We start from the raw sequence: 272,228 nt of genomic DNA on the forward strand, positions 1-272,228 counted from the left end.
CTTTTTTGCCCAAAGTGAAAGTTACACAGGGGCTGCTATCAAAAGCTTTCCAGATCGGACTGCCAGTCATGGTCCGTCAATTGTTTCGAGCAGTGACTGCGTTGTTAAGGTGACGGGGCCACCCTTTAAATGAGGAGGTACTAGTCGAGGCTTTGGACTCACCGGTCCAAGTGCAAAGTGGTACTTGAGTCTTACGAAGTCCATTGCTGTGTTCAATAATACCATTAGACTGGGGATGGTATGGAATGTGGAAAATGCATCAAATTCCTTGGGCTTCAGACAACCTGTGTATATTTTTATTTTTGCAAGTCGGATGGGGGTGGTGCACACTGAATGGGTGAGGGCAGCATATCAGGGGGTGGCATGGCACCCCGTTGCCATTGGATATTGTACTCTGTCAAGCTCCCTGTAAGCCCCGTTCCCACCACGATCCAGGCCTGACATCACAGAATCACAGAATCGCAGAATCACTAAGGTTGGAAAAGACCTGTAAGACCATCAAGTCCAACCATCAACCCAAGACCACCATGCCCACTAAACCATGTCCCACAGTGCCTCATCCACACGTTCCTTGAACGTCTCCAGGGATGGTGACTCCACCATCTCCCTGGGCAGCCTGTTCCAGTGCTTCACCACTCTCAGTAAAGCAATTTTTCCTAATATCCAGCCTAAACCTCCCCTGGCGCAACTTGAGGCCATTTCCTCTTGTCCTGTCGCTAGTCACTTGGGAGAAGAGACCAACACCCACCTCACCACAACCCCCTTTCAGGTAACTGGAGAGAGCTATAAGGTCTCCCCTCAGCCTCCTCTTCTCCAGACTGAACAACTCCAGTTCCCTCAGCCACCCCTCATCAGACTTGTGCTCCAGATCCCTCACCAGCTCCGTCACCCTTCTCTGGACACGCTCCAGCACCTCAATGTCCTTCTTGTAGTGAGGGGCCCAAAACTGAACACAGCATTCGAGGTGCGACCTCACCAGCGCTGAGTACAGGGGCACGATCACCTCTCTACTCCTGCTGGCCACACTATTTCTGATACAGGCCAGGATGCCGTTGGCCTTCTTGGCCACCTGGGCACACTGCCAGCTCATATTCAGCTGTGCCGGCTCATATTCACATGCTATGTACATTGTCATCTCCTGAATTGTACTGGAGTATGCAATTCCCTGGGTAAGGGGAGCAGGCTCCCTCATTATTTTGAGGACAGGCAACGGGGTCTGAATTTCAAAGGTTGTGTCTGATGCCATGGGTTCAGTATCTAATAGGGCTGTGTAAGTAGCCAGTAGTGATTTTTCCAAGAGTATATACCGTGACCGGGAACCTTGCCACCCCTTTGATCCAAACCCTGCGGGAGTTATTTGGGCATTAGTGGACCACAGTCTCCATTGGCTCAGCACTTGCCCTGCCACCGAAAGGTCCCAACACACTCTCGATCTCTCTCGCCAGAGTCCATCACCGAAATTCAAAATGTCCAGCGACTGCTCCAACACAGAAGGTGCCAGCTCTGCAAGCGGTTTCTGGCCTTCACCTTCCCTTGGCAGACCAGTCTGTCACCTAAATTGAAAATGTTTATAATGTTCCCAACATTCTCTCGCACTCTCTCCAGACCCCATCAACTAAATTCAAAAAGTCCAGTGACTGTCCTGTCACGGATGGTGCCAGGACAGAAAGCTGTTGCTGGCCCTCACCTTCCCTGGGTAGGCCTTTCACAGCCAACCAACACTGCGGTTCAGCGCTTGCTTTGCCTCCTAACAGTCACAAGGTGCTCTCTCTCTCTCTCTCTCAATCTTACAAGAGCCCAGCCCTGAAACTGAAAATGTCCAGCAACTGCTCCCACGTAGAAGGTGCCAGCACTGAAAGCTGTTGCTGGCCCTCACCTTCCTCTGGTAACCTCTTAAATAAACCACCAACTCTTGGGCTCTGTGCTTGCCTGGACTCTTAAAGGTCCCAATATCCTCTCGCTCTCCTGCTCACTCTCTCCAGAGCCCATCACTGAAATTGCAAAAGTCCAGCCATTGCTCCTACTCTAAAGGTGCCAGCACTGAAAGCTGTTGCTGGCCCTCAGCTTTGTTGCGTTTAAGGGAATGTACTTTCAAAATTTGTCTGTCAGAGTCCCAAGACTTTCACTGAGCAGATCCACAAAAATTGAAATCAGTTACTTTATTGAGAGCGACAGAAACAGATTCAAAATTGCCGTTGATAAATTCACTAACTACAATAGTGCTCCTAGTTAAGGTTAATATTGCTAGAAAACTTGATAGTGATACAACAACCCGGGGATAACTTTCACCCAGAGGGTGAGAGGCGTAGCGTGTACCCAGAGAGGCGTCCCTGCCTGGGGTGGAGGAAGAGAATGCAGTCCGTCGACTGGTCCGTCAGGTATCGAGGTTCTTCTCTCCCACTTTAACAATCATTTTCTCTGTCTTTTGTCCCCAAAACTACAAGGTTCCCCCCCCACCCCCCCCGCATATGTGACGTGTAGCATGATGTGGGTGGAGAGACGAGTGCTATAGTCATACATACGTTTAGCATGACCTCTATAATCTTCACTAGCATATGCAGGGGGGTGAGTTGTAGTGTGCATTTCACCGGTAATGAGGCAAAAGTCAGTTATCGGACACGAAGCCTTTTGAAGAAACAAAGAACCATTCATGTTTTTGTTATCTTGCTATCTTTGCTGACCACAAGCAGGGCTGTCCTGGCTCCACAGGGCCCCCTCCTTATCTGCACCCTCTGTTAGCCAGGGTGCAACAACACACAAGGCTAAACAACAATTACTATGATCCATGCAGTTTTCTACAGCCCAGCTGCAGGTCACTTGAGCGTGTTTACAATCCTCCTCGCCAATCTTCCGTTATTTTCCCATGCTGCCCATGCTAACTTTCAGCAAATTGAGCTCAGGAAACCAGCTGGCATGGAGCTCTAGATGTTTTCTCTCAAAGCCATTTTTGTGACTGTGGTGTAAGCATGCCAAAAGGCCCACATCTTCATATCATATTCTGCTGCTTGCAAAAATAGCCCTGTAGTTCTGTGTGTGCTACTGTCATGCAGAAAGCTAACCACGTAAATACCTGTTTGCAGGACTGCAGAGTAGCTGCAGAACCTCATTTCATTTCTAGCCAGCGTTCTCCTGAAAATGAGCTGAGCGTTACCTGGGACAGCTCTTGAACACAGGACTGGGAGGAAACAGAAGGGATATGAAATGAATTAAAGGTATTATTAAAGACAAATGCAGGGAATTAAACTAGTTTAGCCCTGTCCCTTTGCACAGCAGAACCAAGGCCTGGTTTGGAGCATCCGTATGGCTATACCTTGCCAGTGGAAGCAATGGGGTGCTGTTCCTCTTGAAGGAGGTGCAGGAGGACCCCTATCAGCACCCAGCTGAGCTATATGGTTGTTGAAGCATGGACTCCGTTCTCCTCTGGAGTTCAGTGCAACGGGTCGCGTGGGTGAAGCCTTTGTATGATTTCCTCCAAGTTAGGTTTTATGTCAGCTTCAATAATAACCCATAAAGAAGTCAATGAAAGGATTTCTCCTGCCAACGTCCTCTAAGACTGCTGGAGAAGAAAAAAGAAGCTCTTCCCTTCAACACCCACCCTCCACTCCCAACTCCCCACTCCCCCCCCCCCCCCCAAAAAGAAAGAAAATTCTCATTCACTCTTCACCCTTAATCCTTCCTTCTTCAAAGCTGTACGGCAGCCATGTTACGATGAAGTGATAAAGAGCTTACTTTGGAGCTAGAGGAGGAAAAAACCATAGAGGACTCTCAAGTCTCATTCCAAGGATTGAGAAACCTTAAAACATGGAGAGGGAACATCCTTGCTGCGCCCTGAGTTTGTCAGCCACCTTCTGCTCTTTCTTAGTCAAACACGCCAATATGCTATACTCCTGCAACTAAACTGTTGCATATTTTCTGAGGTTTATGTCTTGAATAACTATTGTTTCTTTTTATTTTTACCTTCCCAGCTTTTTTCTGATCTTTACTTTCTGGAGCTCTTTGATGCATTCAATACAAGAGAGAAAGCAAATGTAAAAGGGGGCTGTCTACTGTATGGACCAATCAAGTTCATTTCCAGTGACCTGACATGCCTTGTGATAGACAACACATCTAACTCAAAACATAACAAATCAGGTTTCTTTCTATTGTATGTTGTTTTATTGTTTGAAATCATGTCTGAGTATTTTTATTACATGTAAAAACCAAAGTGACTTGTATTACTAAGATTAAAGCCATTCTAAACTCAGTCAAACTAGAATTAAACGGCACTGTCAAAGTACTATCTAATACAGCAAATCCCCAGATCAGAATTAACAAATAGTGTTGGACTACAACTAAACCATTCCATTAATCCATAATCAACGCTTATGGATTCCCAAATAAGAAATCTGGAGAGAAAGCTGCCCTTTTAATTATACATGGTCTCAGTCAGCGCAGTAAGCTTATCTGAACATCTCGCTGTTAGCCCAGCTGAGCTACTTGAAAGTCACAGTTGCAGTCCTTGGTGCTTCTACTTAATTGGACTGTTACGGGGCAGATGTTTTCGTGTGATTTCTCTTGCTCTCTTTACAAAAAATAAGTTTTACAGCAGAGCGCTGCTCTGGAAAGGCTGGCAGCTCTAGCTAAACACTGAGAAAAACTAATTGATGCTGTGTGCTTTTTTCCAACATGAAGAGCATGCACAAGTTCAAAAATGTTTTGCAAGAGATAATATGAAGATGAATTAAGAACAGAAACGCATTAAGGTTGGCTGCTCCTCCTTCACTTTTTTCACAGCAGGTTCCATTGGAGGGGATTTGTCACCATCGGTGTTCACCTTCTCCTGGGAGGCTTTTGCTGGTTTTCTTATATTGTCTGTCTTAGGAGGAACAGCCACCTCTACTTTCCGCTTTGTCTTGTCAGTTTTTGCTTCTGGCCTATCCTTCTCTTTTTTCTCCTTTTCAGGTGCTGCTTTGAAAGCCATAGAACCTGCTTCCATAGGCTCATCTCGCACAGGGGTGGCATCATCTCTGCTTGGGAGCATGAACAGAGAGTCCATTTTCACGTCTTCTGCTGTAAGTGGCTCTCTTGGTTTTCTCATTCCTTCTAACCACTCAGCATTGGGAAATCCTCCATTCTCATCCCCTTTTCTTCTCTTCCGGTGCTTTTTGTCTTTATTTCCTTTGTCACCTCCCAGTCGATGTTCCACCTCCTTCTCTTTTGATTTTGTAGGATCTTTGATGCCATGCCTCTCTCTTCCAGAAGTTTTTCCAGGGTAATTTCCAGCGATATTACACTTTTGGTGGCTCTGCCCACCATGATAATCCTGCCTCCGTCCCCGAGCATATGGTGAATTCTCTCGTCTGGTCCCAGGTGGACCAAACCTGTCTGGAGAAAAGTAGCCTCTTCTTGCATATGGCGGCGATCGTGAGTAGGAGCGAGAAGGGGAACGACTAAATGACCGAGAGTAGGAGCGAGAGCGGGAAGAACCGGATCTTGACTTGGAGTAGGTATACAAACTTGTAGAGGAAGATGAAGCACTACAGGGAGACTTGGGCCTTAAAAACACCACAACACACACAGACAAAAAAGATAAGTTAATTCAAAACAGTCACTCTCCCCATTTTTTTTCCTCCCAAATTTGGTTTGTTTTCTTTTTTCCTCTCCACATGCTTACGTCAAAGGTTCTTTCAGCTGCTGGCATAACGCTACTGCAAATTGCAGAACTTGCAAAAGTTTCTGCTTACAAGACAGAGCAGCTGCTGCTTTGTTAATGTAAAATCATACAGGAAGGGTAAGTCTATCTCCACTCACTTCTATCACATGATCGATCTCCCACAGCTATTGATTGATTTACGGTGGTGTAGCCGGGCCTCTACTGGCACGTGAACGCGCACATTTTTCACTACTCCGCAGCTACATGCAGTGCAAATCATTTTTGTTGCAGTAAGATGCAACTTGACACTGCAATAATAGATACCACAGACTCCTCTCTCTCCAACTGAGAGAAAGCAGCTTGGCTATTTGAGATGACTAAATAGAAGAAATTCAAAATTGCCATAAAATGACAGCGTTGACTCTTCCAGTACTTTGCTCAATCAGTATCAACTAAGTTGTTAAAAAAAAGAATGTTGGAGGTTGACTTCTATTGGGAAATCAAGTTCTTCATCCCTGTTCAGCTAGTAATCAAAAGGCTGGCTTTCCACCTGACCCTTTAATTGTATTTCATTTTCATATGTAATTATGGTTTCCTCAAAAAGCGTTGATTTTTCAGAGTCCTCTTTTCGGTCATGTACTGGAGTTCTATTTTCAATCATCTTACCGCAAGCACAGATCCCCTTTGTTAAAGCCAATTCAAATGAAGCCATTTAAAAATGAATTACCACTTGTACTCTCCACAACGACCTGTGCATACGTTTTGCATTATAAACCAGCTGTTGTGTAAGCTATGTTTTACGGCCTCATTTAACAGCTTACAAGTCGTAATATATTGAATTTCTGTGGAATACTTACAGTTCCCAGCCCGGTCTGCCACCTGCTGAGCGAATTGTACTGGCACTCATTGGGCGACCTTTTGGAGTGGGGAGAGGGAAAAGAAAAAAAATCCCACTCAGTTTCTCTGAAGATCATCTTTTTAAAGAAATTCTACAGTTATAGTTACTTACCGGTGGTGGGTATTGATTGTCCTTGGGGGCCCAGAAGGCTTGGTAATGCTGGTTGCCTTGGTACAGGAACCTGATAGCCCTTGTGAATCAATGCAAACAGTCGGAAAATAAGCTCTACTAAAATACAAGAATCACTGCATATCTTGAAATAAAACTCACGTTCTCTTCCAACAAACTGCTGGCTGACAGAGAGGAAGATTTAGAAAGTTCAGCGGCACTCACCAGAGCAGCAGGAGGTGTAACAGTCAGGAGCGGTGGTGGAGGTGGTGGCGGCTGCTGTGGCTCCTGAATCTGCTGACGGAGCCTCTTTGTGTAGCCAGTTCCATTTTTGAAGTTGTTCACAGCCTAGAGGCAGAAAAACATTGACAAAAAGGTAATAGGAAACTTCAGTAGAGGGACGAACAAAGGCCTGCACAGAGTAAAATTGCTTGTGTCTTCCTGTAAATGCTATCAAGCCTAAAAGAAATGGACGTACAGATATATGAACACATCACATTAAACCCTGATACTAATGATTGGTAACTCGGAGTATCTGTATTTAAAGTACGTCAGTGTTAGCTCCAAACTTGAAAGTGAGGCAATCATGTTAAACAAAAGTGGGACCTGAACTTGCCAGATTGTCTCTTCCCTTTCAGCTTTTAAGCTCTTTTTCTTCCCTTTCAGCTTTTTACAAATTGCCTTTTCTTACAAACAGTTTCTGTGAAAGGCATCGTGTTACCTTGCGTAGGAACAGGTTGGCAATTAAAGCGTCAGGAGAAACATCGGTTTGATGACACGCTGGGCAGGTATGCTCCTCAGAGTCCAGTAATGCTGTTCTAATACCTGTGAATCATTAGAATCATCAGAATAGTTTTAGCCAAACTAAGGCAATTTTCGGGGTTCTAGCCAAGTATAAAAACACGTATATGATTAATGGGTGAATATGGTCTTGAATTGAGAGCATGAAGCTCTCCATGTTCAGTAATGTAAATAACTTCTAGTATGCAGCAAATCACTCCAGAGTTTTGAAATTTCACTGTTGTAACATTTGAAGTCGTAGAGTAGGCTGTGTCTTGATGTTTCGACTAGTCTTTGTTCCGCTACCTAGTACAATGAGAAGTCACCAACCTCAAGGCTCCTGAATAAAACACATCTCAAAAAAGCATTAGGAGGTTTGAGTTCTGAAGGTCTTAAGCAACTGTCCCGTGGAGAAGAATGTGGATTAAATGCCTAACTAAATGCCCTTTGTGGCAGACCACAGTGAGTCACCAGAGTTGGCTATCTAATTTTGTATGAGAGAAAGGGCTGTCGACAAACTAAATGCATTCGATATCTAATACTGTAACCACCTGCACAATTACGCACTCTTCTCATACTCGTCCTTCCGCATGTAAAGAGGATTTACCTGGATATGTAAAAAGGGAAAAAAGGTTTCTGCCTTTTTTTTTCCCTTTATGCAAGAGGAGTCCTTTCCTATTCAGGGGATACTCAAGTATTAAGTAGAACTGGCAACAAAGTAATGGCGTTATCTCCTACTTCTACTTTCAGAAGATCAGACGTGATGTTTTGAAATAACAAACATGGGAGTAACACTTACATTCGTCACAAAAACTGTTTCCACAGCAGGGAATAACAGCTGCATCAGTTATTAGCTCTTTACAAATGGGACATGACAACTCATCTGGAATGGGATCATCGGAGGAGGAGGAGGAGGGCTCCTCTGGTGAAAAGGGAGGCTTTTCCTTCTTTCCTCTAGCATAAGCTTCCCTAGAGGGCAGGTGGGGAAGGAAAAAGAAACCAGTCAGAGATGGGTAAAGGAAAACTCTTCCAAGCTTTTATCAAAGGGCAGATAATAGATGGAACTCTGCTCACTCCACATTTGGCTTCTAAAAAGTCGCCATTTAGTTTAAACTACTTTCCTATAGCCACAATACTGGAAGAGGGAGGGGGGAACACTTTTCCTTCTGCAGAACTCTCCCATTCATTGGGATCAACTAAGAGATGAGCTCAGACTAGAAAAATCATTTTTTGACAGCTAGAAATCAGGTGAAGTGAATCCCACCACTCCTTTGCCAGAGGCTAAATGTAAATGGCAGGCTCAGGATGAAGTTAGTCTCCGAATAATTACGTTTTATAAATGGAAGAAGTCTACGGTGCAGCTTCTACAAAAGGAGATCCACGACAGAAAAGCAGAAGTGCGGCCAAGTGCATTTTCAAACAGCCACTCTTGTCAGCACACAGTAGTATTTTCTTAGTTTAGAGCAACAGGAAAACCTCAGTCTGTTTCACACATGGGATTTGACAAGAGTCAGAGGGGGAGGAAATCTCAGTCCAGCAGCTCTGTGTTAAATTTTGCAAGAAGCCTTTGAAACATAAAAGAGAAGCAAAACGAGCTTTCCAAGAGAACGACTCCACTGTGAACACGACTGAAACGTTTTGCAGAAATACATATTCTTAGCACACCACAAGTTGAACCAACTTCCAGGGGCACGAACAGTAGGACCACCCTATGTGAGTACTAGAAAGTATCACCGATTTTAAGGTTAAGACACAATGACAATGCTTCCTCCCCCGTAACTACAGAGGCTGGCCAACTTGGTTGCATTGCCACTCAGGCATTCACGCATGGTTTCGCTCGTTCACTTTTTGGTCAGTCCAACTAATGCCATACTTACGCATTAATAGTTGGTATTGCGTATTTTCCAGTGCTTGTCAGCATAGCACCCTTTGTGTTGGGATCTTGCACCTCCATCATGAAACTCCTTGGAATTCCTGTGCTCTTTTTAAGTCTGGGAGCAGACTCAAAATTTTTGTTCTGTTAAGAAAAGCCATGCAGACATATCTCATCTGATGACCCGCACTTAAAATGACATTTCAGTGATTATTTTACGCAGCAAAGCCTTTCATCCTCTCCTTTTGCCTAGCGTAAGGGTTGCTCAGCTGAAACACTGATTTTCCTAAATGAGTATCGTCAGCATGTTCCAAAGCCTGGAGCAGTGTTTTGAACTCAGTCGACATTCTTTGGCTTAACTTCAGGTTCCTTCAGGGTGAAATATCCCTCAGCTCAACCAGAGACTCGTGCAATTAACACACGCAAATATTCAATAGATGGGGTCAACAGAAACATCTTGGTTTTATACAAAATACAGAAAATGATGAACTGTCATTAAAACCACAGTTAAAACCACAAAAATTCCCAGTAATATTGAAATACATAAAAATATGCATGAAAGTTCACAGAGAAAGATCTATGGACATATTTAATGTCTATGACCTAGAAAAAAGAAAATTTCACATTTGTAATTCCAGGTCTCCCTTGAATTTTGAAGGGCTTTGCAACATTGCCATATAAAGTGCATTTCACCCCAAGAGAAACAACTCTTCATATGCGTGGTCATGTATTTGTTACCTAACTGCCAAGGTAAAAAAAAAAACAAAACTAAGACCAGAAGTCCCCCACAATCTTACCCCATTTGTCGGGCAGTCCTTTATATAGTGGCCAGGGTTTCCACAACGAAAGCAAGTATATGACGGTGGAGGTGGACCCAAGGGTTTCTTCATGTAACTAAACGTTTTTGGGGAGAAAAAGAAGAAGATATGCATGTGTCTCTTGTGTTAAAACAAACATCTCTACCATTTTCCCATCAGCTTCAAAGAACAGATTTGACATTATCAGCACTTACCTGGTTGGATCATATCCACAGCAAGACTGCATCATCATAGCTTTTATCTTGTCTTCTTCGGAAGCATTGGCTTCAGCCAGATTGGTGGTCTGTTTAAGAGGTAATTATTGGATGCACACATTAGAACCACATTTAAGCCCACACAGCCAAAGACAGCACCACTCACCCAGTCCTGTAAAGAGCAGCACAACGCTCACTGAGGTCGCATGAAAACAGCTGCTTAGGCTCTGTTTGGACCTTACCTAAAGACCTGTCTAATCGATCCCATTTTCTTCCAAGTGGACTGAAGCTATGTGTAGAAAAAATTAGACTATCCACGGCCTTTAAACTGATTTTTAAGCTCCAGACTATTTGAAGGAGAAGATGTCCACTGTACATTTAATTGAGAAAGATGTATGCAAATATCACTAGTTACATTTTGCAGCATTAAAAGGACACACAACTGAAGAGCCGGAGAGGTTGTTTCTCCTTGCTGAAAGCCAGCTTCAGACACAGAAGCCTTAGAAGGAGTCAAATTTTTTATAACCCCTCAGCAAGACAAAAGATTCTTCTCTAACTTCTCTATGTTAAATGATTAAACTACAGTAAGCAGAACCTGCAGTTTTTTCCAGCTGACTGTGTCCTTTTAACGTACAAATTGTAATCCAAACCTTATGCAGAACTAGATCTTCCAATTATTGACGGCAGTTGATTGTTTTTAAGTAGTATTTGTTCAAATGTTTTTATTACACACTAGTCCAGGTACAAGCAGGCTCTAAGGGAGTGACTGTAAATGATGTGGACTTTCAAGCACCTATCATTCCGACCAACCACTCATGTTTTTCTTCTTCTATGCATGCATTCACAAAAGCAACCAACTACTTTCAACATTTTATTAAATGGGTGTTTCATACAGACAGTAACATTGTCCAGATCGACATCTCTGAGAGCGCTTCCATTAACGTTTACAGAAAACTTTACAGATACTTGACTAGTTTGTGTGAACCCAAACGGTTTACAAAACACATCCAAACCCCACAAAACGTTCCCAGGAATAGAGCAAAAGTCAAAGATGGCATTTAATACATAGTAAGAGTCAAAAAGAAAACTTTTCACAACACATTGCCTCCATGCTAAGCCAGTCTGCACAAAAGAGGTTAGAGGAAGTAACAGTCTGGAGCTGCTTTATGCTATGTCCCTGCATTTTTCTGATATACTTAAATTTTCTCGAAAGCTTACATGTGTACACCACTTGGACAGTTTTCCACATTTTAGAGTAAAACTTCACAGGAGTTTACGGAAACAAGGACACGTTTAGGGACAGCACTAATGGAGACCAATTTCTTTTGCTGGCTACCTTCCCAAGGAATTTTCTTGTTTGTGTTTGGTTTGTTGTTTTTTTTTGCCAAATGGACCCAACTTAATTTCTGCAGTGAGAGATGGAAGAAGGTAGCAGTGGGAAGAGCTTTCTCCTTCTCGGAAATGAACTCCAGCCTTTCTTTTCAGAACAAAGAACTAGCTCCTCTGCATTAGGCCCTGCCTTCTCTCATCTTTGTAACTTTAAAGACTAGTCATTTCATTGGCTAGCACTGTGCCTTTTCACAAAGTGCAACCACTAGTGCTTTCCCAGAGAAAGTTACACATTGTTGAGCAAAAAATGCAGGCAGTTCCATGGCAAAACATGGCATTACAACAGTTTCAGAAGGTCACATCTGCTAATATGCCACACGTACCCCTTGGTCTAGTCCTATAAACAGTTAGGTATATTTACACAATTGACACAGCCTGCGTTCAAACAAAGTCTATTGTGTTGTCCACTCTCTAGCTACTCTGATTTATGAAATCGTGCAGCATTCAAAGAATGGATCTATAACTATAATGACTAGAAATTGAAAAATAGCCATGCAATTGTCCACGTTCCAGAAACGCCTCTAATTTGGCTGCTGCAAACCCCCTGAAATGTCCGTAACTCAGAGCCAACTAAATTCTTCTGTGAAAATTGGGTGAGTTTCCAGTGCAAAATTAACGAAAGGTATGAAAAATGGTAAACAGCTTCTGAAGTGCTGCTTCTTTGTGTCTTGAAGACGAGTAATACTGCAACATTACGTTGAGGCTGCTAAGGTACTCCCCTTCTATCTTCCCAAACTGGCGACTACTCTTCACAGGATAGTATCAAAATACACACACACTTTGAAGTTAAAAGAAATACTTTAAATTCTTAAAAACTACATTCAAGCTTTGCTCACATTACAACAGTTATCCAGCTACAGATCACAGTATAAGATTTAAAAAGACGAAGCAACCCCTTTTTTTTTTAAAGTATTTGACAAGACTCTAGAGATACCTTAATAAGCTGGGCCAGAGGAATCGGTGCGGAAGAGTCATCAATCTGTTCAGAAAAAATTAAACACACGTTCAAGTTCTACAATCAAAACATAGCAATAGTTAACCTCTACTGTAGCCTGAAAGTCTGCACTATATCCTCTGAGTGTCACGGAAAGAGGCATTTCCAACCTAGTGTAATTTGTATTTGTTCCAAACAAAGTCCAAACCTATGACAGCTTAAGAGTGCCTATGTGGTTAATGAGGAGAAACAACAATAACCAAACCTGCTGGAGATCAACTTACTGCTCCAGAGTATCTCAGAGAGGGACCCTTGTCAAATGCTTACAACTGCTTAGAAGTCAAAGGGCTAAGGAAGCTGCCAATTTTCAGCAAAAAAAAGGATTTGAAAAAAAATTTAAGTTTATTTGAGAAGGAAGCATCACTACAGGAAACTTATTTTCAGGGTAGTTTGGAAATTAATCAGTGAACGTCTCCTCATTTATAAATGCACATGGTCATGCTTTTTATGAACACAGTCTAGTTGCCGGTGAAAATGAAGCACAGGCAGATCAGCCCTGAAACACGAACTCTGCCCCTCCTGTCAGTAAGTTTAGAAACGCCAAACTCACCATACCCCACAAAACCCCAATAAAAATGCCAACCCAAAACATCAGCCATAGCAGTAACCCACCACTTTGTCTAGAAAAAAAAGAAACTGCTCAAAGTATTGAAATAAAGGTGTTTACCATGACAGAGTAGCCTATAAAAACTGATTTCTTGTATTTTATTAGACCACAGGCCATACTCTCCAAATTGGTTATGGAACTGTGAGAATTTAATATTATTCTCCTTGCTACCAGTCCAAAAGCAATTTCTAAGGATGATGAAAACATGGACTCAGAGCACAATCCTGTCATTTTTTTCTCCATTGCAGCCATACTCCTCCCTCCCTGCTGCCTACTGGAACAGCTTGCAGGAATGAAGTCCTCAGGCCACGGGTTAGTAATGGACTGCAGTGTCTAGTGAGAACTAATACCGAAGGGCAGTTTTGCCACAAGTGAAAAGGGTAACTCTTCTCTTGTTCCTTTTCCAGCATATTGAATTACATTGTGCCACGAACAGCACTTCAGCTTACACTAGTAAAACATTATCAGAAAGACACCGGAATCACTGCTTACGATGTCTGAAGTTGTTCAAAAACATAGAAAAATTTTCACCATGTAAACTGAACAGCTCTCCTCAAGGGGCCATGAAACTGGTCAGAAGAGAAACTAAAACCCTTCCCTGGAAAAAGCTCTTGTCCTTTATTACCTCATGTAGTGGAGGAATTCAAGGGAACAGTTTTAGCAGAGTCTGGGGGAAAAATACCTACCTGCAGAAGATGCTTCCTCCCTCCAGTTAATCCTTCCCTCTCCCTCCGTTTAGGAAAGCACATGCAACATTACTATATTACCAACTCCAAAGTTCTTGAAAATGTGCCTTTGGAGAGGAACACCCAGATCTGGAAAAAGAGGCCACCTTTCCATTGCCAAGTCTTACCACAAGATCCAACTTCCCTTCTTTTGAGAACATTTGGTACCTAGTTCTGTTAAAAAGGAAGCCTGCTCAAGCATTTTGAAGCTTCATGCTCCGCATGCCACTCTTCTTTACTTGTGGGAAAACAGGCCTATGTTCTCTCCTGGCAGGCACAACCACTGTCACGTGGTGCTTTTTCAGCAGCAAACAAGAAATGAGGAAAGCTCTCGACTGGAGTCTAGCATTAAACAGTCTAATATTGACCAGTAACTGAAACAGAGCAGTTAATAAACTATTAATTAGTTCTTCTGGTTTTTAGGAAGCGGTTATTATATGGCCTGCAGGCAACAGTCTCATTTCTTAATGGAGGTGATAGCACTCCTTTCTACTAAACAGCTATCAAAAGCAGCAAATAGATAATTAATGTACTATTTAGTACGTTTGCCCAACGGCCACCTTCCAATCACCCGACATTCTTGTGTCTTTTTTTTTTCCCTTTAAATGTCTACTGGAGTATTTCCTGCCAGTCCCTCCAGTCAGTCAAGTAGAAACAACATCTCCATGAAACGTGTATACAGCCCTAAGGTAATACTGCAGAAGAACTGGGGGGGAAAAAACCCCACACACCAAAAAATAAACCCAAAACCCCAGACTCGACAGTCAATGTATTAACTCCCATTTCAAACAGAAGACTAAACAGAAACTAACACAAAGCAAGTGGGAAAGGGGACAGAACAGAGGACGAAAAGGCTAATTTCACTGCTGGGGTGCTACATTTAAATTACAGTGGTTTCCTAAAGCCCGACAGCTTGGCTAAACTAAAAATTCAGCCAGGAAGGATCCCAGTTGTGCTCAACAGCGCTAAAACGATGGGCACGACTCTCTGCATTTCTGCAGCCTCTAAGGACAAATTCCAACTAGAGATCCTTGCAGCTACTGACATAGTAATGCTAAACCAAAAAGGATCCCCTTTCTTGCCTTGGCTGTAGTAACAGTAGGCCAGCAGCACAAATTTGGAAGTGTACAACAACAACAGCTAACAGAACAGCAAGACAATGAAGGAAGAGTTAAAGTATCAGCTTTTGTGCAGCCTTTTTAAAAATACCTTAACTAAACTTCATTTTGCTGCCTTACTGTTCAACAATAATTGGCAAGCTTTCCAGTGATTTATTCCCACCACAGTAAGATCCAGGTTCTGCTTTGAAATACCTACAGAAATACGTGTATTAAAAAACCAACCAAAGAAAACAAACCCCCCACCCTTCAGACCAAGACCTGAGCTAGCTTTAAGAATAAAGCTCATTGTGCCTCCAAGCCTAGAAGCACCTGAGGCTGCCGTGCTTTGACAGTGAGAGAGAGAGAGAGGACTTGTAAAGAGAGATGCAAGGCTTCCACCCTCCCTGTGGCTACCCACAACCCATGTCAGGTACAGTCAGAGCAAACAAGAAGGGAATGTTTTTGCCTGGTCTTTCATTTACTTTAATTAGTTCTAACAAACACTAAGTCTTCCCTCCCACTCCAGGAGTCTTCCTTTTTCTGGGTTTTTTTGGTTTTTTTTTTTTTTTTGAGACATCTATGTTAGCTTATGGTAAGATGCTACTTAGAAAGGTAACACAGACATGCCAGGGAGCACACGAGGCTAATGTTTATAACAATAACAATAACAACAACAACAACAATAATAATAATAATGTTTGAACATGAGAGTTGTGTTTATACACATGCTAGTAAGCAAAGAGGAAAGCAACTGTTTTCAGGAAATAAAACCCCATCAGAATTAGACCAAATACTCTAAACGTGGTTTACATAAATGCATTACTTTAACTGCTAGGGTCACTGGGCCAGTTAAACTAACTCAAAATCACAATGAGAGGCATTCATGTCCAAAAAGGAATTTGAACCAATCAGTGATAGAATTATGGATGTCAGATTTAGATGTAGTGGTTTTAGACCTACCTACAAAAAGTTTTCAATTTTAAGTTGATTGCCTACCATTCCACGAGCATCAGAGGCTGTATTCTTCACACAACACAGACCCAGAGTTCATGAATTTCTAGATTAAGTTACCCTAACACCTTATCAAGTGATCAGATCCAATGATCCAGGGTTAGTGTAATGCCTCACACCGTTCCAGTGAAGAAAAAGCAGAATGTGAAAATGGCAAAAAATACACTCCAAACACCCTTTATTGCAAGAAACAAAAAGCACACAACAACCTACACAAACATCCAGATTACTAGCTGTCGACAGACAGCTGTAGAACATGGCACCATGTTCAACTGTGCAAACCTTGAGCCTACACGATCTAAAAATTATCATACGTTACCTGCACAGTACACAGTCATTCAGGAAATATTCTGGCATATTCAATGTGAAACACAATGCATTACTAGGCACAAAGACCAAGATTCACATTAGAACTGTGCAAACGATGGCATGACTCAGTTATGCTGAATCCAATACATGGTATTCACAACATATACTATGGTTTACTGGAAAATATATTAAGTTAATGTTTGGAAAATTAATACAAGGCTACATTGTTGACAATTAAGTGCAGTGTGGAGAAAAAAGTCTGAGATGGTGTTTTTACATACTGCTTTTGGTGTTCCACTCACTGGCTCAGTTCGACTTCTAGAAGAAGAAATCAAGGAGATGAGAACTTAAAGCACTTGTACCCAACATCAAGCAGTGAAAACACATTATAAAACCTGAACATCAAAACATTATGTTCTGATAGTCTAGTGAATGTGGAAATTTCTTCCTATACATAAACTCGTCTCTCTCTTTTGATCACATTCAATGCATTAAACACCACCCCCCCACCCCCCAAATCCCACGTCTACTTTGTCTGAAATCACTCGAAGACTTAGAGATCGAGAACACAACAGTGCAAGAGGAAGTCTTCAGACATTTTGTCTCTGCTGCGTTAAGTTTTGTGTTCTTAAATGCTCAACCCTCAAGATAATGAAGGAAACTTTAGCCAATCCCTATATCCCGCCCTAGTCTTACAAATAGCTACCAGAGAGAGTACTTTAGTTTCTAAGAAAGAACAGGGGTAGTCGAGACCCTTTGAAGCGCTAGTTTACTTAAGACAAAAAAATCAGTCATCTGACAAAGAAATAACAACAGTTTTAGCAGCACAGTCTTCAGAACAGTGTTTCTTTGTGGCAGCCCAAGCACTGTGTTCAGATATCTACCGTACTTAGCCATGAAAGTGCCAAAATACTACATGGGTTACCTATGCTACATTGACTAAAAATAGTAGTAGAAATGTCACCTGAAAGCAGTTCCCAGGGTTTTGTGCGCTTTAGGAGCCCTGTGACAAAAAAAAAAAAAAGGTCTTAATTGCCAGAATTTGCTTTAAGAAAATCTTGAAAATGCTACAATATCTTAGGAAATACTTATTACATTTGAAACCTTGCTGAGCTTCCACATACTCCTTGATCTGTATCTGCATGCTGCTCATCAGGAATCAGACATGCAACCACTGATATCGTTAACAAACCATTCACACATCATCCAAAGTGTCCCATGAGCAGAGGCAATTCAAAGGCTGCTGTGGAACTGATGTCCAAATAGAAAGGCTCATGCTTCCTGCCACTGCTAGACCACCACCGGGCTCGCAGTTAGAGCCATGTACCTCCTGAAGATGAGCAAGTTCGAGGAGATACTTTAGATTGCCACACAAGGGTTTCTTCATCCACTGACCCTGAAGAACATACTCCAAGGCGAGTAACGCATTTTGAAGGCCTCTCCACCATTACAGCACACATTCATCATTCCCAAACGTTAACCACTCTACCAGTCGTTTCTGCAATGTTTCCAGCTGAAGGAATAGAAAGCTAATCTGCCTGGTTAATTTTCAACGTTAGAACAGCAGTGCCATTCCTTCCTTACCCCCACATCCAGCTACTTATTTAATCTTTGAGGCTAGCAGCACCTATCCTCTCGTTTTAGGGCAGCGTTACAATAGCAGGAGAGGGTGACATCCAACCAGTAAGGGAGGATGCACTGACAAGACAGCACTAAGCATCCATATTTCAATTAACCCCCCCCCAACAAGGCCACGTTTATAAGCACAACGCTGTGGCGTCCCGAATTACTAGGCAGTGCCTGAAAGCACTGCAGCAGCTACTGCAGTAATATGCCCAAAGTTTACATGCAGAGCCACATAAAATCAGGGGTTTTTGCTTGCAAATGCTTCATGGGCACCAGCACGCTGCTGCAGTGTTTCTTCAAGACACACTGTAACTCATCAGTCTACTTGATTTATGAGAACCAACGTTAGAAAGACATGGCAAAACCACAAGCTAATAATAGCTACTGATTGTGGTGGAGAGGCGTACCTTTAAGGCGGCTGGAAAACATGGCCATTCAAACAATGCTAATGTAGCTGATACAGAACGGGACTGTATGAATACATACATGACATGCATTTGAAGAGCTGTAATTTTAATCAGTACACCCGATTCTCTGTCCTCCGTAAATCTTAGGAACACAGAATTAAAACCTGGAGCACAGATACCAGCTTAGGGTAAAAACAGACAAAGAAAGACAACCAGTAACATTTAGGAACGTGCGGAACTGCTTACTGAGTTTCAAGTTTGGAAAGGATTAACTGTTCCTTCATCGTGCTCGCACAAAAGGCAATACACTTTAGGATATTGTTGTTCTTCTCTTGCCTGAAACAGGCACTGTCTTTAGGAAACGAATAGGAATCACTTGTGAATGGAAATTCTTGTTTGCCTGGCTGGCCAGCTGGCAACCCTTGGTCTTTCCTCTATAGCTAGTATGCAGAACCCCCAGATTTGGGGCGTAAGAATACCTGCCATATCCCGCCCCCCTCCCCCAAATGCAAGAAATAGTTAAACACTCAGAATCAGACTCTTCTGAGACGGGAACAAATTACAAGTTTACACTACAGTGCGTATCTCTCTTTACTATAAAAGCAATAAAAGCAAACACATATAATAAGGAATCTCTCCACCTAGAGGGAACAGGATCTACAACTTGGATCTCAGAACAGTCAACCCCAGGAACAAACCCCACAGAATCATCTTACAAGTTACCATTGTTGGAGTTCGAACCCCGTGCCCCAGCAGGCCAAAAAATGTAAGTCTACTTTGGGACAGATGCGCTAAAATCTACCCCCTGACAACAAAACTTAACAGCAGCTTTAACAAGAAAGATACAAGCGGAATGCCTCTGTAAACTAGTATCTGTAAAAAAAGTCAACACACTGAAACCCCTAACAAAGAATACAATGCTTTATGGATACTTACAGAACAAAGGTTTTGCTGGTAGCTTTAACTCCTCCCACAGGGATTCTTCTAACAATTACCGATGAGTTCTTAGGAATCAGGGCATGATCATCTGTGTATTCTGAAAACAACATAAAGACAGACATAAACCAACATAAATTCAGGTTTGAGACTCAAACACAAGCAGCAAAATCTCCCTCATTTTTTAAAATAGTTTGAATGCCAACAGCAAAATGGTCTCAAAGGTCACTAAAGGAGAGTCTGCTAATGCACGAGGTTCTTTCCTCATCTAGCTTAGGTTGCTTTGGCTTCCGTTAGGCTACAAAACCAATAGACCTCTGGAGAAAAACAAACCACAGCAAAGTCTCACCTGCATAAACCAGATTCTAAAGCCTGCCTAGCTTGCCCTGCAGCAAACCAGGCACTTAGCTAAAGCACGAAAACTCTGCGCCGTCGCTTTCATAGCTCTTAACTGAAAACGCTTCACCTGTGCTGCTAGTGCTCCAGACTGACAGAACACAGAAGAGAGCCTGCCATGGCTGCCTATTTCTTGGGGCTTAATCCATCAACAACCACACTTCTCAGCTGCTCAGTGCTTTGCATTTCAATGGAAACAGCACTGACGCCCAGACAAACAATGGTAGATCACGCCAGCTGCAGTTCTGGAAGCCGAAAGCAGCTGTTTCTACCTGCTGAACGGAGTCATACGGAGTATTCCTTCTGGTCCAGACCACAAATCACCAGATTAAGACCAGTCCAGAGTCTCATGTTTGTTTTGTTTGGGTTTTAATTTTGCCTGATAAGCAGAATAGCACATTCTCCAAGTGTTTGGAGTCAGAATGTTACAGGGCAGGCAAGAGTACTCAAGAAACCTCAGTTCTGGAGTTTGCAGTTCTTCCACTATATTGTGAGAACATCTATTGTAAAAGACAGGTCAAGAAATCCAGATCAAATTAAAAGGAGGCAAGTTTAAATGCATCATTCTCGAGTATAGGCTTTTTGAAGGGCCAAGTGCCGGGTTCTACACTTCGGCCACAACAACCCCATGCAACGCTACAGGCTTGGGGATGAGTGGCTGGAAAGTTCCCCCGCGGAAAAGGACCTGGGGGTGTTGATCGACAGTCGGCTGAATATGAGCCAGCAGTGTGCCCAGGTGGCCAAGAAGGCCAACGGCATCCTGGCTTGTATCAGAAATGGTGTGGCCAGCAGGAGCAGGGAGGTGATCATGCCTTTGTACTCAGCTCTGGTGAGGCCGCACCTCGAATACTGTGTTCAGTTTTGGGCCCCTCACTACAAGAAGGACATTGAGGTGCTGGAGCGTGTCCAGAGAAGGGCGGCTTGTGAGGGATCTGGAGCACAAGCCTGATGAGGAGCGGCTGAGGGAGCTGGGGTTGTTTAGCCTGGAGAAGAGGAGGCTGAGGGGAGACCTTATCGCTCTCTACAACTACCTGAAAGGGGGTTGCAGAGAGGTGGGTGCTGGTCTCTTCTCCCAAGTGACCAGTGACAGGACAAGAGGAAATGGCCTCAAGTTGCGACAGGGGAGGTTCAGGCTAGATATTAGGAAAAAGTTCTTTACTGAGAGAGTGGTGAAACATTGGAATAGGCTGCCCAGGGAGGTGGTAGAGTCACCCTCCCTGGAGGTATTCAAGGAGCGTGTGGATGTGGCATTGTGGGATGTAGCTTGATGGACATGGTGCTGTGTGGTGTTGGGTGGGTTGTGGCTTGTTGTTGTTGTGTGGTGTGGGTTTTGTGGGTTTTTTTTTTTTTTTGGTGGTTTTTTTTTGGGGTGGTTTTTTTGGGGGTTTTTTTTTTTTTTTCAGGTTGGACTCGATGATCTTACAGGTCTTTTCCAACCGTACTGATTCTGTGATTCTGTGATTCTGCCTTTATAGAACTTGCCTCTGCAGTAAGCATGGAAGAGGACACCCCCCCACACCACCCCGCACCTTTTAAAATAGGTCCCAACCATCCATTTTGCCTCCCCAGCATCTTAAAGAGAGTCCATCACATCAGTTTTTTCCACTGGTATTTAAAATCCTGTTTCCTTTTAGCTTATATTAGCATTGCTTCTATTACTAGATTGCCATGATGAAAAGTAACAATTACTGAACTGTAAAAGCTTAGAGTGCTCGGCAAAATCTGAACAAGTAGGCCACCTTCACTCAAGGTTCACTTTGTTCTTTCCACGATCATTTCAGCCTTTAGTCAGGACTCCTGCACAGGCAATGTTATAAAACCCCAATACTTTATGTCCACGTGCAAGAATGCCAAACATCCCATTTAGGCAGAATATCCGGGTCTAGTGTTTCCCTTTATCTTCTGAAGGTGAGTTTAAGCATCTGCATCTGCTTAACAAAAACTGAAATTCACGGTCACGCAGAGAAACCAGAAATTGGGCATACATATACATGGCACTGAAATGTATTCTCTAGCTTTGCTCTGAAAACCACTGGGGGATTTTTGCCTTTTCACATGGAAAACACCCTTAGGAAAGCTTCAATAAACATCAGTGTCACTCATATACGCAGTGTAAGATTTTATACTCATTTTACAATGGCCAAAGGGCAACACAACCTGCCTAGAGGAGGATCTTGTCACTGTCAAACAAGAGGGATGCTCTTTAAAGCAGGGAAGATACTCCTGCTTTAACTTCACCTCTAGGCAACACCACATTTAACAGAACCTAGTGAGGCAGATACTTTTCCTTCAGTGGATTCTGATTACGTATGAAAACAAAGCAACAGACTTTGTAAAACCTGGTATTATGGATATAGAGTAACACTTTGGGGGGGAACATACTTACGAGCATAAGTTTTTGTTCTAAAACTTTATAACAGAATGCTATATGACTTGATAACAGTTTCTGCTATAACAGAATCCACATGTTTGGCCTATTTCAAAACATTTCTCCTTCTGGTGATAATAACTGGTCTCCATCACAGTTTATTACCATCCACCATTCTGGTTTTAAGGCTCTGTTTGACACAGACCCAGCTATTACAGGAGTGACGTCAGCCAGTTGGCCATTCAGCCCGCTAGCACTTGTGAAGCTGAAAGGACATCAGCATCTGAAGACAAAATTCAGAAACCCTCTGCAGCAAAGCCCTTCAAGCCAATTAAACACTGTTCAAAAGCTCTTGACAATTGTATTCAATGCTACTAGAGAAATTCAAGACTTCTGAAACATATCACTACCTACGCATGTCATGCAATCCAATGGCATCCCTAAGACCCCTAACATTGTGCTGTGAAGTCTCTTCGCAACCATTCTCCTGAAAATAGTTTTAATGTCTGTAGATACACAGCGAGCTTTCGGTCCGACCACTCTAAAGGCTAGGGCTGAAGTTACGGTCCCCACAGCATACATATTATCCTGTTTAAGCTTTAATACATCACACAGGAAGAGGAAAAAAACACCTGTACACATTTTAAAGAAAAGACGGTTGTAAGAGTGTCACAGAACCAGAGGAAAAAGACAAGAAATTTCATGTTTAGGGAATGAAAACACTTGACAAGTCTTTTTGTTTCCGAAAAGTCACAACCCAAGGTATTTAATCCCATTCAAACTCACCAAGATGGCAGACTACCAAACTGAAATGTCATACTAAGTAATACAAAACCATTATCACCTCCGAGAATCAAGCACCATTTACTAGATTTAAAAGAATATATGCCTTCTCTAAGAACATTTCTTATGTATATTGACCATAAATGTTCTGCCATAAAACTTCAGTACTGCCCTGATGTGGTTAACACGTAGTAGCAGGAGAAAAAGACACGGGTAGAAAGGGATGATGAAAATGATGCTCAGTAGCATCTGAATGGCAATGTCTTTGGTGTAGAAAAGAAGCTATATTAACAAGAAATTCCAAAGCATAATTTAGATACAGAGAACACTCATGGGCAAGTGTCCTCAAGGCTTTAAAGGCTCTGTATAGCTTATAACTCACAGATTCACTCTTGATCCAAAACGTGGCAGGGAGCAGTTTCTGTAACAGCCACAAAACCAGTTTTCCAATGTAGTGGAGTAAAACAAGTCGAAGACAAAATTAAGTCACCAAACCCACTTTTTGTCTTCCAATTAGCCATCTGTTCCATTTCTATCACTTTCAGCTTCCTCCACCAGATTTCAAAGAAATCTGGCAAGTTTGTTATTACAAGTTATCCTCCCACATTTCCTTATCATTCTACCTAGAAGAATTCCAGGAAACCAAAACGTTTGTAAGCACTACATGTCGCACATCAAGCACACATTCTTCGCCGCCTAGCTCCGCCTCTAAAACACAGATCTGAAGGTTGTTGTCAGAACAGCAACTACGAAAGAACAGCAACTATGAAAGAACAGCTCTGTGAGGCCCCCAACACAAGTCACAGCTACCGATCGTGGCCGAATCGCATTATGGCTTCCCGGCCCACTTAAACCCCGGTGCCGCTTGCCCTCCTGGTCCCCCTGCACGCCGGCGGGATGGGTCCCAGGCTGAGACACGCTACGTGAGGACGAGCCACAAAGTGTGGGTCCCGCAGGCCACGGCCGCCGTGGGGCCATCTGCGACGATGCCAGCCACACGGTCCCCAAGGCCCCACGCCCGCTGCCTCCACGCACCTTCTTTGGTCTGGGCGTTGGTGATCTGCAGGTCGCAGTTGGCCGCCTTCAGCTTTTCACGGCCCATGATCCGGCGCTTGAGGTCGCACAGGGAGATGTGGAGGCCGCCAAAGGTGACTGTGTCATAGCTCAACTTGGAGAAGAACTTGTAGTGGACACAAGACATGGTCAGGGCCAGGCGGTGCCCGCTCCGCGACGGCGTCTACCACGGCAGATGGCGTTGCGACCTCTGCGCCCGTTAGGGCCCACGGCGGCTCGGGGAAGGGCCCACCGAGGGGGTCGGAGCAAGCAACACAGGCTGAGCTTGCGCTCCTCCTCGCAGCCCAGGCAGACAACAGGGAGAGGACCCTGCAGCCCCCGGCTTGTCCTCCGCTCCCTCCCTTGCACACAGCGATTCCAGGCCTGACCGCTCGCTATGGCGACGCCGGAGCCCCTGCCTCAACATTCCGCAGAGGGGTTTCCCGGCCGACAACTGCACGGGGCGTGGCTAGCACATCACTGCGCATGCACAATGGCACACCGCGCCCACCCACACCCCCCTCCTCATGCGACCCAGCGCATTATGACTAAAGGCCCACCTAACGTGACCGAGGCGGCCCCGCCATCTTCTTCCTAACGCCAAGCACCCCGAGGGGAGAGCTATCACCGGTCGGGGTCACCGCCTGTCAGCCCCGGGCCTGTCACTGCCCCAGCCAGCTACTGCAAATGCGTCAAGAGAATTAGAAAAAGCCACTAATGAAAGCGCAGGTAGTATTACAGCCCTACAGGAAGAAAGCAAATTATTATCACCAGTGGTAACATAGACTCGATTAGCCCTAGACCACCTTTTAGAAGTCCAGGACAGAGTATGTGCATTATTGCCTAACAGCTGCTGGAGTTTTATGTAAATCAAGACCAGAAAACGGAAACTGACAGAAACAAGATAAAGACTCATTTAAAAATATTACATGAAGTAAGGCAGGGATCTCCCCTAAATCTATTTGGGTGGCTAACCTCTTGGCTCCCAGGCTTAGGTGGAGGACTGTGAACTAAAAGGATTTGGGTTGTGTATCCACTCTCCTGGTTTGCTTTGTAATTATACATGTGTGTTTACACTGTTGTGTTACCTTATGAACTCGACTTACGACTTAATGAATAGTGTAGTGTGTCCCTGATGGTCAAAAGAAAAGGAGGGACTGTTAGGGAAATCTCATTCCCTAACTATTGTACAAAATAGTCTTTAGAGTATGAAATTGTATGACCTTTCTTAAGATGTATCTAGTCGACATTGTGTACTGCACAGCCATGGTTCCGTCAGCATGACTGAAGGACCCCAGCTCATTGCGTGGAGGAGAAGGAGAGCCCCCACCCTGAAGAAGAAAGGGTATCCCTGGACTGCCCAGATGACGCCAGCATCCCAGCCCCTCCGACACCTCTGGGAAACCCTCCCATGATCTGGCATCAGAGATAAGGAACTGCAGCGAGACCGACTTCAGGGATGTCTCGATTGAGGAAGAAGCAGGTGGATGACGATGCGATAGATTTAGAGTTGCTTTGCAAAACAACAGTATATGGGTGTGTTCAGTAGCCATTGGTCAAATCATGTTGTACCTGAATTCTTGAAATAGCATAAGAACCAGGTGTAAAACCACATTCGGGGTGCCCCAATTTGACTGGGACACCTCATGTGCCTGAACTGAGAATGCCTCTTGCAATTCTAAACTTTGTGTCCTAGCCTCTCTCCTCGGACGGCACGGGCCAGTTGCAAACTTTTCGTGACAACATCCCTCTCCCCATTCTGACAATTATCCTCCAAGGCCAAGAATTGCCCCTGGGGTTGGCCCAGAAGCCCACCGTTCAGCAGTGGACCCTTTACCTCCATCATCGCGCTGTCCTCCCAGGAAATGATTGTTCACAAAGGGCTCCCACTGAAACCATACCTCAAATAGGACTGCCGCAAGAATATGAGAGCGATGCACCATCCTCTCCTATGCAAGATGCTCCCTCTTTCGACCCCAGTCATACTTTCAGAGTGTGGTTCACAGACAGAAGTGCCCACTTGAAAAATGGTCTTTGGTTCGGTAAAGCCACAGCCATTTCTGCGGATGGAAAAGCAGAGTTAACTGAGGAAATAAAAGGTTCCGCCCAATGAGCTGAGTCCCCGGCCATCACCCGAGCCTTTGAAGCTGGAGCCAGCACAGTTTATACTGACTCCGACGCTGTATGGGCTGGAGCCACCCAGTGCCTTGGGAATGGGCAAGAGCTGCTGCACTCCCTTCAGAGAAGATGCAGGCAGGGATACATCTCTGCTTGTGCCTTGCCTGGGAGAACCAGGATAACAGCAGTGGCCTGGAGCCTAACCTGGTATTTGGGCCCTGCGTTGCTGCTGTCCAAGTACTTAAGAAAGGCGATTAACAATTGAACTTGTGACCGGTAACCCCTGCTCCTGACTCCTGGTAATATGGTTAGCATAACGAAGGCCATTTCATGAGGCAAACGGCCATGCTCTGTGACCGTGCTGGTCACCTAGCAGTCCCCCTTCCCCTCCTCAACAGGCCCTGAAGGTCCCGTGCACCAGGCAGACTTCTTCTCCCCCTCCCTATCTGCCTCAAGGTTCCTGGGCGCCAGGCTGACTTCTTCCTTCCTTACGGGCCTTGAAGGTCCCAGGCACCCGGCCAACCAGGTTGTGATGACCCCGTCACAACCCAGGGAGGCGCAGCAGCACACAGAGCACCATCTAGAAAATCAAGCAGCACTTCTTCCCTCTTCTCCTCCAAGGGCTAATTTGTGGAGGAAATGACAAATGCCCCCTTCCCCTCCTGTGGGGCAGAGGTTTTCTGCCTTGATACAACACATAAAATTCTACGGGAATGGCGTGAACCTCACCGAGTTGCCTGGCTCTTCCACCTGCCCTACACACCCAAAACTAACAGCGCTTAAATAACAATGCTTTAATAATGGGCAGGTACCCACCAGATGCCCAGTGGCATGAGCTCATTCTCCTGCTCTCTCCAACCCACAAACCCTTTAAAACCCCCAATGGCAGCCTGTCGTTTTTCCCACGCTGACATGAGAAAAGGGCCTATGGCAACCCATTTCTAAACGGGGAATCCCTTTCTCTATCACTGAGTCCCAGGCACCCAACCAACCAGCTTGTGATCATCCCGTGACAGAGAATTAAGAGGAGGACAAACAGGAGGAGGAGAAAAAGAAGGAAGACAAACAGGATGAAGCAGAGGACGGCAGAAGGAGGACGAACGGGATGAAGAGGGTGAGGAACATAGAAAGACAATGAGAACAAGGAGGAAGAAGAGAAAGAAAAGAAGGAAGAGGAAGCACATGAGGAGGAGGAAGAGGAGGGGAAAGAAGAGGTGGAGGAGGAACACAAGGAACACTCAGAAGAGGAACAGGTGGCACAACAGGTGACACAAGAGCAGGAGGAAGAATAGGAAGAGAAAAGGATGAGCCGGAGGAGGAACCAAAGACAGAAGAACATGCTATAGAAAAGGAGGAGGGGACAAACATGATAAGGAAGTTAAAAAAGGAGGAGAAAAAGGAGGAGGAGGAGGAGGAGGAGGTAGAGGGGCAGCAGGAGGAGAAGGAGGAGGGAAAAGGAGAAGGAGAATGAAGAGGAACGGGAATATGAGGAGGAGGAAGACGAAAAAAAAGAAGGGGAGGATGACATACGGGGTGAAAAGGAACAGAACAAAGAGGAGGCGGTGGAGGAGGAGGTGGAGAAAGACAAGAAGGAGGAGGAGAAACAAGAAGAGGATGAGCAAGAGGATGAATAGGAGAATAAAGACGACTAACAGGAGAAGAAGGATTAGGATGAAGTTGTGGAGGAGGAGTGGGAGGAAGGGGGAGGAAGGGGAGGAGGATGAGGACAACTACAGCAAGAACAAGCAGTAGGACAGACAGAAGGAGGACAGGAAGGCTAAAAGAATGACAATGAAGAGGAGTAGGAACAGGAGGTGGAGGAAGATGATCAGGAAGAGGAAGAGGGGGAGGAGAAGAGGAAGCATTGCGAGCTAAACGCTCCAAGGCGCACACACAGCAATGTACAAGGGCATGCAGTGAAAGGACAAGGGGTAATGGCTTTAAGCTGAAAGAGGGTAGATTTAGATTAGCTATTAGGAAGAAATTCTTTACCATGAGGGTGGTGAGACACTGAACCAGGTTTCCCAGAGAAGTTGTGGATGCCCCAACCCTCGACATGTTCAAGGACAGGTTGGACGGGGCTTTGAGCAACCTGGTCTAGGGGAAGGTGTCTCTGCCCATGGCAGGGGGTTGGAGCTAGATGATCTCAAGGTCCCTTCCAACCTAAAGCATTCTATGATTCTCTGATTCTATGAAATGACAAATAAACATACCTGCGAACAAGTCCCCATGGTCACCTTTTTTCTCCTTTTTCCCTTCCAGGTGACGCTGGTCAAGCCCAGGCACCTGCAGCCACTCGCTCTACATCAAGTCCCCTGATGCTGGATAGCCGATACACGTTTAATAAAACAAGGTACCCCCAGAGGTTTTGTCTGTTCACCTTGAGCTGCGGAGAAGGTGTGTATGTGCGTGAGGACAATCTGCGTTATCCCTTTAATTTTTATACCTCAGCAAAAACACTGCAAGATTTGGACTGCAGGAGAGCACTGAAATCAAAGGGTGAGTGACCAAGAAGGCTCCAACCACACATTTCCACCCAACTGCCTTAAACAAAACAGAGTTTGGATCCTGATTGCTCACTGTGGCCTGGAATAGTCCCATGCCTCATGTGAAAACTCCTGCGTGCGTGGCTGAGGACAGACACAATCCACACAGAGAGCGATCGGAGCTCAACCCTGCACTTTCTTTGGTCCTATGGCTGGCAACAAAAAGGGGTTTTAGCTAGTGTCTACGTCTGCTGCCGTCTTTCGTGATCCAACACATGAACTGCAAGACAAGAAAAGTGCAAGCAAATCCATTCAGCCAAACCTCTGAATAGTTACGCTGACCTTTACTTAGCTATATATTTTCTCTTCCTTTGATATATAACTAAACACATTCCCTCCTACCCACAGTCTTTCCTCCCAGCCTCACAGCTCTCCTACAGAAGAAACATAAGCTATAGAAGCTACAAAAGAAAAAAAACCCCTGATTTGGTGAACACCAAAACACCCGTGACTTCCTCAAACCCTTCATTGCCCCATCTGAGAGTCAAGGGACAGGATCTCCTGATAGCTCTTTCACAGGCACTGCCCTGAAACCCCTCCACACTGCTTCTCTACTAGTGCACAAGGAAGACTTTCATTTTTAAGTGTATGTTGACAGATTCTCAAATTACACAAGTACTTTTGAACAAGGACAAGCCCTGTGCCTCGCATCTGGCAACCAACAGGGATGGGGACCCAGCAGCACAGACCAGTGCCATGCACAAAGCACCACCCTACGCACAGGGAAAGCACGACAAGCCAGGTGCCCAAGAATGCCGAAAAAGGGCTCCTCACATCAGTCCTCCGTATGACCCGGTTAGTTCTTTTAGTCAGACACAGAAATCGGAAGGGATTTCTTCTTCTTTTGCTGAGGTACCCTTTTAAGTAGATATTGCCAAAGAATGCAAAGAACACCCCAAGAAGTGAAAGTGGGTACTTACATCCTCACTAGATGCGTATCACTGAAATGTTTCTCACATTCTCTTCTCTACTCTAGAGGGTCCCCACTTAAGATGCATTCCAGTTAGGTTACCGTGAAGCATACACCACTGCCAGACCTTTCTCTAGGCTGAAGGCTGACAGCAGGGTACAAGGACAGTCCTTTCTGGACATCTCCCTCCTGGGTAGAAATACTAGAGACTTCCTGTAAGGACAGAAACACAAAGAGCTACAATAAGCTTTTTAAATCAAACACAGCAAATAAAAAGCAAGCAAAAAAAAAAAAAAAAATTGACAGAAAAACCTCTGAGGCACTAATGAGGAATAAAAGGTCTCCTGTTAAGTCCACTACCCCTCACTAAACAGACAAGTGGCTTAAAGAGATGCCTGCAAAGAAACTGGGGATGGGAGATAACCATGATAACTCTAGTACAAGTGACCAATGTGGAAAAAGCAGCACTGACCCTTCTCCTGCTCCCCCTACGAGCTCCTCACCGGCCCCGGGAAGAGGCCAAACCACAGATGATTGAACCAGACCTCAGAAGAAGCTGCCCCCCCCAAATTCAAAATGATCAAGAAATCCATTTGAAATACGGATTCACATCCACTATCGTGGATGATGAACCTTGCCCTAAGCACACGTGGTGCCTTCAGAGGGGAGCTAAGGACTGCATGAAGTCACCGCCACGAGCAGATGTTCAAACCCAAAGCACCCAGAACATGCAGACAAACCTCCACCATCTTTTCAGCAATGTTTCAAGTCATGCGATACTCAGTCCAGGACTTCACAAAATGTCTCTAAACTTAAACAATAGCAGCCTCTTTGCAGCTTTCTTACTCAAAAGCAAAAACCAAAGAGCCACGGACCCTTGGGGATACTCTTGTCCTTCCGTGTGGCTGGTGTCTTCCCATGGCTCTTCCTCACGGCAGGAGAAATGACCATGCATTTGGAAGTCCACATAAATTCAGAAGTACACGTAGCCCTCTGGCACTCATTCCCTATGGGCCAGAAGTCCTCTCACCCCTCCCCAGAACTGCCTGTTAGTCGTCTAGCAGTCATTCTCCATGGACCGCAAGTCCTCCATACCTACATACCTACCTGCCTACCTACCTACCTACCAACTCGCAAGAAATGAGTCGAACTGCACCAGAAGTGACACTGCCTGACCTGCAGTAGATATATTAGACCAGAAATGATGGTTTCAAGACAGAAAACACAGCACAATCCACCAGAACAGCAAAAACACAACCAGAAGAAACATGGTACACAAACCAAAGGCCCCTATCCAAACCCTAAATGTCAAACAAGCTGAAAAAAGGACTCGCCGCAAAAAAGACCGTGCAGAATAACCTAACCCCAGGAACCCAGGGCCAACAAACCCAGATTCTGTCCGTAACTATAACACGCTTTAATCCTAACTCACTTAAAATCTGGAACCACATAATCCTGTCACCCCATAACCATGGCACATTGTAGCCAAAGCCACCAGGACATCCCCAGCGTCCATCTTCTCCCCCTGAAAAATGCTCCCGGGAAGAAAGGTTGAGGCACTCAGAAGCTTTGAACTGGCCAGCCATGGCCACAGCCACCAGGCAGATGACCCTGTCCTCCCTGTGAGACCCCTCAGGGCAGCTGTACCCAGCTCCAGGCGGCTGGATACGGCCTCTGCTCTATGGGGAGGCGCTTCCCAGGAGCAGGATCTCTCACGAGGGCACTGGGAAACCCTCCTCAGGCCTGGAAGCCTGCAAAACATCTCTGCGCTGCTCCATCTCTCACCAAAACCATGGGTGGAGAGAAGGCTGCTTTGCTGGCCTCCAAGAGAACCAGCTCACCCGGGCTGCTCTGCGGCCACCGGGCGACTTTGCTGTCAGGCGGGTCTCAGCGTTACTCTGCAGCTGGCTCTCACCTCCCTGCAGGACGCTCTCCAGCACACGGTACATCTCCACTTGGTCACCCTGGGGACAAAGATTCGAAGGGAGGGATGGGATAGGGGTTGCTTTGTCCCCATTCCCAGGGTGCCACAAGAGAGACCTGCCACGCTGAAATCAGCTGTGTGTCGTGGACACCACGTACGAGCTGCAGACGTGGGTCAGGACAGCTGTGGGGAGGGGGCAAGACATTCTGTGGTGCCCCCGGCAATAGCAGAAAGCAGAGCTGGAGACAATGGGAGGCAGCCCAGGGCAGCCGGCAGCCGGCGGTGGAGCCCGGCAGGGTGCAGTGCCCCCAGAAATGCCCAGCTCCTTGAGCTTTGGCACCGCACCGGGGCTGCAGCACGCGGCCGGCATCAGCTGGGGATTTGCTGGGGAAACGCAGGAAGGGCTGACCTTGACGCCCCACACACGTACTCGGCCCCAGGATTTGATCACCTGTCTCTCTGCCCACCGCCACCACAGGATCCAGAAAGCAGCACCGCTGGCCCTGCTGCCATCCTGGGCCATCTCTTGACGTTGACTCTTTAACCAGCAGGCCTAAGAAGAGGGAAAAGTGCCCAGAATTAAGCTGGTAGTGCTCGAGGTAGTGCAGGCAGGATGATTTTTGGAGCTGCCTGGTGCTGCCGTGCCAGTATTCTTCCTTCCTCCACTCCCTGCCCTCCTTGTCCCTCTGTCATTCTCCTCCCCTATGGCCATCTCCCATCCCTCTGTCTGTCTCCAGTTCCTCTCCTGCCACCCCACCGCCCTGCCCCACCCCTCTCCGCTGCTCTGTCCACCTCTTCTCCTCCTCTCGACTCCACCGGGGCTCAGGGGCCTGGGCCTGGGCCTGGGCCTGGGCTGGGGCAGCCCCGGGGCAGGCGGCCATGGGCCCTGCGGAGGGGCGGGGCTGGGCAAGGGGACGGTGTCCCTGAGAGGCAGCCAGCAGGAAGGGGTGCCCCGGGGCATGCTGGGAGCCGTAGTCCTGGAGCATGGGGTGGCCAGGCGGCCATGTTCCTTCCCAGCCCATGCTGGGAGCTGCCACTTCCCCACACTTGGCTTCCCCGCAGCCGTGTTCTCTCGGGAGGCACAGCCTCTGCTCCAGCTGTGGCCCGGCTGAGGTGAGGGCTGGGGGCGCCCAGGGCTGGTGGTGGGGAGCTTCAAACCGCCCGGTGCGATAGGGTCCCGGTCAGCTGGAGCCAGGCCCCGCAGGTCAGCCTCGGGAGTGACCGGAGAGCTGGGGAGGGGAAGGAGACGGAGACAGACCTCTCCGGCCACAGTCACCAGGCACCCTGACTCCCAGAACCCCCGGGAGTGGCCCCAGCATGTTTAGTGACTACAAGAATAGGAGCACTGTGGTCCTCTGTTAACTCTTACAGGGCTTTCACTGCAACTGCCCTCTTGAGGGACTGGGAATAGTCAGCTGCCTTGGAAAATTACCAGCCAGATTATTCTTGCTCGAGCCTTCTCTCCCCTGCTAGAAAAGACTTCATTTTGAAATACGTCCTTGCATCAGCAAGATCCAGGAAGTCGGGATCGTTTCCTGATGAATCCAGGCTGCTGCCGTTCAGTGGCAGAGCTGAACACTTCTCCCCACAAGCGCTCGGCCAGTGGTTTTGCAGGGGTGTGTGTTTCCGCGTGTGTTTCTGAGCAGGCATTTGCATGAAACATCAGTGTTTCTCTGTGCTGTAGCTGGGACTGGTGACAGCCGGGTGGGTGGGAACATGTGCCATCAGGGAAGACACTTCCTGCAGCTGCCCTGCCATGTACTGCAGGATAAAAGAGCTCTTCTGGTCGTGTCCTGCCATCGAGAGCTGCTGAGTGCCTGGGAAGGTGTTGGGTTCCTCCTGCCTGCGGTCGGCACTGGTCCGTACTGGGTAGCCTCCCACAGCAGCCAGTGCTGTACGCCCCTACCAGTTGTCAGGCAAACATCTGGAGCTGGAATGTGTGGCACGTTCCTCTGATTCGTCCATTCTCCACCTCGCGCAGCAGCGCATTTAAGACACTGAACTGTGCTCTTTTTTTGCTGTTAACGTTCAAAAATCTTGCTTTGGGCTGGTCAGCAAGGGTTTTGGAAAACATCGCTGTTGCATTTTGAGAATAAAATAGGTTCCCATGGGATTATTTCCCATAGGAAATCCTCTTACAAGCATGCACTCTATGGCCCTGTGGATAGTACCATGTCATGACTGGTAATTTTCCTTTTCTTTTCTGGTACAAGGATGTATTTATGAAGGCAAATCCAGGGTACAAGTGGTGCCCCCCCAGCAAACCAACCTGTGAAAACCCAGACATCCGCTGTTACAAAGAGGAAAAAGCTGTACGCCTTTGCTTCAGACTCTGCAAAAGATTTACCAAGCCCGAGGAAAGTGACAAAAAGTGAAGAAAAGCCACAGCGTGCGTTTGAGATGGCAGGTGAGATTTCCATCCACATTCCTCAAACATAGCAGCCTCATTTTGTTTGAGGACGCAGCGTTGGAATCGAACTGCAAGAGCCCTTTTTTTTTTACTGCACATGGTATACTGTAGTGCAAATACCTTTCACGTCCCAAATTAAATTGCCAAGACTCTAGTGAAACCTCTGCATAACAGCCCAGAATTTTCCTTAGTGCGTGATTGCTTTCAAGAGTCGAGTCCAGATAGGTGGCATTTCATAAGCCATATGCCACCTGGGGTCCAGGCTTATCTGCTGTTAGAGATTTTCATTTTCTAGTGAAAAAGGGAAATGCTGATTGTGTGTATGCTTTTTCTCTTTCCTAGATTGTTGCACTATGTTTAGTAATGTGCTGTTTACAAAAATAATTTATGGGTGTCTATGAAGTTGGAGTTGTTAAGGTTCTTGTGGATGAATGTACCAGTGGAGCTAACTTTGTATTTAAATCAAGGGAAGCGTAATGTAATTTCACTTAAAATGTGCTCTTTTGCCCCTTATACCTTGGAGGGGCAGATTCTGACCTTTTAAACATTAAAAAAAGCAAAAATCAAATCGGGGAAGAAGTGGAGGTGGAACGTCTGAACTGGTGAAAGGCAAATAATCTCTCACTGATGTCCACAAATAGCAGAACTGATGCAGTCATGACCTTGAAATACAGAGACATTAATGTTAAATACCGGCAGCTTAAGAACCTAACAGTCAAGGTAGAAAATAATTTTTCCCCCACCACCCTTTTTCTTTTTTTTTTTTCTTTTTTGCATTTTAAAGTTTCTACTTGTATAAATACTGATGTATTTGAAAGGTTGCCATATCCTATGTAGCTGATGAAGTGTGGCAGATAGGACTTTTCTGCATAGAGAGAGATGGCAAGCTGGAGAGTGGAAAATGGTTTTATGGAACAAGTGTAAAAGTATAAAATAGGATAAAAAGGCTTGTAAAGCTTTCTGACATTTTAGTGGTATAAAAATCCCTGAATTTACTAAAATCAGAAGAGTAGCTTGATTACAGATTTGAAATGGTAATACTATACTGGCTATCGAGTCCGCACGTTGATTCACAGACGCACACGCACGGACACAAAGGTACAGCTGTATGTACAAAGGTACCTGTTAAAAATTCCCCTCAAGTTCCGTGAAATACTCACTTCATACGTCTCAGCATTTCTCAGCTGGTGAGGGTTGAGCCTCGAGGAGGAGAGGGTTTCAGGCCAGGTCCCATCGCCAGCTTTCAGCGGCGGTGCTCCGAACTTTGCAAGCTGGCGAGTGTGTGATTCCAACACTGTTTCCGATGCCATGAGTACCTTAGATGGGCTGTAGGAAATCACCATAGAAGTTGGCAGTCACCATCACTCGTGGTAATACTAGTGTCTCCGACTGTATGTTGAGGATGCGTTTTTCTGTGCAGCTCAGTGAGAAACCTGCAGAAATGCTGCTGCCAGCTTGTACTGTGTGATGGAGCACGGGAGAGAGAGGTGCAGGCTGACCAGGCGCAGCGCAGCTCCTGCTATGTCTTTTAGGCCAGTTTCAACAACTGTAGAGCTGCCTAGACTCGAGAGCAAGCTTTTGTGCATACGGTCTGCCTTTCTGCAGTCCCTTAATTGCCCCAGTAATGTTGCTTTCAATTGCGAGGGCAGACCGGGATGCTCTTCCCTGAGGAGTAACATGCTCCGGTGCCTCCCGTAAACATGTCCCGAGTCTCCTGTGTTGAGATGCACCTGAGAATTGCAGTGTTTCCTCAAGACATATTTGGAAGGAGTCCGGCCCTGTCTGTCTCAAAGACCCGGTCCAATTTCTAATTGAAATTGTGTCAGTTGCTCCTGCTTGTGTCTGAAGTCAGTTAGTGAGTTTGGTCAGATTTGCATACTCAAACCTGCCCATGAGATCCTGAATTCCTAAACTGCTGCTTTGAGGGCCATTAGTTAATGCAAATGGCCTGAAAGCTGTAGTCAGTAAGAATAAGACAATGTTGAGTTGTGCAAATTGCCTTCTAAAGGTGAGCAAATGGATGCCATTTTCTCCTGAAAGTGCTGAAGAAGGGCAGTTTTCACTTGGGGCTGCTCTGCTCCGCTCCGCTCCGCTCCGAAAAGTGACTGGATGGGAAGAGCTGCCCAAGTGCTGCAGCCCTGCTGCCTCTGTGTCTGTGTATATGTGTGTGTGTGTGTGTGTGTGTGTCTGTGTGTGTGTGTGTTTGTGTCTGTGTCTGTGTGTGTGTGTGTGTGTGTGTGTGTGTGTTTGTGTCTGTGTCTGTGTGTGTCTGTGTGTCTGTGTGTGTGTGTGTGTGTGTGTGTCTTTGTGTGTGTGTCTGTGTCTGTGTGTGTCTGTGTGTGTGTGTGTGTGTGTGTGTGTTCAGAACTGCCTTTCTCCACCTCGCTGCTTCTCAGTCTGTTGAGCTGCAACTCATCTGTGAATGAACGCGTGCTCTTTCATTCGAGCCCATGTTGCCACATGGCTGAACGGGGTTTCATCTTGTGTCTCTGTGCAGAGTAAAGCTGGGCAAGTGTTAAACCAGGGAGAACTGGAAGGACATGAAAATTCATGAGCAAGCGATGGAAGATGGAAGATGGAAGAAGCCTGGGATCTCTCCAGCCCATGCCAAGGGAATCACAGCACCTTCCGCTTCTCGAGGTATCTTTTCCTTCTTGGGATCTATATCCTGTAACAACAAGGCTGCCGCCTCCACATATTTAGCTTCTGGAATTAAAATCTCTATTTCACCTCCCTTAAATTTAATTTCTGCTTCTAGTTTTTCAAGTAAAACCCTCCCCAGTAACAGTTTTGGAGAATCTGGCAAGTATAAAAATGGGTGGGTGACCCATTGTTTTGCTAATTTCGTTTGTAGGGGTTTAAAGAGTGGCCGAGTTTCAGGAATCCCAGTTGCGCCCATAACATTTCTGGTTTTAATACTTAATTCTCTCTCTGGTGTATTTAAAACAGAGTAAGTAGCCCCCGTGTCCACCAAAAATTGAGTTTTCTCGTTCGCTAGCTTTGCTTTAACCCGAGGTTCCTCTGGGAGAGATTCCTGCGGTTCCCTTCAGTCTTCACTGATTGAGAATAGAGGGTTCGGAGGGGAATTTTGTTTCCGGAAAGGGCGCTCCCGTTTCCAATGCCCCTGCTTTTTTTCAGTTGGCACACTGATTCCTTCCCAAATGGGGTCTAGCCTGCAAAACGTCCCCGGGAGATTCTCCTCATCCTTGTCCCCTTCTTTGGTATAATCCTTTTTCTTTACCCCGAGCATTTTCTTCTAACACTGCTATTAATCTGCTGTTTGTTCTTTCCTTCTGACTATCCCTGTTTCTGTATGCAACCCAAGCCACGTCTAATAATTTTCCCAAATGACAGGCATCATTTCCTTGTCATTTTTGTAATTTTCTTCTTACGTCATCCGCGGACTGCCCTATAAACAGGGGAGCTAACTGATTTCTACCTTCCTCTGACTCAGGATCAATAGTAGTATATTTACGGGCGGCTTCCTTTAGTTTATGCATCAAATCAGTGGGGGATTCTTTCCGATCCTGTTTAATTTTGTATCATTTAGACCAACTGATAGCTTTTGGTGATGCATTTTGAATACTAAACAAGATCCATTTCCGAGACTTTGTCAGAAGCTGTCTATGCCCATCCATGTTTGGATCCCAGTTCGGGTCTGTGGAGGGGAGGTGATTTTCCACCATTCCCTGCAGATTCCCGGAAGCAACTTGTGCTTCTACCTGGGCCCTATCCGCTTTGCGAATCATTTCCCTTTCAGTACTATCAAACAATACTTGCGTAATGGCCTCAATATCTTTCCAATCAGGATCCTGTGTCTTAATCGTAATTTCAAAGGCGTTAGCCACCTTATCCGCATTGTCTCTGTAATTCCCAGCTGCCAGCTTCCAATTATTAAGGTCAGTGATCAAAAAGGGAACTCTTTTAAAAGACTTACCTCTTTTTAAAGACTTGGATTTTTTTTTCTTGAGTCAGGGTGCTTAATAAATCACTCAGGACAATTACCCGTGGAGTGAATTAACTTTGGTTCTTCATGAACTTCTTTTATGAATACAAAACTGGGTTTGAATCATTGGGAGTAAAGGAGAAGAAGATATTGCAGAACTGCCAGGGGGATCTCTGACTTTAGAATCCCACTGGTAACCCTGGAAGTGAGAGCTGAATTTGCCTGCCTCTTTCCCATATGTCAATCAGACTAATATTTAAAAAGCCTATGAATTCATCGCTGTACTTGTGCACAGTTTCACAGCAATGTGTAGACATTTGAAAGTAGTGCAGCCTCACCTCTTCCCTCATTTATCCCATTCCTTTGCCTTGTGGAGTCCTTTGCAAAGAGGAAAGCATGGTCTGAAAATGAATGGGCTACCAGTTTTTTTTCAAGTGTAACTCAAAACATAGTTCTTAGCTGTTTTTCATCATGTCTCTTATGAATCAAAAAAAAACCCCACAAACTTCCTTTGTGTCGGAATAGTGGCATCAGCAATCTCATCACACCAACATTCTCAGGTGGTCATATTAAAAGCAAAATCTTCAGTCCTTTGCAGCTATCTTCCAGGCACGTAGGGGCTCTTAAAGAGAGGTAGTTGCCTTTTAGTGTCCGATGGCCTCCTGGTCAGCCAACTCCTTACCCACATCAGCTTCATCAGCAACAGCCTTCCTCTTCACTAAATGCCTGCAGAATTCATTTAAAAAGTCATCAGCGACCTTTACTCACAGTCCTGAAGAGTAAAGCTGATCCCCACAGGCAGCAGTGCCACGAACTGCATCGCACTGACCCACCAGCACTTCATTTGTTGCAGCTTTTTCAACGTCTGGGCTGATTTGGCTCTTTCTCCAAGGAAACTGCCAAAATGGAAGCTCAGTTAATGCCAGCTGTGGTTATTTTCTTCCCTAGGAGGCAGACACGCATTTTGAAAGTGGCTGGACAGACACCACCAGCCTCATGCTCAGAGCCCACCCACAGAGCCCGTCCAGCTGGAGGGCTGGATCTGCTGGTCGTGACTGCGTGGAGCTTGACTCCAGCAAGCTACCTATGGCCGAAAGCCTCCTTAACATATCTCTCAGGCTCCAGCCTTCATGCTTTGATGCCATCAGATGTATGAAACAGCAAAGTTCATGGTCAGGTATTTTAAATTTAGATTGCAGAAAACCATCATTCAAGATATGTAGGCTTCCTGCCTACTTCAGCTTGGGAAGGGAAGAAAATAAAGACACGTTCTCTGCTCTAGCCCAGGCAGACACTGTTCTTGTAGGCTCCCAAGACGATTGTGGTCTCTCACTTGCTCATGGTCCCGCGGCTGCCGGCACATGACAGGACACCAGGAGGAAAGGTTGTGGCCACGTGGCAGGAAACAGTGACCCACATGCTTCAGCAAAACCTGTGAGTGGCTGCTTGCAGTGGCACTGCATTCAGGAGCTGGCAGGTTGGGTCACTCCGGCCTCCATTCTGCAGGGCCTTTCCCCTCGGTAGCAAAACCTGCGAGCGGCTGGAGAAGCTGGCAGGGAGCAGCTGGGGCTGTGATGGAAGGTGGCTGTGGGGTCAGCAGGGATAGGGCTTTGGAGACAAAAGGACTGGCTACGACATTGCTAGACGGAGCCCACGGGATGGGGTGCAACCTGCAGCGGGTCCATGGGGACAGCATCGCTTGGGATGGGGACAGGGGTGCACGGGGCAGTGGGGCCACCAGAGATGGGAGCATGGGGAGTGCGGGAGACCGGGGCCGTGGGGCTACGGGGAGGGAGAAGGGCACTGGCTGGGCAGCTGTGGTGTGAGAGGAGGGGTGTGGGGGCCATAGGGGCTGTGGGACACTAGAGTAGGCGGGCAGCTGTGGGGTCATGGGGATCTGCAGGGAGGAAGGGAGGGGGTTTGGGATGGGTCTAGGGGGCTGTGGGTGCTAAGATTTGCCGGCCTGCGTGTAAATGTATCCCCGGCTGCTGGAGCTGGAGTAGTTTCAGACACGCTTACAGGGGTTGGCCCGCACGTAGCTAAATGTTTGCCGAAAAGGTGGAGTAAAAAAACTACCATGGCCTGAGAAGACGGTGGTTCCAGCTGATTACACAGCATCATAAATACTGCGGGGACAGAGGGTGGGAGGGCAGGTGAGGCTGGCACGCAAGGCCCTGGCTTGCATCAGGCAGGCTGGCAGTGCCCAGTGCCTAGCAGATGAGACTGGGCCTGGCCTCCAGGGGCTGCAGGGACTGGCACGCAGGGCAAGCCCCTGTCCCTGCACCCCAACAAAGACGCCCGAGCACATGGAGGTGGAGATAGAAAAGGCTTTATTGGGGGGGGCTGTCAAAAGGGCAGCAGCCCCTCACTGACCGTGGGGAGGATCTTTGCCAGTACATATGCCAGGTGGGTGTAGGTCTCCTCACACAGCACACGCAACAACAGGTGGTAGAAGAGCTCAGGGTCATACGAGGAGATGCAGAACTGGCCCTTGACAGTTCTTCTGTCAAGCTGAAAGCCTGGAGAGGCATCAGCTCAGGTTTGGCCCTTTTGTCCTGGGCTTTCGCTGTACTGGTCAAGTCTGCAGGCAGCAGACGTCTGCCATGCTCCTGCAGAGGCTCACTGCTGAGGAGGGCTGCAGACTCCTCCAGGGCATCCGTGCCTGATAAGATCATGGAGCACATCCTCCTGGAAGACTTATGAAGACATATTGAAGACAGGGAGGTGCTTACAGACAGCCAACATGGCTGAAAGCACTGAAAGTGTTCTGGGCATCTCCATCCCTTGGCAGCCCTTTCACAGCCCAACAACGCTGGGGCTCTGCTCTTACCTAGCCACTTCACGTTCCCAACATTCTCTCACTATAGCGAAGGCAGATTCCAAAACAGGAAATGACGAGCGACTCCTCCCACATGAAGGTGTCAGGAATAAAAGCTGTTGCTGATGCTTACCTTTCTTTGGCAGCCCTTTCAGAGCCCTAGCAACCCTGGGCCTCTGCAATTGCCTAGTCACTTCATGTTCGCAACGCTCTCTTGTCTCTTTCACTCTGACAAGAACTGATCACCAAAATTAAGAATGTCCAGTGACTGCTCCCACACGGAAGGTGCCAGCACTGAAAGCTGTTCCCGGCTCTCACGTTCCCTTGGCAGCCCTTTACGAGCCCTTCTAAATACTGGGCTCTATGCTTGAATAACCACCTAACGGTGCCCTCACTCTCTCTATCACTCTCACCAGACACCAGCTCCAGAACTGAAAACATCCAGCGACTTTGCCAAAATGGAAGGAGGCAGCACTGTAAGCTGTTGCTAACGTTCACGTTCCCTTGGCAGCACTTTAACAGCCCAAGAAAGACTGGGGCTCTGCCATTGCCTAGAGACCTAATGAACCCTCACTCTTTCTCTCACTTTTGCCAGAGCACAGCTCTAGAATTGAAAACGTCCAGCCACTGCTCCCACGCGGAAGGAGGCAGCACTGAAAGCTGTTGCTGGCCCTCACCTTCCCTTTCAAAGCCACAGCAACACTGGGGGTTTTCACTTTCCTAGCCACTTAACAGTCCCAACATAATATCCCACTCTAGCCAGAGCTGAGATCCAAAATGTAGAATGTCCAGAGACTGTTCCCGCATGGAAGGGGCCAGCACTGAAAGCTGTTGCTGGCCCTCACCTTCCCTTGGCAGCCCTTTCAAAGCCCCATCAAAACTGGGTCTTTTCACGTGCCTAGCCACATAGTTGTCCCAAAACAATCTCGCACTCTTGCAAGTGCACAGATCCGAAATGGAAAATGTCCCGTGACTTCTCCCACACGGAATGTTGCAGGACAGAAAGCTGTTGCTGGCCCTCACCTTCCCTGGGTAGGCCTTTCACAGCCAACCAACACTGCGGTTCAGCGCTTGCTTTGCCTCCTAACAGTCACAAGGTGCTCTCTCTCTCTCTCTCTCAATCTTACAAGAGCCCAGCCCTGAAACTGAAAATGTCCAGCAACTGCTCCCACGTAGAAGGTGCCAGCACTGAAAGCTGTTGCTGGCCCTCACCTTCCTCTGGTAACCTCTTAAATGAACCACCAACTCTTGGGCTCTGTGATTGCCTGGACTCTTAAAGGTCCCAATATCCTCTCGCTCTCCTGCTCACTCTCTCCAGAGCCCATCACTGAAATTGCAAAAGTCCAGCCATTGCTCCTACTCTAAAGGTGCCAGCACTGAAAGCTGTTGCTGGCCCTCAGCTTTGTTGCGTTTAAGGGAATGTACTTTCAAAATTTGTCTGTCAGAGTCCCAGGACTTTCACTGAGCAGATCCACAAAAATTGAAATCAGTTATTTTATTGAGAGCGACAGAAACAGATTCGAAATTGCCGTTGATAAATTCACTAACTACAATAGTGCTCCTAGTTAAGGTTAATATTGCTAGAAAACTTGATAGTGATACAACAACCCGGGGATAACTTTCACCCAGAGGGTGAGAGGCGTAGCGTGTACCCAGAGAGGCGTCCCTGCCTGGGGTGGAGGAAGAGAATGCAGTCCGTCGACTGGTCCGTCAGGTATCGAGGTTCTTCTCTCCCACTTTAACAATCATTTTCTCCGTCTTTTATCCCCAAAACTACGAGGTTCCCCCCCCACCCCGCATATGTGACGTGTAGCATGATGTGGGTGGAGAGACGAGTGCTATAGTCATACATACGTTTAGCATGACCTCTATAATCTTCACTAGCATATGCAGGGGGGTGAGTTGTAGTGTGCATTTCACCGGTAATGAGGCAAAAGTCAGTTATCGGACACGAAGCCTTTTGAAGAAACAAAGAACCATTCATGTTTTTGTTATCTTGCTATCTTTGCTGACCACAAGCAGGGCTGTCCTGGCTCCACAGGGCCCCCTCCTTATCTGCACCCTGTGTTAGCCAGGGTGCAACAACACACAAGGCTAAACAACAATTACTATGACCCATGCAGTTTTCTACAGCCCAGCTGCAGGTCACTTGAGCGTGTTTACAATCCTCCTCGCCAATCTTCCGTTATTTTCCCATGCTGCCCATGCTAACTTTTAGCAAATTGAGCTCAGGAAACCAGCTGGCATGGAGCTCTAGATGTTTTCTCTCAAAGCCATTTTTGTGACTGTGGTGTAAGCATGCCAAAAGGCCCACATCTTCATATCGTATTCTGCTGCTTGCAAAAATAGCCCTGTAGTTCTGTGTGTGCTACTGTCATGCAGAAAGCTAACCACGTAAATACCTGTTTGCAGGACTGCACAGTAGCTGCAGAACCTCATTTCATTTCTAGCCAGCGTTCTCCTGAAAATGAGCTGAGCGTTACCTGGGACAGCTCTTGAACACAGGACTGGGAGGAAACAGAAGGGATATGAAATGAATTAAAGGTATTATTAAAGACAAATGCAGGGAATTAAACTAGTTTAGCCCTGTCCCTTTGCACAGCAGAACCAAGGCCTGGTTTGGAGCATCCGTATGGCTATACCTTGTCAGTGGAAGCAATGGGGTGCTGTTCCTCTTGAAGGAGGTGCAGGAGGACCCCTATCAGCACCCAGCTGAGCTATATGGTTGTTGAAGCATGGACTCCGTTCTCCTCTGGAGTTCAGTGCAACGGGTCGCGTGGGTGAAGCCTTTGTATGATTTCCTCCAAGTTAGGTTTTACGTCAGCTTCAATAATAACCCATAAAGAAGTCAATGAAAGGATTTATCCTGCCAACGTCCGCTAAGACTGCTGGAGAAGAAAAAAGAAGCTCTTCCCTTCAACACCCACCCTCCACTCCCAACTCCCCCCTCCCCTCCCCCCAAAAAAAAAGAAAATTCTCATTCACTCTTCACCCTTAATCCTTCCTTCTTCAAAATTGTATGGCAGCCATGTTACGATGAAGTGATAAAGAGCTTACTTTGGAGCTAGAGGAGGAAAAAACCATAGAGGACTCTCAAGTCTCATTCCAAGGATTGAGAAACCTTAAAACATGGAGAGGGAACAACCTTGCTGCGCCCTGAGTTTGTCAGCCACCTTCTGCTCTTTCTTAGTCAAACACGCCAATATGCTATACTCCTGTAACTAAACTGTTGCATATTTTCTGAGGTTTATGTCTTGAATAACTATTGTTTCTTTTTATTTTTACCTTCCCAGCTTTTTTCTGATCTTTACCTTCTGGAGCTCTTTGATGCATTCAATACGAGAGAGAAAGCAAATGTAAAAGGGGGCTGTCTACTGTATTGACCAATCAAGTTCATTTCCAGTGACCTGACATGCCTTGTAATAGACAACACATCTAACTCAAAACATAACAAATCAGGTTTCTTTCTATTGTATGTTGTTTTATTGTTTGAAATCATGTCTGAGTATTTTTATTACATGTAAAAACCAAAGTGACTTGTATTACTAAGATTAAAGGCATTCTAAACTCAGTCAAACTAGAATTAAACGGCACTGTCAAAGTACTATCTAATACAGCAAATCCCCAGATCAGAATTAACAAATAGTGTTGGACTACAACTAAACCATTCCATTAATCCATAATCAACGCTTATGGATTCCCAAATAAGAAATCTGGAGAGAAAGCTGCCCTTTTAATTATACATGGTCTCAGTCAGCGCACTAAGCTTATCTGAACATCTCGCTGTTAGCCCAGCTGAGCTACTTGAAAGTCACAGTTGCAGTCCTTGGTGCTTCTACTTAATTGGACTGTTACGGGGCAGATGTTTTCGTGTGATTTCTCTTGCTCTCTTTACAAAAAATAAGTTTTACAGCAGAGCGCTGCTCTGGAAAGGCTGGCAGCTCTAGCTAAACACTGAGAAAAGCTAATTGATGCTGTGTGCTTTTTTCCAACATGAAGAGCATGCACAAGTTCAAAAATGTTTTGCAAGAGAGAATATGAAGATGAATTAAGAACAGAAACGCATTAAGGTTGGCTGCTCCTCCTTCACTTTTTTCACAGCAGGTTCCATTGGAGGGGATTTGTCACCATCGGTGTTCACCTTCTCCTGGGAGGCTTTTGCTGGTTTTCTTATATTGTCTGTCTTAGGAGGAACAGCCACCTCTACTTTCCGCTTTGTCTTGTCAGTTTTTGCTTCTGGCCTATCCTTCTCTTTTTTCTCCTTTTCAGGTGCTGCTTTGAAAGCCATAGAACCTGCTTCCATAGGCTCACCTTGCACAGGGGTGGCATCATCTCTGCTTGGGAGCATGAACAGAGAGTCCATTTTCACGTCTTCTGCTGTAAGTGGCTCCCTTGGTTTTCTCATTCCTTCTAACCACTCAGCATTGGGAAATCCTCCATTCTCATCCCCTTTTCTTCTCTTCCGGTGCTTTTTGTCTTTATTTCCTTTGTCACCTCCCAGTCGATGTTCCACCGCCTTCTCTTTTGATTTTGTAGGATCTTTGATGCCATGCCTCTCTCTTCCAGAAGTTTTTCCAGGGGAATTTCCAGCTATATTACACTTTTGGTGGCTCTGCCCACCAGGATAATCCTGCCTCCGTCCCCGAGCATATGGTGAATTCTCTTGTCTGGTCCCAGGTGGACCAAACCTGTCTGGAGAAAAGTAGCCTCTTCTTGCATACAGCGGCGATCGTGAGTAGGAGCGAGAAGGGGACCGACTAAATGACCGAGAGTAGGAGCGAGAGCGGGAAGAACCGGATCTTGACTTGGAGTAGGTATACAAACTTGTAGAGGAAGATGAAGCACTACAGGGAGACTTGGGCCTTAAAAACACCACAACACACACAGACAAAAAAGATAAGTTAATTCAAAACAGTCACTCTCCCCATTTTTTTTCCTCCCAAATTTGGTTTGTTTTCTTTTTTCCTCTCCACATGCTTACGTCAAAGGTTCTTTCAGCTGCTGGCATAACGCTACTGCAAATTGCAGAACTTGCAAAAGTTTCTGCTTACAAGACAGAGCAGCTCTTTGTTAGTGTAAAATCATACAGGAAGGGTAAGTCTATTTCCACTCACTTCTATCACATGATCCATCTCCCACAGCTATTGATTGATTTACGGTGGTGTAGCGGGGCCTCTACTGGCACGTGAACGCGCACATTTTTCACTACTCCGCAGCTACATGCAGTGCAAATCATTTTTGTTGCAGTAAGATGCAAAAAGAGCAAGTCTTAATGGCTACAGTGCACTATCACTATCACTTCCATCTCCCATGTGCCGAGTGCCCACCGCTCCTCTGCGGTGATATACTCCTTGATATGCTTAATACTTCCCACTTCTGATCTTCAAAGTACTGCACAGATATAAACTAATCTTCTCTCGAACTTCTTTTAACTTTTGTTTTATCTTTCAGATTTTATAAACACAATACACCCTGACAAGCTATCTATAACAAATACATACCAAAAGGAAGGACTAACTTGACACTGCAATAATAGATACCACAGACTCCTCTCTCTCCAACTGAGAGAAAGCAGCTTGGCTATTTGAGATGACTAAATAGAAGAAATTCAAAATTGCCATAAAACGACAGCGTTGACTCTTCCAGTACTTTGCTCAATCAGTATCAACTAAGTTGTTAAAAAAAGAATGTTGGAGGGTGACTTCTATTGGGAAATCAAGTTCTTCATCCCTGTTCAGCTAGTAATCGAAAGGCTGGCTTTCCACCTGACCCTTTAATTGTATTTCATTTTCATATGTAATTATGGTTTCCTCAAAGAGCGTTGATTTTTCAGAGTCCTCTTTTCGGTCACGTACTGGAGTTCTATTTTCAATAATCTTACCGCAAGCACAGATCCCCTTTGTTAAAGCCAATTCAAATGAAGCCATTTAAAAATGAATTACCACTTGTACTCTCCACAACGACCTGTGCATACATTTTGCATTATAAACCAGCTGTTGTGTAAGCTATGTTTTACGGCCTCATTTAACAGGTTACAAGTCGTAATATATTGAATTTCTGTGGAATACTTACAGCTCCCAGCCCGGTCTGCCACCTGCTGAGCGAATTGTACTGGCACTCATTGGGCGACCTTTTGGAGTGGGGAGAGGGAAAAGAAAAAAAATCCCACTCAGTTTCTCTGAAGATCATCTTTTTAAAGAAATTCTACAGTTATAGTTACTTACCAGTGGTGGGTATTGATTGTCCTTGGGGGCCCAGAAGGCTTGGTAATGCTGGTTGTCTTGGTACAGGAACCTGATAGCCCTTGTGAATCAATGCAAACAGTCGGAAAATAAGCTCTACTAAAATACAAGAAACACTGCATATCTTGAAATAAAACTCACGTTCTCTTCCAACAAACTGCTGGCTGACAGAGAGGAAGATTTAGAAAGTTCAGCGGCACTCACCAGAGCAGCAGGAGGTGTAACAGTCAGGAGCGGTGGTGGAGGTGGTGGCGGCTGCTGTGGCTCCTGAATCTGCTGACGGAGCCTCTTTGTGTAGCCAGTTCCATTTTTGAAGTTGTTCACAGCCTAGAGGCAGAAAAACATTGACAAAAAGCTAATAGGAAACTTCAGTAGAGGGACGAACAAAGGCCTGCACAGAGTAAAATTGCTTGTGTCTTCCTGTAAATGCTATCAAGCCTAAAAGAAATGGACGTACAGATATATGAACACATCACATTAAACCCTGATACTAATGATTGGTAACTCGGAGTATCTGTATTTAAAGTACTTCAGTGTTAGCTCCAAACTTGAAAGTGAGGCAATCATGTTAAACAAAAGTGGGACCTGAACTTGCCAGATTGTCTCTTCCCTTTCAGCTTTTAAGCTCTTTTTCTTCCCTTTCAGCTTTTTACAAATAGCCTTTTCTTACAAACAGTTTCTGTGAAAGGCATCGTGTTACCTTGCGTAGGAACAGGTTGGCAATTAAAGCGTCAGGAGAAACATCGGTTTGATGACACGCTGGGCAGATATGCTCCTCAGAGTCCAGTAATGCTGTTCTAATACCTGTGAATCATTAAAATCATCAGAATAGTTTTAGCCAAACTAAGGCAATTTGGGGGGTTCTAGCCAAGTATAAAAACACGTATATGATTAATGGGTGAATATGGTCTTGAATTGAGAGCATGAAGCTCTCCATGTTCAGTAATGTAAATAACTTCTAGTATGCAGCAAATCACTCCAGAGTTTTGAAATTTCACTGTTGTAACATTTGAAGTCGTAGAGTAGGCTGTGTCTTGATGTTTCGACTAGTCTTTGTTCCGCTAGCTAGTACAATGAGAAGTCACCAACCTCAAGGTTCCTGAATAAAACACATCTCAAAAAAGCATTAGTAGGTTTGAGTTCTGAAGGTCTTAAGCAACTGTCCCGTGGAGAAGAATGTGGATTAAATGCCTAACTAAATGCCCTTTGTGGCAGACCACAGTGAGTCACCAGAGTTGGCTATCTAATTTTGTATGAGAGAAAGGGCTGTCAACAAACTAAATGCATTCGATGTCTAATACTGTAACCACCTGCACAATTACGCACTCTTCTCATACTCGTCCTTCTGCATGTAAAGAGGATTTACCTGGATATGTAAAAAGGGAAAAAAGGTTTCTGCCTTTTTTTTTTCCCTTTATGCAAGAGGAGTCTTTTCCTATTCAGGGGATACTTAAGTATTAAGTAGAACTGGCAACAAAGTAATGGCGTTATCTCCTACTTCTGCTTTCAGAAGATCAGACGTGATGTTTTGAAATAACAAACATGGGAGTAACACTTACATTCGTCACAAAAACTGTTTCCACAGCAGGGAATAACAGCTGCATCAGTCATTAGATCTTTACAAACGGGACATGACAACTCATCTGGAATGGGATCATCTGAGGAGGAGGAGGAGGAGGAGGGCTCCTCTGGTGAAAAGGGAGGCTTTTCCTTCTTTCCTCTAGCATAAGCTTCCCTAGAGGGCAGGTGGGGAAGGAAAAAGAAACCAGTCAGAGATGGGTAAAGGAAAACTCTTCCAAGCTTTTATCAAAGGGCAGATAATAGATGGAACTCTGCTCACTCCACATTTGGCTTCTAAAAAGTCGGCATTTAGTTTAAACTACTTTCCTATAGCCACAATACTGGAAGAGGGAGGGGGGAACACTTTTCCTTCTGCAGAACTCTCCCATTCATTGGGATCAACTAAGAGATGAGCTCAGACTAGAAAAATCATTTTTTGACAGCTAGAAATCAGGTGAAGTGAATCCCACCACTCCTTTGCCAGAGGCTAAATGTAAATGGCAGGCTCAGGATGAAGTTAGTCTCCGAATAATTACGTTTTATAAATGGAAGAAGTCTACGGTGCAGCTTCTACAAAAGGAGATCCACGACAGAAAAGCAGAAGTGCGACCAAGTGCATTTTCAAACAGCCACTCTTGTCAGCACACAGTAGTATTTTCTTAGTTTAGAGCAACAGGAAAACCTCAGTCTGTTTCACACATGGGATTTGACAAGAGTCAGAGGGGGAGGAAATCTCAGTCCAGCAGCTCTGTGTTAAATTTTGCAAGAAGCCTTTGAAACATAAAAGAGAAGCAAAACGAGCTTTCCAAGAGAACGACTCCGCTGTGAACACGACTGAAATGTTTTGCAGAAATACAGATTCTTAGCACACCACAAGTTGAACCAACTTCCAGGGGCACGAACAGTAGGACCACCCTATGTGAGTACTAGAAAGTATCACCGATTTTAAGGTTAAGACACAATGACAATGCTTCCTCCCCTGTAACTACAGAGGCTGGCCAACTTGGTTGCATTGCCACTCAGGCATTCACGCATGGTTTCGCTCGTTCACTTTTTGGTCAGTCCAACTAATGCCATACTTACGCATTAATAGTTGGTATTGCGTATTTTCCAGTGCTTGTCAGCATAGCACCCTTTGTGTTGGGATCTTGCACCTCCATCATGAAACTCCTTGGAATTCCTGTGCTCTTTTTAAGTCTGGGAGCAGACTCAAAATTTTTGTTCTGTTAAGAAAAGCCATGCAGACATATCTCATCTGATGACCCGCACTTAAAATGACATTTCAGTGACTATTTTACGCAGCAAAGCCTTTCATCCTCTCCTTTTGCCTAGCGTAAGGGTTGCTCAGCTGAAATACTGATTTTCCTAAATGAGTATCGTCAGCATGTTCCAAAGGCTGGAGCAGTGTTTTGAACTCAGTCGACATTCTTTGGCTTAACTTCAGGTTCCTCCAGGGTGAAATATCCCTCAGCTCAACCAGAGACTCGTGCAGTTAACACACGCAAATATTCAATAGATGGGGTCAACAGAAACATCTTGGTTTTATACAAAATACAGAAAATGGTGAACTGTCATTAAAACCACAGTTAAAACCACAAAAATTCCCAGTAATATTGAAATACATAAAAATATGCATGAAAGTTCACAGAGAAAGATCTATGGACATATTTAATGTCTATGACCTAGAAAAAAGAAAATTTCACATTTGTAATTCCAGGTCTCCCTTGAATTTTGAAGGGCTTTGCAACATTGCCATATAAAGTGCATTTCACCCCAAGAGAAACAACTCTTCATATGCGTGGTCATGTATTTGTTACCTAACTGCCAAGGTAAAAAAAAAAACAAAACTAAGACCAGAAGTCCCCCACAATCTTACCCCATTTGTCGGGCAGTCCTTTATATAGTGGCCAGGGTTTCCACAACGAAAGCAAGTATATGACGGTGGAGGTGGACCCAAGGGTTTCTTCATGTAACTAAACGTTTTTGGGGAGAAAAAGAAGAAGATATGCATGTGTCTCTTGTGTTAAAACAAACATCTCTACCATTTTCCCATCAGCTTCAAAGAACAGATTTGACATTATCAGCACTTACCTGGTTGGATCATATCCACAGCAAGACTGCATCATCATAGCTTTTATCTTGTCTTCTTCGGAAGCATTGGCTTCAGCCAGATTGGTGGTCTGTTTAAGAGGTAATTATTGGATGCACACATTAGAACCACATTTAAGCCCACACAGCCAAAGACAGCACCACTCACCCAGTCCTGTAAAGAGCAGCACAACGCTCGCTGAGGTCGCATGAAAACAGCTGCTTAGGCTCTGTTTGGACCTTACCTAAAGACCTGTCTAATCGATCCCATTTTCTTCCAAGTGGACTGAAGCTATGTGTAGAAAAAATTAGACTATCCACTGCCTTTAAACTGATTTTTAAGCTCCAGACTATTTGAAGGAGATGTCCACTGTACATTTAATTGAGAAAGATGTATGCAAATATCACTAGTTACATTTTGCAGCATTAAAAGGACACACAACTGAAGAGCCGGAGAGGTTGTTTCTCCTTGCTGAAAGCCAGCTTCAGACACAGAAGCCTTAGAAGGAATCAAACTTTTTATAACCCCTCAGCAAGACAAAAGATTCTTCTCTAACTTTTCTATGCTAAATGATTAAACTACAGTAAGCAGAACCTGCAGTTTTTTCCAGCTGACTGTGTCCTTTTAACGTACAAATTGTAATCCAAACCTTATGCAGAACTAGATCTTCCAATTATTGACGGCAGCTGATTGTTTTTAAGTAGTATTTGTTCAAATGTTTTTATCACACACTAGTCCAGGTACAAGCAGGCTCTAAGGGAGTGACTGTAAATGATGTGGACTTTCAAGCACCTATCATTCCGACCAACCACTCATGTTTTTCTTCTTCTATGCATGCATTCACAAAAGCAACCAACTACTTTCAACATTTTATTAAATGGGTGTTTCATACAGACAGTAACATTGTCCAGATCGACATCTCTGAGAGCGCTTCCGTTAACGTTTACAGAAAACTTTACAGATACTTGACTAGTTTGTGTGAACCCAAACGGTTTACAAAACACATCCAGACCCCACAAAACGTTCCCAGGAATAGAGCAAAAGTCAAAGATGGCATTTAATACATAGTAAGAGTCAAAAAGAAAACTTTTCACAACACATTGCCTCCATGCTAAGCCCGTCTGCACAAAAGAGGTTAGAGGAAGTAACAGTCTGGAGCTGCTTTATGCTATGTCCCTGCATTTTTCTGATATACTTAAATTTTCTCGAAAGCTTACATGTGTACACCACTTGGACAGTTTTCCACATTTTAGAGTAAAACTTCACAGGAGTTTACGGAAACAAGGACACGTTTAGGGACAGCACTAATGGAGACCAATTTCTTTTGCTGGCTACCTTCCCAAGGAATTTTCTTGTTTGTGTTTGGTTTGTTGTTTTTTTTTGCCAAATGGACCCAACTTAATTTCTGCAGTGAGAGATGGAAGAAGGTAGCAGTGGGAAGAGCTTTCTCCTTCTCGGAAATGAACTCCAGCCTTTCTTTTCAGAACAAAGAACTAGCTCCTCTGCATTAGGCCCTGCCTTCTCTCATCTTTGTAACTTTAAAGACTAGTCATTTCATTGGCTAGCACTGTGCCTTTTCACAAAGTGCAACCACTAGTGCTTTCCCAGAGAAAGTTACACATTGTTGAGCAAAAAATGCAGGCAGCTCCATGGCAAAACATGGCATTACAACAGTTTCAGAAGGTCACATCTGCTAATATGCCACACGTACCCCTTGGTCTAGTCCTATAAACAGTTAGGTATATTTACACAATTGACACAGCCTGCGTTCAAACAAAGTCTATTGTGTTGTCCACTCTCTAGCTACTCTGATTTATGAAATCGTGCAGCATTCAAAGAATGGATCTATAACTATAATGACTAGAAATTGAAAAATAGCCATGCAATTGTCCACGTTCCAGAAACGCCTCTAATTTGGCTGCTGCAAACCCCCTGAAATGTCCGTAACTTAGAGCCAACTAAACTCTTCTGTGAAAATTGTGTGAGTTTCCAGTGCAAAATTAACGAAAGGTATGAAAAATGGTAAACAGCTTCTGAAGTGCTGCTTCTTTGTGCCTTGAAGACGAGTAATACTGCAACATTACGTTGAGGCTGCTAAGGTACTCCCCTTCTATCTTCCCAAACTGGCGACTACTCTTCACAGGATAGTATCAAAATACACACACACTTTAAAGTTAAAAGAAATACTTTAACTTCTTAAAAACTACATTCAAGCTTTGCTCACATTACAACAGTTATCCAGCTACAGATCACAGTATGAGATTTAAAAAGACGAAGCAAACCCTTTTTTTTTTAAAGTATTTGACAAGACTCTCGAGATACCTTAATAAGCTGGGCCAGAGGAATCGGTGCGGAAGAGTCATCAATCTGTTCAGAAAAAATTAAACACACGTTCAAGTTCTACAATCAAAACATAGCAATAGTTAACCTCTACTGTAGCCTGAAAGTCTGCACTATATCCTCTGAGTGTCACGGAAAGAGGCATTTCCAACCTAGTGTAATTTGTATTTGTTCAAAACAAAGTCCAAACCTATGACAGCTTAAGAGTGCCTATGTGGTTAATGAGGAGAAACAACAATAACCAAACCTGCTGGAGATCAACTTACTGCTCCAGAGTATCTCAGAGAGGGACCCTTGTCAAATGCTTACAACTGCTTAGAAGTCAAAGGGCTAAGGCAGCTGCCAATTTTCAGCAAAAAAAAGGATTTGAAAAAAAATTTAAGTTTATTTGAGAAGGAAGCATCACTACAGGAAACTTATTTTCAGGGTAGTTTGGAAATTAATCAGTGAACGTCTCCTCATTTATAAAGGCACATGGTTATGCTTTTTATGAACACAGTCTAGTTGCCGGTGAAAATGAAGCACAGGCATATCAGCCCTGAAACACGAACTCTGCCCCTCCTGTCAGTAAGTTTAGAAACGCCAAACTCACCATACCCCACAAAACCCCAATAAAAATGCCAACCCAAAACATCAGCCATAGCAGTAACCCACCACTTTGTCTAGAAAAAAAAGAAACTGCTCAAAGTATTGAAATAAAGGTGTTTACCACGACAGAGTAGCCTATAAAACCTGATTTCTTGTATTTTATTAGACCACAGGCCATACTCTCCAAATTGGTTATGGAACTGTGAGAATTTAATATTATTCTCCTTGCTACCAGTCCAAAAGCAATTTCTAAGGATGATGAAAACATGGACTCAGAGCACAATCCTGTCATTTTTTTCTCCATTGCAGCCACACTCCTCCCTCCCTGCTGCCTACTGGAACAGCTTGCAGGAATGAAGTCCTCAGGCCACGGGTTAGTAATGGACTGCAGTGTCTAGTGAGAACTAATACCGAAGGGCAGTTTTGCCACAAGTGAAAAGGGTAACTCTTCTCTTGTTCCTTTTCCAGCATATTGAATTACATTGTGCCACCAACAGCACTTCAGCTTACACTAGTAAAACATTATCAGAAAGACACCGGAATCACTGCTTACGATGTCTGAAGTTGTTCAAAAACATGGAAAAAATTTCACCATGTAAACTGAACAGCTCCGCATGCCACTCTTCTTTACTTGTGGGAAAACAGGCCTATGTTCTCTCCTGGCAGGCACAACCACTGTCACGTGGTGCTTTTTCAGCAGCAAACAAGAAATGAGGAAAGCTCTCGACTGGAGTCTAGCATTAAACAGTCTAATATTGACCAGTAACTGAAACAGAGCAGTTAATAAACTATTAATTAGTTCTTCTGGTTTTTAGGAAGCGGTTATTATATGGCCTGCAGGCAACAGTCTCATTTCTTAACGGAGGTGATAGCACTCCTTTCTACTAAACAGCTATCAAAAGCAGCAAATAGATAATTAATGTACTATTTAGTACGTTTGCCCAACGGCCACCTTCCAATCACCCGACATTCTTGTGCCTTTTTTTTTTCCCTTTAAATGTCTACTGGAGTATTTCCTGCCAGTCCCTCCAGTCAGTCAAGTAGAAACAACATCTCCATGAAACGTGTATACAGCCCTAAGGTAATACTGCAGAAGAACTGGGGGGGAAAAAACCCCACACACCAAAAAATAAACCCAAAACCCCAGACTCGACAGTCAATGTATTAACTCCCATTTCAAACAGAAGACTAAACAGAAACTAACACAAAGCAAGTGGGAAAGGGGACAGAACAGAGGACGAAAAGGCTAATTTCACTGCTGGGGTGCTACATTTAAATTACAGTGGTTTCCTAAAACCCGACAGCTTGGCTAAACTAAAAATTCAGCCAGGAAGGATCCCAGTTGTGCTCAACAGCGCTAAAACGATGGGCATGACTCTCTGCATTTCTGCAGCCTCCAAGGACAAATACCAACTAGAGATCCTTGCAGTTACTGACATAGTAATGCTAAACCAAAAAGGATCCCCTTTCTTGCCTTGGCTGTAGTAACAGTAGGCCAGCAGCACAAATTTGGAAGTGTACAACAACAACAGCTAACATAACAGCAAGACAATGAAGGAAGAGTTAAAGTATCAGCTTTTGTGCAGCCTTTTTAAAAATACCTTAACTAAACTGCATTTTGCTGCCTTACTGTTCAACAATAATTGGCAAGCTTTCCAGTGATTTATTCCCACCACAGTAAGATCCAGGTTCTGCTTTGAAATACCTACAGAAATACGTGTATTAAAAAAACAGACATGCCAGGGAGCACACGAGGCTAATGTTTATAACAAGAACAACAACATCAACAACAACAATAATAGTAATAATAATAATAATAATGTTTGAACATGAGAGTTGTGTTTATACACATGCTAGTAAGCAAAGAGGAAAACAACTGTTTTCAGGAAATAAAACCCCATCAGAATTAGACCAAATACTCTAAACGTGGTTTACATAAATGCATTACTTTAACTGCTAGGGTCACTGGGCCAGTTAAACTAACTCAAAATCACAATGAGAGGCATTCATGTCCAAAAAGGAATTTGAACCAATCAGTGATAGAATTATGGATGTCAGATTTAGACGTAGTGGTTTTAGACCTACCTACAAAAAGTTTTCAATTTTAAGTTGATTGCCTACCATTCCACGAGCATCAGAGGCTGTATTCTTCACACAACACAGACCCAGAGTTCATGAATTTCTAGATTAAGTTACCCTAACACCTTATCAAGTGATCAGATCCAATGATCCAGGGTTAGTGTAATGCCTCACACCGTTCCAGTGAAGAAAAAGCAGAATGTGAAAATGGCAAAAAATACACTCCAAACAACTTTTATTGCAAGAAACAAAAAGCACACAACAACCTGTACAAACATCCAGATTACTAGCTGTCGACAGACAGCTGTAGAACATGGCACCATGTTCAACTGTGCAAACCTTGAGCCTACACGATCTAAAAATTATCATACATTACCTGCACAGTACACAGTCATTCAGGAAATATTCTGGCATATTCAATGTGAAACACAATGCATTACTAGGCACAAATAGCAAGATTCACATTAGAACTGTGCAAACAATGGCATGACTCAGTTATTACTATGCTGAATCCAATACATGGTATTCACAACATATACTATGGTTTACTGGAAAATATATTAAGTTAATGTTTGGAAAATTAATACAAGGCTACATTGTTGACAATTAAGTGCAGTGTGGAGAAAAAAGTCTGAGATGGTGTTTTTACATACCGCTTTTGGTGTTCCACTCACTGGCTCAGTTCGACTTCTAGAAGAAGAAATCAAGGAGATGAGAACTTAAAGCACTTGTACCCAACATCAAGCAGTGAAAACACATTATAAAACCTGAACATCAAAACATTATGTTCTGATAGTCTAGTGAATGTGGAAATTTCTTCCTATACATAAACTCGTCTCTCTCTTTTGATCACATTCAATGCATTAAACACCACCCCCCCACCCCCCAAATCCCACGTCTACTTTGTCTGAAATCACTCGAAGACTTAGAGATCGAGAACACAACAGTGCAAGAGGAAGTCTTCAGACATTTTGTCTCTGCTGCGTTAAGTTTTGTGTTCTTAAATGCTCAACCCTCAAGATAATGAAGGAAACTTTAGCCAATCCCTATATCCCGCCCTAGTCTTACAAATAGCTACCAGAGAGAGTACTTTAGTTTCTAAGAAAGAACAGCGGTAGTCGAGACCCTTTGAAGCGCTAGTTTACTTAGCCATGAAAGTGCCAAAATACTACATGGGTTACATATGCTACATTGACTAAAAATAGTAGTAGAAATGTCACCTGAAAGCAGTTCCTAGGGTTTTGTGTGCTTTAGGAGCCCTGTGACAAAAAAAAAAAAAGGTCTTAATTGCCAGAATTTGCTTTAAGAAAATCTTGAAAATGCTACAATATCTTAGGAAATACTTATTACATTTGAAACCTTGCTGAGCTTCCACATACTCCTTGATCTGTATCTGCATGCTGCTCATCAGGAATCAGACATGCAACCACTGATATCGTTAACAAACCATTCACACATCATCCAAAGTGTCCCATGAGCAGAGGCAATTCAAAGGCTGCTGTGGAACTGATGTCCAAATAGAAAGGCTCATGCTTCCTGCCACTGCTAGACCACCACCGGGCTCGCAGTTAGAGCCATGTACCTCCTGAAGATGAGCAAGTTCGAGGAGATACTTTAGATTGCCACACAAGGGTTTCTTCATCCACTGACCCTGAAGAACATACTCCAAGGCGAGTAACGCATTTTGAAGGCCTCGCCACCATTACAGCACACATTCATCATTCCCAAACGTTAACCACTCTACCAGTCGTTTCTGCAATGTTTCCAGCTGAAGGAATAGAAAGCTAATCTGCCTGGTTAATTTTCAACGTTAGAACAGCAGTGCCATTCCTTCCTTACCCCCACATCCAGCTACTTATTTAATCTTTGAGGCTAGCAGCACCTATCCTCTCGTTTTAGGGCAGCGTTACAATAGCAGGAGAGGGTGACATCCAACCAGTAAGGGAGGATGCACTGACAAGACAGCACTAAGCATCCGTATTTCGATTAACCTCCCCCAAACAAGGCCACGTTTATAAGCACAACGCTGTGGCGTCCCGAATTACTAGGCAGTGCCTGAAAGCACTGCAGCAGCTACTGCAGTAATATGCCCAAAGTTTACATGCAGAGCCACATAAAATCAGGGGTTTTTGCTTGCAAATGCTTCATGGGCACCAGCACGCTGCTGCAGTGTTTCTTCAAGACACACTGTAACTCATCAGTCTACTTGATTTATGAGAACCAACGTTAGAAAGACATGGCAAAACCACAAGCTAATAATAGCTACTGATTGTGGTGGAGAGGCGTACCTTTAAGGCGGCTGGAAAACATGGCCATTCAAACAATGCTAATGTAGCTGATACAGAACGGGACTGTATGAATACATACATGACATGCATTTGAAGAGCTGTAATTTTAATCAGTACACCCGATTCTCTGTCCTCCGTAAATCTTAGGAACACAGAATTAAAACCTGGAGCACAGATACCAGCTTAGGGTAAAAACAGACAAAGAAAGACAACCAGTAACATTTAGGAACGTGCGGAACTGCTTACTGAGTTTCAAGTTTGGAAAGGATTAACTGTTCCTTCATCGTGCTCGCACAAAAGGCAATACACTTTAGGATATTGTTGTTCTTCTCTTGCCTGAAACAGGCACTGTCTTTAGGAAACGAATAGGAATCACTTTTGAATGGAAGTTCTTGTTTGCCTGGCTGGCCAGCTGGCAACCCTTGGTCTTTCCTCTATAGCTAGTATGCAGAACCCCCAGATTTGGGGCGTAAGAATACCTGCCATATCCCGCCCCCCTCCCCCAAATACAAGAAATAGTTAAACACTCAGAATCAGACTCTTCTGAGACGGGAACAAATTACAAGTTTACACTACAGTGCGTATCTCTCTTTACTATAAAAGCAATAAAAGCAAACACATATAATAAGGAATCTCTCCACCTAGAGGGAACAGGATCTACAACTTGGATCTCAGAACAGTCAACCCCAGGAACAAACCCCACAGAATCATCTTACAAGTTACCATTGTTGGAGTTCAAACCCGGTGCCCCAGCAGGCCAAAAAATGTAAGTCTACTTTGGGACAGATGCGCTAAAATCTACCCCCTGACAACAAAACTTAACAGCAGCTTTAACAAGAAAGATACAAGCGGAATGCCTCTGTAAACTAGTATCTGTAAAAAAAGTCAACACACTGAAACCCCTAACAAAGAATACAATGCTTTATGGATACTTACAGAACAAAGGTTTTGCTGGTAGCTTTAACTCCTCCCACAGGGATTCTTCTAACAATTACCGATGAGTTCTTAGGAATCAGGGCATGATCATCTGTGTATTCTGAAAACAACATAAAGACAGACATAAACCAACATAAATTCAGGTTTGAGAATCAAACACAAGCAGCAAAATCTCCCTCATTTTTTAAAATAGTTTGAATGCCAACAGCAAAATGGTCTCAAAGGTCACTAAAGGAGAGTCTGCTAATGCACGAGGTTCTTTCCTCATCTAGCTTAGGTTGCTTTGGCTTCCGTTAGGCTACAAAACCAATAGACCTCTGGAGAAAAACAAACCACAGCAAAGTCTCACCTGCATAAACCAGATTCTAAAGCCTGCCTAGCTTGCCCTGCAGCAAACCAGGCACTTAGCTAAAGCACGAAAACTCTGCGCCGTCGCTTTCATAGCTCTTAACTGAAAACGCTTCACCTGTGCTGCTAGTGCTCCAGACTGACAGAACACAGAAGAGAGCCTGCCATGGCTGCCTATTTCTTGGGGCTTAATCCATCAACAACCACACTTCTCAGCTGCTCAGTGCTTTGCATTTCAATGGAAACAGCACTGACGCCCAGACAAACAATGGTAGATCACGCCAGCTGCAGTTCTGGAAGCCGAAAGCAGCTGTTTCTACCTGCTGAACGGAGTCATACGGAGTATTCCTTCTGGTCCAGACCACAAATCACCAGATTAAGACCAGTCCAGAGTCTCATGTTTGTTTTGTTTGGGTTTTAATTTTGCCTGATAAGCAGAATAGCAGAAAAGCAGAATAGCACATTCTCCAAGTGTTTGGAGACAGAATGTTACAGGGCAGGCAAGAGTACTCAAGAAACCTGAGTTCTGGAGTTTGCAGTTCTTCCACTATATTGTGAGAACATCTATTGTAAAAGACAGGTCAAGAAATCCAGATCAAATTAAAAGGAGGCAAGTTTAAATGCATCATTCTCGAGTATAGGCTTTTTGAAGGGAATTCTGCCTTTATAGAACTTGCCTCTGCAGTAAGCATGGAAGAGGACACCCCCCCACACCCCCCCGCACCTTTTAAAATAGGTCCCAACCATCCATTTTGCCTCCCCAGCATCTTAAAGAGAGTCCATCACATCAGTTTTTTCCATTGGTATTTAAAATCCAGTTTCCTTTTAGCTTATATTAGCATTGCTTCTATTACTAGATTGCCATGATGAAAAGTAACAATTACTGAACTGTAAAAGCTTAGAGTGCTCGGCAAAATCTGAACAAGTAGGCCACCTTCACTCAAGGTTCACTTTGTTCTTTCCACGATCATTTCAGCCTTTAGTCAGGACTCCTGCACAGGCAATGTTATAAAACCCCAATACTTTATGTCCACGTGCAAGAATGCCAAACATCCCATTTAGGCAGAATATCCGGGTCTAGTGTTTCCCTTTATCTTCTGAAGGTGAGTTTAAGCATCTACATCTGCTTAACAAAAACTGAAATTCACGGTCACGCAGAGAAACCAGAAATTGGGCATACATATACACGGCACTGAAATGTATTCTCTAGCTTTGCTCTGAAAACCACTGGGGGATTTTTGCCTTTTCACACGGAAAACACCCTTAGGAAAGCTTCAATAAGCATCAGTGTCACTCATATACGCAGTGTAAGATTTTATACTCATTTTACAACGGCCAAAGGGCAACACAACCTGCCTAGAGGAGGATCTTGTCACTGTCAAACAAGAGGGATGCTCTTTAAAGCAGGGAAGAGACTCCTGCTTTAACTTCACCTTTAGGCAACACCACATTTAACAGAACCTAGTGAGGCAGATACTTTTCCTTCAGTGGATTCTGATTACGTATGAAAACAAAGCAACAGACTTTGTAAAACTGGTATTATGGATATAGAGTAACACTTTGGGGGGGAACATACTTACGAGCATAAGTTTTTGTTCTAAAACTTTATAACAGAATGCTATATGACTTGATAACAGTTTCTGCTATAACAGAATCCACATGTTTGGCCTATTTTGAAACATTTCTCCTTCTGGTGATAATAATTGGTCTCCATCACAGTTTATTACCATCCACCATTCTGGTTTTAAGGCTGTGTTTGACACAGACCCAGCTATTACAGGAGTGACGTCAGCCAGTTGGCCATTCAGCCCGCTAGCATTTGTGAAGCTGAAAGGACATCAGCATCTGAAGACAAAATTCAGAGACCCTCTGCAGCAAAGCCCTTCAAGCCAATTAAACACTGTTCAAAAGCTCTTGACAATTGTATTCAATGCTACTAGAGAAACTCAAGACTTCTGAAACATATCACTACCTACGCATGTCATGCAATCCAATGGCATCCCTAAGACCCCTAACATTGTGCTGTGAAGTCTCTTCGCAACCATTCTCCTGAAAATAGTTTTAATGTCTGTAGATACGCAGCGAGCTTTCGGTCCGACCACTCTAAAGGCTAGGGCTGAAGTTACGGTCCCCACAGCATACATATTATCCTGTTTAAGCTTTAATACATCACACAGGAAGAGGAAAAAACCACCTGTACACATTTTAAAGAAAAGACGGTTGTAAGAGTGTCACAGAACCAGAGGAAAAAGACAAGAAATTTCATGTTTAAGGAATGAAAACACTTGACAAGTCTTTTTGTTTCCGAAAAGTCACAACCCAAGGTATTTAATCCCATTCAAACTCACCAAGATGGCAGACTACCAAACTGAAATGTCATACTAAGTAATACAAAACCATTATCACCTCCGAGAATCAAGCACCATTTACTAGATTTAAAAGAATATATGCCTTCTCTAAGAACATTTCTTATGTATATTGACCATAAATGTTCTGCCATAAAACTTCAGTACTGCCCTGATGTGGTTAACACGTAGTAGCAGGAGAAAAAGACACGGGTAGAAAGGGATGATGAAAATGATGCTCAGTAGCATCTGAATGGCAATGTCTTTGGTGTAGAAAAGAAGGTATATTAACAAGAAATTCCAAAGCATAATTTAGATACAGAGAACACTCATGGGCAAGTGTCCTCAAGGCTTTAAAGGCTCTGTATAGCTTATAAGTCACAGATTCACTCTTGATCCAAAACGTGGCAGGGAGCAGTTTCTGTAACAGCCACAAAACCAGTTTTCCAATGTAGTGGAGTAAAACAAGTCGAAGACAAAATTAAGTCACCAAACCCACTTTTTGTCTTCCAATTAGCCATCTGTTCCATTTCTATCACTTTCAGCTTCCTCCACCAGATTTCAAAGAAATCTGGCAAGTTTGTTATTACAAGTTATCCTCCCACATTTCCTTATCATTCTACCTAGAAGAATTCCAGGAAACCAAAACGTTTGTAAGCACTACATGTCGCACATCAACCACACATTCTTCGCCGCCTAGCTCCGCCTCTAAAACACAGATCTGAAGGTTGTTGTCAGAACAGCAACTACGAAAGAACAGCAACTATGAAAGAACAGCTCTGTGAGGCCCCCAACACAAGTCACAGCTACCGATCGTGGCCGAATCGCATTATGGCTTCCCGGCCCACTTAAACCCCGGTGCCGCTTGCCCTCCTGGTCCCCCTGCACGCCGGCGGGATGGGTCCCAGGCTGAGACACGCTACGTGGGGACGAGCCACAAAGTGTGGGTCCCGCAGGCCACGGCCGCCGTGGGGCCATCTGCGACGATGCCAGCCGCACGGTCCCCAAGGCCCCACGCCCGCTGCCTCCACGCACCTTCTTTGGTCTGGGCGTTGGTGATCTGCAGGTCGCAGTTGGCCGCCTTCAGCTTTTCACGGCCCATGATCCGGCGCTTGAGGTCGCACAGGGAGATGTGGAGGCCGCCAAAGGTGACTGTGTCATAGCTCAACTTGGAGAAGAACTTGTAGTGGACACAAGACATGGTCAGGGCCAGGCGGTGCCCGCTCCGCGACGGCGTCTACCACGGCAGATGGCGTTGCGACCTCTGCGCCCGTTAGGGCCCACGGCGGCTCGGGGAAGGGCCCACCGAGGGGGTCGGAGCAAGCAACACAGGCTGAGCTTGAGCTTCTCCTCGCAGCCCAGGCAGACAACAGGGAGAGGACCCTGCAGCCCCCGGCTTGTCCTCCGCTCCCTCCCTCGCACACAGCGCTTCCAGGCCTGACGCTCGCTATGAGCCCCTGCCTCAACATTCCGCAGAGGGGTTTCCCGGCCGACAACTGCACGGGGCGTGGCTAGCACATCACTGCGCATGCACAATGGCACACCGCGCCCACCCACACCCCCCTCCTCATGCGACCCAGCGCATTATGACTAAAGGCCCACCTAACGTGACCGAGGCGGCCCCGCCATCTTCTTCCTAACGCCAAGCACCCCGAGGGGAGAGCTATCACCGGTCGGGGTCACCGCCTGTCAGCCCCGGGCCTGTCACTGCCCCAGCCAGCTACTGCAAATGCGTCAAGAGAATTAGAAAAAGCCACTAATGAAAGCGCAGGTAGTATTACAGCCCTACAGGAAGAAAGCAAATTATTATCACCAGTGGTAACATAGACTCGATTAGCCCTAGACCACCTTTTAGAAGTCCAGGACAGAGTATGTGCATTATTGCCTAACAGCTGCTGGAGTTTTATGTAAATCAAGACCAGAAAACGGAAACTGACAGAAACAAGATAAAGACTCATTTAAAAATATTACATGAAGTAAGGCAGGGATCTCCCCTAAATCTATTTGGGTGGCTAACCTCTTGGCTCCCAGGCTTAGGTGGAGGACTGTGAACTAAAAGGATTTGGGTTGTGTATCCACTCTCCTGTTTTGCTTTGTAATTATACATGTGTGTTTACACTGTTGTGTTACCTTATGAACTCGACTTACGACTTAATGAATAGTGTAGTGTGTCCCTGATGGTCAAAAGAAAAGGAGGGACTGTTAGGGAAATCTCATTGCCTAACTATTGTACAAAATAGTCTTTAGAGTATGAAATTGTATGACCTTTCTTAAGATGTATCTAGTCGACATTGTGTACTGCACAGCCATGGTTCCGTCAGCATGACTGAAGGACCCCAGCTCATTGCGTGGAGGAGAAGGAGAGCCCCCACCCTGAAGAAGAAAGGGTATCCCTGGACTGCCCAGATGACGCCAGCATCCCAGCCCCTCCGACACCTCTGGGAAACCCTCCCATGATCTGGCATCAGAGATAAGGAACTGCAGCGAGACCGACTTCAGGGATGTCTCGATTGAGGAAGAAGCAGGTGGATGATGATGCGATAGATTTAGAGTTGCTTTGCAAAACAACAGTATATGGGTGTGTTCAGTAGCCATTGGTCAAATCATGTTGTACCTGAATTCTTGAAATAGCGTAAGAACCAGGTGTAAAACCACATTGGGGGTGCCCCAATTTGACTGGGACACCTCATGTGCATGAATTGAGAATGCCTCTTGCAATTCTAAACTTTGTGTCCTAGCCTCTCTCCTCGGACGGCACGGGCCAGTTGCAAACTTTTCGTGACAACATCCCTCTCCCCATTCTGACAATTATCCTCCAAGGCCAAGAATTGCCCCTGGGGTTGGCCCAGAAGCCCACCGTTCAGCAGTGGACCCTTTACCTCCATCATCGCGCTGTCCTCCCAGGAAATGATTGTTCACAAAGGGCTCCCACTGAAACCATACCTCAAATAGGACTGCCGCAAGAATATGAGAGCGATGCACCATCCTCTCCTATGCAAGATGCTCCCTCTTTCGACCCCAGTCATACTTTCAGAGTGTGGTTCACAGACAGAAGTGCCCACTTGAAAAATGGTCTTTGGTTCGGTAAAGCCACAGCCATTTCTGCGGATGGAAAAGCAGAGTTAACTGAGGAAATAAAAGGTTCCGCCCAATGAGCTGAGTCCCCGGCCATCACCCGAGCCTTTGAAGCTGGAGCCAGCACAGCTTATACTGACTCCGATGCTGTATGGGCTGCAGCCACCCAGTGCCTTGGGAATGGGCAAGAGCTGCTGCACTCCCTTCAGAGAAGATGCAGGCAGGGATACATCTCTGCTTGTGCCTTGCCTGGGAGAACCAGGATAACAGCAGTGGCCTGGAGCCTAACCTGGTATTTGGGCCCTGCGTTGCTGCTGTCCAAGTACTTAAGAAAGGCGATTAACAATTGAACTTGTGACCGGTAACCCCTGCTCCTGACTCCTGGTAATATGGTTAGCATAACGAAGGCCATTTCATGAGGCAAACGGCCATGCTCTGTGACCGTGCTGGTCACCTAGCAGTCCCCCTTCCCCTCCTCAACAGGCCCTGAAGGTCCTGTGCACCAGGCAGACTTCTTCTCCCCCTCCCTATCTGCCTCAAGGTGCCTGGGCGCCAGGCTGACTTCTTCCTTCCTTACGGGCCTTGAAGGTCCCAGGCACCCGGCCAACCAGGTTGTGATGACCCCGTCACAACCCAGGGAGGCGCAGCAGCACACAGAGCACCATCTAGAAAATCAAGCAGCACTTCTTCCCTCTTCTCCTCCAAGGGCTAATTTGTGGAGGAAATGACAAATGCCCCCTTCCCCTCCTGTGGGGCAGAGGTTTTCTGCCTTGATACAACACATAAAATTCTACGGGAATGGCGTGAACCTCACCGAGTTGCCTGGCTCTTCCACCTGCCCTACACACCCAAAACTAACAGCGCTTAAATAACAATGCTTTAATAATGGGCAGGTACCCACCAGATGCCCAGTGGCATGAGCTCGTTCTCCTGCTCTCTCCAACCCACAAACCCTTTAAAACCCCCAATGGCAGCCTGTCGTTTTTCCCACGCTGACATGAGAAAAGGGCATATGGCAACCCATTTCTAAACGGGGAATCCCTTTCTCTATCACTGAGTCCCAGGCACCCAACCAACCAGCTTGTGATCATCCCGTGACAGAGAATTAAGAGGAGGACAAACAGGAGGAGGAGAAAAAGAAGGAAGACAAACAGGATGAAGCAGAGGACGGCAGAAGGAGGACGAACGGGATGAAGAGGGTGAGGAACATAGAAAGACAATGAGAACAAGGAGGAAGAAGAGAAAGAAAAGAAGGAAGAGGAAGCACATGAGGAGGAGGAAGAGGAGGGGAAAGAAGAGGTGGAGGAGGAACACAAGGAACACTCAGAAGAGGAACAGGTGGCACAAGAGGTGACACAAGAGCAGGAGGAAGAATAGGAAGAGAAAAGGATGAGCCGGAGGAGGAACCAAAGACAGAAGAACATGCTATAGAAAAGGAGGAGGGGACAAACATGATAAGGAAGTTAAAAAAGGAGGAGAAAAAGGAGGAGGAGGAGGAGGAGGAGGTAGAGGGGCAGCAGGAGGAGAAGGAGGAGGGAAAAGGAGAAGGAGAATGAAGAGGAACGGGAATATGAGGAGGAGGAAGACGAAAAAAAAGAAGGGGAGGATGACATACGGGGTGAAAAGGAACAGAACAAAGAGGAGGCGGTGGAGGAGGAGGGGGAGAAAGACAAGAAGGAGGAGGAGAAACAAGAAGAGGATGAGCAAGAGGATGAATAGGAGAATAAAGACGACTAACAGGAGAAGAAGGATTAGGATGAAGTTGTGGAGGAGGAGTGGGAGGAAGGGGGAGGAAGGGGAGGAGGATGAGGACAACTACAGCAAGAACAAGCAGTAGGACAGACAGAAGGAGGATAGGAAGGCTAAAAGAATGACAATGAAGAGGAGTAGGAACAGGAGGTGGAGGAAGATGATCAGGAAGAGGAAGAGGGGGAGGAGAAGAGGAAGTATTGCGAGCTAAACGCTCCAAGGCGCACACACAGCAATGTACAAGGGCATGCAGTGAAAGGACAAGGGGTAATGGCTTTAAGCTGAAAGAAGGTAGATTTAGATTAGCTATTAGGAAGAAATTCTTTACCATGAGGGTGGTGAGACACTGAACCAGGTTTCCCAGAGAAGTTGTGGATGCCCCAACCCTCGACATGTTCAAGGCCAGGTTGGACGGGGCTTTGAGCAACCTGGTCTAGGGGAAGGTGTCTCTGCCCATGGCAGGGGGTTGGAGCTAGATGATCTCAAGGTCCCTTCCAACCTAAAGCATTCTATGATTCTCTGATTCTATGAAATGACAAATAAACATACCTGGGAACAAGTCCCCATGGGCACCTTTTTTCTCCTTTTTCCCTTCCAGGTGACGCTGGTCAAGCCCAGGCACCTGCAGCCACTCGCTCTACACAGGTCCCCTGATGCTGGATAGCCGATACACGTTTAATAAAACAAGGTACCCCCCGAGGTTTTGTCTGTTCACCTTGAGCTGGGGAGAAGGTGTGTATGTGCGTGAGGACAATCTGCGTTATCCCTTTAATTTTTATACCTCAGCAAAAACACTGCAAGATTTGGACTGCAGGAGAGCACTGAAATCAAAGGGTGAGTGACCAAGAAGGCTCCAACCACACATTTCCACCCGACTGCCTTAAACAAAACAGAGTTTGGATCCTGATTGCTCACTGCGGCCTGGAATAGTCCCATGCCTCATGTGAAAACTCCTGCGTGCGTGGCTGAGGACAGACACAATCCACACAGAGAGCGATCGGAGCTCAACCCTGCACTTTCTTTGGTCCTATGGCTGGCAACAAAAAGGGGGTTTAGCTAGTGTCTACGTCTGCTGCCGTCTTTTGTGATCCAACACATGAACTGCAAGACAAGAAAAGTGCAAGCAAATCCATTCAGCCAAACCTCTGAATAGTTACGCTGACCTTTACTTAGCTATATATTTTCTCTTCCTTTGATATATAACTAAACACATTCCCTCCTACCCACAGTCTTTCCTCCCAGCCTCACAGCTCTCCTACATAAGAAACATGAGCTATAGAAGCTACAAAAGAAAAAAAACCCCTGATTTGGTGAACACCAAAAGACCCGTGACTTCCTCAAACCCTTCATTGCCCCATCTGAGAGTCAAGGGACAGGATCTCCTGATAGCTCTTTCACAGGCACTGCCCTGAAACCCCTCCACACTGCTTCTCTACTAGTGCACAAGGAAGACTTTCATTTTTAAGTGTATGTTGACAGATTCTCAAATTACACAAGTACTTTTGAACAAGGACAAGCCCTGTGCCTCGCATCTGGCAACCAACAGGGATGGGGACCCAGCAGCACAGACCAGTGCCATGCACAAAGCACCACCCTACGCACAGGGAAAGCACGACAAGCCAGGTGCCCAAGAATGCCGAAAAAGGGCTCCTCACATCAGTCCTCTGTATGACCCGGTTAGTTCTTTTAGTCACACACAGAAATCGGAAGGGATTTCTTCTTCTTTTGCTGAGGTACCCTTTTAAGTAGATATTGCCAAAGAATGCAAAGAACACCCCAAGAAGTGAAAGTGGGTACTTACATCCTCACTAGATGCGTATCACTGAAATGTTTCTCACATTCTCTTCTCTACTCTAGAGGGTCCCCACTTAAGATGCATTCCAGTTAGGTTACCGTTAAGCATACACCACTGCCAGACCTTTCTCTAGGCTGAAGGCTGACAGCAGGGTACAAGGACAGTCCTTTCTGGACATCTCCCTCCTGGGTAGAAATACTAGAGACTTCCTGTAAGGACAGAAACACAAAGAGCTACAATAAGCTTTTTAAATCAAACACAGCAAATAAAAAGCAAGCAAAAAAAAAAAAAAATTGACAGAAAAACCTCTGAGGCACTAATGAGGAATAAAAGGTCTCCTGTTAAGTCCACTAGCCCTCACTAAACAGACAAGTGGCTTAAAGAGATGCCTGCAAAGAAACTGGGGATGGGAGATAACCATGATAACTCTAGTACAAGTGACCAACGTGGAAAAAGCAGCACTGACCCTTCTCCTGCTCCCCCTACGAGCTCCTCACTGGCCCCGTGAAGAAAAGGCCAAACCACGGATGATTGAACCAGACCTCAGAAGAAGCTGCCCCCCCAAATTCAAAATGATCAAGAAATCCATTTGAAATATGGATTCACATCCACTATCGTGGATGATGAACCTTGCCCTAAGCACACGTGGTGCCTTCAGAGGGGAGCTAAGGACTGCATGAAGTCACCGCCACGAGCAGATGTTCAAACCCAAAGCACCCAGAACATGCAGACAAACCTCCACCATCTTTTCAGCAATGTTTCAAGTCATGCGATACTCGGTCCAGGACTTCACAAAATGTCTCTAAACTTAACAATAGCAGCCTCTTTGCAGCTTTCTTACTCAAAAGCAAAAACCAAAGAGCCACGGACCCTTGGGGATACTCTTGTCCTTCCGTGTGGCTGGTGTCTTCCCATGGCTCTTCCTCACGGCAGGAGAAATGACCATGCATTTGGAAGTCCACATAAATTCAGAAGTACACATAGCCCTCTGGCAGTCATTCCCTATGGGCCACAAGTCCTCTCACCCCTCCCCAGAACTGCCTGTTAGTCATCTGGCAGTCATTCTCCATGGACCGCAAGTCCTCCATACCTACCTACCTACCTGCCTACCTACCTACCTACCAACTCGCAAGAAATGAGTCAAACTGCACCAGAAGTGACACTGCCCGACCTGCAGTAGATATATTAGACCAGAAATGATGGTTTCAAGACAGAAAACACAGCACAATCCACCAGAACAGCAAAAACACAACCAGAAGAAACATGGTACACAAACCAAAGGCCCCTATCCAAACCCTAAATGTCAAACAAGCTGAAAAAAGGACTCGCCGCAAAAAAAGACCATGCAGAATAACCTAACCCCAGGAACCCAGGGCCAACAAACCCAGATTCTGTCCATAACTATAACACGCTTTAATCCTAACTCACTTAAAATCTGGAACCGCATAATCCTGTCACCCCATAACCATGGCACATTGTAGCCAAAGCCACCAGGACATCCCCAGCGTCCATCTTCTCCCCCTGAAAAATGCTCCCGGGAAGAAAGGTTGAGGCACTCAGAAGCTTTGAACTGGCCAGCCATGGCCACAGCCACCAGGCAGATGACCCTGTCCTCCCTGTGAGACCCCTCAGGGCAGCTGTACCCAGCTCCAGGCGGCTGGATACGGCCTCTGCTCTATGGGGAGGCGCTTCCCAGGAGCAGGATCTCTCACGAGGGCACTGGGAAACCCTCCTCAGGCCTGGAAGCCTGCAAAACATCTCTGCGCTGCTCCATCTCTCACCAAAACCATGGGTGGAGAGAAGGCTGCTTTGCTGGCCTCCAAGAGAACCAGCTCACCTGGGCTGCTCTGCGGCCACTGGGCGACTTTGCTGTCAGGCGGGTCTCAGCGTTACTCTGCAGCTGGCTCTCACCTCCCTGCAGGACGCTCTCCAGCACACGGTACATCTCCACTTGGTCACCCTGGGGACAAAGATTCGAAGGGAGGGATGGGATAGGGGTTGCTTTGTCCCCATTCCCAGGGTGCCACAAGAGAGACCTGCCACGCTGAAATCAGCTGTGTGTCGTGGACACCACGTACGAGCTGCAGACGTGGGTCAGGACAGCTGTGGGGAGGGGGCAAGACATTCTGTGGTGCCCCCGGCAATAGCAGAAAGCAGAGCTGGAGACAATGGGGGGCAGCCCAGGGCAGCCGGCAGCCGGCGGTGGAGCCCGGCAGGGTGCAGCGCCCCCAGAAATGCCCAGCTCCTTGAGCTTTGGCACCGCACCGGGGCTGCAGCACGCGGCCGGCATCAGCTGGGGATTTGCTGGGGAAACGCAGGAAGGGCTGACCTTGACGCCCCACACACGTACTCGGCCCCAGGATTTGATCACCTGTCTCTCTGCCCACCGCCACCACAGGATCCAGAAAGCAGCACCGCTGGCCCTGCTGCCATCCTGGGCCATCTCTTGACGTTGACTCTTTAACCAGCAGGCCTAAGAAGAGGGAAAAGTGCCCAGAATTAAGCTGGTAGTGCTCGAGGTAGTGCAGGCAGGATGGTTTTTGGAGCTGCCTGGTGCTGCCGTGCCAGTATTCTTCCTTCCTCCACTCCCTGCCCTCCTTGTCCCTCTGTCATTCTCCTCCCCTATGGCCATCTCCCATCCCTCTGTCTGTCTCCAGTTCCTCTCCTGCCACCCCACCGCCCTGCCCCACCCCTCTCCGCTGCTCTGTCCACCTCTTCTCCTCCTCTCGACTCCACCGGGGCTCAGGGGCCTGGGCCTGGGCCTGGGCCTGGGCTGGGGCAGCCCCGGGGCAGGCGGCCATGGGCCCTGCGGAGGGGCGGGGCTGGGCAAGGGGACGGTGTCCCTGAGAGGCAGCCAGCAGGAAGGGGTGCCCCGGGGCATGCTGGGAGCCGTAGTCCTGGAGCATGGGGTGGCCAGGCGGCCATGTTCCTTCCCAGCCCATGCTGGGAGCTGCCACTTCCCCACACTTGGCTTCCCCGCAGCCGTGTTCTCTCGGGAGGCACAGCCTCTGCTCCAGCTGTGGCCCGGCTGAGGTGAGGGCTGGGGGCGCCCAGGGCTGGTGGTGGGGAGCTTCAAACCGCCCGGTGCGATAGGGTCCCGGTCAGCTGGAGCCAGGCCCCGCAGGTCAGCCTCGGGAGTGACCGGAGAGCTGGGGAGGGGAAGGAGACGGAGACAGACCCCTCCGGCCACAGTCACCAGGCACCCTGACTCCCAGAACCCCCGGGAGTGGCCCCAGCATGTTTAGTGACTACAAGAATAGGAGCAGTGTGGTCCTCTGTTAACTCTTACAGGGCTTTCACTGCAACTGCCCTCTTGAGGGACTGGGAATAGTCAGCTGCCTTGGAAAATTACCAGCCAGATTATTCTTGCTCGAGCCTTCTCTCCCCTGCTAGAAAAGACTTCATTTTGAAATACGTCCTTGCATCAGCAAGATCCAGGAAGTCGGGATCGTTTCCTGATGAATCCAGGCTGCTGCCGTTCAGTGGCAGAGCTGAACACTTCTCCCCACAAGCGCTCGGCCAGTGGTTTTGCAGGGGTGTGTGTTTCCGCGTGTGTTTCTGAGCAGGCATGTGCATGAAACATCAGTGTTTCTCTGTGCTGTAGCTGGGACTGGTGACAGCCGGGTGGGTGGGAACATGTGCCATCAGGGAAGACACTTCCTGCAGCTGCCCTGCCATGTACTGCAGGAGAAAAGAGCTCTTCTGGTCGTGTCCTGCCATCGAGAGCTGCTGAGTGCCTGGGAAGGTATTGGGTTCCTCCTGCCTGCGGTCGGCACTGGTCCGTACTGGGTAGCCTCCCACAGCAGCCAGTGCTGTACGCCCCTACCAGTTGTCAGGCAAACATCTGGAGCTGGAATGTGTGGCACGTTCCTCTGATTCGTCCATTCTCCACCTCGCGCAGCAGCGCATTTAAGACACTGAACTGTGCTCTTTTTTTGCTGTTAACGTTCAAAAATCTTGCTTTGGGCTGGTCAGCAAGGGTTTTGGAAAACATCGCTGTTGCATTTTGAGAATAAAATAGGTTCCCATGGGATTATTTCCCATAGGAAATCCTCTTACAAGCATGCACTCTATGGCCCTGTGGATAGTACCATGTCATGACTGGTAATTTTCCTTTTCTTTTCTGGTACAAGGATGTATTTATGAAGGCAAATCCAGGGTACAAGTGGTGCCCCCCCAGCAAACCAACCTGTGAAAACCCAGACATCCGCTGTTACAAAGAGGAAAAAGCTGTACGCCTTTGCTTCAGACTCCGCAAAAGATTTACCAAGCCCGAGGAAAGTGACAAAAAGTGAAGAAAAGCCACAGCGTGCGTTTGAGATGGCAGGTGAGATTTCCATCCACATTCCTCAAACATAGCAGCCTCATTTTGTTTGAGGACGCAGCGTTGGAATCGAACTGCAAGAGCCCTTTTTTTTTTACTGCACATGGTATACTGTAGTGCAAATACCTTTCACGTCCCAAATTAAATTGCCAAGACTCTAGTGAAACCTCTGCATAACAGCCCAGAATTTTCCTTAGTGCGTGATTACTTTCAAGAGTCGAGTCCAGATAGGTGGCATTTCATAAGCCATATGCCACCTGGGGTCCAGGCTTATCTGCTGTTAGAGATTTTCATTTTCTAGTGAAAAAGGGAAATGCTGATTGTGTGCATGCTTTTTCTCTTTCCTAGATTGTTGCACTATGTTTAGTAATGTGCTGTTTACAAAAATAATTTATGGGTGTCTATGAAGTTGGAGTTGTTAAGGTTCTTGTGGATGAATGTACCAGTGGAGCTAACTTTGTATTTAAATCAAGGGAAGCGTAATGTAATTTCACTTAGAATGTGCTCTTTTGCCCCTTATACCTTGGAGGGGCAGATTCTGACCTTTTAAACATTAAAAAAAAAAAAATCAAATCGGGGAAGAAGTGGAGGTGGAACGTCTGAACTGGTGAAAGGCAAATAATCTCTCACTGATGTCCACAAATAGCAGAACTGATGCAGTCATGACCTTGAAATACAGAGACATTAATGTTAAATACCGGCAGCTTAAGAACCTAACAGTCAAGGTAGAAAATAATTTTTCCCCCACCACCCTTTTTCTTTTTTTTTTTTCTTTTTTGCATTTTAAAGTTTCTACTTGTATAAATACTGATGTATTTGAAAGGTTGCCATATCCTATGTAGCTGATGAAGTGTGGCAGATAGGACTTTTCTGCATAGAGAGATGGTAAGCTGGAGAGTGGAAAATGGTTTTATGGAACAAGTGTAAAAGTATAAAATAGGATAAAAAGGCTTGTAAAGCTTTCTGACATTTTAGTGGTATAAAAATCCCTGAATTTACTAAAATCAGAAGAGTAGCTTGATTACAGATTTGAAATGGTAATACTATACTGGCTATCGAGTCCGCACGTTGATTCACACATGCACACGCACGGACACAAAGGTACAGCTGTATGTACAAAGGTACTGTGCAGCTCAGTGAGAAACCTGAAGAAATGCTGCTGCCAGCTTGTACTGTGTGATGGAGCACGGGAGAGAGAGGTGCAGGCTGACCAGGCGCAGCACAGCTCCTGCTATGTCTTTTAGGCCAGTTTCAACAACTGTAGAGCTGCCTAGACTCGGGAGCAAGCTTTTGTGCATACGGTCTGCCTTTCTGCAGTCCCTTAATTGCCCCAGTAATGTTGCTTTCAATTGCGAGGGCAGACCGGGATGCTCTTCCCTGAGGAGTAACATGCTCCGGTGCCTCCCGTAAACATGTCCCGCGTCTCCTGTGTTGAGATGCACCTGAGAATTGCAGTGTTTCCTCAAGACATATTTGGAAGGAGTCAGGCCCTGTCTGTCTCAAGACCTGGTCCAATTTCTAATTGAAATTGTGTCAGTTGCTCCTGCTTGTGTCTGAAGTCAGTTAGTGAGTTTGGTCAGATTTGCATACTCAAACCTGCCCATGAGATCCTGAATTCCTAAGCTGCTGCTTTGAGGGCCATTAGTTAATGCAAATGGCCTGAAAGCTGTAGTCAGTAAGAATAAGACAATGTTGAGTTGTGCAAATTGCCTTCTAAAGGTGAGCAAATGGATGCCATTTTCTCCTGAAAGTGCTGAGGAAGGGCAGTTTTCACTTGGGGCTGCTCTGCTCTGCTCCGCTCCGCTCCGAAAAGTGACTGGATGGGAAGAGCTGCCCAAGTGCTGCAGCCCTGCTGCCTCTGTGTCTGTGTGTGTGTGTGTGTGTGTGTGTGTGTGTGTTTGTGTCTGTGTCTGTGTGTGTCTGTGTGTCTGTGTGTGTGTGTGTTCAGAACTGCCTTTCTCCACCTCGCTGCTTCTCAGTCTGTTGAGCTGCAACTCCTCTGTTAATGAACGCGTGCTCTTTCATTCGAGGCCATGTTGCCACATGGCTGAACGGGGTTTCATCTTGTGTCTCTGTGCAGAGTAAAGCTGGGCAAGTGTTAAACCAGGGAGAACTGGAAGGACATGAAAATTCATGAGCAAGCGATGGAAGATGGAAGATGGAAGAAGCCTGGGATCTCTCCAGCCCATGCCAAGGGAATCACAGCACCTTCCGCTTCTCGAGGTATCTTTTCCTTCTTGGGATCTATATCCTGTAACAACAAGGCTGCCGCCTCCACATATTTAGCTTCTGGAATTAAAATCTCTATTTCACCTCCCTTAAATTTAATTTCTGCTTCTAGTTTTTCAAGTAAAACCCTCCCCAGTAACAGTTTTGGAGAATCTGGCAAGTATAAAAATGGGTGGGTGACCCATTGTTTTCCTAATTTCGTCTGTAGGGGTTTAAAGAGTGGCCAAGTTTCAGGAATCCCAGTTGCGCCAATAACATTTCTGGTTTTAATACTTAATTCTCTCTCTAGTGTATTTAAAACAGAGTAAGTAGCCCCCGTGTCCACCAAAAATTGAGTTTTCTCGTTCGCTAGCTTTGCTTTAACCCGAGGTTCCTCTGGGAGAGATTCCTGCGGTTCCCTTCAGTCTTCACTGATTGAGAATAGAGGCTTCGGAGGGGAATTTTGTTTCCGGAAAGGGCGCTCCCGTTTCCAATGCCCCTGCTTTTTTTCAGTTGGCACACTGATTCCTTCCCAAACGGGGTCTAGCCTGCAAAACGTCCCCGGGAGATTCTCCTTGTCCTTGTCCCCTTCTTTGGTATAATCCTTTTTCTTTACCCCGAGCATTTTCTTCTAACAGTGCTATTAATCTGCTGTTTGTTCTTTCCTTCTGACTATCCCTGTTTCTCTATGCAACCCAAGCCACGTCTAATAATTTTCCCAAATGACAGGCATCATTTCCTTGTCGTTTTTGTAATTTTCTTCTTATGTCATCCGCGGACTGCCCTATAAACAGGGGAGCTAACTGATTTCTACCTTCCTCTGACTCAGGATCAATAGTAGTATATTTACCGGCGGCTTCCTTTAGTTTATGCATCAAATCAGTGGGGGATTCTTTCCGATCCTGTTTAATTTCGTATCATTTAGACCAACTGATAGCTTTTGGTGATGCATTTTGAATACTAAACAAGATCCATTTCCGAGACTTTGTCAGAAGCTGTCTATGCCCATCCATGTTTGGATCCCAGTTCGGGTCTGTGGAGGGGAGGTGATTTTCCACCATTCCCTGCAGATTCCCGGAAGCAACTTGCGCTTCTACCTGGGCCCTATCCGCTTTGCGAATCATTTCCCTTTCAGTACTATCAAACAATACTTGCGTAATGGCCTCAATATCTTTCCAATCAGGATCCTGTGTCTTAATCGTAATTTCAAAGGCGTTAGCCACCTTATCTGGATCGTCTCTGTAATTCCCAGCTGCCAGCTTCCAATTATTAAGGTCAGTGATCAAAAAGGGAACTCTTTTAAAAGACTTACCTCTTTTTAAAGACTTGGATTTTTTTTCTTGAGTCAAGGTGCTTAATAAATCACTCAGGACAATTACCCGTGGAGTGAATTAACTTTGGTTCTTCATGAACTTCTTTTATGAATACAAAACTGGGTTTGAATCATTGGGAGTAAAGGAGAAGAAGATATTGCAGAACTGCCAGGGGGATCTCTGACTTTAGAATCCCACCGGTAACCCTGGAAGTGAGAGCTGAATTTGCCTGCCTCTTTCCCATATGTCAATCAGACTAATATTTAAAAAGCCTATGAATTCATCGCTGTACTTGTGCACAGTTTCACAGCAATGTGTAGACATTTGAAAGTAGTGCAGCCTCACCTCTTCCCTCATTTATCCCATTCATTTGCCTTGTGGAGTCCTTTGCAAAGAGGAAAGCATGGTCTGAAAATGAATGGGCTACCAGTTTTTTTTTCCAAGTGTAACTCAAAACATAGTTCTTAGCTGTTTTTCATCATGTCTCTTATGAATCAAAAAACCCCCCCACAAACTTCCTTTGTGTCGGAATAGTGGCATCAGCAATCTCATCACCCCAACATTCTCAGGTGGTCGTATTAAAAGCAAAATCTTCAGTCCTTTGCAGCTATCTTCCAGGCACGTAGGGGCTCTTAAAGAGAGGTAGTTGCCTTTTAGTGTCCGATGGCCTCCTGGTCAGCCAACTCCTTACCCACATCAGCTTCATCAGCAACAGCCTTCCTCTTCACTAAATGCCTGCAGAATTCATTTAAAAAGTCATCAGCGACCTTTACTTACAGTCCTGAAGAGTAAAGCTGATCCCCACAGGCAGCAGTGCCACGAACTGCATCGCACTGACCCACCAGCACTTCATTTGTTGCAGCTTTTTCAACGTCTGGGCTGATTTGGCTCTTTCTCCAACGAAACTGCCAAAATGGAAGCTCAGTTAATGCCAGCTGTGGTTATTTTCTTCCCTAGGAGGCAGACACGCATTTTGAAAGTGGCTGGACAGACACCACCAGCCTCATGCTCAGAGCCCACCCACAGAGCCCGTCCTGCTGGAGGGCTGGATCTGCTGGTCGTGACTGCGTGGAGCTTGACTCCAGCAAGCTACCTATGGCCGAAAGCCTCCTTAACATATCTCTCAGGCTCCACCCTTCATGCTTTGATGCCATCAGATGTATGAAACAGCAAAGTTCATGGTCAGGTATTTTAAATTTAGATTGCAGAAAACCATCATTCAAGATATGTAGGCTTCCTGCCTACTTCAGCTTGGGAAGGGAAAAAAATAAAGACACGTTCTCTGCTCTAGCCCGGGCAGACACTGTTCTTGTAGGCTCCCAAGACGATTGTGGTCTCTCACTTGCTCATAGTCCCGCGGCTGCCGGCACATGACAGGACACCAGGAGGAAAGGTTGTGGCCACGTGGCAGGAAGCAGTGACCCACATGCTTCAGCAAAACCTGTGAGTGGCTGCTTGCAGTGGCACTGCATTCAGGAGCTGGCAGGTTGGGTCACTCCGGCCTCCATTCTGCAGGGCCTTTCCCCTCGGTAGCAAAACCTGCGAGCGGCTGGAGAAGCTGGCAGGGAGCAGCCGGGGCTGTGATGGAAGGTGGCTGTGGGGTCAGCAGGGATAGGGCTTTGGAGACAAAATGACTGGCTACGACATTGCTAGACGGAGCCCACGGGATGGGGTGCAACCTGCAGCGGGTCCATGGGGACAGCATCGCTTGGGATGGGGACAGGGGTGCACGGGGCAGTGGGGCCACCAGAGATGGGAGCATGGGGAGTGCGGGAGACCGGGGCCGTGGGGCTATGGGGAGGGAGAAGGGCACTGGCTGGGCAGCTGTGGTGTGAGAGGAGGGGTGTGGGGGCCATAGGGGCTGTGGGACACTAGAGTAGGCGGGCAGCTGTGGGGTCATGGGGATCTGCAGGGAGGAAGGGAGGGGGTTTGGGATGGGTCTAGGGGGCTGTGGGTGCTAAGATTTGCCGGCCTGCGTGTAAATGTATCCCCGGCTGCTGGAGCTGGAGTAGTTTCAGACACGCTTACAGGGGTTGGCCCGCACGTAGCTAAATGTTTGCCGAAAAGGTGGAGTAAAAAAACTACCATGGCCTGAGAAGACGGTGGTTCCAGCTGATTACACAGCATCATAAATACTGCGGGGACAGAGGGCGGGAGGGCAGGTGAGGCTGGCACGCAAGGCCCTGGCTTGCATCAGGCAGGCTGGCAGTGCCCAGTGCCTAGCAGATGAGACTGGGCCTGGCCTCCAGGGGCTGCAGGGACTGGCACGCAGGGCACGCCCCTGTCCCTGCACCCCAACAAAGACGCCCGAGCACATGGAGGTGGAGATAGAAAAGGCTTTATTGGGGGGGGCTGTCAAAAGGGCAGCAGCCCCTCACTGACCGTGGGGAGGATCTTTGCCAGTACATATGCCAGGTGGGTGTAGGTCTCCTCACACAGCACACGCAACAACAGGTGGTAGAAGAGCTCAGGGTCATACGAGGAGATGCAGAACTGGCCCTTGACAGTTCTTCTGTCAAGCTGAAAGCCTGGAGAGGCATCAGCTCAGGTTTGGCCCTTTTGTCCTGGGCTTTCGCTGTACTGGTCAAGTCTGCAGGCAGCAGACGTCTGCCATGCTCCTGCAGAGGCTCACTGCTGAGGAGGGCTGCAGACTCCTCCAGGGCATCCGTGCCTGATAAGATCATGGAGCACATCCTCCTGGAAGACTTATGAAGACATATTGAAGACAGGGAGGTGCTTACAGACAGCCAACATGGCTTCACCAGGGGCAAATTGGACAGACAGGAGCCAAAACGGACTGAGAGCAGCCGTGCGGAGAAAGACTTGGGAATCCTGGTGGACGAAACCTTGGACTTGAGCCGGCCATGTGCACTTGCAGCCCACAAAGCCAGTCGTAACCTGGGCTGCATCCAAAGAAGCGTGGCCAGCAGGTGGAGGGAGGGGATTCTCTGACCTCCGTTCCACTCTCGTGAGACCCCACCTGCAGTACTGCATCCAGCTCTGGGGTCCCCAGTACAAGAAAGACATGGTCCTGTTAGAGCGGATCCAGAGGAGGGCCACAAAAATCATCCAAGGTCTGGAAGACCTCTGCTGTGAAGAAAGGCTGAGAGAGTTGGGGTTGTTCAGCCTGGAGAAGAGAAGGCTCTGGGCAGATTTTCCTGTGTCTTTTCAATATCTAAAGGGGGCTTGGAAGAACGATGGAGGGAGACTTTTTACCAAGGCCTGTAGTGACAGGACAAGGGGCAATGGTTTTGAACTGAAAGAGCGTAGGTTTAGCTTGGACATAGGGAAGCAATGTTTTACGATGAGGGTGGTGAGAGACTGGAACAGGTTGCCCAGAGGAGTTTTGGCTGCCCCATCACTGGAAGTGTTCAAGGCCAGGTTGGATGGGGCTTTGAGCAACCTGATCTAGTGAAAGATGTCTCTGCCCATGTCAGGAGGGTTGGACTAGATGATCTTTAAAGGTCCCTTCCAACACAAACCATTCTATGATTCGATGACCTGGAGCAGCCCCTACCCAGCTGCTTGCCAGGAGTAGCACACTCCCTTGGTGCCCAGACAGCCATGGGCTAAGGAACATCCCTGGGCAGCCAGGAAGGCAGAGGAGGTGGTACAGGGCTCACCGGGGAGCGCTCTGGGTGCCTGCAGCAGCTCTTCCTGGCCTGGGGACAGCAGGTGGCCCCAGCACTGGGAGGAGGGAGGAGGGAGGCAGGGAGGCAGGGAGTGAGGCCAGGACAGCAGCAGGACTTGAGAGAGACCACGCCTCCCCTGGCTGCTGATCATTTCCACGATGCACATTTCCTCCGTTCGCACCCTTAGCATATTCCGTGAGACTTAGGACATGTCTACAGACATGTAGACTGTATGGGGCGCCACAAAAATAAATAATTTTCAGATTCCTGATTAACTTTCGTATTGTTTTGAGTTGGTTTCACTGAGCGTTATGACTCTTTTTTTTTTTTTTTTTTAATATTGATTCCTTGTGCTTGTTAGGTGCGGTTGAATGTCTATCTGGCTTTTCTTTTGTTTCTTGGCAAGTCAATGAAGAGAGGATATTTGCTACCTAATTTGGGGGGAATTTCACATGGTTTCAAATGAACACTTGGCATTTCCAAAGGCTGGGCATCCTAAATAAGTTATGCCACCCTATTGTGGTTCTCCTGATATTGATTCTAATCAGTCTTATTCTATCAGTAATATTATATATTATAAACTGGAGGATGATGAACCGTTTAACTCATTTGACATCTGTACTTGAAGCATATAATATGCTTAACTGATTAAAATGAAAGTATTGAAATGATTTTCAAAACTTTCAAAGGGGGGAACTGTTGTAAATATTCTGATTTTTTTTAAATCAAAATATGATTATATAGAAAAGGTTAAATATAATTAATAGATAAATAAGATAGGGTTGTTAAGTTAGAAACAATAACCATAGGAACCTCACCAGGGAGTTGCCATTCCATACTGAGGAACTAACAGTAACGAGATGGAACGATGAAGAATTGAATAGAAAAGTTTTGTTTGAGTCTTGTAACAGTGTGACCTGATATGCACCAGTGATGCTGCTTGAAAAGTCCCCCTTTACCCTCCCATCTTGATATGAATATGAAGAATGCCAATCGATAGATACTAATAGAAATAAACATTGATTATTCATAGGCATGGAAATTGACAGAAACTTATAAGCTAGAAAAGTGATTATTAAAAGATTAAGATTTTATATATATATGTATATTTTCTGTATAAGGGTAACTAGGTATGAGCTATCCCTGATTTAATCATAAACTAGCTATGAACAATGTAGCATTGTGAAGAGGTAGAATTTGCTTGTCAAGAGAATGATCAAGTTGTAGGCCTGGTCAGTAAACCGGGGAAAACTTAAGAAGATTCCAAGAATAGGATTTTGCAACCAACCTGAGCATGCGCAAAGATTGGGTTCAACTAAAGGACACCATGAGGAAGACTATGGACGACCACCAGAGGACCTTAGATGACCACCTGTGTACCTGAAGGCGCATGCGTCACGAGCATTTACATATATTAATGAGTTCTCGGAAATTGTATGAATATGTTAATTGTTTCTTAGAAAATATGATGAATATGTATATTTTGATTGTATATAACTTTGGTAGCGGAGAAGCTAGGCACGCACACTAGGTGGAGCGATCCCCTGTGCGTCCAGCGCTGCAATAAAGAAGTGCCTGCTCACCTACATACATTGTGTAGATGAGTTTTTATATTACAGATTTGTAACAACCTCAACGTTTTGTTTTCGATTAGGTTTCAAATCCCTGAATTATAAATCAATGTGTTTTGACAGGTTTTAACTGTGATTTTTATCAGTGGCAGGAACAGAGGCGATCATCTCCCTATCTGCTTACAGGAACCTGCATGGGTAAATAACCGGAATACTTCACAGAGTAGCGATCTTCAAATGGTTAATTAAGCCATCATAACAGCTATCTCTATATGTTAGTTTAAATATATATAAATGGCATCCTAATGTCAGGTATACTAATTCTGTTTATTGATATTTCTAAGTACTTGAGTTTGGGGGTTTGCTATCCGAGGCAGTGGCAGGTTTTAAAGACTGCTGTTTTATTCCCTGTGAAACAAATATAACAGCCTTTCTCCTGAGTACTGTAGGGGCTCTCCGTTCTTCACGAAGAATAGTTGTTGCCTAAGTAATGTATCTGTAGCTTCTTAGTCTTGGAAAGAACTAGGGAGTGCCCAGCAAGAGGGATCCAGGTCAGGTGAGATGATCCCCACCAGGACTTGGATGTGCCTCATTTTCATGTTAAGAATCATGAAATAATTGCATACACGAGAGTCATCAATGCTATATTTAGACAACGAAAGCCTTGATGCTTGTACATTGTTCAATGGTACTTTTACTCCGCTTTGAACTATGCTCTGTCCATTTGCCATTCTGCTCCTCGGCCCTCAGGAGTGACTCATGGTAGAGGTTTAAGCAAGTCAGGAGAATGCTCATGCCGTTAGAAGACGGAAGCATATGTGAATACGGTAATGCCTGCACAATGTTTAGCATTTCATTTAAAAGCATGTAAACCAGGATATCCTTAGAGGAGAATTTCCCCCTTTTTTGTCCATTTCCTGTTTCTGTGGTCCTTCTGAAGCAGTGAATTACCAGGAACTAAATGTATGCTTCATGACATGTCCTTTACTTGTCCCTGTGGTGATACCTGCAGAAGGTCTTTACCCTGAGGAAGGAACAAAGAGCAGCATAGAAGCAGAACTATTCCCTGGAGGTTAAAAAGATGTCAAAATCCAATGGCTTTGGATTATCAAAGACAAAATTTCTGATTTTCTGCTTTAACATCTGGGAAAAAACAGCACGCTTATGTAAGATGATAAGCAGTGCAGGACTGAAGTGTTTCATAAACAAGAGAAAACAGATATTCTGTCACTGCATCCTGTCTTCATCCTTAACTGTATGTTAGTGAAGACTTTCCAACTATCAATACCGTTAAACTGAGAGGCCAAAAAGGAAATGTTATCTGAGCAAAGACAAATGCTGGCCAGCATTGTCTTTACTTGCTCAAATCCAGAGTTTTAAAAACCCTTGTCTTGAAGTTAAAGACACTCTACAGATAAAATGTCTCCAAATAATTCTAACTTTCATGTACAAAAACGTACATGCAATCTTTATTTCTAGCTTCTGCTTGATTTCTTTCTTTGTTGCTATTATGCTAAAGAAACTTGCTAAAAACCAGGTACACAATACTGGGTTTCAGGTGAATATATTTTGGTATTGAAGTGTTTTATTGTTCACTTCTAGCCTCTTGTGGTGCCTCATAGGAGTAAGCATGTGTAATATGACAACATTAAATATTCTTAAAATAATCATTGATATTCACATATTTCAACTAGTATTCTGCATAGCTGACGTATATAGAAACATTTTTAGTGATACAGAGGAAAAGAAAAACTTATGCTGTTTCACTTACGGATATAGGTTCTAGATGACTATGCCAAAGAAACATTAGTGTGAAACATTTGAATACACCTTTTGTCAGCACTTCAGCAAATCTCACTATTGCTTCATCTTAACTGAACAGGACGCAACCTGAGCTCTTCTGAGAGCTGGTTGGTATCGCTTCATACGCCACTGCAGGAGAGATATTCGGAGTGATGCCCGATTCTGCTAGGTAGCAGAATGGCAGAGGAAGATTTTTCTGCCTTAATTTAGTCTCTTGTTGTAGTTTGAACTGAAACAGTCCTGTAGAAATCAGGAAAAGAGGTGGTTGATCGCTGGCCATTACAAGCAGACTCCATTCCCCAAACTGTAGTCATTCTTTTGTTTGAATTAAATCAGAGCAATCCTTGGCGCTTTAGTTGTCTTTCCTGAAGCTAAAATTGAGGGAAGGAGTGTTAAAGAGCATCTGCCAAAGAGCTTTCCTAGAAGATGCGATAAGCTCTCTCCAAACTTCATTCATGGCTCTTTAGTGCTCGTGAATCCCCCCAGAGAACAGACCCAAGAGCGAATTCCCACAATGGCTGTGTGTTTTATCTAAATTACATCTGTATTGCTGCTCTAAAGAGGGCACTTGACAGCTTGTTTGCTGAATGGTTTTCCTCATCTTTCTAATCGCAAGTGGCGATGGTGCTGCCTTTGTGACAGAAGAGTACTTTCTGTGCCCCTTAGTTTCCAGCAGGCACAAGTTGGGGGTGTGCCTGTGTCAGAAGTTTCCATCAGTGGGGCTGTGATGCACTCATTAAACGGGATTTGTCTTTTTTGTTAGCCTTTGGAGCTGAATTGGGTCTAATTGCAGTCCAGCTTAGATTCTTGTTTTCCTTTTCTCCTCTTTAGTTGGTCAAGTAAAATTTGGTCCACCCTTGAGGAAAGAGACGGAGCCACATGGTGAGTTTGTGAGTTACAAGCAGCATGGGCTATGCTCTGCACATTATTCCCTGCAAATGTCTGTGGAGGAGGAGAAGTCCAAGGTGTGTAGCAGACCTCCTTAGCGCTACTGAAGTTGGTAGTGATTTTTCTGACAAGTAACTTACTGGTCCTGGATCTTTTGGTGCCATTGCAGTATATGCAGCAAGACCCCTTATTTGTGGGCTCTGCCAGGTGTGATGTATGTGCTAAGCAACAGCCCTTGGTCCTGTGGGTTTCCGCTATGCTTTATACCTCATTCTCAAGTATATCATTCCCTTTATTTATAGAGTTATTTTTTTAATTGTAGAATGCCTGTGCATATTCAAATGTTCCTCTCCCTTGTGCTTGTATTGACAATGATTGAGAACAGAAAGAATAAAATTGAGAGCCTGGGAAAGAGGTATGATGCATTTTAAAAACTCGAATTTCTGTGGGGTTGTGATTTTCCCAGGCAAACAATCTTTCTGTGGCCCGGCACGACACCCGAGCCCCGTCGAGTCTGGCAGTTGATGTATTCTGTGAAGGTGTGTTGCCAATGTTTTCATCCTACGGACCTGTCAGTACAAGGGGTGTGAGAACTCGAGCAGTGAGGGAAAAGCTGTCTGTGCTGCCTCACGCACAGGATTGCAGCAGCTTCCTCTCTTCTGTGGAGACTGTTGCTTTCCACACTTGTGCACTTGGGCAGTTTCTTCACATTCCTGGATAAAAAAGACACTCCTTTGCTTCCTTACTGCAGACTTGTGTGTTCTCTTTTTTTTTCTAAGGCAGGTGTTGAGGTGAAAAAGTTGGCTTAGTGCATAGGTGGGAGGGACATTGGCTTTGCTCTGAGTTGGTTTTGGGAAGGGTGTGCAGCTAGGAATGCAATTCCTCTTCTCTAGGCTACAAACTACACGAGTGGGATTTCTGACGTAGGTTTCCTTGTACTGCTCTGTCGTTGTACTCAAATCTCCTTCCCGGTGCCTTGTCCTTTGGTAGTGGGTCAGCTCGCTCTGGGGGTATGAGGTTGTCCGTGATCTTGCTCTTCCTCAGCAACGGCTGGACAGGTACTCTGCAGGTTCTAGTGCCTGTTGGAGACAGAAGAGAATAGCTTACCACATCTCATGTAGGACTTAGGCAATTGTTTCAGATATGTTATTTAGACCTTGACATAACTGCATAACAACATCATTTCGGAGCCCTGGTTATACAAGTGTTTATTAAACATGGTAATGAAGTCAGTGTTTTACCGTAAACTCATCAGTTAACTCCAAAAGATTTCTGAACTGATTCCAAGTTATCCTGGCTTTGCTTCCCTGTTGCATTGTCTGGATTATAAAGAAAATGCAATTGGTAGGATCGTATCGTTCAAATTATGCTGCTTGGCTCCTTAAGAATTTCATTTATTTCTACAGACACAGAATCATAATTGCAAAGAGATGTTAAGGCAGAAGCTGAAGTTTTAAAAATACTTTTTCCATTTCTTTCTTGATCAGTTACTGACGAAACCAAACCAGTTAGTGGACAACTTCATGGGGCAGAGACGTGTTTCCATTGCACCTTAGGAACCCGAGTTGCTAAAGTGGGGAGAGGGATTTTCTGCAGGGACTAAAGCACAACTTTGGAGAGCACTTCTTTGTCCGGTGTTGTTGGGAGGGAGGAACAGAGCCTTCTCCTACCTTGTGGGTTAGCAGTCAGGGCCTTTGCACTTTGGAATGGCAGAAGCCCTTGCTGCTCCAAGAAGGGACATGAACGATCCAGATTAATTCTGCTGATAAGGAAATCTCTTAGTATTGTCTGCTGCTGTTGGAGTTTGGGTGTTTGAAACCTGTCCAAAGAACTTGCCTCATCTCCCTGCCTGTAAGGAAGATCCCTGATTGCTTGTTTGGATCCTTCTGAAGAGGGCAATTAACTGGTCCACTGCTCGTATCAGAATGAAGCATGCAGTCCTGATCTGTCCTTTCCAGATAAAACAGAGCTATGATTTTGAAAATGATGATGTTGGGTCTAGAGACCAAAGAAAATCTGTATTTTGTCATTAGATATAGAACCAATGGACAATTTAAATTGGCTTGTCAAATGCAAACTAGAGATCTGTTCAAAGAATGGCTGCTCCAGCAAAGAGCCTTAGCACAAAGCAGCTGAGGGAGAAGTTTGTAACAACCTACACGCTCTGGGAGAGAAAGTCTTTTAAATGCAAGCGGGAGCAAGAGATGCCTGTCTCTTCCTCCAGCACTAACAGTGTGGATCCCTTTTCATTACAGCAGTTCTTCTGACCCTTTTGCTTCTGTCTCACTAAAGCATGCTTAAATTTGATGTTTATAAGCCAAAGGAGTGGACCACTGCAGCATGAGGAGTTACTGGTGGTGGTGCACGGAGATGTGGAACTGGCACATACTTGCCTCTTGCTGAGGCAGTTTGTCGCTCATTGCCACAGCTCAGATGGTGAACAATAATCCATTCTTTTGGTGTGACTCGGTAGTATCTGGTAATGTGACCGTACCTTTCGCTGTGTTTTACCTCCATCCCCAGAACTGGCTTAACATGTTTTGAGTTTCAACTAACAACTGTTTTTAGCAAGAAACTTTTCCTTTGTGTCTACCTGGCTTTCAGTCACAGTCTAAATAACTTGAGTGACTTGATCTCTGTCTAACGAACAGCCTGGCAATAGTGATTTTTGGACGATTCAGAAGAAAAATACTACACTGCAAGATCTAACCTGGTATTTTCCATCTTATACCTTTCTTTGTCAGTGTTAGTTCTGTCTTTGTTTTCCTTTTTCAAAGCTCATGTTTTGCCCTGTTGTTGTACTGGTGTTTTCATCTGTGTAAGAGCCATTTAGTCTAAGCATGAGTCTATATGTGTGTTTCTGTAATGTAGGAAGGAATTCTTAGTATGTGCAGTATTGAAAGTAATTAACCCATATTCATGTTTAGTTGAATCGTTTTTATAGAAGGGGCTCAGTATTAGGCACTCATTCTAATTTCTTTATTTAACTGCCTTGCAATGCATAACTTGTTAATTTTTTGGAGGGTGATTAAAAATAGAAGAGACAGTCTCTTTGTATTTTTGTCTGATAGTTCCTTTAAACAGTCCCATGAAAGAGTATGAAATTATATAAATGTAAGTCTCTGAATTCTCCATATGGTAATTATGTGACAGGGTGAATATACACTGAATAGAAATAAGAAAGTGGGGTCCTAAGCGTTTGCAATGGCATTTGGCATTGCTTACAGTCGGATACATTTTCGACATTTTCTTTTACTGCACTGGTAAAAAATTTGGTTCTTAGTATTGCAGTGTGGAAATTACTCTAGAAAGAGAGTTTTCTTATTTCTGTGCTCTTTAGGTAGTGTGTAGTTCAAAACGTAATGCTTTTAAGCATTTTAAGCATCTTGGACATCTTCATATACTGAATGAAGGGTTAAATCACTGACGGTCCCTGGCTGAGACACTACTGTGATACATAAAAGCTTTACTTGCATAGTTTTAGTTATTCCTTGAGCAGAATTGATAATAGGATGTTTCAAGATATGTAACTCCCTTCCTGATAAGATCAAATGGGCCTTGAGGTAGCTCGTTAACATTCCGAGGCCAAAGGATGGATAAGCCAATCTTTGTATGGACAAAGGAAGCCCGAAGTTCAACTAGCAGACAGTGTGAGGAAGACTATGAATGACCACCGGAGGGTGAAAAGACCCTAACCCTACTTTTACTGCACATGCTTGGACTATGCAAATGAATTCCAGGAACTCATCCACATAAGACCAGATAAGACCAGCCTTTGTAGAAATCTGATGAATATGTATGATTTTTCTGTATATGAACTGAGGTGCTTTGCTAACCTGTTGGAGCACTCGTGGTGTACAAATCCCCAGTGCTGCCCAGCGCTGTATTAAAGAATGCCTGCTTAATAACAAACTTGTTGTTATTGAGTTATTCATCTCGGAAAACCGTCCCGATCGCGGGCTCGGTACCGACTTTGTTGTTTCAATACTGTTAAAAAGGTTAAAGAAACGTTCTGTACTAGAGGAAGAGCATTATTTTGCTAACTTTCTTTGATTTGTGAGATGTTTCATAGAAGTGCATGCAGTGAGGGGAAAATGGAAGACTGGGCTGCTTGGGAATGTCTTGTTTTGTTTTTCATGTGGTGTTTTTTGTTTTGGATTTGTTTGTTTGTTTTGACATGAGTTGGCTTGGTGTGACGTGAATCTGCCAATACCATAGTTACTGAGAGCTTAGACTGTCTTCCCCATTCCTGGAAGGAACTTCCTGTATTGCTTGATTATGAAAATGTTTCATAAATTGTGTTAAGATCTGTAGCTTAGATTTCTCTGTACGCGGTGGGAACACCTCCATCGTGTGCAATTGCTCTGTTTTGGGGAGTGTGGTTTTGGTTTTTTGGTTTGGTTTTCTTTTGGTTTCATCTTTTCAGTTTAACACTTCTTAAAATCTGCCTTTTTCAGGATACTTTCAGTGCTTGTCTCGTATCTTGCTAGCCTCGTATCTGTGGGTCTGAGAGACCATGTCATTTCATTTATTTTCATTCTTTCATTTCATTTTTTCATTTCCTCCTTTCATGTCATAATTTTTTCATTTTATTCGTTTCATTTCATGGTTTCATTTCATGTCATGTTAAATTTCATTCTTTCACTCAATTTTATTTTATTCTTTAATTTCATTTAATTTCTTTCATATAATTTCATTCTTTCATTTAATTTCATCGTGCATTTCAATTAATTTAATTATATTTTTTCCATTTCATTTCTATTGATTTTTTCATTTCATTTCATTCTTACACTTCACTATTTAATTTCATTTAATTTCATTTCATTCTTTCATTTTATTCTGTCATTTCATTTCATAATTTCATTTCCTTTCCTTTAATGTCATTTCATTCTTCAATTCATACTTTCATTTCATTTTTAAATTCTTTCATGCTGTCCATATTTCATGTAATTTCTTTTCATTCTTTCATTCTTTTTTGGTTTACTTCATCATTCATTATACGTAGTAGATGAAAGAAAAAGACATGAAATGAAAAGAATGAAATGAAATGAAAGAATAAAACGAAAAACTCCACGAAAGAGTAACATGAAATTTAATGAAATGAAATAAAAAACAGAAATGAAAAATGAAAGAAGGAAATGAAAAACTAAATGAAACAGTGAAACAAAAGAATGACACGAATGAAATTAAATGAAGGAACTAAATTAAATGAAGAAAGAAACGGAAACAGAAATGAAATGAATGTATGAAATGAAATATAAGAATGAAATAGCGACATGAAAAAATTAACTACTGTAAAAATGAAAGAATGAAGAAATGACGAAGTAATGAAACAGAATAATGAAATAATGAAAAAATTACTAATGAGATGAAATAATTAAATAATACAATTAAAAATGATACAATGAAATATTTTCATTTCAATTCATTCTTTCATTTCATTTTATTTCACTTAATTCATTCATTTCCTTTCATTTAATATAATTTCACTTTATTTCCTTTAATTTCATACCGTCATTTCATGATTCCACTTTATGATTTGACTTCACAATTTTACCTCATCATTTCATATCATTTCATGTCATTTCATTCTTTTATTTCATTGCATTCATTTCATTTCACTTCATTTAACTTCGTTTAATTTCATCTTGTCATTTCATGATTTCACTTTATGATTTCAACTCATTTCATTTCGTATTTTATTTTTCATTTTCTCCTTTCATTTCATTACATTATTTATTAATTTTTATTTTATTTCATTGTCTTTTTCAATTTATTTTATTTCTTTTCATATAATTGTATTTCTTTTAATGTCTTTTAATTTCTTTTCTTTTTTCATTTTATTTCATTTCGTTCTTTCACGTCGTTTTAGATTTCATTCTTTCATTTAGCTTTATTCTTTAATTTCATTCTTTCATTTCATACTTTCATTTGTCTTTTTGTTTAATTTCATTCTTTAATTTCATGTCCTTCTTTCATTTAATTTCATCCTCCATTTCATTTAATAAAATTTCATTTAATTTCATTTGTATTCATTCTTTCATTCCATTTCATTTTTTTGTTTCATTTAACTTCATTTCATTTCATTTCATTCTGTAATTTCCTGTATTCACTTCATGATTTCAATTCATGATTTCATCTCAGTTCATCATTTCATTTCATTTCATGTGATTTCACATCATTTCTTTTAATTCTTTAATTTCATTTCATTCTTTAATATAATTTTTAATTTCATTCTTTCCTTACCTTGCATTTTTCTATTTCAATTCATGTAATTCTTTTATATTGTTTTATGTCACTTCATTTCATTCTTTCATTTCATTTTACATTTCAATCTTTCATCTCATTTGTTTCATTTCATTTTTCATTTCTCCATTTCATTTCAGTCTTTCATGTAATTTTTAATTTCATTTTATTATTTCATTTTTTCATTTCTTAATTTCATGTCATTTCATTTAAGAATTTCATTTAATTTCAATTAAATATATAATTTTGTTTAATGTTATTTCATTTCATTCCTTTATTTCACTTTGTATAATTTCTTTTGATTTCACTTAATTTCATTTATTATTATTCAACTTTCAATGTCAAGATTTCATTTCATAATTTCATTTCATTTCTTAGTTTCATTTCATTATTTCGTTTCATTCTTTCATTTCATTGTTTAATTTAATTTCTTTTTCTTTAATTTCATTTTGTGATTTCATTTCATTCTTCAATTCACACTTTCGTTTCATTTTTTCATTGGTTCATTGTTTCATTTTTTCATTGTTTCATGTCAGTATTTTTTTTATTTTCATTTTTTTATGGCATTATTTCTTTTTATTCTTTCATTCCTTCTTTTTTTTTTTTTACTTTATCACTTCACTATTACCAATGAAATAACATAAAAAGACATTAAATGAAATGAAAGAAGGAAATTAAAAGAATGAAATAAAAAATTACATCAGAGTGAAGCAAAATGAAATGAAATAAAATTAAATGAAAGAAAGAAAGAAAGTGAAATAATGAAATGAAATGAAATGAAATGAAATGAAATGAAATGAAATGAAATGAAATGGAACCTAAGAATGTATTAGTGACATGAAAAAATGAACTACTGGCAAAATGAAAGAATGAACAACTGACAAAACAAAATAATTAAATAGAATAATGCAATAATGAAATCATGAAATACTGACATCGTATAATGATATAATGAAATAATTAAATGAAATAATGAGACAATGAAATTATAATTTTTTTCAATTCATTCTTTCACTTCATTTCATTTTGCCTTATTTAATTTCATTTCATACTGTCATTTCATGATTTCACTTCATGATTTCATCTCATTGCATTAAATGCAGTGAAGTGAAATGCAAAGGTGAATAGAAATGAAATTAAATGGATAAAATAAATTATATTACATTAAATGAAGGATGAAATGAAATGAAATGAAATTAAATTAAATTAAAGGAGGAAATGAAAACTTAAATGAAAGAATGAAATGAAATTAAATGACATGAAATTAAATTAATTTTTAAAATGAAAGGCAATGAAATAAAAGGAAAATCTGAAAGGAAAGAAAGCAATGAGTGTATTAAGTGGAAGGCTAAAAGGAAAGAATGTAATGAAAGAATGACATGAAACGAAATCATGACATGAAATGTAAGAATTAAAGTATGAAATGAGATGAAATAAAATGAAACAAAATTAAATGAAATGAAAAAATGAAGTGATTAAATAATGAAAGGAAATCGCATCACATAATGAAAAGAAGTGAAAGGATGAAATGGAATGGAATGAACTGAACTGAAATGAAATGAAATAATGCAATGAAATTCAATGAAACAATGAGATGAAATGGTGAAATAAAATGAAATAATAAACTGAAATTAAGTGATGCAATAAAATTAAGTGAACTAAAATGAAATGAAAGAACGAACAGAAATAAAAGAAATTTAAATGAAAGAGTAATTAATATTAATAAGATTTTTTAAAAATGAAATTAAAGAATAAATGAAATAATGAACTATCATGCAGTAAACGAATCAAAGGAAATAAAAAATGAAAAGAAATGAAAGAATGAAAAGTAAGAATGAAATAAGTCAAATATTAAATGAAGGAATGAAATTCAATGCAATTAAGTGATATGAAATAATGAAAAAAAAAATTAAGTGAAAGAATGAAAAGAAATTAAATAAAATCATCAAATGAAATGAAATAGTGAATTCATAAAAAAAAGAAAATCATGAACCGAAATGAAAAAAATGAGTTAATGAAATAAAATGAAATTAAAGGAAAGAATAAATAAAAAAATTAAATTAAATTACATTAGACTAAATTAAATGAAATTTAAATCACATTATGGAATGAAATGAAACGAGAAAAAAGAATGAAATCAGATGAAGAAATGAAAGGAATTTTTTAAAAATACTGAAATTAAACAGAAGACTAAACAAATCAAAAATTGAAATTAAAGGAAAAGAGAAGAATTGAAATTAAATGAAAGAATAAAAACAAATGAAAGAATGAAACTTAAAAAAGCAATTAAATGAAATGATGAAGTGAAATGTAAGAATTAAATGAAATGAAGCAATTAATGGAAATCAAACAAAAGAGTGAAATGCAATGAAATAACGACATGAAATGAAATGAAAGAAAATGAAACGAAAGAAAATGAAATGAAAGAAAATGAAATGAAATTAATTGCAATGAAATGGAAGAATGAAATGAAATTGAAAGACTGAAATGAAATGAAGGCATGAAATGAAATGAAATGAAATGAAATGAAATGAGAGAATCTATTGAAAGAATGAAATCATTAAATGGCATGGGAGAATGGAGGAAAATTATAAAATGAATTTAAATGACTAACATGAAATGAGTAAATGAAATGAAAGGAAATGAAATGAAAAAATGAAATGTAGGAAAAATGAAGTGAAGGCATCAAAATTGAAGAAAGATGTAAAAACGAAATGAAGTAATGAAACAATAAAGGAATAAGAGGATGAAATGAAAAATTACATGTAATGAAAGAATGAAAAGACTGTATTATATGAAATGAAATGAAGTGAAATGAAATGAAATGAAATAATGAAATAAACGAAGAATGGGTTGAAAGAATGAAATACAATGCAATGCCATGCAATGAAATGGAAAAATTAAAGGAAATTAAATAAAAAATAAAAAATGAAAAGAAAGCAAGCAATGACAGGATTAAATTGAAGAATAAAATGAATGAAATTAAAAGAATGAAGTGAAAGTATGAAATAGTGAAATTCAATGAAATAATGAACTTGAAAGAAAAAAGAAATTAAATTAAATTAAATCATATTAAATGAACAAAACTAAATGAAATTAAGTTAAAGAATGACATCAAAGAATGAAGTGAAAAATGAAGGAATTAGTTTAAATGTAATTAAATGTAACGTAATGTAACGGAATTTAATGAAGTGAAATGAAATGAAATTATTAAAAACGGAAATGAAATGAAATGAAAGAGGGAAATTAAAGGAATGAATGAAGTTAAATACAAGGCATGAAAATAAATGAAAGAATGAAATGAAAGAATGAAATAAAATGAAAGAAAGAATAAAATTAATGACATGAAAAAATGACATGAAAGAACAAAATGAAATTAAATGAAAAATGAAAAATTAAATGAAAAAGAACGCAATGAAATGAAATTACATTAAATGAAGTAAAATTAAATATTTAAATGAAATTGGAAGAATGAAATGAAATGAAATAAAATAAAAACAAATTCAATGAAATTAAATTAAGGAATGAAAGGCAATGAAATAAAATTAAAAAGTGAAAGAAAGTAATAAGTGTAGTAAATGAAAGACAAAAATAGAAGAATGATAGAATGAAACAAAAGAATGAATTCATGAAATGAAATCATGCACTGAAATGTAATGAAAACATGCACTGAAAGGAAATAATGAAATAATGCACTGAACTGAACTGAAATTAAACTAAACTAAATTAAAACAAAACAAAATAAAATTAAATGAAAGAATGATATCGAAGAATGAAATGAAAGAATGTAGGAATGAAATTAAATAAATGTAATTGTAATGTAATGTAATGTAATGAAATGAAATACTGAAATGAAACAATTAAAAACTGAAATGAAAGAATGAAATTGAATGAAAAATGAATACAAATGAAATGAAATGGAAAAAATAAAATTAAATTATATTAAATTAAATGAAGGATGAAATGAAATTATATTATGAAATGAAATTATGAAATGAGATGAAATCATAAAGTGGAATCATGAAATGACAATATGAAATAAAATTAAATTAAGTGGTATTAAATGAAATGAAAGAATGAATTTAGAAATTAACGCACCACGAGGCTGATGAGGAACCGGAAATAACGACCCACACCATTCCTTATTCCCCCACTGATACAGCAAAAATTCAGGAGAAATATTCAAGAGAATCAGGAGAAACAGAGACAGAACATGTGTGGAGAGTCTCGCTTACGGGTGGGGATCCCATCATGTTGTCCGAGGAGGTGCCCAGGAGTCACTCAATTATGGATGGAGAATGGGGTTTATGAACACAGGAGGGACTAAGTCTCAGGCAAACCTCTGAAGGATAGCGGGACAAGGGGAACGGAAACAGCAGCATCCCACAGGCCCCTGTTCCCAAACCCATCAAAGAAGGATGCCGAACGCTCGGGATCATAGGAGATACGCTCTGTGGGCCGAAGGCATTGCAAAAGGGATTCCGAGGGAGGTCATGGACAAATTGCCCACGCCTAACCAGGAGGCATTAATCAGGACATGGAAAGAACTCCAGGAAAGCCAATGGCTCTCTCATATCCTGAGGAAAAGCCGGAGCCAAACGCCCTCTCCAATCCACTGCATAGGGACTTGATTGATTTAAGGGGCCCTGGTTTGGGAAGCTCCCCTTAACCTGTATGCCTGCACAGACACTGATGCCCATAGAGAGGAGCATAAAATTGACACTCGGTGCTAAAACCGGTCCTCGTTGGACTGGGGTGTCTGGGATTTTTTCTGTTCTCTTTTAGGAGGAAATATCGCAGAAGGTTAGAGAAGACCTACAGTCAAGCCTACAATGAACAGTGATTGTGAGCACTTGCAGCCGGCGTAGATCACCAGGCTAATAACTGCACAAACCATAGTTGCTGGCTCGCTGATCTTTGTAGAGTGTGTCTATTGGCACCACGAACGTTGGTTTGGGGGATCCTTTTCCTCTCCCTTGCTGACACCAGCGGCTGGGGAGATGAGGCCCCAAACCTTGCCTGGGAAATGATAAAGGGCTTTATGAGAATATGGGGGCAACCGGATCAAGGAGTATGTATTACTTTTCCCCGAGCAGCTGAAAAGGGGCTGAGATTTTTCATGATGCCGGTGAATTTGACTTTTATTTTGAACATGACTAATCCCACCTCTCTTACATTTTTGGCAAAGAAGTGGACGATTGCAAACCCTAACAGCAAGGTACAATGGAAGGGTAAGCCACTGATGGGAGGTGACATCTATGAAACATGGAAGGAGCCTCCTAGTTTGTCTAGGAATGCCACGTTAATGAGTCTGCTCTGTGATGTTACCAGGCCTTTGTTTAATGTAACGGTCCTGTCTCCAATAGAAGGATCAAACCCTTTGTTACGATGTGGCAATTTGTCTAGGGGTAATACTACTTTTGAATAATTGTCAGTATCCACGTAGACCTTACCCGTGGGATCCGATGCTCCATCCTCTCCGGAAGCCTGATCCCTTTGAAGCCAAGTATATGACAAAGTGGGAACCAAGTTGGCGCATCCAACTCCCCAAGAGAACACAAAGATCTCCAAAAGATGGAACTAAGCTGATCTGGGCCTGGTCTGGATCTACTACAACGCAACCGCCCCAAGACCCTCAATTCAAACCACCCACTGGGGGCCACCCAGTCCTCTTTTTAACTGTACCAAGGTGATGACATGTGACACTGGACCTGGAGATCCTCCTGAAACATGGTTGATTAGTAGGCTCAGGGCCCTGATCAGAGATATGTGCACCTGTTGGGGATATGCATCAAAAGGGTGGCAAAATCAAGATTCACCTTGTAACACCACCAATACCTCCTACATTCCCTCTGGTGGCATCCCACATACGCATTGTCCTATAAAGGGAACCCCCCTGGAGACAGAGCCGCAAATAACTGTCGTAAGGTTTGCTGACCATTATAATTGCAAGACAGCTGTATACACGGCTCCTCTGGGATTGGCTTGGGGATGTTCCGATGGAAAGTTCTATTCATATTTAACACTGGAACAACATGCGGGATTGAAGTGTGGTGTTGGAATCCCCTCTTTGTGTCCCTCTAGAGTATTCAGTTTCACATCCCACCGCCACAGAACACGCATAGAACACGGTAATAACCCCACAGCACGGGCCGGGTGGGGCTTCCCTTGCAAGTGCTTTCGAAAACCAGCCCCATGGCTTGACTCAAAAGCCTGACGGAGCCGTGAGCCTGCAGAGTCCGTGCTCCCCTCCATGGGGACCTGGATGCTCTGGCAGAGCCCTGGGGGCAACTTATTGAGCTTGTTCTTGTTAACGAGAGGGAAGTTCTAGAGAAAGACCTTCATAGGGACAGAAATCAGCTGACTTCCCATGCAAGGGACATCAACATAACACCTCCAGAACTGGACTGACCGACCCACGTGTTCAGCAAGTCAAACTTCCGCCAAGCTGCTAGCTCAAGGTAACGCAGCGTGACACCTTAAGCCACTTGCTTACTTTGACTACAACTCCGCCACCGTTTGGCCCGAACCTTAACCCCGCCTCCCAAAGGCCCTGCCCGCGCTGCTGGAGCCGCTTGAGCTGGGAGATAGAAGGCCCCTTCCCTGGGCTCCCGGGCCCACAGACCCCCAGGGCTGCAGCCCCCCGATGCCCCCGACCTCCCGGGGTGACCCCTTCCCCCGGACACCCCCGGGGCAAACCCTTCCCCCGGACCCCCCCAGTTCCCCCTCCCGCGGGCCCTCCGGCTCTCTGCGGGGTGCCCCCCTCCCCCGAAGCTCCCACCGGGGAGCCGGGCCGGTCCCCTCCCGCCCCAGACCCACGGCTGCACGGCGGCACCCCCGCCCGCCCCCCAGCATCCCGTGCCGGCTCCCACCACCCCGGGGCCGCAGGCGGCCCCAAGACCCCCTCCAGCCCTCCCCGGGGCGCCGGGCCGGCCTCCACCCCGCCGGGCCCCGGGGCAGCCCGGAGCGGCACCGCCCCGCTCCCCTCCCGGTTCCCGGCAGCCCCCGCCGCTCACTTCTCCACCTCGAGGGCCGCCACCTTCCTCTGCTCGTAGCGCGTGGCGTTCAGCGCCCGCACCGCGCCGGGCGACAGCGGCGCCACGTCCCGCCCGGCGATCACGGCCCCGCCGGTCCCCGCACCCGCCGCCACCGGCGGCCACGTGACCCCGCGCCGCCGGCCCGCCCACGTGACCCCGCCGTCGCGCTCCGCAGCGCCCCCGCGCGGCGCGGAGGCCGCCGGCTGCGCCCCGCCCCGCCGCTCTTGGCGCCCTGCCGCGGATCGGGCCCTTCCCCTCGCCTCAGCACGGGCTGGATGGGACGCACTGCTGGGTTTATTCCAAAGAGACCTTTAATTACCCCCGCAGTTAACTAAGGAGCTTGTCCCAGGGACCCCAGGAGGGGCACGAGTCACGGGTGAGGGGGCAGACCCCGGAGGTAGTACACCCAGGAGACCCCCGGCCCCTGACCGCCGGCAGCCCCGGGGCAGGAGACCACCATCCTGGTGGCGACGGGGGCCGGGGCACCCTGGAAGGCGACGGTGATGAGGGCAGTCTTCTTGGAGCGCCAGCTCTCGGGGCCCCTGAGGGTGAAGGCCGGGTGCTCCACCCTGTACTGGAAGGCCGTGGGCTGGAGGAAGACGTTTTTGAAGGGGATGGAGGTGGTGCCGCCGGCCTTGACGGGGAAGGGGCCCTGGGGCTTGGGCGGGAGGGCGAGGCCGAAGAGGGGGATGCTGTACTCCCCCCCGAGCCGGGAGGAGAGCCGCAGCGTGGCCCTGACTTCGCCCAGCTGGCAGGGCTCGTAGGTCACCTCCACGCTCACCGCCGAGCCCCCGGGGCTGGCGGGGGCCACGCTGATGGTTCTCTCTGTCTGGAAGTCGGGGCAGTCGGTCTGCGCAGGGGAGAGAAGAGACGGGGTGGCGGGTCACAAAAGCAGAGCCGGCACCTCGGGGAGAAAGCGATGGTCCCCCGCCATCACGCAGGCCGGGGTCCCTCTCCCGTGCCTGTCACTGCACCTGTCCCACCCACACCATACCCCTGGTGAGCACCCACGATCGACGGCCACGAGGACTGTCCAAACCTGCCGAGCAGGGACAACCCTGCACCCAAACCCCAAGAGACCCTTCTGCCAGAGCTGGGGTTTAAGGTGGAACTCCAGACCCCACAGAACCTGCAAGAGCGGCTCCAACAAGGGCAGCAGAGAGGGGTCTGCGAGTGAGGACAGTCCAGCTAGAGACAGATCCAGTGTCGGTGGGAAGACCCCCGGGCTCACGTGGCCGCCCTGGCTACGCCAGGGCAGGATCCCTCCACAGAGAGGGCTGGTGCTGGCCAGATGAGCTGCCTCCCCCCAAAAGAGCCCAGGGAAAGCTGGGGTCACCTGGAGGAGGTAGTCTGTCTTCTGTCGGGCGTAATTCGTGATTTTGGCGGTGATGGTCTGACTAGAGCCCAGTGTGGTGCGGAAGTAGAGGGGCTTCTCCGTCCTGCTCGTGGTGGCTTTCAGGTGCAGGTTGTAGTAGAAAGAGCCCAAATCGCTGCTCTGGAGCACCAGGCGCCCGCTGCTCTCGCCTATTTTCATGGGCTGGTACTCAAAGACAAGGTCAGCCTGGGAGGAATGAAGGGAAAAGCCACTGGGTCAGGCAGAGATGGGGAAGGCAGGGCCCGGATGGGGGAAATCGGTCCCTGGTGTGCTCACGCAGTGCTGGAAGGCAGCCCAGCACCCTCCCTCGCTCCAACTCCTTCTCTCTGGGTCAGAGCCCTGCTGCATGTGGGGGACAGCTCACTTGGGGGACAGTCACCAACATCTGAGCGCCCTCCAGCACTACCCCAGAAGCTTCCCACCCTAAAATGCCCCTATACTCCCCCAGGTCACACAACGCCTCCTGTCAATCCAGGCTGCAAACACCCTGCCAGTGGGGTGAGGCATGCCCTGCAGCCACTCCAAACTGAAAATACCCACGCTAAGTAAGGAGCACGTGGCACAAGGACCTGCCACGTGAGGCCTGATGGGAGCATATCACAAGGGGCAGCATGGCAGACTCCACCAACACAGGGCGATTCCCGCTAGGGATATTCTCACACACTGCTTCACCTCCAGATTACTAGCAGGTCGGAGCTGTCACCCTTGGAAAGAAGCCCCAGATGGTTCATGTAGGGCAGAGCACCCCTCCCAGAAAGGCTGCCGGAAGAGGAGAGCGTACAGGACGAGCTTTGCTCCTACCTCCGACTGTGCAGGAACAGTGAAATGTGGGGGAACGATGACATCGGGCACTTCGCAATCTGTGGCAAACGTCACCGGGACAGGCAGAGGGTTCTCCACTTTGACGGTGGAAGACACTCTCTGCCGAACAGCGGCGGTCATTTCAACAGTGCTGAGGGGTCCCGAAGCGGTGGCCTTGAAAGTCACCATGTAGAACAAGTACTCCTTGGTCACCTCGTTGAGGAAGGTCACCTGAATGAGAGAAAAAGGGAAGCACTATATAAAAATATACCAGCTGTGCTAAGCCAGCCCAAAGAACCCCCCAAGCTCAGCACCCTACTTCCAAGAACGGTGGTAAGCAGCCACCCAGGAAGAGTGCCAGACTGGGGAAAGCACGTGTGGTATTTCCACTCTGGAGTCTCCTGATTGCCTATTGCTTCCAGCTCACCAATGGCCTGACCCACCTGTGCTCTGCAGCCCCCAGTGGGACCCTCGCAGAGACTGACACGTGAGTGGGGCACGTGGAGAGGTGCCTGCTGTTCAGTACCCGCCCAGGACACCTACAAGCCCACCAGTGGGCACGTGGAGGTATGAAAACAGGCACGTAGCTTCTCAGTGAGCAAAAAGCTCCTTGAAGGGCTCCACAGTCTGGTGTCCACACTTACCGTTGCGTTAAAGACTCCTTCCTTGTAGGAGAGGAACGTGAGCTTGTAGTCCTTTTTGGCAGAGCCTGGCACGTCAATGTAGTCCAGCCCCTGCAGCACAGAACTGCTTTCCAGGTTTTCTGGTTTGAGTATGTCCACTACCACGAGGAACCTGTGGGTGAGAAGAATGCAGTGAAGCTCAACGGGAAGGACTCCCATAGGATACCCATCGTGGGGGGGCACAACACAGCTCCTCACACCCTCAATGCCTCAGGCAGAGGGAGCCAGCTCTCATCCCCTCAGAGGAAAACCCTCCAGGATGGGTCTGCATACGCAGAACGTGGGTAGGGTGATCCCAGACACCTACGGCCAGAAATGGGCCGAGGAGAGTAAAAAACTTGCAGGAAGGACCTTCCGGGCAGTGGGAAGCCCTTCCTTGCGCTGCTGCAGGGATTGCTGATGGGACGAGACTTCCTGGGCCGGACTCACCTCTGCGGTCTGTTCAGCCAGTTGGAAACAGGGATGAGCTCAGTGTAGGAAGTCCGACATGGTACCTGCCGGAAAATGGTCCCTGAACACTTTGGGGCCTCAGCAGTCCCTTGCAAGAGGTAGTACAAGCCTGTCCCATCCGGCAATGGGAAGAAGATGGAGCCCTAGAGACAAGAAATAGGATAAGTGAGCTCTCCTGCTCTCTGTCTGGACGAGTTACTGGCTCTCGAGCACACCTGGCCAGTCCCATGTCTCAGGCTGTCATTTGAGCAGCTTTGAGCAGGTCCAGCTGGCAGAGCTGTGACCGCAGCCCTGTGTCCCACGCAGGTGGAGATGGCAGTGTCATACCCGCTCGGGCTGGCACAGCCACGGGACACAGAGGCAACACGTCTGGGCAAGGCAAGGAAGCACCAGCCCTGCAGCAGAGCTGGTCTGACCGTCCTAGCACCCTTTTACTTGCCTTACTAACGTGGGCACATCAGCTGCCAGCCCTGTGCTTGTGCAGGGACAGCCGTGGTAAGGGGGTGGCAGTCCCTACTAAGCTTGACTGCCCCGGCAGTGCTGGGATTAGCCCCAGCATTACTGCCAGGAGAGCAGCCTGTAAGCTAACACGGCAGGGTCCCACCAGCCAGGGTGGGCCACGAGAAGCTCATAACCAGTACTCATCGGGTGCCAATGGGTCACAGCCACCTGCCTGCAGCACCTCCTCTGCCTCCAGAGCAGCATGAAGAGTCCTGCAGTTTTCAGCAAGGCTGTACATTAAAAAGATACTGAGCCTATGCAACCCTACAGGGCACAGATCTGCTCCGCACCCTGGAGACTGAGCCCAGAAGTCTCTGGCCTCCACTCTTGCTCTGGCCTAAATTCTGGCGTGGTGTAAGATCAGCTAGAGGGGGCCAAGGGGCAGGTGTCTGACACCCACCTCCAGCACCCCGGAGCCGTTCGGAATTGACCCCCTTGATTTAAGAGCTTGTCCCTGGTGCATCTCAGAAATAGTGCTCATGGAAACAGAGGGGCCAGTCACCCTACCTGCCCAGCCTGAGACCTGCAGGAAGGGCTCCTTCCAAAGCTCCCACATCACCAAAGGTGATGTCAAGAGAGGTATCTGTGTTGTTTCCCACCCGACTGCTCATGGTGAGGGGGGGCACTGAGAAATGGCAGGGCAGCTTCGCCCCCTCGTTCCCTGCATGCTGCAAAAGGACCCCAGCAGGGCAGTGCTGGCAGAAGCGGCCGCGCCCAGGGCTTGGGGAGCCTGTGCAGCCCACAGGGCTGAGCACAGGGTGGGTCTCCGAGCCCCCCTGGGCTGCACAGGCAGGGACCAGGAGCTGCACAGAACGAACTTCATTTCCTGGACCTTCAGACAACCTGGTTTTTCAGGTTAGCTGCTCCAACACATTTAATGGTCAGTCCAGACTTCCCACCTGCAGTTCCCTTACACCTGGCCTCTAGCCACCAAGAAACCCAGCTTCCAACATGGGATCACAGGATAATTTCAGCTTGGAGGGGACCTCTGAAGGTCATCTTGTCCAACCCTCCTGCCCAAAGCTGGGTGAGCTATGAGGGTCATGCTACCGAGGGTCAGCGTGCTGGCACAGCTCACATACCTGATGCTGCTGCTTCTCAGAGCTCATGGTTAGGGGTTGGTAAATGATCTTGTAGGGCTTGTTTTGTTGATTGGCCTCTAGATGGAAAAATTCAGGCCCCTTCCAGTGTTCCCCCTCAATGACAGGTTGCGTGGTCCAGGCCTCATTGCTTGGGTTGGACAGGAGGATGGTCTGGCTGTGCTCCTGGCGCACGTCGCATGCGAAAGTCAGTGTCTGCAACAGAGGAGCACAGAGGCTGCTTGCTCATACCGAGGAATCCTTTCCACTCGGACTCTGACTAGCTCTACGCACAGGGAGCAGCTTTTCCTCGTCGTATGCAAAATTCCCGTTTGAGCCATAGATTTTGGTGTAAACCAAACTGTCGGTTCTTAGAGAGGGAGAGGAAGGGGTGTTTTGCATGCTGGGTGAAGGGGGATGCCGCCTCCCAAGGAGGGGAGAAGGAAGATGGGGAGTCCTGGAAGGAAATCTCTCCTGTGCAAGGACAAGACCTGCAGCCGCACAGCCCCTTCGTGGGCAGGCTGGAGAGCAGCTCCGGGCTCTCTTTTGGGAGCAAGAGCCAACACCCCCCAGCTGCACCCTCCTGCGATGCCCGTGAGGGCCAGGAGTCCTCCAACGCTGCATCCCTGGGCCCTAGGAGCTGGATGCAGACGCCTTGCCCACTCCTAGCGCTGAATGCCCTCCCCAGTCCCGACAGGGAGGAAAAGTGTGGCTGCGGGTGCAATACTGGGAGTACAGCTGGGCAGCTCTGTGGGGAGGGTCTCAGAAGAGCCCTGCAGGGTGTCCCTGCAGCAAGGGTGCTGCAATGCAGAGCCAGGACAGCTGAGGTGCTCGCTGGAGGAGCAGCACCGTTAACAGGGGAGGAAGGCAATTACAGGGCTCAGAAATTTTGGGAATCCTGCCCAACGTTTTTTTCAGGTCTCTGGGATACCCAGGCAGGATGACAGGCAGGAGCGAGTCTATGCACGTAAATATCCTCCAGTCCCTGCCCTGGGAGAGATGTGGTGCAAACGGTGGTGCAAGGAGAGGACCCATCCTGTCTCTGCTCCAGTTACCTCTTTGGTCACAGGGGTCTCCATGCAGCATCCTGCCAGCGTAAGCCGGAGCGGCTCACTGCCCTGGATGAAGCACTTCAGGTCCTCGTACTGGATAGCATGGCTCAGCTTAGAGGGGTGGAAGGTCACAACGAAGGGGACATCCATTCCTGGGGAGAGGTAACCCTTGGCGGGGCTGATGGAGAAATCTGGCTTGAAGCTCGCGATGTCCCACTTAAACCTTGCCAAGGAAAGCACAAGGACAGGAAGAAAGGATTAGCAATGGGGAGGCTGCGAACGCAACGTGCCGTTTCTAATCCTCTTGTGGGCTTTTCCACCAGATTTCAGGCATGACGCTGAGCCACCTGGCAATAAGGCTGCAGGCTGGCCAGGACTCAGCTGCACCCATCTGTAAACAAGGTTTTGGTTGTATCCCTTGCTAACTTCCAGGGCCTGACGGCACAGCCTTGGCTGCCCAACTCTCCACTGGGACGGAAAAGCAGAGGGGAACTATCTGGGCAAGTTACAGCTCCATCCAACCCTCATCCAAGCTCTCAGCCCTCAGAGAGAACAGGGTTTTGCATTACTTGACTCCTATGTCGCCCGTGTTCTGCATGATGATGCGCCGGGATGTGTAGCTCTGCTGCACCACCGCTCCAAAGCTGAGGTGTTCCTGGTCCAAGCTCACATGGATGCCCTGGCAGGAGCCCCGCACCATGAAGAGGGAGCGCACCAGGCCGTTGCACTCCATCGTCACTTCTTCGGTGAATGGCTGGATGCGGCGTTTTGGGGAGAAGGTCACCTCCACTTTACAGGTGTCTCCTTTGGGCTTCAGACTTAGTTCGGTGGTGGGGTTCAAGCAGAGAACCTGCCCAAAGAAATGAGTGGAGACTACTACTACAATTGTAACTACTAGCTCCTGCCCAGAGCAGCTCATAGCTACCAGCAGGCACACCAAAGTGCTCTCCAAGTGAAGGAAGGAGCCTTACCCCAGCTTCTTGGAGCTCTGGCATGGTGGACATGAGACGGAGCTTAAAAGTAAGAGGGGCAGCACTGTTGTTTGCTATGGTGACCATCTTCTTCACCGTCTGTCCGATGGAGAGGGCTCCCAGCTTCACCACCTTTCCTCGTGGGTCCACAACATCAACCTGAGGCAGGAGGGATTAATATAAAGTGAAGGGAAAGAAGGAGAAAAGGTTTTCTGCCACCCTCATGGCAGAAAACCAAAACATGGTAGGCTGGGGAAGAGATGAGGAAAATGAGAGAGAAAGCCATGCTGCCTGCCTGCCACCTGGAGTTTTAGGGTTTGGATTTCATCTCACCTTCATTTTCATGCCCCTTCCTCGGACCTCAACAGTCTGCTGGCAAAGACCATTGATTTCAAAAGGGATGAGCTCACGGTAAGACGCAACCTCTCTGGGATAGAAAGTGATGGGCACCTCCACTGTCCCTCCTGGGCGTAGGACGTGCCCTGGGAAGTCCACCTCCAGGTACGCGGTGTTGGTGAACAAGCAGTTCAAACTGGCAGAAAGCACAGCAAAGAGGAGCAGAGGTGTCACAAGGCTGTGTGTGCTCAGACAACAACATCAGGGCTACTTGGGGCTCTCCTTTCTCCTCCCCCTGCATCTTCAGGATTTCACCCACAGTGGTCACGAGGACATGGAGCAGGCATGCGCTAAGCAAGGGTTGAAGGAGTGTGCGGAGAAGGCCTACCTCATATCCCTGTCTGCCTTGTTTGTGATGACAAGGGTCCGCTGGGCAGGTGGCATCCCAGCATGGTAGATGAAGCAGGCTCCAAAGTCGAGTCTGGTGGTGGAGAAGTGGACAGCGGGCACTACCACGGTGGCCAGGAACACGCAGGTAAACGTGGGACCCTTGCTGATCTGGTGGGGCAAAAGACAGCATGAGCCAGGTGAGGAGGTGGGAATTACAACCCCAAACACCAGAGATGGCTGAGGAAGAGGATGGGGGACAGCTGGCTGCAGTGACCATAAGGAAAAGCAAGTACCAAAGGACCCCAGAATAGAAAGAGAAGGCGGAATGCTTGGGCTAAGAGGGAAAGGGTTTTTGAAGAGTCATGGCCCTGCTTTGTGCAGCCATGTGCTGGCAAGACCGTTCTGAGCTGTGGGACCCGATTCAGGAGGGGCCTGGCAAGGAGAAACAGCTCCATCCCCGCGCACATCTAGAGCCCCTCCAAATTAGCGGCAGAGAGGGCCTGGGGCATACGTCCTGCCACAAAAGCACCTCCCAAAGTAGTCCTGGATAAGCACTTAAGTATTAAAATATTCCATTCAGAAGCTGTCAGGCTCTTTATTGCAGCAGCAGGAGCCTCTCTGCCTCGTTCAGGCTCTTCAGTGACGGAGCTCACCCCCAGCCCTGGCCTCCTGCTGCCAAGCTGCTGCGTAGGGAAGGCGAAGGTCCCGTATTAAACACCGGTGCCTCACCTGCAGCGTCAGCTCTACATCCTTTAAAGAGCACATCTTCTGTGGGTGAAACACCAGCTGGGCCTCTGCTTTCCCCTCCGCCTGCACGGTGCCCGTCTGAGGGGTGACGGCAAGGACCTTCTTACGGGCTGGGGGGCCGCTCAGCTCCCACGAGAAGGTGAAGCTGAACTTGCCATTATTGCGGATGCTGAAGATGCGCTTGATGTTCTCGTTTAGCTGTACCTGCAGGGAGAAGACGGTGAGGACTAGGGCTTGGAGCACATGCAAAGCGCTGGCTGGCCCAGCAAGTGCTCCTTCATCTTTCACATTCAGCTAATGACCTGTCTGAAAGATCAATCTCCCTCCCTCTAGAGACCCACAGATGAAGAAAAAACGTTCCCTCTTAGTCAAACATATCTGCAAAGCTCCTGGTTAAGGCCGAATCTTGCAGGGCTTTGTGGGGCAAATGGTTCAGGGAACCAGCGCTGCTCACCTCCTTGAGATCAATGACGTTGACCTCCTGTGCGCTGAGCTCAGTGACACAGCCGTCGCCGTCCTCACAACTGACAGACGCGTTCACGCTGTAGCCGGTGGCCTTGACATTCAAGGAGAGGGGCTGGGTCTTCCTCTTGACATTGCACTTGAGGTTGAAGACCACCTCTCCTTCTAGTGTTGGTGTGAAGATGACTGTAATGGGAAGCCTGGGGAGAAAAGATCCTTTTTGCTCCATTCACTGCCTCTTTGCTTTCTTGGCCCCACATTGCCTGCTCTGGGAGGGCAGGCTGTGCAATGGCTGTGGTGAGACCCCAGGCCTGGGAGAAACCAGGAGCAGCACTCTGCCCTCCCAGGGCCTTCGCTATGGAGCGAGCCCTGGTGAGAACTGTTTAGGGTATGATGATCCCATGCAATGAAACGGCAGAGGATACAACGACAAGGCAGCAAACCCTGAGCTAACGCTGACCTTACTGCCCTGCCCATGTGCTACAAGGCAGCACTGGGTTAAGACCCCACTTCTGTCCCACACACAGAGGAGGGCACTCCTAGAGACCCCCAGTCTCTCTGATCTATACGACAAGGGTAACAGCCTCTTTGCAAAGAGGAATCACCCAGCTCCCGTGACAGCTGTGCAACGCGGGTGCCACCAAACTGCCTCTTTGTAATTTCTGTGGATAATTTCTGGGTACGTGATCAAACACAACCAAACTACAGAGATTGAAGGAATTACCACCTCTCAGGTGAGCCACAGTAACTGATACAGGATGTTCTCTTATCTTACACCCTGTGGCAAGCCAAAATTCAGCATCTTTTAAGCCACAGCAAAACTGCCTGGAGCTAACGCGTTCTCCTTACACCCAGGCAGGCTATGAGTGGGCACAGGGACATTTGTGGTGGATCAGCAGATGAGCTGGTGACCTGCTTGAACTCATGATCATGTCTGATCACAAGTCACAGCTGCAGTTTACAAGAAAAGAGCATCCATTTTCTGACAGGTGATCCTGCAAAACACAGCTAGCTGTGTAAGCCTGTTGCTGTCCCCCATGATGGGCTTATATGCTGCTTGTGTGCTTTGCTGCTCTTGGTCGCTTTGCCCAGACCACGCGTGGTGGACTCTGTCACTAAAGGAACACAGAGGAGAGAGGAGACCTTGCACACTTAAGGCTGCTAGCTCAGGGGAATCACAGAGTTAAAACCTCCAAACATGCTTTTGTCATCAAAACTAGAAGATCCAAAGCTTGAACTTCTCCAGGAAGGGGGCCTAGAAGACCGGGGTAACCCCGGCACAGCCACTCTATGGAGAAACCTGAAGTTTCATGGTGTCCCCATTGGGAAGGAACAAAACAAGGCAGATGTATGCTATGGCCAAGAGTCACCTGGTGAATGTGGAGGGGAGAGCGTCTCAAAAGCAAAATGATGGTGCTGCATGTGGCACATGGGAGAGGGAATCTGACCCGTGAGCCCTGTTACCTTGACAGAGGAGCGATGGAGCCTTCCAGGGGCTCTATTTTCACGGAGGTGTTGCATCCCTCTGAGAAGAAAGAGCTTTCTCTGAAAGCAAAGCTGAAGGCTTCCTTCTCACTGTTGATCATATAGACAGTCTGGCGTACCTCGTGCCCTGGGGAAAGGACAAAGCAGCTGCTGAAAACCTTTTGTTCCTCTGGCCACCAGACCACCACTGCCCACTGTGCTCCTGCCTGCTGGCTGAGCCCAGCAGGCAATCTGCAGTGAGAAGCACTGCCTGCAGCATGGCACGCTCAGGATGCCAACATGGAAACGTACTTCTGACCCCCTGGGCTCCCCCGCATCACCCCCAAATCCTCTCTTGGAAACAGCCCCAACTACATGCCGTATCCCTGACACATGCCTTCCTCCCTTCCCCTTCCTCTCCCTCGTAACACTTGGGTGCCAGGAGCTGGATGCTCTGCTCACAAGTGCCTGTTTCCATTTCCACCTTCCTCGTGGGAGCTTGCTGGAATGATGGGACTGCTGGGCCCCTGGAGAGGTACGCTTCTGAGCACATAAGCTATAATCATGGTGCTCACCGATTAACAGCAGGTGGAAGTTCAGGTGGGATCTGTCCAGAGTCACGAGCGGGTCGGTGGTGTTGCCCACCAACAGGAACGGGACCGAAATGCTTTGCTCAGGGATTGTAAAGACCCAGAATGATTCTGTGATGTCCAGGTGCCGGGGGACAAATTCAAACTTGATCTGGGGGAGAAAGAGGCAAATGAAGGAAAGTTGCTCCCCTGGCTGGGTAAGGGGAGCGGGGTGCAGTCTATACCACCAAGAAACCCCCCAAACCTCCACCTTATGTTGCTGTGAGCTCAGAGATAGGCTGTTGTGCCACTTACAGCCCAAAAGCATGGCAGATGCGGGGTACAGGGTGAGGACAGGTTCATCTGCCAGCTCAGTTACATTGCAGTCAAAAGTTTCTTCATGGTCTTGGCAAGCTCACAGAGACATGGGATGCCCAGTAAGTGTAGATATAGCCGGTGTTAAATTGGCATACACGTGTACCGGATCTACTTTCTTAATTTTCTGCACCCACCTCTGCTTTCTTCCCCGGCTGGATCTGACCTCTCTCTGTGAGGCAGAAGAAAGCCACCTGCTCTGGTGGGGCTGCAGGGTCTTGGCAAGTCCACTGGAAGGAATACACGGAACTGGTTGGGTTCATAACCCTGATGGTCCTAGGCACACAAAGCAAAAAAAAGGACTACTAAGGTCGTGTTGGGATGTTAATGACTCTGTCCTGTAGCAGACATCAGGCACTGCCAATCCTGCACACCATCTGGAAGGGGTTATGTGGTACAGGGGAACGATGTTGGGAGCACAAACATTTCACCTGCTTTCTAGGGGCCCTGTTTGTCTCTCAGGTGGCTAAAAATTAATGGCTATCAACAAAGAAATTAGCAAAGAAATTAGCCAAAACCTCTTGCATATTAAAACAGTGAGATCAAGTGAAAGTGGTAAAATGAAGTCCAGCAAGACTCCTTTAGAAGATAGTACTCTCTGTTGTGGTTGCAGCCTTCGCTGACCCTGTCTAACTGGTATCTCAGAGGTGCAAGAATGTCCCAAGGATGCTCTTCAAAGGGACAAAGGTTGTACTGGCCACATTACATGGGCTGGGGATATGTGGTCCTCCCAGACTGACCCATACCTTACTGAAGACAAAGAACAAAAAATTGGCCAGTTGGTCTTCAGTGAGCAGCTTGTTCCAGCCCCAAAACAGACTGGTGGCCAAGTCTCAGCAGGTCACAGACAAGGTACCTCAGGGCTTGGAAGAGTAGCTAGAGAGGTCTCTGGTTAAGGAGGGTGACTAGGAGACCACAAACAGGGGAAACCATGCCCACACCTACCTGCTGTTCCTGCCGCGCACTCCAATTGCCGCAAACTCAATCACTTTTGTGTTGAGATCGAACGTTGCCCCTTTTGGTCCCTGCAACTCTGGGTTGCGCCTTTTTGCAGTGATGTAGTCAGAGTCTTCCAGTTCAAAGTGGCAGTTTGGCATCAAGCTTCTCCCCTTCACAACCACCTCTGGGCACTTCTGATTTGGCTTCACGTTAGGAATACTAGGAAGAAAGGGACTGGTATTAGCCAAACTAACATTTCTGGACGGCAGCTGCTTGTCTGTCTCCTTGTACAGCACAGAGCGCTGCATCCTCTCTCCGTCCAAGCGTTGCTCAGCAAATCAAACAGAATTGCACTCCCTGCCATGGAGGCAGCAGAGGTGAAATGGCAGAAGCATGACCAGTTATGTGTCTAGAGACCAACCGCAGCACACAAGTTTCTATATAGGTAAGGAGGCCGTGCTTGTCTGATAAGGAAGCGTAGCTAAGGACTAGCTGGCCCCTTGACAGCCTTTCTGGATCTCTCGTTCCAGATTTTGCAACCCTCCAGGAGCTTAATATTTCATACAATGTCTTTTCCCACTGTCCCATACCTGCTTCTATCAAGGCTGGATGACCATCTTTCTTTGTTCCTGTACGTTAGTTGTTTCTGCTGCCTCTCTGGGGCTGGCTGTCCCCAGGTCTGCACTCCCACCCACCCCAGTCAGAGGTATTACCACGACTATCTATCAGTAGCATGAGTTGAAAAGTGGCTGGACGTTTCCTACCTGCAGAGCATACGGCTCTGAAAGTCCCCCATGTACACCGGAGAGAACTTCATCTGGAAGAGCTGCTCCTGGCCGGCAGCGATGGTGCCGCTGCCGGGCTCGACAGAGAACAGCGGGGCGGCACTGACGGCGTTCAGAGATGAGCTCAGGGAGGAGGAGACGTGCTCCACAGCATGGTCCAGCTGGCTCGAACAACGGCTAGACCGGAGCTTCACAGAGGTACCAGAAGTGGAGGAAAGGAATTCCCCTGCAATGAGGAAGAGGTTATAGCAGGATATCTTTCAAGGAGAAAATCCTCTGTTCCCAGCAACTCTGCCTTCTGCTGCAGGCGAACAGAAGGGAGGTGGGATGCACTTGGAGCATCCCTGGCCAAGCGCTTTCAGCAGGAGGACTCCCGATGAAGAAGAGGAAGAGGGGTCAGGTTGCTTTTTGTTTCTGTGTTACTGCTTGCTAAATCGTCATCCCAGAAAGTCCTGGGGACGGGTGTGAAAGTGAGGACGGACAGGAGGGAAAACTGAGGGTGGGGGGCAGCAAATAGAGTGAAAAGGCCCAGCAGAGACCCAGGGAAGCACGTGAATCAAAACACACAACTGAACATCAATCTGTAGAGATATTCAGATGATGGACAGGAAGGCTATGTCTATGTTAGCAAATGAAATGGGCCCAGGACTGAATCCCGCTGCTTCACTCCACGCTGTTAAACTCCCTCCATCTCCAGGACTGGGGAGCTAGATGCAAACTTCTCCTGCAGAACTGCTTCTGGCCAGCGTTCCTTCCCAAACCATACCCAGGAACTAACAGTAGAGATGTCTGGTGTTACAGCATCTGGGAAAATTTCTGGGCGCTGTTTCACGTCCCAGCACAGCCAGCCTCAGCGCTTAGCATTAAGGACAGCGTTAAGTCCTGCTCCCCAGTTGCCTACAGAACTGAATTTTGTTTGTTGTGCATGGTGGAGAGAAGGCTTTGGGGAACAGCACTGCTCTGTCCTTCACACCCTTTCCTTCCTTCCTCTTTGTCAGGCTTTCATAACCGACAACCAGCCAGCTAATGGCACAGCAGACCGGCTTCAGCACAAGCGTGCCCCGTGCCGGGGAACAGCCAACACCAGGACCCACAGGGGAGGGAGTTAAGCACATTCAGAGCGTCAAGGACTTTGGTTGAGGTCTCCCAGCTCGGCAATCAGACAAGCTGCTTGTGCTAGGAAACGCAAGGGTTGACAGCTCTCCTCATTCCTGTTCCTGATGAGACCTCTTGGACACACAGCCCTGTTTCCCCGCACAACCACGCTGCTCCCAAGGAGACCACGCGCTCAGACACAAACACATTACTGCAGGTTAATGAGTCACAGCCCCGCCGTTGAGCTCCGATGGCTGCTGTGAGCAGGGTCTCCGCCTGCAGCAAACACTCCCGTGCCCGAGTTAGGAGGATTAATTTAGACAGTGACTTTGCTTTTGCTGTAGACTGGGGAATTGCACACAGACAGTGTCTGCAGGTCAGCGAACCCGTTGTTACACTATCAATTTTCCCAGTCTCAGAGACTTGCCAAAGAAGTGCCCTGATGTCCCCCTTCCCAGTCCCGACCCACCACGTGGCTCTCCCCTGAGCCAGGCCCAGCTCCCGCGCAGAGCACAAGCGTCAGAGCAAGTGTAGGAGGGTCTGAAAGGCAGAGAGGGGGCAAGGAGAAAGTCTCCAGCTGCAGCTGGGAAGATGCTGGTGAAGGTGGGTGACCAGACAGCGATGAAAAAGCAATTCATGCTCTGGGTGGAAGTGGTATAGTCTTCTCACAAAGCCCTCAGCTACCAACTGAAACACCCCGGGCACTCCCAGCTGCCACAGAGAGCTAGTGCCTTACCATCCAGACTGGGCAGGAGCAGCTCCCCAGTATGGCTCACTGCCCTTTCATCCTCCACAGCCCTCATCCAGGTGTATTCCAGGGCCACATTCCCTGTATTGGACAGCTGGAAACTGAAAAGCAAGGAGGAGGCATAAAAAGAAAACGTCCAATAAATACCAAGCAAGTAGAAAAGTAACCCTGTACGGTGGGCTCCCGGCACCCCTTTCTTTATGCTGAGTAGCATCTTCTTCCCCAGACAACTCTGCCACGTCTAGATCGCTGCCCTGGGCTGCCCCGAGACAAAGTATTTCAAAGTTTGGAAGTTTAAGAGGAAATGGCAGACATGGTGCCCAGGAGAATTAATCCAAGGGTCTTACTCTGGTCTTTATGTCTCGGTTTGGTGTTATTTTGACTGAAAACTCGTCTTCAAGCAGATAAGGACAGGCAACACACAATGAAAGCAAAACCATGGTTGTTCTCAGCAGAAAGGCATGGCAGGATGGCAACCACCATCTCCTGCTTGGCTTTGTGTGTAGATATGCGGGCCCCAGCACCCAGCCAGGACTTGGAAAGGATGAAACCAAAAAATTATGTGTTTAAAGGGAAGAACAACAGGTGAGACTGCTCTAGGGAAGCAGACACCGTGTCAGCCCTGGGCAAAGGCAGCTCCCACACGCAGGTCCCTGCCTGGCCTCCAGCACTCACGTGAACGTCCTCGTCTGGAAGAGCAAGGTCTCCTCGAACTGAATCATGTCCGTATCCAGCTTGAACTCGGCGTAGTCAACGACAGCACTGAGGCGAAGCTCCACCTCACGGCTGCTCTTCTCCAGGACAGTGTGAGCTGGTTCTGGCTCTGGCTCGACCACCTCCAAACAGGACAGGAAAGAATCACTGAGCAGAGCCCAGAAAGCCAGGCTGAACAGGGAGTCTTTTGGCCTCCAAAATCAGCCACATAGAGGGGCTAGAAAGGACCATTCCCATTTATTTCCCTGGAAAGATGATAAATTGTGACCCTTCCGCTACAATATTTGTTTCTACCTACTGATCAGAGGAATCACCACGACTGCAAATACACCCATGGGGACTATGGCCGGGTATCGGTCCCCGTGTTTCAACCCTGCAGAGTGTCTGACCTTCTTCCTGGCTCCCCATAAATCTAGCAGGCCCCTAAATTAGGATTAAGTTCCGCTGCTGGAGCTCTGTGGATGGAGAACCCCAAGAATGAACAAACCTAGAAAGCACCTTTTCCTTCTTGTCTTAGGAGAAAGTGCTTTCCAGACGTCTCGGGTGGGGCAACAGCCACACTGGTGGGGGCTGGGGATGGGCATTTTGGGATGGGCACAAACTCACTAGGAAAGTCTCCAACTGCTGATGCTCGGATGGGGAAGAAGTTTGGTTTACAGGTCTTACAATGGTTCAGAAACTAGGGAAGACCCATCACCCAAGACAAGTGTGTTTGGCAAGAATGATAGTAAAAGCAAGAGTTTCTGGAGATGATACTTCTCCGAACTCCCGCATGACTGCCATATAGTGCCTGGGCTGCCCCATAATGAGCTATCCCACACGATATAGAGACCACAACTAAAATCTCCAGTACCAGTACAGACAGAGCTCAGAGCTCACCCGCAATGTGCTGGTGGGCTAGCCAGCATACACGAAAGAGCGCTAGTGTTGCTCTCCACTTTAAAACAAGGGGACAGAGCGCAGTGGATTTAACTCCTTGTTGGTGAAAAGGCACTGATTCAGATGAATAGATTTTCACACCATAAAATCAGCAGAGACTGATAGTTTGCACGTGGCTAAATGTCTCTTGTAAACTAAACATCTCTCGTCAAAAAGACTTCCCCATCTTGTGCGAGCGTAGCAGGTCACCGTGCATCCACCTCTCCCCTAAAAAGCACTGCTGGTTAACCTCACGGATGGATTAAATGTCAGGAGGAAGCAGGAGCCAGCTTAGCCAGCAAGGAGGGTGGTCTGCTGCCGTTGGCAGCTCTTTTTGTAGAAGCTCAGTTAGCTTTTTACCTTCTTCTTGAGAGGCCACGTGGCTGCCGGGCCCCTCGCGGCATCCACCCACTTGACGGTGCGCAGGCGGTCGTCCCAGTCGGTAACCAGCTCTGGAGGCAGCTGGAAGGCGATCCTAGCCACCTGACACTTCACAGGGTGCTTTTGGAAAGCGACCGCAACATCCGATTTCAAGGTCACCGTGATGTCCTTAGCACAGCCAGCATGGAGGTGTCCCACCTAGGGAGAACCGGAAAGCCAAGACCAAACTGGAATCACTGGCAAGGGCAAGACTGACAGCAAAGGGATTGATGTGTTGAGGAGCTGTGCCAGGGATCTGCATTTTATTGTGTATTTATCTGAAGTTTGATAGGGAAAAAGTACAAACAAAAGATGCCACCTCCCATAACACGGAGCCTTTTCTGCCGGGCTGACAGCCCTGCCCCAGCAAAGCCAGGGATTGCATCTCCTACGTGGCACTGGAATGGGCTCTCACTGGGACGTGGTGACTCCCTGCTAACTCCTGGCAACCCGCCGGGAAGGGCTCGACCAGTGGGGAAAGGCAGAGCCGTTCAAACTCACCTGGGGGGAGAAGTGAAACGGGGTGTCTGCCAGCCACTCAAACCGCACCGCCTCCCCCCTGCTGCGATTGGTGATGGTGAAGGTCACGGGGTAAGGTGTCCCGATGTGACAGTCCCCGAACTGGATGTGATCCACTCTGGTAGCTGTTAAGAATGAGAGCAAGGGATCTCAGCGTGCTGTGAGGTCCGCCCGCCCCCCTCACACGCACAGACACACGTATGTCCAACTCCTTTCCTCGCTCCAAGCCTTCCTCCCTCTGGGAGGTGCAGATCCCCATCCTACCACTTTCAGAGATACACCCTGACATGTCCCTAAACACGCGGCTGTGTCTGTGCAGAGGGGACATGCGGTGCAGCACGCACGGCCTCTGTGCACAGGGCTGGCACGCTCACAGACCACCAGACCTCCTTTTAGAGATACTCAGCTGAACGCTGGCATCTCTGACCCTTCCCTCCCAGCCTGCACGCGTCCCCCTTGACAGAGGATCCTCCCTTGTGTTCTCAAGCATGGCTGCTCTGCAGGCTACAAAAGGCAACAGGATCTGTCCGCTAAGTCTGGACCACACCTGCACTGGCACAGGGTGAGCAGAAACATGTATTTTCCTCTTCCTTGCTCCATCTTGGCAGCCTCTCCTTTCTTACCCTCAATTATGTCTTCTTCCAGATTGCCTTCAGTGTTCTCTTCGTTGCTGTCTGCCACTAGTCCATGGATGTTATCAAGCGTGAAGTCATCCTCGTAGCCTTCACCCACCAGCTGAATGTCGGTCTCTTCATAGGGGTTGTCCACCACTGAGAGGTGGATCTTCCCTTCCACACGTTGGGCCAGGCTGGGTTTGAAAAGCACGTCAAACTCTGCTAATTCCCCGTGATGCAGGACCAGGCAAGCGGTGTGGGGCTTCCTCCCTGCACAGCAATGGAAATCAGAGACAAGTGATACAGCTGTACAGAGGAAATATTCCATCGGGTATAAGAGGAATAAGAGGTTGAAACACAGCTGTCTCTAAGCACAGGTTCGCCCACCACTGGTTCCAGACCCTCCTCCTATATTCACAAGACTATGAAACCACCATGTATATCACTGCTTAAGCATCTCAACATTAGGTTAACACGCAGCTCTCACTCAGACTTCTCAAGCCGTACGTAAAGCTGAGTCAAAGAGCGGTTTTGGCTTTTGTTGGCTGGCTGTGGGCTCAAGGGCTGCCTCTGTTCAGGCTGGTAACTCCCCACATGCAGCAGAGACCTCAGACGGTCCATTCAAGTGCTGATAATTCCCCGACAACTCAACCCACCACGTCCAGAAGAACAGAAAAACTTCCTACAACTTGCTAGGAGGAAACTCTGCAAAGAGTCCACGGGAAAAAATAGGGGTACAGAGAGCCCCAGGAAAGAAAGTATGTCTAACATCTGGCTGCTGCTTGGCCAGGCCAAGAGCAGGGCACGCATCTTCCCTGTGGGAATGACCACACTTCATGGTTAATGAATTTACCTTCTCCAGGAGAGTCCTCCTTCGTGCCCGCAGCTTGGTAGATGCAGTGTGTGGTGGGCCTGGCTTTCAAGAAGAAAACTCCCCCTTCATCCAACAGGTCTATCATCAACTGAGAAAAGGGAACACAGAGAACGACCACACTGGTGTGGGTACAGGGTGGCACGCGGATCGACACCGTACCGCTGCTGGTCCAGCACGGGGAGCCCAGCACGCTTCCCCGCTTCAAACACAGCTCTTAGCACAAAGTTTAAGTAAAATCAGACAGAAAAAAAGAGTGTTCAGAGGCATTGGGATATCATTAAATTAGAACCAAACAGGACAGAAAGTACTAAAAGCAATGAGCAGAATGGAATTAAACTACAACTGAGTTTAATTAAAATGTAATAAAATGTGATCAAATACAATCTAATGTAACTAGGACATGCCACATTCCCACATGAGAACCAAAGCATGAGAAGAGAGTCGGGAGGAAAAATACCCCATCAACTTTCTTGTGTTGTGTTGAACTGAAAAGGATAGACTGGTCAGAAACTCACATTGCCAAGAGGAACACCCTTCCTGGAAAGCAGAATTCAGTCATTTGCTTAAAAAGAATTTCTGAGACCCATTCCTGTGCAGTTCACTGCGGCACAGAGTGGAAAGAGTAACCGGCATAAAACCCACGGGTGGGTCAAGACTAGCGGAGACAGCAGCAGTGGTTGCAAAGGAGAGGGGGACAAAGACGAAGGGCTGATGGAACTTTCCTAGAGGGATCTGGCTGAGAAACGAGACTTTTCCCACTGGTTTGCCAAAGCATCTTCCAGAAAGTCAGAGGGAGTTATTCTCCTGCGATGGAGTGGCTCTGAGCGCAAGGCAAGGGTTTCATTTGGTGTTCAACTGCACACACAGAGTAGCGGTGCATCTGTGCACCTCTACCACGTTTTTTGGTGCCCTTCCTCCATGGCACAAGGACTTGTTCCCAGACCAGAGCATTCCCTGAGCAGGTCCTCACCTGGACAGGTACGACGCCATCATTCCGAAGGACCAGAGACAGTTTTTCTGAATCACCCAGCAACAGCTTCTTGAAGAGCAGCAGTGGGTTCCCTCTCTTATTGTGAAGGACCGGGCGCAAGACCGTCACTCGAGGCAGATGCCCATCTCCACTGATATCGAAGGTCAGGCTTTGTGCTTTAATTGCTGCAGGGCTGCAGGAGAGGCAGAGGAGAAATCCTTATGGCTGGCACTAACCCATTTCCCACTTGGCAATCAATGAAGCGAGTGCCATCCACTGCGTTTTCCCTGCCTGCTGCTCCTGTACCCCACGACACAGCTCCCTCTCACCCCTCTCCTCCCAGTCAGATCAGGGCCATTCACAAGAAGAATCTGCTCTGAAGAGACAGAGCCTTCCAGAATAACAGTTAAAAATAATTTCACTTCATCGAATCATGCACTACAGCAGGTAAATAATGAAGCAACAGAAGATGAGACATGGCAAATTCACTGGCTGCGGTGATATGAGACATACGCAAAAAGCACAAGCACAGCATGAAAATAGTAGAAAAGCAAGAAGGGAGAAGTAAATAAATAACACCATCACTAAGGATTATTTCCAAGGACACTAAACCAGGAATTGCTTATTACGGCAGAAAGCTGACTTATCTCGTCCCAATTCAGCGACTAAAGGGTTGGGGAAAAGCAGGTCAGATCCCCAGTACAAACACAGGTCCCAGGACAGAGGAGCTGGGCTACTCTTTCGTAAGGGGTCCAATCGCTCCTTTAACATAAAATATGTTAATATACCCCAGGTAATCACATAGGATCATCTCATTTTAACATAAACAAGGAGGAAATAATGCATGCTGACTTGCTGGCACAGAAACCGCTTCATCTAACCCTTTGTCCTTGGAAAGCCCCAGCTCAGCTGTCGCACATCTCCGTTGCTTTCTGATTCAATAACTTCCAGTTGGCTACCTGATGTTCTTCATAGACACTCATATAGGCTAAACTATGACCCTTATTTTTCTGCTCTGCTCTATCTAGTAGTTACTGCCTCCTATATTACCTAATGCTAAGTACTCGACCTAAGGCTAATGAAAGCATTAGGGTTAACAAGAGGTCGACGTCCTCCCAGAGGAGAGGCAGCTATCAGAAAGGTGTCCCCGACAAGATGCCCCAGGGTGAATTACCTTGCCTGGACATCAAGGGATGCCTCAAAAGTGCACTGGTAGCTCTGCATCGCTTGCGGAGTGAAGGTCACTGTAGCAAAGGCGTGGGAGCGGCTGGGCACGCACATCCGAACGGGATCCACCTCGAAAATGTGGCTAACAGGGCTGTTAAGCTTGGGGAACCCACAAAGAGGTGTTAGGAGAAAACATCCTTCAATATGATTTGCCTTAGTCACATATTCGTCATGGGGAACAGCCCCAGGCAGCATTTTCCTTCCTGCTTCCCTGGACAGGCTCCTTCCATCTCAGGGGTGACTCCAAAGTGGCGCTGACCTTGCACACGAGCTGCCAGAAAGCCCAGGAGTGCAAAAGCTTGCTCTGAGCGCTGGGCAGCCAGCCCAGCGTACTTGGGAGGTGGGGACTGCATGGCAAACCCCACAAATAACCTAGAATTGGCCTTTAAAGAGAAGGGAAAGATCAGGGAGCCTGAGGAAATGATCTGCTTCGAGCCCTGGCACATCAGTCCAGTAAAAGCCCCCATCTGAGCATGCTTCCAAGAAGGGTTCAGGTCTCCCACCAAAGATACAGAGGGTTGAGCCAAAACCTTGCTTGAATCACGGAATCACTACGGTTGGAAAAGACCTGTAAGATCATCAAGTCCAACCATCAACCCAACCCCACCATGCCCACTAAACCATGTCCCACAGTGCCTCATCCACACATTCCTTGAACACCTGAGACACACTGAATTCAATTGCCACCCCAGCATTGCTGCTCTCCCCTCTAGTTTGACCTGCACTGAGCTGAACTAGTCCAGACGAGAGGAAGCAATGAATCTGGAGAAGGCGGCAGGCTACAACACAGCCTTTAAAGAGCAACAGTGGCCTTGGCCTCTTGTTCCTACCTTACTGGGGATGGGTTTGATGGAGAAAACCACGTCACAGGGGACTTTGTTCACGTTGCAGATCTTGAAGCGAGCTGTGGCCCGGTGCCCAACCAGAACGTTGGTGAAAATGAACTTGTTCTCATCTGTGACGAACACGCCCTTGTCTCGCACTGTCCGTAGGATCCGGCAGAGGTTGATGCTGCTGCAGATCCGATGTTCCTCAAAGATGGACTCCATGTCATCAACCACAAATGCTGTGAGCAGACAAGAGGGAGGGCTGAGGATGAAGAAGCCTTCCTGCTCAATTTATCTGGACCCTCTTGGCCTCTCAGAAGGCTTGATAAGCCCTTTCTGCCTCGGTCACTGCAAAACCCAACCTGGGTGGGGAGTTGGCTGTGAGGATGGAGCTCAGTCACCCTCAGTCTTAAAGGGCAGCGCTTTCCCTGTATCCTTCCATGCTTCCCTCCCAGCCTCCCCCCACTGGTGGACTTGAAAAGGACTGGAACCTCTGAGGATTTTAAGATGGGACTTTAGGGTTAGGGCGTCTCTCTGTAAGCCTGGGTGCTGATCAGCAGCAGGTCTGGCCAGGGGAACCTGTGGACGGGGCGTACCTGGGAGGCAGGACTCAGCAAACAGGGTGTAGGGGATGCCAAGGGGATTGTCCGTAGGGTCTCTGTCGCTGATGTCGATGGACAGGTACTCCTTGCAGATCCCCACTGGCTCTGCGTGGCAGTCCACTGTGATCATCTGCTGGCCCCCAGGAGGGATGGAGCCAAAGCCAGGGTACACCATGAACATGCCTAGAGTGAGGCGAGCCTGCAGAGAGAGTCCCAGGAGAGGCTTGAGCATCCCCAGCAAGGAGTATGCCACTCCTTGACCTCCAGCCGGGCCCAAGCCCCCAGTCCCAGGGCAGGGAGGGATGATTCCATGGCCCAAAGGCAGCCCCAGGATGACATGAACAAGCTGGGAGGAGGCATAGGCTTGTCCCAAGTGGTATGGAGAAAGGAGTTGCGGTGTGAAGGGTGGAGGTGGTGGCTGGGATCCTTCAACCTCCAGGGGTAAAACAGGAGAGCAGAAACGATGGGAGAGGAGAGAGGGGGCTGGGAAGAAGAAAAAGCAAGGTCATCTCATATCAGCGGACTGGGAGTTCAAACAGGGATGTTCCGCATCTGTGGTATTCATAGACCTGTTTTGGCCAGCAGCTACCAAACACAGGACCTGCTCCCCTCCCTTGAGCCCACAACTTCAGGTCTGAGCCAGAGCATGGGACTGTCAGTGGGACTGAGCAGCTCCTGCCTCTGCTTGTGGCTGGGAGATGACCTCCGTCATGCAGACCACCAGATCTCATGGCGACAAGCCCCCCAGGCTGGGCACAGCAGCGTCCTCCCACTCCAGCTGCAGTGGCACGTGTTGGGGAGCCAGAGCCACCCACCTGCAGGAAGGTGTTTGTGTCCTTTGGCAGCGAGCGCTTGCTTTGTCTGACCGAGGGAGTCATTTTGCCCAAGTTTTCACTCTCGTGGGAGCGGGCAGATTTGATTCGATGTGCACTGAGAGGAGAAAGCAGAAAACATCCATCACGCTGAGCTCCCCCTGCCTTTCTCCGAGGCCAAAGCTGGCCTTCTTCGCCATGGAGGAAAGTCCTCCTGCTCCCGGAGAGCTGCCTGCACCACCCATTGCTGTAGCTTATGGATAGGTCAGCTGTATCACCGGCTTTGTCCTACACATGGGGATACTGAGGGGTTTTTCTGCTCCCTGCTCACAAGCCAGTGACGCAGATGGACAAGAACCCAGGTGTCCTGGCTGCCTGTCACACCCCAGCCATGCTGTGGTGCCTCCTCGGGCAGGAAGGGTGGTGCAGGTCTTCTCTCACCTTTTCCTTGGCAATACAGGTGCAGCCTGGTCCGCTCGGTAGATGACGAATTTAAAGTCAAGGACGCCTTTGTTCTCCAGCGTGAAGGTGCAGGTTTTCCTGGTGCCATTCGTCAAGGCACCCAAGTTGATGAGCGAGGCAGGGTAAATGCTGTACTTGCTGTACACAGCTTTTGCTGACACCCTCACTGGGACGACAGCGATGGTCTCGCCTCCTTCACAGATGCTGGGCTCAATCACCTGCAACCGGAGGAGGGGTTGGTAAATGCAGCAGAGGCCAGCCTCTATCTCTGTCCCCTGATGCCACCCCAAGTCCCCATCAGCTCACCCTCCCTGCTTAAACGCCTCCTCCAGAGCCAATTTCAGCTCTGCTTAGGAAGCATCACAAATGGTTTCTGAAAGACTTTATTGTATATGGATGAGAGAGGATTCCCCAACTAAAGCCTTCCTCCCAGAAGACACGTGTCCTGCTTACACTCCCAAGACGCGGTGTGCTAACACCACCTGGCCCAGGCAGCTCACCTGGCACTGCAGGATGGGTTTGTTCTCAATGCTCATTTCCATCTTGGGATGGAAGAGCAGCCGGACCTGCACAGGGTGCCCGGAGGCAGTCAGCACGCCCTTCTGCGGCTGGATAGTGAAGTGGGATGCCAGGTCGCGTATGTTGGTATCTGCGGCTTCCAGCTTGAAACTGGGGTGAAAGGGAAGGAACAGACCTCTGCAGTTAAAAATACCGGTGCCACCAGCACAGCCGGGACTTTGCATAGGACCATAAAAAAAATAATAAAAGGGAAAGAGTCCAGATCTGCTTGGGGAATCCCAGATCTTGACACAGAGTGCAGACAGTCAGCAGTGTTGTAAGCTAACCTTGACACCAAATTTTTTCATTCCCTCCTTTAAAGAGTCTCAAAGAGAAATGAGCTGACCCTCAAAGGAGGGCAATGAATCTCAGCAGTGAGGGGTTTACATTTCAGGGCCCCTCCTTCTGGTTCCTGCTGAGCTGTGAAGAATTGCTGGTGTGTGGCTGGATTCTCTATTAAAGTATTTGAGCTTAGAGAGCCCAGGTTTTATATTTACCTGGAGCATGAGGTAGTCAGCATGGGAACAGGTTCTGACCATGGACAGAAGGAGAATGCAGGCCTGGGTGGCACCATGCATTCACAGGTGGTGGCACCATGCATTCACAGACCAGGCAGCTGGACCCACCTGTACGCAATCTCGTATTTCCCTTTGTTCTTCAGGGTTAGCACCTGCTTTGCCTCATCCAGGACCTTACAGATCCCAAAATCCACGCTGCCATCTGTACCTGCAGAAAACCCCCAGAGAGAGGTAAGAAATGGTGAATATTTGTGAGCTGCTGCAGACTACACCAAGTGACAAGATACAGATTTGGAGTTCTCAGGTGGCACAAAACCCTTCTCGGCAAGTTTCTGTTATGGAAGGTTTTTCTAGCTACTTTGCTGCCCTTTCCCTTACTTGGAGAATATGTGTAGGGTTTAGTAGCTAAGGAGCTCAATTTCCATCTGCCTGCTTCCAAGCACAGATCCAACAACTCTCTGTGCCATGCCGAGCCTTCACGAATTGCCAATTGCTTGTTCACATCACTGTCGTTTCAAAGCCCCCAAATCAATCTGCACATGAAGTTGCACACTTCAAAGTTTGGAGGCGAGAGACTCAAGGCTCTCTCTGGGTCCTGACAGTGCTTCACTCCATGCAGCTTGCAGGATACGTGCGTTACGTATCCGTGCCACGCTTGCATGGTACCCCATCCTGCTCCAAGTGCCCTGGTTGCTCACCTGCCAAGGCAATGCCATGCACCGGACTACTTGGCTTCGGGGGCATCCACTCACCTTTAGAAATGCCGATGCTCAAAGCAACGTCATAGGCCTCCGCAAGGATTTGTATATCTTCAGTCTGAACAATCCCCAGGATGTTTTCTGCATCTGAAACCTGAGATGTCAAGAAACAAACACTGCTTAGACCATTCTCAATTCTTTTGGAGGACAACATACGAGGGCTTGCCTCTGCTGCTTCCACCATGGCCTCCCCTGCTTGACAAGCATTTGTGACTCCCAAACTTTCCTAACCCGTTCATCTCACGGGCTGACCCAGCGGGATTCTGACGCAGGAAGAAACCCTGTCAGCCCACCTCGGCCCTCCTCTAGCAGCAGTGTTGCTGCTAAAGCGCCCTGGGAAGCAAGGGGATGTTAAAGCAACCACAAGAAGCGTGAGGTGTCCCAGAGCACCTGGCATTGATGCCCAACCCTCTCCTCTTCAACCACCCAGCACCCTCACTGAAACACAGCCCCTAAACCATGGGGAACAAAATCCCAGGCTGAAAGTTTGTTGCTCCATGTTAAGAGCCCCAGACGGACTCCAGGATGGCTGCAGGGAGCACGCCCAAGTCTGGACAACCAAACGACAGCACTCAACCATGCACAGCAGCAAGGTGGTTGTTGTACGGGCTCAGGACGAAGCCTCAAAACCCAGACGTAGGCCACGCAGATGCAGCACCTCTTCCTGAGGTGCTGTACACAGCAGTACATCTCTTCCGGACTCCACAGCGTACTTGCCCCATGAAGCTCAGCTACAAGAGCACCCTAGGAGTCACCTAGTTTCCACAACGTTATCCTTCAGTGAGAGTCCCTTGCTGCTAAGGGACTGGCCCCCGGCAACGCAGGTAGAAGGGAATCTCAGGAAGGCTCATCCTTTTGCCCTCTTGGCAAGGTACCCTTCAAGCACAGTCTCCATCCCCAAGAGCACAGCGATCACTCTGCCCTGCTCTGCCAGGGAGGGCACAGTCCCCCTCACCTCTAGTCGGACCATCTTCTCAACAGTTACAGCCTTCGTGGCCTTGAAATACAGACGCACGCCAAACTCCGTGCAGGGAGCAATGATGCCCTCATCCTGTGACAGGGAGAAGTCCTCGCCGAGGTTTTCCAGCCCGCTGAGCCGCCAGGCCACGGGTAGTGGGGTGCTGTTTCGCAGCACCAGCGTCTTGCTGTCCCTCCTGTAGAGACAAGACGACACTCAGCACCGATTGCTCGACAGTCGTGCTAGCCTTGCAACTGAATGCAACTTGGAGCAGCCCTAGCCATGCGTATGAAATCATATTTTAATGTTTTCCCTATGTCACAAGTCTGAGAGGTGAGGTCCTTGGGGGACAGCTTGGTGTCAGAAGTGTATCCAAGAGAAGGGAGATAAGGAGGAGCCACTGGACTGCTCTGCAACCAGCAGACAAGATACCAATGCATCGAGATGCCCATGGCACAGCATTGCTGGGGGGCTATGGAGCTCGTGGCTGTTACAGGATATCGGAGCCAGCAAGGAATGGTGAGCAAGGGACTGGGAATTGCTGAAGAAAAAGGGATGCTAGCCCAGCCTCCAACCTGAGTGGCCACACAGCCGGCGAGAGAAGCTGAAGGGAAGCCCTCTGTCAGCTCTCGTCCCCAGCAGAGTGGCCGCGGGATGACTGACCTGTGCAGAAGCAGCCTGTCGAAATGCACCTGCTTGGAGCTGACCCCCAGCTCCACCTGCACCCCCTGGCAGCACAGGCGGAAGACCACCGGCTCCGGGTTCTCCTTAATGCAGCAGATGAGGTTGTCTTCCACGAGGCCAGCTGAATTGGGGTACGCCCAAACGCTCAGCTCCTAGCCCCGTCCCCGCAAAAAGAAATACAGAAGAGCATTCAGTGAGCAGGAGGAACAGCTCCTGGGCACTTCTACCAGAGCCTGCCCTACCTGTCCGTCTCCTACCTGCTTCTCGTTAGGTTTCAGCCTCATGCTGGGAGGGTCTAAAAGGAACGTGTCCGCTTCGACATCGTGCTCAAAGAAGAAATGCACCTCGGCCTCCAGTGGGGTGACATTGAGGATGGTTAACTTCTCACAGTTGCTGGGATACTGCAGCGCCTTGTACCTGTCCACAAAAAAGGGAAAAGGCTGCAGAAGAGATGCCAGGACCATTGTCTTCATCACACATCGAGGAAAGCACTGAGTCCTGGCAGCGGGAGGTTGCACTGGAAGACCATGGTCTAACAAGCCGGCTAAGAGAAAGGATCACTTTCACGGGCACATTGCATGGTATGCGCATTCATCCTTGTGTTACTTTGATGTCCACCTCTCTACCTGGTGCCTCCATCCCAGAGGCGTTACGATGCACAGGCCACTTAAAAGAATGTTTTATAAAATAGAAATTCAAAGGCGCCTGGAAAAATAAAAGTACGCCAGGCACATGGGTTCTTCCCCCTTCTTTGTTGGGTTTCCTTCCCTGCAGGGTATAAAGAAATGCTTTTGAAAAGAGGTTTTAAAAATAGTTTAGCTTATCTCTTTCAAAAAACTCATGAGGCTGTCTTTTATTTCATGGGTTAGCCCAAAGTCTGAGGGAAGGAAATAGAAAGGATTCATTCCCAAGAGGAATGCTAAATTTTACAAGTGTCCCTTCTTCTCAGGTGTGGAACAGAATTTGGAGTTAAAGGGTTAAAAAAGCAAACAGAAACCTGAGACCATTCATCAGCCTAGCTAAAGATCCTCTTTTGTTTTTTAAACTGTTTTGATTTAATTTCCTTGGGTGGTCAAAATACCACTAGCTCTCCAGAGCTCCCATGAAGACAAGAACTTCATTTCTAATATTAAAAAAAAAAAAAAAAAAAGCTATGTTAAAAATAGAAATACACCACCAGCTACAATGCCAACTTTTTTAGGCAGACTTCAGCAGTGAGGATCAGGAAAATGTAATTCCCATTTTTCTCCCTCTGCAGGTTCCGCCCCCAGCACGCATATTGGCAGGTCAACTCCAAGTCTTACAAATATTAAAGATTAATGGATGGTTTCCAAAACCATCAGCAGAATAATTGCTCATTCAGTTCAGCTCAAATCACTTTAAAAAAGCACCATAAAGTTCATTTCACAGGTGGTGAGGCTGAGATGTGGAGGGCGGACACAAGTTGCCCCAAGTCACCTTCAGGCTGGAAGCAGCACGTGGCTCTGGCCACTGAGGCGCCCACCATGTTGGAAGATCATCTCCATCTCTTCCCAGCTCCTCCAAGACTCATGTGCCTGTTTATCTACCCAAGTTCACACATCCGCGGTCCTTCAACCCCAGGTATCTCCCAGGTCTTTGCCTGGGCCTGCCCGGAATTGTGCCGCGGGGACAGCATGTCTCCAAGCATGTCCATGAAAGCACAAGGCCCTGGAGATCCCATCCCAACATCAAGAGATCATCAAGACGTACCGGTCTCTTGACTTCCCACACAGCAGCGGTCCAAAGTGGAATACACCTGTGTCCATGACATACTGCTTGAAGATGATGTCGTCATCCGCCTTGCTCTTCCTCCACTGAGGAAACACCAGCCTGGGCAGAAAAAACAGGGAATGAGGAGCTGCGAGATACTCTAAGTAGAAAACCTGGTCAGAAAGCCATAACCCTTCCTGGTGGCTGAGGCACCAGTACTGGTTCCCAGCTCAGGCAGCACGCTCTGCCCAAGCCAGAAGGCCACAGGGGTACAAGGGACAGCTCTGGCTCGGAGTTTAGGGGGGAGCAGTGTGGGAGAGCTCCCACGGGCCAGCCTTACCGCGGGTCCTGGCTGATGGTGGGATACAGGCAGGTGCCCCTGCAGTGCAGCTGGTACAGACGGTTTGTCCCCAGGATCTCAAAATGCAGCCTCTGATCGAACTGGCCCAGCACTGTGGAGCTGAAGTGGACCTTCAGTTCCACCTCGCCGCGGGCAGGCACTATCCACCGGCAGCTGCTCAGCCTGGCAATTAAAGAGGAGGCTTCAGACATTGTTAACGAGCAAACGAGACAGGGAGGAGGGTTGTGAACTCGCCATCCCATGGAGGCACTGGCAGAGGGTCCCTGCAGAGCTGGGGACAATGGGCCTCGTTTGGCAAGATGGACATGAAGCAGAGGGATCACCTCCTCCCTCACAGCTCACCTGACGGATCTCCCTGGGCACGGGACCGCGTCCATGCTGCTTTGGTCCGCCTCAGGGGGACGTGTGGGTGCTCCCGTGCCTGGCCCCTGGAGACTTCGCCTCCTGCGGCTGGAGCTCCGCTTCTCCCTTGCAGCCTCCCGGCTGCCTGTGGCTTTCTGCTTCCTCGACCGGCCCCTGGTTGCGGTGACCTGCTCCTCTGGCATCTTCACACCAAGAGGAGAGAGAGAAGGGAGAGAGGTGAGACCTGCCCTGAGACATCCCCATCCCGGAAAGAAAGCTGCAGGTCTGCTAACAAACAGGAGAGAGAATAAATAAGTAACCAGCATCTGCTGGTTTCAGATCTGCCCAGGGACTTGGACTTCCTTATTGGACTTTGTTTTGCCTACGAGACCTCTCCTCGCCCAGGACGACCCTCTCCTCGCCCAGGACCCTCTCCTCAAGGGAAGTTGAGGACTTTAGGTGATTTTTTTTCTCTCGTCTTACAGAACCGCCCTATGTCTCAAGCACAGCTGTCTCTTTCGGACAGACAAAAGGGATGCTTGCAGACATGGGACCCTGTCATGTCTTCACTGCCCTTCCACAGTGATCTTTTTCCATCCTCCCCCCCACCATGCCCCCAACCCAGCCTGGTCCCTTGCCCTGGCACCTTCACCGCAGGCACGGTCGGGGCATCCACAGGACTTTCCATATCCTTCTTTTCATCTTCCACAGCAGCGTCTTCTGGCACAACAAAGACGAAGTGCTTGAGGGCTTCTCCTGCTGCAGGGAGCATCCGCTTCTCCGGGTAGTGGACCACAGAGTAAAAAGCCGTAGGGGGAATAGGAGGCCCGGAGGGACCCAGTCCCAGGTCATCCAGGATCTAAAGCATAAGAGAAATTCCCATCACCTTCATCCTCACACTCCTTCCTTAAAGGCAGGGAGCTTTTGGCAATGGGGTTTTTTTTGTTGATATGGAGTACAGTCCTTTTTTACGCCCAGTGGGGTGGGCAGGCTCCAGAGCAGTGCCAGGACCTACAAGCGGGACCTAGAGAGAAACCTCTCCTTTGAGCGACTCAGCTGCCCTGGGACCATTTTTAATGATTTCCAGACCGGGAAACTCTCTGAACAGACAGGATGCTTGAACAGAGAGAGCACTCCCTCTTTCCACCCATCTGAGGGATGCTGAGAACCTCCCCAGCCACGTGGCTGCTGCGGAGCCGTTGTGGAACATCATCAGTGGCCTGGACAAGGCTCTGTGCCATTGTCACCTGGCAGGACACAACACACCAGGGCCCAGACCATGGCAGGCTCAGCATCTGAACCTTGCAGGGCTTTACCTGCTCTGCTGCTGGCAGCTTGCCGCTCTCCAGGATCTTCTTACTCACATCTTCTGAGCTCAGCACCTGGATGTTCAAGCAGGGCACCCCGACATCCTGGCCTCTGGCTGACCCTTCTGCACCTTCCCCTTCCAGCCGAGATAACTTGGAGTCCTCAAGAGCCTTCAGTTTTCCCAGCCGCTCCTTCTCCAGGCGCTCTTTCTCCGCGCGCTCCTTCTCTCTATCCTTCCGGCTCCTGCGGCTGGATAAATACCGGCGCTGGTCTTCTGCTTGGTGCCGCACCTCCTCTTGGTTCAGGGGGGACAGCAGGATACCCTGAACCCTGTCCCAGGATGACAAAATATGCGTGATGTCCTTCTGCGATGCCTCATAGATCTTAAACCTCATGGCCAAGTTCTTCTCGCTGTCACTCAGGGCCTCGTTTTTGGTTTCCCCCTGTTCTGGGTCTGAGGGTTGCACAACCACCGCTGGGCACGCATCCGTCAGGGGAACCTTGCCTCGCTTCTTCGTATCTTCCTTGTCACCTGCAACAGAGTCTGGGCGCTCCTTTACAGATCCCTTCTTGTCCACCCCCTTGGTGACATCCGACCAGTTGCTGGTGGACACGTTGGTGTTGCTGGTGGATGTGTTCATATTCTGGGCAGGAGGAGCAAGAAAAAGCAGTGAGCATTTCAAAGCACCGACTCAAATGCTGTAGGACAGTGATGACCTTTACAATAGCACCCCAAGCCTCGTCCGAGACCGGTGCTAGGTGCTCTACAAATCCCAGTTCAGAACGCAGCTGGTACCCAGTTTAGCTCAACTGAAACCAAACTCCCCAGTGCCAGACTGATGAGGAGTCCTGCAAACCAGATGAAGAACAGAACAGCTTCCCAACCCAAACAGGGAACTTCAGACACCTCCTTATTTCTGTGCAGTCCTCTGGGCTCATTTGTGGTGTGCTGAGCATCCCTGTGGCTGGCTGACTCTGGGAAGTCTGGTTGCTAATGAATACCTAAGGCTTGGTGGTGTCTCCTGCCAGTCATGTAGGAAAAGACACCACATCCCAGACGGATCGTGGCTCAGAGGTGTAAGTCACATGCAGAGTGGGGAGAAACGCTGGACTGAAACTATCCAGGGTTTCACAGTGAATGTACGGAGTTATTTGAAGCCGTGACTCCAAGGCAGCATGATCCTAGAAGAGCAGTTCTCCAACAAACCCAGGGGAAAACACACCTCTAGCAGCATGATCCAACACTGGCTGTTGTTTCCCAGCACAGCCCCATGTGTTACTCATGGCCAGGTACTCGTCCCCAGCGCTGCATGTGACTGCTGGCTTCTGGGGGAATGGTCCAACTCAGCGGGAAGGTCCCCAGGGCTTTTACTCATCTCTATAAACACAACCACCCACCTGTCTGACTCCAGGCTGGCTTTTCTTCCCCAAAGCATTATTTTTGTCTTTGCCAAGCTCTCTCTTGCTCCGCCTGGACTTCTTCTTCAGCTCTTCTTCCTCCTTCAAGCGTTCTAGCTCCCGCCGGTGCTTTTCCTCCAGCTCTTGAGCCATCCGCTCCATCTCCCTTCAGCAAGCCAAAGAGAAAACATCCCTGAGAGTCACCACCAGAAATCTGGGCTCACCGCAATCCCAGCTGGTCCTGCACTTCAGCCATTGACCCTGAGGCCAAGCAGAACCATTAGACCATCTCCATGGACTTCCCTCAACCTGGGGAGGCTGGGAACATCCAAAGTGAGGAAAGGTGGGAGACGACCTCCAGGACCAGCCAAATCTAGGCTTTGCTGTCATAAAGCCTAAATTGCCCTGCTTCTCCAATAAGGTCCACCTGGACACCTCCAGCACACTGCCAAAGACTGATCCACCATCGCTCCGTACTGACGCCTGAAGTCCTCTCTTGATTTCCCGGTGTATAACAGCTCACAAATCACTAACACCTACTTATCCCTGCACCAATACTTCCTTGGCTTAGCCAGCCCTTCTCCCTGGGCATATCCTGCTCCTTAGGGACAATAATCACATCCATCAGAAAGCAAAGGCTGCAGGAACTGCCCTCCTGCAAAGCAGGCTCTGAACAAGCAGGTTTCCTGCTGGAACCCAGTCATGAATCATGGAAAACTTGTGCTATTGTGCTGGTTTTGGCTGGGACAGAGTTAATTTTCTCCATAGTAGCTAGTATGGGGCTGAGTTTTGGATTCATGCTGAAAACAGTGTTGGTAATACAAAAATGTTTTAGTTATTGCTGAGCAGTGCTTACACAGCGTCAAGGCCTTTTCTGCTCCTCACACCACCCCACCAGCGAGTAGGCTGGGGGTGAACAAGAAGTTGGGAGGGGACACAGCCGGGACAGCTGACCCCAACTGACCAAAGGGATATTCCAGACCATAGGACGTCATGCTCAGTGTATAAACTAGGGGGAAAGCTGGCCAGGAACTGCTGCTTGGGGACAGGCTGGGCATCGGTCGGAGGGTGGTGAGCAACTGTTTTCATTTGCATCACTTGTCTTTCTTGTTTGGTTTGGTTTTGTTGTTGTTGTTGTTATTTTCTTTTTTATTACAATTTGTATTATTATCATTATTTCATTTCTTTTCACTTACGAAACCGTTCTTATCTCAACCCATGAGCTTTCTTTTACTTTTCCGATCCTCTACCCCATCCCGCTGGGGCAGGGGGGCAGTGAGCGGCTGGATGGTGATTAGTTGCCAGCTGGGCTTAAAGCACGACAACAGTCTGTCCTGGAAATCACAATTTGAAGCAGCCCTAGTGACCTCCTCCCAGGGAAACAAACTTCAGCCTGGGCTGAAAGAAGTGCTGAAACACGTGTTTGCTTTAAGCAAAGCCCTCCTCGAGTTTCAGGCGGGGATTAATACAGGCTTACGCCTATCCTATGCATCCTCCTGAACACGCTGCTCTGCTGGATGGGAGCTTCTCCCGGGCTCACCTGCTGCTGCCGCAGCTGAAGGTGAGCCTAAGGACACCAGCTTTTATGGCTGGGGTCACTCAGTATGGAAAACCCTGGGAGATCGGCATGGCGAGGACTTCACCTGCGAAAGGGCTGGTATCCAAACCAAGCCAGCACAGCTGCGCCTCACGCCAACCCCCAGTGTTGAAGAAGGGGGATGAAGAAGATGAGAATCGAAATAATTAACTTGGAGATACTTAGAAGCGCAGTGGCAAGGCAAGCAGAGAGCCCAGCTCCCTGCGTCTCACCAGAGGAAGCTCCTTCCTCCGTTGGCCATCCTTGTGGCCCTTGTAATAGACACTTTTGGCCTTTGCTCTGTAACCCCTCTGAGCTCAACCAGGGTCTCCAGAGCAGGGAAACCCTTCAGGAACACTGTCCTGGGGAGGTACCCATGGAAGGCTTACAGACCTCTTCTTCCTCTCACGCTGGACTTGTCGTATATTGTTATCAAACTGAGCTTTCTGCTCCTCAGAGAGGGCATCATACTCTTCCTCATCCATCTCCCAGAGACGTGCTTTCTCTCTCCTGGCAGCTTCTTCCCGCTCCCGTCCTTCAGCACAGACCAGAGAAGAAACCATTAGCGACCGCAAGCAGAGCTTGCTGTTCTGCGTGAGCTGCGAGGATTCACAGCTCTGCCCCGGCCCAGACTATCATTGGGCCAGGAGATACTGGGGAGCTCATATCCCAGCTCCAAAATTCAGATAATCCCCCAAACTCTCGCTGGTCAGTGAGTTCTTGTCCCTTGCTTGGCTCACGTGCACCAGCGGCGTGGGCAGCGGGCCGGTGCTTAGTTATTGAGCCACACACTTGGGCACAAGCTTTAATGTTAGAGACCAAGATAAGTTTTACAGCCTCAGCTCTGATGTATTTTAAGCAACCGGGCGCTGAGCGCTGGCTACACTGAGGCAGAATGAGGAAGGATTAAGAAAAACATTTCTGACAGGCTCTGCTGGTAACCCAGATACACATGGATAAGGTTGAGGGCTTGAGAGAGAGGATTTGAGAGGTACGGAGATGAAGAGTCTCACCTTCTTGCTCTCTTGCGGCTGTCTCCCTGGCTTTCAAAGAAGCATAATCCTGCAACAAGTTCACAAAATAGATAGAAGGCCGATTTCTGACAGCTTTGAGCAGGCAGAGGAGAGCAGACGCCGTGTTGCATGCAAAGAGGGTCTCCAGGCCATCAAACACCACTCCCTGGTAGCAGTCACTCAACTGTGAATCAAATCGAGAAGGAAGAGAGTCACCTATCGCACGCATTGGGCTCTCAGCTAGTCAAACCCCAAGGTCAAAGGACACCAGCCATCATTGTTCCAAGCGCATCAGCTCAGACCAGCTCTGATCTTCCCCCATGCTCTGCCAACTTATGGCATCTGCAGCTTCACCCAGGGATCCCTGCACGAAGCCCAGGACTCCTCCAACAGCAGATATAAATCTCCTCCTCTCCAAATTGTACCTCTCTGTGTCTCGCTGCCTGTCTCTGTAGCAGGGACATTTCATCTGCCTCCATCCCACGTACCTGCAGCCTGTCAGAGAGGATGGCCACCAGCAGGTCCTCGGGCAGCACGCAGCTCATAAAGCCTGTCTCTCCCGTCGTGCTGCCACTGATGCTCAGCCATCGCTGCGCAGGAATGCACGGAGAGGGCGAGATGAGATTAGAACTGGATGAGCCCTGCAACATTGAGCACCACGAGAAAAATCAGCCACTTTGGAACCCCCTAAACAATTCCAGCTGCTGGGCTTGGAGTTGGGCTCTCTCAGTAACGGGAGACCAGAACAAAACTGCAGACCAGCAGCTCCAGGGGACAACCCTGGGGGTCACATCCCTCGGCCAGCAGAGACCCAAGCTTGCAAGCCCCTGGCACAGCATCCCACAGCTCTGCCCACTGCCTGCAGCCACGTTAGTCGGGACTGCACTTTGCCAACAAACCGTAAGACCCAGTAGAGTTTTTCTACTGGTGCACAGGGTTTCGTTCCCACCCTGAGCCATCCCCAGCCTGCCCAGCTGGCTCTCTGCGCTATACAGCCCGGCACCAGGCTCTGGGTGACACGGAGGCCCCACTGCAAGCAGCCTCTTCACTTCTCAAAGGCAACTGGAAGGTCCCAGGCATTAACCAGTGCAGATCACACTTCACCTGGGAGCCTGTCAGATCTGTTGGATGCTGCTTCTGGGACTGGGATGTGTGGCTATCCGTCTTCCTCTTGTCCACTGCGGCACTCACCTGGCCTCGGGAACTGACGGAATGCAGGCTGGCTTTGTCCCCAGAGCTGGACTGGCTCATGTCCGAGCTGTGCTTGGCCTCGGCGCTGGACGGCAGGCTGAGGAAGACATCTGCGTTTTGACCTGCGGAGGGGAGAGACGGCTCAGTGGGGCTGGGGACGGCCCTGTGCTTCAGGCACCCTCCACCCCAATGGGCACAGCCCTGCGCCCTCGCAGGGATGCAGCACGCGTCCCCCAGCCTGCCAGGGACTAGCAGCACTGCTTCCCAGAAGCAGCTCCTTCCTTACTTCTCTTATTAGCACGATAAACCACAACATCAGATACTGGATTTTAAAGCTACAGACTTTTCAATGCACAGCCCTATGTCCCTCCTACCAAACGGAGCAGTGTGCACGCAGGTGATGCCATTTGCACAGTACCTCCCGGGTGGACCAAGCCAAGGATTTGTCCTCCAGGACCATCGTTTCCATACCTTGCACCCGTCCTGCATTCTCACACGAAGACCGTAATACGCAGCCTTGCCCTGGCTGCAGTCACCCGTCTCCCCTGGAGTTAAATCCTCCGGTGTGGGATACCCCCACCCAGGACCCACACTCTTCTTCCTTCCACCAGCTCCCAACTCAACCAGGTTCAAAGCTGAGTGATGCAAAACTTCTCCCCACCAGAGCCAGGGTCCCCACCTCAGCCTGCAGAGCTCGGGGCATCAACTGCCCAATAAAGTTCCCTAAAAGTCTCTGGTCTCACATGGAGAACAGCACAACATGTACGAGCTGTGCGACCTGACAGCGTGTAGGAAAATTTCTGGAGAAAAGAGCTCATCTGCAGTGTGTCTCTCATCTGAAACTCTCCCGGGAGGTTATTCTTCCCTTCCTCTCATGTTTGTGAAGCCACACTCCAAGTTAGTCCTCTAGTGCTTAACGAGCCGCTTCAGAGGGCTTTTTCCTCTTTAAAGTGGGCGGCAGTTCTACCTGACGGCCATGAGGAGGAAGCTGGATTCAGCTTTGAGGAAATATATAAAAACCCCGAGAAAAATACAGGTGTGCTTCACCGCTCCTAGGAAAAGGAACATGTGCTGAGAAGCCCAGCAGCAGTAGAAGTGTCTCTGAGCCCTTAAAATAGAGATTTTGTTAATAACCTGAGATGCTTTATGAAATGACTTTGCATTTCTACACCCATGTTCCCTAAGAGACCCAAGGGCTGTCCAACTTCTTCTCTGGAGCAAGCAGAAGCGGACGGTCACGGTGGGTTTCCAAAGCGCTGCTCTGGGTTCACTGTTTCTCCTTACCGGCATCCTCCGTCTCCTTGTGGCTCTGCTCGATGGCAGCCCTGATGCACAGCTCCCGGGCACGGAGCCCTGCCGAGCTGCTCCTGTCCGAGATGGCTTCTGTCACCACGGCATCGATGGACAAGCACGCAGCACCGTAATATTTGGACAGGGCGACTGCTGCCGACGTCTTGCCTTGAGAGAGAGGAAGACTGCTTGGTGACACTTGCATATGCGGCATTTTCAGGGACAGGCTCTGGAAAGCCCCCAAAAGGGATTTCAAAGTTTCAAGGACAGTCTGAAAGCAAAATGCCACTTTAGGGGAAACCACGAGGGAGGCAGCTTGAGCATGGTTAGAAGTGTTGTCCTCTAGAGCCAGGTGGATCATCTCCACTTCACATTCACCTAAAGACTTTGTCCCTTGCGGCAACCTCAACCCTGGGCCAGGCTCTGGAGCCCTGTCCCACCACCATTCAGACCGTTTGCTAGCCTGTGCTGGACGGCGCTGTCTCGGGCAACGTCTGGGCACGGTTTGGGGGTCAGTATGGGCTAGGGACTGCTCCCACAAGGCAACATGGTCACTAGGCAATGTGGTCCCAACAAGGCAACGGGGACGTGGCCACCCTGTTTGGGGGAACCAGAGCCTGGCTGTATGGACGCAAGATGAGCCATGCCACTTGCGCCGGCTAGGTGAAGGCCTGGGACCATTTAACGTACCAGCAAAGCTGTGGCTTACCTTGCTTCGCTTCAACTCATCAACCAGGCAGCACGGTCCACCAGGATACTCCTCTCCTGCTTCCCCCACTCCTTGCAGCCAAGGGCTGCAGCTCACGTACCTGTCAGGGGTGCCCCGTGGACGATGACAACAATCCCTCTGCGGTTTCGGGCTGCGTGCCCTTCTGCAGAGATATCGATGCCAAGGTGGCGGGCGATAGCCCTATAGACAGGGCTGTCATCCAGTTCTCCCGTGGCCTCCTTGCTGCTGGCGGTGCTTTGCCGATGCTCTGCTGTGTGGGACCGGGTAGAAAAGTCAGCCTCCTGCCTACCTGTGATGCTGATCATCCTCCCCATCCCCTCAGATCCTGGCAGAGAAGACTCTGCCGAAACCAACGTCACGCCCAGGGTCTCCCCGTCCCCTTCCTTAAGGCTTGTGCAGAGCAGGGTCTGCCCTAGATGCTGGGAGAGGTTCCTGTTCAGAGTATAGTAAACGGGATGGCAGAAAGAGGAAAGAACGAGCATCTGGCAATACCTAAAAGGACTGGGCCAAGTCTCCTTCCCTGAACTGTCAACATGGTCCTCATGGGAGTTTGGTCCCAGGTCCTGCTGAGTAAGCGGGGGACAGGCAGAACCGGGCATATTACACAGTCCCACGGGAGCTCCTCCATTTGGGAATCAAGCGATTATCCAAAAGCTGGATGCTTTAGGAATATTAGAGCCGCAGATGTGCTGGGCTCTGAATTCACCATAACAGCATTTACAAAGAGTTGCCACCTTTGCCCTTGGAAGGTCAGCCAAAGCCATCTTGGCTTGCAACGTCATATAGGACAGGGAGCGCGCTGCCCTGCCTAGGAAAGGGACCACCACCATCCTGATCCCAGCAGCTCCTGGGAGAAAAGGCGCTCGTTTGGCAAAGCTAGGCAAAACCTCCCTGGCCTCTCCCTTGTCTCTGCCCCAGACTCTTCTCAGGATCCTACAGACTTCATATGCAAGAGTGGATTCAGGGCCCACAGGAGCGAAGATGGCATCAGGCTGCAGTGAAGTGATGGAGGTGACGCTGAAGTCCGCCACTGAGGCCCTGTTGCCACAACAGACGTAAAATAGGTGAAGGGCTTCGGGTTATTACCTGTCCCATGTCTTTTGTCCGCACCTTCCTCCTCCTCTTCTCCACATTCAGATTTAAAGACCACCTTGTTGGAGGGGCTTTCATCAAAAACGGTGGAGGGAATGACTGAGCTATGGGATGAGATGGTGTCAACAATCCCAGCAGAGCGCTTTCCTCCTTCATCTGACCCCGTCCGGATGTCTTCAAGGTTTGCTGAGGAGGAAGGACATGGGGAGGGAAGAAGAGGGTGAACATGGCCAGGCAATCTGCTCTTTGCCATTCGCCACTTCACATGGCCACATGCAAACCACGGAAAATTTCCCAAGAAGGGAAGCTCCCAAGGCAGAGGTTCCCTGCCCAGGAAAACCTGCCCAGGCTGCCTCTGCCCTCAGGGGAATTTTGAGCTTGTGCTTTTGTTGCTGGGAAGGAGCAAATATCAAATAGCTACTGAAATTAGACCTGGTTCTACCGGCTGAAGAACTCATCCAGCCCTACTCCTTGTGGATGAGGGACACAAGAAGATATCCTGATTATTTCCCCAGTCCATGGCAGGCAGATATGAGCTTGCTTAGGCTGCACTCAGGGCTGGTAGAGGATGCACATTCCAAGCCCCAGGAATTCCTTTCACCCAGGAATTCCTTCACCGAGCTGGGGAAGAGGTGGCTGCTAAAAGCGTGGACTTTCCGTGGAGAACAAGGTCACAGAGAGCTCAGGGGAGGTTGGGCTGGACTCCCTGCTGTGTCCACACTCAGGACAGCCAATGCCAAACCCTCACCATTGTCCTGGCCCGCTGGTTCCTCCGTCTTGGAGTGTGCCTGTTCACCCTGCAGTCTCTTCTGGTGCTGGTAGTATTCCAGCACCTCCGGGGGCAGCTTCTCACCCGGGGCACGTGGAGGCAGCAATAAGGTGTTGTGTGAATCGTAGTCCTTCAGTGTCTGCAGGATCTGTGTGCGCAGGGAAGAGAAACCATGTATGGGATGTGTTTCTTGACCTCCATCCCATGAACAGACTCCCCAGCCAACCCATCTTCTCCCTCATTCCTTCCTCCCAACAGCACGGACTATCCAAGCCCCTCCACAGCCTGCCAGCCCAGCTGGCTAACCCTGAAATGCCACCAGGCTTTGCCCTGGGGACTGCCTCCGTCTCCCCAGCACAAGCCTGGGAACGCTGGAGCACTGTGGAGCTATGGGATTACGCATGTGGGGACCAGACCTTCCCTCTCACCTGCTCCTCAGCAAGGTACTGCTGGTCAAACTCCAGCGAGTAAAACTCGATGGGGAACTCGCACGGGTTCTTCACTACGACCGTCCCCTCCGCCCCACGGCTGTACGGCAGCACTGCTCCCAGGTCAAGCACCGCGGGGCTGAACTCCAGCTGTGGCTCCAGCCCCTGCCCCGAGACCAGCAGCTGGAGGGGCTGGGTGCGCTGGCAAATGTTAACCTTCATCTCGCTTCTGTAGGACTTCTGAAAAGAGAGAAGTGCAGAGAGCTCCTCCATGAAGTCCCAGGGTGTTCCTGGGGACCTCTGCACCAGGGTGTTCCTGCCTGCAAACACGCCCATGCAAGGGGGAAGACGAGGGGAAACATTTGAGGCAGGGCCTCAAATGCAACCCTTGCCCCAAGGTCAGGGATGTTACCAGTACCTCTAAGGGGAATGGAAAACAGATATTAACTTACAGCAGGGGCTATGGCACCTGCATGCTGGCTCTGAGGAACTGGGATGAATGCTGGTGTGAAGTGTAACTGCATATTTGGGTATCAGATGGATCTAAAATGGACTATCAGATGTTTCCACCTAGTCATGAGGGAGCGCAATGCTCATAAGAAAGGTCCTCATGGGTGGACTCAGCTCTCACAGGACTCAGGGGCTGCTTCACCTCCTTCTTCAGGGTTATGTTGCCCAGACACAGTCCTGGCACTGCTGCATCAGGCAAACATCAGCTACATGAAGGAGGCAGATGAGCTCTCACGGGCTAGAAATAAGGGTCTTCCTCTCTGCTCAAGGCTTGGCTCTGGTTAAAGCCAGAGACAAGATGGTTACAGCTCTACTACCAATTCAAACATCCCTGGGACGCTTCCTAGGGGTGGAAACACTCGTGTCCATACTGTTACACACTGCCAGTTTCCAAGTCATGGTGGCCGCATGCAAACTACCTCTGGGAACACTCCGTCCTTTATGCTGACTCCCAAACTACCTGGGAACATGCAGGCAGGCTGGGCCAGAGCCACAGGGACCGCTGGCAGCATACCACTACAGGTGACTGTCCTGCCGTGCCCAGGAAGGGGTCTGGTGGCTGTTTTGTCTGCTGGTACCAGCAGCAGGATTAGCCTAGATCGGCCCTTCCAGGGTTAGCTATCTCCTGCGAGCGTGCCAGCTGCTCTGCACCAGGGTGTTCCCGCCTGCAAACATGCCCATGAAAGGGGGAAGACGAGGGGAAACAGGCAGATTTCCCCCCATGCGCCGAGAGGAAGCTGCACTTCAGTGCCTTGATGCTCTCTGTGCCAGCTCCTCATTGGCATTTCAAAGCCCCTCTCAGAAGAGTGTGCTGCAGGGGAAACTAAGGCACAGTGGTATGGGGCTTGCAGAAAGCTCCATGTGCAGATAGACCTCCTCTCGGGCTCCCTGCGCTGGGCTAGTTACCGCACTGCCCTGCCACACCTCCTGGGGGTGACACCCGCCAATCTCACCTCTTCCACGGGTGAAAACCTGACTCGCACATTGCATCGCTCTCCCGGAGCCAGGGTTCCAGCCGAGGGCAACACCTTGAAGACACGGGGCTTGGTCTTCCACTCCTGGAACAGCTTCCGACGCACCCTCACCGGCAAATGCTTGTCCCCCTGAGCGCAAAAAAACAATTGTGTGAGGTCTCCTCGGTCTGCGAGGACAGACCCTCGGGTCCTGCAGCGCTCTGAGATACTGTCACGGTGCTGAGAGCACCCGCATCCAAACCAGCCGCAGCTACCACTGCTCTACAGCTGGAGGGAAGACATATAGGCAGGGCAGGCAGATGGGGAGGCACTGTCCTCGGAGGAGGAATGGGGGAAGATGGCAGAGAAGTGAAGCATCAGCTAGTGAACAGGTCCAGGCGAACCAGATTTGCTCGGTACTCTCTAAAGCTTCCTCACACGAGCTGTAGCCCAAGTGCTCAGGCAGCCACAGGGGCAGAAAAGGCAAGAGAGGCAATGAAAACTCAACCAAGAAGTTAGGCGCTACACGTCGTCTGCGCTTTACCTTCTTAACAGGCTCAATCACAGTGATGAACCATTTACAGGGGACCTGGAGCTGGTTGTGGAGCTGCACAGTTTCTTCCCGGCACTGCCCACACTGGACAGCGGAGAACTCCAGCCTGTCCCTGGAGAGGCAGAGGGACGGCACAGTCACGTAGGCACGGAGGCGGACATGAAACGTGGGGCCTTCTGCTACCTAGCAAAGGACAGAGCATCCAGCTGAGAGCCTGAGTGACACCTCCTGCTGTCCCCAACCTGCTGCCTGCCCCAAAAGGTGGTGCGGGCACAGGGAGGTGAGGGACCATGAGGTACCTTGATGGGCAGGAGCACGTCCACCTCTCCCAGGGGCAGGTTGGCACTTTGTGGGTCAAAGCGCACTTCAAACGTCTCAGTCTCGCAGTAGGGCAGGTGCTTCACATGGTCCAGGTCCGCGCTGAAACCTTGAACAGAGGAAAATAAAACAGCTGAGACACTCAAGCGACATGAAATGTGTCACAAGCACGTTAAGGCCATACAGGTGTCCTGGCTGGCAGCTCTGTGAAGAAGAGGGCTCTTTGCCTCTCCGGAAAAGCCTGCCACTCTTTCTCCCTTGTCACCTGTCAAGGAGAAAGGCTTTTCACAGCCACAAGCCAAGGTCCGCATGGTAAAAAGGAAACATTAGCTGAGGAACACTGGTAATTCCTTATCAGGCATCCCAGGGAAGGATGCCCAGACCTCTGCAAAGGAGAACTTCCAACTACGATTCCCACGTGCTGTGGTGCTCCCTGGAAAACAACTTAAGAGGAGACACCTAACCAGCCCTCAGACACAGTGAGTCACCATTTGATGGCACTGCAGCCTTACCTCAAGGCCTGTTTCGGAAGTCTATTTTGATACACCAGAGGACCTCACAGACTGTTTTCTCAATAAAGGCTGAACAGAAGTGCTGTGACATTATGAACTCTAAACCAAAGCACTTCCAAACCACCAAGGGGCCATCTGTTTGCAACGCAAACCTACTGACTGCACAAAAACTCAGACGATGCTCACGGTAGCCAAGAGCAGAAGATGCTGAGAGGTGACCACAGTGATCAGCACATCCAGCCCCTGCAATCACGTGTTAGGGCAGCCACAGGCAGGCCACGTCTCTGGGCACTGCTGGCCAGGAGAACTCAGGCTCCAAAGCACCAAGCAGGGGGTACTAAGCAGGACAAAGCTATACAAACAAGCACTCAAAAAACGTCCCCATGTCCAGTGGCTTAAGCCAATCTGTCAGAGACAGCTCCTTCAAGCCCACGTGAAGTCTCCCCAGCACTGGTTACCTGTGTCACACAGGACCCGTCCATCGGCGCAAAAGGTCACGGGGAACTGCCCGGTGTTGGTGATCTTCACAACATGCGTGTGAATGTTCCCGAGAATGATGTAGCCGAAGTCCAGGACGTACTCGGGCAGCTCAGCTCTGAAAGGAGGAGTAAGGAGAACCCTTAAACCACAGCCTGGCTACGTTTCCAAGTGGATGGAAGATGCAAATAAGATGGATATTTCTGTATTCACTGCTGTAAAAACTCAACTCTAGCCAGTGAAACCCAAGCCTGACCACCTGGTAATAAGTCTTTGGTAAGTCATGGGGAGTCTAGGTCCTAGCTTTTGTCAGCTACCAATGGGACCTTAACAAAAAATTAGGTTGCACTGCTCTGCAACCAGATCTGTCCCCAGAGGAGCACCGGTAAATGCAGTAACCAACACCTCCAAGATTCGTGGGAAGGTCCTTTGCCAGAGCCATCCCACTCAGGAAAACACCTAAACAATCTGTTTTGCAGAGCCTCTTCTTCCTGAACTGGAGCCTACGGTGCCCGTCCCTCATCATGAAGGAGCAAAAGGAAGGACCAAGTTACCTAGGTGAGCCCTGCAGTCCCACCAGCACCCAAGCCACCCGATTTAGGGCTTCTCAAGGGGTTGTCAACCTGTGCCGTTCCCTGCTCTTTTTGTTTAGTGTGAGCTGTTAGTTGGAACAAAGATGCCAGCTTTGAGTCACCTCTTTTGGAGCTGGTCAGCAGGGATGGTGCCTGGGCTGTCTGGATGGGCTTGATGGTCTGCACTGGACCCCCTTAGCTCTAAGAACAGAACCCATCATCTGTGGGGAGCTGAGCATCCCCAAAGCTCGGGGTGGCACTATAGAGGTGAGGACACTCAGCTGCTCACAGGGAACATGTAAATCCATCAGGATCAGACCCTTTCTGAAGCCCCCAGCTATTCCCAGCTCTGCAAACACAAAGAGCTCTCAGGAGCAGGGGTGTGCCGCCGGGTGTTACCCTCGGGGTGCCAGGAGATAGGGTACGGGAGTCCCCACTAACTTGAGAAGCCTCCGACGAGCACGCTGGTCAAAGACAGTGTCCTGTGGGGAACCAGAGGCAAGAGCTTTTTGCTGCTCCAGGGCGTGTTCCTCTACCAGCAGCTGCTCCATCTGCATCTGCAGCCAAATGTCAAACTGAGGAAAGCAAAGACAGTGGCTGGTTAGCAAAGGTCCTTCCCAAGGGAGAGGCTTGTCTCTGAAAGAGGATCCCACCCTGCTTTTGTTGAAGGGGGTGATGGGGTCCTCCTGTCTCCCTGCTCAGTGTCTCTGACACCTCCCGCTCTCCTAGCCAGGACCTTATCTGGGGGGAAATGAACTCCAGCATCTTCGCCTGTCCGGTCACTGTTATAAAAGCTGATCTGGCCAGACAAACGACAGACAAGCCAGGAACCTGCCAGCGCTCCAAGTATTTGCCTGCCCCCAGCCACTGCCAAAGCAGCTTGGACAAAAGCTCTCTCCAAAAGGGAACCACGACGAAGCTGGTGCCTCTTGGAAACGAACCCTGACAGCGCGGTCCCAGGGCACAGTCAGGCTGCTGCTATGAAGCTCTGTAAACCTGGCAGGGCTTGGGGTGTGAGCCACAAACACCCCAGCGATGACCTGCATCTCCATTCACAAAGTACCATAAATTCAATCACGTCAGCATGGTCTTCAGGATCTCCCCCTGGGGTAGTCTGGAAGCTGGTGCATCTACAGGAGGGACAGCTACCAGAGCTGGGCAGCCCCCGGGGCAACGCTGAGCTGATGCCTGATCATGGCCAGATGCGGGCAGGGAGGTCCCAAGTGCCAGCAGGGCCCCAGGAAGCCTGCTGCAGGGTGCAAGGGGCCCAAGTGACATGGCGGGAGGGTGGCACGTGACAAACAGGGCAGCAGCCGTTCTCACCACGGTGCCCGAGTCGTCCGTGGGTGGCTCCACGGCTGCAGCCTCCACCAGAGCAGCTGCTTCATCTCTCTGGCCGTCCTTTTTCATCTTCTCTTTCACCTCCCTGAGGATCCTCTCATACTTTTCATTTCCTGAAGGAAGAAAACATCCACAAATAGAAGGGTGAGCGCAGCACCATTCTCACTTAAGCTGGGAAGTCCCACTCCCCCGATGCTGGGCTCTCCCAGAAACAAACTCCTCGAGCAACCTATGGAAAATGGATGCTGCGACTCCCCTCTGAATCCTGATGTTCACTCCCACCCATCTTCCTCCCCACATAGGAGCATCTCATCGCCCGCAATGTGATGCAAAGCCAATCCTGCCAAAATCCCTGCCAGCCTGACAGCTTTCCCAAGCTTTTCTGTCTAGGCATCATCTTTCCAGGCCACCAACAGATACGCTGGCAAGCTCTGCAGGATGGTTCCCGGGGCAAAGCCCACGTGGGCTCGTCTGCTAGAGACTTGGGAAACAACCAGAGGGTTGAGTGTCGGTCTGACAGCCCTGAAACCTCCAGGCTTGCTGGAGATGGGTGGGAACTGCCCTATGGCCATATGACATGGGGGAAAAAGCTGAGGACCTCCCTGGGGAGCAGACAGGCAGTGCTCACCTTCGATGTTCCTGGGCAAGTCCAAGGAGATCCTGGGAAAACTCCCCTCTCCTTTCAGGGAGATTTCCTTTGGTTTTAAGTGACCCACTTGGATCTCGAAAGTCTTAAAGAAGATTCCAGGCACTCCCGGCAGGTAATAGACTTTCAACACGTGCTGCTTGCCAGGTCCAAGGTAACCCTGCAGGGTGTGGGAGAAGAGGGAGGGAATGCAAATCAAAGAGGGTTTGGTGGAGGGATGCCTCAGACGATAGACATGCTGAGAGGAGAAGGCAGGTTCTCGAAGAGAAAAAAGCATCAGACAACATCGCCTTCTAGCTCTCTTCTATCCAAAAGCTCAAGTCTCCTACACCAGGATGCAGCGTGTCCTTCAGAGGGCTCGTAGGGATGCATTCCCACAGCACAGACTGCCCTGCGCTCAGCAGGAGCACAGCTCTTCTGCTAACGGTGTTCACTCTCTGCTAGCCAGAGCCAGACCGAAGAAATAAAAGCTCTTTTACCAGCCGCTGTGGAAGACGAGTGAAGTGCCTGCGCTCTCAGCAGAGCCAGCAGCTCCTCTCACAGCACGTCAGTGGTTCCCAGGCTGGTGCCGAAGGGCCTCGCCCCTTATTAACGACCCCAACCAAACATCTCCTGCCTGTGCGGTTACACCGAGGGTGCACGAGCCTATCTGGACTCACGATGACCGGCAAACATACATCTCTGGAAACGCAGGAGCAGAGACTAGGATGAGATCTAGGGAAGAAGGTGTTGCCAGGAAGGTCACCTCCTCTCCGGGCTTCCAGAAGGACTGTCTGATCCCCGGGCTGGGCTCACGCCAGCCAGGTTGAGAGCAAACACAAGCAGATGGCAACACAGCTCTGGATGACAGGACACAGCCGCAGCTTTCCTCGGCTTGCCCTCCGCACGTGGGGCTGGACCCTCGGCTCCCCGCTCCCCTCCACGCTGCAGGGACGAGCTACTGAGCGGGACGGATCCTGCCACTTGGGCCCCCGAGCCCTTACTCCAGTGCACAACACAGCTGCAGTGAAAGCGAGCCCTGTCAAGCTGCCAGGGCCGACAACGCCGTTACAGCAACAACTGCGCGGGTCCGAGCAGAGCTGTGTGTTGGGAAGCTCGCAGGAAGAGGGCATCAGCGCGTCATCCCTTGTAGGAGACAGGCATGAGGGAATGTGAAAGCCATGTGGCTTCCTCTTCCCATCGCAAAAAGCGTCCAAGATAGGAACACTGCTTCAGCTCAAAGACATCCATGCAGGACTGAGAAGCTGGGATGGTGGGATGCTGCAAACTCCTCTCCTTGCTATTCCAGCCCTGCTCCTCCCTGGCCCCCTCACTGCCCCACAAAGCTGCTGCAGAGCAGCAAAGCTGGAGGAGCGAGGGACCAGCACAGGGGCTGTTACAATTTCTGGCAAAAGAGCGTCATGCCCAAGCCAGAGAGTATTGAAGTCTCACCTGCTCATTGCTGGCAGGGGGCAGTCAGGGTTTGTTACAGGCAGGGACAAGGACTAAGTCCTCTCCGATCACACAACCTGGGTACGGTGACCCTCGGGAGAGCCTGCACCGGCCAGCGCCAGCGCCAGCACAAGCAGAGAGCTCAGCAGCTGGGGTCCGGAGAGCTACCAAAGCACTCGTGCCTCCCGCCCCTGGCTGCTGAATGACAGCAGAGCCACCCGCCAGCAAAGGCCATTCAAGGCAGTCTATTAGGACCGCGCTTGCCTGACCTTCTCTGCCCCCCAGCAGCAATTGCTTACAGCCCTCTCTCTCCTGGCTGCTTTTGCAGGGTTTTTCATGGCTTTTTTCCCTTTTTTCCCTATAACCCTCTCCTAGGCAGCCTGACAAAGGGCCAGGGTTAATCGCTTGCGCTACCTCTGTACTCACCGTGCTGGGCACGACCAGGGGCACGGCGGGCAGAGGGCTGTCGGCAGCGGCCGCGCTGGGGCTGAGCGCCGCGTAGGTGAATCCCACCTTGCCGCTGTTCTGCAGGGTGACCTCTGCTTCGATGACTTTGTTAAACAGCTGAAGAGAGGACAGAGGAGCGGGAAGTTACAGACACAGGCCTGATGCTGGGAATCTCCTTCCTCTTTCATTGGCTTGAAAGGAAACGAACCCAGCGCAGCAGCAGGGACCGCAGAGGACATATGGGCACTTGACCCTCCCGGGTTAACCCGGGGAACCCACAGCCACAGGGCACCTCTTAGCCCTACACAGGAACAGATATTTACGGCAGCACGCAGAGGTGCAATGACAACCATGTAAAGAGCAGTAACAAAGAAACCAGGGGATACAAGCCCTCTGCGCTTTAAGGTGTCATCGAACAGCTAGCTGAAACAAAGACGGAGGCATTTCAGAGGAAAAGGCACCTGCATACAAGTACTTGCAAGCAAAATACCAGCAAAAAGGGACACAGACAGTGCAACACATGCAGGGCCAACAGCTGGAAATATCTATGGGGTTTTTAAATGAAAAGAAGTAAAGTGGGGATTCTTCTGGGGAACTCTCTCCAGCTACAGTGACGGGAAGCCCAAGTTAACTTCCTCCCTGGTTTATTTTGTTGATTAATTGAGAGCACTGAAAAAGAGCATCTCCTTGCACCTCAGGCTTTAGGAGTGGATCAGTGGCTGGATGTCTTGGGGCATGTCCCTCTGGAGATCACCACCGGGATCCTGCCTGCCCCAGGAATTCCCAACTTTGGCGGGGGGGGGGGGGGTGGAGATGGCCGTTAAAAACCACCTTGGATGCAGGATGTATCGCTCAAAGGTTGTACTTCCAAGCCATACAGCTGACAAAGTAGCTGGGAAGGGGAGAGAGCCCTAGACCTAGGTGGGCAGCAACCCGCCAGCAATGGTTTCAAAGACCTCTGCCAAGAGAAGGGCGCGGTACCTGCAGCCCGCAGTCGATCTCCGTAACATCTAGGAGATAGTCGATGAGCGAAGCCTCCCCACTCAGCGAAATCTTGTAAGTCGGGCCGCCCTCCACCTTGCACAGCGCCGTGACGCTGGCGACGATGTTCGCGTGGCCAAAGAAGGTGAACGTAACCCGCTGGCTCTCACCCGGCTGCAGCACACCGTACAGTGGCACGATGTCAAAAATCTGGAGGGAGAGGAGGAGAGATCAAGATGTCAAGCATCCAGATGGATGCAGAAGAGCCATGGCTTGAAGCAAAGGACAGACATGACTGGAGGGGCCTGTTCCTCAAACACAGGCAAAATCATCCTAATCCCACCCTACATCCATTACACTTTCTAGTGGAGAAACCATGGGAAAAATCTCCCATACTCATTAAGTAATACAGTAATTAATACACTACATTAAAGTAATTTGGGAGGTCTCCTCGCACTCTCTCTGATTTGCATGCTGCTCTCTCTCAGGATGCTACAGCAAAATCTACTGCAAAATCTTCCTGTCAACCACTTGGTTAGGAACAGCAGGATGAATAAGGCCCTCCATAGGTGCCGCACAGGTAACGTCCTTGGCCAACCCTACGACACGTCCCACATGGCCTCTCCAATGACCGGTTGCTTCAGCAGTGCTGTGCGGTATGCTTGGAGGGGTGTGAGGCCACTCCGTGAGCCGCACCGAGGGCCACCAGTGGGAGTGGGGGCTACATAAGCACGTCAGATTCCCACTTACCTCCTCCACTCCCAAGGTGAGATGCTCCGCCTCCACGAACGGCGTCAACTTCTTGACCCTCACCAGGCTCCGAGTCTCCACAGCACCTTCCAGCTCCGCAGCAGAGGATGGTAGCAACTGGAAAACAAGCACATGGGCTGCAGAAAGCAGCTGCCTGGTCTGGGTGAGACCACTCTGCTGCAGGATCCACCACCTCACCAAGCCAGCAGCAGCTGAGATGGGACCTGGGCACAAATCAAGCAGGGCCATGCCCGTGCCATCAGTTGAACATGGGTCCAAGCCCACCCACAGATGAGACATGGGCTCCATCTGCACTTCCTACACGCAAGCTTGCACGAGGAAGCTGCGTGCGCCCAGCACTGAGTCCTGGCAGAGATCTCAAGGGTATTTTGCACCGTCATGCCAGCCTGGCTTTGCTCACTCCCACTCAAGGAACACACCAAGAACAGGAAAGTAAGGACTTAGAAAGTTCTCAGCACAACTATCCTGTTTCAGATGGTGCTTAGGTTTCATCTCATGCACTCATCGGTGCTGGAGAGCTGAGGATCTCTGCTCAGGCATTCTTCTCCAACGGCACCTTCCTGAAGAAGGCAGCTGAGATGGCTTTCTGTCTTGCAGCAGCTGAGAGCTGGTATTTAACCTCAAAGGCATCACCTCTCAAAAGGAACCTCATCCCTGGGCTTCTGACCCCTATTTATAAAAGAGGGCTTTGTGACTGCTCTTGACATTTAATACTCCCTCGCTCACTAACGCGAAGAAGTGCTTTGTGCTGTGGCCTTGACTTCAGCAGAATCTACAAGAGTATTTACAGGACATCCTTAGACCTAATCAGAGGCTACATCTCCCCAGCAGATAAAGCACTGGGGAGAGAAGAGTTTTCTCTCATTTCATTGCTCTTTCGGTTGTCTCCACATTTTCAGGCTTAGCAAAGCTTTGCCAAGCGTATATTCCCAAAGATGCTAACCCGCATCTTGCCTAGGCCTGTGGTCTCCCACCTCCCCACGGAGGTTATATGGAGCTTGCGTACAGTGACACAAGCAGAAGACGAAACTGCAATCCAGAAGCATCCTTTGAATCCAGAAGAATCCTTTGAAGTAATTTTGGATCCTACTTAGCCTGGTCCACTTGTATTTCCCTGGTTTATTTGCGCATACATGGCAACAAAGCAGGGAATAAAGATGATTTCATATGTCTAGCCAAAAACATTCAGCCACGCTATTCTTTACGTCTACAGGGCATCATTTCTCCTGATTCAGAAAAAATGTGCAGAGTTATAGCATTCAAACTGCTGATATTTGGATGGAAGCAGGTGCAAGCCCCCTCCTTGAACTTAATGTCAATGCTGGCACTTTCAGAACCTCTCGAGCTCTCTTACATCCTTTTTTTATTGCCCCAGGAGCAGCCTTCATCCCACACGATGCACAACAAGGTGCCAGCTCCCACTAGTACCAAGGTCAAGCTCCAAAGCAGCGAGGTTCACCAGGAAGGTCAGCAGATCAAAGGCGACTTTGTCTGCAAAGCCTTGTTTTATAAAAATCGTCTCTGTGGCCGTCACTGCAACACCGGCTCTTGGGGGAAGCCAGAAGCATGAAAACGGGTGGCTCCAGCTGGGGTTGAGAAGGTGCTACATGGAGATCAGTACTTGGCATGGCTTGGTACAGAAAGGAAACTGGAAGCCTTCACATCATGATGCAGATAAAAGCCTCATTTGGTGTTGTAAAAAAAACCAAACCAAACAAAAACCAAAAAAATCCCAAACCCAACGGAAGTCAGCAGAATCTGAGTGGGCTTCTCCAAGGAAGAGAAGGTGCAGAAGAAAATCTACCTTTGCTCCCAGGGAGTCATCTGCAGCTGCTGGCTCTTGGGCAGGATCCCCCGCTGCTGCCAGGACTTCGGCCGGCTCCTCCGCACCCCCGACCCTGGAGCTGCTCTCTGCAGACGCTGAGCGCTCCGACAGGGCTCCCTCCTTCTTTGCTGGTGGGGGTCTGATGAAAAATTTAGGTGCTGGAGGGCTGAACCTGGAAAAGAACATAACTTTGGTCACGGACCTGCAGTGGGAAGGAGGAGAGCCTACACCAGCGGTCCCTTGGCAGAATGTGGCCCCTGGTGTGGCACTGGTGGGGTGAGCTCAGCGATGGGTCTGACCCAGCAGCTCCGAAACCAGGATGGAGCAGGACAACGCTTGGGGCTGCCCAGGGATGATGCTGCTGTAGCGGCTGTGCAGGCAACTAGCAACAGGCTGCAAGGAGAAATGGAAGAGGACAGAGGAGAATAGCTTATAGGGAGGTAAAGAGCGCAGCAGGAAAGGAAAAGGGACAGAAACTGTACAAAAAAACGTGAGACCGAGATGCAAAGGGGCAGATCCGGACAGCGATGAGCCAGTACAGACCCAGCAGTGCCCTCCTGAAAGCACCCACTGCCGTGGACCATCCTTCCTCACCCAGAGGGCCAAAGCAAGAACTACTACACCTCTACTACACCTTCATCCTGAATATTTCCCCTGATAATTACCCGCAACCGTAGGTCACTCCGAGCAAGCAGTAATGCTGGTGGCTTTCTCAAAGCGCGATGGGGCAGGAGCAGGGGTGGAGCCCGCAGCCTGCTGTGCCCTGACCGGACAGAGCCCAGCACCGCTCGGGGCACCCACGGAGCCCAGCGTGGGACACCCTCGCACGCGCACGGCAACACGGAAAGACACGTCGAACAATTCCCGGCAGAGACGCGCAATTAAACAGCCCATTGATCCCTGATGAGCGCCAGAGCAGCAGCGATTAGTACTTTGGGAAAGAGAGCTTTGGTCATTTTTAATCAATATATACCAAACGTGGATGACAAGATACAGCTCCCTGCCACGCTGCAGGTATTCCCCGGCTGCAGAACAAGGGCTCCAACAGCACCTCGTGCTAAAAGGGCAGCAGCTCTGCTGAAAGAAGGTTATAACCAACATGGCAGTTACCAACGGCGCGGTTACCTCCCCGGCAGTTTCTAAACGCAAACCGGTTGAGGATCAATTGGCAAATTATTCAGCAAAGCAGTTCAACAGCTCGTTTCACAAATGGAGCTGAGATTATAGGTTGACCAACATCTCTCAGGAAAAGGTATATGGTTTTTAACTTTTTCAAATGTTCCTAGGTGACTCTGATTACATTCCCTGCACAGTAACTCTGCTCCTATTTCTAATGCCACACACTCGAACCGTTCCTGCCTGTCACCGTGCCTATTTGCAAGTGTTCCCCATAGGCAAACAAGGCAGATTTTTTCACAGCAACCTGGGTGCTTGCACCTCGAATGCTGTGTTCAGTTTTGGGCCCCTCACTCCAAGAAGGACATTGAGGTGCTGGAGCGTGTCCAGAGAAGGGCGACGGAGCTGGTGAGGGGTCTGGAGCACAAGTCTGATGAGGAGCGGCTGAGGGAGCTGGGGTTGTTCAGTCTGGAGAAGAGGGGGCTGAGGGGAGACCTCATCGCTCTCCCCAACTACCTGAAAGGGGGTTGTGGGGAGGTGGGTGTTGGTCTCTTCTCCCAAGTGACAAGCGACAGGACTAGAGGAAATGGCCTCAAGTTGCGCCAGGGGAGGTTCAGGCTGGATATCAGGAAAAATGTCTTTCCTGAGAGAGTGGTGAGGCACTGGAACAGGCTGCCCAGGGAGGTGGTGGAGTCACCATCGCTGGAGGTGTTCAAGGAACATGTGGACATGGCACTGTGGGACATGGTTTAGTGGGCATGGTGGGGTTGGGTTGGTGGTTGGACTTGATGATCTTACACTCTTTTCCAACCTTAATGATTCTGTGATTTATTCCCAGCTGGGAATTTGGTGCCTCTAATGACATGCTCCCAAATAAATATTTGTCCTTAGCTTTGTAGCTTATTATTTTCATTTCTGGATGAGCGGCTCTGCTCTTCACAAGCCCCAAGAGGTCTCACCTGACTTATCCTTCCTGCAACCACATGCAAGAACAAGGCTTGACCCAGGCAAGCTTCCCCAAACAGGGACCGATGAGCAGCGGTGCCGTCACCCCTCCCCAACCCTCCCTCCGCCTGCTGCTGGGACCCCATGGGGGACCCCAAAGACAACCTCAGCACTGTCTGCGTGGAAGGACAAACCAGGACTGGAGGGGACAAAGGCATTCGCTTGCCCCTGCAGAGCATCACCCATCTCCAGGCCCACCTGCATAACCTTCGCTCCTCTCAGCTGAGGCACCTTAATACATTTCACACTAGGCAACCAAACCAATCCACACCTCCAGCAGCCACTAAGTTGGGCATCTACGTAAGGATGAAATAAATTCAGCTCAGCTGCGACAACAGTGTCTCTGGGCAACACTACTTCCCCTGGCTGATAAAGGAGATGCCTGCAGCATAGGGGTACAAATATCCAGGGCCAGGAGCACTCGGAAGCCCTCCACCTATGCACCGGTCCATGAACCAGTTCAGCACATGAGCCTGGCCATCATCACGGCGGCTGTCCCAAAACTGCTAGCTGCGATCCATCCTAGCCAGGAAATGAAACTGCGGCTCTTAGAGTGCTTGTGATAAATACTGCGGGTTAATAACAACTCCTGAGGAGAGAGAAACCCCTGAGATGGAAAATCCATAATCGTTTATTAAATTACCTTTAGTTTTATAGAATGGTTTGAGGCAACTTCACGGAACCACGGTGCCTAGACAACAACAATATTTTTCACTCTAAAGGAGAAGCCCTCTGGGACCCAGTGCTGGGAGATGATGTGATTAGCGAGTCCTGCTGTTCAGAAGCACAGAGAACCACAAGGGACTTTTTCCAGTGGGGAAAAGTCAAAATGCATAACAAGAAGCGTAATGTGAAAAGGGAGGGAGCGAGGAACCCAAGGTGTCAACAGAAAGCTGCCTTATTTCTGATCTCTGAGACAAGAAATCGTCTTGGCACTGAAGGAAAGAGAGCTGTCTCAGAAAAGGAGAAGGAGGGGGAAGATAAGAAGCTCAGCATCAGCTCAGGCTTTAGGCAGCTCTTCCTCTTCCTCCCCAGCACCTTCTGGCCAAGGTTGTGAACGCAGGGAGGAAGGCAAGGAGCAGAGAGCAGCTCCTCCACTTGCAGAGAGGACCCATCCCAAACCAGAGAGGCCAAAGGGCTGTGGAATTGCCTCCACCAGTACCGTGGAGCTGAAGCAAGGAGCCTCCCGACATAAGCAGGTCAGCCTGGAGCTGGAGGGGCCGAAAGCAAGGTGTTAACCCCTCTGGGTCTCTCTCATCCAACCTGGCCACCCCTCAGACGAGACAAAATGCATCCAGGAATTAACAGGGGGCATTTAATGGCAGCACGGGTGGATTGACACCGGGGAGAGAGGAGTCCTTCCTGCTAGGGCCAGGACAAGCTTGTGCCACCCATCGTCCCCAGCCTCTGAGACATTAGAAAAAAATAAATCTCACCCTGTCTCTTGGTTTCTGAGCCTGCTAGGGACACAGCTTCACACCTCTTCCCACACCCACCTCCCAAAATAGAGGAGCTAGAAATCACACTGCTTCTGCAAACCCCATGTGAAGATTCACGTGGGACGATGTGACCCTGCCGACCCAGGCTGTGCGAGAACCATCGACATCAGGAGCGTCACCCCGAACCTGCAGCGCTGCAAGGGGAGCACCCGAGCTCCCCGCAGCCCCTGTCAGCACCAAGGACATGGGCCAGAAGCCACCACCCCTTCGCATTAAACAGTGCTGAGGCTGCTTCCCTAGTGCATGGCACCCACATGTACCCTCATCCTTGCCTGGCCTTCCAAGGACCACCCGCTGGTGCACCCATCAGGCACAGCCATGGCAGGGGGTACAAACAAGCCTCTCAACAAAGCACGAGCTCTTTTCAGGTTATCACAGGGCAAGGCACCGCAGACCGCATGCCCGTGAGGCATCTACACAGGCTTACAGACCCCTACGATGCACTTTCATTTCTCCCTGGGGCCATCAGATGCATATTAAAAAGGCACTTTGGACCAAGCCACAGACAGCTCAAGGGTGTTTGCAACTGAAAGCAAAATAACGGAACACCGGAGCAAACCGAAACCCTTCCCAGTGCACCATGTGGAAACACTGGGCTTGAGCTGGGCCACCTGGCCAGCAGCTGAGGAAGGTGGTGGGGATGGTTTGCCCTCATCAATAGCAAATACTAAACTGCATTTCGTTCAAATGGCCCCGACAACTATTTCTTTGCTAGGATAAATTCCTCTGCTGAGCTAAGGCTTGGGTATTTCCTGAACCACCCATTGAAATTCAGACCAGGCAGTGGAGAGAGAGAGAAGAGAAGCAACATCACTGCAGTGAGATCCGACACCTCCAATTTCTGACTCGCACACGCTGGAAACGATTAAGCTGGATTCGGCGTTCATCTGAATGCAGCGAGCGGTCCTGGGGATGTCCCCCTGTGACCGAGTATTAATTAACTCAAAGTTAATAAGCAGTTTTAAGAGCCACTTACTTGAGTCCAAAAAAATGTCAGTTTTGAGACATGAGGGAGAATTTTGATTTCTTCTTTGGAAATAGAAATTGTGTAGGAATGGATGCAGGGATGTTACTACTGAAGAGAAGTATCACATTCCTGGGGCAGCAACCAAAACGCTCCAGCACCTTCCAAGCAGGAGCCACAGGATTTGATTTTGGGGTGCGCCGAGAGTCCTCGGCTCCTGCTGAAGCCCACTGACCTCAACTGTACCATCACTTTTGATGAGAAGAGTCAGAGGAGGAGCTGAGGCCCCTCAAGCTCTTCTGACATGGTTTGTACCTCCCTCAGAGTATTCCCACGGGACATGCCTGGTCTGGTTTTGCAGGGTGCAGGCGCTAAAGCTCCTCAGCCACCTTGGTCCAGCCTAAGCTGAGTCAGGGCCAGCCACCAGCACTGCAGGCACAGTGGGTCTTGCTGGAGATCACCCTTCGGCAGCAGTACTTGCCTCTTGGCAAGTTATAGCCCTGGAAGAAGTCTCCACTGACTTCACCGGAGTTATTCTGACTTGCTCTCATTTTACAGATGGCAAAACACTACCCATTAAGTCCTCTCCTTCCTCATGCTTTGCACATCAGCCAGGTGATTTAGAAGCATCAGGTGAGGCGGTAGGAAGCTCCGGCTTCTCGACCAGACAGAAAAACGCTTCTTAAGCAGACTCCGGCCAAAGGTCCCTCTGAACAAATCAGTAGCTCTAACGATAAAGACGATTTGTCATCTTTGTTCAAAATTAAACGAGCCCCAACAGCTGTAATTTGGAGATGCTATTTAAAGTAATCAGCACCAATTACAATCTTACCAGCTACTTCAAAAATTGGCTCTGCAAACAGACAACTGTGTTGACCCCCGTAACTGATAGCAAAGGAGGAGAGATGTGCTCCAGCTCTCTTTGTGGCAGGGATCTGGACATTCACCATTTTGAGATGTCTTCATAGGGTCAAGCCTGAGAGCTTGGCAAACCAAGAAGGGTACGGCTGCAATGGTTAAAATTATTAGGAAGCGGGGGGGAGCCAAAGAACTCGTTGAGAATAACCAGTTGAGAGCAGCAGGCTGGTTCGGGGAGCGTTAGGCAAGCAGAAGGCTCCCAGCCATGGGAAGAGAGAGATTCCTGATCTAGCCTCTCCTTAGGGGAAACGCTGTAGGAGACCAAAGCTGGATCTCAACAAGTTTGTGAAAGGGATGAACAGGAGAGAGCCTGAGGTCACAGGGAGCAGGCTGGGTGGGCTTGGCAGGCCAGCTTCACCCTACAAGAAGTCAAAAAGAAGCTCAAGTCTGAGCTGAGGCATCCTGGGGGTTGAGGACCAGTGTGTCCCTGGGCTCTTCTGCCCACCAGCTAGCACCCCTGTCCCTCCAGGGTGCCAAGAGCAGAGCGTGGAAAAGGAGGGAGATGAAAAGATGGAGCACATCCTGAAGTCCCCACCTAGGGGGAAACGTCCCTGCTCGTCTCGACTGCTTCTGCAGAACCCCAGAAGGTGTCTCCACCGGCCCGCACTGATGCGGGCTGCCCGGCACGTCCCGGACGGGCAGCAATGCCACAGCCCAGCGCGCCCTCCCAATGGGACTCCACAGCAGGTCACCGCAGTGAAAAGCGGGAGAAGGTAAAGCAGCAACGATAACAAAGGCAGAATGAAAAACAAACCAAGAAAAGCTCCAGTTTAATAGACTTCCTAGGGTCGCATCCCAAAATCAATCAGATGCACACTGAAGCTCCACCCCGCTGAGTACGCTGGCACCGCCATCCATCCCCTGTCCAGAAGGAACAGGGCTTGTCACAGCAGCAGAAATCACAGATTTAAGGCTGAGCGTGGCTTTCACCCTGATTTATAGGGTTGGTGTAAAAGGCTAGTTAACATGGCTGCTGAGTTATTAATTAAAGGTCACTCACAGAGTACAACAGAATTACCCCCTGCTTTACCCAGAGCAAGGCAGATGTACTGCCGGGAAACGTGCTCACAGTCCAACGGCCCCACTGAGCTCCTGGGGACGGGGCGAGGGACGACCGGACAGGGTTGGCCTGGTCCAGGCGACACCGGGGACAGCTGAGGACAAGTGTGGGGTGACGGAAGCAAGCGGGCGAGGGAGAGGGGACAGTTCCCACCGAAGACGAAGCAAGCAAAGCAAGCTCACAGTTGGAAAGGTTTCCTGCAGAGGAGAAAGATGACTCTTCCGAGGGCAGAGCGGCTGAAAAGGCGGCATTAACTGAGTCAGGCGCTCTCGAAAACGCATGGCATGCCAGCTGGCCCAGAAGGACCCTTGGGGTGCCCGACCCCCCAGGGACCCCTGCCTCCCTCCCCTACACAAAGCAGACGGTGGGGAATAAATCAATCCTTCTCGCACCAGCCCACACCACTAACTCTGCGGTGGGCATCTCACTGGGCTGCCCTGCTCTTCACGGAGCCCCATGAAATCTCCCTGTGAGCTGAAGTCCTCCCCAGGCTGCTCCTTGGAACCCTCCGAAGAGAGGGTTCCCCTCTCTTCGCCCCTGCCTGCCTCCCTCTCCGAGTCAGGAAATGTAGATCTACGGCGATACCTCCTCAACTTCCTGAGACCTGATGTTTGATTCCCTCAATGGCAGACTGAGTTAGTTTGATCTGACAATTTAGAATACCAACAGTGCTTAATGTGGACCAGAAATAATATCTGACATGTTGCCCTTCTGCAGGGCTCTTAATGAGCAATTTGAGGTGTTAATAGCTTGGAGACCGTCTTCATTTCCAGCTCTGCCACAGAGGATCACATGGTGTCTGCTGAGGGACCCGGAGAGAGTACATTACCGCTTAATTAATATGCAGAGCAGAGAAGGGAGCTGTCCTAACGTCCACAGCGCTAACGAGCCAGCAAAGGGGCTATACCAAACCCTGTGGAGCAGAGGCTGCTATCCTGCCAGATGCTCAGGACCCTCAACTGCTACCGACTCAGCAGAGTCGGGTGACTCCGCACCCACTGGAAGAATGAGCACCTGCAGGCTCAGGTCCAGCAAAGCCAATGTAGGTGGAGACGGCGTAATTAAAAGCTGAGAACTGATTCAGCATTCGCATTTTCAAAAACCTAAATTGGTTCTAAAAAAAAAAATAAGAGTAAAGATAAACAGGCAACCGGCCAACAAGTGGCCCCAGAGGAAATTAATTCCACACAGGCTTCGCTGTAATGTGTTTGTTTCTCTTATTATAAAATATATGCATTGTTCCATCATCAAAATTAGATTTTCCCTTTAGCTTGTCATTAAACCCTAATCTCATTTACCAGGAGATGACAGGGGCCTCCAAGCAGAGCTTACAGCCCTGCTCCTCTTCCCCTGCACGCCTCCCTCCACCTGCTTTGCAGACTTTCCTCTGCATTTTAGGGTCTGTTCTTGAAGGCGCTGTGCATCAAGAAGGGCCACACTAAAGACTTCTTGTTACTTGGCAAGAGCCAGCTGTGGACGGGCTACCCCAATGCCCAGATCTTCTCCCCCAAGCCCTCCTCATAGCCATAGCTAATTTCCATTTCCCAATAGGTCGTCTCCTCTGAGCCAGATCCCAATGCCCTGAACAAAACTGTTTATTGATGATCTCTGGTATTTGTAATAGCAGCACTTCAATGCACAATGGGTGATTTTGCTTGGTTTCCTAGGGCATTATGGAAAAACCATTTGTGACTGTAATTAAAACTGCCCAGACAAGACTTTTATACTATGCAGAGAGGCCACAGCAGGAGGAACTGCTAGAAATCTGTTTATAGATGTGCTCCGGCATGACTACAAGATTGGCTTGGAAACCACAGACCAGGGCGGGGTGGCCCTGCTCCCAGGGGATGTTCAGACAAGTCCTCCCCCCAACATCTACAGCTGTACCCAAAGCTGCAGCAGGACCTGCAGCAGGACCTGCCATTTCGCTGTAAAACACTAAAGAGCTGTTTGGCAAATATGACGTGCAGTTGAGCAGATGAAAACTCACTTCACCAAGGTGGTGTTTGCCTCAGGCCACAAAGGTCTGAGAAAGCAGCTTTCCACACCAGCTTTCCTTCCCAGGGGAACCAGTACGGGGGCTACGGCATAGCAGCAGCAAGACTGGGGCAGCAGCACAGCGTTCTGGTGGCAGTGCCTGTGTAGGTTCTTTGTATGACATGACGACAAGTAGGGTTGGCAGGGAAGGAAGAGAGCTCCCGTTATAGATCTGCTTCTCCAAGCACCTAAGCATGGCCCTGTAGCTCCAGACACCAAGCAGGATTCTAGGCTACGGGCTATGCGAAAAGTGTTGGTCATGTCTTACGGTCCCAGCTTGGCTGGAGAACGCTGCCTCTTTCCCAGCATCAAACTGGTGGAGATCACCTATTCCCTATGCATCGACCCTGACCACACCTGGTAGGTGTTCTTTCCACAAGGGAAAGTTGAAGGCAATTTGTCGGATCCCAGGCAAACAACTTGGTCTTTGCAAAGTACAAACGGGACACCAGGAAGAAGAGCTTCAAGGAAAGGGCATTGGTGCACGTACCTCATCTGCTTCGCGTGGCTGTCCACCAGGAATGACCAGTGGTACTGGACAAGCAGCGGGCTGCAGTTAGTCATCTCGACATACTGGACAGCTTCAGTGTCGTTCAAGATGCAGCCGAAGTCCAGGGCCGTGGTCTGGATGTGGAGATTCGGGAAGTAGACCTCTCCCCGAATGGTGATCTGTTCCTCATGAGGGTGCTCGAGAAAGTGTATTTTCAGAGCCTTCTCTGCTACCCAGGTGTTCAAATGCTCTTCAAAAGCAGGGTTAAATCTGATGGAGAGGTGAAGCTCCTCCCCGACCTCCAGCTTCATGGGCTGCAAGGAGATGAAGAGTATTAAGCACCAGTGTGATGAAGTCCCAAGGTCTGATGGCATGAAACATGTAAATATTCAACATGTGACCCCAACGTGGCCTTCTCAGTTCATCCTTCCTTTTCTTTACAGCGTGCACGTGCCCGCAAGCACCACACCACTCTTGTCTGAAACTATCTCAGGCTCATGCCTCTGGGCTCTGCATCAGTACAAGAGGGAAGTAAATATTGTTCTCCTGAATTCTGGACCCACAGAAGCTATATGCTAAATACATAACCAAACCAGCACTCTGGCAAGCCAGGACCTTTTGCCCTGACTCTACAGGAACTCCTTTATCCTCACAGCACAAGCGCAACGGCATTGCAGCCTCACCCTTGCAGGTGCTAGTCACTGGCACGGCACAGAAATGGTGGCCGTGCCTACCACAACACGTTTAGCAGAGTCCATACCCAACACCTTCCACCAACAACGGGGGCAGGTGCCGGGGAGCGGCTGGAGGAGCATCCTCAGCCTTCTGGAAAGCAGGGCTGCTCTTGAAGGGAGCAAGCTGCTTCTTGAGGTTATCTGGATGGCTGCTGGAGAGCTAGGATGGATTCCAGGAGACACCTTTACTACATGGCATGCCCAGACCTAGTTGCACGCTCCCTTCTCATGGCTTAGAGCCAGGACGTATTTCCCCAATTCAGATGATATTTTGGTTCCTTCAGCAACTTCTTTCGAATCTAATTTAGTTTGGGCCAGTCTACTGCTGATTCTAAAGAATAAACCTCTCTACCAGAGGACCTCCCAACAGAAACGCACCACCACACTCCTCCCTCTTCAAACCCCACCAGCACGAAGGTCCACGGCTGCTCACCTGAACATCTGCGGGGAGGGGCTGCTGGTCGGCATTGCAGATCATGAAGGGTTGCTCTAGGGCCAGGACAACGCTGAGTGGCAGGGAGGAGTTGTTTTTTAAAGAAAGAGGCTTGTGCTGAAGAGCAAGGACATCACCGGGTTGCTACAGAAACAGGAGACAAGGAAAAAAAACAACCTGAAGCGACCACGGACGTCCTTTCCTTTCTGATGCGTTTCAAGTTTTTCAACCCCAGAAGAGCATACACCTCTATTTACTATTTTTATTCACTTCTACCCTTCTAGAAAGGTTTCCCTGAAGTAGATCAGATGCTTTTCGTCTTTAGAAACTAGAGCATCCCCCGGGGGACAGGGAAACAGTCTCATGTACAGATGGGGGGATAGGACCCCGAGAGGAGGCAGCTGCTTGAACAAGATCAAAAGAGAAAGTGAACCCAATTCGTTTGTCTCCAGTTTTGTACCCTCTCTTGGGCGGAATGGCACAAGACTTTTCACGCACATACGGTCATTTCTTATAAGCCTATCGGTTCTGGTAGCCTCATAAAAGCAGTGATGCTAGTCAGAGGAGAAAAGCAAGCAGGATTTAGCATGTAGTGGAGAGCCTGCAGTAGCCTACGGTTAGCTTTGAACATTTCCATGCACATACAGCCAGCGAGAAACCTCGACAGTTCGTTTGCAACGTGTCTCCTGCCACCCCTGCTACAGTGACAAGGTGTCTGTAGCCTCAAAGCTCAAGCTCAGCCTAAGCTATTTCTTCCTGTTTACGCATTGCTCTGGGCTTCCTGCATGGTTTATATAAACTAGGCAGTGTTTAGGAAACTAGTTCTGGGTGTATTGATATCAAACAGCTGCAGCATCGTAACGCTCGATAAATCGGAGCGCGTGGCATCAAGCAGACCACAGGCAGACATCAGGGAGAGCTGAAAAGCTTCTAATTAAATCTGAACTGCCTGCTCACAGGATTCTGTGCTTCTCTGGAAGCCTGGGAACCGGAGGAGAGACCTGAAAACACAGAAACTAAATAATGAAATATCTTCTCTTTTTCAGGCTCCTCGCGGGAGAGGGAAAGATGATGCAGGAGTCAGGATCCAGAGACTAAAGGGCACCTGCTTCACGTTGGTGTTATCACCACTGCGGCTGAAGGACGTCTGTGGGTCCTTTGAAGAAAGTGAGGCTTGGGGAAATGCAAAGAGCTACCATCCATACCAACAGCAGAGAAGGCAAAGAGAGACAAGAGATGACAGTTTTTCCTCATCAGCCTGAGGAGTTGACAGCTAAATCAGTTTTTCTCAGCTCCCCTACAGGATCAGTGTTCAGACTTCACCGTGCCTTGGAGGATCCTTAAAAACCTCCCGTTATACTGAGTACAGAAACTGGTGTCTCTCTACAAGTGGCCACGATCCCCCCTCAGCGGAGCCGCTGTAATCTCAGTTTTACTTTGGTGAAGTTAAGAAACAGTCCCAGCCCTAAAAATGTCCTCACTTATTTTACAAAGCGCCTCAGGAGGGGTGAGGAGCGGGTTTAGCATCGCTCAGCTGCAGCCCCAGCACACGAGGTGGCTGAGCAAAGCCCACGCTGTCCTCGGGGGTCCCACACATCTCACCCTCCGCCCTTGGCTCAGCAGCTCAATTCTGTCTCCCCATCACAAAAGGCAGAATAGAGCTGCTGAGACTGTCCCCCAGCCCAGAGGAGTGAAATAATGATCTCTGTGTTAATGGCAAAAGCTTTGTCCTGCTCAAATCAATAGCCAAAGCCCCGAGGACTTGGAGAAGATATTTAACTTCCCCCTTTGAACACAAGCGCACACACCCCACGGGCTCTCAGTCATCAGCCAAGCTATTCAATGTCAGGATGCAATCCAAAGACTTACCTTCTCCACGCGGAAAGTGACTTCTCTGGAGGATAGCTGCACAACGGGAACAACAAACTCACAGGTGACATCCACTTGCATGATCTGTGCCTTCCCTGCCTTGCTCCCCACCATGGCATGACACAGCAGCCGCTCCTTCACCACCTGCATGCAAGAGGCACACGTCACTCAGCGGGTGCTAGCAGGGCATCCAGAAAACACCCTGCAGTTGCTAGCCACCCGACCATGGACATAAAGGATTTTGATAGCCTGGATAAAAACCATGCCATGGGATCTTGGCCATCAGCAGCTATTACTGCCATAAAGTTACAGTCACTCATCTCCTCAACAGCCCCCTCTCTTCCTATGCTGCATCCTATTTATGCTGCACTCAAATGTCCATAACACTAGACCCCAACATCCGCAAAAGGCACTTGAGTCATGTGCTGTCTACAATTGTAATAATCCCTGCCCCAAATAATGATTTGATGTGCCCCATCGCTAAGCATAATGCTTACAGAAGGCTGTAGGAATGGATTAAAAAATACGCAACTATATTAAGGGAAACAAGTGGTAGAAAGGCAAATGCCAGCAAACCCTCCCTTGGAAGCTTAGTGGAAAGGATCCATGGGAAAAACCCAAACAGCCAGCCTGCCTTCAGGTAAAGAGGGGATCACTCATTCCAAGGATGTACTGTGCCCTCCTAAAGCTGGTTTTAAAAGCAATCTCCCCAGAAAAGAGATGTCTTGCACTTCACACGAAAACCCTCTGCTGAAGCGGGATGCTCTTGCGTTCAAGACTTTTTCCTGATTTCTCATGGTTTCACTTTCCCAAATTCCTCCCGTCATTTCTCACTCTTCCCTCTGGTACAACACCACAACTCAACTCCTCATTGGAGCCTACAGTCTCCAAAATCATCTGTGTTGCACAGACAGTGCAGGCAGTTGGGCTTCTGGCCAACCTGAAGAGTATTAAGTTCTCCAGACCCAAGTAAGGTGGAAAGCCCACTCCCAGGGTCTGGGCTTTGACTGCACGAGCCAGGCAGCCACAGCTGAGCTCACAGATCCCCTTTGGCCTTTCCAGGCAAGACACCCTCACCAGTGCCCTGATCACTTTGTTTCCTTTCCAGTACCTTTTTCCCTCTTCAGCAAAACCTTTGGGCTCAGAACTGCACAGGAACAGTCCCACCACAGTCAACTGAGTCAGTAATCAAGTCTTCCTCAAGCTGCTACTGAGGCAACCCTTTAAAACACCTTTCAAAGCACTGCTATCAGCAGGAGCTTAATGGGGATTTATTCCATAGTTGCTTAAACATCTGGAGCCAGGGAATGCACACCAGAGTTAGCTGGCAGTTTCTCTGCAGAGCTGGATTTCCCCTGGAAAGAAGGGTCCAGGGAGAACACCCAGTGACCCTGCTGAAATCCCCCCTCTCAGCTGCCATCCAAGGGTGCTGCAAGACCTGGCTGCCCTTGGGACACCGCGGCTGGCTGAGAGACTGGGGTGAGCTGTTATGGAAATATTGACAAAAGTCAAGCTGCCAAGTATAATGATCCCTGGGAACAGGCTCCCCCGTGGAGAATGATCATTAGAGCTGACACACCCTGTTCGTTTTTCTCCTCCAGGACTCAGTGCTAGACAAGCCCTCGGCTTATGTTTGTCTACAGAGGAAAAATGATGCTGCTCCCAGACACTCCCTCCCCTCACAGGTCGTTTGTTTTACTCTTACTCACTGCTTCCCCCAGATATATTACCTTGCATTTTTTAATCTACTTTCTGCCTGTGTTCCTAGTCTAAGTGTAACTTATTTTCCCTGCCCTTCCTTTCTGCCTCAGCACACGACACCTCGTAACCTGCTGTTTGCCCCTGAAGTAGCAATACTTCCTTCAGCCCGCATTTTGGTGTCAGCAAGTTGGGTTTATGGTAGCTATAGAAACACGAAAAAAAGCCTTAGCAACTGATGGTGGCCAGCAAGAAAAGCATCTGGTGCTGCCGTGGTAACTTGTGGCATTAAATCAGTTTCTGGAAAGCTCTTGCTCATTTTCGCAGGAAAATGTCAAGGGGCTGCAAAAGAAGTCCCAGTGGATGTGATCTGATGGGAAAGGCTCAGCCCTCATGGGGGACCTCACCTGAGGAGTGCTGGAGAAGCCTTCCAGCGTCATCTCCACGGTCTTGCCCGGCATCAGCTCCACCCTTAGCGGCCGAAGCCTGAACACGGGGCAGGCGGGTTTGGGGCTCTGGGAGGCATCTTTGCCCTTGCTGTTACTGATGGCCGGGAGACGATGACGCAGGCGAAACGGGGAAAAACCTTCCGTCGTCCAATAGAGCTGATGGGTGCGTCGTCCTTTATTGGTCAACTTGAAGTGGTAACTGCAGGGATCCAGGCTAGAAGAGAAACAGAGATGGAAAATGTCATGGGAGCTGCTATTTCCCAGTGATCACCCAGCTTCAGCACCCTGATGGCGTTATCTGACTGCACACTCAGCAATAAAGGCACCTCCAAAAAGGCTGACCTAGCTCAAAGCTACAGCAAGAGCTGGACCTTGGTTGCCCCGAAGTTCATCACCATCCAGCAGCTGGTCTGGTTGTGCACAGCAAGGAAAAGCTTCATGGAGAACATAGTGGTGGGTTGACCTCGGCTGGACTCCAGGTGCCCACCAAGCCGCTCTATCACTCCCCTCCTCAGCAGGACAGGGCAGGGAGAAAATCAGATGGAAAAAACCTCGTGGGTCAAGATAAAGGCAGTTTAATACAGCAAAAGCAAAGGCTGTGTGCGGAAGCTAAGGAAAATAAAAGATTTATTCTCTACTTCCCATCAGCAGGTGATGTCCAGCCACTTCCCAAGAAGAAGAGCTTCAGTATGCTTAGCAGTTGCTCCACAAGACAAATGTTGTAATAACGAATGCCCCCCCTTCCTCCTCCTTTCTCTTAGCTTTTATTGCTGAGCAGGCGTCGTATGGGATGGAACATCCCTTCGGTCAGTCTGGGTCAGCTGTCCTGGCTGTGTCCCCTCCCAAAACCTTGCCCACCCCCAGCCCACCAGTGAGAGGGGAGTGTCGGAGAGACAGCCCGGATGCTGTGCGAGCAGCACCCAGACCACTGGTGCCTTATCGACACCTTCCAGCTACCAGTACCAAGCACAGCACTATGAGGGCTGCTGTGGGGAAAAGGAACTCCATCTCAGCCAGACCCAACACAAACATCATCTCAGTTGCTGCAGACAGAGCATCACCAGCCTTTGGGGCTTAATAATCCGAGTATTTTTCCAAGGTGCAGGTCTCGCTGCATCAGACGCTAAGCTGGCCTGGCCGCAAGTAGAGGGAGGAACAGCTTCGCTGCCATTTCACCTTCCCCTTGGGAGCTGCTGCCTCAGATGGCTTCCTCCAAAGACGCTGTTGGGGAGGCTGCAGGGTATAGAGACTCATCTGGTGATCCGGGCACCGCCTGCCTCGCTGGTGGGATCTCATCCCTTAGAGAGCAGCCAACCCTCATCGCTCCCAACGTATCGCCCTTTGCCTGAACAGTGCAGCTGGTTTTGTGTTTTAGGGAGATAAATGCACTCTGAGAACACGGGATCAACAGAAGTTTCCCCAATACGAACACGGCAGCAAGACCAGCTCTAGCTGCTGAGGGAACGGAACAACAGCAAGAGATGAATAACTAGAGCTAGATATAAAACCAAATGAATATTCAATGGAAATTGACTCCTTCAGGTAAAGAAACACTAACCGCAGGCTAGTCTGGAGTAATTCTTTTACCCTCTATAAATCCGAGCATGACCAGGAAATGAAGAGTTCCTGGAACAGTTAGTGTCTTTTTGAAAGGTACACAATATGTGGCTCACAAAATGCCTGTCTGCCATAAGCAGCTAAATACAAACACAGAAGCGACAGTATAGAACAAACTAGTCTGTGAAACAGACTGTTAAAAAAAATGACGTATACAAGTTTAGTATGACATGGTGTACATTGGGGAGAGCAACAGATGAAAGCTTGGAGCAGCTCTGGGGAGATGCAGAATCTGTGGCTCTGGGAAAGCCCAACTCAGAGATGTTACCGGGGTCCCACCTCAGCTCAGCCGGTGGCAGCTCTGCAGCTGACACCAACGGCAACAGCTCCAAACAGAGCCTGCGGGTGAAGGGTAGCAGAACACGATGACGTGAACCACCCTAACATTGTCCCCCGTGTTGCGAAGGCAATTTGTGGCTGCACGGAGCACAGGACACGCTGGACAAGCACCAACCTCCCTGCAATGTCCCTGCTGATGTGGATGGCTTGTGGATGCATATTTAAGTCCCTAAAAATCTATCCTAAATGCTTATGGCGGGATTAACCTGCTCCAACTAAAATTTTAGGTATCGGAGCACTGTGGACCCTCTTTGCAGCCAGGGAAAGGAACAGGCACCTCGAGAAGATGATGCCTCTCGCCCCAAAAGGTCTCCAAACACAAGGTGAGCAGCACTTTGCAAAGGCTTAGTTTCCCCCACTGTTTAAACAGGGATGTGCCTGGTTTCAGACATGCCTGTTAGGATCGATAAATCCCCTCCTCTGAGCCAAGCTCTTTCAGTTGAAACTCCCAATTTACCCCACCCAACCTCAGCAGATCTCTCCTCCTCTCCCTTTCAGAGCTGGGCCTGCAGCCACCCTCGCTTGCCCGTGCCCCGGGCTGCTGCTGCGGTCTTGACGGAGGAGACAGGGAGGAAAGCAGGCAGGAGAAACCAGGAAAGAGCGACTACGTCTAATAAAGAGCCGCCCGGCAGGGGAGCCGGGGATGACGAGTGAACTGAGGCATGATACAGGGCAAAGACAAATTCTGCTGCTCCTCCAGGACTCCCGGGCAGAGGGGAAATAAAGCAGCACCATTAATTTAGTCGAGGAGTTGCTAACAAGGTACCTCCACGGTTTTCCGCTGTTGCAAGATGATACTCCACAGTGAGTGAAAAAGCAAGCCATGTTATTGCGAAGGGAAATATGTTTATACTCGTAATGCAGTGTTTTCCAGCCGGAGGCTTCGGGGACCTGCTGTTTTCCCCCATATCTTTATTTGATAAAGTGAGGAAATAAATGTATTATAACTAAGGGCAATTCAGTGACAATTTAGCAACTGGTGTCCATTTTGGTGGCTTTTGAGGGTATCTAACGTCTTTCAACTGGCCATAAAATGCTTCTAAAGGAATTCTTGTGGCTTCAGTGAAATGGAGCCAGGACCTTGAGCACGGGAGGAGAACTAGCCTGAAGGACCACAGCAAAACTCCTCCTGGCTGAGCCCATGGCAGAAGCAGGTGATGAGAGATATCCTACCTGAAGTGGGGTCCCAAGTTGAGCTCCGGACCAAAAGGTTTGTCAGTGACAATCGTGGTGCCGATGCCGACAGCCTGGACGGGGATGACATAAGAACGACTGTTCTCTATGAACAGGTTCACCTCGTCCTTGAATTTCTCTGTGTCATCCAAGTTTGCTATGACGGTCACAGACACTTCGCTCTCAGGGGGGATCACTCCTCTACGGGGTTCAATCCTCCAGCGCGAGCGTTTGCCAGCCTGTAAGACAAGCCAAACACTAATGAGGATGGAAACCATGGACCCTGGTCTCTTGTGGGGCGCAGGAAAAGGAAGGACTAAAGATATGAGGGTAAAAACCAGAAAGGCTTCATTTCCCTAAATCTAAGCTACAGTGTCTGGAAAGAACAACTATGCAGGAGCTTACACAACCTGTAATTTGCCCTCCTTTAACAGACTCACTTCATTAACCCAGTCTTGCCCAAACCAAGAGATGCTCATCCTCAGGAGAAGGTTATTCCCCCTCTTCTTTTGGTCTCTCTTTCGGAGTGCGCACCAAGGGAAGCTACTTTATCTCTCCTGCCTTCCCAACCACGGTCACCCGGTTTGCATCAAGGCTCAAGGCCAGAGGAAGCCAGGACTGCTCAAATCCCACCGTGGCAGCGGGATACTGCTGAGAGCCTGAAGAATAACTCTGCAAAACCGGTCGATCAAAACCCCAACACCAAAGTCTTCTTTCCCAAGAGTTAGGCAGTGCTTTTCAACAGCCCCTGAAGGACTGAAGCACTCGGGCCCCACTGATCATCAGCTGCAGCGAGGTGTCCCACTGTCCTTGGCTTTGAAACATTCAGCTCTAAGTGTTTACAGCAGGGCAGTAAAGAAATAAGCCCAAAGAAAGGGCAAGACACGCCCTGTGGGCATGGCCGGGGCTTCCCAAGCGTTCTCTTCCTCTGGTCTCTCACAGACCTCCCTCTACAGATGGGGCAATAAGGGTGCTGGACCCCCAATTCCATTTAAAACCACGTTCGCAGGGAGCAAGCTTGCAGCAGACAAAGAGAAACGAATGCAATGCTCCCTGGCCAGCCTGAAATGCACTGGGATGTAGATGTACGGCTTCAAAGTGTCCACCACGATGTTAGTGGCACACGCACTCCACAGTTCAGTGCTGTGTTTGGGACAACAGGCACTACTCACCCCAAACACCTCAGTATTGTAAGAGAAAAGGGGTTTTTCTATTTTTTTTTTTTTTTTTTTTAATGAAAAGCAATGATGAGCTTGGAGGCCTGACATGATCCCAGTGCCTGATCCAGGTGAAGTCAGCTTGAGTTTCCATCTGTCAGGCTGGCGGCACTGAGCTCTAACAGGACACCAGCCAGCCCAAGGGAGAAGAGCATCAGTAAACCAAGCAGCACTTCAAAGTCATGGAAAGCATTTTAAATAACCCCCCAAAACGAGGGTAAGACTAGCGGGAGGCCAGGGAAGCAATAACTTGCTGAGCATTCAGGGTCCCAGCAGCGTGGGTAGGCGCCCCAGCTACAGTAACTCCTCAGGCTGACTGCGCCCTGCACGGAGAGCGGGTCAGGGCTGCATGCCTGCATCCCAGGATGGAGCACACCAAAGGCATCACAACTATTCCAGGCGCTGGCAAAACTAATAAACTCAGTTCCATTTCATTTATCCTCTAGAGATGCAAGAGAAAGTCTTAAAACAAAGGCAAGATAAGGGTGGAATCACAGACTCACAGAATGAGAGGGGTTGGAAGGGACCTCTGGAGATCACCCAGTCCAACCCCCCCACCAGAGCAGGGTCACCCAGAGCAGGTTGCACAGGAATGCGTCCAGGTGAGCTTTGAATATCTCCAGACTCCGCAACCTCTCTGGGCAGCTTGTTCCAGTGCTCTGCCACCCTCGAAGTAAAGAAGTTCCTCCTCACGTTGAGATGGAACTTCCTAGGACCAAGTTTGTGCCCGTTACCTCTCGTCCTGTCACTGGGCACCACTGAAAAAAGATGCCCTATCCCCCTGGCACCCACCCCTTCAGTATTTATAAGCATTAATAAGATCCCCCTCAGTCTTCTCTTCTCCAGACTAAAAAGACCCAAGTCCCTCAGCCTTTCCTCATAAGAAAGATGTTCCAGTCCCCTAATCATCATCGTAGCCCTTTGCTGTACCCCCTCCAGCAGCTCCCTGTCCTTGAGTGGAGGAAGGTAGTCGGCACAGGTTAAACCCCGGGGCTCTGCGTCTCCAGGGAGCACAGGCTAGGCTTTTTTCACTCCTCCTACACCTTCCACATCCATTATTACCTGCAACCTTACTCTCCAGCCTTCTGGTTTGGGACCTCATACTCTGTTAGGGAATATTCTTAAATTCCCTTTGAGGTCTGGCTAATTATCATTTTGGTTTCTGCACCCCCCAACACTCCCTGCCTGCGGAGGCGAAGCAGTGCTTGAAAACCAGGCTGAACCTCAGGGTGTCTAGCGAGACTGGAAGATGGCAAACAAAGCAAAAACCTGTCAGCAGAGCTCTACCTGCTTACCCAGAGAGACTACAGTCACTGAAAATCCATCAAATCAGCACCACATTTATTTTCGTCTCAAAGGCCAGTGACGCACACAACCCCAGGCAGGTAGACAAGAGAAGACTGACCTCACTCACCACATAGGATCCCACCAACCCTCTGCTGTTGTCCCTGCATCCCGTGCGTAGCCTCAGTGGAGCCTCAGAGGCATCCACTGCGCTGACATCAGGCAAGGGCTACCCAGCCAACACGTTCATGCCAAGCCGCTGGGTGTTAAGTCTTCACTGACGGTAATGTACAACTTTTCCTCTGATTCATGCTGACACAGGGTAGCTCGCTTGAAAAGGAGACCTGATAGCTCTGCTCCAGAGGTGAATCTGCAAGTCTGCTATCTGACAAAGCTCATTTATCAAAGCTTGGCAACAAGCCGGGCAGTAAATTGTACCCAAGAAACTATTACTGAGGAATAACGATGGGCTGTCTCGACGGAGCCAGACTTTGAATTTCCCAGGGTGACCCAGCGCAGACCCACCAAGCCCTACCAGGCCAACAGCCCACTCCGGAGGAGCGTGATTTGCATCGCGTCCTCATTCCTTCAGTCAGCGTTTGGTGTGGGTCCGAGGGGCAGCACAGTGCATCACTGAACAGGAGACCTGCCGGGACCAAAAGGCTCTGCCGGGCCACATTCACTCAGGTTTCTAGGTCAGCTCCTGCCTACACCCAGCCAGGCTGTGTCCCAGAGACAGGAAATCTCATGGAGCCATGCTGAAGAACTCCATCACTTTGGAGACCAAGAGCTAACTTCTGATGACACCCCTGCTACTTGCTTCTCCCTGAATGCTCTGGAAAACGATGCAATAGCTGTACGCACTGGATAGACAAAGTCAGTGGCTATTTTTATCCCTGTAGGAGCTTGCACTATCAGACATCAGAGTCCCTGAGTGCTAGGCAAGGGTAGGGATCAATCACTGGATCACTTGATCAAGAAGTTCAATGCTAAGATCATTAGCTTCTCCCAGGACAGATTTCCATTGTGAATAAGAGCTCCCAAAATTTGATGACAACAGACACCAGCGTGCATCTGAGAGACGGATGGATGGATGGATGGATGGATGGATGGATGGCTGCCCTAAAGGACGACTGAGGAGCCACCACACTCCGTTCTCTTGAAGCTACTCAAAGCGAGTTAATTAAAGGGGTCTGGTCATTCTGGCCTTGCACAAGCGAAAGAGGAAGCAGAACTCAGTATTAAAAATGCAGCTGTACTTTACCAAGCCATAGCTCTAGGGAGAGAGCCTTCCCACCACGTCAGGCTGACCCATTGCTCCTCGTGGAGGTTGCACATGATGGAGAAATAAAACCCCATCCTACATCAGTCGTGTGGAGAGCCTTGTCCCAGGTGTTTTCGCAGTCCTGAGGTGGGGGACCCCACCTTCTTCGTTTCCAAGCTACTCTTTAGCCGCACAAACTGCCAGTGGCAGAAAACAGCACAAAAGCACCCCGAGCCCCAGCACGAGGTGGAGATCAGAGCACGAGGCTGGCTAGGTGCTCCCACCAACAACCAGCCTCCTCCCGGCACCTCAGCACCAGCATCTCCTCGGCAGAAGCATGGGGACCACCTTGGTTTAGCCTCTGCCCCAGCGCACCATCAAAGGGATGCTTTATGAAAGCAAGAGGCAGAGCCTTTAAAGCCAGTAAAAATATAAAAACTAAAGCATGGCACTCACTGCCACTGACAACGCAGCCTAATTTGTCACGCTTGGTTCAGCTAATAGCAGACTGGTGAGGGAGCTAACGAAGCCTGTCTCCACCTTTGGCCCCTGCCCACAGCTCACCCCTCCAGACCCCATCTGCCCTCCCCACTGAGCTGGGGAGACCAGTGCCACCGCTCCGCACATCGGGGTTCGTCAGCCAGGACTCGGGCACGGCTTGGCCGGCTGCTGCCAAGCACAACATTTAGTAACCAAACTCCTCCCGCTTTTCCTTTGGGAAAAGCACTCCGCTGAGTCACTCTTGCTTGTAGGAACATAATTGCCTTGAAGACTTCTACCCTTCTTTAATTCAGTTGGCCAACGGGCGCAGCGCAATACGATGAGCTTAGTTTCCCTAGACGAGCAGAACAACAACTTCTTCAATTACTGAAATACAGCAATTTTGAAAGGGCATGAACTCATATAAGATACCTGACATGATAAAAAAACCCTCTTCCCTGTGGTCACGTTTCAGGCACCTTTTCCAAGGTCTCCTCCAAACCTCTGCTCCCCTAAGAGCCACATGCCCTGGACCTAAGCCTGTGCAACCCTGGCAGGGACACGGCCTTCCACCTTCCTCAGCTTTTCATACAACCGGTCACCAGCACAAGACCGGACCCTCCTGGCCCTGACCCCTGTTCATGACCGATGGCGTGAGCTTCCAGACATGGTCCAGCTCTGGCATGACCAAGCTGGGTGGAAATCAGCAAATTGGTGCTGCTGTATTAGCAAAACACAGCCTTTAAAAACCAAACCAATGGTTTAAGTCTAAAGGTGAGCTTTCAGAGCACCACGAGGCTCTGGTGGGACAGCTCTGGAAAGAGTTAAGCCTATGCATCTTATCTTCAAAAGCTCTGCTCACCTTGGAAGAGACCACATATTCAGGGCCAATGCTGCCCATACCCTGCAAAGTTAATGTAACACTCCTCTCTAAACAGCATTGCAGGTATCATTTGAAGGGCACGGCACTGCCTGCGTCTCGCTACGAGCAAGCACTGACAGGCTGCCTAATTATTCGGATGCTCCGGGAAACAAAAAAATAAATGTAATTTACAGTAGATTTTAAAACCACCCTCTTGCCGATTCAAGTCTGCTCCGACTTCAGCGAGAGCAGTTGGAGAGAGCTACGAACAATGCTGACAGGCTCTGCGAAGCCTTCCCTCCCGCAGCCTGCACAATTCGCTCAGATAACAAAATCGCGCATCAGCCAGAACAAGAAACAGAATCACTAAAGCAGCATCCCTTTATCGGCACTGGTTTTAAGTTTATCTCCATGTTTTGCTGTCCCTCTGTACGACCATTTCTTTCACAAAGGGAATGTCGTCAAAAGCTTGAGATAATAAGCAATGAAATTAGTAAATGAAACAAATCCTGCGCTAAATGAGGAGAGAAGCAAGTATGGGAATGGGAACTACGTGTTCTCTCCTTGCTTACACCGAGTTTGACCAAGAGCCTTTATATGCTGCCTCAAAATCAGTTGATTTTCTCCACTGAATCCCAGTGAGAAGATAAACAGTTACAGCTTTTTTTTTTTTTTTTAAAACAAACAAAACTTGGTCTCTTCTGCAATGTCAGCTCCAGTTGAACCTGACGGCAGCTCATCCCTGGGAAGGTGGAAGGGGATCTGCTCCCCAGGCACTCTCCTGAAGACGACAACACATCTGGCTGGACAACCGCTGCTGGAAAAACCAGGTGGCAGTGAGCTCCATCAGGAGCACAGGGCTCTGGATTAGGGAGGTCAAGGATCCCGTCAAAGGAGACCGGACCTCAAAATTAGGAAGCAGAGCACCGTCACTAGAAGGGGAAGTCCCAAGAAAGTTTTTTTCTCTCCTCCCTCATTACAAGGCACCAGGAAACCACCGTTTGCCTCCCTGCGGTAGCACATAACAGACCCAGCGCGGTGGTTATGCAGGCAGAAGAAAGCTGCTGCTGATTAATAAAAATTGCACCCTAAGCCTGTCTTCTCTTTCCTGATCACACAGGCGTGATACGCAGCTGCCTTCCGTGATGCCAAGAGATGTCATTCTTAGCAGCCGAATAAAAGATGCCTGAGAAGACAGAGTGACAATGAACAAGTAGGAAATGTTCAAAGAAAGATGCTTTTCCTTCTCTGCCTTTCTGCAGGGAGAGCAAACACTTCCATTAATCAATACAACTCTTCCTCACTTGTCAATATGGCAAAAATCAGACACTTAGGGAAACAGGAAAAAAGATGACAGTGGCGGCAAGGAGGAGAAACAGCCACTTTTTTCAGCAGGTCGCATCAGCCCCCAGCTAAGCTGCAGCAGGTCCTTCATGTTGACCTACTCCTCCAGTCTTTTTTACCACGAAAAAGGCAAATCCTCCCCTTGCGGGATCCACAGGATGCTCTAACGGGGCTGCCTGGCAGCTGGGAAAGCAATCTGACAGGGAAAAGTACAGACAGACACAGGATTCAGTGGATGAGCAGGGGATGACACGCTGGCCCCAAGGGTCACAGCCCTGCAGCTACCCTGGCAAGCAGGGATAAGCCAACCAAGGACATGGGTATGAAGTCCCTACACTCCACTACAAACCCTAAAAGCCCCATCGCAATGCACTGCTTCGGAGGTTTTTATATTTCCTTCCTTCTAGTGGCAGAGATGCTCACTGCTGTTCCCCGCAACTCATCCGACGGAGAGAAGAGGGGTACAGGGAAGCCTGTGCACAAGGGGTACTCCAGGTAATTCCTTAAGTCGCTATCCCGGAGTGAAGTTATCCACAAAAAACATCTCTGCTTGCTCAGACAATGCTCTTTTCTCCCATAAAGCAAGAACAAAGCTCGACTTGACAGGAACAGCCATTTGCACGTGGTGGTTAAGGACACCACCATGGCCATCTGCATTACAGCATTTCCCTTTTCTGTTCTGAACAAGACACCAGCCTTTTATTTGCCTTGTTGCTGCCCCTTAATCTAATCTCATTCAGTTTGTTGAGCTGCCAGTCAGCGTGCTGTAATGTTGCTGTGAAAATTTCAATCAATAGCTCTTTCTTTCGAGTGGGGAATCGTGATCTAGACGCCTGACTGCAAAGAGCCACGGTTTCGAGATTAGCCATCAAACGGGAGACAGGGAAATCACAGCTCACTGTCCTGCAGCAATCTCCAAGCAGGAAATCAAAGCAGCAGCTTTGCCATCTTAGGGAACACAAGACTTGGGTTCAGGGGCACAACTGAATGAAGGATGCCCAAGTCACCCACCAGCTAGGCTCAGGGACAGCCGGAGCCAGTTCTGCTCTCAGATGTACACGTGCAGGTCACCCTGACACCCGACCACATCTCAAATTTTATCTCCAAAATTATTCAGTCCTCTCTTCTTCCCATCAATAAACTGCCAGGCAGCCTAAGGCAGCAGCAAAGGGCAAAACTTCAATCGAGGCAACAAAACAGCACCAAAGTAGGCAGCTGCTGGGGGCAAGGGAGGAGCTGGAGCACACCTCGCCTGCCGCAGCGCTGCTCCCATCAGGCAGGCTCAGCATCACCGTCCTGAAGAGTCTGAAGAGTCCTTGATGAAACGCCTGATCCAGCAGGTTCCCAGCACCTGCCTCCTTGAACACCTCCAGGATAGCAGCAGCTATCCTGAGAAGCCAAGACGTTCACCATGGGGTAACTCCATGCTGGGGAGTCAGCAGAGGGGCTATGGAACAGCAGAGGCCATCTTTACTGCAGGAAAAGAAACCATCCCTGAACCACCTCATATTACCATTCTAGTTATTGATCAGCACAATATTTGCAGAGATCGCAGGGAAGCAGGATGGGATTTATTGCCCAGTCCCATAAGTTAGGGCACTGAGGCAATGGAGAGGCAGATATACCCCTGCAAGCCCCCTGGGTGCACTGCAAGCTGCCCAGGGGAGGGAGGGAAGGCATCACACCCCGACGGCAGTACCTAAACAGAGCTCTGCAGGTCAGTCTTGGGTACAAGCATGCAAACCCCATCATTTATACACCAGTGCCACCCATCCGAGGTGGCTTGCTCTCTGCAGAGACAGAAAGCAGGTTTTCGTTGTGGAGCCAAAGAAAGCTGCCCTGGGAATCCCCCACTTTGAGGTTACATTTATGCTCCTGGGCACAGAAACTGGAGTGAAACTGCTGGAAAAGCAGCAGGAGGGAAATTTCAGCCTGGGTTAACCAGCCCCAGAACTCCAACCCACCACAGACAAGCACAAACCCCCTCCAAACCCTGTTTTCCTGCCTCGATCCCCCCTCCAGTGGGGAGCACATCCCACCCAGCCTCAGCACCCGAGCCCTTTCCGCCTGCATCAGCCCTGCTCCCCCTGCCAGGGAAGCAGCCAAGCTCTCCTCCTGCTACGCAGCTTGTCACACTAGGCAGCCTCCATGAATTAAATAACCTTCTTCTGCAGCTAGTCTCCACAGATGCTCTGCAACGCTACGGAGGCCACAGACTCCATCGCTACACCACTCTTACAAGCATATTTTTGTGCAACAACCCAGCTGGGGTGACCCCCAGTAAGGGGGAAACTCGCCTCACCACCAGCAGTTGGAGGACAGACCTCGCACCCTACTCTCTATCGTTAACAGGAGGTTGAGGCAAAGGAGATGCAGAGGGAACAGGGAAACCACAGGAAAATCCATGCTCTTTCAGGAGCAAAGGGCCACATGGTTCCCTTCATCTCCTAGAGCTCCAAAAGCATGACTCTCAGAGCTAAATACCTTCCACAAAATAAAGGGACAACTTGTAAAAATGATCCAGACTCATTTCTGCTCAAACATCTATACAAACTCTCTATTTTACTGAGGGGTGCCCCAGCTAAAACCACCCCCAGAACCAGGCTGCTCTTGCCACATTGTGATGGAATATCTTGCTTTCTCTCTCGGAGAGCGATACGGAAATGTTGTGCATAAAAATCAAGTCACGGGCTGTTATGGACCAGTCATTTTTGTTGGGAAATAGCCACACAGATACTTACCATCTCTGCCCAGAAGGATGCAGGGATGACAGTCTGATTGGAGAGGTGGAGAGTTCGGGAAGCGTCTTGCAAAACTTGGATACTGCCGAAATTTATCTTATTTGGATGCACGTAGACAACTGGTCCTTCTCCAATGCTCACTAGATGGATTTTCTGCTCCAGGAAGCAGGTAGGAAAGATCAGAAAGAACAAGGAAAGTTTAAAAAGATTAGACAGCTCTAAGGGTACTCCTAGACTGAGGGATAATTAGGGTGCTTTGAAGTTTTCAGTGTTGCAAGACTGAAACAGAAAGCCTGGAGCAAGTGTGGGATCTGGAGGGATCCCATCTGAAAGCCACAAGCTCCCGCTATCAGGGGATAAAGAAACCCAGTTTCCCATGCTTGCTCTTTCACACCTCCTCCACACTGTTAGCTCTCCTTCCGCTACCCTGTGCCTGCTCAGTCTTGCCCCAAACCACCCTCCCTGACTCCTGCTACTGCACAGCCCCACTTGGAGAGTGACTTTGTTAACATTCCCAAAGCGACACCGGTGAAAACCAGCCCAAGTCAGAAGCAAAGCAGGCTCTTCAGAGTACGGATCACAGAATCACTGAGGTTAGAAAAGACCTCTAAGATCATCAAGTCCAACCATCAACCCAACACCACCATGCCCACTAAACCATGTCCCGCAGTGCCACGTCCACACGTTCCTTGAACACCTCCAGCGATGGTGACTCTACCACCTCCCTGGGCAGCCTCTTCCAATGCTTCACCGCTCTCTCCGGAAAGATATTTTTCCTAATATCCAACCTGAACCTCCCCTGGCGCAACTTGAGGCCATTTCCTCTTGCCCTGGTGACCCCTCACCAGCTCCGTCGCCCTTCTCTGGACACGCTCCAGCACCTCAAGGTCCTTCTTATAGTGAGGGGCCCAAAACTGAACACAGTATTCGAGGTGCGGCCTCACCAGCGCTGAGTACAGGGGCACGATCACCTCCCTACTCCCGCTGACCACACTGCTTCTGATACAGGCCAGGATGCCGTTGGCCTTCTTGGCCACCTGGGCACACTGCTGGCTCATATTCAGCCGGCTGTCAACCAACACCCCCAGGTCCTTTTCTGCGGGGCAGCTTTCCAGCCACTCGTCCCCAAGCCTGGAGCGTTGCATGGGGTTGTTGTGACCCAAGTGCAGGACCCCGCACTCCGCCTTGTTGAACCTCATACAATTGGCCTCAGCCCATCGATCCAGCCTGTCCAAAAGTATCATGCAAGTTAGTTGCCTCTGACTTGTGCTTATGTGTATTCCTGGTATTATATGAATAACAGACATTAATTATTAATTACATCATTCAAGCAGTATTTTTTCTTTTGACAGTCTGAGACCCCAAAGTTTTCTTCCTGCAGAACTGGCGCAGACTATTGGAGGAGGAATACGGATCTCTTTGCTAAACCACTTTCTCACATCATTAAAAATGGGAATTTATCCAGTCTGGCTGGATTTCATCGGTTCCAAACACCCCAACTCTTAAACAGCATCTGAACACATGAAGCTCCCAACCCTGACAGGCTGCTCCACAATTCACTGGAGGGCAAAGAGTATGATTTAACCACAAAAGAAACCAGACTGATGTAAAACCTTTAATAATGTCTGACTCAAGGAAATGGCATTGGCAGCTGTCAGGATCGCTAGTCCAACTCAGCCAGAAGGAACAGCATCCAGAAACGCTCATCCCTTGACAGAACACTACTGCGTGCAAGTAAGAGCCAAAAATCACATACCAAGGCTGGTACCTCAAAAATAAGGGACCTGAAGCTACACATGATGCTGGACCTTTTATCCCTCTGGGAGAAGGGAGGGACAGAGACCTGCAGTCTGGGTGATGCTGCCCAAAGCTCCCAGGAAGAAGGAGCTGGAGGGAAGAGCTGTGCCTTGCCAGCTGGCCTTGCCTCCATGTGACAGCAGGGCATAAGCAACAAAGGCAGAGCAGAACCCTTTGGAGATGGGCAGAGTAACATCTGGGGGATGCCCAGGCTAGCTGGCTTCAATTAGAGTGTCTACTAACACCACATATCCTCGCCAAGGAACGGGCTTATAAAAAAACCCTTCATCTACAGTTGTCTTAAAAGGGATGAGAAAAAAAACCCGTTCAACAGTGTTACAGGCAACATGGCACACGGGGAAAGGCAGTAAAAGGAGACAGCAACTTTGCCATCAGTCATATTGCCACACATACACACACACCCCTCCAGCAGCACTCCTGGCTTTGTCGATGGGTATGTAATGTCACATCTGATCATTTAGCAATGAAGAGCGTCCGTCCCCGGCAAACAGCCATGGTTTGAGTGACCGCTTCATTCTGATAGAAACCAGCTGCCAAATGCCCTGCGCGTGGCACACGAGGCTGCCTTGCCACCGTGACCCCAGGGCTGGGGTTTTACCAGCTCCTTAATGCAGGACATCACCTCCAGTGATGGTGACTCCAACCAAAAAAAAATAAGGTGTTCAAGGAACATGTGGACGTGGCATCGCGGGACATGGTTTAGTGGGCATGGTGGGGTTGGGTTGGTGGTTGGACTTGATGATCTTACAGGTCTTTTCCAACCTCAGTGATTCTGGGAGATTACATACACCAAATGGAAGCTGGCATGCAGTCACTGACAAAGAAAATACCAGGCAACAGACCCATGGAGGGACCCTACACAACCTGGATGAAAGATCTGTATGATATTTCACCTAAAGACTCGGTATCAATACCAAACCTAAGATAACAAGAGCAAGCTTAAATTTTGCTTTATTGAAATACATTGCAGCGATCCCCCTGAGGTCAGATTCGCATGATATGATCTAGACGGGCAGGATTTGCCACCAGCGCAGGGTGTATAACAAGACGGTTAGCTGTTCTGCTAGCTCAGAAAGCTCTGGACCAAGGAATGACTGAAACAACACCCAAACTCTAGGGCAGTCCTATAGAAAATGCAAAGAATCTCACCTAACGGCCAGAAACTCAGGTCTGTGCTGCCAACATACCCAGCGAGGTTCCTAACAGCACTTGAGCAACTGAGCATAAACGCTGCACGTTCAAGTTCAACTTAATGGGTGCATGTACTCGCTCAAGCTCATGCTGGTCATTCCTTTAGGGACAGCTAGGATTCTCCAGCTGAAATGCTCGCCCTTTGGGCCAAAAATTGACACATTCCTCTCCAAACAAAAACAATTAAGGTAAAGTTTTAAACTATACATGGTTTAGCCCAAGGGTAAAAGCTTTGCAAGAATACTGTAGGTTAAACAAGCTAACAGTTAAACAGCCAGGTTATTCTAGGGGGGAGAAACCCTCCTTTTTAAGGGAAGCATGCCTTCTATTTACGAGCAATTGTTTTGTCAACTTCAGACTTCCCTGCCAAGCCTGCATTGCCCAGCCTTCCTGTTGACTGGTTTACATGGCACACCCACAACGGCCTGGGTTGAGAGGTTCAGTGGCATCTAGGGGCTTCAGCAGCATCATTTCCATTCCTTTTAATGAAAGTTTAAATCCCTAAACTACTTTCAAAATGTCAGCCTTCCTTTCTGTTACAGAAAGCTTCAGGTTCCCAGCAATCCTCTGACATCCTCTTTCACGCTCAGAGAGATGACAAGACATTTTAAAACAGCTGCTTCAAAAGTTAATACCATTTTCAATTAAAGATTAATTAACTAAATTTGCTGTAGATTTCAGCTAGATGAAGCCAGGACACTACACACAATGTTCTCTTGCCTACATTTTGTTGCTGCTGCTGTCGCATATGCCTGAATGCAAACATCTTTTAGGAGGCTTTAATCGAGGAATGCTTTGCCTCATCCATTTCCAAGCTTGGTAGAAAAAACTCCCTGTGCTCCAGATGCAAATGGTGCTGAGACTCACGTGTCTGTGGCTGGGACTTCTGGCAAAGAGATTTGATGGATATTTCTCAGACACGATGGGCCTGACTTCAGAAAAGCTGAAATCCAGCTTTGCACAAAACATCACTTCAGCATGGTTTCTTACAGGCTCGCTTTAGCAGGATGCGGGGAGGTCCCTGTGCGCTCCTGAACTAGAGTCCTAATGACACAGCAGTTGCTGCTCATCTAATATCACAGCAGAGTGTGAGACCCAGGGATTGGGCTGCGTTTCAGACTGGGCTTGTTATCCCACCTCACATATCTGTAATGAAACGCGGTGTCAGACACTTAGATTACCACCTAAGAGAATTCCAACCTTCCTCTTCTCTAGGCGTTAGCCGTTGCTCATGCCATGAATTCCATCTTTCCTTGTCCACGCCAGCCATATATTACAAGCTCTTGTTTTCCCAGGAAGAATCCCTGTACACTTTATGCCCCACCAAGACGAGTCGCACAAAGGCACACATCTCCCCTAGCACTCACCAGTGGGGATCCTTTGCTCCCAAAGACCGCGACGTGAGCAACTGTTTCCTTCTCTCCCGTCACCTGGGCTTCCAGCATAACCGGGACCTCCACCAAGCTGTGAGGCTGGATAATCCCACACGGCACAGGGCTGGAGTACCACACAGGAGCATCCTTCTTGTGTTCCTGTAAGGCACAGAATCAAACCCAACATTAAAGCTTCCTCAAAGGTCACTCTGAACTCCTTGACATCTACCACAATGATAATACCCACATATTTTTTAAAAAATCCCTAGGAGAAAGCAGAAAGGCACAAAAACAGATGCAAGACTAGGATGAGCTTAGCGTCCTGAGGGGGTCCAAGAGCTGCTGCAGGCACAAACACCCGCTCCTGTGCTGGCAGCCTCCTTGCAGCAGCCTTTCGTGACCCTCTAAGTCCTCCTATGTCAACGCACCCCAAAGACTAGACTATAAACTGTTTCCTAAAGTTTATATTCAGGCACGTTCCTATTTAACTGCTTCCTAAAGTCTCTATTCGGGCAGGTTCCTGTTGTCAGCAAACCTTTAGGTTTGAATATAAACCAGCAAGGTCTTAGCCAAAACTCTTTTTTTTCCCTAATAAACCCCTCAATAACATTTGAGGGCAGGAGGCGGATGCGATGACAAACCTGAGGAAGAATCATGTAGCAGCCTGGAAGATTGCTGTCGTTCGCAAGGCTCAGCATCTGCCGGTAAGGGAATTTCAGAAAGCACCGTCCAAATGTCATGACTGGGTTGAGCACTCGCAGCTGAGGAACTATGCATCTAGGCAGAGAGATGACCAAAAGGGAATCAGAGATCCTGAGAGAATGTAGAATTTATTTACTCCCCAAATAGCACGAAATAGAGCATACCACGTGTCACTGTCAAATGGATGTTTAATACCCCTACAGCAATAAATTGCCTTTAATTTCTTTTTATACAACAACCCCTTGTAAAAGGAGGAGCAAACCCTGAGTCTCAGCATTGTAGGGGCTGCCAAGTGCCCAGGCAGAGCACCGTGCCCTGTCCCAGAGATGTATGATGGGCACCTTCGCCCCAGGAGGCTTGCGAAGACACATTGCACCCTCCTGATGCTCCCAGCAAGGCATGAGCTCCAGGGGAGCCTTCCCACCCATGACCAGGGCTCACCAAGCCTCAAGGAATACAAGACACCAGTATCTCAGTAAAAATGACTCCTCTCCCACACCACTCTTGCCCTGCCTGAAAACTCAGCCCTTTACCCCAGCAACAGAGGGCACAAGCCACCACCTGCCCCACGCAGCGGGTGGTCACCCTTTCCCCGTGTCTGTAGCTACCTTGCTCTGCAGCCCCCACGGGGCCATACACTGTCTGCTCCCATTTGCACTCATTTTACAGAATTGCAGCCCAGGCACTGACTGGACGACTCTGCCTCTTGCAATTAAACCGACACCCACTGCAGCACAACAGCATCGAATCCGGCTGCAGCAAGAAAAACTTTTGGCTTAAGACCGGGAACATTAACGCTCAAAAGAACCAGAGGAAAGAAGAGAAACCTGAGCTCCCAGAATCACTGAGGTTAGAAAAGACCTGTAAGATCATCAAGTCCAACCACCAACCCAACACCACCATGCCCACTAAACCATGTCCCACAGTGCCACATCTACACCTTCCTTGAACACCTCCAGCAATGGTGACTCCACCACCTCCCTGGGCAGCCTGTTCCAATGCTTCACCACTCTCCCAGGGAAGAAATTTCTCCTAATACCCAGCCTGAACCTCCCCTGGTGCAACTTGAGGCCATTTCCTCTTGTCCTGTCACTTGTCACTTGGGAGAAGAGCCCAACACCCACCTCCCCACAACCCCCTTTCAGGTCGTTGGAGAGAGTGATGAGGTCTCCCCTCAGCCCCCTCTTCTCCAGGCTCAACAACCCCAGCTCCCTCAGCCGCTCCTCATCAGACTTGTGCTACCAGACCCCTCACCAGCTTCGTCGCCCTTCTCTGGACATGCTCCAGCACCTCAAGGTCCTTCTTATAGTGAGGGGCCCAAAACTGAACATGGCATTCGAGGTGCGGCCTCACCAGCGCCGAGTACAGGGGCACAATCACCTCCCTACTCCTGCTGGCCACACTATTTCTGATACAGGCCAGGATGCCGTTGGCCTTCTTGGCCACCTGGGCACACTGCTGCCTCATATTCAGCAGGCTGTCAACCAACACCCCCAGGTCCTTTTCTGCGGGGCAGCTTTCCAGCCACTCGTCCCCAAGCCTGGAGCGTTGCATGGGGTTGTTGTGACCCAAGTGCAGGACCCCGCACTCCGCCTTATTGAACCTCATACAATTGGCCTCGGCCCATCCATCCAGCCTGTCCAGATCCCTCTGCAGAGCCTTCCTACCCTCCAGCAGATCAACACTCCTGCCCAACTTGGTGTCGTCTGCAAACTTACTGAGGGAGCACTCGATCCCCTCATCCAGATCATTAATAAAGATATTAAACAAGACCAGCCCCAAAACTGAGCCCTGGGGGACTCCGCTTGTGACCGGCCACCAACTGGATTTCACTCCATACACCACGACTCTCTGGGCTCAGTCGATACCTGGCTGTGAGAGGCAATGCCAGCACCTCCTTGCCAACACCATCCACGTCCACCACCAGCGCCAGCTCGTATCTCTTCACGGTGTTGGAACACAGGGTGACCTGGCGGAAGAGAAGACCATCAAATACTTCATCACTCCCAAAAGCCATTGTCCATGTGTGGTGTCCTCCAGTTCTCCTTCCACAGTAAGGAAACGGACGATTTTGCTCTAATTCTTCTGCTGGTCCATGTACAGAGCACAGGCTCTGGCAGTAATAAAAGTCTTCTGACAATATCTGCTCTGTTAAACACACTGTGCAGTTATCAGGGTATATACAAGGGTATATACAAGGTAAATTAAAGCACAATTAGACTCACCACTGTATTAAAATTAAGGGACCAATTTGTAATCTTGACTACAATTAGCGTAAATCCAGAGGAAATCTGCTGACTTAAACGGAATGAGTTCAGCTTTACGGGGGGAAGGTGAGAGCAAAACGTGGCCCAGCAGATGCTGTGCAGTTCACGGCTCCCAGAGCTTTTTCAGTCCCCATTGGAGATCGCTGCAGTGAATACAGCTCCTTCTGCTCAACAGGACAGGAGAAATAAGACCGGGAAGAAAGGCAAACTGCTTTATACAATGACATCTCTCTTTTTAACAGCCACCTTCTGTTCTCATTCTTCCTCTGCCCACTTTAAATCAAAGAAATCACTCTAAGCAGCTCTCAAAAACACAGGAATGGCTTCTGTACTTGACTATATGGTACCAGACCTTCTGCTTAGGATTCTGGAAACAAAACGGTGCTCCTTCTGAAACGTCCCAGAGTAACCCAGCCAACAAAAGCCTAACACTAATGCATATATATTACTTGCATTATGCTGGCAGCACTAAAGCCCTCTCATACATCAGTGAAGCTTCAGCTCCACCTGCTAAAGCACGTATGGCCGGACTCTTCCCATACCTCGATATCCATGATGCCCTGGGAGCGGATGGTCCCTCTGCACGGTGTTATGGTAAATTCAGTTGGCTTGACGTAACCCTGGGCTCCCCTTCTCCAGGATGGGGGAGCGTTGTCCGACATTTGAACAAAACTGCTAACGCTGGGCTCTCCTGAGCCGTCCCCAGGAATGCGAAGGGTGAAAGTCATGGGCACCAAGGAGGTGTTAGTGAGGCGACATGCCAAGGTGCGAGGGAAGCCTAGGAAAAAGACACAAATATGAATTTATGCGCCAATTATCCCGTGATTCCTGGTGTGAATATTCTGTTATGATAAAACTGCACCTGCAGTTTAGCTCTTCTCAATCTGAATTAGACCTAATTGAGAAGCTAAGCAAGGAATTAGTTGTCACTTAAGCTCCCTTTTATGCTGGCCAGAGATTGCTTCCTCGGCAATGGCCACTCTTAATGATGCCGAACACCAGAATTTCGTCTCTCTAACTGAGGACTGTTCTCACATGCCCCAAAAGCAGCACCAATTATTTCTCACTTACGAGCGTGCATCCAGACAGACCATTGATTCTGAAAATTCAGTCCATAAAATTCCCTGTTAACTTTGCGAACACTCCCACAGTTTTCAATATATAAAAGCAGTGTATTGTCATCGAGGAGAAGCTCCAGTAAGAGAAAGGATGGATGCAGTTGGGTACCACAGCACGATGCAAAGCACTCGAATGCAGTTTCTCTAGGCAGCATCCTTAAGGCATCTCCTGTTTTGGGGTAACCAGACTCAGCTTGTGACAACTTGCAGCCCACTTCACAGGAGGCAAGCCTGATGCTTGCTTAGAAATTAGCAGGAACCGTGTCACACCTTACCTAACAAACGGGGACATCACATCCACGCTGCACACTGGCTTTGGTTACTGCCCACAAAGGTTTACATCACTTTAGCTTGGATACTTGCTTTCCATAATGGAAAAGCAGTGATACAACCACACCTGGTGGGAATGTGCTGCAGAGACAGGACATCAGCCTACAACCTGCTCTGGAGTGGACATCTGCCTTGGATGGCCAGCTCTGTGAGAAGGAGACATCTCCCATGGCCTGGTCACCAAGCGTTACTGGAATACAGGTGGGGAGGAAAACCATCTGCAGACACAGCAGATCGTTCATCCATGCCCACCAACAGTGACCACTGCCCACCTCCAGCAACTACTCCAGCCAACAAAAAGGACAAACACAGACTTCACAATCCCAAAGGAGACCGAAGTCTCCAGGGGCAGACAACAGCCAGCAGCAGAGCTAAAAGAAGCAAAAATACAGTAGCTGCCTTCAGCTCTAAAGGCCTTATTAATGAAATCAGATTAAAAGGATGAATCTCCTATTGCATAACCAGATTTCCGCCTGGTGCGTTTCTTGTTTTATTTATTCAAAAGGAAATAAAGAAGTGGCAGAGTGGTGATGTAGGGAGGGGAGGAAGCAGCTCAGGGAAGGTAATGAGTTTTCTTAGAAAGTCCATGAACAGCATGAAAACACAGAGGCATCCTGGGTGCAGAATGATAATGGCCCTTCAATCAACCCACAATTGATTTCACATTTCAACTTTACAGCATCTCACTAAAAAGCCTTTTGTGAGATGGAGATAGAGAACCAGAATCTGCATTTCAATGGAGACGCTCTGGATGCTCAGCCACCAGCTCCATCAGCAGAGCTGGGCTTTCGGCAGGGAAGGAGAAGGAGCCCAGATCTCAGAGGACATCAGTGCCCCATGCCGAGCTATTGCTTGGGCATATTACCTGGGAGGTGAGAATGAGGTGCCCTCACAGCACTAATTAACATCTCACACTAAAGGTCAGGTGGGAAATGGTGTCCTTGCCTTGCAACAAGCACATTCACCCAGAGCAGCTACAGGCTAGGATGTGGCTTCAACTCCCTTCTCCTGCAGTCCCATCCCCTGGGACCTTCTGGCACAAGGATTTTCACAGCCATTCTGCTGCCAAGCATTGGGAGCTTGGGGCTGAACAGACTATGACGGACACCAGAAAATACTGACTTTCTGTTCCTTTGGTCCTATCTGATCTCACGATGGCACAATACTGCCTAAGCAACCTGCAGCCCTGGTTTTAACACCTGGAAGGCTGCTATGGAGGAACACAAGTGACATGCTCTTATGTGAAGTGCTCTGTTTTGGTGATGCACAGACCTCTCAACCTATGCTCCAAGCCCAGGGCACACTCACCGAAGGAGACGTCACCAAAGCAGAGGGAAGGTACACTGAAATGAAAAGTTGGTCCGATGACACAGCCCCTGTGAGGACAAAGACAGGCAGAGAAGGCATTGGTTTGGTTAAAGAGAAATGCAAAGTGTTCAGCTTTCGTTACTGCCCGGAGGGATAAATGCTGGTCTCAGAACCACAGTGGGTTTCAAATCAACCCGTCGCCCTTCTGCTCAGCACGGCATCCATGTGGACAGGAGACAGGCAAAGCAAAGTGGTCAGCAGCTGATAGCTGCTGATGTGCCTTAGGGCACCATGTCAGGCAGGGTATGCCCCCAAGTTGCTGCTGGCCTGATGAAGGACCCTGAACTAGTGATGGCTCCGTGCCTCAGTCTCCCCATCTGTAACGTGCTGACACAGAGGTCTCCACACAAAAGTGGACCCATTGTACTAGCTTTGCCAGCTGCAGGTTCTCTGCTTTGGTATTTCTTTGCTGGAACTGGTGTTCCCATGGAGTATATGAACATCTTGTCCTCAGAGCATCTTGACCCATGCAATCATTAGGCATGCAGGATTTTGAGGCATGAAGCCAGAGGAGAGCCCAGACACCCACTGACACAAGAGCAACAACAGTTCTACACAGCGGACAGCTGAATCTTGGGGGAAAGGATCAGCTTGTCACCAGTGCACCAGCTGACACATCCAAGAGCAACACATGTCTCCAACCACCGAACATGGATGTCCTGAAGCCACCATACCCATCCTTAAATTCAGCAGCCAGGCTCCAAACTCCAAAAACTCACCAAAATGCACCGAAATCAGCACTTGGAGCTGCACAACGTTCATTAATTTATTTCATGGCTGATGCCAATCAATGCCAGCTCTGCCTCTTAGTTAAAAATCAAGGACCACAGTGAACGCTGCCTTCTAGTTTTAATCACAGGACTGCCACTGGCTCTGTTCGGCACATCAACAGACCCCAGCATCCCGCAGGAGGGACCTGCGTTCATCCGTGGTGTCCCATTTCCAGCATCCCTTTCTAAACACCAAAGAAACAAGCATTCAGGACCTTGTAAGGTTGGGTTCCAAGTAAAGAAGAATCACCTACGGTTTGGGCATCTTCTGATTGCATAGTCAAAAAGCACTCAAAACCTGACTTTCAGGAGTTTCAATCCAATACTAATTCTCAGTTCTTGGAGCTGAAGCAGTTCCTGAGACTAAGTCAGGGAGCAAATCCCTGCTGCTGATGAAGTTCCCTCCCCAAGGACCTCACATAATCAGACCTAACCGCCCAAGCCCTAACAGCTTATTTTGGACGGAGCAAAGGGAGCAGGCATGTTTTCCGTCACAGCACTTGCCAGGAGACAATGGAAAACTACCTCCAAACAAACCATGACTGGGGATCACGCTGGGAAACTGCCAAGGATGAGCCTTGCCAGGCAAGGGGAGAAATGACTGCCATTTCTGCTGAGTGCACTGTATCTGGGCTCAAGTGAGTTAACCTGAATGACTGCCAGAAGGCTCGGGCAAGGAGCCAACCCGGAGCCCTGTGCACCACAGCTGATAACAGTACAGCTTGTGAGAAAATGGGGGAAAAGGCAGTGGTTTTGGCAACCACCGTGTTTTACAGTAGCATTAAATAATGCACTTGTGAAGGAGATCAGGGTCCTTGCAGAGCACAAAGGATAACACAAGGTGGGAGAGGAACCACTTCAACACACATCCCCATTCCTTCCTTTGCAGCCCACTGTCCCACCAGCCAGCTCACCTCCGTTCAAAAGAACTGGGAGTTTTTCTCCATGGAGGACTAAATCCAGTGCTTAAAACCTCCCGACGAGGGAGGATCAGCTTGACCTGGTGGGTGGACATCTCAAAGGCTTTTGAAAAACAAACAGCTTGACTTGTGGGGCTGGAGAATGAGAGGTAAGGACTGAATAGGGATCCATGAAACAAAGGCAAGGCAGAAATCAAGGAGGCAGATGACATGTCAGAAGAGTGGATTGCAATGGGAATTACTGCTGAGGGATAGGTGTACGGGAGCAGGCGCGGATGCTGGGGTACCCTCACATGGGCTGCACAGGAACCACCAGCCAGCAAGGAGGAATACAAGGATGGGGAAGAAATAAATAAAAAAGGACCAGCAATCCTCTTTCACTGAGACGGACGTGGTTTAGTGGGCATGGTGGTGTTGGGTTGATGATCTTACAGGTCTTTTCCAACCTTCGTGATTCTGTGATGAGGTCTGCACCGAGCTCAGGGCCGTGCTGGCAGAACGGGGCAGAGCGGCCACAGAGAAGGGGAGGACATGCTGGGCACCGGGAGCCAGGGCATCAGTGGGGGAAAAAAGACCACTTCATCTGGTTGTGGGGAAGCCAGAAGACAACTATCCCGCTGACAGCTCTTTCCTGCCCCAGGAGCAAGGCCATTGCAGGGCAGAGGCAGTGGGCACTACCCAAGAAAAACTGTATTCTACCTGTGATAAGCACATCTTTACAAGCAAAACCTGCCCTTGGCTCAAGGAGAAAGCTGCTTATGCTATAACATCCCATGACCAATTGGGGGAGGGACAGAACAGAATAAATTATTTGATTGTGAAATGTTCCCTCTTGATTTCCAAAACAAGCAGCACTTTCCCTCCAAACACAAAGCCAACATAATTGTTTCTCTACTGAGGTCAACAGACCTACTCACCACTCTTCTCTTGCAAAGTAATAACCTTGTTGTTCTTTTTTTATCCATTTCCCCTACCTTACTGGTAAAATCAACTGCAGACTCCTTTTGTTTCTTTACTACCTTGATCTAATCCCTCCCCACAGCAGCCATCCGGGAGGCTGGCTGCCGAGGAGGCACAGCCAGCCCCAAAGCTCCAGAGCACCCAGCATCAGCTTCCCTGCCTACACCACGTTATCCCGCCAGCCCATGGTTAAGACTAGCTGGGACGAGTTCGCATGCTGCTGTGCTCCTGAGAAGCGAGCTTGGCCTCTCCTGTCATCAGCTTTTTTTCCCCCCCCTTCTCCCCTTTGCTCGGTGAGGATTATCTTTTCCAAAGGCACCAGCCCATGGGATGATGCCCAAGTCCTTGTGACAGTACTTGCTGCAGAGCTTCCCGTCTCCCGCATCAGCACTTTTCCGGCTGCAGAAAGAAGGTACCGTAGCACTCGCTGCACAAGAGCCGGGAGGACAGCTTGTCCCAGTGCGTTAGCATGAGAAATTATGTTGAGGCTGCTGCTACCCATTTTGTATGGCTTATTAACAGAGGATTTTAAAAACACTGCTTCTGGCTGCAGAATCACCCAGGCTGGCCCCTCTCCAAAACCCTCCTGGCCTTGCTGGGTGTTCGGTGGGACATCCCAGACCATCTACTGCCCAAAGCTGATACCATCACACTGTCTGCCATGGCCCAAGGGGGAATGAGCTACCTGTAGCAAGGAGTCACTTCAGCTCCTGGGTACAGGGAGGACAGGGCAGAAGGCATCTCCACACCTTTCCCGTCAAACTTTTTTCCAGCATGGGTAGCCACTTAAAGCCCCAGGGTCCTCACACAGAGATGTCAAAGGGTCACAAAAGGAACCTGCTGCTGCTGAATTCGGTGCAAACAGTGTCCTGGAAAGTTACAGAGCCACCCTGCCTCAACCATGAAGGCAAAGCTGCTTCCCAGAGGAACCCAAGACTTGGAAAGTTAAACTGGGTTTTGAGAGCAGAGGAGGCACGGTCATAGGTGGCCAGCAGGTCGAGGGAGGTGATTCTGCCCCTCGGCTCTGGTGAGACCCCCCTGCAGCACTGGGTCCAGCTCTGGGGTCCTCAGCACAACAAGGACATGGACCTTTTGGAGCGGGTCCAGAGGAGGCCATGAAGATCATCAGAGGGCTGGAGCACCTCTCCCATGAGGACAGGCTGGGAGAGTTGGGGTTGGTCAGGCTGCAGAAGAGAAGGCTCTGGGGAGACCTTCCAGGACTTAAAGGGGCTTATAAGAAAGATGGGGACAGACTTTTCAGCAGGGCCTGTTGCGACAGGACAAGGGGCAATGGTCTTAAACTAAAAGACAGCAGATTCAGACTAGATAGAAGGAAGAACTTTTTTACTATGAGCATGGTGAGACACTGGCACAGGTTGCCCAGAGAGGTGGTAAATGCCCCATCCCTGGAAACGTTCCCAGCCTGATCTAGTTGAAGATGTCCCTGCTCGCTGCAGGGGGGTTGGACTAGATGAGCTTTAAAAGGTCCCTTCCAACCCAAACCATTCTATGAGTTCCTCTCGTGGACAATTACACTTTCCTGGCTGCTGCAATTGCAAGGGTCAAACTGGAGTCAAGGTGAAAAAGCCTTGGCTCTTAGTGGGGGGGTGCTAGGATCTGAGCCAAGACTAAGAGCTTAGACAACCCCTTTTTTCTCTGCTCCATCATAAAACGAGGTAGGGGGGAGATGATTACCCAGAGAGAGCTACAGATGTGCCCACCAAGCTCCTATAATTCTTCTCACCTGATAGTCAAGGTCACAGGCTCAGGCGATCCATTCACACTGAAACTGAACTCTTCAGTGAACTGCCCCAGGATGGTGGAACTGAAGGAGATCCGGATGACCTGGAGCCCATCCGGCAAAATGGTGCCCTCCTGGGGGAGAAAGGTGAAGCAGGAGCCCAGAGCTGTAGCTGGAGGGATCAAGTTGAAGGAAGCATTGATGGCTCCTCTGTTAAACAGGACCGCCTGCAGCAGCAAGAAAGCAAAATGGAAATACATAAGGAATCTTCCTTTCTTACACAAGGCTGATTTGTTTCCCGTTAAACAATTAACATCTGTAAAAGGCAGAAGATGCCATGTGCTGCTGCTTGCCAGAAGCCAAAGAAAATGCAACAGGACAAGTTCTGCCTTTGGTTTTTTTCATGCAACGCAGTGATAACTTCATCTAAACAGAGTCACGCTGCGTTTATTCCACTGACACAGAGCAGTCCACTTTGACTTGGAGTGCTCAGCATCACCAAGTTGATTCAGACCCATCCCTAAGAGCAGCGAAGGGCGGTTGCAGCATTACTAGTGGATCATCACACAACTGCTTCTGCTCCAGATGAGCCCGGTCCTGCCACGGGCAGAACACGTTCAGCTTCCATTGCAGCCAACAAGTTTATTGCATGTAGAAGACACCTCAGACCAGCACTATAACCAACTAAGTGCTCCCCAACTCTGCTACAGCAGAGAATTTAGGGTTCAATTTAGGTTTCTTTTATTTTTTCTCTAATGCGATTCTTTCTTAATCTTTGCTCAAACAGACATGTCAGGAAAGGAGGAGCGTGAGGTGCATAGCAGCTCCATCTATTCCAAAGAATTTCTCTTTCCTAATTATTCACAGCCACCACCTAAGATTTTACCATTATTAGAATAAACTGCAAATTTAGAATCAAGCTGTATTTTGTTGAATACTCGATCTACTGCCTCTAACAAGTGACACAATCCCACAGCGTTTGTTGAGATTCAGCTCTTTTCATGTTGGGCAAGAAACGCCCGCATCTGCCTGTGAGTACCAGCATGCTGTCAGTCACCTACAAACCTACCCAAAGCAAAGCTGTAGTGTTTCTGATTGCTGCAGGGTGAAATCCTGCCATTTCCATGGACTTAGCTATCTGCTTTGAATGTCTTTTCCCTAATTTTTGTCCTTGCAAAACCTGTCAGAAAAACTGAGACAGAAGCATAGAAACATCCCTTGTCTTTCCATTTTGCAGCTGCTCTTGAAAATATGCATGTATTCAAACTCCACAATGGTGACTTGAAAACTACTCTCTCCTCTCATGTGTTCTACACCTTAGTTACAAATTGCACTTAGGGAGCCTACGCTGAGCTGGGGTTTACCTCCAGTCTAGCTGCTTAGGAAAGCACTAACAGCATCATCTACTTATTCACATTTTCTCAAGTAATGAAAATCATAAATTGATAGAGAGAGAATCAATAAAGTAGCAGCATTAAAAATGCACAGAGAGCACAAAATTTTGGCAAGAAAACACCTTAATGTGTCCTTCCCTGCCATAGTCAAGGTTTTGAAAGTGTCTGGCATGATGTATTGCCTCATTTTCTACCTCTTTCGCTTGCGCTTTTTTTTTTGCGGAAGACTTGACACCATTGGGGGGAGGCAAATATATAGAAAGTGCCTTTGCTTTATTTCCAGAAATGCTTTGCTCTTTATAGAGCCAGAGATGCACCAAGTCTGAAGTGTGGTGAGGCACTGGTCGGCGAGGGGAAGCACTCCCAATTTCTTTGCTGGGGACAGCTCTGAGCCAGGAGGCTGCACGGCTTCCCTCCGACTCCCAGGAATCGGTAGGATGCACTTAACTGAAAACTCTTTGCAAGGGACTTGAGTTCAAACACAGTAACTTTGTTCCAGCTGCTTTTTAAGAGCCAGAGTACAAAGGTCCTTTGCATCTAGGGCTGAAACAAAAGCCTCTGGATACTTATCTTTTTGACCCAGTGCTGCTTTCATGTGTCAAGGGGCTTTTTTGCATGAAGCCTCCCAGCTGACCTCAAATGGAGGTTGCCAAAAAGCAGGCATTAGGGCTTCCTAAACATATATACCTTTCTGACCCCATCAAAAGTATCCAGATTGTGTGAAACCCCCCAAATTTGGCTATTATGTATGTCAAATATTCCCTGCTCACAACTGCCCGAGTTGCCAGGAATCCCCCAGGTCCACAAGGCTCAGCGTTGCCCCGGGAGCCATGAGGATCCAGCCCAGCCCCTGCGAACCCCTCCTGCTCACCTCATAGCTGTGGGCTGATCCAATGAAAACCTTCCCGATGTCCAGCTGGTCAAAGTTGAAGCGGAGCCGGGGCCCTATGCCTTCCCCCTTGATGCGCAGGGGCAGCCTGGTCTCTCGGCCTGGGGAGAGATTGCCGTTTCAGTACAGTAATTCCCTCTGTTGTCCTGGATTTTCCAGCCTGCCTCAATGCTAGTCCCTGACTCCGGGATGGATGGGACCTGCTCTAGATGCTCTAGGAGAGGATACAGGACCTTTCTCGGCCCTCAGGAGATATGCCCTTGGGCTGGTTTCTAATTGCACACCAACCCCTTGGGCTGGTTTCTAATTTAGCGAACAATTTGCACCCTGAAAAAGCAATGCCGAGTTTAGAACATGATCTCTGAATTTTTTCCCCACGCGCTTAGACGAGCTCTGAAATCCATTCAGTGAAGGCACAAAGCTCACGAAACAGAACTGAAGATAAAAATACGCCATCTATACTGGAGACGACAGCACAAGAGCCGAGAAGTACGAGCCTAAGCAAGGCGAAGCTCCCTGCTAAGGGCCATACACACATCCGAGTGCTGCCTCGAGCAAGCAGAGCATCTCAGCCACCGCCTGTGCCCAACATACAGCTCCGTACCTGGGAGCGAGCCCCAAGTCTCACCTCCTGCAGCAGCGCCTAAATAACACAGGGCTTTATGATCTCCAGAGAGGAGAAACACTCACCTATTCCCACCACGACACCAGAGCTCAGCTTCGTAAAGACACCTTAGCTGAAGCACGCTGAGCAGTTATGGAAAACCAACCTCCTCACTACTGAGATGAAATAAGCCATAAACATACCGCGAATACACACATCCCTTGCTGCAAAGGTAACTGAGACCGCAAGGCTCATAGCTAAACTCTAAGGTGTTCGTTCTCATCCATAAGTCTGCTAAGCCGACAGAGTGCAGGGTCTTCCAGTCTGAAGGCTCTTCTGAACCACCGGAGCAGCCCAAAGTGCCTGAATCCTAGCTGGAATTTCAGGTTGGGTCTCCCTGCCTTCCCATTCTACTCTGCATGGAAAGCGAGTAGCACAAGGAGGAAGAGAGTGCCCCAGAAGTTGTGTACAACCCTCACTGTAGCTTTTGTGCAAAAATATTCCTCTTGCCTTCAAGTTCCCCTTGCGCAATGCTCACTGCTTAGTAAAGAGTAGGGATTGAAGGTTGCTTTTAGGAAAAAAGTCTTCTGCAGAGCTATTCGAGAACATCCAAAATGACTTTTTATTGGAAAGAGCAGCCCAGGTGTGGCAACACAGCAACTAGATCACAACTTGAAAAAACCCTCCTGGAACAGCCTTTTCAACGATTACTGACTTTTTGATCTCGCAACCATGGGATGAGGATGTTTGATAATGTCCAAAGCCAGAAAGGAAGAGCTAGGAAGCTTTTGTTCAATTCAACATTTTTAGCATGCATCCAGCCAAAGCCCAGCTGACACCAATGATGAGAGTTACGTTCCACAGCTCCGGTGTTAACAGAGGGCTGTGTATTTCTATTTCTCAGACACCGTAAAAGAGGCAGTGTTGGGTGCTCACTGTCAGAAGAATTCTCCATCTTGCATCACGTGTGGCTTCATTTTAAAAACTCTAGGTCTGAGCCATGAAAGCTCTTGGGAAATGGCAAAGATTGCCAAGTGACAAGCTTTCGTCCATGACCTTGCTGAGACACACGTCCCATGGCCACTGTGATGGAAAAATCAGTGGCAGTTCTTCCCCTTGTGCAGTAGGTCCTCATCCTCTCCTGAAGGTCCAGAGAAACCATCCTTTCTTCTACCCCTACACTGAACTTGAAACTCTAGGAAATCCCTGAAATCTTGCTCTTCCTCTGTCCAGGTGAACCTCAGAGTGGGCTTTTCCCAAAGGAGGAGCAGCAAACTAAACGACAGGCAGCATTCAGCAGAGCTGAGAGGAAGAAAGACGAGAGTACATCCTCCTCTTTGCTAGCAGCTGGGGCTTTCAGGAGCATCCAGCCTTTGCCCAAGGCCTGGGTACAGCTGGCCTGTGGCCCTGTGATGCTCCCACCATGACGTCTCCCAGAGCACGCAGACCAAGGGCATGGAGGAGCTACAGCCTCCTCATCCTCAATCCCAAATCCACACCTGGTACGAGAATTTGGATCTCAGGAGGAATAATACCTTGGCACGTCATGCAGGGTGTACAATTTGGCACTGCTGCCTTGCTTTCAAATCAAGAGGGGCGCAGGTGGCCCAACAGCACAGCACTTGGTTGCCAAAGTCCTTAACTTCTGATGCTTTCTGACACTCAGTTTCTTGTTCACAGAACGTCCCCGTGTTTTGTGACTGTTTTTGAACATGATTCTCATCTGACCACGTCAATAAACAGTTTCACATGATGCAGGACAGATCTCTCACAAGGTAAGGGAGTGATTGTCATTTGGGATTTTGCTTCTCCCTGCAAGAGTGGCTCAGAAAGGGGTTTTGCAAGCTGCAACCTAATACAGTTCTGTGTGCAGACAAACCTAAAAATGAATTTTAGGTGTCTCAGCCCCCCACCATATGCTTCCTTCCAGCACTCACGAGCTCCAGCTTTGTTTGCATGAATAACTAAGAAAGTTCATTTTGAGCTTAAATATTTGCCAAGAGCACATTTCAAACCACTTCTTAACTGCCAGCTTTGCAAGTTGCCCAGTGCTGATTAGTTCTGTAAATCCCCTGATCCAGAAGCATCTGCTAAGCAATTTATGGAGGCACCTGCAAAAAAGTGGAGGCCAGCAAAGCCCCTTTCCAGTGGGGCGTGAGATCCAGCTGCACTGGGGCAAAGCTTCCAAATATTCCCCGCGAGGGGCAGGCACGCCATCTGCACAGCACGCTCCAAAGGGATGTGTGACTGGCACGCCGATGTACGAGGAAGGCAGTCATGCTTCTCAGAGGAACCAAGAAGCAAGATTAATTGACTCCCTAGTTAAAGATCGTTGTTTTCCTCTTTAAAGTCTTTTCGCACCCAGGGACCTTGACTCTGGCACAGCTTCCATCCTGACGACACAGTGGAGCAGCTCTGTTTTGTCACGGATGGGGTGTAGGTGCATCATTTAAATGACCTCCTCGACATCCTTTTCCAAGGAGCCAGTGGAAGAGTTAAGCTCTCCAGAGGGCCCATCAGGGTCTTTCAAAAGCAGGATCCTCTTTCTAAACACACATCATTTGCCCAGCTCCGTTTCCTGTAACTCCCAGACCAGCTCAAGGCTTGCAGGCAAGTAGTTTTCCCATTTCTCTGCAACGAAAAAGCTCTCCTGGCACAACCCCTGGAGATCCCTGCAGCAAAGAGATAGACAGCCCCCCATCACTACAGCAAGAATCCCAGAGCTATGAGCATAGCACTGAGCAAGGAATCCCTTGGGAGCAACTTCTTAAATCAATCCTTGCCTTCCACAGCTCTAACAACTGCAGCTGGTGGGCAGGAAGACAGTTTGCTAACACAAGCCCTCTGTAATTACTGTAGGTGGCATTTGCCAAGTAAACTCTGCGCAATTACTGTGTAAATAAAAAGCTGCTTCATGACATTTGTGTCTGTCAGCTTGGAGCGGTAAGGAAAGCAACAAAGCAGCTGGGTTAGTGATTTCAGCACCCTCCAAAACGGGAGCCTGGGTGCTGGAGGGCCACGGGTCTCGCACCTCTTCCATGGGGAAAACCATCATGTTCCCTGGAGGGAAATCTGACAGCGATGTCTCACTCAAAAAACACCTTAAGCAGCACCGTGCAGAGACGCAGAGGAAGGACAAGGTAACCCGAACCACGCAGCCTGCTGCAAGCATTCCCTGCCCCGTGCTAGCACAGCAAAGGGATCACCTCTGAAGGGCAAAGATGGTATAACTCGGGTGGGTCAACAATAACTGCTCCCAGAAGAAGACCTGACAGCACTTCTGTAAGACAGGATGAGCAGAAAGCTTGTCTAGCAGACTGCTCGGACTCCAATTTCCAGGGAAGGCATTCACTCTGCTGAGTACAGCAAGGCCTGTGCAACGCTACCCGTATGCACCATAGACTCCGAGCCACAAGGTGACAAATCCCAGGCAGGGAGAGAAGCGTGGACTAGCCAGAAGCGGTCCTTTCGCAGACACCCCGCGCTCAGCAGGGCTCAGTCACCTGAGGCCTGGCAGCATCTGAGGAGCGGGAGGTGATCCAGGGTCTGGGAGCACATTTGTAACTCAGCTCCTGCTGCCTCAGGAGTCTGATGATGCATCCATGTAATAAAGACTCATCCGGGAAGGAAATGGTCTATAGGGGCTTAGTGCTCGTCCACAAAAGCTGTTCTGCTGTGTCCTTCTTTGGCATTCCCAGGCACCTCACAGCAGAGGAAACGCTGGCAAACCCATGGCATGAAAGCTTATCCCTTCACTGCTTTGGTTGTCTGGGATCAGTGATCCAAGCTCATAGCCAGACATCCCGAGGGCTGGCCGCGGATAGGAGACCACCTGGAAACCGCAGGGACAGCGGGCATGTGCCAACCCTGCCTTGCTGACCACCCACCCTTCCCAGCAACTACACGAGAACCGAAGGGGCTGGAAGACTATTTGTGCCTCGCCTCCACCATGGGTAACAGAAGCAGGAGAAAGGAGCTGTACCTGAGATGTCACAGTAGACCATCTGTTGATAGACTCTGGCTTCACGGGGTTTAAAGACCACCTTGATTTCAGCCGAAGAATTTGGCCAGACATCTCCCTCCTAAAACAGAAGCAGACAGCAAACCATTTATCTTCCAACGTTACATGTCTTGTTTTCAAGCCCAGCCCTGTAGCCTATATTTAGAGCATCAGTGAGGAGCAAGGAGCAAGCAACACTTGTCAACAAAATTTATAAGAGAGTTTGGAAGCAGCTGCAAAAGACTAAGCCCCTTACCTTTACTGGCACCTGGTAGAAGCATTTTGTTAAATTAGGGCTACAACAAAGCAACCAAACTGGCAATCAAACTCCAGCGAATCAAGCAGGATTTCTTCAAAGGTGCTAGCCAGACTACGGAAAAAGGACCTCTCTCCTGCAGACCTTCCCGTATATCCCTGTACCACTATGGCTACGTGAACACTTCTGCTCAGATCAGAAGAGATTTAGCAAATCAAATGGATTTTTCCATTCTTAGTTATGAAGGTTCTGCCTCTTCTCCCCTTCACCCCTACATGTATTTAAATATATAACGTACTCCGGTGAGTTGGGGCGCTCAGCAGAACAAGCCCTCCCACCTGGGGATCAACGAAGAACAGACTCCTTGTCGATAGCTGCTTCTGCCCCGTGCCGTGAGCAGTCAGCCAGCACGTAGGTTACAAAAGATCTGAGAATGAAATTGAGAGTTGGATGTGACCTGATTACCTCTGCAAGGTGCATGCGCTCTTGGTTCCCTGAACACAGGCTCCAACAATAAGAGATGGGATTTGCTTATAGCTCCACACCTCTTTCAACCAAAAATCAAACAGTTCTTTCCCTTGTCATGCTCAGAGATTGAAGTCTGGGCCATGCCACCAGTGCTTCTGCAAGAGTCTGCCGCTTCCTTGGGGTCTTCTCGCTCTACTTCACCCCCAAAGAGTCCTGGCACTGGTGCCCAGTCCCAGGGAGCCCTGTCGCTCATTTTTGGAGGCATCCCTGGTTTGTGAAGGCTCTCACTCACTTCTTGCAACTGCTTTAAACAAAGGCACCACTTACATCCCCTCAACTCCTACCATTACAAGCATCTCTTCGTGCATTTGTTGACGTAAATATAAGCACATCTGACAGCTGTAATAATACTCTACAAGGAATGAAAAAAATAGCTATAGAAGAAGACAAAAAGAACAGAGTTCTTTTTCTATCAGTAAAGTGAGGCTTTGATTCTGCTTGCTGCTGGGGACCCTCAATACAGAAGAGTCGTGAACCGACTGGAGCCTCCGGCGCTCCTGCGGCATAAATATTCAATAACTATAATACTTCCCATTGACTTAGCACTTATAGCTCAAAGGACAGTCCACACAAAAATTAAAGGGCTGTGACATGGTGAGTTATTGGGCTGCAGCTGCAAATAATTCCCTAATGCACAGCCTGCTCGGAGTCAACAGAACAGAGGGAAGAACAGGCAGCGAGAACAGTTGCGAACACCAACCACCCATCACCACCACAATAATAAGAAAAGGGAAGTCTGAAAGCATAAAGTCACTTGGATTCCTCTCAAAACCTAGAGCAAACACATTTGCCAGACCAAATGTACTTCGTGTTTCCCCCCAGCAAGCGACTGGATGAAGATGAAGCCGCCTTCTATGACGACACGCTTGCTTGAGGAAGCAAGCTGGGGACATCAGCCTGCAACCCACAGTCAGCGTGCCAGGTATCAGAGCCTTTGGGTCCCACAGGGATGCTGCATGGACTGAGCACCCACAGAATTATCTCAGATTTGCAGGAATAAAAGCATTCCGGGTGCTCCATACAACAGAAGCTCTGCTACGTCTGGAGCTTGCCTAAGCTGAGGCACTGAGAAAAACCACTCCGATGATAGATTTCCCTGGCTTGGCTAATTAGAATTGAGTAACTCGGCAGTGCGCATCACCCAGCAGCTCCCTGTGTGTTCAACAGACTGAATTCAGTGGTCTCACCCTGGGCAGAGCATCCCTGGGGAGGGGGGATGCACTAGGCAGCTGCTGGCATTTGCTTCAAGCCCAACGCCTGTAGTTGAACACAGATCTCAGCTCACCGGCGTTCTACGCTTCTCCTTAAAGGGTGCTGCACGGGCTGAGCTGCCCAGCGGCACCGTCTGATCCTCCAGCTGCTGTGATCCTCTGCCCAGAGAGCTGCAGAGAGCCCTCATTCCTGCACAGCAAACGGTGCCTTGCCAGCACCATCAGCTATGCAAACACTCGCTGCTGCTACGCTGAAGCAGTGGTGATCTTTGACGTCTTCATCTTAGAGAGGGGCAGAAAGCAGGGGAGGATAGCACATCCTGAGCCTTAAAACCAAAACACAGGCATGCACTAAAAGAGGACTTCAGCAAGGAGTGGGAGTGAAGAGAGCCCAATTTCAGAACAACCACCCAGATCACACCAAGGGGAAGTCTCCATTTGCTCCACAGAGCCCCACGGGCCAGACAGCAAAGCCGGGAGAAGGTATTGGAATGAGACAGGACAGAACCAGAGAGGCTGAGGGTGAAAACTGATGCCAGGATTTGACTGGAGGTCTGCAATCAGGCTTACGAGGGCTGTGCACAGCCAGACTACCAGGGGCACGCAGCTTAGAGTTTGCGCTGGCTGTCAGACGGACGATGCCTACCATAAACTGAGCATCCCATTTGCTGGGATGGTGTTACTGCTTTCAAGACTTTGGGACCTATCTGAAAAAGCAGAGTGAGATTTATACCATGTCACCATTTAGTGCGATACTGGCTGCTCTGAAGCAGGAGTTCATACGAACAGGTTCCATAGAGCCAAATCATTCCTGGGAAACTCGGACAGCATCCTTCCCTCCACCGAGGCCAGGAAACAAACTTCTCTGAGCCTAACGCAGCAGTATCAGTCTTTCACGTCAACGATCTGACAAAGTACTCTTTTGCTGCTGGCTTCTGCTGGATCGCAAGCTGATGGTACTCGCTGGTCTATTTTATGTGCCGCAATCAGATATATTGGCCCTGCGGACACTTCAGGCCAGTTTGGTTATTACTCAGAGGTTGACAGAGGCAATACATCTCCCATTAATACAATTCACAAGCAAAAGTGAAGCTAAGCAGGAAAGGCAGAGAATTCAAAAGAACCATTGGCCTGATGAATATGTATCTGCTAACAACGGGCACTTTTCTAGCTGAGCGAGTTTAGCTGACTTTGGGATTTGATGAATTCCAATGCCGGCACATCTGTGACAGAAATATAACCGACACGCTGATCTTACCCCATTGTTTTGGAGCACAGTAACAGCAATATATCACGGAGGCAGCGATAGGGACAGAGTTGACAGGGCGGGGGACCTAGGAAGGCGGTGCAGAGCCAGAAGGCAGGGACAGGAGTGGGAGACGGTTCAGAAGCAGCCTGTGCTCGATGCTCACGACAGCTCTGCCTTGCTACGAGCTGCACCAACATCACCTGTCCGGCTCTGGTCACTGCCAGTTGAGCTTTGGGTGAACAGGACTAGGATGGCAAACTTACCTGTTCCCCTGCTAAGCTCTGGCAGTCAGACAGACAGATACTCTGCATGCCTGAGCCCCTAACGTGACTTGCACGGCAACAATCCCGACTGCAGCGGTGAACATGCACAGGGAGACATTGTGACTACAGCAGGGAGAAGGGAATAGAAAGAGAACTTCATAAAAAAATTCAGTAAATCTCACTCCCCCATTTTACAGCACACCGAAACGGAGGCACAGCAAGGCTTTCACTCACCGCAGAGTCCACCCAGGCTACTGCAGGACTTCCAATGCTCCTCTCAGGGCAGCGAAACCTTCCAGAAGCTCCCCTGGCAGGGCAGCACCGTTAGCCCCAGGCGCTCCACGGAGGTTCCAACATACAGAAGGAATAAGGGCTGAATCCTCAAGGCCTGAATGCCCTCAAGCGTTCAGGAGAGATGTGGGAGTATTCACACTATATAAACTTTCTATCTCTAACTTGGATCATCTACAGGGAGCCTCGGGCTACAAAGCCTACATCCCCTTGAGCGCAGAAGCTGAACTGCCCAGGTTCTCCACCACCCCGGGACACCGGAGGTTTGTGTCAAGGGCAGGCAACGGGGAAACCCCTCCTCCCCAGAGTAACACAAAAGCCTTTCATAGTCCTCACGCCACTCCGGTGGTGTACTAGCCCCAGGAGTGCACGACTACACGCTATTTCATAGTCCAGAGAGCAGCCTCTGCACATGCCCTGGGCTCTCTGCAGGCACTGAGCTCCATACCAAGGGCTGCCCCTCAGAGGAATCCCTTCGGGTCTTCGCGGCTTTGGATTAACCTGGTTTGGATAACAACGCCCACACTTAGCCTGTTCTCAGGGGGCACTGCCTCTTGCCACGAAACCGCCTTGTGCAATACCAAGTCCGCTTCAATAGCCTTTCTCTCTCTCTCCACCATAGGACCTGTCCCCACTGAACTCTTGCCCCCACCTAACCCCCATCCCCCTGCCCCCCGTAGCACACACATCTGTAACAGGCACCAGGTAGCTGGACGCTGGCAGAGCCAGCAGCGATACCCTGCCTCCCGCTGCGTGCCAGGCCTTGCACCCAGCAGGACATCTCAGATCAGCTCCTGCGGAGAAAACCATGCCCACCTCCATCTTTGCAGAAGGTACTTGGAAACCAGCTCGCAGATGAAGGCTGGCAGGGAGCTGGCTACCCCAGCCAGGACTCGCTGTCCAAGGCTCCCTCTGCTTACGGACAAGTGGGCACAGAAGGCAGGAGGGCGATATCGGGGCTTTGCAATCTGCTCCGGCTGCCTGCTGGTCTCCATGTGGGATATGAGACACTGGTCGGGACACAAAGCCCTAGTTGTCCTGGCCTCCTCCCATTCCTGCATCACCGTTGCTGTCGGAAGGGGAACCGGAGCTGGGTCAGTGCTGGCAGGGCATATATCCGACTCTGGAATTTGATCCTGGCCCAAGATAGCCCAAAGTGAACATCAAAATGGGGAACTGCCACTGCACCAAAAACCACAGCTTCAGCAAGAACCTGGGAGAACACTGCAAGTGCACATCCCCAAACAGCGAGGGAGTGGAAGTGAGTCCCTGCAGGCGTTACTTGGAGTGCCCGAGATCCTGGTGGGATGATTTGCTCAGTACCGCCAAGACCACAGTGATGGCTGCAATGCTGCCAGGATCTCTCTGTACACTGTATAATTAACCAGCGCGGGAGGGAGCCTAGAGCTTTGTGCCGATGTCATGTCTTCTTTTACAACCTAAACAGACAAACCCCCCTTGCCGGGGAAGATGCCTTGCCAAGCTCCAGGAAGCCGTTCAGTGGTGCACCAAGATCCTGACAAGGGACACATCTCCATACATCTGAGGGGCTGCTGGATCCCAAAGCACAGTCACATGAGACGCCTCTAAGGCACCAGGAGGAAACAAACCTCCGGACTAGCAATAAAACCCAGCCTTCTGTATGCATCAGCACAGCTCTCTGGAACGATCCTCATGCCGCATCATTACTGGAGCCTTGTGCTCATATCCCCGCTCCCAAGCAAACCTGCACCAGCAGTTAATAGATTCAGTCTCTTGGGCTCCCGATACGAAATCACCATTCGGCAGGATCCAATCTATTTGGGCGGAAACTTCTGGCAGTACGTCCACAGATAGCTTCCCTCTCCTGTCAGTGAAGCTATAAGCCAGATCGTTTGACTCCAAAGGTGGAGAGCAAGAAGAAATAATCAGTTACACTTTCTTCTACTATACCATAGCTAAAACAAAGTCTTTCAAGACATAACTAGTCTGGGAAATTTCTGTCATTTCTCCCTTCATTACTGCTGTATCTTAGACTATCAAACTAGAAAAATACTCTGAGTTATTTCTCCTGGGAAATTAAAATAGGCTGTTGAAGAGGTTCCTCACATTCCTGCTACCCCACAGGGAAGAAAAGAGCTGCTGGTTAAAAGGATATGCTTCATTACCCACCCTCGCAGGCTGCCGCTACATGCGTAAGAGCCTCGGGACGCCTCAGGAGCCAGCGGTCTGCCTGGGCTAGCGTGTTCTCTATAGGATGGCAGTTGAGTCAGAGAACGAAAAACTACCATGGATGCTAACCAGGACAGAAATAAAACATATAGTGCTGGGAACAGGATATTGCAACGCTTCTGGCTTCACGTCAGTCTCAGACAGGCTGCAACTGGCAGGTGGCAGAAAATACAGACAGTGGCTGTATGGTGATACAGCACAAAAACTCCAGCTGTCGTACCCTGGCTTTGCTACAGCGTAAAGCAACGTCACACGGGAGGGGAAAACACACCGTGACTCACAGCTCCAGAAGCGATCTCTATGCAAGAGCCCAACCGTAAATACTTGCAGAGCCTATTTTCCCCCCCTCAGGCCTAAATAATGAGAATCCGCTAGATACCCACCAGCCTGAACAAGAAAAAGCCTGTCTTGAACAGCTGGGGACGACCAACTGTTGCCAAATCCCCTACTTGCTTTTGCAGAGGGGGAAGGCGAGCCACCGAATGGAAATCGCTGCTCAAAGTGGACAGAAAACCAAAGACAGAGCTGGCAAGAGAAGTACCGAAATGCCACCCAAAGCGCACCCTGCTAGTTCAGGGCATTTAGGAGAAGGGCAGTGCCGAAGCAAACATCTGCCTCTTCCCATAAATAACTGAACCCCTGGAGATAGTGTCTTCTGCCAAAAACTGAAGTGCTCTGTAGTAACCTTTCATTTGGATGGGGACCAGCTTGGTTCCCCAGCTGAGGTGGAGATTTGCAGGAACAAACAACACAGTTACCTCCCAGCCCAGCCTCTGGATCAACAACACGAGCAGCTTCATAACCTGGACATCTCGAAGACCACCTCCCTCAGCTCAGAGCTAACCCATGGCACTGAGGAGTCACTACCAAGCAGTCACAGGACAGGTAGGACTTGTCAAGGTCAGCGCAATGGTAACAAATCCTTGCCCTCCCTTTCCTCTGGTTTCCATTTCCAAGGAGTCAGCACCCACGGGTCTGCAATGTGACTTACAGCTAAGCTGTGCTGCGGAGGGTGCAGCAAAAAGCAAGGACCTTCTCCTTTGGTAGCCACCTGGGCTTCTATCACAGCTGCTTCTGCTGACATAGCATGTGTATTTGCAAAAATAAATTAAACCAAATTCGAGATGCACTCAGAAAGTCAGAGTTGCATAACAGCTTGTTTCCCACAGGCTTGGACAGCTGCTCAAAATGTTCATGGTCACGTGGTAATTCCAAAATCACTGCCTCCTCTTTTTTGTTATTATTTTCACCAGCAAATTAACCCTATACAGACTGAAGTCACCTGCTGCAGCTTCTACAGATAGCAACACCTGGAAAAAACAGCAGCTAATGGTGCATTTACACAGCAAAGCTTCTGCACAAGCCCTGCAAAGCCACCCTGCCCAGAAAGCATTTCCCAGACCGCTGGCCCTCCATCAGCTTCCTAACCTCTGGAAGCAATTGCTTCCTCCAGTCACTTGTTACAAGGGTTTGATTATTTTTATAGGGTGCTCTCAGACATCACAGGTGATAGGTGGGAAGAAGAGAGCAGCCACTTTGGGCCAGAAGCTCTGTGAGGCAGCAAGGTCCCAGCTTTGGGGGGAGCTCTCCAGCACGTTTACACAGCAGTGCAGGAAGGGTGTCTGTCCAAGCTAAATGTTACAGGGCTGTCACTGGAGAGAAGGTTGTGGAAGTCAGTGGTGGTGGATTTGTAGATTCTACATTTGATAAAAAGGAGAAAATACTTGCTATCTTTTGAGGTAAAGACACCCAAATGTCAGGCGGGAGGGAGAAGACAGACATGAGCAAAACTCCGAGTGTGAAACTGATTGTTCCATAAATAATGGAAATAATGGAAATCAAAAGGTTGATAATGCTGGCCAAGACAGAAGGGGAGAGACCCATGTAGTAGCCCACTTATATTCAGCCCTGAAGCAAACTGTGTAACGTCACCATAGCCATTCAGGAGATGTTTCCACTCAAGACCTGAGGCCAGGCTACACTTCATGTCCATACATCACCACGTTGGGTACCAGCACGCAGTACTGTGGGCAGCCAGACTTCGGGACCTCACCGTACCTATGTAATGCATCAAGGGTGGGTCGAGCTAGTTCTGGAGACATATGCCAACTGTAACGAAGCAGGAGCCCTGGGACACGCTCCAAAACCAGCTCTAATGCACTGCAGGATGCCCTTCCTGCTCAGCTGATCAGCTCCCACCCTCCACAATACTCCTACAGCTCTCACTCTATCTCTTGGTCACACCATGCTGCTGCCAGCTACAGTGGTGTGAAACCGCAGCTGTGCTGACATTGCTGGCTCTACAGCCTTAGATGGGCTCTAGGAACAACCAAGAAGAGAACACAATCCCCTTCCTTGAAAGGAACCAAGAAATTATTTTCACCTATTTTAAAAAAAGAAGAGGTTGGGCTTCTTCTAGGGTTTACTCCACGATGAGAAGGGATTTTGCACTGCTCAGGCAGCAAGCATTCTTCGTCTCAGACCATGCAAATACTCAGAATCAGAGCTCTGGTTAATTGAAGGACATGGGGTTTTGCTTGCAGAAACAGAAAAGCAAAGAATGTTCTGTACTTATGTACAATACAACTCAAAAAGACCGTTTAAACCTGCCAGTCTTGTGTCCAGGCTCACAGATGATCCTGGATGGGAGATTCTGACATGGTGTAAGTCCAGGCTATACGAAGCGATTGGTATTGCCATGACTAAACTTGGGCTGAATTTGGCCTCCTTTCCACAGAGGACCATTTCATTCTTCAGGTCAATATGTGAACTGACAATGCTCTAATACCCTTTGTTACTCCCCATACAGTATGCGTAAAGGTGTGCCCTTACGTATAATAATCGATACCTCTGAACACTAAGAGCACTTATTTATAGCCCTTGCAGTAGCTCAGCTTCAGGCAGGCTCTCGCTGCCTGTCAGGAGCCCGCAGTTCAGAAGTGGTTTTTGTAACAAGCTCTCCCAGCCTCGCTAGAAACCTGATGTGTTCTCTCGGCACATCAAGGCAGCTGATGCAGGGATCTGCCAAGTGACCTCATTCAGGGAGGAGGAAGAGGAGGAGGAGGGGAGGTTCTCAGCTAACAGCTTACCGCTGGCTCAACGGTGAAGATATCATCGGAGAAAAGCATGGAGTCTCCTTGCACCTTTGCCCTCTGGTTCCGGAAGGTGCGGGAGAGAAGGGAAAGGCGTTCTCGGAGAGTGGGGTCCACCGTGCACTCCTTGAGGATGCAATCCGTCTTGTCCTCTTCCTGCCTCTGCAGCCTGCGACACAGCCTGCGGCCACGGGGAGAGACAAACCAAACAGATAATTCAATAAGCAACATATTTGCAGAGACTGCCGGGTAAGTGCAGGGGCAGCAACGCACTCAGGGAGGAACAGCAGCAGCTCAGCAAGGGGCTGACCCCGAGCCATGGGGTCCCAAATGGATCAGATGATCCCTTGTTGCTCGCTGGCGTGGCAGGTAGTTTTACTCCACACTCACAAGTTAAGAAGAGGTTTTGGAAAGCTAGCAGCCCTCAAGAGAGCCTCCCGGCTCAAAGGCGCTGCCGCAACTGATGGAGAATCCACCAACCTCAACCGCCTTTTCCAACCATAGAGCTGCTCAGAGGAGGCAGATAAAGATGAAGGAGCACCCGCTGCAGGGCTTCACCAGCAAGGGGAGAAGCAGCTGGGGTACAGCTGCAGGTTACCAGCATCACTCTTTTCCCTTCCTTTTTGGACCTGCGACGATAAGGAAACAATCTCTGCTCTCTGTTCCCTATACGGCCTTCCACCAGAGGAGCCCAGAGCACTTGACAAGCAAACTAATGAATTCAGGCATCACACCCCCTCGGTGAAATTAATGGGTTGATATGCATGCAAACAGAGGCCCTAGGAAAGGAAGGGACTTTGCCCAGCATCACCCCATAAAGAAGTCAGGACCAGCACCTCTGAATCCAAACCCTTCAGTCGAGCCTTGAACCACCTTATTTTTTCCCTTTTTGGCCTTCTCTCCAGAGCTGTGACACCGTTACTCTCTCCCTTACTTGGCAGTTGTAGCAGAAATCATTCTAGTGTTTCAAGATCGCAACCAAGAGATGAGAAGGCAGCACTGCTACAGAGCCGTTGCTTCCGAGCTGGCATATTCCTGTCCCCCCTTCACGCTCCAGTCCCCTGGCCATCAGGAACCAGCAGATGACAACACGGGGGGGGGATGAGCAAAAGGCTCCCTATGCAACAAATCGAGGCAGTGTGGTATAAACAGGAGAGCGATCATCACCCAGCTAAATTCAAACACAATTAGAAAGGAAATACAGTCATGGATGTTACTAGCTGCACACAGACAGAGCCTCGGGCAAATGCCGTCACCAGAGCCAAAAATACGTGCTTTGGCTAGCTCCCTGTGGAGGGCGATGGAAATGGTTCTCCGTGGCTGACCTGCAATGCCGCATATTCGGGGGGCTTACAGCCACTGAGATGAGCAACCCTCAACTCAACCTCAAGGGACAATAATTCCACTGTTACATCCCAGAAAGTCCTGCAGGAAGGAGACGATCCAGGTCTTTTTGGGTCACATCCCAGTGCAGGGTCCTGCCTTCTCCCGTGAAAAAGTCCTCCCTGCTCCAAGACCTCAAAAGCTTCTCTGACACCAGGACAGCGGCCTTAGAGCTATGACCATCCCTATGACTTCCAAGTAAGGCAGAACAAAATGTCCTGCTCAGACTTTAAGACACAAACTGGCATAGAGATCAAATGTAATTGGGAAGAAAAAATAAAAATGATCAGGTTGAAGTCGACTGGGGGGAAACCTGGATGCTTCTGAGGGGAAAGAGGATCACTCAGGGTCCAGGCTGAGACAGGCAGCTGGGAGTTATGGTGAAGGAATGGGCCAGGGAAGTACCAAGAGAAGGTCACGAGATTTTCTTTCAACACACTGAGCTTGCACAGAAGTCACACACTGTGTCATTAAAAAGAGAGAACAGTGGAAAACTAGTTTTGCCCTTCAAGGCATTTCTGACCTAATTACGTTGAACTTTATTTGCTCAGAAGCCCTTAAAAATCGCTCCACTTTAAGGCAGTTTCCTGATCAGCTATGGGTTCAGACTAACTCCAATATATCCACATCCACCCAAGTCTGAAAAGTCACACAGGGATTCCCTAAATCACCCAAGCTTTGAAGTGTCATTTCCAATTCACACCCCCGCCCCGGGTTGTGTGTGCTGCCCGAAATGGGAATTTCAAAGCCTGAGCACAGACACGCTTTCAAGAACCTGCCCCATCTCTCACCACCATGAAGACACAGGTGACTGAAGCCCAAATGCACTTCCAGGTCCTGTGCAGCCCTACCTTCCCTGCAGAACCCTCCACCTCCAAGCTCTCCCCAGCCTCGAAGGAAGGGCACAAATAGCTCCTTGTGCTGGAAACCAGGGCAGCGCGAGGCAATTAACACCCGACAGCAGGGTGGTCTCAACTTCCACCCTACCCTGCACATCGCTGGAAAAGGAGCCTGCCACCTTATCAAAACTGGAGGGGAAGAAACTGCAGTGACTATCGTAATAGTTATGTTATCTGCAGCTACATTACGTCCCAGGTAATGAGTGCTGACACTTTCCTCAGCCTCATGGACCCTCTGTAGCCCAGGGATGTCTGGACCTCAGTGCTTTGTGCTCCCACAAACCACCAATTTGCTATCCAGTCATTGCAACCAACCTTCCCTCCCTTAAACATCATCCTCAGCTGGAATATTGGTGGAACTGGAAAGGGAAGTGCTGAGCTCCAGTACCCTGAAGCTCAGTGACACATACCCTGACACTGGGGATGGTTTACTTGTCCTAAACCGTTCAAAAGCACCAACATCCTTGAGGCCACACGTCAGTTTTACCCTTGGGCAGCATATGTTATGGAAACGAATCTTTCAAACGAACCTCAGCTTCCGCTGATCCTCCTCTTCCTGCGTAGCAAAAGCCTTCCACTGGAAGTGGGCTATGATTTCACTCTGATTGTGGATGATGATGGATCCGTGGTTTGACAGCGAGAGGTAAGTCTTCTCAACTGCCAAGGAGTTCCTGTCTAGCCTGATGTTGACATCTCCAGCTGCTCCATAAAGGCTTGTGTGAACATCTTCACCTGCAACAAAGCAAAAGGCAGTCTTTGCTCATCTCACTTGCCGACAGAAGTACAAGGAACAGAGCAAACCACAAGTAACAGAAGAAAGCGTTACAGCTTTTAGCTGTATTAGCAGTTCCACGGATCAGTACGTTTATCACATCCTGATAGATACATGTGTACAGCACAAGGATGTCCTGGACACCACCTTAAGCACTTAATTTCTGGGTGTGTTTGTAGAGGTTTATCCCCAACGTGACAGCATTTACAGTGAGATTTTTCGGATGTGCCCAGGTGCCCTTTGGGTTGCCATCTCACTCAGGTCACAGGGAATTCTGCAAAGTCATTCAGGTGACTCTGAGGAGTCCCACCACAGTCACAGCTTGACCAGGGTCTCCTGCAGGCACACCACCAGTGGTGGGTCTCTCCTGAGGACCCCTTGTAACTGACAAGCAAAGATGCCTGGGGGCATGTGGACAGAAAAGGGAGGTTCAGAGGAACAAGTCAAGTGACAGCCCACCGCAGGATGACACGCAGAAGACAACCTCACTGTGTTGTAGAAGCAGTGCCCTCACTTGCTGTGGGTTTGTGAAGATATGGCAAAACGAGACTGGTGGGGCACAGCCCACACCAACCCGCCCACTGCAGACCTGCAAGCCCATTTTTTCAGCCTGGATCCTGTTGCCTATGCCCGAGGGCGCAAGTCTATGCTGAATATTCCCAAGCTGTTCAACAACCAGAGCGAGGACATCTTTGCTTTCCAACTCACACCAAGCTGAAGAGGAGCGAGCCCCTGGCTGTGCACATCAACTGATTAATGACCGGAGTCTTGCTGGGGTACCTGCCAGCATCACACCCTCCAGAACAGACTCCCACCAAAGGCTCCCTCATTCCCAGAGCTTTCAAACCTTCATTCTTCCCAACCAAGGAACTCCTGGGAGTCAACTGAGCTCAAACTTCACTACCAAGCCCACTCTTCCTGTTGTGGGTGAGTGTTTCCCAGGTGAGATGCAAACAGCAAACATCAGACATGCTCTCCAGAAACAGCATTTCTAGGGAGTGGTGCTTCAAGCCTCCGAGCCAGCCCCAACTGACAAGCGCAACAACCCGGCCATGGCCTGGAGGGCATCCCTCTGCAAAGGCACAGCCTCGTCCTCACTGCAGGGGTTCCAGCAAGGCAGCCAGTGGATGGACCTGCCTTTAAAAGGCTGCCATGCAACAACACAAGGGGAGAGCTGGATGGACTCCTTCAATCCTAAGCCAGGCAACACAGCAGAATCACATTCGCTTTGGGAGCGGGGAATGAGGCAAGACTCACCCTTAAAATAGCAGATCTCTACAGTCATTCATTCATCTCCAAACATGGAGAATTCAGCCTTCATGCCTGTATAAGCCTCAATTTCTTTGCTCTTAAGGGAGTTTGGAGTGGCAGGGATTTGTGGCCAGAGCTGAGTTATGTTGGGAGAAAACCAGCAATGTTTCCAAGGACTGGACAATCCGCCTCCCATAAGGGACAATTTAGCATATAAAAATAACTGAAGTTCAGAAGAGTTAGAGGCAGGTATGCTTTATAAGCATTACCTTTCCCCTGCGCTGAATCCTCGGCATACACTGGCAAGCAGATGAGCCAGGACCCAAGAAATGGGAGATAGGCACAGTGCTTCGAGCGTGCACAACGCCGGTTTCTGGAAACACAAGCTAATCCTCCACAATGATCAAGACAAACTACTACAAAAGAAACACCATGAAAACTATCATCTCACTGTCCAAACCCATGCCCACATGGGTCTTGAAGTATTGGGTATAGTTCTGATCTCAAAAAACGTTTGAAATTAAATAGAGAAGGGCAGAAAGTACAATTAAAAGTATGGAGCAGCTTCTGCATGAAGACTGCATAGGATTCCTCAACCTAGCAATCATATGGGAGATAGATGGGAGAGGTTTGTAAAAGCATGAATGGCCTGGGAAATGTGAATGAGGAAAGATTTGTCAGGATTTGTCGTAAGACAGGAACCTCAGGGCCTGAAATCATGTTATTAGTCAGAAATGACACAGAAGTAGTAGTACTTTTCCAGCGAATATTCCTTCCTTTCCAACATACTGCCATAGGATGCTGTAGAGGCTAACAGCTATAAATCCAGAGAGCAACCGGACAAATTCTCGGGAGATAAAACCATCAGAAGCTCTTAAACAAAGATGAGAATGAAGCCTCCAGCACAGAAAACTGCTAACTCCAGAGCCCACGGGGGAGAAAGCATATGCACTGCCTGTTTCTACACGCTTTGCTGAGCATCCCCCGTGACTGCTCTTCTGGAGATGAGCTGGGGACGCAGCCACCCTTACACTCCTGGCTGCAGGCACCGAGGACTCTTTTGAAGGCTGGAGGGCTTGCCGGAGCACCTTCTACCGCAAGGAGAAGTATTTGACATCGTGCTGAAGATATAAACCCAGAAATGGCTCGGTACAGTACAGCGTGCACAGATGCCGGTGAGTCAGGAGGAAGCCGCAGCTCTGTCTGCCAGGCAGATGAACTGACACAGAGAGCGGAGCTGCCACGGTTGGCCAAGGGCAGCTGCAGACTTCATGTCTGGGGTGCCAAATTAGATGTGACATGTCATTTAAGACTCTTGGTTGTCTAATACATGAGGTTAAAAAAAAATCTCTCTACTGTAACAGTGATGTAGCACTAGGCATTGCACTTGACAAGGTAATGTCCATGGTGTGTAGTCTGGGATGCTTTGCTGCCGTGAAAGCACATTTACTGAATCTAGATGTATCTGCCCTACCATTATTTACACAACACAATCGTACTACAGGCTGTCAATTCTTTCCTCCTTACATGCTTTTGATACATTTCCTACAGGCGGCAGGACACAGCGCTCACTCTGCAACCCAAACAAAGCAAGGCCTAAACTTGAAATTAAAAGCTAGACTTTTTACACAGCAGTAGGGCAGACGCTTTGGGTTGTGCACTCCCGGATGATGCTCTTTGACACAGCAGAACCACCACTGTTTTATTCCACCATCCATCTGCATGACTATGGATGCAGGTGTCTTAGCACATCATTACTTTTTACTGTGTTGAATCAAGAAATCTAGTATTGGGTCATCCTTCCTGGGGCCTATTCTGCAGGAAAAAATGTTAAAAAGGGGGAATTTACAGGACAGCTAAAACATCTCTCTGAATTCTTCTAATGCTACATGATCATCCTGGTGCAAGAGGAAATAGTTTTCAGAGCAGTACAAATTGTTCTTAAATAGAAAGACAAATTTGGTTTAGCCTGAACGTGTAGCTCAATGAATGGATGAGCAAACCCTCGAACAAGATTTCAAAACAATTTTTGGGATTTATGAAGAATGCTTTCCTAATATTCAAGAGTAGTACTTTCCTTCATTGATCACCGCTCTAAATACTAGAAAGCTGGCAGCCAGATTGATTAGACCGAATAGAAACAAAACAGCACCCTGCTGCACCTCGCCTTCACTGAGATGATTCTTCCTTTATCCCTGTCACTCCTCACATCGATCTGCAATAAGTAATTCTTTTGCTCCCGCTACTATCATACCCAACTGCCTCACCGCTGCCGGCACACTCTTGTTTTTCAAACAGCATGCAAAGGACAGCTATTACCACTCCACCAGGCTAAGCCATCTCTGGGAAGCTAGAGAAGTCACCTACAGCTGGAGCCAGCCCTCCCCAACAGATGCTTTTTGCTGCACCTCCCGCAGAGCTACTGCTAGATCAGAGTCAGGAGCACTGCTCTGAGCCCTTTCGCTGTCGGGAAGCTAATGGCATCACCTATGAGGTGCGTTGGGTCTCCACCGGCCTGAGGAAGGCAATCTGTCAGCCCCCACGCTTGAACTGCCAGCACTAGAACAAAATGCAGAGCAGCGACAGTCATTTTTAAGTGTTTCTCCAAGGCAGTGTTCATGAGCCACCTTCAGACTCTTAAATCATCACGTTATTTACTCCAGCCCTAGGAGCAGCTTGTTTAAAAACCTCACCACTAAATAACGGCTGCTGCTAACACGGGTGTTTCCGAAGAATCATTCCCAGGCTACAACAAAGCTCAGAGCATCCTAATCATTACCATTGCCACAGTTATCGCTGTTAACGGACAGAAGTCCCCGGCATGGCCCAGGCCTCAGCAAAGCACCCGCTGAGCCCATGCGGCACATCGACAGAAGAGGGTCTCTACCCCAAAGGCATTGCAAGGAACCGTAAGACAACAGATGGGGAGGAAGAGGGAGATGGAGAGCAACGACAGGCCGGCAGTGGTCTACGGGACAGGCTGCAGGCTCTTCAGACAGCTCTCTTCCACATTAAAAGTCATTTCCTTGTCCATCAGGCTCTTTGTTGTGCATCCATCTGTAATGGAGCACCCAAAGTATTCCCCATTAGCTCCTCTGCCCCACGCTTAGGAAGAGCTCTTTGCCTCGTTATAGGATGAAATACTCCGGCACGGGAATATCTGGGAGCCAGCAGGGAGGCTTGTTTCTGCCCTGCGTGAAGGAGCCTCACAGAATGTGTTGAAAAGGACAGTAAAACTATCGGATGATGAAAGACAGTGCTGCCGCGGGCTATTTTTAATCATTATTGCTACTACAGTAACGATACGCTGGGGTACCTGACTGGCTGAAACATTGCTCTTGGCCCACGGGGAAAATAGTGCAGGAACTTTCATTCTGATTGCCTGGCAGAGACATGCCCAACACACCACTTAATAAATCAATCACCCTTCAAGCTGCTCTTCTGCTTCTCAGCAGATACTGATTGATCCACAAGGAAAGGAGGTTAACGAATGGTCAGTTCTGCCCTGAAACCCATCCAGAGTCAATGACACTTAAGAATGTATTACTGATTTCCACTGATGATAGGGTAGACAAGCTGCGCTCAAGGGTGACCTGCAACGAGATGAAAACCACCTTCTTCCAGAAATTTGTCATGCGCTAAAAATGGGATCTGCAGCGTCACATGAAAGTCTGTTTCTGTGCATACCTGGGGATGAACAAAAACTGCCAAAAGGAGATATTTAACTTCCTAATGACCCTCCAAGTACACCCCCCCCCCCCAGTCTGTGCTCATGCAGCCAACTCCATGGGTTGCTTTAGCAGGGTTTTTGTCAGGACGGGTATTAGGTAGTTGTGGAGATATAAAGCCATGCAAAAAAACCTCAAGCACAAATGAAGCACAAACCTGATTCCCCTTCATCTACCCTCAAAGCGATGGACCATCTGTCTTGAAACACGAGGCCCTGGAGAGGGGGCAGAGGCCATACTCTGTTTGCAAGAAGCATAACAACCTTACTTAAAACAGTATAAAAAAATCATTCTTGCAAGCAGCGCTAGAAAAGGGGAACAAAGACAGGGAACAGTTGTGACCTATTAGCTGTTTTGACATAAACAAACACTTTGGAGACCAATTAGACTCACCCATCAATCTAATTGATTTGGACTATAAAAGCCTATAACCAATCCGTTGGATAAAGTATTAGTTACCAATCCTCCATCTTTTGCAACGCCGCTACTGTTAAGATGCAAAGTCAACATATAATTGCACAAACTCCTATTTACACCTTTTTTTCACCTACAATATGCGCCTCCCTCCACCCACCTAGTTCCCACTCCCTTCGAAGCAGGCATACAAGAACATAAGTCAGTCAGAAACCAGCCGTACTGCTGGGAATTCGCGCAAGCAAAGGAAGAAAAGCCCAACCCGCACTCACCACCTGCCACAAGCAGAATGAAAAATCCCTTTGCAAAGCTGTTAAATGCCTGATGGCCCAAGAAAAAGCTAGAGAAGCCTCTTGTAACAGCTACAGCATCAGTCTGACTTACACCTTACGATAACGTGGGAAACAAGGTCTTTATAAACTCACGGAATAAAGTAAGTTTCTAAACATCTCCCAGCACTAAACACAAACAAAAGAAACTGTGTCAGTGCACTACAACAAAGCTTCGGAGTCAAAAGAGGCTGCTGCTTAGGAAGCAGATTTCCCCAACTCTTAGCACTTGTAAGGAGCTACTATAAATCTGTCTGGTGTTGAAGGAACAGAGAATTGCACGAAGACGAACAACTATAGAGGTGAATAGCAACAGCACACAGCGGGGGCAATCAGAAGCTCAGGGTCTGTTGCCGTGAATTTAGCTCAATAGTAGCTTAACGCCACTCACAGCAACATCCGAGCCCCCGTAAACACTCACACAAGACTAAGATTAAAGCCAGAAAACGGTTTTGGTATTCCCACCCTGGTATCCTCCACAACACAGGGACGACTCAGATAAATATCTAAAGAGGTAGCAAGTTTGCTCAGGCAAGAGTTGAGCCTCCTCCATTCTGGCTGCGGTCAGTACAAATTGAGAGCACTCAGCAACCTCTTTGAGTGATCTCAGGAAGGGAACATGCAACACGACAAGGGCTAAACCTCAGCGAAACCCTGCTGCCTACCCACATCCATCAGCGGATTTGCAAAGAAGAACAAAAGAGAAAGGAAAAGGCTTGATCTACAGACTAAATCAATAGGATTTTCATTTCATTTCCAAACAAGTTCCTGGAAGCCACTCATTGCAATGCCGGCCTTGCAAGACAGATGACAAGACCCTTGGTAGAAAAGAGGTTCTTAAAGGAGAGAGAACAGAGCTATGCAAAGGTGCTTGTGTTCTCCAAAGTCTACACACCAACACACATGAGTAGCACAGCAAGGCAGCGCTTTTCTCAGATGCTTTAGCCTTGTGGGTAGCTGAGATGTTCGGAGGTGCTGGCACACCCGTGCTACAGTCACTTGTTCAGCCTCAAACAGCGAGAAACAACCAGGGCTGGGATTTAATGAGTTTCCTGCACGCGCACAGTGGTCACTAACACACCACCAAGCCCTCGCACGGGTGGCCTCATTTACCAAAGTAAGCCAATTCAGCTAAACCCAGCATCGATTTTACCTGAAGAAAGGGATTCAGCATCCCGACACGTTTACATTCCCAGCTGGCAACCCCATGCTGATCCACGTAGGAACTGAACGGTCACTAACACGGTTGACAATTCCCCTTGGCCCATTTGCCATACGACGTAGCCCCTACTACAATTTAGCACCGTGGCCAAGACGCACAGGCTTTCCTTCCTCCGCTGCCAGACAAGCACACCCGGTTCTGTAGTTACCCATCATCTTCACCAAACCCAAATGGATCTAACACATCACGTCAAACTCGCTGTCATTCCACGGGTGACTAAAGAGCTCCACATCAGCTCTCTGCCTACTCAGTTTTTAATATGCCTTAATTTTTCCTGTGATCTCATGCCTCGTTCTCCCCATTTGAGATGAAATGTCAGTGTTTTCTCAAGCTGGCAGTTTTTACTCATGGCTCCAGAGAATGCTGCAGCACAGAAAAGCTGTCTGTGCTTAGACCAAGAAGGGCAGAGGCGTCTCAGGGTGTCCTACGTAGAGTAGAAGACCTAGAATCATCTCTGATAGCCACTTGGAACCCTGAGCATTGCTGCCACACTCAGTACAGCCATGCCCATTCAGTTCTTTGAATCACAGAATCACTAAGGTTGGAAAAGACCTGTAAGATCATCAAGCCCAACCATCAACCCAACACCACCATGCCCACTAAACCACGTCCTGCAGTGCCACGTCCACACGTTCCTTGAACACCTCCAGGGACAGTGACTCCACCACTTCCCTGGGCAGCTTATTGAGATCCACCCAGGAAAGTTTTTACTATTTTTTTCCTTCTTACATTGCCCCAGGAAGTCGTATCTAGCCTACGAACATTCGTGCTGGCTCAGAGGAAGGGGATGATCACAGATCTGCTAAGCACGCTCGCTCCAGACACCCGTAGGGCTAGCAGCTGTAGAGGCAGTCCATGCAGGCAGATCCTGGCCAACCCAAACTGCACATCGTCTTGGCTCTCTGGTGCTCAGTACAAAAATCCCCTGCAGTGATTCCCCTCAGCGCAGACAGCCTAAGCACCTCGCAGCTTTCAGGACTGGAAAGGACCCCAGGAGAGACTAGAGGGGCACTGCCAGGGAGGAGACATCTCAGGCCAGGGCTTGCTTCTCCACACTGCAGCCTAGTGCTACGTAACACAAGGCTGATGTCTTGCCTTCCATCTAAAAGCGAGCAGCAATGGGGAGGAAACGATGCTGGGGACCCCATACTTCCAGGGCCAGCCAGCAAAGCCCAGAAGCAGGGGAACAAGGCAGCCAGACCCTTCCCTGACCCAGGGCTGGGCAAGCTCAGCTCCACATTGTGTCCAGCACTGGAGAAATAGTTAGCTGCTCTCTCTTTCTCCCATACAGGAATAACCTGAATTTGGTAGAGGGCAAGTTTTGCTTCCCCACGGCTCAGGAAGGAAGGCGTTACTTCATCCGCTTCCTACAGGGACAGTAACTAACCCAGTGCAGGAAAACTCCATCTCATTGACAACTACGGAGCCAGAGGCAGACGCTGCCCGCATCTTCTACCTGCTCTTGAAGTAATTAATCAAGGAGCTGAGGCTGAGCTCTCCCTTCCTTGCCCTGGCTGTGCAGAGCCACAAAGGATGCTCTGAGCCTGGGTCTGGCATCCACATCAAACAAGCTGATATTTGCTTTAGGAGACCTCCTGCTCAGGAACTGTCAAGCCCTCCCGTAAGTTCTGTAGGAAGTGGAGGGAAAAGAAGGTATTAATCTGCCAAATACCCAGATGGTTCCTCAGCAGGCTTTTAGCACGAGACTGGAGGCTTCCAGTAGGACTAAAACCACTGAGAACTATTCCTGAGCCACACGTTCCCTTTTCTTCTGGGGAAGCTGCTTTCTGGGGCTCTACACCAAGGGCAGACAGGACAGTAATGGAGTAGACACTCCTGCCTGAGGGCTGGCTCTTCTCGCATGTGCCATCTCCGAAAATTCACATATGAGTACTGGCTCTGATCTCTCCCCCTCGAAGAGGACGAGATCCTGCCCCCAGGCTTTTGCTTCTGTGTTACAGTCTCACAGAGCCACCGAAGGAAAATGCTCTGCAGGATTACACTTATTTCTGACAGCAATAAAGGCATCTCAATATATAGTGTCTGTCAGCCACGCACAAGCTCAGTGAGGCTTTGCTAATTACTGACGTTTCCTGTGCTGACAAAGGCATCCCAAGGGATGCAGTCACTGATGGGGAAAAAAACCTCTACAGAGGACTTTCAGCACCGCACAACAGATCTCCTAGACTAGAAGCACGTTGTAGCACCTTGCCACAGGGTGCCGGGGGCACTGCAGGCACCCACCTACAAGCACAGAATCTGGTCTTACACCTTGAAGGCCACCCATCATACCAGAGTAGGTACTTCTTGGAGACAGGAGTCTAATGTGAGTCAGGATTTAGGGAGCTCCGAGCAGAGAAGTGATTCTCCTTCCACAATTCCCACCATCTCTCCAGCACCTCCTGTCTCTGGCAGCCTCCTTTACTTGCGTCGAGGATTGCCATAGACATTCTTGTTTCTGGGTGCCATGGGACTGGTGAGTTTGTTTGCAGCTCCGGCACAGCTCTGGGAAGCTGCCACGCATCTCCTTAACCACGCGTCCCTGAGCAAAGCTCACCCTCCCGCCCCAAGCTTGTGCTATGCCGTCAGGTTGCAATGAACGCTCTGATTGCAGCACACTGGGTTTGATGTACAAACACAGCAGCACGCAGGGCAAACAGCTTGGGTAGCTCACTTGAGAACTGCTTGAAAGCTACAAGAATATCTAAGCTTTATGAATAATGACTTGGTTGAAACTAGAGACTTAACTCCATAAACTTATTTTCCCACAACCACATGGGGTGGGCTAAGTGTCACCTGGGAAGGGCCAAGCCACCGACCAACCTTCAAGCCGTCCTGAGGGCAGAACACTTTCCAAACCTGTACATCTGCTTGGCATGCAGGCTTCAGAAACCCCTTCTGATACCATCATGAAGATGATGAATAGAGAGGACCACTAGATGATCTTGGAGGTCCCTTCCAATCCAAACCATTCTATGATTTATGAGGAGGAGCCCCGAACATCCCAAGTCACCTTCATTTCAGGATGGGCAGGGATTTTTCGCACCCACACACAGGTGCATGGGGCAATTTAGAGGAGTTTGGACATGTAAAGCACCGAAGATCAATTTTTCATTGGAAATCATTATGCTTTTAGCAGCAAAGACACTTCCTTCACACTCATCTGTAAAGTCTGTAGCAACAGGACTATCAATATACGTACTGTCTATCGAGGGGACAGTACCTACATTCCTAGCCAGGGCAGTCTAAAGGATGCACAATTTAAATCAACCAAGTAATAGGCAAAGGGAAAATTGTGACTTACTGACATTGAAGAGCTCCACATTTGCTTAAGCAATGCTAGCGACAGATTTGACCCAATTTCAGCAAAAATTAAATCAAGGCAACACGCACCTGATCCTGCGTAAGTCACACTCACAACAGCATGATTTATTGAGAACTACTGCCATTTGTGAGCTGAGCAAGTCAATACCCATATGCAGCAAAGCAAGGAAAATGCCTCCCAACATCCTAAACCGCTGTGATGCTCTTAGCACTTCTGTTTCGTAATAAACAGTCGGTTGGTGGCTCTGATAGAGCAACACAGCAGCTTTTTGTATGTGAGTCACACGGAGTCTGACTTAGTGCAGGACAAATTAGCCAGGGCTTGCCATGCGAGGTTGGGTAACATTGTCTGGTGCTCTGCACTACACCTGCAATAAGCAGCTTTTAAGAAGGATTGATTAAATGTTTGGGTTTCACTTTAGCAATTAATCACAGCAGCCTTTTACTTGTATGCTTCAACGCTAGAGAGATAATCCCTTCATTATTCCCTTGCTCTCCTCCTTATTCCGTGGTTTATTTAAAAATAACTGCACTGTTGTACTGACAGGCGGGAATGAAATCCTAGGTTTATCTCCCAGGTAGCTGCACGTGTTCCTGCGAGGTCGCCCATCTCAGAGCCAGCAGATAGTTTGATCTCCATGGTCTAGCCATGCAAATTGCTTCGGCAAAGATTAACCACGAAGGAACCAGGTGTTTCAGTAAGAACCAGACTCAGGTTTTCAAAGCAAGCCATGAAGATCCTGGCCCTAATTATTCACTCAGTCTTCTCAGTCACAAAGTAGAAACCCTACAGCCCTAACCTCTAGCGTTACTACTGATTTACCCCAGAGAAAGATCTAGCCCTCTGAATTTTATCCTATAGACTCTCTATTTGCATACAAATGAGGTACTTTTTGTGCTCCTTTCAGTAGTTCTTTCAAGAAAGTCTTACCCAAACCCATGAGCTTCCCAGAGTGAGCATAAACCATTCTCTGGGAATACGTCACTAACTGACAAATATTGAATAAAGCTGTGATAACTCAAAGCCACAAAGAGCATCTGGAAGATAAAGGAGCCTTTTTATAACTTCTACAAACTCAAAACAACTAAGATGTTCACTGCTGGGCTAAAGCATCACAGCATCACCTAGATGAGGACATGATGCTTCCCAGGACCAACAGTCAGGAATAGGGACAAACCAAACCTCTCTTTCCAGCAAGAGAAAACGCACACCAAATGCATTCATGCAACGGAGAAAGCGTCTCCTTCAGCATCACAAGATACCTCTCCTGAACCAAGGCCGACAGAAGCACTTTAACATGTCGCACCTTCTTCTTGAGTTTTCCCCACTCACTCCTAAAGCGACTTATAAAGCTGACGGTATTTCTGTGGCCTGATCTTGGCTTCTCGTACCCTAGCATACATTTTACACCTATCTCGGGAGGCACTGAGCACTTTCTGCCAAATCCCAAGAGCCCTCAAGTCCTGGCTACTTTAGTCCTGATCTTGGGAACCATGGGCTGTAGATGGGTAGAGGGCAATACGGAAAAAAAGGTCTGTGGCAAGACGATGGAGAAGCAGTACATGGGACAGAGGTGTGTAAGAGACAGCGGGCACTGGAGAGAGTCTAACAGAGATGTGTGTTCCCTGGGTTACGCTTCAAACATAGCATTGTCTAGGAATAAAACCTCACGCATACATATGCAGGCTGCAATGGTGAGTCAAGGTTTCTCCTTCCTCCGCTCAGCAACTCCCAGAAAAACAGCATTCCAGAATCTCATTCCCATTTGAGGGGCATCTACTTTAACAACCCCCTCAACACCAACTATTCTTCACTTTTATCCGAGGTAAAGCTGGGGCAGGGCAGGTACCCCTGGAGAGGGAATTGAGGTGGCTGGGACAACGGGGAATGATGGTGGAAGACTGTCACGAGGAGGTGCTGGGTGCAGAACACCATGCTGACACCAGGGTCCCCCAGGGACGGACCAGCGCACAGGACATACAGAACAAGGACAGGCTCAGCCTTTGACCCTTATCCGCTCACTTCTAAGCACTGAAACATACAGAGCTTTTGGAAGAAAAGCTTTTAGAAGTTGCCCACAAAGCAAACTTAACATTATTCTGCTTAGAAAGGGCTCTGCTTTGAAGGATGCAGAGAGCGTGCACCACGCAGCGCCCAGCACTTACCTGTGTCGTAGTGAACTACCAAGGACCTGGAATGGTGCCCGGTCTTCAGTGGGTGAAACTCCACTGTCACTTGCATGGCATCACCAATCCCAAGAGTCCCGACGGAGGGATCGACAGAGAAAGGGCTGCAAGGCAAAGACAGCTATCAGGACTATTGCGGGACATTTGGGGACTGTATTCCTTTGGCAGTCTAGTTCCCTTCAGCTCACTTGGGCAAGCAAGGAGCAAACAAACCACAGCCAGCAGAAGACAAACACAACATACAGGATCAGAAACAGAGCAACTGACTCCCGCTTCTGCAGAGATCCAGCCCTCAGATCCCATCGCATAAAATGACCTCATCTCCCCCATGCTCTGCGTCCAGTTCTCTGCAGCCTCAGGAGTCCGACTGCTAGCACTACGATCAGAGAATGGCTTATGAAGAACACAGAAATGGTAACAGCTATTTGCACACATAACCTGATGCTGATTTCCTCAGGAATCTGTCTTTTCCTGCTACCCAGAAACCTCACCTCAAGAGATGCAATACCTGTTCCAATGAGATTACAGCCTAGAAATCAGACAACAAAAGTCTTTTCTAAAGACCAGAGACTAATTATGGTTTAATTTGCAGAATTCATTTTTTTCTTTTTACCTTGGAAACATTCTGGTTTAGCCTAAGAAAGGGCACGTTTTATCAGCATTTCAATGAAAGCTGCTCCAAAAAAAGGAACCATCAGAAAAATCTGAGTGCAAATGCAGATCGGAGCGATCCCATGGCATGGAAACAAGACACAAAAGGAGTATCCCATTTACAGCCTGAACAATTAAATCTCTAGCTAAATGAAGCGCCATTAACAGGAGCATATCAAGGCGAGTTTAACAGGAGGTTTTCTCTCTGTTCACAAGCAACGCAATCTGGGACTCTGGGTTGTAATCCAAGCTCGGTAACTGTTTGCCTGGCCCACCAGACAAAGTCTGTGCAATGTGTTGGAAATAATTATGAAAATGCGTTGGCCTACTTTGGATTTAGTATGAGTTATTATGATTTGTCACCAGGTAAACAGCTCTTGGCTGGTAGACACAAAACTCAGTGCTTTAACGCTTAGGGCTAAGTCAGATGAAACATGCTTCTGCACAACGGCAGCTGGGCTCCGTGGCTCTTGTGCAGCCCCACTTAGAAAACAAAAGTTACTGGGTTTAGTGCTTTGCTGGTGGTCAATTTGTCACCGTAAAAACACGTTCTGGAGAGTTTTACCGTGATCAGAGAACGCAATGCGCACACAAAAATAATGAGAACAACCGGAGCCGTGCGCAAGCTGAACTTTGTTCACGTAAGTAGTGACAGCGATGAAATTGCTGGAGTTTCTGCTCGTTAAGGAGATATTACTGTGATTAGGGGCCTGACCTCTTCCCATTACAACTAGTGAGAACATTACTGCTGACTAATGGAGAAGCATTGGGCCTGCAACGTTTACGTGCTGGACTTGAGACTTCTGAGAGAGAGGAGGAGGAGGAAAGACAAGGCACCACCAGCCTCAGAACCGGATTGCTCTACATGCTGCTGCACCTCCACTGGTGGTTACGCCAGGACTGCTGCAGGTCTCTGCTGGCGCGTGGGGGGGATCATGGCCTGCTGTGGGAAAGGCACGGATTTTTTTTCCCCCCTTCTTTTTTTGCCAGAAGCGTTGCCAGAAAAGCTGCTAGCTAAGGAAGGGGACTCCTGGCAACACTTCAGCACTGCCTCCCATCCCATCATCTTCCTACTCCTTCCCCATGTCTAGGTACTCCTGCCCTCACATGGCTGGGATGGGAATAACACTCCTGCGGGTGACTTCAGGGGACCCCTGAGAAAGAAGTATCTTCCTATTTTCAAATTCTCAGAAGAGGACCTAGCCAAGTTCAGGACTCTGTTCTCAGGACTGAGAAACCGAGCACAAATCAGACACTGCATCTCCTACACCCCACCCCATGCTGTACCCACAAGACAACTCTGTTACTGCTGTAGCAAGAGCTCATTATCCCTCACATAGACCAGGTTCTCCAAGACCCAAAGATGCAAGCTCCATGGCTAAACTTAACTCCTCCAAATTGCAGTCAACATCACTAAGCTGTTCCCTGCAGCCTACAGATAAGAAGAGATGCTACGGAAACATCCCTGACGCATTGTAAAAGCCAAATGAAGACCACTGCCAAGAGATGAAGCTGGCAAGGTAAACTTCGGCCTTTTATCCATTCATTGTGAGCTGCTCTTTAAGATAATCCCGGTCCCGTTCAATCTACCCTTTTAATGAATCACTACCGCTCCCAAAAAACAGGAATGACAAGGCTTGCAGGTTTTTTTAATAGCTTGTTTTCTTCCAACTTGCTTCTTAACTATGTCCACTTGGACGTTTGCGTTGTTGTATGACATCTAAACTTTCACAGGCCCAGATCTCCCAACGGTACCTTGCAATCCCCAGCTTGTATAAACTCATCTAGCCACAGCAGTTTAGGAGAGATCTTCCCACCAGCACCTGCTGAGATCTTGCCTATTACTGTCCTTTAGAAAGAGATCAACGCTAGATTGGTAAGCAATTTCATAATGATATATTTTAGCATTTACATCTTGCTTACTTTCTCCAGGCATCAGCCCCCCGTCTTTACAGAGCTGGGCAAAAGTTATGGCCCATGAGGATACCAAGGGCCAAATACTCCTGACGTTATTTAGAAACACAACTGACGAGTGAACAAAGCTGGCAATTCAGGCTCTCAAGCCACCATGCCACATTTTCTCCTGCAACCACGCAGTTAGCAAATGCAGTGTGCAGGGAGGCTGCAATATCCTTTCCTCAAGTCCCATGCTATGTTTACCTTCTACGACCAAACTTCCTTTGGTCTACTGACCCCTTAATTTGCATTATAAAATTAACTGAGTTTGGGAGAATCAATTTCATCCAAAGCTACCTCCAACCCCATGGAAGGCAGAAAAATCTACTGGTGATTGAATTGCCTCATCTGTCCACTAAGATCTACTGCAGGAAAAACTCAAAGATCATTTAATCTCAGTATACATTACTTTTAGTAATGGTAGAGCAGCCAAAGTCAAGCAGTGTCACTATTCCAGTAAACCCAGTCGGTTAGGTCAAAGCATCCAAGACTCCATCCCTGTGCTGAAAAAGCCTGTGTAGAGTCAGCATCCCACAGCTCTATCTTTCCCTCTTTCACTGCACCTAGGCTCTATTTTCATATTCTTGGATGGTCTTTGTCCGTCTTATTGTAACTTTTCAATCCCATGCCTCCATGTAGTCTGTGGGTACTACAGGGAGGGATGCAAGGGGGCTCCAAGCACTGTGCCTCGTAGGATAATCGTGCCCCTGTACTCAGCACTGCTGAGGCCACACCTCGAATACTGTGTTCAGTTTTGGGCCCCTCACTCCAAGAAGGACCTGGAGGTGCTGCAGCGTGTCCAGAGAAGGGCGACGGAGCTGGTGAGGGGTCTGGAGCACAAGTCTGATGAGGAGCGGCTGAGGGAGCTGGGGTTGTTCAGGCTGGAGAAGAGGAGGCTGAGGGGAGACCTCATCGCTCTCTACAACGACCTGAAAGGGGGTTGCAGAGAGGTGGGTGTTGGGCTCTTCTCCCAAGTGACAAGTGACAGGACAAGAGGAAATGGCCTCAAGTTGCGCCAGGGGAGGTTCAGGCTGGATATTAGGAACCATGTCTTCCCTGAGAGAGTGGCGAAGCACTGGAACAGGCTGCCCAGGGAGGTGGTGGAATCACCATCACTGGAGGTGTTCAAGGAACGTGTGGACGTGGCACTGCGGGTTTAGTTTAGTGGTCATGGGGGGGTTGGGTTGATGGTTGGACTTGATGATCTTACAGGTCTTTTCCAACCTTAATGATTCTGTGTGATTTGTGATAATTACCTGGGCTTTCAGAGCTTGGTGGGGACATTCCTAAATGGATCTTATCTCAGACTGATCCTCTCTAGACCTATAGCATGGCATAGTACAGTGTCTGTAACGTCAGAAAAAGGCAGTGCTGCCCTGAGATCTTCTAGACACCATTTTCAACTCAAATGTACTGGAATGACATTTATCTCCCTGAATGTCATGGAGAAGAAACTCATTATCCTGCCTTAACAATGAGAACGACAGGAAGAGACTTTCTATATTTATACTATTATTATTATTACTAAGCTATGCAGTTAAGAGCTGGGTATGGACGTGCAGAGAGAGGACAGGCACAAAGCCAGACCGCATGATGAGTGCTTTTAGTGGGTTTTTTTTTTCCTTTTTCAAAAAGTGGTTAAAATGTGGCCATGTTTTCTGGTAGACACCATGGCAAGGGAGAGCTCTGAACAAGGAGCAGCAGAAGGATGCTGTATTGGCCCCACGGATTCACTTAAGAGGTCTTCCTTGGAGTGAAATGCACAACAGAAAACAAAGTCCTTAGATAAATGAATAACAGGCGGGGAACATCATGAACTGACCAGATGTAAGAGCCGAGCTGTCCATACTGACAGCGGGAAGGTTAGGATGGGAGATGGGCTGAAAAATGCACCGAAGGTGAAAGCAGATAGGTAACGCTTGATGCTATAGAGAAGGGAATCCAGAGAAAGGAGGCCAAGAGAAGCGATATGAGCAGTGCAAGGGACTACGAAAGGGTGGCATCTGCAGCTGGCTTGCGAATGTGCAAGACCCTGAATTTGCTCAGGCCAGAAAACAAAAGTTGGGGCAACTAAGACAGAAGCTTCAATTGTGCAGAGAGAGAGTAAAGGACAGAGGGCAGCTGATGGGTCTAGAAACTTACACAGATCTCTCATTCCCTTCTACTCCACTAATCCTCCTCCCTCTCTCGTATGCATGCATGTGCTTGTACGTATCAACACACACCAAAGCTATTATGGGATATTAAGAGTGCCTTTAACACAACACCGCATCCTTACTCAGCAGAAGTCAAGCATACATTCAACTTAAGCTGCTTAAATTCTCCACTAAATAAGAAAGACTAAAACAGTCCTGAAATTCAGTCTGGAAGGCTGGCACTCTTTTCCCTAACTCTTGATTATGCATTTCATTTACACTATAAGCTCTCCAGGACAGGGAACATAACTCGTTCATTTCCAAACCACAGTTTTAAGTGTTCTGTGATAATAATCAATCACCACGTTATTAGGAGAGTCATTCAAAAGAATTAGTGACATTAAACCTTCACTACCTCTGTTGTTAATAATGATGCAGCCTTTGTCATAGCCTCTACAACAGGGAAATTATTCCCCTAACGTTAGTAGGAAAATGGCCTCTCTTGTGAAAGCCTCTGTAAATATATTTGTTCAAAGACAATTGCCAGCTAATAATCTACTAGCCTGTGGAGCGGTGTATCAGTCTGATTCTCAAGCCAGCTTGTCACGCCACCTGGGAGGCCAATTCTTGTCTGCTGGGGTTGCTAGAACCCCAGGGCTCACCTGGGAGCTCAGTGGTAGGTATCTGAGCAACTTCTCATAGCACAGGCAGCAAGGAATCAACCATTGATCACTGCTATCAAGAGACTCAGTCAATAATGGGAAAGTTTACAGCTACGGTAGAGGGTCCAGAGGCACTCAGACAGCAAGAAAAGAGTTGGTGCAATGCAGTGATGACATGTCACACGGTACAGTCGCCAGCACTGGCTGCAATGACCACTCCTGGCACACCACAGCCTCATCGCAGAGAGACAACATGGTTGTTCTGGTCTTGGGCTGCAAGGGGACATCCTGACCTGGTCAACAGCAGGGAACACTCCAAATGTGCTGGAGGATACCACGCTTTGGGGAGTGGTCGACACACTGGAGGGCTGGGCTGCTCTGAGGAACCACAACAGGCTGGAGAAACAGGACGATGTGAACTTCATGCAGTTCAGGGATGGAAAAAGGCAAAATCCTGGACTTGGGATGGAATAACCTCCAGCAGTACACGCTGAGCACTGATGGCACAGAAAACATTTCTACAGAAGAGGACCTTAGGGGCTGGAGCACAGGACAGGCTGAGATAAATGGGTTTGTACAGTCCTGAGAAGGAAAGATGAAGCGTGATCTTAGTGCTGTTCACAACCACGTAAAGGGAAGGTGTAAAGAAGATGGAGCCGGGCTCTTCTTGGAGATGTACAGTGTAGAATAAGGGAAAATGAGCATAAGTTGCAGTAATGGGAAATCGGAGCAGATATTAAGAAAAAAAAATTGTCACCATGAGGGTGGTCAAACACTAGAACAGAGACCCAGAGAAGCGAGGGAACCTTGAAGACATTCAAAGCTCAATACAAAAAGGTCCCGAGTAGCAAGCTGTGTTGCTTGCAAACTTGATCAAACTTTGACGCTGCTCTTGCTTTGAGCAGGGTGCTTGCTCAGATGACCTCCAGCGGTCCCTTCTGAAGGTACTCTACGATTTTATCTTCTAAATCAGCCCAATCCCATTTCACATACTCCTCAAATTTCTCATTATTATTTCCTATACATCTGTGCATGTCTGTATAGGCAGATGGTAGACAGACAGGCATTAGAGGAACTCAACCTTTAAGAAAATTCCCAATGAAGAATTCATTATGACATTTTGCTGAACACTTAAAGCAAAAATAAAAAAGAGAGAGCAGAAACACAGGAACTTCAGAGTATTTAAAAAGAAATCTGAATAAAAGTAGGACCGACTTAATTAGAATAAAATGCTGATTATATTCAAAGATTTAAATCATCTGTTTGAAATTTCAAACTGCCTGTCAAAAGTTCATAATGAAATGGAAGAGATGACTGCTGCCCTCAGCAAACAAGGGAAATCATATTAGCTTTTGAGCTCTGTAAACATGCAATCCGGTTATTCAGAATTCTACTTTTTTGTGGAGTTTGAAGTAAAATTTTCATAATGCTTCCCATCGCTTTATTGCAAATCAGGACTGAAATACCTAATTGCTGAAGTTCAGAAAAGTCTTAAAATCTGTATCAAGCAGGATTCAACATACGCTGCATCACGCAATAGAATAGTTGGCAAGTACACTGCAAAAAGACGCTAGACTTTACTGGGGATTTATTTTAGTTGTGACAACCAGATCTGGAAATCCCAGAGGAAAACTGTACACTGATTTGCAAGTTCCTGCCTATGCATTCTCCATGGTGAAAAGCAGCAGCCTGCTTAAAGAGCATCCTCGAAGCCTGCTTAAATGGCTTTGCCAGGCTGTGGTGGAAGCTCCTCTTGGACCCTCACGTTTCACAGGACAAAAGTAAGAAGTCTTCTTTCGAGCCCTGTTTTCCTGGGGAAGAAATTGAGGCAATGCAGGTGCACCAAGTCAGACAGCGGGTCTTTGCTGCATTCTTGACCTCAGCTCCTACACCGAGACCTCTGGGACCAAGCCACTCTCAACTCATTACCAGCCAACTGAACTGGTTTCCTTGCAGATGCGGTGTCAAAAAACTCATTACCCTCTCCAATTCAGCCAACTGGAAAACCAGTGACTGCCTTCTGAGACCAAAAGGAACAGCACAGGCTGTCCGCAACACAATTCCCATCAGGCATTTGATCAGGGGACCACCGGAATACCCTGTGCTTGTGGCCTCCCAGAGAACGGGTGTATCTGGCTGACAGTGGTATGCAACCGTTTCAGAAGGTACTTACCATCAGCAGGTTGCAAGCTAGCTACTAACATTCTAGCACTCTCCAGGAAACCTAGGGGAGATAAAGCTCCAGGAGAAAACGCTCCCAATCCATGCACCAGATTTTTGCCGCATCTTTTGCCTGTGCCCTCAGTAGCATTCTGCTTTGGGGCTGTAGGGCAATCTTGAAGCCAGTGTCTGCTCATCTCCACCTAAGAGCTCATTCTACTTAAGAATATTTTGGTCCCAAGGACCAGAAGAAACCTACTGGAAAACAAAGTTCCTGGACCACACGGTGTTACTCTCAGGGCCTCAGTACCCTCAGCTTTCATCTACTCATCTCCAATTGCTCAGAATGACTTGCTAACATAGACACAGCTGCTGATCAACTCTTAAATGTCTCTTCCACCAGCTCATAGCCAGCCATTTCCTAACACTGCGTTTGGTCTACATAACTGAGCTCCCTAGACCTGTCATCTGCCACACACTATCCCATACAGCCCAAGAGCGGTCAGGTTGCCTTCCTTTATTTGTTCTTTCAAGCTAACAGAATTCATCTAGTGAGATGCTGTGCTGGAGACACCACTGCAGTGTAAAACTTTGCTGCAGCTTGCAGAGTTTTATCAAAGGTTGTATCATGCTTAAGACACCGTAAGCAACTGCCAAACCCACATGTCCTGCCCGTTTCCAGCTACGGCTGCAATACAGCAGCTCAGATGCTCTCATTCCTTTTTGTTACCGTTTACCAGCTATATTATCACGCAACAGTATTTTGCACAAGATGTTGAGTTCCTTTACCTCTGAGTGCTCATGCGGTAGCGGGCCTCCCGGTTCCCGATGTTACGAACCAGCAGTGTTTTCTGGGTGCTGTACTTGACGGGACAGACACCGAAGCTCAGCTGGTCAGGGAAGTCCAGGATGGCTCGGGCACCTATAGCTCGGATCGGCACAACGAACTTTTCCCTTTCCGTGATGCAGGTGACCTGGTGGAAGTAATCCTGCAGGGAAAGAAACAATCTCAGCACAGTGCGTTTAGTACCATCCCCACAGCAGAAGGAAAGCTGCTGTTTTCTAGGACTCCAACAGACGCATTCAATAATGTAATAGTCCTTTTTGCCTTAATGACCTTTCAGTCCAGTAGCATGACTTGAACAGGGCTGCTAACTCGCAAAGAAGGAACAACCCCCTTGAGTCACCTGCTTTCCCAGCAAGCTGGCAGAACCAGACAAAATCATCTGACACTTGGATTCTGAGGCACCAAAATAGAGTCATTTCATGTACGGGATTACAGCAGTAACAAGAACCTGCCTTGATCACCACTGCAGACTATTAAAGGCACCACTAAGAACCCAGTTGTGCCACAGGGCCAGCTCCAATCCCAGCAATGCAGTGACCTCCTTGAAGCTTGGCAGGAGATGCTCAGGTACATTTTCAGAAGGACTTCGCCACATGCACAATCAAGAGTCAGTCTGGTGAAATACTTAACAAGCTGGACACAATACTTTTTTTCTATCAGCTGAGTGTAGGGTACAGGTGTATTTCCCACCCCTTCCCATAGCATTATGGAGACAAAGCTGGGGACACACACCCTTAAAAGGTTATCTGATCCATCTCCCCACCCCAGAACTGGCTCAGCTCTGTACCCACACTACTCAAGAGATGTTTGACAAGTACTTGAAAGCACTAACAACTCCACCCCTGCCCTCAGCAGCCTGTTCCAGCTCTGCCCTAGGCTTAAAGAGAGCTCTTTCTGTGTCTAATCTCAATTTCCCTTTACATCTCCTCCTAGCCTCAGCGGAGGCAGCAAACAGCTTTGCTTCCTCTCCGCTGCATGACTGATGTCTTCATCACCTCCTTTTTCTACAGTCTCCAGAATGCTGCCTTGCTAGCATGCCTCCCTGAGGCAGGTCAGACATCCCGACCAGAGCAAACTCAGCTCTGCTATTCCCAGTCATTGGCTTGCTCAGAAAAGAGACAGACAGACCCCCCCTCCCCTCAAGCTGTCTGGCATTTAGCAGTAGGGAGGTGAATCAAATCACCAAAATCATGCTGCTGTAGGGTTGAGCAGATCGATCTCCAGATCTACAGTGTGGCATAGCTGGGCTGGAAGTATCACCTTGCCCCCCGCTGAAATCAGTGGTAAAACTGTTTAGTAGGGCCAGGAGCCATTACCTCCAGCAGCTCTTATTGACCAGTTGATAAAAGCTCTGCCTCTGATCACTCACTCACTGTCCTGATCTTTTTTCCCCTCAGTGCTTTTATCTCGTTTGGTATTTTTGTAATTGTTGAAGCAGCAAGCAGGTGATTTAGGAATTGCACGCAGCAGCAAACCCCCTCAACCAGACAAGATTCGCATTCCTCTGCCCTTGGGATTTCCTGCTCCCATACCCACCCTCTCCAAGCCTGCAAGGGACCTACAGCAGCCAGAGGAGGCACAGACACAGAGCTACAGCTTTAGCACAGCAGTTAACACCCAGCGCCTACCAACCGCCTGCTCGGCTGGGGTTTAAGGTTGCACTAACAGACGCTGTCACATCCAAGGTGGAAAAAGAATAAAGAAGGATCTTTTATTCTGGGTATCTCAAATATTCACACTGGATATTGCAGAAGGGCTTTTCCTTCTCATATCTGGAAGGTAAAATACCAGGAAAGGAACTGCAGCAAACGACCTACAGACTGGAAGATCACATTTCAGGAATGCATTTCATCTTCAGCAAGTCCTTCTGAATTAGCAATTTTGTACTCAACCTTGCAGCCTAAGCCCTCTAAAATAAAAGCTATGGGCAGCCCATGTGAATTTAAAGCACCTATTAGCTGGGTACTTCACATCCTGGACTGTTTAGATCCTCAGAAACTGCATTAGCAAATAAAGAAACCTATTTACTTTTTTTTTTTGTTATTTTGGCCACACTACTGTAACAAAGGCATTGTAAATCCAATTGAAATCTGCGTGCCTTATTAAGTCTGGGCATGCCATACTGACTTATCTCTCCCTTCCAGAAGCCAGGTAGACAGAGGAGGACGCAAGGAGTTCAGATCAGCAGGGGGATAAAGAAAAAAGAAAACTTCAACAATTGGAGGCATTTGAGGGAAGTAAAAGGAAATAATTTTCAAGTCATTGTCATCGCTAAGGAGCAGATCAGCAGCAATGTAAATAAGAGCCCAAGGAATCAATCCCCCCCAAAAGCAAGCACAGGCAGCCTTCCCAGCTCTGCTGCCGGTGAGGGGCACTGGGACTGCCTGCACAGCAGCACCTGGGGAAGGGACTTCTCCAGGCGTGCAAAGACAAAGCTAAAGCAACAAGGATTTGGCCTCGCAGAGACAACCGCAACCTTTGAGAGAGAAAGCTGCCTCTTGCCATTCACCTACACACATGTTGTGTGCTGAGCCCCTTCTCCAGGGACACCCTGGGACAGTGCATCCTCTACAAAGCTTGACTCAAAGCACTTCAGCACGTGCTGACCCTTCAACCATGCTCTAGGACCCCAAAGTGGGACCTCGCAGCAAAGTTGAATGCAGCGTCAGGCCAAACGGGGGGGAAAAAGCAAGGAAAGAGGGGTGCTAGGCAGAAGCTGGCTGCTCACGCTGCTGTGAATCCATGGTGGCTTTACAGAACCATTTCCCAGAGCCTGCCTCTTCGCTAAGGGGTTTTCAAGGTGCTGGGCACCTCCTGACCATGCTACTGATGCATTTCTAGCTGAGCTACAGCACTCAGGTACTTCGCTGACTCACGCTCCACCAAGGACGAGACAAATCATTCCATTTGTACAAAATTCTGATTCGGCTGTATAAACCCCTACGTGCTCCTCACCGAGCAGCACGCACCCCTCTCCCGATGCCCTGCACAACCCCTGCAAGGGGCACAAAACCCAGTTCAGCAGAAACCCGCCGGGCTGTCACCGAAGCTGTGCAGAGGACCTCTCGCTGGCAGAGCTCCCTACTCCAGATGCTCGCCAGTTCAAGGGCAAGACAAGGGACAAAGTATTGGACATCAGTGCTCTTGGGGTTTATCTCACCCTACTTCTACTTGGGGTGATGTTCACGTGTTGCTCTGCTGCCTCTCGAAACTTGAAGAGCAGCACTTTGCCGCCCTTCATGGGCACCCATTTACCTCTTCCACCCCAAAGATGAACACTAATTTATACTAATAAATCACATTTTAAAGGCACCAGTGTACTTTTCAAGGCCTACCTCAGTGACATTAAGCTCTCGTGTCACTTGGGGAGCATGGAGAACTGCCCTAGGCCAACATAATTTTTACCCTACATATTAATGATGTTAAATAATTTCTCAGTCCCTCCAAAGGAACAGATTCTTTCACACGCATGGGGAGCCAGGCACCACAGGGCATTTCCTCTTTAGTTTTCTATATCCGTACTGTTTGAGGACAGGACAAAGTGTTAAACTGAATCTAAGCTGCAAATGGAAGATGAGAAAACAGCTATGCCCAAAGAGATCTTGCACCTCTGGCCTGCTGCAGAAACACCAGCTGGCTCAGAGCTATCCCCTAACCTTGCCTCTCCAACAAAGTCATGCGAAAAACAGTGCTAAGGGGTGGCGGGGGGCTGGCGGAAGGAGTCAGCCTGCCTGTCTTTGTATGCCTGCAATGCTTCCTCCCTTCCGTGCCATGGACTAAACCCTCTGTATTAACAAGTCTCCAGGTAACAGCACTGACCCTTCGCATCACAGCACTGAGAATCAGACTTGCCAGGCACTGGTGTTCAAACCTCCAAGCAAAAGTATGTGTGGCACGGAGTAGGCGCCAGGTGACAAAGCAACCACAATAACACGCATGAAGACACAGCCACACCAGTATTTCTGCCCACAGGCTCTGGGGTAAGGTGTCTGCCTGCAGACTGTACGTGCCCCTTTAGTCCTATACGTGCTCTGCCAGGCAGATGTCTCACTGTCATCTGCAGCACATAAACCTCTCGCTGAGTTAAGAACATCTAGAGCTCAGTGGCCCTGCACCAGGCTGGCTCCCTGCCATGGGCACAGCACTCCTTCTCCCCTAGACTTGCAGCTGGATCACAGGCGGGCAAGTATCCTCAGAAACAGCACGGCTGCAAGGCTTGGAAACACAGGGGATGAAAAAGCTCCAGTCCGGAGCCAGGCAGGGAAGTGGCTGCCAGATGAGACAGAGAAAAGCTCTCTGGATCTACTCATGCCTCTAGTATTTTCCGTAATAATTACACCCCTGCCATTGAGATGGCTAAACATCTTATTAACACCCCTCCCTGACACTTTCCTACTGTTCCACGTGCACCTTCCCTCACGAACGCTCAAGAAAGCACACCGAGGGAAAGCACAGCCTGCAAGTCTCTGCTGCAGCGCCTGCAAGTCCCTGCTGCAGCGCCTAGCAGCACCCTGCAATGCCAAGATGTGACCAGCTGCAGCCTGGAGCAGACCTCACAGCAGGGGGTGGACTAGAACCGGCATGCAAAAAAAGCGATTACTTTAGACACAACGTTCAGCTGTGTCACTACTGTGTCCAACGTGATATACATTAAGGTGACTGCAGTTTTCAAAGGTGGTGGTCCTCACTCTGATCAGGCTTACTTCGGGTCCCCCAAATAACACGTCACTTCTAAACAGACCTTTGTATTTATAATTAGTGGAGCAAACCCATAATTATGCAGCAATGGACAGATACTAGAAACCAACACCTTGAGAGGCTGCCCCACCACAGACAGTAGACTCTCTTATCCCTGAAGCCAATACACATTACGTTAAATGTGCCCGCGCTGAAGGATAAAAACAGTCTGAAACACACAAGAGCCTCCAGCCTGTGAGAGCATAATCTTCACCATGGGCAAAGAGTTTCCCCCAGTTCTAGATCCAGTGCAACCCCACCAAAACCAGGACAGTTCCACAAAACCCACACCAGATGCCCTGGTCTGAATCCGGCCCTGCAGGTGCAGCTTCCCCTGAAGGCACCAACCTCTTGGCACCTCCACTCTCACCTTGTTCTCCTCAGGGGTGAAAAGGATGCGGAAAGTGGAACGCATGCCAGGTGCTACCTTACGGTACACATCCTTGGGGCCGATCAACTTGAAATAAGGTGAGCTCTCCAGGACGACCTTCACCAGACGAGGAACCTGCAGGAAAGACATGAAACTATGACTTTGCCAGTTGTGGAAACACGAGGAGAAGAGACCTAGCCATGCCCTGGTGACATCCTGCCTCAACCACCTTTCCAAAGCACTTTTACCTCTCGAGGTACATACACATAATACACAAGGGTGGACCTGAATCCCTGCTGCTGGGGGAAAATAGCTCCAGGCCAGAGGCAGTAGGGCAATGCCCTGCTGTGAAGGAAGTGCCCAGCAGATAAGACACCAGCAGCATGGCGATACGATACCAGAATTAAGTCATCCACATAGTCAACAAACCCAGAGAACCTGCTTGCTTCTGCCTGCGCACATCCATGCCATCGCACCTCTAAAGGGGGAACGTATTATCTGAAGGCAAAACAGGATGTGTTATACTGGGGCAAGGAAGAAATTCACTTCTAACATACCGGGTTTGAGCAGGGCAGTCAAGCTGCAATGCTACAGAGTCATGCAGGCAGACCAACAAGAGAAGGAGACCACAGACATTGTGGCCTTGCTGGGAATAAAAGCAAGCTGAGGAGCAAAAGGAGGAACATAGGAAAACAAAGGGACAGCCCCAGAAACAAGGAGATGGCTAAGAGAATTTAAAGGGGGCTGTAGAGAAGCAAGGAAGAAGCATGATACTCTACAAGGAAAGGCTGATGCAGAAGATCAGAGCAGTCAACTTACCACAATAATGGCAAGCCAGACGACCCCCCAGGCTGTGCCTATCAATTATGGGCTTCAAAGGCATTTTCTGCCCTGAGATACATGACCAGCACTGACTCACACTGTGGTTTCATTACTAAAAGCCAATCTCAGCTCTCTGGAGGCTCTTGCTGCCTGCTGATTGTAGCCAGGCAGCTGCCAGTGCAGGCAAGGCAGATCTCTGGGCATTCCTCCCCACACCCGCGAGTCCCTGCAGGCACCCTGCTGCAAGTTTCTGCCCTCTGGGATGCCACAAACACAGAGACTGCACACAGGCATTTTCTAGCACACGGATATCAACCCCTGAGCACCAAATCTCATCTCAGAAAGTCTAAAACAAGTGATTTTGACTGACAGGCAGCTTCACGGGGAAACAACTAACCCACATGAGGCTTGGCAAAAGTGGACATTCATTCTGCACCACCCACCCGAGCCTGATAACCCACGGCCCAGGCAGTCCTGAACCCTCCAAACACCCTTTGCTCCCAGCAATCCCCTGGGGCAGCGAGCTCCCAGAGCCAATTTCACACTGCAGACAAACATTTGGGTCACCAAGTCCCTTGGGAGATGAGTTAAGACCTTCAGCAAAAGCCACCCAGAAGACGTGAGGAGCAGCCTGAAGACAGAAAAGCACTTGTACAAAACACAGGTACAAACAGGAAGTATGTAGCAAAGCACTTCTGTATTTGAATGATTACAGAGCCTCTCTTTGGAATACACTTTGCTGTCAGCTGGATTTTGATGGAGCAGACAGCACCAGGCTACCATGCAGTATAAGTCAGTATGACTCAGAAGAATCTGCGAAACTGGTGAGAAAACTGAGACAGAGCACATGTTGCTTTTCTCTAGGACATTATCAAAAGCCAACAAAATTAAAATATAATAACCTCTCTTAGGACTATCATCATCTCTAACTTTGTGTACTTAAATATGCCAAGGATTTTCCTTAGAGCCGATCTTACTTTCACACCAGCACTATCCAATGGTTGAGGTCTTACTAGCTTCAAAACTAACTCATTTCGGGAAAAAATCAACAGTTCACACATTGCCTCCTCTTTACAGGGCATACAAATCCCAAGGTGCAGCTGTACAAGTTTATTATTTTTTACTGGGAAAGGCAGAAATGTTGATGCAGTTCTTCTTTTCCACTTGAGGAAGCATGAATAGAGCAAATTAACTGTTTGCCTGTTGGCTGGTACTTGGCAAAGACAAACATTTTGAAGTACCACATGGATAACGGAGCAGCTGAAGCCAAAACACTTAGTGGGAATGAAGCAGAGCCATAGGGAAAGAGAAACGGAGGCACACTTTAATCAGGAAAGGATACCTACAGCAAAGAGTGCCCAGAATCACTGTGGACCACACAAGTGGTATCCCTGGGGCATGGGCATCCACGCTGCATCTTTCCAATATCCCCGAGCTGAACGCCAGACCAGGAATGGCGCAGCACTCTCCAGGAATAACTGAGGGACCACGCCTGCATCCTCCCTTGCCAAAGGGTCTCCTTTTCAACCGTGTCCCTGTCAAAACCTGTCATCTCCAAATATACTTTGACTTCTCTTGCTGTTCCTCCACCTGCCATATGCCCCAACAGCGCTTTTTTGTCCACCTGTTTGTTTCCCCCAACAGGGAGATTTGGAGAGGTGGTTAATTCACCCGCTCTCGTGCACACTTCCATCTTCCCATCCTGCCGCCCTCCTCTCAGGGATACGTCTTACTCTTCAGTACAGAAGACTGTCTTTAATTACACCTTTCTTTTTCTGACCCTTCTCTGCTGCCAGCACACTTACTGCTAGGTGTCAAGAGAAACCCTTGCCTGTACAATGTTCTCTCCCAGAGCACCTTCTAACTCAGCTCCTTTCCTCGCTCCTCTCTTTTCCCACCAGCTTGCTCTTGGCACATGCCTCACTCCAGCAAATATCTCCCCTGCTGAAATTCAAAAGGTCTCAATTCTCCTCTTTACAGTGGAACAAAATTGCTGACGTTTTTCAACTTTTCCCTTCTCAACTTCCTTGGGAAATCTCAAAACAATCACAATTTTTTCAAGGAAAGGTGGAGACCTTCAAGAGCATGTTACTGTGGATGGGCTGTGGTTCTCCAAAGGGAAAGCAGAGAGCCACGTTGCCTTAGAAAAACCTGGGCAGAACTGAATTAAACTTACCAGGAGCCTAAAGTGGCCCCTAAAGGCCTCCCACTGCTCCTGCTAAATCAGTCCGCTTCCACTGCTGTTTCAAAACGCCCTTTCTGGAGTGCTAACACCACTAATTGTAACTTATTCCAACATAAAGCGGAGAAGACTCAACCCTTGTGCTCTGACAGTGAGCTGCAGAGGCAGCTAAACAGGTTGTGAGAGGCAGAGATGCCCTGCCAGAAACCAAGGTTAACCAAGGAGCCACCAGAACGTGATACACACTCGAGGTAAAGCATGAGGGCAGATACGGACTGTACAGCCCTTGACATTCCCCTCAGTCCGGGGCTTTCGAGAGGAAGGATGCTGACTAGAAAAGCTCCTTTGGGCTAGATACCACCAACGCATGGCCAAAATCAGGGGGAGAATCTCCAGCATGGGAAGATTTCCACCAGCTCGCAAAATAAAGGTGTTGAGACATTTGATTCTGACGTGCTGCGCTGCAGCAGATAACTTGCTATGCTGTATACCACGTGAATTACACTGCTCTCCTCTTCCAGCACAGCGTTAAACCTCCACGTCCCAGCACTTACCTTGTCGGTGTTCCTCAGAATCAGCGGCGCTTCATAGACCTCGCAGGGGACGTAGCTCTGAAACACCACCTCTGATGGAAAAGGCTGAAACAAGCTCTGGTCCAGGTCAACTGAGGAGAACTGGAGATGCAAGAGAGAGCAGTGAGAGGTTCAGCTGCTGGGAAGAAGATTCATGAATGAGATTCCTACATTGATCTCCCGTGAAGTACAGTCTCTTGGTGACTATGTCTGCCCAGCTCACACTAGGGAAACAGGAGCTCACCCACCTGTGTTCTGAGCTCAGCAAAAGTTTCTGGGCCACGCTGAGCGGGCTCAAGCTAAGAAGCTCTTTTGGGAGGTGTTTCTCCAGGTTTCCTTCTCCAAAATGCAAGGCAGCGCTTACCTCCAGCAGAGCCCTGTGCTAACGGGGTCACACAGCTCCAGAGCACTTACTGAAAGAGCCATGAGCGCTCATGGAGCAAGCGAAACCCAAGAATTTACGTGAGACTCCGTGGGAAACCATTTCGGGATGATCTTTACTCTGAGACAGAGAGACCACGTCCCACACATCCCCAGATATCATTTTTTGATACAGAGCCTAGAAATCCGTAAGAAGAGAACAGTACCAGAGGAGGTAAGGCCAACAAGAAAGTAACAGTAGTTAGGAAAAAGACATGTGAGGTGAACATTGGATGGTGATAAGGTTCAGCTCTTTTCTCAGCATTACTGGGCAACTTGAGTAAGACTGGACTTGAGATCTCCTTTTGCCATGAGCTTTAAAAGGGATGCTTTATTGTATTCTATTATTGCTCTTAATTAACACCACTGCAGAAGCATGGCTGAAAACACACAAACAGCAAATGCTTACAGAGCAGAGGCACTACTTTGAGGAAATTCCTCCCTGCTTTGTCTCCCCTCTTCCAGCTGCACTGTTCCCCCTCGAAAGACATGGGCAGGTCTCCACGTGTGGCTGCGGCACACTGCCAGTTATTTGTGCACTCGTCTGACGCATTCCCAACTCCCGTGCTGTCTAGGGCAATCCTTAACCAATTCGTTACAGGTCTCTGGCTGGCAATTTTCCACTCAACAGCCTACCTCAGTAATCTACCCATTTGGACTGCGTGTTGTACTGAGCAGTCCTGTAAGAAAAGCAGCTTTAAAGTAAACGTTGATCCAGGTAAAGCACCTCCACATCGCCTCTGCCCAGCGTGATTCCCCTGTATATTTGGCACCCTGCAATTTCTAACACCCTGCAAGGGTCCCACACATTGTTCCAACCCAAAGCATTAATGCAATTGGTTTTGTTAAATCTTGAATAATTACCGTAGGCCCTCAGCTTTCAAAGACCAATGCTGCCACCGTTGAGGGAGTCCGATGACCCCAAGCATTTGACAGCAACTGCACCGAAGCGAGATGCGACTACTTCAGCAGGAGGATGGAAAATGGCAAGCTCCTGCCCTGGTGCCCTGCCCCAGCCTTCCCCCAGTATCGGGCTTTAGCACTGGTAGCTAAATTCCAGCAACATCCACCAAGTTCAGCAGAGGTTATTCGTATTGGCTACTAAGCATATCAGGACTTCAATGTCTCACGGGGGAAAAATGTTTTACTTTTCCCCCAGCAGAAGGAACTCCACCACCACCAGCAGTTCACTAAGGTTGGAAAAGACCTGTAAGATCATCAAGTCCAACCATCAACCCAACCCCACCATGCCCACTAAACCATGTCCCGCACTGCCACGTCCACACGTTCCTTGAACACCTCCAGGGATGGTGACTCCACCACCTCCCTGGGCAGCCTCTTCCAATGCTTCACTGCTCTCTCCGGAAAGACATTTTTCCTAACAACCAACCTAAACCTCCCCTGGCGCAACTTGAGGTCATTTCTTCCTGTCCTATCGCTAGTCACTCGGGAGTTTGAAAGGACAACAGGACCTAGTCACCGAGGTATTCAGAGAAGCTGGAGGCAGGCCTGTCACAAGCACGCACCCTCTTCAAATGTCACCAACAGCAAGGAAAAGGGCAGGAAAAGGCTACCTTTTGATGGGAGGTTTCACTCATGTCTAGAAGCTGGATAATTCGGGGCCGCCTCATCTCCCGAGTGCTGGCCAGCCTCTGCTCCGTGGTGAGAGACATCTCCTTCACGAAGGCGGAGGGAGTCAGCTGAAATGCAAAACACCAGCAAGAGTTACACAGATGCCTTTCTTCAGAAAGGCTTTTCTTCTTCAACTACCACTGATGAATAATTTGTGATCACAGCCACTAGGATAGTCCTGGAAGTCCCCTAAGTTACCTGCTGAAATATTTAACATCAGTAAATTAATGATACAGAGTGGAACACACGCTCTAACCAAGTGGCTCTGCCCCGCCATTAGCTTCTCCTTCATGATTTCATGTGACATGTTTGGGGATTTCTGCTCTTCGGGCATTTGTTTTCTCTTTAGTTTTGCTGCATTGAGCCAGTGACCTTTGAAGACAGTGGCGAGGAGTTATCAGAAATCCCCAAACTCTATCCTTGCACAATGCTCACAACCAACACGTGTGTGATGTCACAGCTGGGTGAGTCAGAGGAAAGCAGAAAAGCAGCGTTGTGCCAAGGCTGACGTGGAGAGGAATGGCTCCAAGTTTTAGTTATTTCTTTTTAATTAGCACTTGTTTTCTCTCTGTTCTGGCCTCACAGACCCCTCTGCAGAAGTACACAGAGATATCTCATTCACAGAGCCTGAGCACTAGGTCATCTCCAGTCAAGTGAGCTCCAGTCAGCAAAGGGGACGTCTGTGGATGGGAAGGAGGAATCGCCCTGACTCCACTGCTGTTTGCAGGGCTGGATCCGTGCTCCACACAGGATACGAGATACAATTACTGTTTTGCAACCTGTTCTGTCTGGGACCAGCCACGTCTTCAGGCAGAGCTCAAGCAGCCCACCACATGCCCGGCTGCCTGGAGGGCAGGTACGGTCAGAGCAGCACTGGCAAGTATGCCTACGTGACAGAAGATATTACTGCCCACACAAAGAGGATGGAACGAAGCACACACTCACGCTTCAGCTATGCCAGTGCAATGCCCAGGACATTCATTTAACTTGGCATCCAGGCAAGACTCTGGACCTTCCCCGAAGCAGCGCGCACTCCATTCCCCACTGCACCATGACAGCCACCTCCGGCAGAAGCCGGGCAGCAAAGCGATGGGGAGGTGGGGTCCAGCTTCACAGTGCTGCTAGACAACACGAGGGGAAGGCGCAGGAGGGACACAGGGGGAGTTTCCAGCCTTAACACAGGTCCTGCCCAGCCACAGCAGGTACTTACAGTTACAGACTCCTCTGTCTCTCTGACTAGCTTTGGAAAACGAGGTGCTACCACTTTCCTCTGGAATCCACCAGCCATTTTGGAGGACCCCATGGACAGATGCATCTTGCCAGTGGCCATCTCTCAGCTCACCTGCAAGGAGCAACAACGGAACTTTGAAACTCTAGAATCCCATTCATGGCAGAACCAGAGGACACACCCACGTCTCCAGGCTGCGGCATCCTTCCGAAGTGGAGAACTTAAGGCCTCCCCACCCTGTTCCGTGATTAGACCATATTTAAGTGGCACAGTCAACATTCATAGCAGTAAAACCCCAGAACAAACATTCCCTGAGCCAAAACAGCCTTTTGCTGTGGGTGCTGTCCCACGAGCCACAAACACACACCAGGGCCTGCTGCCATTTCTCACCTTCCCCCGCTTCCATTGCTTTTGGAATCCCATTTACTGGAATTATTAACCCAATCTCTAGTAGTAGCCAAACTGTCCTTTATTCCTCTTTACAAGTTTTCCGGGGGGAACAGAAGGAAGGGAAATGTCACTTAGCTGCTTCATTTTGCCAGGGCAGCTGACCTGATGTGACTGTGTGCCTGACCCTACTAAGTGCTCAGAGTACTATGAACAACCTTAAACCCAGGGATCGCTGCTGCCCCCAGCGTTAATAAAATCAGACTACTTGCCGACTTTGCAAACCCAATGTCCACCCTTTGTGCAAGGAGCCTGGTGATGCTTCCAACTAATGGAGCGTAGAGTTCAATACTCTCATTAAGAACTATAGTTTCTCAAGGCTAATTTGGTTGGTTTAAGTTACAAAAATTATCCAGCAAATACGACTCCTTCCAGGCATGAAATTACCACACTGCCCAAGAACATTTCTCCATGGCGAATGAGGGCCCTCATTTTCACTTATTAACACCCAAACTTAAGGCTCCCTACAGGCATTAGAGGCTGTAACAGCAGAAATAAAAGCATGAAACCATTAAAGGAACATGAGCAATTAGCTCAAATAGAAATGCAAATATGTGACAGCCGGGCCACTGAAGAAATTATCCTAATGGCAGTTCTTCTCCAGCATCCTTATCCTACAAGTAGCAGGGGTTAACAGGTCCATGGGCTATTCTTCTTCCAACCACCAGCCTGCCGACCACCTCTCTCCGTCTGCGTCACACAAAGTGGGGGTGCAAGAAAGGGCAAGAAGAGACAACAACCCCAGAAAGTGGTCTCCAACACAAACAAAGAGAAACACGTACAGTATTTGCTAAGCACTACTTTGGAGTAGAAAGAATTTCCCCTCCCTTTCTGGCTAACTGGACCAAGGAACAGATAGGTTTGCCTGCTTCTTATTTTCTGGCACTTGAAAGGCCAGTGCTCTCAAACCCAGCTCTACTCTGACTTTTTTTTTCTTCATTCTGACATTATCTGACAAAAATCACAGCTCACATTCCCTCCTGCTTCCTTCTGTTCCACATCACCTTTTTTGTGTGGATGATGTCTTGCTGTATACAGCAAGTCATCATCTATACAAAGATGACCATTCCCTCCCCCTCAAGGTTTACCCTCATCCTGCAAGCAAGGCAATAACTTCATTCCGTTACTCCCCAAACAGCTACAGCATTGCACATGTTCATGGTACTGGGCCCTTTACAGTGTTAGGAAACAACAACGTTGCTGTCTCCTTTTGTTCTTGCAAGAAACATGAGACAGCACAGCACAGCACTATGGACATGAGGACATACTGTAGCAAGAGCTAGGATTTAAAGCTGGAAATAACTCTTTTTCCAAGACAGAAATCTAATGGGGATGATACAACATTAATCTGGATTTCCACGTTTTGTTATTAGGTCTTGAGAATAACTGGATTATTTGTTCCAATTTTCTGCCTGTAATTTCACGTTGCTTGAAATTAATCCCGTTCATCATGCCCACAATGCTTATTTCCAGAGGGCTTCCAACCTCCACAGCCCTGACCCCGTCTTACAGCTTCCCCTGCTCTCCACTGGGGCACTATCACAGCCCTGCGGCTCCACTTCCCTAGAGCCCGCGGGGATCAGCCTCCCAGATTCAGAGGAAAAGAGCAGAATTAAGGAATCAGCCACATCTCCCTGTAGGGGCAAGACAAAACAGCAACCACACCACAGCACGCCTCCAGCCCACCACCCCTGGCTGGTGGGGGGAGATCTCCATCTTCCCCACCTCAGACAGCCCTCTACCCATCCCAGAAACATAAGGAAGGGTTGCAATTCCCCCTCTGCTCCAGGCTCAGGGCACAGACAGCACTGCCACCTCAGCTTTAGGTTCAGAGCACAAATGCCCTGAGCCTGGGCAGAGGAATCAGGACACAACAGCTAAGACCACCTAGAAAAGCAATGAAGAAATATGCCCAGGGCTGGGGTAGAAATTCCTGACGTGTCTCAGGAAACCAAGATGTATCGGAGCAGGGCACCAAGCTGAAGATCCCCAAGGACATCCAAGCTTCAGTCTCCTCCCCAAGGCTCCCTTTTACCCTGGTATCTACAGCTAAGCTAGAAGTGTCCACCATCGCTGCAAGTTGCACAACAATTTTCGAACCCATTAAAAAAACCTTTACCTCCCCAGACTTGCTCTTAGACCAGGTATATAATTCAATCCTACTGAGTATCACGTAGCTGCTGCATCCCTGCTGTTGGCCCTCCTGCCAACAAAACTGCCTCCTTCCTGCCCGCTGGCCAGACACTCCCTTAGGACAGGGAATTCACGCTTCTCCTGGAGGATTCACTTTGCGTAACGCCCACTCTTGCTTCATGAATCACCATGGGCTACTCGGTGGCTGTGGACAGCCTGGAGAGACAGGAGATGGCCAGGGAGCCATTGGTGTGACCATGCTCCCACCGGCGCAGCAATAACCGACACAGTGCCGGCAACTTCCAAGAACCCAGCGGAACCCCCAAGGCAACTGACAGGACTTGGGAATTGGGCTGCCCGGCGTCCCCTCTCCTCAGCTGCTACAGCCTTGCCAGGCAGAGCAGGAGGATTTTACCAGGACCTCAAGGAAGCAGAAGGTTCAGAGCTTGACATTAGCTAAAAGTATGCTCGTTTCTCTGCTGCTCAGCTCCCCCTGCTCTAACGTGGGGAGATACTGCACTGGGCAGTGCTCAAGGTGCTGTGCGGAGAAGCTTCTCAAAACAGCAGCATCTCATCCTGCAAGTAGCACGACAGGAAAGGGCCACTAACCCACTAAAGACTGGGGGTTTACCACCTTAACCAGTTCCACACCAAGGGAACAGATGCCTGTTCAAGCATTTGCGGCTTTGGGATTTCTTCAGCTCTAGGCTGGAGTGGAAACGATGCTTTCTGCCTTGAACTTTCTCAGCATCACAACTGGTCGACTCGGTCTCGTCTCTGGTGGTTTACAATGCCACTGAAATGCCTTCACAAAGTTATAGCCCTGCAACTCACTGCAGCCCATCCATTTCCTAAACATCTCACTCCGCAGTGAATGATTGCAGCAGTATTCTAAAGTACGCCTTAGAGTAGCATTTGTTCATGTTCCACGAGCTTCAGATCAATTAATTTAGACACTGCAGACTAGCTAATCATTTCTTTAAGGAGTAAAGAAAAAGTTTCCACGCTGACTTACAAAACAAGAACTCAATTTCTATTTTGCTCGCCCAGGAAGGACCCCAATCACATCAATACAAAAGACAGCAGGCAAATCAGTGTTGCCACAGCTCCGACAATGCCTTTGGGGGTGTCCTCTGTTGTTGCACCTGGTGAATACCCATCTGATGAGCTCGTTCCAATTCAATGTGCACACATATACACACACACCAGCCAGGGACACCCAACCTACAAGAGCATCTCAGCTGCCAGGGAGCTTCACGCATTTTCAGCACAGCAGATGCTATAAACAAAAGCTTCTCATGAGACTCTCGGCCACAGGCAAACCAAATCATCGCATCTGCTTGGCTGGGAACAAGAAATCCTCGGTCTGAAAACCACCATTCATTATTTGGGGGTTTACAATTCAGTTAAGGAGGATCTTAGCCCTGAAAACAAAGTGGCTCTCCAGCCACCTAGCCTGTGGAAACTCGCTCCAAAACATCTCCCACTTGGTGTCCAGCCACCGATTGAATGGAAACTGGAGAGCTCAGGCAAAGAAACCTCAGATGTGACACCCTTGTGCGCTCAAGGCACCAAGACAGAAGTGCTGTAAGGAAAGGAACCTGCATGCTGGGTGATGCTTCCAATCTCAGAAGGCAGAACTTGGAGACAGATGTCAAGGTGAGACCCACCAAGTCCCTCGTGCTTGGCCGGAGATGCACTCACAGGGCTGCCACCTCGTGCTCCTTCCCACAGCTCCAGCACCTTACAAGCAACATTAGAGCCTCCCCTGCTCAGCACAGAAGCAACTTCTGCCTGCTGCAGGCAAAGAGCACACCTGCAGCCAGCTTTCATGCTCAGAGGACTTGCCAGAGAAGCCTTGGGTGCTTAGCAAGGGAAACCGCTGGCCACAAAGCACCTTCATGGAGCTGCATGGCAGGAGTGACACGGAACCCATACAAGGCTTGCAAGCACCTCAGCACCCCAATGCCAAACCCGACGCTGGTACCTCGACCTGCTCCCATCAGCCTCAACAACCCTGCTCCCATGCTTGGCTGTGCTCCCGCTAGCAAACTCACCGTCTCTTTTTCCAGCCCAAACCTTCCTGCCCTCCCAGATAGACGGAGGGGGACAAAGCCATTCCTTAGTCCTGCTTGTCAGCGCAGACAAGGTCCCTGCCACATCTCCTAGCACTGCTGCGTGGAGAAATCAAGTGAGAAAAAGCCTGACCTCCAAGCTAGCAGCTAGGATGCTTGAGAGCTAAAGAAAAGCCTTGGCTGGGGGGCTCTGCCCCCTGCATCACAAAGTCTTTTACCTAACGACTATTTAACATGCAACACATGAGCAGTCTCCAGAGGGGAAAAAAAATAAGAGACCAGGATCATCTTCAAAGTGAAGGAGGAAAAAGATTTGTTTCATGATGCGGGCTCACAGCTAGTATAGGCTCCCTGCCTCACGCTAGGCAGAAAAGGAGGGTCTGCACAGGACCACTCTGCTCCCAGCTATTTTTGGCCCTGAGCTACATTAGGGGTGCAAAGAAGCACCTTCACCTTGTCTCTTCAGGGCAGCAACATTAACCTCTGAACACTCCCTGGCTCATGATATGGGCTAGGGTCATAAGGCCAAAGTGTCAGTAGGCACAAGGTAGGGCTTCACACAAGCTCAGTCGTGCCAGGACCTGGAAAATTCAGAAGGCTCAGCAGCACAAATACAGGCACAGAGGGGCCCTTCAGGGCCCCTGAGCTTGGCAAAAGCTGCGCTGAGGAAAAAGTTAATGTGAGCACTTAGATATGGCCCTAAAGCACCCAAAGCCCTTTGTGCATATGTCCAACAGCTTCCCTCAGTGAAATAAAACTGAACAGCTCTCTGATGACGCTGTGCTGAAAAAGACAGGAAATTAAGAATAAACAGCCAATTTCTTAATGGACATTAAGAAAAAAAATGGGAAGTTTCATGTAAAAGCACAGCTTCATGTCTATACAGATCCTGCGGCTGTCACTATGCCACGTGCCAGGGCTCTTATTTCAAGGGACTCCACGTCACTTGTGCTGAAGCAGCAGCACCAACCTCTGAGCTGGTCTGATACCAACCGATCGCCCTCCAAACTTAAAGGCTGGGGATGTATTGGCACGCTCTGCACTACAACACACTACACCCAGCTTTTCTTGTAGGAGCAGAGACTACTGGCTCAATCTTGTTTCAGTATACACAAAAAATCCTCTTTCTTCTTCCTTCTGCAAAGATAAACCATCTCTCTCTGGACTAATTGGTTAATTTCCCTTTCTATTACACTTTGCTGGAAGAGTGAGACAGGAGATCTGTTCAAAGTGAGTATCAGGATGCTATTGAACAATTTTGTTCGGCTACATCTTCTTGCCCTCTTCAGGCTTAAGTAGCAAGATCACATTTTGTGACTAGAAATCACCTGCTTAGCTATCATTACCATAGAAACAGCATCTCAAGGAAGCCAGGAAAGGAGAAGCACAATTTCCAGGACTAATCTCTTGTCCCTCCAGCCCACTGCTAAGTGGCTGAGTGCTTTCTAAATCCACTCTTGCTACCCAGGAAGCCTCATCCGTCACCTGTATAGTCCAGTGCCTCTGTATTTTATCACTTCGGTACTGTCATCCTGCAATTTATTACAAAAGCTCTACCGTAGCCAAGATAATTAATAGGAGCCTAGTGTTACACCTTCCTGTTATTTCTTTTAATAAACTTCAACTCTCAGCTGACAGCGAGTTGGACCAAGGGTCTGCTGGAGATTCCACAGCTCCACGTGCTATACTTTACAACTGTGGCTCCTGCCTGAAATATTAACAGTAATGTTGTCCCTTTCCCAACTGCCTCTCCCAGCACCTGATCTCTGCTTTCCTGGCTTTGCAACTTGCATCAACTCTCCCTTTTTATTTCCTCTTTTTCTGGCATCTGGACCACATTTCATTCCGGTTCGCAATACATCGGAGCTTCCACGCAGCTAGAGGCTTTGGAGTGGAAAAGCAGAAACCAAAGGACTACTAATGGATCCCCAGGTCAGGAGCACGCGGCTGTACGCGGGGTCAGAGCTGACTCTGCAATGGTGAATTCAGAGCAGCAGGTTCGCTAAGCAGTACCTCTCTTTAGTAGCTACTGTCAAGACCTCATCCAAAGTTCATGGAAATCATAGGAAGACTCCTATGGATATCAGATTGTTTCCCCATGTGATCCCTTACTCTGCAGCAAATGCTTGGACACGTCACATCCACTAGCCTGCTAAGGAGAGCTAAGATGAAAGCAACAATTCTGTACTCCCCGGGGGCTTAAAGCATATGAACCTCCGCTCTGCTGACATGCAATCGTTTGTTAATCTACCATTTCACTGCACACCCAAGCTGGAACAAGGGGCACTGCCAGCATCCCGAAAAACCACCCTCCCTCCCTTTCTGAACCATCTCTCAGCTTCCGCAGTATCCATTTGCAGTGCGCAGCGCAGGCGGCACGATGTTCACATCCTGACCAGCTGCCTTCCCCAACCAGGACCCCGAGAGGTCAGGCATCAGCCGAGTTCTCTGACAAGCTCCTGTGAACCTCAAGCCAAGCCAAGCTCTTTTAATCTCATTTTTCAAAACCTTCCAAGTGAAATACTTCTGCGTATTCACGCCCAGTTCTCAAACGAGTTTTAAGCTCTGGAAAAACATCAACATTAACTGAATTCAAAGATGCTAAACTGCAGACAGGTAAGCGGAGGCAGGAGTACCACCCCGCAACCTCACCTTGGCTGGCTCCAGCCTCATACCCAATTATCCAGCACACACACGGTCTGGCTGCCAGAATAGCAAATATTCCCTATTGACTGGATTACTCCTCTAACACTACAGCACTGGCTGTAACCCCGAGGTGCTACAGAGCAGGCTTTGGCTTCACCGAGTTATTTCCCACCCTTCAGCCAAGGGGCAAGGCTGGACAACCTGTTAGGAGCAAGCTGCACCCTCCTGGAGTAGTCCAGCCTTTGGCTTTTCCCTCGACGTAGACAGGAATTGCTTCTCAGGAAATCACCTATGGATTTAGAAGGCAAGGAAAGGACAGTCAGGGGGAGCTGGCTGCGCAGTCGCTCTGAGCTAGGCCATTTGTTGCATTTTGCATCACAATCCTTCACGGCATTTTATAGACAGAGCGAGAACAAATCGTCTCGTCCCTCATTTACAGACGGGGCCACACAAAGATTTAAGGCCAAAACATCCGAAAGCCCACGTGCGAGATGAGACGAGGGGGGCGAGACCAGCAGCGGCGAGGCAGGCAGCCTCCATCCCCCTCCACATTTGACCCACAGCCCGCGTGCAGTCACATCGGCATCCCATGGGGAAAAAAGGGAGCAGTTTGGGAAGGCTCTCCTTCAGGGAGCAAAGCTCGCTCCCTGTCCAGCCCTGGGGGGAAGAAGGGGCCCCTACTCCCCCTCCCCACACAGAGAAAGGGCTGCAGCCTCCGGGGGCACCTCACCCAGCACCACAGCCCCACTCTGCTCCACCCGCAACCTCACCCCTACAGCCTCCCCAAAAAAGCACCCTGGGCGCGCCGGCACCGCCTCCCGCTTTCCTCCAGGGAGGGGACACAGCCACCACCACCCCAGCACGGGGGGGTCACCAGCGTCCCCCCACCTCTCCACCCCGCGGGGCACACGGGGCACACTCACACCCCCGGTCCCCGCTGCCAGACGGGCTGTTGCCCTCCTGCCGAAGGCAACCGGGACTCCGGGCGGGCCCCACACCGCCATGGCAACGGCCAACGGCCGGGCGCCGGCAGGGGAGGGGGGCGCCGCCTTCGGGACAGGAGGGCGGACAGGGACACGGAGGCGGAGGGGCCCGCGGCGCTCAGCGCCCGGACGGCCCCGCTGAGGAGCCGCGGCCGCCTGCGGTCCCCCTGCGTCTGCCGGCTGGCTGGAGGGGACAGCCAGAGAGCACGGAGAGAGCCCAGGCCTGCCAAAGGCTTCACGAGCTCACACGGCTTCGGCAGGGAGCCTCTGCCCCAGCACCACAGAGACCAGCTGCGCTTCCCTCATCTCCGGGGGCACGGGCACTGCAGAGGCCCGGCTAGCAGGGCCTCATCCCAGAGCAGGAACAGCCGCGCAGGGACAGCCTGCAATGGCCACGGCAAGCACGCGCGGGAATTGCCTCCAACGCACCCTCCTCCCAGCTCCAGCACGGCCACATCCCTGCGGGGGTCACCCTGAAACAGAGCAGCCATTGGAGACACTCAGGGCAGAGCCCAAAGGGTTTCTCCCCGGGCGCAGCACTGACCACGAGAAGAGCCACACGCCACCTGGACACAGCCCGTGTGCCAACAGAGCCCAAAATCAACTCACGCCCCACGGAGGTGCCAGCGCTGCCCTCAGAAGGGACCATCTGCTCTTCTCCTGCTCTCTGGGTGATAACTCGCACCCCAGTCCCACCCGCTCACCTGCTCGGCTGCCACCTCCCACCTCCCAGTCTGCCTGTGGCACGGCGCTCGGCACAGGCGACACCGGTGCACAAACCGGCACAGCCAACCTCGTCATTTCTCAGGGAAGCGCTGTAATAAGTGCACCCCGACAAGCACAGCCCAACAGACACAGCTCTACACTCTTCGCTGAAGCCAGGCTCCCCCTCACTCCCTCACTGAGGAGCTCCAGATGGGCTCTGAGCTCCATCACGGGGCACACCGCTGGTCCACTCAAACGGATGCATTTCACCCGAGTGCCTCTGCCCAGCACTCCTGTGCAGGGTCTGACACAGGGCTGAAGGGAGCTCAGGGCTTGCGGAGTTCTCCTCAAATCCCTCATGCCCATTTCAAGGCCAGAGATGCTTCCGCGACTAGGAAAACGGAACCGGCTGTTTCCATCATGGTGGAAAACTCAAGTTGCCTAAGATGGCAAACAAGAGCACTTCCAAAGCAGATATCTGGAGGTTAATTCCTGCTTCACAGTCAGCATCACTGGTGTTTCATTAAGAAGCCATCCAGGACACTTCCAAACTCTCAGCCTTGGGCAAATGCCACAGGACTGCAAAGTGTGAAATCATTATCTAAAAGAACATGTCACCCGTTCCTCTTCCCCACACTGCCTCTCCAGCAGAAAGGCTCCTGCCTAAACAACTAGACCTGAGAAGACCCACAGCCGTTAACGCACTTCACCTGGGAGCACGTGCATTGTGCTCCTGGGGAACAGCAAGCCTTCAGGCAGGGCTCACCCAGTGCCACAGGACAGGCACGTAGCAGAACGTCTGCCTCTCAGCGTACAGTCTCTTCCAAGGACTGAGCAACAAAATACAAATGTACGCAATAAAGTGTCACCCCTGGTATGCAGCACATCACCCTCTGGTGCCTTCAGCATGAGCACAACCTGGGCTCATCCTCCTCCCACCATGCGTCGACCTTGGAGCTACATGCTACGGGCAGATTCATTTTTGCCCTATGTTCCGTTCACTGCCACAGAGACGAGCCAGTCATTAACTGACGGAAACGCAGGGCTCTGAGGTCAGGTAACCAGGGCAAGATGTGACCTGCAGTTCTTCCCAGCCACTGCTTTCCTTCCATCCGCCTCACAGCAGCAAAGGCCAGCTTATTCACCCCCACTCTACCAGGCGGACATTGGGATATGGGTCCCATAGCCTGGCTATTTCACTGCACTTTCTCATCTAGATTAAGACCCAGCGAGATCTTACAGATCTTGCACAAAGTTTAGGCAGGTTTTTTTTCCTAGAGAGGCTCAACCCAAAGTAAAGCAGAATTCACAGTACAAGAGAAGCCCGGGATGGGGGAGCACAAACATGCTGGCCAGGGAGAAACATATGCTGACATTTTTGTTATGCACACACCTTGACTCCAAAGCCTTTTTCTCCTTGGCTCCTCCTCCCACATCCCAACTCTCATACATAAATCCCTTATTTCAACTCCTGGCAAATCTCCATCTGCTCCTGCCAGACCCTGGGCTGGACGTACCCAAGCCCATCACCTGGAGGGCAACTACACCAGCACGCGCAGCAACACGGTTTATCACTGTGGAAATTCCAAATGACAGCCCTGAAGAGGTCACCACTTGGGAAGAGCACATCAAGACAGTCTGCAGGAGCTAATTTCAGCCACCCAGGCTACAGAAGCACAGCACCCAGAGGGCCCCAGCTCTATCCCTGCGCTCAGCCAGGCTCTTCAGCCTCCCTGCAGCACCCATCACTAGAGGGAGAGCCTGGGTAACCCTTGCAAAACCTGCTCCCAGCCCCGAGGGAGGTCAGCTCCCTTTGCCAGGGCCTTAAACACCCAGACAAAATCCTGGCAGGCAGCAGGCAATAGCTGATGCAGCCCCGTGAAAGGGGAGCCTCGGAGACCCTGCTGAGCAAGCAGAAGGGGACCGGTGCTTGGGACCCCTCTGCAAAAAGCAGCTTTCTTGGATTCTCTTGGCTGTTGCACACAAAGCCCTCGGGGGACTCCGGCGTTTCCCAAAACACACATGTTCTGCCAAAGCTTCTTAATTTCCAATGGCAGAGAAGGTGAACACTGCAGATTATTACTTTTTCAAGCTAACGGGGGCTTTGAGGGGTAGGAATACACTGCATTCCCAGAGAGCACAGCAGGGAGGTGTCGCTGCAGCTGTACTCTACCAGCCAGAGTGCTGGCAGCTGAGCAGGGGGAGGCCACAGCCAGCTTGTCCAGTAGCTTCTTCACCATAACCTTGGCTCTTGATGGATACAGACACCAGGCAGCCCTGCCAAGCTGCCATTTTTGAACAGCAACGGACCCGAAATTAAAATCAACATGGGTGTACATACTTTGCAAGCCTACACACACGGTTCAGGACGTCCTGCAGGATGTAGAAGACTGCAGCCACCGCTTTCTGACCCAGTCCTGGGCTTCACCATGCTCGAGGGGGAAAAGTTGTAAGACAGACCATCCCTCTCACAGAGCTTGCTGCCAGAGACACAGGTGTAGCTGAGACAGGGAAGACCAAGTCTCTTCCAGGCTTCTTCCTCAGGACAGGGCTTATCAGTTCCAAGAACACTTGCAAGCTAGCCACAAAGTGAAGCATCAGCCATCTTCCCCAGGGGAGACCCACGCTTTCAAAAGGAGAGCCCAGAAGCTGAAATTCACACCACCACGGATGCTCAGGACCACCAACTCAGAGGAGGTACAGGGTTTACATCACTGCTCCTTCTCCATTCCTGGGGCTGTACATACAACCCCACAGGGACCAACAAGCCCCTCTTCCCTTGCCAACACCCTCTCTGTCCCATGAGCTCACCTCTGTTTTCCTTCACAATATCCAACTCTCACCATTAGGTTCACCTTGGAGCCACCATTCCCCATTCACACCTGGCTCTCAGTTGGCTGCCTGCGTTTCTGGCTCAAAGGACACATTTCAAGCAGCACAGACTGCAGCTAGTCCCAAGCAAGCAGAGAAGGGGGGATCACACTTGCACACAGCCCAGCACAGAAGCCCAGGGGATTTTCAAGGGGAATGTCTGACATAGAGGTTAGCAAGGCAGTAACTGGGGCTGTGATTGCCCGGAGACAATGCACAAGAAGATGGGGAGGCTCTGGATGGAGGTTCAGGCCTGACTCAGCAAGGTACAGCCACAGGGGCACCACAGGCTGGGGAGTACTGGGCTCTGGTGGTGCATTCCTTCCCCCTCCCACTTTTTTCCTGGGCTGCTCTATGATCTCAGGAATTCCAGCTGGGCCTCGGCCTTTGCGCAACGAGTTGGGCGGTTAAGCGTCCCTTGACTGTACCAGGAACTCTTGCATGGCTGAGGTGGGGAGCAGCACTGACTGTACCAAGCACTCCTGTTACCCAACTCAAGGTGGTAACGAGAGCGGGAATAACCAGCCATCCCCTGACAGCCTTGGAACATCCCTTACCTGGGCCGTAGCCCGAGTGAAACAGTACCAGTGTTGCTGGAATTCCAGTAACTTTCCAGTAACTTGCTGATGACTAAAGCCAATCATCTTACAAACCTACAAACAGCCGGCCCAAGTGAGCTCTCCTGGACCGCAGCGGGCTGCCACCAGCATCCTCCTCGCAGTGGGACGCCTCTCAGAGTTTCATGAACTCTCCAGTTTGTGAAATGTGGAGGACTGCTGCCAAAAGCTGGCGACGTGACCTGGGCTGAAACCTTCTCCTCCTTGAGGCTCAACTTGCAATGGAGGGGTCTGCTCCATTGCTGTCCCCAGAGCATCCCCCTTGGGCTCCACCACAGAGACAGCCTTGCAACTCTCCCTTACTTATAAAGCAGCACGGGGACTCCCAGGACAACCGGGCCACAGAGAAGAAACCTTCCCCATTTTCTTAACCAACCCAAAACCTTTTCTCTTTCCTACAGATAGAAAAAAATCCCTCCCGTGCCACAGGCGGCACAGAAGATGCACCAAGGATGACACTGACGGTCGCAGATTCGCACTCATCTAATGACAGCTCTGCCAGGGACCAGGCAAGGTGTTTGATCTCACAGGGACTCAGCTTTCCTACCTGCGAGGCAAGTCCAGCAATACTTATTTGGGAAAAGGACAGTCACAAGAGCTAGCAAACAACTCACATTCAACACAGTGCTGTTACTACTATGGAGAGACTTGTCTAGCCTCTCTCTCTGTAATTAGCCCCTTTCTCTAATGTCTGAGCAGCCCAGTGTTTTTAGCAACATATAGAATCAGCTTTCTTAGTAGAAAATGGTATCTTTTACCAGTCTAACTTGGTGGGAAGAAAAAGTATCACTGAGAAACCTGATCTTATCCGTACCCTTACAGCATGCTGGCTAGATCAACATATCTTTAAAACACATGCCTGCAGCAATCCTGAAAGGCAGGGGAAAAAGCATCTCGGCTTTGTGGATAGAACTGCAATGCAGATGATACTGCACAGGAAAATTAAGGTATAAGTTTATCACGCATCAGCTGTTCTCCAGCAACTGCCTACAAGCAGGGTCTTGTCCCATAGCAGACAAAAGGTCTCACACTCCACATTTGCTGTGGGGTTAGATGTCCGGCATATCTGCAGTCAGGTACAGCCGCCTGCCTGGAGAGTTTCACGAACTCTCCAGTGTGAAAAGTCCTTCCATGTCTCTCTTTTTTAATGCTTGCCTAGCTTTACTGTGCTCAGAGACAGAAGATGAAGCCCCATTCAGCCATGTGGCAACATGGGCTAGAATGAAATAGCACCCATTCATTCACAGATGACTTGCAGCTCAATTACTAACAGACCCAGAAGCAGCAAGGTGGAGAAAGGCAGTTCTGAACACACACACACACACACGCACGCGCGCGCACGCACACACAAAAACACACAAAAACACACGCGCACACACACACAGACACAGAGACACACAGATACACACACACACACACACACACACACACACAGACACACAGACACACACAGACACAGACACACACACAGACACACAGACACAGAGGCAGAAGGGCTGCTGCACTTGGGCAGCTCTTCCCATCCAGTTCTTTTCTGAGCAGAGCAGCCCCAAGTGAAAACTGCCCTTCTTCAGCCATTTCAGGAGAAAAAGGGGGTCCATTTGCTCACCATTAGAATGCAATTTGCATAACTCAACATTGCCTTATTCTTACTGACTACAGCCTTCAGGGCATTTTCATTAACTAATGGCGCTGAAAGCAGCAGTCACCAATTTAGGATCTCAGGGGAGGTTTTGAGTGCACATCTGTATTAGTTGCAAATCTGACCTAACTCCTATTTACTTCAGACACAAGCAGGAGCAACTGACACAATTTCTATCAGAATTGGGCAGTCTGGATCAGGTCTTGATGTTACAGAACATCTTGAAAAACAAGGTCAAAAACAAGTGTTAAAAACAAGCAAGAAGAATCAGAAGAATGTAAAGAAGATACTGCATAACAAATGCACCTGGCACTTAAGTCATACTAAAGATAACGACTGTCTTCACTAACTCTCTACTAACTAGCAATAACGATTAACACAAGGACGAATCTTAGAAAAATAGAATGGACTGCCAAAACAGTGCCCTAGAGTTAACCTGTCTCATTATAATCTCCTTCTAACGCTAAAGAACACACCTCCTAGCTAGAAAAGCCCCCAACCCAATTAAGCCCCCTACTCTCTCAGCAGGTGTGGTGAACTAAAAGAGAACTATAACTTTAAGATGAAGTAAGAAAAGCATTAACCAAGAGTTAATTAAGGGGTAGAACCAGTAGGCCTAACTAACTTTGGTAATTGGTTTAAATACCTGTCATGATTTTAACCTGGTATGCATGTTAGGAGGAGAAATCCCCCATGCACCCGGCACTGCAATAAACCAATGTCGGCTTTCTAAACTATCATTTGGTTTGGAGAGTTTTCTTCGTTACAATTTTCGGTAACAGAATTTGGCGACCCAGATGGGACCTGCTCTCTGGAATCTTGATGGACCAGACGAATTGTGAGGACTCCTGAGCGCACTGGAGCATTTTCGCGGAGGCCCTCCGATTCCCTGGTTGGGTGAGTTTCTGTGACAGCTCTCTGGGAGACTAACGACATTGGTAGTTGATATTAATATTGATATTGGTATTGGTATTGGTTGCTTGCAAATAAGTCGTATCTGAATTCAGTACGTGTTGTTAAGTTGCTGGTATTGGTATCGGGAGTACACTACTGTATAATCTTGTGTAATCTGTATGCTACTACAGGGACGCCTGGAATCTGGATTTTGATTTGGACACATCTACGTGGTTGTTTTACATCATGGGTGCTGGACAATCTACTGAAGCGGGGATTCTTAAGTGTTCCCCTTTGGGGTGTATACTAAACCACTGGAGCAAGTTTGGGGGTGATCCCCTTACTCGGAAAAAACGGATAGAATATTGCAATCATTGGTGGCCTCTGCACACTCTGGATGATCAGGAGAAATGGCCTAAGAACGGAAGTATAAATTACAACATTGTGTTACAGTTAGTGCTGTTCTGTAGGCGTGAAGGAAAATGGGATGAGGTACCATACGTGAATTTGTTCTTTGCTTTGCGGGATCATTATAACATACGTAAGGAGTGTGGCTTGATTGCAAGTGAAAGTGGTGTATTAGCCCTAGAGGCAGAGAAAAAGAAAGCGCCTAAGTGGTGGTGTTCAGCGTGCAGCATCGGCAAGCGATGCAATAAATATAAAGAAAGTGGTGAAGAAGAGCAACAGGAGGAGGTAGAGATGTTGGTTGTACCAAGGAGGGGTAGGAACAGAAGGAGAGAAGAGTGAGACAATGATTCTGACAGTTCCAGCGAAGACGATTTTAGTCTGGTGGCGGGGAGAACTAGGAGGGGAAATGCTCGGAATGTACAGGCCAACGTACAAGCCCCCCTCAGACAAGCCGTAGGACCAGATGGAGCACCAGTTTGGGTAAAAGTGCCATTTTCGGTATCGGATTTAAAGGCATGGAAGGAGATGGCAGGTGTATATAGGGAGGACCCCGAGCGGGTGGCAAAGGTTATGGAGACTATAATCAAAAATCAGGATCCGGACTGGAAAGATCTGCAAGTTGTCTTGAATAATTTAGTTTCTTATGATGAGAAAAGATTGATTTTTGGCTAAAGCTAAGGAGGACGCAGAGTGCGTGCATGTTCAAGCTGCAACAGCAGGATGGATATAGGATCATTTCCCTTCCAATAATCCCAATTGGAATCCTAACATCCAGGCTCAAAGGTTATTATTATCCAAGTACCAACAAGTGATTCTGTATGGTGTCTGGAATGCAATTCCAAAATCAAAGAATTGGTCTAAATTGTATCAGGTCGTTCAGGGAAAGAATGAGGACCCCTCTTCCTTCTTTGAAAGACTAATGGAGGCTGCAAGAAAATACACTGATTTGAATCCAGACAATGAAGCAGACGCTGTCTCGTTGGTCCACATCTTTATGGGACAGTCTACATAAAACAGAAATGCCAGAAACTAGAGGGGGCAGATGCCCGCTCATTGGACAAAGTGTTAGAGCATGCCTGGAAAGTGTACAACAACAGGGAAAAGGTGGAGGAAGTAAAGCAGAGAAAGGAGAGGCTTAAAGATAGTAAGATGCTGGCAGTAGCCATAGCCCAAGAAACTAGCAAGTTCAGAGTTCCCATAAAGCGAAAAGGATTTCCTGGTGGAGTACGGAGGGTCGGAATGCTGCTGGAGATAAATCAGTGTGCTTACTGCAAACAGAAAGGACACTGGAAAAGGGAGTGCCCGCAGTTAAGAAGACAAGGTCGTGAGGAGATGCCAAATCAGGCTGCTAACATGATGACAATAGCTTCAGACTGAGGGAGACCGGGGGAAGAATCGGAACCCTCCCCAACAGAACCCCTGGTTAGAGTAAAGTTGGGGAATGAAAAAGTACAATTTTTAGTAGGTACGGGGGCCACTTATTTGGTATTGAATACATGCAAGGCTAATTTGAGTAATCAGAGTACATCAGTTATTGGTGCCACGGGGCAGAAAGAAAATCGGCCATTTTTCCAGCCTTTCAGGTTTACAACTGGGAAAAGGGTGTTAACCCATCGATTTCTCTGATTGCCCTGTGCCGCTAATTAGGACGAGACATATGAAGTAAATTGAATGCACAAACTACTTTTGAAAAAGGAAAAATCCAAATCCATATTCCTGACAATAAAGCTTTGGATGCTCAAGTTTTTATGTTACAGAAGGAAGCCGAGTTACAGGAAATACCAGAAGCAGCTGAAAATCCTGTAACTCCTCTGGTATGGGCTTCAGGAGCACCAGGACGATCCCGAGCGGCAGAACCGGTAATCATTCAGTTGAAACCAGACACCAGACCGGTAAGACAAAAAGAGTACCCAATTAAATTAGAGGCAAGAAAAGGATTAGAACCATTAATAGAACGATTCATAAATTTTGGATTACTAAAAGAATGTCAATCAGAATACAACACCCTGATCTTGCCAATTAAAAAATCGCATTCAGAAGAGTATAGATTGGTCCAGGACTTAAGGGCTAGAAATGAAATTGTACAGGATGTTCACCCAGTAGTGGCAAACCCGTATACTCTCTTGACCATCCTGAAGGAAACAGACCAATGGTTTACTGTACTGGACTTGAAAGATGCTTTCTTTTGCCTTCCGCTAGCAGCCGAAAGTCAAGAACTGTTTGCTTTTGAGTGGGAAAGCCCTAAGACCGGAAGAAAAACTCAATTGTGTTGGACAGCATTACCACAAGGATTTAAAAATAGTCCTACGATCTTTGGAAATCAATTACCCAAAGAATTAGAAGACTGGCAAAAGATGCATAAAAATACCACCTTACTGCAATATGTAGATGACACACTGCTAGCAACAAATGACAAGAAGGATTCCATACAAATGACAACAGAACTCCTCAACTTTTTGGGGACAGCAGGGTACAAAGTATCCCGGGAAAAGGCACAGATCGCTCAGCAGGAGGTAATATATTTGGGGTACACAATTTCCCAGGGCCAGTGTAGTCTTGGAACTGAAAGAAAAGAGGCCATTGGCCAGATCCCCGAACCTAAATCGAAACAAGAGCTCAGAGCATTTCCCGGAATGGCTGGATGGTGTCGCCTGTGGATAATAAATTTTGGACTCACTCCCAAACCCCTATATGAAGCTGTACAAGGGGAAGGAAATCTCCTTTTCTGGACTCAGGAGTGCAGAGATGCATTTATGAAATTGAAACAAGCTTTAATGAATGCTCCAGCCCGAGGCCTTCCGCATTTGGAAAAAACATTTGAATTATTTGTGCATGAAAGACTGCATATTGTCTCAGGGATACTGGCCCAGAAGCTGGGATCCTGCAAAAGACCCCTGGGGTATTCTTCAAAACAACTAGACAATGTTAGCAAAGGATGGCCAGCATGTCTCCGAGCAGTGGCGGCTACAGTATTACTGATCCAAGAGGCCTGAGAATTGACGCTTGGGCAAAAATTAACTGTATTTGTACCCCATGCAGTTACAGCAGTGCTGGAACAAAAAGGAGGACACTGGTTGTCACCAAGCTGGATGCTGAAATATCAAGCCATTCTTCTGGAACAAGACAATGTGGAGCTGAAAGTAACCACGATCCTGAATCCAGCGACCTTCCTAACTACTGATCCTGCTGGAGAAGAATTAGCACACGACTGTTTGCAAACTGTAGAACAGATGCACTCCAGCAGACCAGACCTGAAAGACCTACCGATAGAAAATGCAGACTGGGACCTGTTCATAGATGGGAGCAGCTTTATGCGGAATGGAACACGAAAATCAGGTTATGCAGTAGTAACTGGTAAGGAAGTGATTGAGGCCAAAGCTCTGCCATCCAACACTTCAGCCCAGAAAGCAGAACTCATAGCCTTACTGAGAGCATTACAACTGTCAAAAGGTGAAATTGTTAATATATGGACAGATTCAAAATTTGCCTTTGGAGTGGTGCATGCTCATGCAGCCACTTGGAAAGAAAGGGGACTCCTCACATCTCAGGGATCCCCAATCAAATACGGGCCAATGATCCAACAATTACTACCGGCAATTAATCCACCCCGATTAGTGGCAATTATGCATTGCAAGGTACATCAAACTGGAAATAGCCCAATGCATATAGGGAACCGCATGGCAGATAGAGCTGCGAGAGAAGCAGCTGAAGGTCAAATATTGCTAGTTTTGCCAGAAAGGGTTCAGAGCTTGGGACCTGAGAATCCGCAGTATGCACCAGAAGACAATCCATTGGCTAACCTACTGAAAGCAAACAAAAATCAAGAAGGATGGTGGGTAACTCCTTCACACCAAGTAATAGTTACACAAGAAATCATGCGTGAAATAGCCAATAGGCAACACCAAGAAACTCACTGGGGAATTCAAACAATGGTGGAAGCATTAAAAACACAAGTGCTAAGTGTACAAATGACTGGAATAATTAAGAGCATAGTGAAGAAATGTGAGTTATGCCTGAAGAATAATCCTCACCTACCCTGAAGACCTTTACCAGGGGTGACAAAGAAAGGAAACAGGAGACTATTGGCAAATAGAGTTTTCCGAATTACCACGGCAAAATGGATACCGAGATCTTTTAGTAACGTTAGATACTTCCTCAGGTTGGCCAGAAGCTTTCCCTTGTCGCACCAACAAGGCAAAAGAAGTAGCAAAAGTGCTACCTAAGGAAATAATACCGAGATTTGGGGTACCCATAGGACTATCTTCAGATAGGGGCCCACACTTCATAGCAGAAGCTGTTCAAAGTTTGACTAAAGCATTAGGGATAAAATGGGATCTCCATACCCCACGGAGACGTCAATCAAGTGGAAAAGTGGAAAGAATGAACCAAAGCCTAAAAAGACAGAGAAGTAAAATTTGCCAGGAGGCTCAGATACAGTGGCTGGATGCTTTACCCTTAGCTTTGCTACAGATACGCACCCAGCCTAGAACCAAAGAAAAGGTTAGTCCTTTTGAGATCATATACGGTAAACCTTATCAGATGACTGAAACAGGAGTTAATCCTGAAATTCCAGGAAGACATTACCTAAAAGAATATGTTATCTCTCTGGGAAAGTTTTGTCCTCTCTCCACAGATACATCCCTGTGAGCACGCCACTATCTTTGGACGTGCCTGTGCATCACTACCAACCAGGGGACTGGGCGTATCCGAAGACATGGTCAGACGAGCTGTTGAAAGAGAAGTGGAAAGGACCTCGTCAAGTTTTACTCACCACCCATACTGCTTTCAAGCTGGAGGGAGTCGGTCCGTGGATACATCGCAGCAGCATCAAGCCAGCCGCGTCACCACAATGGACTGTCAAACAAGAGGGACCTTTACGTTTAAAATTAACGTGGGAATCATGAAGTTCTGGGTTATATCGCTTGCAGCGATGTCAGGAAGTGCGGAAGTTGATACAGATGGAGAGGTCAATACAGATTTGGATGAAAACCTAATTCTAACCTTGATACAAGGGTTTGGCAAAATGCATCGTCTTACCAGTGTTACAGCATGCGTCCCAGCCCCTCACTCGGCCAGTCAGCCCATCCCATGGGGCACTATACAGGTAAATTTATCTTTACTAGAGGAACACGACAACATCACAGGAGCCTTTAAGCAGGCCAATGTCTCTTACTATTTAGACAAAGACAATAAACGTAGACAGAGAGGAAGCGATGTTTTACAAGATGCTACTTTTTGGAGATCAGGGGACAACAGAGCAGTATTTGGGAGAGGCTCGGAAAAACAGTGTCCCAAGGGATCACATCCCTTACATGCCCAGTTTCTGCAAATAGCATTGGCAGCCTCTGGCGGACAGAACCATTGAAAGAAACATATGGAAGTAATAAAAATCTAACTACTTCAAAAGGGGGGATTGATACCAAAGAATTAAGGTAAAAACCAAAGTGGCCAAACCTAAACCGTGATCATATACGAGCAATTAATGACCCTAACTGCATCGCTGAACTCCTATAATGATAATCCCAGAACTTCAGACTGAACTAATATCCAAACCACTGAGAAGACTTGGTATCGACTATGCATAAGATAACTGATTTTTCCACAGAATTGCTTCAATAAGGCTCTTAGAAATTATTATTAATAATATTGGTAGTATTATAGTATTAATAGTATTATTGCGTGCATAATCAGGTTAGAATTGAAATATTTTCTATTCTATTTCTTTTTCCAGGTTGTAAGAGGACAGGTAGATTTGAGAATGTGTGACAAGGTTAATCACCTTCTGTTTAGTTGGTGAAATCCAGGTAAGAAGGATTGAGGCTTACGGAAATTATAAAATATATCCAGAAGTTTCAAAGGGGGGAAATGTTACAGAATATCTAGAAAAACAAGGTCAAAAACAAGTGTTAAAAACAAGTAAGAAGAATTAGAAGAATGTAAAGAAGATAGTTCATAACAACTGCACCTGGCACTTAGACATGTTACAGATAAAGACTGTCTTCACCAACTCTCTGCTAACTAGCAATAATGATTAGCACAAGGACGAACTGTAGAAAAAGAGAATGGACTGCCAAAATAGTGCCCTAGAGTTAACTTGTCTCATTATAATCTCATTATAATACTAAGGAACACACCTCCTAGCTAGAAAAGCCCCAACCCATTTAAGCCCCCTACTCTCTGAGCATGCGTGGTGAATTAAAAGAGAACTGTAACTTTAAGATGAAGTAAGAAAAGTATTAACCAAGAGTTAATTAAGGGGTAGAACCAGTAGGAATAACTAACGTTGTTAACTGTTTTAAATACCTGTCATGATTTTAACCCGGTGTGCATGTCAGGAGGAGAAATCCCCTTGCACCCGGCGCCGCAATAAACATGCCTGCTTTATAACTCTGTGTGAGTTGTGAAGTTTGTTTCCGCGTGTCAATACCTCTTTCCCAGGCTCTCAGTTTTATTATTTCCATTCTCAATCATTGTCAATACAAGCACAAGGGAGAGGAACATTTGAATATGCACAGGCATTCTACAATTAAAAAAAATAACTCTATAAATAAAGGGAATTATATACTTGGCTATGAGGTATAAAGGATAGAGGAAACCCACAGGACCAAGGGCTGTTGCTTAGCACATACATCACACCTGGCAGAGCCCACAAATAAGGGGTCTTGCTGCATATACTGCAATGGCACCAAAAGATCCAGGACCAATATGTCACTTGTCAGAAAAATCACTACCAACTTCAGTAGCGCTAAGGAGGTCTGCTACACACCTTGGACTTCTCCTCCTCCGCAGACATTTGCAGGGAATAATGTGCAGAGCATAGCCCATGCTGCTTGTAACTCACAAACTCACCATGTGGCTCCGTCTCTTTCCTCAAGGGTGGACCAAATTTTACTTGACCAACTAAAGAGGAGAAAAGGAAAACAAGAATCTAAGCTGGACTGCAATTAGACCCAATTCAGCTCCAAAGGCTAACAAAAAAAGACAAATCCCGTTTAATGAGTGCATCACAGCCCCACTGATGGAAACTTCTGGCACAGGCACACCCCCAACTTGTGCCTGCTGGAAGCTAAGGGGCACAGAAAGTACTCTTCTGTCACAAAGGCAGCACCATCGCCACTTGCGATTAGAAAGATGAGGAAAACCATTCAGCAAACAAGCCGTCAAGTGCCCTCTTTAGAGCAGCAATACAGATGTAATTTAGATAAAACACACAGCCATTGTGGGAATTCGCTCTTGGGTCTGTTCTCTGGGGGGATTCACGAGCACTAAAGAGCCGTGAATGAAGTTTGGAGAGAGCTTATCGCATCTTCCGGGAAAGCTCTTTGGCAGACGCTCTTTAACACTCCTTCCCTCAATTTTAGCTTCAGGAAAGACAACTAAAGCGCCAAGGATTGCTCTGATTTAATTCAAACAAAAGAATGACTACAGCTTGGGGGATGGAGTCTGCTTGTAATGGCCAGCGATCAACCACCTCTTTTCCTGATTTCTACAGGACTGTTTCAGTTCAAACTACAACAAGAGACTAAATTAAGGCAGAAAAATCTTCCTCTGCCATTCTGCTACCTAGCAGAATCTGGCATCACTCCGAATATCTCTCCTGCAGTGGCGTATGAAGCGATACCAACCAGCTCTCAGAAGAGCTCAGGTTGCGTCCTGTTCAGTTAAGATGAAGCAATAGTGAGATTTGCTGAAGTGCTGACAAAAGGTGTATTCAAATGTTTCACACTAATGTTTCTTTGGCATAGTCATCTAGAACCTATATCCGTAAGTGAAACAGCATAAGTTTTTCTTCTCCTCTGTATCACTAAAAATGTTTCTATATACGTCAGCTATGCAGAATACTAGTTGAAATATGTGAGTATCAATGATTATTTTAAGAATATTTAATGTTGTCATATTACACATGCTTACAGTTTATTTCAGAGCGTGTCTTTTCTCTTCTCCCATTTCTACTTCTCGAGTGAATCCTATGAGGCACTGCCAGAGGCTAGAAGTGAACAATAAAACACTTCAATACCAAAACATATTCACTTGAAACCCAGTATTGTGTACCTGGTTTTTAGCAGGTTTCTTTAGCATAATAGCAACAAAGGAAGACAGAAATCAAGCGGAAGCTAAAAATAAAGATTGCATGTACGTTTTTGCACACTAAAGTTAGAATTATTTGGAGACATTTTATCTGTAGAGTGTCCTCACCTTCAAGACAAGGGTTTTTAAAACACTGGATTTGAGCAAGTAAAGACAATGCAAGTAAAGACAATGCTGGCCAGCATTTGTCTTTGCTCAGATAACATTTCCTTTTTGGCCTCTCAGTTTAACGGTATTGATAGTTGGAAAGTCTTCACTAACATACAGTTAAGTATGAAGACAGGATGCAGTGACAGAATATCTGTTTTCTCTTGTTTATGAAACACTTCAGTCCTGCACTGCTTATCATCTTACATAAGCGTGCTGGTTTTTCCCAGCTGTTAAAGCAGAAAATCAGAAATTTTGTCTTTGACAAAACCGTAGGTGAAATGGAGTTTCAGAGCATAGAATCTGCAAGAAACACATACCAAACCGTTTGGCCAAAACAACTACAGGATCATTCTCTTCTCATAGGAAAGCAAATTAGGAACAAAAGAACAAGTTCTACAGAGGTAGAAAATGATTTTTACGAATGCTTGCTTTGCAGATGAATGGAAACATAATTCCACAAAGAAACAGAAAGCAGAATGCACGGCAGAACTCGGGACTGGAGAAGCAGTCCACACATACTGCTGCAAAATTGTTGAAGGACAACCACAAACAAAATTTTAAAGTGTTTTCATCTCTTTCTCTTTGAGCGTCTCTCCCCCAAATATAATGAATTTTGCTAAGGGCCTGGACGTGTGACAGAGCAGCACAACCAAAAGTAAAAGCAACCCTTGAGCCTGTTCCCAGATCACAAAACATTCTGTGCCTCAGTGAACCATAAGCATTTAGTTTTGTCGGCAAATGAAAACTTAATCTGATCCTGTGATTAAAACGTATTCCTACCTCAGGATCATCGTCATCAAAATCACGGTAAGTGGAATGATCAGGATTATTCATTTTATCCAAAAGTTCAATAGCAAGACTTGGATTTAATCGCTGGGTAACAAAAAGGATGCGGAAAGACAAAAGGAAAAACACAGATTAAAATTCCAACCGCTCATATTAAGCACATTTTAATTTTAGAACTTAAAAAAAATCCCATACATAAATTTATACCTGTAGTAACTTTTCAGCTGTCGGTCTTTTTTTAGGATTTTTTTTCTAAGTACCGTTTTCACAGAATGATTCAAACTACTGGACCTGTAAAAGGAAGTGGTAAACATGAGAATCAATTGCCCAGTGAAATACATGATCATTATCTACTGAAACAGAAAAGTACTTGCCATTTCATTTTGTCCCTTAATTCAGGAGGCTGGCAGTTGCTTTTCATCATTAGCAAAAGCGCTCTAAAAAAAACCAACAGTATTTCTGTGGGTGACATGGCACTACATTATCTGCCATGAATTTTGAATACATTGTTTAGTTGGCAGAAGAAGTCCATCCGTTTAAGAGACGCCACCAGGACAGCATGACGCCTTTATGCACCAAAAGGAGTTGTCACAATTTCTACCACGTACATCCAGAACACTTACAACCCAAAGCCCTCGCAGTACCCCCAAACACCACAAGCACACATGTAGCCACTACTCCAGATGGACGATTTGGGAAGCTGTACTTACACACCGCGCTTTAACCCCTTGCTAACCTCACGGGATGTAGGTCAAACACTGGAGGCTGAAGCTCAGCGAGCTCTGTAGCAGTTATTCCAGCTGCCCACAGATCACAGAGGTGCTTATAGCCACCTTTTCTTCCTACCGCAGCAACGCCTGGTGCCATCCTAAGGGGTAAAAGACAGTTTTAGATAAACTTCTCGCCACAAATCAAACATTCTTCTGTATGCAGTGGTTTACTACTCTTTTTCCTAAAGCTCTCAATCTATAAGCTCACAGCATATACACTTCCACATGTGGACATATACACAGGCGTGCTTGTGTGCGCGCACATGTGTGTAAAAAGTTAGGTAATGTATACATGAAGTTCTCCTCAATCACCTTCTAGTAACTAACAGGCAGTTTCCAAAACAGCTATTTAGCTGTTTTCAGTGGATGAAACCAATCTGCCTCAGGCTGTTCTGCAGGCACACAACAAACTACCCCTCCACAGCCAAAGAGCCTAAGGGGTAATTATTCAGCTACAGTAAACCCAATATACGTCTGGATCCGCGTCGCCTGAAAGGAAATGACTCCCCGCTAAAAGGCACAGAAGGGGTCCAGAACTGGACTCCAGTTTCAGGGGGGAGTGGGGTTTTTTTTGGGGGTGGTGGTGTTACACAAAGACGTACCTGTCCAGTGCCAGTGCCAGCAGAACACAAGCTGTCGAGATCTCCGTTTCAAACGTTTTTAAAGCCGTTTTCAGCACTAAACGAGCATCGCAAGCACACGTCGGTGAAGGATCCACAGCCGTCAGTAACTAAACGAAGTAAATCAGACACGAATTCCACACCTGGGACTTGAACTGGGGCTCCTCGCCCCGCGCACCCCCCCCGCGAGCAAACCCGAGGGGTGGCCCGAGGGAAGGAGGCCGGGCCGCCCTTCTCTCCAGCACCTCCAGCCGGGGCTTCTTCCGCAGCCGCCCCCCAGCCCCGCGTCTGCTCCGCCCCCCCCGCCCCGCTCCGTGCCGGAGAAGACCTTTCCCGACGCCGTCCCCCCGGGAAGAAGCGGAGCCGAACCCCCGCAGCCCCGCAGCCCCTCAGGCCCGCTCGCCCCGGGCAGGGCGGAGGGCAGCGCAGCCCTCGCCTCAGCGCGGGGGGCGAGGGGACGCGGGCAGGGACGTCTGCCGCTCGGCCCTGAGGGGTCCCTTCCGACCCGGGACCGGGCCCGGAGCGAAGCGACCGAGGCCGCGTTCCCCGCCGCGCCGCTCCGCTCCGCGCCGGGCCGCTCCGGGCCGCCCCGCCCCGGCCGGGCGCCGGCCCCCCCTCACCTCCGCGGCGCCGAGCCGCGCCCGCCCCTCCCGCGCCAGGGAGGGCTCCGGCAGCGCCCCGCCGCCCTCAGCGCGGGCCGGGGGGCCCGGCGGGACCGGCCCTCCGCGGCGGGGCCCCTCCTCGGGGGCGGCTCTCCCCCCTCGTCGGGGCCGGCGGGAGGCGCTCGGCAGCGCCCGGGCCGTGCGGGAGGGCAGTCTGCGGACCCCCCGCGAGGGGCTCCGCGGCCCGGGATGGCGCCAGAAGGTGCTGCGGTAGGAAGAAAAGGTGGCTATAAGCACCTCTGTGGTCTGTGGGCAGCTGGAATAACTGCTACAGAGCTCGCTGAGCTTCAGCCTCCAGTGTTTGACCTACATCCCGTGAGGTTAGCAAGGGGTTAAAGCGCGGTGTGTAAGTACAGCTTCCCAAATCGTCCATCTGGAGTAGGGGGTACATGTGTGCTTGTGGTGTTTGGGGGTACTGCGAGGGCTTTGGGTTGTAAGTGTTCTGGATGTACGTGGTAGAAATTGTGACAACTCCTTTTGGTGCATAAAGGCGTCATGCTGTCCTGGTGGCGTCTCTTAAACGGATGGACTTCTTCTGCCAACTAAACAATGTATTCAAAATTCATGGCAGATAATGTAGTGCCATGTCACCCACAGAAATACTGTTGGTTTTTTTTAGAGCGCTTTTGCTAATGATGAAAAGCAACTGCCAGCCTCCTGAATTAAGGGACAAAATGAAATGGCAAGTACTTTTCTGTTTCAGTAGATAATGATCATGTATTTCACTGGGCAATTGATTCTCATGTTTACCACTTCCTTTTACAGGTCCAGTAGTTTGAATCATTCTGTGAAAACGGTACTTAGAAAAAAAATCCTAAAAAAAGACCGACAGCTGAAAAGTTACTACAGGTATAAATTTATGTATGGGATTTTTTTTAAGTTCTAAAATTAAAATGTGCTTAATATGAGCGGTTGGAATTTTAATCTGTGTTTTTCCTTTTGTCTTTCCGCATCCTTTTTGTTACCCAGCGATTAAATCCAAGTCTTGCTATTGAACTTTTGGATAAAATGAATAATCCTGATCATTCCACTTACCGTGATTTTGATGACGATGATCCTGAGGTAGGAATACGTTTTAATCACAGGATCAGATTAAGTTTTCATTTGCCGACAAAACTAAATGCTTATGGTTCACTGAGGCACAGAATGTTTTGTGATCTGGGAACAGGCTCAAGGGTTGCTTTTACTTTTGGTTGTGCTGCTCTGTCACACGTCCAGGCCCTTAGCAAAATTCATTATATTTGGGGGAGAGACGCTCAAAGAGAAAGAGATGAAAACACTTTAAAATTTTGTTTGTGGTTGTCCTTCAACAATTTTGCAGCAGTATGTGTGGACTGCTTCTCCAGTCCCGAGTTCTGCCGTGCATTCTGCTTTCTGTTTCTTTGTGGAATTATGTTTCCATTCATCTGCAAAGCAAGCATTCGTAAAAATCATTTTCTACCTCTGTAGAACTTGTTCTTTTGTTCCTAATTTGCTTTCCTATGAGAAGAGAATGATCCTGTAGTTGTTTTGGCCAAACGGTTTGGTATGTGTTTCTTGCAGATTCTATGCTCTGAAACTCCATTTCACCTACGGTTTTGTCAAAGACAAAATTTCTGATTTTCTGCTTTAACAGCTGGGAAAAACCAGCACGCTTATGTAAGATGATAAGCAGTGCAGGACTGAAGTGTTTCATAAACAAGAGAAAACAGATATTCTGTCACTGCATCCTGTCTTCATCCTTAACTGTATGTTAGTGAAGACTTTCCAACTATCAATACCGTTAAACTGAGAGGCCAAAAAGGAAATGTTATCTGAGCAAAGACAAATGCTGGCCAGCATTGTCTTTACTTGCATTGTCTTTACTTGCTCAAATCCAGTGTTTTAAAAACCCTTGTCTTGAAGGTGAGGACACTCTACAGATAAAATGTCTCCAAATAATTCTAACTTTAGTGTGCAAAAACGTACATGCAATCTTTATTTTTAGCTTCCGCTTGATTTCTGTCTTCCTTTGTTGCTATTATGCTAAAGAAACCTGCTAAAAACCAGGTACACAATACTGGGTTTCAAGTGAATATGTTTTGGTATTGAAGTGTTTTATTGTTCACTTCTAGCCTCTGGCAGTGCCTCATAGGATTCACTCGAGAAGTAGAAATGGGAGAAGAGAAAAGACACGCTCTGAAATAAACTGTAAGCATGTGTAATATGACAACATTAAATATTCTTAAAATAATCATTGATACTCACATATTTCAACTAGTATTCTGCATAGCTGACGTATATAGAAACATTTTTAGTGATACAGAGGAGAAGAAAAACTTATGCTGTTTCACTTACGGATATAGGTTCTAGATGACTATGCCAAAGAAACATTAGTGTGAAACATTTGAATACACCTTTTGTCAGCACTTCAGCAAATCTCACTATTGCTTCATCTTAACTGAACAGGACGCAACCTGAGCTCTTCTGAGAGCTGGTTGGTATCGCTTCATACGCCACTGCAGGAGAGATATTCGGAGTGATGCCAGATTCTGCTAGGTAGCAGAATGGCAGAGGAAGATTTTTCTGCCTTAATTTAGTCTCTTGTTGTAGTTTGAACTGAAACAGTCCTGTAGAAATCAGGAAAAGAGGTGGTTGATCGCTGGCCATTACAAGCAGACTCCATCCCCCAAGCTGTAGTCATTCTTTTGTTTGAATTAAATCAGAGCAATCCTTGGCGCTTTAGTTGTCTTTCCTGAAGCTAAAATTGAGGGAAGGAGTGTTAAAGAGCGTCTGCCAAAGAGCTTTCCCGGAAGATGCGATAAGCTCTCTCCAAACTTCATTCACGGCTCTTTAGTGCTCGTGAATCCCCCCAGAGAACAGACCCAAGAGCGAATTCCCACAATGGCTGTGTGTTTTATCTAAATTACATCTGTATTGCTGCTCTAAAGAGGGCACTTGACGGCTTGTTTGCTGAATGGTTTTCCTCATCTTTCTAATCGCAAGTGGCGATGGTGCTGCCTTTGTGACAGAAGAGTACTTTCTGTGCCCCTTAGCTTCCAGCAGGCACAAGTTGGGGGTGTGCCTGTGCCAGAAGTTTCCATCAGTGGGGCTGTGATGCACTCATTAAACGGGATTTGTCTTTTTTGTTAGCCTTTGGAGCTGAATTGGGTCTAATTGCAGTCCAGCTTAGATTCTTGTTTTCCTTTTCTCCTCTTTAGTTGGTCAAGTAAAATTTGGTCCACCCTTGAGGAAAGAGACGGAGCCACATGGTGAGTTTGTGAGTTACAAGCAGCATGGGCTATGCTCTGCACATTATTCCCTGCAAATGTCTGCGGAGGAGGAGAAGTCCAAGGTGTGTAGCAGACCTCCTTAGCGCTACTGAAGTTGGTAGTGATTTTTCTGACAAGTGACATATTGGTCCTGGATCTTTTGGTGCCATTGCAGTATATGCAGCAAGACCCCTTATTTGTGGGCTCTGCCAGGTGTGATGTATGTGCTAAGCAACAGCCCTTGGTCCTGTGGGTTTCCTCTATCCTTTATACCTCATAGCCAAGTATATAATTCCCTTTATTTATAGAGTTATTTTTTTTAATTGTAGAATGCCTGTGCATATTCAAATGTTCCTCTCCCTTGTGCTTGTATTGACAATGATTGAGAATGGAAATAATAAAACTGAGAGCCTGGGAAAGAGGTATTGACACGCGGAAACAAACTTCACAACTCACACAGAGTTATAAAGCAGGCATGTTTATTGCGGCGCCGGGTGCAAGGGGATTTCTCCTCCTGACAA

General features: G+C 48.3%; 5 protein-coding genes across 5 annotated transcripts; all 5 read right to left on the minus strand.

Moving 5' to 3' along the window:
* Window positions 1-4,720: 4,720 nt before the first annotated feature.
* LOC132320038 (E3 ubiquitin-protein ligase RBBP6-like) lies at window positions 4,721-9,375 on the minus strand. The gene is made up of 7 exons (XM_059832138.1): window positions 9,296-9,375; window positions 8,218-8,387; window positions 7,360-7,463; window positions 6,864-6,986; window positions 6,642-6,720; window positions 6,490-6,547; window positions 4,721-5,534 (listed from the first exon to the last, which is right to left on the minus strand). The coding sequence occupies exons 1-7, from the start codon at window positions 9,373-9,375 to the stop codon at window positions 4,721-4,723; spliced, it is 1,428 nt and encodes a 475-aa protein (XP_059688121.1).
* A 512-nt stretch (window positions 9,376-9,887) lies between these two features.
* Window positions 9,888-24,155, minus strand: LOC132320043 (E3 ubiquitin-protein ligase RBBP6-like). Its single transcript, XM_059832146.1, has 6 exons — window positions 23,990-24,155; window positions 19,408-19,507; window positions 16,720-16,756; window positions 12,627-12,671; window positions 10,304-10,392; window positions 9,888-9,894 (listed from the first exon to the last, which is right to left on the minus strand). Exons 1-6 carry the CDS (start codon window positions 24,153-24,155, stop codon window positions 9,888-9,890), a joined length of 444 nt encoding a protein of 147 aa, XP_059688129.1.
* A 4,691-nt stretch (window positions 24,156-28,846) lies between these two features.
* LOC132320044 (E3 ubiquitin-protein ligase RBBP6-like) lies at window positions 28,847-49,644 on the minus strand. The gene is made up of 10 exons (XM_059832147.1): window positions 49,565-49,644; window positions 48,481-48,656; window positions 47,622-47,725; window positions 47,126-47,248; window positions 46,904-46,982; window positions 46,752-46,809; window positions 44,770-45,541; window positions 40,235-40,372; window positions 31,423-31,545; window positions 28,847-28,891 (listed from the first exon to the last, which is right to left on the minus strand). The coding sequence occupies exons 1-10, from the start codon at window positions 49,642-49,644 to the stop codon at window positions 28,847-28,849; spliced, it is 1,698 nt and encodes a 565-aa protein (XP_059688130.1).
* A 512-nt stretch (window positions 49,645-50,156) lies between these two features.
* LOC132320045 (E3 ubiquitin-protein ligase RBBP6-like) lies at window positions 50,157-62,695 on the minus strand. Its single transcript, XM_059832148.1, has 6 exons — window positions 62,530-62,695; window positions 58,802-58,901; window positions 56,231-56,267; window positions 52,893-52,937; window positions 50,573-50,661; window positions 50,157-50,163 (listed from the first exon to the last, which is right to left on the minus strand). The coding sequence occupies exons 1-6, from the start codon at window positions 62,693-62,695 to the stop codon at window positions 50,157-50,159; spliced, it is 444 nt and encodes a 147-aa protein (XP_059688131.1).
* A 34,810-nt stretch (window positions 62,696-97,505) lies between these two features.
* LOC132320046 (hydrocephalus-inducing protein homolog) lies at window positions 97,506-242,082 on the minus strand. The gene is made up of 84 exons (XM_059832149.1): window positions 241,963-242,082; window positions 240,695-240,820; window positions 238,683-238,802; window positions 235,125-235,259; window positions 229,960-230,159; window positions 221,586-221,710; window positions 208,910-209,111; window positions 206,095-206,278; window positions 196,979-197,078; window positions 192,375-192,493; window positions 190,113-190,336; window positions 185,659-185,726; window positions 183,445-183,680; window positions 182,504-182,604; window positions 180,575-180,710; window positions 179,928-180,092; window positions 175,552-175,704; window positions 166,360-166,598; window positions 163,189-163,444; window positions 161,084-161,227; window positions 159,215-159,358; window positions 158,048-158,361; window positions 148,938-149,130; window positions 147,113-147,229; window positions 146,363-146,572; window positions 145,361-145,498; window positions 143,486-143,663; window positions 142,840-142,970; window positions 141,958-142,091; window positions 140,926-141,062; window positions 139,937-140,064; window positions 139,629-139,820; window positions 139,085-139,234; window positions 137,622-137,861; window positions 137,173-137,341; window positions 136,419-136,610; window positions 135,412-135,582; window positions 134,597-134,770; window positions 133,226-133,434; window positions 132,610-132,762; window positions 132,122-132,305; window positions 131,502-131,643; window positions 129,533-129,698; window positions 128,143-128,778; window positions 127,473-127,685; window positions 126,827-127,029; window positions 126,464-126,646; window positions 126,124-126,243; window positions 124,650-124,809; window positions 124,372-124,544; window positions 123,706-123,904; window positions 122,745-122,844; window positions 122,101-122,200; window positions 121,417-121,585; window positions 120,896-121,134; window positions 120,458-120,572; window positions 119,637-119,841; window positions 119,044-119,279; window positions 118,161-118,312; window positions 116,987-117,179; window positions 115,996-116,104; window positions 115,152-115,412; window positions 114,511-114,653; window positions 113,950-114,168; window positions 112,633-112,793; window positions 111,946-112,058; window positions 110,094-110,340; window positions 109,336-109,548; window positions 108,528-108,666; window positions 108,022-108,187; window positions 107,447-107,594; window positions 105,975-106,182; window positions 105,503-105,724; window positions 104,772-104,941; window positions 104,381-104,579; window positions 104,048-104,206; window positions 103,646-103,926; window positions 103,080-103,299; window positions 102,028-102,240; window positions 100,424-100,587; window positions 99,956-100,106; window positions 99,312-99,542; window positions 98,472-98,696; window positions 97,506-97,985 (listed from the first exon to the last, which is right to left on the minus strand). Exons 1-84 carry the CDS (start codon window positions 242,080-242,082, stop codon window positions 97,506-97,508), a joined length of 15,357 nt encoding a protein of 5,118 aa, XP_059688132.1.
* Between the last annotated feature and the right edge of the window lie 30,146 nt (window positions 242,083-272,228).

Source organism: Gavia stellata, chromosome 33 (assembly GCF_030936135.1).
Source record: "Gavia stellata isolate bGavSte3 chromosome 33, bGavSte3.hap2, whole genome shotgun sequence".
NCBI lineage: Eukaryota > Metazoa > Chordata > Aves > Gaviiformes > Gaviidae > Gavia > Gavia stellata.

Bases quoted from the DNA above. Each gene is read 5' to 3' on its own strand.
- LOC132320043 (XM_059832146.1), bottom strand. From the start codon at position 24,155: ATGTCTTGTGTCCACTACAAGTTCTTCTCCAAGTTGAGCTATGACACA. The intron at 16,757-19,407 runs GTAAGTATCCAT...TTCTTCTTCTAG, and splicing joins ACCAGCAAAACCTTTGTTCT to AAGTCGAACTGAGCCAGTGA. The intron at 10,393-12,626 runs GTATCTCTAGAG...CCTCTTAAACAG, and splicing joins CTCTGGCCCAGCTTATTAAG to ACCACCAATCTGGCTGAAGC.
- LOC132320045 (XM_059832148.1), bottom strand. From the start codon at position 62,695: ATGTCTTGTGTCCACTACAAGTTCTTCTCCAAGTTGAGCTATGACACA. The intron at 56,268-58,801 runs GTAAGTATCCAT...TTCTTCTTCTAG, and splicing joins ACCAGCAAAACCTTTGTTCT to AAGTCGAACTGAGCCAGTGA. The intron at 52,938-56,230 runs GTATGTAAAAAC...TTTTCTGAACAG, and splicing joins TGAGTGGAACACCAAAAGCG to ATTGATGACTCTTCCGCACC.
- LOC132320038 (XM_059832138.1), bottom strand. From the start codon at position 9,375: ATGATGGAGGTGCAAGATCCCAACACAAAGGGTGCTATGCTGACAAGC. The intron at 7,464-8,217 runs GTAAGTGTTACT...AATGATTCACAG, and splicing joins AAACAGTTTTTGTGACGAAT to GTATTAGAACAGCATTACTG. The intron at 6,548-6,641 runs GTAAGTAACTAT...CCACTCCAAAAG, and splicing joins ACAATCAATACCCACCACCG to GTCGCCCAATGAGTGCCAGT.
- LOC132320046 (XM_059832149.1), bottom strand. From the start codon at position 242,082: ATGGCCACTGGCAAGATGCATCTGTCCATGGGGTCCTCCAAAATGGCT. The intron at 209,112-221,585 runs GTAAGTGCTGGG...GCTTTGTTGCAG, and splicing joins GGTAGTTCACTACGACACAG to GTGAAGATGTTCACACAAGC. The intron at 115,413-115,995 runs GTAAATTCATTA...ATTGCTGTGCAG, and splicing joins GGAGGACTCTCCTGGAGAAG to GGAGGAAGCCCCACACCGCT.
- LOC132320044 (XM_059832147.1), bottom strand. From the start codon at position 49,644: ATGATGGAGGTGCAAGATCCCAACACAAAGGGTGCTATGCTGACAAGC. The intron at 47,726-48,480 runs GTAAGTGTTACT...AATGATTCACAG, and splicing joins AAACAGTTTTTGTGACGAAT to GTATTAGAACAGCATTACTG. The intron at 46,810-46,903 runs GTAAGTAACTAT...CCACTCCAAAAG, and splicing joins ACAATCAATACCCACCACTG to GTCGCCCAATGAGTGCCAGT.